The sequence below is a fragment of the Bos indicus genome, chromosome 1 (assembly GCF_029378745.1).
Source record: "Bos indicus isolate NIAB-ARS_2022 breed Sahiwal x Tharparkar chromosome 1, NIAB-ARS_B.indTharparkar_mat_pri_1.0, whole genome shotgun sequence".
NCBI lineage: Eukaryota > Metazoa > Chordata > Mammalia > Artiodactyla > Bovidae > Bos > Bos indicus.
In genome coordinates this window covers 147,004,872-147,230,086 of record NC_091760.1, presented here as the reverse complement: position 1 = coordinate 147,230,086, position 225,215 = coordinate 147,004,872, and the positions used below count along the sequence as shown (strand labels likewise).

Sequence of the window (225,215 nt, the reverse complement as noted above, 5' to 3'; positions counted from 1 at the left end):
TGGGTCAGGGTCATGTTAGTGGTGTGTGTCCTGGGGCAAATCACATCCTGTGACTTACTCCCCATCTTTTCCCATCAGGCAAAGATCGGGTGAAGCAATACACACACACACACACACACACACAGTCTCAGTGGAAGATGCAAAGTAAAATGAAGAAAAATTAAATATATTGGTTCCAGATAAATATTTTCATAATTCGTTTAATTTGTAAGGCACAAAGGGTTTATGTAGATTGTTTTAACCTCTAAAAATACGAACTCGGCACTAATAATGTCAGGTAGTCAATTCATTTACTAAGTTTAATGTAACATGGTAAAACTCATCTTCGGAATCTGACCCCTAAACAGATATGAAACAGGAATCACGGCGAAACATGGCAGATACAACTTCCTAAAATAAATGGCTAACTAAGCAAGTGGAGGGCTGGGGTTTGGCTGCCCCTGGTTAAACCATAGCATCCAGTAAGAGGAAAGAGAAAGTGGCCACCCTTTGAAGTGCTTTGCTCCTCTTAGTAGACATCTTTTTCTAAATCCCAGAAATCTCAGAATGTTAATGCATCTTCCTTTTTTTCCAAATGAATCGCCCAGTGAGCAGGTGTATACTTTTTTCCTAACGAGTTTTTAACATCTATCACATGCTGCCTCCAACTCCACAAGCGAGTTTTCTGGAAGGTGTGTGCCAATGTCAAATGGACACCGCCTGGCTGGTGACGCTGGAGCCCTGGGAGTCTAGATGAGCATGGGGAATCTTCCATTCTGTCCCCCAAGCCTTGAGTAGGAACCCAGCCCCCCCACACAGCTGCTGCTGTGAGGCTGGCTCAGGAGTGGGGGAGGGGAAGTCAGATGAACCAGAACACTCTTTTGACTCAGTACTTTCCACTTCCTCCCCAGCTTGCCTATTTACCAGAACTGCCCAAGAGGAGTCACCAAGAATTTAATCTCCCTGGATTTTCCCTGCCTGACCTCAAAATGACGCTAGAGAGAGCAGAGAAACAGCAGGACCCAGGCTACCCCAACACAACATCATGGTGGAAGAGTTGGGTGTGACGCCATCTTAAGAATCGAGATGTGCTTGGTCTATGTTGCAACAGGGGGAAGGGAGGTTCTGAAACACAGATGACGTTCAGAGTCCTCCTGCAGGTGTAGTGTCTGAGAGGGAGGGAGCAAGAGAAGGCCCCCCAAAAGGAAGCCAGAAGGAGAAACACAGAAAGGCACTCTCCTCCATGCCTTCCCTGGAACCAGGGGCAGAGGCATCATGGAGGCAGGAACACAGCTTCCGGTCGAGCTGCCCCCCCCCCCCCCCCCCCCCCGCCCCCAGTTTCCGGTCCCGCTGGTCTTCGCAGGTCCCTGCGTCTCTGTAGACCCTGAGGTTATCCATCCCTCTGAAACTTGGCTACAAGCGCCCTCTTGAACTCTGTGGTGCCAAATCTTTTTGTTTTAGGTCCTCTAGGGCTGACCAACAAGGTATTACCAAGGCGGGGACGGTGGGGGGGAGGGGGTCCCTTCAGCAGTCCTTGAAAATAAACTAACACAATACCACAGAGGCAGGAAATTATATGTGATTTGAATGCATATGTGTGAAAGAGTCTGAACACTTGGAACATACTCACCAATACATTATCAGCAGTTATCTAAGTGTAGCGAAATTCTAGGTGACTTTTGTCTTTTCTTTTTTTATACCTTCTGACTTCGTTTCAAATATTAAAACAAGCGAGTATCACTTTGTAATTATAAAAATAATTTTGTTTTAAAAAAGTTAAACTACCATTTTAGAGCAGAAGGCTATGCATGATTATGAAAACTATCACAGAAAAACACATTTTTTAAAAAGATAAAGGAGGTTAATAATAGATAAGGCTTGAATCCAAGCATTATTTGCTTTGAAACTTAAACTGCAAAACTCATGCCCTAAATATCATGGATTACAAGGTCCTGGAATGCCAAAGATATAAATGAGCATAAACCAGACAATTGGAGTGTATAACAACTGGTATTATTCAGATACACAAGTGAGCTGACAAATTACAAGGCTAGGAATAATTTCCTGTTGAGTGGATCATGCTATGGTATCCACATTACTAAAGTAGGAGCATTATTTTGCAAAGGATGGTTACTGGGAAGGAAAGGCAAAGGAGACACTCTTTCCATAGTCTAGCTCACACAGCTGAGAAAGGAAACAGAAAACAGTCTGGCTTCACTTCATTCTTTTGGCAACATCTGAATATGCGTGTTCAATCTCCTGGTCAGCGGGACATGTGTTTGTGAATTCATCCCGAGCATACACATTGTTCAAGTACCTCCAGATGCCAGTCATTTCAGAAGGAAATTCAAAATCTCTGTATCTCTTGGCCATGATCTGGAAACGAAGAGGAAACAGTCAGAAAGGGAAAACCCACAAACGTAGGCAGTTACATCAGACAATCAATTCTTCTGAGGCGTGTAATATATTCTTTCTCAAGTTCCCATGTCGTCCTGCAGCCATTCAAGCTGCCCAAATTGCAATATGAGTTTGCAGGGGGCATACTGAGCATGGGACTCAAAACAGAGGTGCTATACAACCATGCCCACCCATTCATCACAGATAGTCCTCGTGACCCACTGGCATGAATTTGCTTTATTGTCTAGTCGCTCAGTCATGTCCAGCTCTTTTGTGACCCCATGGACTGTAGCCCACCTCTGTCCATGAGATTTCCCTGGCAATAATACTGGAGTGGGCCACTATTTCCTTCTCCAGGGGATCTTCTTTACCCAAGGATTGAACCCAAATCTCCTGTGCAGATTCTTTACCATCTGAGCCACCAGGGAAGCCCTGAGCTTGCTCTGTAATCTGGTGGATTTCTCTTCGTCATTCTAGTAGTTTTCTCTCCCTGTGTTCTGCTGCTGGGTTATTTTGTGCCTAAAGATTCAGATGGCTCAGATGGTAAAGAGTCTGCCTGCAATTCAGGAGACCTGGGTTCAATTCCTGGGTCAGGAAGATCCCCTGGAGAAAGACATGACAACTCACTCCAGTATTCTTGCCTAGAGAATCCCATGAGCAGAGGAGACAATCCATGGGATCCAGGTGTTGGAGAAGACTCTTGAGAGTCCCTTGGACTGCAAGGAGATCCAACCAGTCCATTCTGAAGGAGATCAGCCCTAGGTGTTCTTTGGAAGGAACGATGCTAAAGCTGAAACTCCAGTACTTTGGCCACCTCATGCGAAGAGTTGACTCATTGGAAAAGACTCTGATGCTGGGAGGCATTGGGGGCAGGAGGAGAAGGGGACGACAGAGGATGAGATGGCTGGAGTCAATCACTGACTCGATGGACGTGAGTCTGAGTGAACTCCGGGAGTTGGTGTTGGACAGGGAGGCCTGGCATGCTGCGATTCATGGGGTTGCAAAGAGTCGGACATGACTGAGCGACTGATCTGATCTGATCTGATCTGAAGTGACTAACACTTTCATTTTCAAAGGTTCAGGTTGGATCTTTAGTTTAGATTGTGCCAGGATCACTTTGAAGTGCCCTCTTTTTCCTATTTGCTGAACCTCACCTCCTGAAACCCCAAGTACCTGGGTATGTTACACCTGTGGATTTCCATCATTCTGCCCCTGAAAGGATCATTTCACTGTGGGTCTACCGTGTGCAGAGAGCAGATTCATGAACTGAAAAATCCTTATTCTCAAGGAAACAGTGGATGTCTTTCCAGGTGCCTCAGAGGTTAAAGCATCTGCCTGCAATGTGGGAGACCTGGGTTCGATCCCTGGGTCAGGAAGATCCCCTGGAGAAGGAAATGGCAACCTGCTCCAGTATTCTTGCCTGGAGAATCCCATGGATGGAGGAACCTGGTGGGCTACAGTCCACGGGGTCACAAAGAGTTGGACACGACTGAGCGACTTCACTTACTTACTTAAGGATGGGGTAGCTAAGAATGGATATCATGAAAACACAGTGGTGTGAGATGTCTCCTCTGGCTGGAGGGTGTCACTGGGAATTCATCACAAAGGAGGGTGTATACTCTTGTAGATGGTATGAGTTCCCTGGGGTTGCCTTAACAAAGTACTACAGCTGTGGGTGGCTTGAAACAACAGAAATATCTTCTCCCACACTCCTGGAGGCCCCAGAATCCAAGATCACGGTGTCAGCAGGGCCGGGCTCCCTCTGAAGCCTCCGGGGAAAGATCCGTTCCAGGTCTCTCCCTGTTTCTGGCTCATGGGAGCACAGCTCCAGTCTCTACCTGGAACTTTCCCTGTGTTGGTGTCTCTGGATCCAAATTCCCTTTTATAAGAACATCTGTCATGTTGGATTAGGGGCCCATTCAGTTCAGTTCAGTTCAGCCACTCAATCATGTCCGACTCTTTGCCACCCCATGAATTGCAGCATGCCAGGCCACCCTGTCCAACACCAACTCCCGGAGTTCACTCAGACTCATGTCCAGTGAGTCAGTGATGCCATCCAGCCATCTCATCCTCTGTCGTCCCCTTCTCCTCCTGCCCCCAATCCTTCCCAGCATCAGAGTCTTTTCCAATGAGTCAACTCTTCGCATGAGGTGGCCAAAGTACTGGAGTTTCAGCTTTAGCATCATTCCTTCCAAAGAAATCCCAGGGCTGATCTCCTTCAGAATGGACTGGTTGGATCTCCTTGCAGTCCAGGGGACTCTCAAGAGTCTTCTCCAACATCACAGTTCAAAAGCATCAATTCTTCGGCACTCAGCCTTCTTCACAGTCCAAATCTCACATCCATACATGATCACTGGAAAAACCATAGCCTTGACTAGACAGACCTTTGTTGGCAAAGTAATGTCTCTGCTTTTCAATATGCTGTCTAGGTTGGTCATAACTTTCCTTCCAAGGAGTAAGCGTCTTTTAATTTCATGGCTGCAATCACCATCTGCAGTGACTTTGGAGCCCCCCAAAATAAAGTCTGACACTGTTTCCACTGTTTCCCCGTCTATTTCCCATGAAGTGATGGGACCGGATGCCATGATCTTCGTTTTCTGAATGTTGAGCTTTAAGCCAACTTTTTCACTCTCCTCTTTCACTTTCATCAAGAGGCTTTTTAGTTCCTCTTCACTTTCTGTCATAAGGGTGGTGTTATCTGCATATCTGAGGTTATTGATATTTCTCCCGGCAATCTTGATTCCAGCTTGTGCTTCTTCCAGTCCAGCGTTTCTCATGATGTACTCTTCATATAAGTTAAATAAACAGGGTGACAATATACAGCCTTGACGAACTCCTTTTCCTATTTGGAACCAGTCTGTTGTTCCATGTCCAGTTCTAACTGTTGCTTCCTGACCTGCATACAGATTTCTCAAGAGGTCAGGTGGTCTGGTATTCCCATCTCTTTCATAATTTTCCACAGTTTATTGTGATCCACACAGTCAAAAGCTTTGGCGTAGTCAATAAAACAGAAATAGATGTTTTTTCTGAACTCTCTAGCTTTTCCCATGATCCAGCAGATGTTGGCAATTTGTTCTCTGGTTCCTCTGCCTTTTCTAAAACCAGCTTGAACATTGGGAAGTTCATGGTTCACATATTGCTGAAGCCTGGCTTGGAGAATTTTGAGCATTACTTTACTAGCATGTGAGATGAGTGCAATTGTGCGGTAGTTTGAGCATTCTTTGGCATTGCCTTTCTTTGGGATTGGAATGAAAACTGACCTTTTCCAGTCCTGTGGCCACTGCTGAGTTTTCCAAATTTGCTGGTATATTGAGGGCAGCACTTTCACAGCATCGTCTTTCAGGATTTGAAATAGCTCAACTGGAATTCCATCATCTCCACTAGCTTTGTTTGTAGTGATGCTTTCTAAGGCCCACTTGACTTCACATTCCAGGATGTCTGGCTCTAGGTGAGTGGTCACACCATCGTGATTATCTTGGTCGTGAAGATCTTTTTTGTACAGTTCTTCTGTGTATTCTTGCCACCTCTTCTTAATATCTTCTGCTTCTGTTAGGTCCATACCATTTCTGTCCTTTATTGAGCCCATCTTTGCGTGAAATGTTCCCTTGGTATCTCTGATTTTCTTGAAGAGATCTCTAGTCTTTCCCATTCTGTTGTTTTCCTCTATTTCTTTGCAATAGAGGAAAATTGGGGCCTGTTATACTGCTCCTAATCAATTAACATGATCTCATCTTGACTAATTACATCTGCAAAAACTCTATTTCCAAATAAGATCAGTTTTGAGATATCGGGAGTTAGGACTTGGGTCTAACTTATATACGAATTTGGGGGGACAAATACTTGGAAAGCTGTGATAAACCTAGACAGCTTATTAAAAAGCAAAGACATCACTTTGCCAACAAATATGCATATAGTCAAAGCTATGGTTTTTCCATAAGTCATGTATGGATGTGAGAGTTGGACTGTAAAGAAAGCTGAGTGCCAAAGAACAGATGCTTTTGGACTGTGGTGTTGGAGAAGACTCTTGAGAGTCCCTTGGACTGCAAGGAGATTCAATCAGGCAATCCAAAAGGAAATCAATCCTGAATATTCATTGAGAGGACTGATGCTAAAGTTCCAATACTTGGCCAAGTGATGCGAAGAGCTGACTCATTGGACAAGACCCTGATGCTGGGAAAGATTGAAATCAGGAGGAGAAGGGGACGACAGAAGATGAGATGGCTGGATGGCATCACCTACTCAGTGGACATGAGTTTGAGTAAACTCCAGGAGACAGTGAAGGACAGGGAAGCCTGGCATGCTGCAGTCCATGGGGTCCCAAAGAGTTGGGCACTACTGAGCAACTGAACAACAATACTTGGAAGGACAGTATTTCCCATTATATTGGCTCCCGGGATGTTTGGACAACATGAATGTTGAATCTGTCACCAATTAGAAGATCTTCGGGACTTATTTCTCAGATTTTGGAAGCCGGGAGCTAATGATGCAGTAAGACAGGATCACATATCTTTTCATAGAGCCTCCTAAATAATTATCTTTTACTTGAATTCAATCTTACTAGAGATTAATGCCAAGACTCGTGCTTTTCTTTTGTTTGCATTTGCCTGCTTTTGCTTTACCCAAACATTCTGAGTAAATTTATTCCATGTGTGCCTCTCATACATGTAAACTTGTTTTATATCCTATCTTATTAACGTAATACTTTGTTTCCCAACTTCCTGTAAATATTTTTGCATTTATGTATGTGTGTGTTTCCCTCTCTGGTGGTTTGGAAGGTTTATGGTCTGTTTTAACTCTTGCAGTCGTTGTTGTTGCTTAGTTGCTAAGTTGTGTCTGACTCTTTGTGACTGCATGGACCTGCCAGGCTCCTCTGTTATGGAATTTCCCAGGCAAGAATACTGGAGTGGGTAGTGGTTTCCTATATAACTTTAAATAATAGGAATTCTTTATTTCTTGATTTATCAACTATTCTTTGATTGACCTCTACTTACTCCTGGTAATAAGCAAGGATATTATTATACTTACACTTCTCTCCATTTCTGATCTATTATCTTCCTTCCAATGGTGTGAAAATCGAAGTTTACTATATCTGATTCAGTCCTGTAGCTCTAATTCCCACTGCTGTTGAGTTTTAGTTCTGGTTTCAGATCTACCACCAATCCTTTTATACCACACACCTTCTCTGTTCCTGGATTCTTATTTTATCATCCTTTTTTATTATGTCATCATATAGAAATTTTATTTTTACAAAATGGCTCAGAGTGTTTATTGCATCAAGACCAGAAGCCTAGGTAAAAGCAACAATTTACTTGGATATAAAATTCTTACATCACACATCCTTTCCTATAATCCTTTAACTACTGCCTGTCCTGGGTCTTCGCTGTGGCACGCAGGCTTCTCTAGTTGCAGTGCATGGGCTTAGCTGCCCCAAAGCATGTGGGCTCTGAGTTCCCTGACCAGGCATCGAACCTGCGCCCCCTGCATTGGAAGGTGGATTCTTAACCACTGGGACACCAGGGAAGTCCCCAATCCTTTAACTGTTAAAACACTGTTTTCTGGCTTTTAATGTGATCCTAGAATCCTGCAGAGAAGGGAATGACAACCCACTCCAGTATTCTTTATTTTTTTAATTGAAGGATAATTGCTTTATAGAATTTTGTTGTTTTCTGTCAAACTTCAACATGAACCAGCCACAGGCATACATATATTCTCTCCCTTTTGAACCTCCCGCCCGTCTCCCTCCCCATCCCACTCCTCTCCATTGATACAGAGCCGCTGTTTGAGTTTCCTGGGCCACACAGCAAATTCCCGATGGCCATCTATTTTACATACAGTAATGTAAGTTTCCATGTTACTGTCTCCATACATCTCACCCTCTCCTCCCCTCTCCCTTGTCCATAAGTTTATTCTCTATGTCTGTTTCTCCATTGCTGCCTTGTTAAATAAATTCTTCAGTACCATTTTTCTAGATTCTGTATATATGCATTAGAATATGATATTTATCTCTCTTCCTGACTTACTTCACTCTGTATAATAGGTTCTAGGTTCATCCACCTCATTAGAATGACTCAAATGCATTCCTTTTTATGGCTGAGTAATCTTCCATTGTGTATATGTACCACAACTTTTTTATCCATTCATCTATCGATGGACAGCTAGGTTGCTTCCATGTTCTAGCTATTGTAAATAGTGCTGCAATGAACAATGGGATACATGTGTTTTTTTAAATTTTGGTTTCTTCAGGGTATATGTCTAGGAGTGGGATTGCTGGGTCATATGGTGGTTTTATTCCTAGTTTTTTAAGGAATCTCCTTACCATCTTCCATAGTGGCTGTATCAATTTGAATTCTCACCAACAGTGCAAGAGCGTTCCCTTTTGTCCATACCCTCTCCAGAATTTATTGCTTGTAGACTTTTTGGTGAGGGCCATTCTGACTGGTATGAGGTGATATCTTATTGTGGTTTTGATTTGCATTTCTCTAATAATGAGCGATGCTGAGCATCTTTTCATATTTTTGTTTGTTAGCCATCTGTATGTCTTCTTTGGAGAAATGTCTATTTAGGTATTTTTCCCACTTTTTGACTGGGTTGTTTGTTTTTCTGGCATTGAGTTGTATGAGCTGCTTGTGTATTTTGGGCATTAATCCTTTGTCAGTTGTTTCATTTGCTATTATTTTCTCCCATTCTGAGGGCTGTCTTTTCACCTTGCTTTTAGTTTCCTTTGCTGTGCAAAAGTTTTTAAGTTTAATCAGGTCCCACTTGTTTACTTTTGTTTTTATTTCTGATACTCTAGGAGGTGGGTCATAGAGGATCTTGCTTTGATTTATGTCATCACCATGCCAGTATTCTTGCCTGGAGAATTCAATGAACATGGGAGCCTGGCAGGCTATAGTCCAGGGGGTTGCAAAGAGTCAAACATGACCGAGCAACCAACACTTTCACCTCACTATAGAGACATATGAGGCTAGTCTAATTTCTCTGTTGTGTAGACGGCCTTACCTTTTATTATTAGTACGATTATCATTATCATCGGGCACGCAAAGGGTTCTTTTTTATTGTCAAAGTTCAGTAATTTACCAGTTATATCATACATAGTGTGTTGACTGTTCAGGACAATATTTTTCTAAACATGGATTGCTGTTTAAAGTAATAGCAGATCATCATCCTTTAGTTCATCCTTTAGTTCATTCAGATCATCCTTTAGTTCAAAACACTTTACCTTTGAGTCTGCTTTTTCCTCTTTTTTTCTTTCTGGTCCTCTTGTTCCTGATTATGTGCACCTGGATTCTCTCTAATCACCTTTACCTCTTGCTTCTTCTCCATTCAATTTGAGAGAGTTTCCTCAGGTTGTCCTAAAAATCCTTGATGAATTTCTGGAAAGTCACTTTCCACCTCTTGCTACTCCTAATACAACTTCTAAACAATTTCTGAAATTGCTTTGTTTTTAAGTTTTATTTTTTTTTCAGTTCTACCAGTTTCATTTTCATCCTCTTTGTGAGATTATATTTTTTGACACTTTGTGACTTGTCTTTGAGCCCTTTCTCCAAAGGTTTGTTTGCTATGCTGAGTAGCTCAGTCATGTCCAACTCTTTTGAGATCCCATGGACTATAGCCCACCAGGCTCCTCTGTCCATGGGATTTTTCACCCAAGAATACTGGAGTGGGTTGCTATTTCCTACTTCAGGGCATATTCCCAACAAGGGATCAAACCCATGTCTCCTGTGTTTTCTGCCTTGCAGGTGGGTTTTTTACCCATTAAGCCATCAGGGAAGGAATCATGTTCTCTTTCAATTTTTTGAGGCTGTAGAGAAGCATCTGTCTGAAAAGTTCTTTGGTTTACTGGACCAATCTTAACCAGAGAGGTGTTTCTCATCTGCCTTTTCCTCTTTTGTTCTATTTAACCCTTCCCCTTCTTCTTTGTGATCATCTCTATCCACATAGAGGTCCCACTTGGATTCCTTTTGGTTACTAAACATCTTTTAATGAGCAGACCCGTTGGACTTACTATTTGCTTAAAAACAAGGTGGAGAGCATTGGGAGTAAGGCCAGGCAGCAGGAAGACCAATTTGGATATTTATTCTCAAACACCTGCTCATCAAGGGCCTTCCCTGGTGGCTCAAATGGTAAAGAATCTTCCTGCAGTGCAGAAGACCCAGGTTCAACCCCTGGTCAGGAAGATCCCCTGGAGAAGGAAATGACAGCCCACTCTAGTATTCTTGCCTGGATAATTCCATGAATGGAGGAGCCTGGTGGGCTAGAGTCCATGGGTCACAGAGTCAGACACAACTGAGTGACTAACCCTTTAACTTATCCACCTGCTAATCAAACACCGCTCTATACTCTGCCCAGAGACACATGAGAGTCAAGATCAAAGTCAGGGTTAGTGCCTCCTCCACTGTGAGGATTAGGAGGAGGTCGCTGTGGCTAAAAGTGATGCTGAGGTCATCTACAGTCTCTCTTCTGAGTGATTCCAAGCTTATTTCTTTTCTCTGCTCAGCAGTCACAAAGCAGAATGCCTCTTTCCTTCTCTCCTCCCCTCCACCTCCCCTCCCTGTTCCTTTGGGTCAGAGGACAGTGGCAGAACACACAGGTGGCACCTCTGAACAGTTTCACCTTCAGCTCTGCCTCCACAGTGATCTCATCTCTGTAAAGCTGGTCCCTGCCTCTCTTGGCCCACTCCACGCTCTGTCCTCAAACAAAGAAGCCTGGCATGCTGCAGTCCATGGGGTCGCAAAGAGTTGGACACAACCCAGTGACTGAACTGAACTAAAATGCCAAATAAATGCATTATTAGAACAAAAGGTTCTTGACTTGTATTTCCCTATGTCTTCTCTCCCATCACCCTATCCTTATACCAAAGACCTAGTTCTGGACCTGGTATGATCTGAATAATAAGGATGCCTCCGAACAAGGGTTGGGCTTCTTCCTGGGGAATCTAGGGACACTGAGGACCAAAGGCATACCAACAGTGATAATGATACAACAACTAACAGCTGTGAGGGCCAGCCAGACTGGGGCACTTCAGAGAGCAGCCATAACTAAGGAGTCCAAGGGTGGGGCCATCTGCTTTTGAATTTCAGAGTCACTCCCTGAAATTCTGATTATATATATCAGGGGCTGAATTGAGGGGTTTACATTTCTAACAGGGCTTCCTTGGTGGCTCAGCAATAAAGAAGCCATCTGCATTGCAGGAGATGTGGATTCAATCCCTGGGTCAGGAAAATCCCCTTGAGGAGGGCATGGTAACTCACTCCAGTAACCTTGTTGGGAAAATCCCATGGACAGAGGAGTCTGGGGAGCTGTAGTCCATGGGGTCGCAAAGAATCAGAGATGACTGGAGCCCCTGAGCAGGCACATTTTCTAAATTAGTAGGCACAATTCTTATGCCTACTAATGTTGTAGAACCACTGGTCTAGGGAATCTTTAAACCCTAATTATACATGGCCAGCGACTTTTATTTCATGTTTGATTACCTGGGAAAACAGGCTGCCATACGTGGTCCAGCCGAGGAGCTGTGAGCTGCTCACCAGCTCTAAGGGTTCTGTGTTAAGAGCCAACCTCCTCCCTTATCCCAGGGTTAGGCTCACTCTTCCCAGCACCAACAATTGACTCAATTCACTTTTTTTCCCCAAGGTTGGCTCAGTTTTTTTGGTTGTTGTTTTTGTTTTTGGACTGCACTGCTCAGCTTGCAGGATCTTAGTTGCCCACCCAGGGATTGAACCCAGGCCACCCCAGCAAAAGCGCTGAGTCCCAACCACGGGACCACCACCAGGGAATTTCCCAAGTTCACATTTTAATCCTCGCAGATTCCAAACACCATCTCCCAGCCTGGAGTGTGAAACACCAGCTATAATCAATGTATTCCCTCAAGTTGCTTTCACATAGCTTGTCTTTAGGCTGTGGCAGTTAAGACTGGAAAAGAGAAGCTGTGAGGATGGAGGGATGGGAGCCAAGCTCTCATATACTTTATGAGAACCTCCAAGGAACATCTGAGAATAGCACCCACAGATCTCAAACTTGGGGCTTGGCTGCCGCAAACAGAAATGAGCTATACTTTTAAATTCAAGAAACCCTGTTTTAGATTGTCTTGGCAAAAAAAAAAAAAAAAAACACAAGTCAAAACAAAATGAAACAAAGCCCCATTCATGTATTCAGCACCCGAGGTACAAGGAAGGACAAACCTTAATAATGTGGAGCTTGGGTAAGAGATTGCAGTCAGCCAGCATGAGCTCATTGCCATCCAGGAACTTCCTTCCAGAAACAGCAGCTTCCTCGGTGCTGTGGGCATCTACCTCATCCGGCAGGGGGCTGTTCAGATAGCTATCCAGCTTCTTCAGGCCTTTAACAGGTTCCTTTCATAAACGAAAATGGGAAAGCAGAAAACAACGAAGATGAGCCATGGAAGTCCACGTCTCCTCTGTCTTTGTTACTGTTCAGTCGCTCAGTTGTGTCTGACTCTTTATGACCCCGTGGACGGCAGCACACCAGGCTTCCCTGTCCTTCCCCATCTCCCAGAACTTGCTCAAACTCATGTCCATTGGGTCGATGATGCCATCCAATCATCTCATCCTCTGTCATCCCCTTCTCTTCCTGCCCTCCTCTCTCTAGATATCAAAAAAAAAAAAAAAAAAAGGAATTTGTCCCTTCCCTCCTGAGACTTGGCCAGTGAGTGTTAAGAGAGTCAGGAAGGAGACAGGTGGGTTTATGAGATCTAAATAAAAGATTCACTTCTCCTTGGAAAAGAATTCTACTGTCTACACAACACTGCTGCTTCTAGAACTCATTCATTTATTCAAAAATCCATATGGAGAAACTTTCATGGTGGGCATCACTGACTCAATGGACATGAGTTTGGGTAAACTCAGGAGTTGGTGGTGGACAGGGAGGCCTGGCGTGCTGCAGCCCATGGGGTCGCAAAGAGTCAGATGTGACTGAGTGACTGAACCGAACTGAATGGTTAAGACTTGTGCTTTCCAGGTGGGATGGGGTGGGAGGTGGGAGGGAGGCTCAAGAGGGAGGGTCGGGTGTAACCTATGGCTGATTCATGTTGATGTATGGCAAAAACCAACACAATATGGTAAAGCAATTATATTCCACTAAAAATAAATAAACTAAAAAAGGCTTTGCATTTCCAATTCAGAGTCAGGGAACTTAGATCCCACATGCCACACAATGTAACCAAAAAATTTTTTTTAATTAAAAATTAAAAAAAAATCTTTGTGAAAATCACATAATGAAGGAAGCACCAACAGAAGGTTCATTCACCCTGAATTCCATGGGAGAGGAATCACTGGTGGTGATGATTTTCTCCTAAAAATGTCCTTTTCTGGACAATCTCTAGAAAAGCACTCAGTCCCTGAAACCCATGTGCAGGCTCAGAGTGGGAGGTACTTTTTCCTTATTTCTGTACACAGGTCCCTCCCCACTGTGCAGTGAGGCAGAATTCCCCACATCTCATAAGAAGCCACACCAGAGGCGGAATGGAGGTCCATGGAGAAAACAGGAAGATGGGAGGGACTCTCTCGTTTGCATCCTTCTTGGTGTTTTTTATAAATGCTGAGAACTTGGCAAACACGTCATTTCTGGCAGAGTTAGATTCAGGGTGTTGGGTCCCCAGCTTAGGTACCTTGAAAAGTTCAAAGCGAGAGTATCACAGATCAGCAATGTTTGAGTTGGGAGAATACAAAGCGGGAAGGGAAGAAATGACTTTCTCTGAGCAGATATAAAAATGAAAACTGCTCCTTAAATGTTTTCCTAATCTTTCCATCTTGAAAGTTCGGAGCAACACCATCCAGGAGTAAAGCACTGGATGGACCGTTTTCTTCCTGGGACGGAGGGCCCCCTAGCCTTGCTGGTCTTTGTTCTCTTCCTCCTGAAATAAAGATGATGAACTAGAGGGTTCCCTTAAGGCCCACCCTGCTGCAATGCTGTGTGTAACATATGCTCCCAACAGGCCAGCAGAAACAGGCCACCCACTTGACATCGGCCCACTTCCTCCCCACTTCCTGCCATCAAGCCCTAATTGCCAAATGGCAGGTGCAGAGCAGCGAAATCCCAGCCACCTAGACTCAGGGCTTCTAATCTCACTGCGTTTCCTGTGGCACACCACAGGTACAGCTCAGGAGGTAAGCGCCATGGCCACAGAAAGCCAACACACAGTGTTGGAGCTTTAGAACTGTCTGTGAACGGGGAAAAGTGACAACCAAGTTGCCAACACTGGTTTTGACGAGGCCCACCTCGGGGGAGCCAGTTTCTCCTCTAAGAACTCCTCGATCTTACTCACATCTGTCTTGACTTTACCATCAAGAGTCATGAAAGGTGGGTTGGTGCCAGGAGCCAAGTTCTGCAGGTCCGTGGGCTTCCTGGGCAGCGGGGGAGGGCAGTGCCAGGGTTGGGATCATTGCCAAGGCTTAACCACGTGCCCCCACCCATACACACATACACACACCAGGGGAAGAGAAACCACCCTTGAGAATTTCAAAGGCAACTGGGAGTTTACAAACTGTCCTACTAGCAAGGAAAGTGTAGCCCTTTATCTGGAGACAGGGCTGAAAAGTTAACCCTCCCCAGTGTTATCAGCCAGGAGCGGGGCTCAGGCAGGCTCTGCAGAGGGTCACGGCTGACCAGTCACTGGGCGGGCAGCCTCCTCCCAGTTCCCCTCCTCCTCCTCCTTCCGGGTTACCTCTGACCCCATCCTGTAATGACTTCGTGGCCCACGTATGCCCTCTCCAATCCAGGGTCCTGACCCAGGGTGGACATGCCCAGGACAGGGCCCATGGGTCCTAGGAGTGTGCATCGTGTGCCTGTGTGTTTCTGTCTCTGTGTCTCCGTCTGTGCGTGTCTGTGTTTGTGTTTGTATGTCTGTGTGTATGAGCGTCTCCATTTCTGTGTGTGTGTGTGTGCATGTGCACATGCCTATGTGTCTGTGTTGCTGTGTGTGTCTGTCTCTGTGTGTCTCTGTCTGAGTGTGTCTGTGTGTGTGTCTGTGTTTGTGTCTGTGTTTGGGTCTATGTATGCACCTGTGTCTGTGTGTCTGTGTGTGTGTGTCTCCATCTCTGTGTGTATGCGTGTGTGTGTGTGTACACACGTGCCTGTGTGTCTGTGTCTCTCAGTGCCTCTGTGCGTGTCTGCCTCTATGTGTCTCTGTCTGTGTGTGTGTATGTGTGTATGTCTGTGTATGCACCTGTGTCTGTATGTCTATGTGTATGGGTGTCTCCATCTCTGTGTGTGTGTGCGTGCGCCTGTGTGTCTGTGTCTCTCTGTGCCTCTGTGCATGTCTGTCTGAGTGTGTGTATGTGTGTGTCTGTGTCTGCATTTGGGTCTATGTATGTGCCTGTGTCTGTATGTCTGTGTGTATGCATGTCTCCATCTGTGTGTGTGTGTGTCCGCGTGTACACACGCCTGTGTCTGTGTGTCTGTGTGCCTCTGTGCCTATGTGTGTGTATGTGTGTGTCTGTGTGTTTGTGTCTGTGTTTGGGTCTGTGTATGCACCTGTGTCTGTATGTCCGTGTCTGTGTGTCTGTGTGCCTCTGTGCTGTCTGTCTCTGTGTGTCTCTGAGTGTGTGTATGTGTGTGTCTGTGTGTGTGTGTCTGTGTGTGTGTGTCTGTGTGTGTGTCTGTGTGTGTGTGTCTGTGTGTTTGTGTCTGTGTGTTTGTGTTTGTGTATGCACTGTGTCTGTATGTCTGTGTCTGTGTGTCTGTGTGCCTCTGTGTGTCTCTGAGTGTGTGTATGTGTGTGTCTGTGTGTGTCTGTGTGTTTGTGTCTGTGTTTGGGTCTGTGTATGCACTGTGTCTGTATGTCTGTGTCTGTGTGTCTGTGTGCCTCTGTGCTGTCTGTCTCTCTGTGTCTCTGAGTGTGTGTATGTGTGTGTCTGTGTGTGTCTGTGTGTTTGTGTCTGTGTATGCACTGTGTCTGTATGTCTGTGTGTATGCGTGTCTCCATCTCTTTGTGTATGTCTGTGGCTGTGTGTCTGTATGTGTCTGTCTGGGTGTCTCTCCATGTGCCTGTGTGTATAGGGAATTGGGGATAGTTATTTCATTACTGCAGAAACCTGGTCTTACCTTTTCAAGTCCCCTGTTGTCACATTAAATATAATGCCTTTTAGCCAGAGAATCATAAAGAGACGCTAAGAAAATGGGCAATTTCTAATACTCTCACCATCACAGCCAGCCTGCAAATGGAAGAGGAGATCTTTATCAGAGCCAGCCTCACAATTACAAATGCCAGACTCCACTCTGCACGCACACAAAATCATGGTGAATGTATGTTAACAGCGATGATGCTGTAAGTAGCCTTCTGAGGTCCCTTCCCCCAGCCTCCAAGTGGGAGGTGTGGGCAGGGAGGACACACGTACTCGCTGAGCTTTCTGCCTTCCTTCTATCTCCTCACCACTTCCTGCCATTCGGGGCCTCTGAATAGCAATTCTCAGAGGGAAAGAGCAGCCAGAGGGAACCCCCTTAAAGGTAAAAAAGAAAGACATACTCTTCCCCTCCCTCCAACTCTTGATCCTCGTTAGAAGAGACACACCTCTCTTGCCAGGATGATTATTTGTAAAAAAAGACCAGCAGGCTCTCCCACCGGGACATGATCCCCAGCATTCTCTACTATTTCCATCTCTGGAATGAGGGCTGGTTCCTATGAGTCCTAGGACCTTGGAACACTATAAAATGTTTAGGTCCCCTCCTCCATGGGGGAGCACTTGTACTTAGACAGCAGATTGTTCACAGTTGATATGGAAGGTAGGAAGACAGGTGGAAACAATGTCTCCCTGATGACCCGAGCAGGTTACATCCACACACGTGTCCCCAGACAGAGGCACAGAAGTACACTGAGCAGACATCCTCCCTACCAGGGCTTCCAGGAGAAAAGAAAGGCAGATGTTAGAGAAGAGAGGGGAGCCGTAGACTTCATCCTCCTGGGGCAGTTCCCAAACTCTTCTTTCTCTTCCCATCTTTCTCCACCCAACAAGGTTATACTGCTAACGAAATGCTGCCGGAAAGACCAGGGGAGTCAGCTGGGCTCCGATGACAGAAATGGCCATTTTTAGCCCAGGAAGCCCATTTATGGCATCTGCAGTTCAAAAGGAGTTGAGAGGATGCCTCAAGAAAATTGGACATCTTTAGAAATTCTTCAGAGGGGGTTCTCTGGCATGAAGTTCTTAAGTCACCTGGAGAGGCTGTTCATAACAAGCTGTTCCTACAAATGAAGAGTTGATAAGAGACCCCAAACTCAGTTTTAGAAAAGACTAGATCAGCCTCTTCACAAAGACGAAGCCCAGATGTCCAACAAGCACGTGAAAGGGTTCTTAACATCATTAGCCAGCAGGGCAATGCAAGTTACAACCACAAATAGATTTGACCACACACCTACCAGAATGGCTAAAATGAAAAGCTCAGACAATGTCAACTATGGACAGGAACATGAAGCAGCGGACTCCCCAACCACTGCTGGTGAGAGTGCAAATTGGTGCAACTACTCTGGAAAACTGTTTGGCAGTTATTAACCCAAACTAAATATGCATTTATGCTATGACATAGCAATTCCACTCCCAAGAGAAATGAGTGTTAGGGGCACAAAAAGCACTTAAATGAATATTCTTATCAGCTTTAGTGTCATAGCCAAAATCTGGAAACAACTCAGACACCACCAAGAGTAGAACGAATAAATAAATGGTAGTATACTCATATACGGGCTTCCCAGATGTCACTAGTGGTGAAGAATCTACCTGCCAACGCAAGAGACTTAAGAGACGAGGCTTCGATCCCTGGGTTTGGAAGATCCCCTGGAGAAGGGCACGGCAACCCACTCCAGTCTTCTTGCCTGGAGAATCTCATGGACAGAAGAGCCTGGCGGGCTACAGTCAGTGGGGTCACAAAGGGTCAGACATGACTGAAGCAACTTAGCATGCATACTCATATACTACCCCACACTACACCATATACACTACACCATACACTCACAAGCTATACCATACACTCATACCACAGTAGGAAAAAAAATAGCTATTACTACAAACCACAGTGTGGATGGATCTCACACATGTACTGTGGAGGGAAAGAAACCAGAATCAAAAGAGTCCTTTAGGAGAGTCCAATGTAGGTGAAGTTCAAACACAGGAGAACTGTGTGACGGGAATCAGAAGAGGAGTTGCTTTTGGAAGCTGGGCATTGTCTAGAAAGGGTGGAAGAAGCCCTTAGGGTGGTGGAAATATTCTATAGCTTGAGTTGGGTGGTGGCTACATGGTGGGTATATTCACTTTGACAAAGTCTTAATTAAGGTTTGTTTCCTTTACGGCATGTTTTACTCCAATTAAAAAAAAAGAAGCAAAAGTATTAATTTAAAAAACAGAGTCAGATTCAGTGAGTCTTGTATGAGGTCCAGAGATCTGAATTTTTAACGAGTTTCCCAAGGTACTATCATGCTGGCAGTCCAGGGCTTCAGCCCTACCTTGGACAAGTTATAAGGCAGACCCAGTGTTATGGTCAATGCATAAGACAGAATGGTTTGAACCACACCCCAGTGGACGATCTGTTGATAACAACTTTCTTGCAAGAACTTCTAGCTGATAAATCCAGCTGCATAAGTATCAAGATAATGGGTGAATTTAATATACATGAGGAGGCACCAATAGACTCAGATAAGTGACTTCAGAGTCCCCTAAGCTCAGAGCACTGGCTTCACCCCCTCCAACTCCTCCAGTTCTCCCTTCCCCCCTCTAGCATTTATGAGCAGGTCCACCTGGTATTTCCAATAGTCATGCACTGATGTGAGAGTTGGACCATAAAGAAGGCTGAGCACTGAATAATTGATGCTTTAAAACTGTAGTGCTAGAGAAGATGCTTGAGAGTCCCTTGGACAGCAAGGAGATCCAATCAGTCCATCCTAAAGGAGATCAACCCTGAACAGTCACTGGAAGTACTGATACTGAAGCTGAAGCTGCAATACATTGGCCACCTGATGTGAAGAACTGACTCATTGGAAAAGGGCCTGATGCTGGGAAAGACTTAAGGTGGGAGGAGAAAGGGACAACAGAGGATGAGATGATTGGATGGCATCACCGACTCACTGGACATGAGTTTGAGCAAATTCCAGGAGATGGTGAAGGACAGAGAAGCCTGGCGTGCTGCAGTCCTTGGAGTGGCAGAGTCAGACATGACTGGGATCTGTGACAGATTAAGGACACTTAGGACCCCTGCAGATGGCTCTCTGGTTGCCTGAGGCCACACCCCGCCTGGGGACCCATAGCCTCATGGCCATTTTGAAGGCTGCCATGAAATTAAAAGACGCTTACTCCTTGGAAGGAAAGTTATGACCAACCTAGATAGCATATTGAGAAGCAGAGACATTACTTTGCCAACAAAGATCCGTCTAGTCAAGGCTATGGTTTTTACAGTGGTCATGTATGGATGTGAGAGTTGGACTGTGAAGAAAGCTGAGCGCCGAAGAATTGATGCTTTTGAACTGTGGTGTTGGAGAAGACTCTTGAGAGTCCCTTGGACTGCAAGGAGATCCAAATAGTCCATTCTGAAGGAGATCAGCCCTGGGATTTCTTTGGAAGGAATGATGCTAAAGCTGAAACTCAAATACTTTGGCCACCTCATGTGAAGAGTTGACTCATTGGAAAAGACTCTGATGCTGGGAGGGATTGGGGGCAGGAGGAGAAGGGGACAAATGAGGATGAAATGGCTGGATGGCATCACCAACTCAACGGACATGAGTTTGAGTAAACTCCAGGAGTTGGTGATGGACAAGGAGGCCTGGCATGCTGCAATTCATGGGGTCGCAAAGAGTCGGACACGACTGAGCAAATGAACTGAACCGAACTGAGTCTCCTCTTGGCTGTGTCCTGAAGCGAGCATCAGCACAGAGCTCAGTTACATAAAACTCTGAGCGACTTGTTGCTGGGGATCCCTCCTAAATCATGGTGCTGTCTTAACCACTGCAGGTTTGGGCAGAGTCACACCAGAAAAGGGGGCGAAGGAGGAGATGAAAGTTCAGGGACACAAAAGCACGTATTTTGGCCAGTCCCGACTTGTTCCACAGCTTCTAAACCTCTTATTTTTATAGTGGTTACACTAAGCTCAGTCAAGCCTGAGATAAGTTCTGCAGAGTCAGGCCATTGTGTTTCTCCTTCTCTCTTGTGTCTCTAACCTTGGGAATCCTCTTATAACTCTATGCTGAATGGGGCAAGAGCCGTTGCACTTTGACCAAGAGCCCCGTGCCTAGAATGCGCCACTTTCTACCTTGGCGTCTGGAGAACAGCTACCCTTCACGGGTCTCTCTGCCTCACTGCTCTGTCTCTTTCATGGTCTCAAACTCAAGCCAGTGTTTTCCCTTGAAATTGTTCTCAGCTTTTCCTGAACCCTGGCAGCTCCTTCTTAAGGAGAAACAAAAAGGAAGGGAGGAGCAACTCATCTTTTAAAACCGAAAAATGGCCTGTGTCATCCAGCCAGGTAAAAACTTCACCTTCTTAAAAGGTTCCTTCCCAGAATTGGAACTGGGACTTTACAGGACCTGGAAGGTGGAATGATGGTCCACAAGGCACAATGCCCACAGCCCAGAAGGCAGTGACGAAGCCGTCTTTGTACATTTCCCACCTATGTGATCGTCAAACAGAATTGTTCCGACTGAGGCACTGGTCTGAAGGCTGTTAGGCATTTTAGAAGAAGAATCAACCAGCTGCCTCGACTGCCCATAAAAGAGGACTTACATATCCAGTGTTGCCTAATCTTAAATTGCTCCAAAAAAAAAAAAAAATTTTTTTTTTTCTGTCTCGGTCTGTTGTAAATGAGGGGGGTTACGGGAACATGGTGGGTGTGACTAGGACGCCTTGCTGCCTGATTTTATTACTTTAATGTGCTTCAATGCCAGGATGTGCCAGCAAAAATAAAGGCAAAGATACACCATCTCCACCGCCCATTATTGGGCAACACCGAGGGAGTATCGCCCTGGTCACGGTCATTACCAGATGAGATGATGGGATAAACACACAGGCATTAGGGGGTGAATAACTGACACCGTTGCCATAATTAGGACCTTTTATCATATGCAGTTTTATTTTCCGATGCTGATAATTCTCTCAGGCTAATTACATTCTGGGCTAAGTTTTCTCAGCAGAGTTCTCAGCCTACGGGGAAATTTTTGTATGTATAAATTTCTGATAAAATCAAATTAGGCAGTTTGAGAGATCAGAGTGTCTTTTCGTTTCCAGTGAAGACCCAAGCACTTGAATAAGCCAGATTCATAGGTCTGCCTTTCGAAATGCAACGTTTCTAAGTGCTTACTAGGATGGTCCTTCTCAAAAGAAAAGCAGTGGTGACTCTGACATGTTCTGAGAAATTTCGTCTGCCCCGGAGCCTGTCTGCAGCATTGGAGGATGTTGGTAATTCTGCTGAGTCCTGGCCTGGGCCTACTTCCCACCTCACAGCCTGAGGTGTAAAGGTCCAAATGTCACTACAAAGGTCAGCAGGTCTTCAGACCGGAACCTACTCCCACCTACTCTTTGCACACTTAACTCCATTTAGAAAATTTGCAGAGGAGCATTTTGTTAAATTTCCTTTCAGCGCTTTCTGCTTCCGGCCAACAACCTTTCCAAGGCTGGGCTGGAGGAACATGTAAGGAGCACCACCCACCCCCACCTGCCACTAAAGTCACTCCTACTCCCCATGGCCTTTGAGGGACTACACCCCCCAACCCTACCTGACAAATGGATGATGACCCTCCCACCAGAACAGGTCATACACCCACCACCTGAATCCCTACCTTTGGGGGTCTCTACCCTCTTTCTAGAAAATTCTGTGAGGGCCTAAAGGGTAAACACATTCTGCAAAGGAAGCATATTTCCTTACTCCATGTAAAGGTCATGAAAAAACAATGGGGGAGGGGGACTTCCCTGGTGGGACAATGGATGAGAATCTACATGCCAATGCTGGGGACAGGGGTTCGATCCCTGGTCCAGGAAGATCCCACATGCTTCAGAGCAACTAAGCTCGTGTGCTACAACTACTGAGCCCAGGTGCTGCAGCTACTGAAGCCCATGCGCCTAGGACTGTGCTCCACAACAAAGAGTAGCCCCACTCGCTGCACCTAGAGAAAACCTGCACACAGCAATGAAGACCTAGTGCAGCCAAAATAAATTAATCATTTAAAAAAACCACAAAACAGTTCTAGGGTGGAGGGAAGATAAAGGAAGAGGCAATAAACTGGAGGTACTCTGTCGCCTATCTGACAACTGGCTTTCAACCAAGGAGATGAGAGTGAAAGTGTTAATTGCTCGATCATGTCCAACTCTCTGTGACCCCATGGACAGTAGAGCCCACCTGGTTCCTCTGTCCATGGAGTTCTCCGGGCAAGAATAGAATTTTCATCTTGTGTGCAGGAAAGTCCCTGTAGAAACGCAGGAGGTATCCAGAGGGCAAACAGTTAATGTGGTCAACTCCATCCCAGGGATCCAGAGAAAATCAGTGAGTAATGATGGACAGTGTTTCCATCATTCTGGGGAGGACTTGCTGCCGTTTAGTTGCTCAGTCATGTCCCACTCTTTGCGACCCTGGGGACTATAGCCCACCAGGCAGAATAAAAAGAGTTGCTAATCTGAGGAGGCAAGAGTCAGAAGACAGTTTGATATGGGAGGCCATGGGCAGCCTCTAAGAACAGTGCTCCCCGAGAAGAACAATGTGGTCAAAGGGCTGGTCTGGTCTCTCCTCTGTTGGCAGCTGGCCCCACAGAAGGCTGGAGACAACACAGCCAGAGAGGAACAGGCTGCAGCCAGTCAGATGGGAGCCGACTCTCCGCTCCAAGACCCGCCTGCACACTCCCATGGACTCCTTCAGGGTCCTCTAGGAAGCCCGATGGCCTTACGTGCTTTGAGGCCCCGCGATCAAACCTGCCTTGCATGGCCAAGGGCAGAGATCCTGCCTCGGAGCTGCGCAGGGAGCCCCATCATGTCCACTCACACACCGTCTTATAACTGGCACCAGGGATGGCTGAGCACCCCTCTTGGAAGGTGGGAGCTATAAACTCAACCCCAGGAGGATGCAAGGGTGACTACTATGAGCCTTGAGGTGCTGGTAAAGAGAAATGTGGGTGCAGTGTCTGCAGTGCACCCCTAGACCCCAGCCTGCCCACCTGAACCTGAACCCACTTGAACCCACCATGTCCACCTGCTGGGAGATGCTCCTCCTAGGTCTTTTCTTGCTCCCAGGGAAGCAGGTGGGAGCACCAGGATCTCCCTAACCATCCACACTGCCAGTGTCTGGAGTCAGGGACCCATCTTCCTTCAGCCGAGGGTCCCACAGGGCATGGCGGAGTTCCACGCCCACAGTGAACACTCCATGCATGAAACACTAAGGGCCTGAATATCATGGCTCCAGGCAGAAATGGATGATGACCCTCTGAAACGGAAGACCTTGTGTACTCAAGAATCTTCATAGCTTCCTAAGGGACGTATTTTCTTCTTAGGAATGGAGGAAAATTCTCCCATTTTTGAGCCATTCTTTCATGTCAATTCTACAAAACTGCATGTAACTTTATATATCTAAAAGACACAGTTTTGTAAATATTTATATATTTACATATATTACAAATATTCTGCTTGTTTGATTTTGAATTTTAGATATCTAGTATTCTGTTTTGGGGGGTTATGTTTTATTATACTTTGTTAAAAAAGGAAAAATTGTACATTTTTAGAATGTTTGTATGAGTAAATTTAATGTACTGGAAATAAAAATTAAAAAAAGGAAAAGAAGCTCACAGTGTCTCACGACTCTCACTGCTCACCAAGGAGAGCAGCAGGCATTCAACATGAGTGGAAGAGAAGAAAAGGTGAGGAGGGAGGGGTGGGGGATAAAAAAGGAAAAGGTGGGGGAGGGGAGTGGGAGGGGATCAGAATAGGAAGCACTCAAGTCCTGGGCAGCAAAGTCTTCCCAAAGCCTCTTGGATGTGAGGTTTGACTTAAAATGCAAAATTTAAATCAATCTGAAACTTCCTGGTTTTGAATGATCTGTACGTTTGAAAAAATGTATATACGATTCTTCCTGTTTGCCAGACACCTTGAAGTTTCTGTTTTCAGCAACATGCCTCTCTCGGAGGCGACGTGGTCCGGGAGGATGGGTGTGGGGCCAGGGGTGCCAGTATGAACTTGGGCCCCATTCCTTACTAATCCAGTGGCCTTGGGCAAACCATTTGTTCTCTCCAAGCCTCATTTTCTCCATTTAAAAGCCAGGGATGAGAATCCCTATGCCTCGGAGGATCTCTGGGTGATACACACTGGAGTCTCCTGGGCACCCAATAAAGGCGGCTATTAATGTCATTAGCATCATCATTCCTCTTCTAAATCTGCACAGCCCAGAACAGACAATTAGGGAATTTAGGGTACTTTTTAACAAGGCTCAATTAGTGTGATTTTCATGCCAAACTGTATAGGCCTTAAAGTAGTACTGATTTTTTGTGTGTGCCCCCAAAACCTAACGCCTCCTATATCTATTCCAAGTGAAAATTAACAACTGAAATCGTTTTCTTAATTGCAAAAGCAAACAGATCCTCAGCCAGGAGGCAAAACGGCAGAGCCCCAGCCTGGCATTCATGTCTGGGAGTTACCCCAGCCTCTTGGGGAAAAGTCCAAAGGAAAGGGCATCTGGAGAGCTGGGGGCACCTGACCAACAGCAGGGCTGACGAACCCAGGGCAACTGCTTCCATTTCAAGAAATGATGCTGCAGGCCTCGGTCATTTGTCCACCATCATCTAGGCTTCCCTGGTGGCTCACAGGGTAAAGAATCAGCCTGCCATGCAGGAGACCTGGGTTCAAGTCCCTGGGTCCAGAAGATCCCCAGGAGAAGGAAATGGCAACCCACTCCAGTATTCTTGCTGGAGAATTCCATGGACAGAGGAACCATGGTGGGCTACAGTCCATGGGTCGCAAAGAGTTGGACACGACTAAGCAACTAACACTTTTAACTGAGGGAGGGTGAGTTTCATGTAACAAGGGAAGAAGGCAATCCCTGTCCCATCAGGACTTGGTATTCAACACGCTGAAACTGCAGATCTAAGTGGAGAAAGGCTATTTTAACCAAGCAGAGGAGAAACAAGGAAGCCCATCTCTTCCTTGTCATACTAGAATGTTTTGGAAGCAAAAAGGAAGTAAGTAAGAGAGTCCCTTGGACTGCAAGGAGATCCAACCAGTCCATTCTGAAGAACATCGGCCCTGGGATTTCTTTGGAAGGAATGATGCTAAAGCTGAAACTCCAGTACTTTGGCCACCTCATGCGAAGAGTTGACTCATTAGAAAAGACTCTGATGCTGGGAGGGATTGGGGACAAGAGGAGAAGGGGACAACAGAGGATGAGATGGCTGGATGGCATCACTGACTCGATGGACGTGAGTCTGAATGAACTCCGGGAATTGGTGATGGACAGGGAGGCCTGGCGTGCTGCGATTCATGGGATCGCAGAGTTGGACACGACTGAGTGACTGATCTGATCTGAAGTAAGTAAAGCCGCTCAGTTGTGTCTGACTCTTTGTGACCGCATGGACTGTAGCCTACCAGGTTTCTCTGTCCATGGGATTTTCCAGGCAAGAATACTGGAATGGATTGCCATTTCTTCTCCAGGGGATCTTCCCAACCCAGGGATTGAACCCAGGTCTCCAGCATTGTAGGCAGACACTTTACCATCTGAGCCACCAGGGGAAGCCCTTTGGAAGCAAATGTCCCCCCAGATCAGCAATTTTGAAGTTGATCTCTAAAACGTAACACTTCTTAAAGCCCTATTCTGATTTTAAATCCTTGCAAACTATAGACATGGGCTTCAATCCTCTCAATGGAAACAGTGACAGATTTTATTTTCTTGGGCTCTAAAATCACTGTGGGTGGTGACTGCAGCCATGAAATTAGAAGATGTTTGCTCCTTGGAAGAAAAGCTATGACAAACCTAGACAAGCGTATTAAAAAGCAGAGTTGTCACTCTGCAGACAAAGGTCCATCTAGTCAAAGCTATGGTTTTTCCAGTAGTCATGTATGGATGTACGTGTTGGACCATAAAGAAGGCTGAGCACCAAAAAACTGATGCTTTCCAACTGTGGTGCTGGAGAAGACTCTTGAGAGTCCCTTGGACTGCAAGATCAAATCAGTCGATGCTAAAGGAAATCTATTCATTGGAAGGACTGATGGTGAAGCTGAAGCTCCAATACTTTGGCCACCTGATACAAGGGCTGACTCATTAGAAAAGACCCTGATGCTGGGAAACATTGAGGGCAAAAGGAGAAGAGGATGACAGAGGATGAGATGCTTGAATGGCATCACTGACTCTATGGACATGAGTTTGAGCAAATTCCAAGAGATGGTGAAGGACAGGGAAGGCTGGCATGCTGCAGTCCATGAGGTCACAAAGAGTCAGACAGGACTGAGTAACTGAACAACAACAGATCCTCTCAAACTCCTGTAAGATGTCTTATTTCTACACCCATTTCACAGATGAAGAAACTGAGGCAAAGGGGGACTAATAAACAACCTGCCCGAAGACCCAAACACGATTAGGTGAATAAAGATCATTCACGTTCTTGTAAACTGGATCCAGTTAATGATCCCAACTCCTCTTCAAGCCCTCAAGATGGAAACCAGACCCCCCACCACCACCCTTTTCCTGAACATCACTCGGACCCCAACATTTTCCTTTGAAATCCTTTTTGCCCAGGTCTCCTAGCCTCCCTCCCAGATTCCTGCAGCAGTCTCCAGCTGGGTCTCTCCTTCCTGGGATTTCTAGCCCCTCTGATATTTCCTGTATCCTGGACAAGACGAACCCAGATAAAATGCCACTGTCTGAGCTCATTCTGCCAGAATGTTCCCCAAGTGCAGATTCCAATTATGTTGCTCTCAGTAGTGTGTGACATGGGCAGAGTACCCGACCTCCCAGTGCAGCTCTTTGCTCATTTACAACAGAAGGTTAATTGCGCCTGCCCCTCCATGTCGGGTGAGAATGAATGAGATGTTATACAGAATACACAGGACGGTGCCGGGCATGAGGGAACACTCGATAATCTGTTACATCTTCCCTCCTTTCCTCCTTCACCTTCCTCCTCTCTTCCCTCCTCCTCTCTGTGGTCTAACAGATGCCGGCCCACAGAGCCAATCACTCCCTTTAAATGCTGTCCTTCAATATCCCACATCACCTTCCTGTCCACCCCGCTACCACCTCACTCCCACTTAAGTCAGGTCGGTAAGTTCTCCCAAGCTCTGGACCCTTTTCTGTGACTCTCTGGTTAGCATTTGCTTTTGCCTTTTCTGAAGCTTGCTGACCATACAGTCCTTGGCTTTGCCTGGTGTTGCACCAAACTGTTTCTTGATTATTTCCTATTGGTTCCATTCTTTTCAGGGAAAATCATGCCAGACTCTGCAGAACCAATGATTAACGACAGTGCCTGGGACAGGTTCTTCTCACCTGCCACTGACAGCATCCTCCACACACAGCCAGGCTATGGAACCATTCCAGGAAAACTCACGTTGAGGAGCCAGTGATCACTGTGCTCAGAAGTTCTAGGAAGCTCCTTATCACGAGGAGTTCCTTGAAATGCAGGGGAACCAGTCTCACCCCCAGAAATGGTTATCAGCAAGTCCAGCCTCATCGTCCCCAGTTCTCTCCCCAGGCCGTCTGTCCTGGGGCTCCTTTCTCCTCCCACCCAAAAGGACAAGGGCTGGGTGATCTGGTTTGTTTGGGACTGTGATGATTTAAAGTTGGAAATCCCTCATCAGCCCCTCACTAAGTCTCAGGTGTGCTAGGGAGGCTGGTCCCTCTGTATTGACCACTCAGATAACAGCTTTTTTTTTTTTTTTTTTTGAGAGGGTCAAAAAAAAAAAAATATTAACAACTTTCGAGTAACCTAGAAGGAGGAAAAGGAAGAGATGGGGATGACATAAGATGAGATGGTTGGAGAGTATCACTGACTCGATGGATATGAGTTTGAGCAAACTCTGGGAGTTGGTGATGGGAAGGGAAGCCTAGTGTGCTGCAGCCCATGGGGTCGCAAAGAGTCAGATACAACTGAACTGAATAACCTAGAAGTGGGGCTTTGCTCCTCCAGAACCAGAAAAACGTCAGCACAGGTGAACATAACCCATTGATCAGATTAGGTAGTGGATCCTTGAAAGCTGAGGAGCCAGGACTACAGGTTCCTGGAAGGGAGAACAGACGAACAGAGATTGAAGTCCATTAGGGGTGGGGAAAAGAGCTGGGAATTTAAGACAACCCTGGCAAACTCCTCAGTAGCTCGGGGTCAGCTATTAAAAAAATGACCTTCCTCCTCCCGGGTGTCAGACCACCTTAAGGAAAGAGAAGCAGTTAAACATCAATAGTGCAGTGCAGATAACAAATATTCCCAAGAACTGCCCATCTCTGAATGTGATCAGTGCAGAAACACTAACTAGAAAAAGATATATGCACCCCCATGTTCATAACCAAGATATGGAGACAACCAAGTGTCCATTGGCAGATGAATGGATAAAGTAATGTGATATTTATCTATTGTGTTCAGTTGTGTCCAACTCTTTGCAACCCCATGACTCCAGATACATTCCCTTCTCCAGCTGCATATATCTTCAGGTGTGTGTGTATATCTAGAGAATATCTCTAGGTGTGTATATCTAGAGAAGGGAATGGCAACCCACTCCAGTATTCTTGCCTGGAAAAGCCCATGGACAGAGGAGCCTGGTGGGCTACATACAATCCATGGGGTCACAATAGTTGGACACGACTGAACGACTAAACCACCACTACTATATATATACACACAATTAAATATTATTAATCTATAAAAAAGATAGAAATCTTTCCATTAGTGACAATGGAGACACTTGCCATTAGAGACAAAGGAGAGACCTTGAGGGCATTTGCAGATACGAGAAGACAAACATCATAAGATCTAATTTCTACGTGGGCTCTAAAAAAGAAAAACTTCATAGGTACAGAGAACAGATTGGTGGCTGCCAGAGATGGGGAGGGAGGGAGGTGAAATGGGTGAAGGAGGTCGAAAGGTACAAACTTCCATGTATTAAATAAGTCATGGGAATGTAATGAACAGCATGGCAATTATGGTTAATGATACTGTATCGAATATCTGAAAGTTGTTAAGAGAGTAGATCTTAAAAGTTCTCACCACAATAAAGAACAGAATGTTGTAACTGTGTGTAATGATTTATGTTAACTACACTTACTGGGGTGATCACTTCAAAACATACAGAAATATTGTATCATGATGCTGTATACCTGAAGCTATATAATGTATGTCAATTATATCTTAATTTTTTAAAATTTAAGAAATAAAACTAAAAAGTAATTAAATCAACAGATCATTGAAAAAACTGCCCTCCATCATGGACACCCTAGATACTGAGTTAAACCACAGCCCCTGGAAGAGTCGTTCGTTCAGCATTTCAGTCAAGATCTTCCAGACTCTCAGGTTTAGCCTCTGAAGTTCCAGGTAATTGAGGAAAAAAGCAAACTGAAATGAAATCAGAGCACACCCACATAGGGATGCTAAGACTCACCTTTGCACAGCATGACATATTACTATGTGTCAACCTCCTATTTCCTTCTAATGGCGCTTGGTCCAGAAAACTGAGGGGAACTTCCCTGGTAGTCCAGTGATTAACACTCAGTGCTTCAGCTTCAGGGGTTGTGGGTTCGACCCCTGGCTGAGAGAGGAAGACCCTGCATGCCACTCAATGGGGCCAAAAATAATAAAAAATTATTTTTAAAAACGTGCCAGCAGGTCTTGGACCTAGTGAAGAACTTAAAAGAAGAAGAAAACTGAGGGGGGTCTGAGAGAGTGGACACCAGCAAAAGGTGAGACCGAGTAGGTACTGTCCCTTCCTCTTAAATTAGAGGATGAAAACCTTGAATTAGTTTCAATATTCTTGCTTAATTGAGGGCTTATTTCTTTTCTTTTTTTTTTTTTTCTTATAAGATGACCTACCTTATTTGAGTATCATCAGTAAAAAACTGAGATTTTAAAATAACTGTAGTGCGGATATATGCATATTTGCATAGTGGTTTCTTAAGATTAACAATCATAACCACCAGGTGCACAAAGAGAGGGAAGTGGGTGGAATATCACTGAGATCTAAGAAATAAAATAATGAAAACCATTTTAAACAGGCGGTGCAGTTTAGGTGGCAAACCCACCCCAGAATAGCCCATCTCTGGGTGTGACAGATGCTCCAGACCAAAGGGCACCACACAGAGAAGCCAGAAACCATCACCCGCTCATCCTTAAATCCTTAAATTGAGCTCAGCAAAGGCCACGATTTCTCTTTGATCCTCCATATGACCCTTTGGGTCAAAAAGAACAGCAAAAACTTGTGTCCCAAGCAGGAAAGTCTTCCAGGTACCCCCTCAAGTCAGCAGCTGGAAGACACCCTGGCAAACCTGAGTGTCCACCTCCCCTGGGAGTTTGGGGCTGAAGCGTCTGTCACTCAGTTGTGTCTGACTCTTTGTGACCCCCTGGTCTGTCCAGGGGATTCCGCAGGCAAGATACTGTAGTGGGTTGGTATTCCCTTCTCCGGGGAATCTTCCCAACCGAGGGATCAAACCTGGGTCTATTGCATTGCAGACAGATTATTTACCTTCTGAGTTACCAGGGAAGCCCCTGGGGCTGAAAAGATCAGTGTAATTAGTAAGTGGCAGCTTGGAATTCAGCTCCCACCTCTCATTGTAAAAAAGAAGACATATAAGTAGAGGCTTCTTCTCAAAATAGTTCATCCAAGGCCCTAAGAGCTCCACAGATTCCCAATCTGTCTTTTACCAATGTCATTACAAACAAAATAGCTGTGACGATGTTGATGGTGATGACGGTGGTGTGATAAGACAGTGGTGATGGTGATTGCAATGATGACAGCAGCTAACACAGAGCCTTTACTCCCTGCAAGTCCTAGTTCTAAACACCCTACTGATATTAACTCAATACATCCTGACAGCAACTCTATTAGATGCATCACTATTACTATCTCCATTTGCTGGTGTGAAAACTGAGATACAGAGAGGTTAGCGTAACCTGTCCAAGGTCACACAGCAGGCCTTGAACCCAAAAGTCATCTAGAGTCCACCCTCTTCATTCCATTCTGGACACTGGCTCATGTCCAAATGGAGAGCCTCTAGCTCCCTCTGTCAGCAAGATCCCCTGGAGAAGGAAATGACAACCCACCCCAGTATTCCTGCCTGGAGAATCCCATGGACAGAGGAGACTGGTGGGCTACGGTCCATGGAGTCGTAAAGAGTTGGACACAACTGAGCAACTAACACTTTCACTTTCTTTCCAGTTTTTTCTTTCCAGCTCCAGCAAGACCCCTCCTCAGGATTAATACCTCTAGGGCCCTGGCTGGGTTACCTGCCAGTTTATCTTACCCCACCTTCTTTCAGTAGGGTGATTTGCAGGAACCCATCATAAAACACACAGCAGAGGGCTTCCCTGGTGGCTCTTGGTACCTGCCTGCCAATGCAGGAATTAGATCCCTGGTCTGGGAAGATCCCATATGCCTCAGGGCAACTAAGCCCATGCACCACAACTACTGAGCCCGAGCTCTAGAACCCAGGAGGGGACCTCAGCTGAGCCTAGGGGCCACAGTTACTGAAACCCTCACGCCCTAGAGCCCATGCTCCACAAGAGAAGCCACCGCAAAGAGAAGCCCAGGGACCACAACCAGAGAAAAAGCCTGTGTGACAACAAAGACCCAGCACAGCCAAAAGTTAAGTAAATACACAAAAATGTAAAAACACACAGCAGAAGCAAGTGAAAAGTGAAAAGGCCAAACAGTGTTGGGACACTGGACAGCCCTCGGGGGACAACTTTGGTGGCCAAGTGGGCTGGGGTATAGGAGAAACCTCTGGCTGTGTGCTACATATACTGTTCCCTCTCTAGGAAACTTCTGCAAGAGGTCAATGTGACAACGGGTTTGACACTGCGTGCCCCCAGCCCCACACGTGGAGTGCAAACCGTCTTTCTGCCTGATGAATGACAGAGGTCTCCTTCCTTGGACACACACAGCCATGCAGGGCTGGCATCGACCTGTGAAAACTGAGAAGTCAAGTCCTGCAAAGCTGTGCTGCAAAGCCCTTCTTCCAGCAGGGCAGGCAGAGCCAAGGTGTTCCTTGAAAGACCCTAGTCCAATCAACTCTAATCCAGCTCATCACCGTCCCTGCAGCATGTTTCATGTCCAAAAAAGTTTGGGTCTGGGATTTTTAAGGCAAAACAAAATGCCTATTCTTGGCCATAAATAGCTTTCAATAAACACACTAGTCCATCCTAAAGGAGATCAGTCCTGAGTATTCATTGGAAGAACTGATGTTGAAATTGAAACTCCAATATTTTGACCCCCTGATGCATAGAACTGACTCACTGGAAAAGACCCTGGTGCTGGGAAAGATTGAAGGCAGGAGGAAAAGGGGACGACAGAGGATGAGATGGTTGGATGGCATCACCGACTCAATGGACATGAGTTTGGGTAAACTCCAGAAGTTGGTGATGGACAGGGAGGCCTGGTGTGCTGTGGTCTATGGGGTTGCAAACAGTCGGACACGACTGACTGAACTGAACTGAAACACACCAGGAAGTGTTGAACACAAAGCATGACCACTGCCTACTGTAGAAAAAGGATTTTTTTAGACTTGCCTTTCTCATGTCAGATTCCAAGAAGGCACTGGTTAAGGACCAGTGGGCAATTGCAGAAAAAGGCAGGAAAATAACCAATTGACTTTCCAAGTAGGTCTTTTGCTGTTGTTGTGGTTATTGTTGTTTAATCACAAAGTCGTGTCCAACTCTTTTGCAGCCCCATGGACTGTAGTTTGCTAGGCTCCTCCGTCCACAGGATTTCCCAGGCAAGAATACTGGAGTGGGTTGTCATTTCCTTCTCCAGGGGATCTTCCCAGTTCAGGGATTGAGCCTGTGTCTCTTGCATTGGCAGGCGGATTCTTTACCACTGAGCCACAAGGGAAGCCCAAGTAGGTCTATAATTGACCACAAGTCATCCCAGCCATGGCCTGTGGTGACAACGATGGAATGTGAAAGAACAAATTTAAAGACCATTTGCTGCTCCAGTAAGCTGGATGTTCTCAAAGATGTCCACATCCTGAACTGGTGAATGGCAGCAAGGTTATGAATTTGCAATGGGGAGGTTACCCTGAGCTGTCAGGTAGGTGGGCCCACTCTGATCACATCCATCCTTAAAAGTGAGAACCTTTTCCAGCTGTGGTCAGGGAAGACTTGACTAGGAAACAGTGGTCAGAGAGATGAACCTTGCTGGCTTTGAAGACAGAGGAAGGCGGCCCTAAGTCCAGGAAGGCTGGTGACCTGCAGAAACTGGAAAAAATACAGATGTGGATTCTCCCCCGAGCCTCCAGAAAGGAGGTCCAGAAGGCACCACCGGTGCCTTAGTTTTAGCCCAGGGAGACGTGTGTCAAACTTCTGACCAATGGAGCTGTCAAATAATACATCTGAGTTGATTAAAGCCATCTAGTGTGTGGTCATTTGTCACAGCAGCAATAGGAAACTAACACAGCTGATGATTCCATACAGGAATCCTGAACCTTTTCCAAAGACACTTCAGTGGATCAAGGCCAGTCACGCCAGTCATGCAGAAGGACCCTGAAGCAGGCAGCATGTGGCCTATTTCTGGAAACTTCCTGCATGAGCCTCTCCTCACTGCCAAGGATTTGCAAGGTTGACAAACAGCCAGGCTAAGACCACAGCCCCTCTGTGTGGCCTTGCGGATACAATGACCCCTTTGACCTGAAATATGGGGAGGCTTGCTCATTCCTTCTCACCACCCTTTAGGGCCATACGGTCTAGCAGACCAGCTTCTCATACAGCTTTCTCCTTGACTCAGCAGGCTATATACTTTGCTCTAATTTCTTAATCTGGCAAAACCGATCTGAGGATCCATCTGGCAAAAACCTAACAAGGCATAGTCCCAGATCATCCTCTCAAGGGAATGAAGAGGTCCGCTGTGATATTCTGCTCCTTTTATTCTTGTTTCCTCCCAGTGGTTTTTCTAGAATCTGCCTTCTCAAAAAAGCTTTATGGCTTCAAGTCGTGGAATGTGATCAAGGGAGTTGGCGCCCCCTGGTGGTCATGAGATGCACTTTCTGGCTCATCATCTTCCCTTTAAACACACCCATACAGTCTATCCTAAAGGAAATCAGTCCTGAATATTCATTGGAAGGACTGATGCTGAAGCTGAAACTCCAATCCTTTGGCCACCTGATGCGAAGAACTGACTCAGTGAAATAGACCCTGATGCTGGGCAAGATTGAAGGCAGGAGGAGAAGGGGACAACTGAACTGAACTGAATTGACTGAAATACAATTGTGACCTGAACAGTAGTGGCTTTACTGATGCATCTCAAGTTGAGATCAGCAGCTGACGTGTGCACACTTTGCCCATGATAGGAAAGTAGCAACTGAAGATTTGTAAACTACTTAGGAGAGAGGAAGCATGAAGAATGGAAGAGTAGGGTCACCCCACATGCTAGGCAGAACCAATCATGAAAAAGAAATTCTGGTTTTCTCTGAAAGTATTCGGATTTGATTTGTTCAGAAGTCTCTAACTCTTTTGCATAATTATTTAGGAACAAGGGCTTCCCCAGTGGCTCAGTGGTAAGGACTCCGCCTGCCAATGTAGGAGACATGAGTTCAACCCCTGGGTCGAAGATCCCCTGGAGGAGGAAATGGCAACCCACTCCAGTATTCTTGCCTGGGAAATCCCATGGACAGAGGAGCCTGGTAGGCGACATACCGTTGTATGGGGTCGCAAGAGTCAGACAGAACTTGGCCACCACACAATAACAACTTAGAAACACACAGCCTCCTGGGGAGGGGAAAAAAAAAAAAACTCCCTCTCTATTTTTCTTTGTGATGTCTGTAAGTTTTAAAGAGGCCAAAGGTCTGAAACTACCTATTTACAAAGATGAAAGTCTACTGCCTTAAAGACACATTTGTTTCGATGACCAACTTATGAAAGTTGTTTGAATCGGAGTCAGGAAGGGAGGGGACTGGCAATTTCATATTTTTTGTTCTAACTGAAACTAGTCAGTTAATCAGAAATATCTTAAAGGTTACTGAGAGAATTCTTATAACCAAGATTTTAGAATGTGTTCCCTTTAATGCTTAAAGATGGCAGAAATCAGAGGCTTTATGCTTAATGTTTTCAGGTAGAAAGGAGGAATCACCTGTGGGGTATGAAACGTGAGTTCTGGAAGAACCCACATGTCTAAAAATGCCCACACCAGCCTTCTATGAAAGCCTGAATCTCAGAGAATTGTCTAGAAAAAGCCACTGTCTATTAAGAAGTGCCAGTGGTTACTCTTATCTTCCCCAGGCCTAACCCAGGAAAAGACACCAGTCCCAGAAACCTCTAACCTTTCCCCAAGCTGACACTGTTTGTCCATTTGCTTATACACAGCATGAAAGGGTCCATTTTGGTGACATTTTCTACACCTTCTTACAGGTGTTTGATGAAGTGGCAAAGCCATTAAATTTCTTTTGTAAAGGTATGCTTGTCAGATCTTGTTCTAAAAGATTTAAGGCACTTTTGAGAAGCCATGTTAATTATTACAGCTGGTCATCATCTTGATGAAAGATATTCAAAATATAAAACTAAATCCCAAAGACTTTGAATAGCCAAGTCAATCTTGAGAAAGAAGATCAACATTGGAAACTCATGCTTCCTGATTTCAAACTACATTACAAAGATAAAGTAATCAAATAGTATGGTATTGGCATAAAAATAGACACATAGATCAATGGAACAAAATAGAGAGCCCAGAAATAAACCCAGGCATGATTTATAGTCGATTAACTCACAACAGAGGAGCCAAGAATATACAGTGGGGGGAAAGGACAGTCTCTTCAATAAATGGTGTTTCTTAAACTGGACAGCAACATACAAAAGGATGAAACCAGACCACTATTACATTATACAAAAAAATTATCCAAAATGGATTAAAGACTTGAATGCAAGACCTGAAACCACAAAACTCCTAGAAGAAAATGTATACAGTGAGCTCCTTGACAGCTGTCCTGGTGACAACTTTTTTTCTACTTGACACCAAAAGGCAACAAATGCAAAAATAAACAAGTAGGATTACATCAAACTGAATAGCTTTTGCCCAGCGAAGGAAACCATCACCAAAATAAAGAAACAATTTACTGAATGGCAGAAAATATTTGCTAATCATATATGTGATAAGGGACTAATATCCAAAACGCATTAAAAAACATGTACAAACTAACAGCAAAAACCCAACAATCTGATTTTTAAATGAGCAGAGGTTCTGAACAATCATTTTTCCAAAGAAGGCATATAGATGGCCAACAGGCACATGAAAAGATGCTCAACATCCTTCATCAGAGACACACAAGATCAAAACCACCATGAGATACCGCCTCACACCTATTTTAGAATAGCTATTATCAAAAAGGGCTTCCCAGGTGGCACAGTGGTAAAGGAGCCACCTGTCAATGCATGAGACTCAAGACACAGGTTCAATCCCTGGGTCAGGAAGATCCCCTGGAGTAGGAAATAGTAACCCACTCCAGTATACTTGCCTGGAAAAGTCCATGGACAGAGGAGCCTGGCAGGCTACTGTCCAAGGGGTCACCAAGAGTCAGACACCACTGAGCAACTGAGCCCATAAGTCACATTATCAAAACGACAAAAATATAACAAGTGTTGTAAAGGATGTGGAGAAAAGGGAACCCTAGTGCACTGTATTCCCTAGTGGCTCAGTGGTTAAAGCATCTGCCTGCAATGCAGGAGACCTGGGTTCGATCCCTGGGTCAGGAAGATCCCCTGGAGGAGGAAATGGCAACCCACTCCAGTATTCTTGCTTGGAGAATCCCATGGGCGGAGGAGCCTGGTGGGCTACAGTCTGTGGGGTCGCAAAGAGTCGGACACGACTGAGCGAATTCAGCCAGCCAGTCACCCAGTGCACTGTAGGTGAGAATGTAAGATGGAGCAGCCCTGTGGAAAACAGTACTAAAGTTCCTCAAAAAATTAAAAATAGAACTACCATTAGATCCAGCAATTCCATTCCTGGTTATTTATCCAAAGAAAATGAAAAAGACTATCTTCTGCTTACAGGTCAAAGACCAGTGGTTCCAGTTATACCATACAGGTCTTCTTCTCTTCTTTAACTTTTCTGCAGGGCAGAGGGAGTGCTAATAAGACAGGAAATGACCCAGTTGGTCCCCTGGACGTTGGTCCCTTCTCGTCCCTTTCTGCCCTCTAGTGGAGCAACAGAACAGGACCGTGAGGACAGTAACAACTAACAAAACACCTGCTGCCAGAAACAAAATTTTTCTTTAAAGAAATAAATGCCTACACAGTTGACAGCACTTTCTAGATGACTTTGTCTGTACACCCAACCAGTGGCTCGAGTCATCTGTCCCCAGTAGAGGGGAAGGCTTTGCTCATGGTCTGGCTGCACGTTATCAGCAAAATGTGTTCATTAGGGTCCTTGATCCACGTCATCAAGGGGATTGTGCTCTATCTTAAAGCATGGTCCTCCCTCCTCCATAATCCTAGAAAGTAGGGAAGGTTTCATTCCACTTCACACCTAGATTCTAAGGAATACAGTTTAGATTCTAAGACTTTAAAAGAGATCTGAACCCTAAATGAATCCCCAAGTATCAGTTCAGGATTTCCCTGAGGCAACACGAGAAGTTCCCTGCGGCCCCTGTCGCCACCCAAGAAGAACCCCGAGCTTCCCGCTGCAACTCGAGAAAAACCACAAGATTCCCCGCACCAATGCAAGATGAGGCCCGATTCCCCTGCAGCGCCTCGAGAGCAATCTCGAGTTCACTCTCCCAACTTGAAAGGAGGCTTGTCTTCCTTTACGCAACTCCAGAGGATACCCGAGATACACGTCGCAACTCGAGAGAAACCCTGAGTTTCCCGCCGCAACTCGAGAGAGCCTCGTGTTCCATACCTCATCTCAAGATGAGGGCCAATTCCCCTGCTTTGGCTCAAGAGGAATCCCAACTTTCCCCTCAGTCCTCAAAAGGAAGCTTGTCTCACCTATTGCAACTCGAAAGGAACCCCAAGATTCGAGCTACAAGTTGAAAGGACTTAGAGTCCCCCTCAACTTGAGATAAGGCCTGAATCCCCTGCAGCGACTCGAATGGAACCCCAAGTTTCCCCTCACAACACGAAGGGAGGTCTGACTCCCCTGTTGCACCTCTAGAAAAAGCTCGAGTTCCCCACCTCAACTCGACAGGAGGCCTGACACCCCTTTTAAAACTCGAGAGGAAAGTGGAGTTCCATGCCTCAAGACAAGACGAAGCCTGACTCTCCTGTTGAAACTCAATAGGAACCCTGAGATCCCTGTTGCAACTGGAGAGGTACCCTGAGTTTCCCTTCTCAACTTGAGATGAAGCCCTATTCCACTGCAGCGACTCGAGAGGAACCCCGAGTTTCCTGCCACAACTCGAGAAGTACCCCGTGTTCCCCATCTCATTTCGAGATGAGGGCTGATTCCCCTGTTTCAACTCTAGAGGAAACAGAGTCCCCTCACACCTCAAGAGGAGGCCTCTCTCACCTATTGCAACTCGAGAGGATCCCCAAGGTTCCTGACACAAGTCAAAAGGACGAGTTCCTCCTCAACTCGAGATAAGGCCTAATTCACCTGCAGTGACTCAAATGGAACCCCGAGTTTCCCCTCACAAAACGAAGGGAGGTCTGACTCCCCTGTTGATCCTCTAGAAAAAGCCCAAGTTCCCCGCCTCAACATGACAGGAGGCTTGACACTCTTTTACAACCCGAGAGGAAAGCGGGGTTCTGTGACGAAACACGAGACGAGGCCTGACTCCACTTTTGAAACTCGATAGGAGCCCTGAGATCCCTGTTGCAGCTGGAGAGGAATGCCGAGTTCCCTGCCTCAACTGGAGATGAGGCCCTCTTCCCCTGCAGTGACTTGTAAGGAATACCGAGGTGCCCCTCGAAACTCGAAAGCGGGCTTGTCTCTATGCAACTCCAAAGGTCCACCGAGTTACCTGTCACAACTGGAGGGAACCCCGAGGTTCCCATCACAACTCTAGAAGAGCCCCATGTTCCCCACCTCATTTCAAAATGAGGGCCGATTCCTCTGTTGCCAGGGTCCAGCCCCGGCTGATCCAGGGTATTCGAAGGAGAGACGGCGTAGGCGAAGATCAGGAAACAATTGCTTAATTAAACATGAATTAAGGATATAAAGAGTAATAGAACGAGGATAGCTCAGTGAGGAAATTTAGTGGAGAAAAGCGGCTGAAATAAGGATAGCTCAGTAGGAAAATTCAGTGAAGAAAAGAGGCTGAATAAAATTCCAAAGCAGGGAATTAACGTCACCTACGAAGGCCACAGGCGTCCTCCTGTTCTCCCGAAGGAGAGGAGACACTAAGGCCTCCCCGGTCCGATCTTAGAAGCCCAGGCAAAATTAGTAGGCTTGACGAGCTTCCCCACCTCAGAGGAAAAATTCAGCCAGAAGGTGAAAGAAAGAATGACATGGGAAGACCAAATTTCGGTGAACAAAAAAGGGGTGTACTTTATTTTTCAAAGTAGTTTATACCTTAAGTTGTGCATAGAGGATAATGGGGGAAGGGGTGGAGTCATGCAAGGACAGCAGTTCCTGGTTCTAATCGAAGCCAGGCTTTCAAACTTAGCATATGCAAAAGTTCAGGTGATTTACATCATCTTCTGGCCAGGAGTCCTGTTAACATTTTAAGAAACTTATTTTTCTCTAAAGGTGATTATTCCAAAGTCAGGCGATTATTCGCCAGCCTCCAAAAAGCACTGGATAGAGTTGCATTCCTATAGGGCAAAGGTGAGGTGGGCTCAATCAAGAAAAGAATTAACTCAAGCGTCCAAGGTTACAAACATTGAGGCTACTACTTACATTTCTATACACCCATTATATCAATCAATACACTGCCAAGGACACAGTAGGTAAGAGGTATGGAGACTTAGGAGCAAACATTGGCCCAACAAGTGAAAAACCCTTCACCAATACAATTTCTAATCAATCTTTTAACTACTCAAAAGAATCTGTGTTTAGACAGTTTAGAACATCTCCTGCCTCTCACAGTTGGGAGGCTCTGAACAATCACATGTGGCCGGAAAAACCTATTCAGGCAGGCTAGAGGATTTCCAAAGGAGTTTGTAGGTTGAAACACTGTCACACCCAAGAATTATTAACTGGAACTGTAAGCTAACTCTTTTTTCAGAGAGAGGTAGTGGGGGACAGCCTCTTGTAAAGTCAGAGGTGTAGGTGAGAGCACAAAGCAGAAAGTAGGCAGACTCTGGTTTTGCGGGTAGATGCTCGAGAATTTCCAGGGGGACTCCTGAGGCTCGATCCCGCCTTTGGGTGTGCCAAGCCTCCTTCCTCATGACCTTTGCCATGGGCGGAGCTCGATCCCCGCACTCTGCTTCGACTCAAGAGGAATCCCGACTTTCCCACACAGCTCAAGAGGAGGCCTCTCTTACCTACTGCAATTTTAGAGGAACTCTGAGGTTCCTGCCGCAGTTTGAAAGGATACCGTGTTTCCCCTCAACTCGAGATAAGGCCTGATTCCCCTGCAGCAACTCGAATGGAACCCTGAGTTTCCCTTCACATGAAGGGAGGTCTGACTCCCCTGTTGCTCCTCTAGAAAAAGCCCAAGTTCCCCACCTCAACGTGACAGGAGGCTTGACACTCTCTTACAACCTGAGAGGAAAGCGGTGTTCCATGCCAAAGCACGAGACGAGGCCTGACTCCACTTTTGAAATTCGATAGAACACCGAGATGCCTGTGGCAACTGGAGAGGAACGTCAAGTTTCCTGCCTCAACCCAAGATGAGGCCCTATTCCCCTGCAGCGACTAGAGAGGAATCCCTAGGTGCTTCGTGCAACTCGAAAGGAGGCCTCACTCCACTGTGGCAACACGAGAGATTCCCTGGGGTCCCCACAGCACCTCAAAAGGAACCCCGAGCTTCCCACCACAACTCAAGAAAAACCACGAGATTCCCCCCTCAAGGTGGGATGAGACCTGATTCCCCTGAAGTGCCTCGAGTGCAATCCCGATTTCCCTCTCACAACTTGAAAGAAGGCTTGACTCCCATTATGCAACTCCAGATGTTCCCCGAGATTCCCAACGCCACTCGAAAGGAACCCTGAGTTTCTCGCCACAAGAAGAACACCATGTTCCACACTTCATTTCAAGATGAGGGCCGATTCTGCTGATTCGACTGGAAATGAATCCCAACTTTCCCCTTGGATCTGATGAGGAGGCCCTTCTCACCTATTGCAACTCGAAAGGAACCCCAAGGTTACTTCTGCAAGTAGGAAGGAACTCGAGATAAGGCCTGATTCCCCCTAAACTCGAGATAAGGCCTGATTCCCCTGGAGCGACTTGAATGGATCCCTGAGTTTTCCCTCATAACAAGAATGGAGGTCTGACTCCCCTGTTGCACCTCTAGAAAAAGCCCGAGTTCCCCACCTCAACTCAATAAGACACCTGACACCCCTTTTACCACTTGAGAGGAAAGCGGATTTCCATGCCTCAACACAAGACAAGGTTTGACTCCTCTGTTGCAACTCGAGAGGAACCCAGAGATCCCTATTGCAACTGGAGATGAACCCCGAGTTTCCTGCCTCCAGAGGCCCTATTCCCCTGCAATGATGTGAGAGGAATCCCGAGGTACTCCTGGGTACTCGAAAGGAGGCCTGACTTCCCTGAGGCAACACGAGAAGTTCCCTGGGGTCCCTGTCACAACTCGAGAGGAACCCCAAGCTTCCGGCCACAACTTGAGAATAACCAAGAGATTCCCCCCTCTAGGAGAGATGAGGCCTGATTCCCCTGCAGTGCCTCGAGAGCAATCTCGATTCTCTCTCCCAATTTGAAAGGAGGCTTGACTCCCTTTATGAAACGTCAGTGGTTCCCCATGATACCCATCGCAACTCGAGAAGAGCCTCGTGTATGCCACCTCATCTCGAGATGAGGGCCAATCCCCCTGCTTCGACTCAAGAGGAATCCAGACTGTCCACTCGAAACTCAAGAGGAGGCCTGTCTCACCTATTGCAACTCCAAAGGAGCCCCGAGTTTCCTCTGCAAGTCAAAAGGACGTTGAGTTCACCTTCAACTCGAGATAAGGCCTGATTCCCCTGCAGTGACTCGATTGGAACCCCGACTTTCCCCTCACAACATGAAGGGAGGTCTGACTCCCCTGTTGCACCTCTAGAAAAAGCTTGAGTTCCCCACCTCAACTCGACAGGAGGCCTGAAACCCCTTTTAAAACTCGAGAGGAAAGTGGAGTTCCATGCCTCAACACGAAGTGAGGCCTACTCCCCTGTTGAAACTCGATAGGAACCTCGAGATCCCTGTCCCAACTGGAGAGGAACACCGAGTTTCCCGCCTCAACTCGAGATGAGGCACTATTCCCCTGCAGTGACTGGAAAGGAATCCTGAGGTGCCCCTTGCAACTCGAAAGGAGGTCTGACTCCACTGTGGCAACACGAGAGGTTCCCTGAGGTCCCCGATGCAACTTGAGAGGAACCCTAAGCTTCTGGCAGCAACTCAAGAAAAACCAGGAGATTCTCCCCTCAACACGAGATGAGGCTCGATTCCCCTGCAGTGACCCGAGAGCACTCCCACATTTACCCTCACAACTTGAATGAGGCTTGACTCCCTTTAGCAACTCCAGAGGTTCCCTGAAAAAAACCCACAACTCAAGAAGAGCCCCATGTTATCCACCTCATTTCAAGATGAGGGCCGATTCCCTGCTTTAACTTGGGAGAATCCTGATTTTCCCCTCACACCTCAAGAGGAGACCTTTCTCACCTATTCCAACTGCTGAGGAACCTCAGATTCCTGCTGCAAGTCAAAAGAACACCGACTTTCCCCTCAACTCGAGATAAGGCCTGATTCCACTGCAGAGACTTGAATGGAACCCCGAGTTTCCCCTCACAACATGAAGGGAGGTCTGACTCCCCTGTTCCACCACTAGAAAAAGCCTGAGTTCTCTGCCTCAACTCGATAGGAGGCCTGACACCTTTTACAACTCAAGAGGAAAGCGAAATTCCAAGCCTCAACAAGAGGTGAGGCCTGACTCCCCTGTTGAAACTCTATAGGAACCCTGAGATCCCTGTCGCAACTGGAGATGAACCCCGAGTTCCCAGCCTCAACACAAGATGAGGCCCTATTCCCCTGCAGTGACTGGACAGGAAACCTGAAGTGACCCTTGCAATTGGAAAGGAAGCCTGACTTCCCTGAGGCAACACGACAGGTTCCCTGAGGTCCCTGTCACAACTCGAGAAAACCCACGAGATTCCCCCTCAACACGAGATGAGACCTGATTCACCTGCAGTGACTTGAGAGCAGTCCCGCGTTCCCCCTCACGACTTGAAAGGAGGCTTGACTTTTATGCAACTCCAGAGGTTTCCTGAGATACCAGTTGCAACCAGAGAGGAACCCCGAGTTTCCATCCTCAACTCAAGATGAGGTCCTATTCCCCTGCAGTGACTTGAGAGGAATCCGGACGTGTCCCTTGCAACTCTAAAGGAGGTCTGACTTCCCTGAGGTAACACGAGAGGTTCCCTGGGGTCCCCATCCCAGCTCCAGAGGAACTCCGAGCTTCCCACAACTCGAGAAAAACCACGAGATTCCCCCCTCAACGTGACATGAGGCCCAATTCCCCTGCAGTGACTCGTGAGTAATCCCTTGTTCCACCTCGCAACTCGAAAGGAGGCTAGACTCCCTTTATGCAACTGCAGAGGTTCCCCAAGATACCCGTCACAACTTGAGAGGAACCCTGAGTTTCCCACCTCAACTCGATAGGAGGCCTGACTACTCTGTTGCAACTCGAGAGGAACACCTAGATCCCCATCGCAACTTGAGAGGAACACCAGTTTCCTGCTGCTACTCGAGAATAACCCAGATTTTCTAGCCTCCATTATAGATGAGGCCTGAATCCCTTGCAACTGAAACCTGAGTTCCCCATCACAACTCAAGAGGAAACCCAAGTTTCCCTTCACAACTCAAGAGGAACCCTGAGTTTTCCACCACAACTTGCAAGAAATCTTAAGTTTTCTGCCACATCTCAAGAGAAACACCAAGTTCCCAACTGCAACTCAAGTTGAGGTTCCATTGCCCTATATCATCTTGAGAAGATCCCCAGCTTCCCCCTCACAACTGAAGAGGAAGACTGACTTCCCTGTTGCAACTCGAGAGGAACCCCGAGATTCCCATCACAATTAGAGAGGAACCCCGAGTTTCCCCTTGAAACTCGAGAGAAGGCCTGATTCACCTGTTGAAACTCAAGAGGAATCCTGAGATCCCCATCATAACTCGAGAGGAACATCAAGTTTCCCACCGCAACACAAGAGGAACTCCGAGTTGCCTGCTGCAAGTTGAGAGGAGATAAAACTCACCAGCTGCAACTCGAGGGGCACTCCAAATTCCCGCAAGCACCATCAGAAGATGCCTTAATACTCTGTGACAACTCAAGAGGAACACTGAGATCTCCGATGCAACTTGAGATTAAACCCAAGTTTTGCACTGCAACTTTAGAATAAACCCAGGTTCCCTGTCTCAACTCAAGATGAGGCCCAATTCACATGCAGTGACTGGAGAGGAACTTTGAGCTTCCCGTCACAACTCGACAGGAACCCCGAGGTTCCTGCCTCGGCTCAGGTATAACCCTGAATCTCATGCTGCATCTCGAGGGGAACACTGAATTCCTGCTGCACCTTGATAAGAGCTCTGAGTCCCCTGCTGCAAATCGAAAGTAATCCTGTTTCCCACTGCAACTCAAGGTGAACCCCAAGTTCCCACCTGCAACTCGAGAGAAGGCCTGACTCTCCTGTTGCAACTCTACAGGAACTCAGAGTGTAACCTCCCAACTCGAGAGGAGGTTTGACTCCCCTGTTGAAACTCAGGAGGAAATCCGAGTTCCCTGCCTCAACTTGAGAGGAGGACTGACTCCCCTGTTGCAACTCAAGAGGAACATTGAGATTCCCATTGGTACTCGAAAGGAACCACGAGTTGCCTGCTGAAACTAGAGAGGTGGCCTGGCTTCCCTGTTGCAACTCGAGAGGAACCTCAAGTTCCCCCTTGGAACATCAGAGGAAGCCCTCTTCCCCTGTTGCAACTCGAGAAGAAACCCGAGTTTCCCACCTAAACTCGAGAAGAACATCGAGTTTCCCACCGCAACTCTAGAGGGACCCCAATTTACCCCCTTCAACTCGAAGGAGGCTCAACTCCCCTTTGGCAACTTGAGAGGAAACCCGAGTTCCCTATCTCAAATCGAGAGGAGGCCTGACGACCCTGTCGCAACTTGAGAGGAACACCGATTTTCCCACCACAACTAGAGAAAAATCCCAATTTTCCCACCTCCATTCTAGAATGGCCTGATTCCCCTGCAGCAACGTGAGATGAATCCAGAGTTCCCCATCACAACTCAAGAGGAATTCCGAGTTCCCCATTGCAATTCAAGAGGAACACCAAGTTTCCCATCGCTACTTGAAAGAGACCCGTTTCCTGCTGCATCATGAGAGAAACCCCGAGTTCCACATTGCAACTCGAGATGAGGGTCAATTCCCCTGTAGCGTCTTGGGAGGACCCCAGAGTTCCCTCCTGCAACTTGAGAGGAGGCCCGATTCCCCTTTTTCAACTCGAGAGGAACCCCAATATCCCTGTTGCATTTGAGAGGATCCCCAAATTTTCTACCATTACACAATAGAAGGCCTGATTCACCTGTTTCAACTCAAGAGGAACCCCGAGATCCCTGTCATAACTCGAGAGGAACCCCGAGTTGCCTGCTGCAAGTTGAGAGGAGATATAACTCATCAGCTGCAACTCGAGAAGCACTCCAAGTTCTCCCTCGCACCATCAGAGGAGGCCCTACTACCCTGTAGCAACTCAAGAGGAACACTGAGATTACTGGAGCAACTTGAGAGGAACCCCAAGTTTCCCACTGCAACTTTAGAATAAACCCAGGTTTCCTGCCTCAACTCGAGATGAGGCCCGATTTGCATGCAGCAACTCAAGAGGACCCTTGAGTTCCCCGTCACAACTTGACAGGAACCCCGAGTTTCCCGCTATGGCTGGAGTGTAACCCTGAGTCCCACACTGCATCTTGAGGAGAACACTGAGTTCCTGCTGCAATTCGATAGGAGTTTTGAGTCCCCTGCTGCAAATTGAGAGAAATCCTGTGTTTCCCACTGCAACTTGAGAGGAACTACGAGTTTCCACCTGCAACTCGAGAGGAGGCCCGACTCCCCTGTGGCAACTCAAGAGGAAACCCTAGATCCCCGTCTCAACTATACATGAGGTGCAATTTGCCTGCAGAGAATCAAGAGGTATCCCGAGTTCCCTGTCACAACTAGAGAGGAACCCCGAGTTTCCTGCCACAACTCGAGAGAAACACGGAGTTCTCTGCCTCAACTCAAGATGATGCCCATTTCCCCTGCAGCCAGTTGAGAGGAGCCCCGAGGCCCCACTCACAACATGAAAGGAAGGCCTACTCCCCTGTTGCAACTCGAGAGGGAACCCAAGATCCCCATCACCTCCTGAGAAGAAGCCCGGGTTTCCCACTGCAACTTGAGAGAAGGCCTGACTCCCCTGTTGCAACTAGAGAGGAACACCAAGATTCCTGTTGCAACTTGAGAGAAACCATGAGTTCCCCACCAAAACTCTAGAAGTACCCCCCCCCAGGTTCCCTGCCTCAACTAGGAATGAGGTCTGATTCACATGCAGTGATTCTAGATGAACCCCACTGAAAGTCAGGAAGAGCCCCAAGCCCCCAATTCCAAAGGATTCCCAAGAGGAGCATGCTGCTGCTGCTGCTAAGTCACTTCAGTCGTGTCCGACTCTGTGCGACCCCATAGACGGCAGCCCAGCAGGCTCCCCCATCCCTGGGATTCTCCAGGCAAGAACACTGGAGTGGGTTGCCATTTCCTTCTCCAATGCATACCTCACCACAATTCGAGAGAACTCTACCACAACAAGAGTGGAAGTCCCATACCATAACTAAAGAAGAGGCCCCACCTTCCTCAACTGGAGAGTATTCTCCTGCATGTCACAACTTGAAAAAGTGTGAATTCTCATCAAAACCAGAGAAGCATCATGCCCATCACAGTTTGAGAAGAGCAATCTACTGCAACTAAATAGGAGGGCATGAGCACAAGTAAAGTGGATCCCACTACCACATCTAGAGAGGAGTCTGCAAACGACAACTAGCTGGGAGCAGACCTATGGCAAATAGAGTGGTCCCTCAGTGCAATTAGAGTGGAGCCCCATGTTGCAACTAGAGAGAAGCCTCCCGCACATTGCAACAAGACAGGGTCAGCCTGCAGATCGCTACTATAGAGCATCTTCCCCACTCCAGCTAGAGAGGAGGCTCCACAACAGTTTCAAAGAAACCTCAACTCACCTGCTGCAACTCAAGAGGCACTGCGAGTTTGCCACTATAATTTGACAGGAGCGCTAGGCTGTAACAAGAAAAGGCTCCAAAGGACAAAATGACAGAGAGGTTCCTCGGCCAACACTGAAGTGGATTCCCCAGGCACAATGAAAGTGGAGGCCCCCAAGATATCACACCTAGAGAGAAGCCCTTCACCCACAAATAGAGACGAGCTCCCTGAAGTAAGTCATGTGGAGGCCCTCACAACTAGAGAGAAGCAATCCCTCTGATATTAGTGAGGAATTCTTAGTGCCAAAAGTAGAGAGGACCTCTGCCATAGAACCACCCACACCCCAACCTGAGAGGACACAGCCCTGCACTTCGAGAAGAGTCCTCCACCACAACTCGAGAGGAGCCCACTGGACATCACACATAGAGAGGAGATGCTCTGCTGCTAACAGAGATGAACCTCACATCACAAGGAGAGATGAGATTGCACACCACCACTAGAGAGAATTGAACCCACCACAACTACAAAGTTGAATCCGACCACAAAGATAGAGAAGTCACATGCCAAAAGAAGTGAGTAGACTCACAACATTGCAACAAGACAGGAGCCACCCTGAACATCCCTGCTAGAGACGAGTCGTCCCAAGACAACTCAAGAGGAGGCCCCACCACAAGTCCAGAAGAACATTGGGTACCACCCCAACTAGAGAGGAACCCTGAGATCCCCATGGCAACTAGTGTGGAAGCCCGAGATTCCAGCCACAACTCGAGAAGAATCTCGAGTTCCCCACTGCAACTTGAGAGGAAGCCCGAGTTCCCACCTTTACCTTGAGAAGAGGCCCGACTCCCCTGTCGGCAAATCGAGAGGAAACCCAAGTTCCCTAACTCAAATCAATAAGAGGCCCAACTACCCTGTTTCAACTCTAGAGGAAACCCTAGATCCCCATCGCAACCTGAGAGGCACACTAAGCTTCCCGTCTCAACTCTAAAAGAACCCTGAGTTTCCTGCCTCAGCTCTAGATGAGCCCCGATTCCCCTTGAGCGACATGGGATGAATCCTGAGTTCCAAGTCACAACTCAAGAGGAATCCTGAGTTTCCTGCCCCAATTAAAGAAAAACACCATGTCTCCACCTCATTTTGAGATGAGGCCCGATCCCCCTGCAGCCACTCAAGAGAAACATCGAGGTTCCCCTCATAACTTGAGAGGAGGCCCAACTCACCTGTTGCAAGTCAATCGGAGACCCGAGATACCTGTCACCTCTTGAGAGGAAGGCCAAGTTTCCTGCCGCAACTCAAGAGGAGGTCTGACTCCCCTGTTACAAATTGAGAGAAACACAGATATCCCTGTAGCAACTCGAGAGGATCCCAGTTTCCTGCCCCAACTCTAGAGGAACTCCGACTTACCTGCTGCAACTTGAAAGGAGGCCCGATCCCCCTGCTGCTACTCGAGAGGAACCCCGATTTACTCTCTGCAACTAGGAGGAGGCCCAACTCCCCTGTGGCAAATCGAGAGGAAACCTGAGTTCCCCACCTCAACTTGAGAGAAGGCCTGACGACCCTGTTGCAACTTGAGAGGAACATGTAGGTCCCCATCGCAACCAGAGAGAAACTCTGAGTTTCCCGCCACAACTCAAGAATAACCCCGATTTTCCCACCTCCATTTGGATGAGGCCTGATTGCCTTGTAGCAACATGAGATGAATCCCGAGTTCCCTGTCGCAACTCAAGAGGAACCCAGAGGTTCCCATCACAGCTTGAAAGAAACTCTGTGTTTCCCGCCGCATCACGAAATACCGAGTTCCACGCTGCAACTCCAGATGAGACACGATTCCCCTGTAGCATCTCGAAAGGACCCCCAAGTTCCCCAATGCAACTCAAAAGGAGGCCCAACTCCCCTGTTTTAACTCGAGAGGAACACCAAGTTTCCCACTGCAATTCGAGAAGAACTCCAAGTTCCCCACTGAAACACGAGATGAGCCACAAGCCTTCTGATGCAACTAAAGAGGATTCCCAAGAGGAGACTCCCCCACCACAATTCGAGAGGAGAACTCTGCCACAACGAAAGAGGAAACCCCATACCACAACTAAAGAGGAGGCCCCCATTCCACAACTAGAGAGTGTCCTCCTGCACATCACCACTAGAAAAAGCAGCCCTTCTCATCACAACCAGACAGGAATCACACCATCACAATTTGAGAAGAGCACCCTAACCCAACTAAAGAGGAACCCATCTACCACAAGTAAAGAGGCACACCATTGCCGCAGCTCGAGAGGAGTCTGCAAATGACAACTAGAGGGGAGCCAATGCACGAAAAATAAAGGGTGGACCCTCACAGCAATTAGAGTGGAGCCCCATGCTGCAGCTAGACAATAGCCTCCTGCACATTGTAACTGGACAGGGGCAAACTGCAGATCGCCACTACAGAGGATCTGCCCAGCTGCAGCTTGAGAGGAGGCTCCATAACAACTCTAAAGAAACCCTGAGTCACATGCTGCAACTCAAGAGGCACCCTGAGTTCACCACTGCCATCTGACAGGAGCCCTAGGCTGGAAGAAGAAAAGGCACCACTGGCCAAAATGACAGAGGGCATACCAGCCCAAACTGAAGCAGATTCCCCAGGCACAACTAGAGTGGAGGACCCTAGGATATCACAATTAGAGAGAAGCCCTTCTGCCACACATAGAGATGGTCTCCCTGCAGTAAGTTGAGTGGAATCCTTTACTACTAGAGAGAAGCAATACCACAAATTTTAGTGAGGAACTGCTAGTGCCCAAAGTAGAAAGATCTCCCCCATAGAGCTACTCATACCCCAACCAGAGAGGATGCAGCCCCACACTTCGAGAGTAGCCCTCCACCTCAACTCCAGAGGATCCCACCAGACATCAAACATTGAGAGGAGCCCCTCTGCTGCTATTAGAGATGAACCTCACACGACAAATAGAAAGGAGATTGCATGCCACCACTAGAGAGAATCGAACACCCCACAACTACAGTGTTGAAACCAACCACAAAGTTAGAGAAGTCGCATGCCAAAACTAGCAAGTAGCCTCCAGACATTGCAACAAGACAGGAGCTACACTGCACATCTCTGCTAGAGATGAGTCGTCCCAAGAAAACTCAAGACAAGGCCCGACACCCCTGCTGCAACTTGAGAGGATCCACTAGATCCCCATTGCCTCTTGAGAGGAAGCCCAAGATTCCCACCACAGCTTGAGAGGAAGCCTGACTGCCCTGTTGCAATGCCAGATAAACCCCAAGTTCCCACCTGCAACTTCAGAGAAGACCCTACTCCCCTGGGGCAACTCGAGAGGAAACCCAAGTTCCCTGTTGCAACTGGAGAGGAACAGCAACTTTCCCTCTGCAACTCAGGAAGAACACCACGTTCTCTGCCTCAACCCGAGAAAAGGCCCGACTCCCCTCTTGCAACTCTAGAGGAAACCCGAGATCCCTGTCGCCTCTTGAGAGGAAGACCGAGTTCCCCTTCTCTACTCTATATGAGGCCGAATTCCCCTGAAGTCACTCTAGAGGAACTCCGAGGTGCCCCTTGCATCTCAAGAGGAACCTCAAGTTTCCCGCCTCAATGCAAGAGGAACCCCGAGTTCCCCACCACGGTCTACAGTCGAACCCTGAGTCCCGCCCTACAACTCTAAGGGAATCCTGAGACCCCACGGAAATTCAAGAGGAGCTCTGAGTCCCCTCTTGAAACTCGAGGAGAACCCTGAGTTTCCCACCACAACTAAAGAGGAACCCCAAGTTCCCCACTGCAACTCGAGCGGAGGCCAGACTCTCCTGTTGCAACTTGAGAGAAATATCGAGTTCAATCTCGAAACTCTAGAGGAGGCCCTTCTCCATTGTTGCAACCCTGAGTCCCACCCTACAACTCGAAGGGAATCCTGAGATCCCACTGAAATTCAAGAGGAGCTCTGAGTCCCCTCTTGAAACTCGAGGAGAACCCTGAGTTTCCCACCACAACTAAAGAGGAACCCCAAGTTCCCCACTGCAACTCGAGCGGAGGCCAGACTCTCCTGTTGCAACTTGAGAGAAATATCGAGTTCAATCTCCCAACTCTAGAGGAGGCCCTTCTCCATTGTTGCAACTCGTGAGAAAGCCCACGATCCCCATCTCAACTCAAGTGGAAGACTGATTTCCCGCCACAACTCAAGAGGAACCCTGAGTTCCCTGCTGCAAGTTGAGAAGGGGCCAGATTCCCCTGCTACAACTCGAGAGGTAGGCCAAGTTCCCACCTGCAAGTTGAGAGGAAGCCTGACTCCCCTGTGATAACACGAGAAGAAACACAAGCTCCCCACATCAACTCGAGAGGAGGTCTGACTCCCCTGTGGCAACTCTAGAGGAAACCTGAGTTCCCAACTCAACTAGAGAGGAGACCAGACTAACCTGTTGCAACTCGAGAGGAAAGCCTAGATCCCCATCACACCTCGAGAGGAACACAGAATTTCCCACCACAACACGAGAGGAACCCTGAGTTACCTGCCTCCACTCTAGATAAGGCCTGATTCCCCTACATTGACATTAGATGAATAGCAAGTTTCTCATCACAACTCAAAAGGAATGCTGAGTCTCCTGTCACAAATCTAAAGGAACACATAGTTCCCCACTGCAACTCAAGAGGCGGCCAAATTCCTCTGACGCAACTCCACAGGATTCCCAAGGGGAGCATACCCCACCATAATTCGAGAGGAGACCTCTACCAGAACAAGAGAGGAAGCCCATACGACAACTAAATTCCAGAGTCAGGGCCATGTGTCTCCCTGCACTTTCCGATCCTTGCAAAGACATTCCTAGGTCGTACCAGTACTGCCCATGAGGACGCAGGATGCGAGAGTGTGTCTTGAGAGTGCTGGGTGCCATACTGCGGTCACCGCATTGAGGTGATATTCTACTGCAAAAGGGCCTGAGGCGAGCCACCCTCTTGTTTCAGAAATCTCATAGGGTGATTAGAGATAGGTCATAGAGCTAAGTAAGAAAACAGCAACTGGGTGGATTTTCAAGCAGTTGCTAGGCTGTATTGCGCTTGGTCCCCAGAGTAAAAATTTGATTTTTTCCCCCTAGTTCTGGTATTCAGGTTCACACACAGGGAGTGTCATCACAGGATCCAAGAATGCTCCAGACAGACCTAGATTCACTAGACCTCTCCAACAGAGGAAATGTGATGGAACAGACGTTTGGATGTTGCTTTGACTCTGCCTTTGAGTGTGGGACCCGTCTCTACAGTCACGGCCTCTGGGGACTTTGCTCCTGAAAAATGACCTCCAAGCCAGTGTCTTAAACCTGTGTGTGACTCTCAGCCCGCAGGATGCTGGGAAAGATATCTTCCCTCGAGGAAGGAAAGGCATCCAGACTGAGTGTGTTTTCAGACCTCTACTTGTAGGAATTGTTTGGATTCTAAGATGTGAGACCACCAGGTCTGCACCAAGGTCCTAAAATCCAGAGTCAGGGTCGTGTGTCTCCCTTCACTTTCTGTCCTTCCAAACACATTCCTTGTTCATCAGTACTGCCCATAAAGATTCAGGCTGCGGGAATGTGTCTGAGAGAGCTGGGTGGCATACTGTCGTCACCTCATCGAGGTGACATTAAACTTCTCATGGGATCAAGGTGAGGAGTTGCTAGTCACCAGATTGCTTCAGAAATCCCAAAGGGTGGAGCAAAGCAGTTCTTTCAGAAGTAAGAAAACAGCAATTGGATGGATTTTCAAGCAGTTGCTAGGCCACACTGCTTTTGTGCTCCCCGAGAGAAAAAGGTGAATTTTGCCCCCTAGTCCTGGAATCTAGGTTGACACACAAGGTGTGTCCCCCCCCAGGATCCAAGAATGTTCCAGACAGACCTAGGTTCACTAGATCTCTCCTAAAAAGAAAACGTGATAGAACAGATGTTTATATGTCACTTTGAATTTAGCTGTGAGTGTGGGAATCCTCCCGATGGTCACGGAGTCATGGGACCTTGCCACTGAAAAATGGCATCCAAGCAAGCGCTTTCAAGCAGTGTGTGACTCTCAGCACACAGGAGGCTGGTAAAGCTATCTTCCTTCAAGAAGGAAAGGCATCCAGAGAGACTATGATTTCAGGCCTCTATCTTGCAGGAACTGTTTGACTTAAAAGATGTGAAACTTCCAGGCCTGCTCCAAAGGCCTAAATTCCAGAGTCAGGTTCATGTGACTTCCTGCACTTTCCGAGACTTGCAAACACATTTCTTGGTCATTACAGTACTGCCCAAGAGGAAGCAGGCTGCAGGAGTGTGTCTGAGAGTGTTGGGTGCCATTGTGTGGTCACTGCATCGATGTGACATTTCCTGCAAATGTGCCCAAGACGCGGTGTTGTGATCTGCCTGCTTGCTTCAGAATTAACCAAAGGGTGGAGGAAAGATAGCTCTGTCAGAAGTAAGAAATCAGCAACTGGATGTATTTTCAAGCAATTGCTAGGCCACACTGTTTTAGGGCCCCCAGAGACAAAAATGCAAATTTTGCCCCTTAGGTACAGTATCCAGATTGACACACAGTTTGTGTCCCTGCAGGATCCAAGAATGTTCCAGACAGACCTCATTAGATCTCTCCTACAAAGGAAGGTGATGGAACAGACATTTGGATGTTGCTTTGATTATCCCTCTGAGTGTGGGACCCTACCGTGGTTCACAGCCTCAGGGGACATTGCTCCTGAAAAATTACCTCAAACCAAGTGTTTTCAAACAGTGTGTGACTCTCAGCATGCAGGACACTAGGAAAGACGTCTTTCTTCGAGGAAGGAAAGGCATCCAGACTGAGTGTGTTTTCAGACCTCTACTTGCAGGAACTGTTGCAGTTTTAAGATGTGAGAACACCAGGGCTGGACTGAGGGCCTAAATTCCAGAGTCAGGGCTGTGTGTCTCTCTGCACTTTCTGAGCCTTTCAAACACATTGCAAGATCATACCAGTACTGCCCGTGAAGATTCAGGCTGTGGTAGAGTATCTGAGAGTTCTGGGCGCCATACTGTGGTCACCTCGTTGAGGTGACATTAAACTTTTTATGAGCTCAAGGTGAGGAGTTGCAATCTGCCCGCTTGCCTCAGGAATCCCAAAGAGTAGAGCATCAGAAGTTAAAAAAAAAAAAACAAAAAACAGCAATTGGAAGGATTTTCAAGCAGTTGCTAGGCCGCACCAACTTAGGGCCCTCTGAGAGAAAAATGTGAATTTTGCCCCCTAGTCCCGGTATCCAGGTTGACACACAAGGTGTGTCCCCGCAGGATCCAAGAATGTTCCAGACAGACCTAGATCACTAGATCTCACCTACAGAGAAAACATTATGGAACAGATGTTTGGATGCTGCTTTAAATTTGCCTGTGTGTGGGAACCCTCCTGATGGTCATGGACTCAAGGGAACTTGCCACTGAAAAATGACCTACAAGCAAGCACTTTCAAGCAGTGTGTGACTCTAAGCATGCAGGATGCCTGGAAAGCTATCTCCCATTATGGAAGGAAAGGCATCCAGGGAGAGTATACGTTTAGGCCTCTATCTTGCAGGAACCATATCGCTTAAAAAACATGAAACTTCCAGGCCTGCTCCAAGGGCCTAAATTCCAGAGTCAGGTTCATGTGACTCCCTGCACTTTCTGAGACTTCCAAACACATTCCTTGTTCATACCGGTACTGCCCCAGAGGAAGCAGGCTGCAGGAGCGTGTCTGAGAGTGCTGGGTGCCACTGTGTGGTCACCTCGTCAATATGACACTTCAGTGCAAATGGGCCCAAGACAAGGAGTTGTGAGCCGCCTGCTTACTTCAGAAATCCCAAAGGGTGGAGCAAAGCTAGCTGTGTCAGAAGTAAGAAAACAACAATTGAATAGATTTTTAAGCAGTCTGTGACTTATCATGCAGGATGCTGAGCAAGCTAACTTTCCTCTAAGGAAGGAAAAGCATATGCTCAAAGTGTGTTTTCAAGCCTCTATCTTGAAGGAAATGTTTTGCTTCTAAGACGTGAGATCTCCTGTTCTGTTCTGAGGGCCTAATCACCAGTCACTGCCATGTGTCTCCCTGTACTTTCCGAGCCTTGCAAACACACTCCTAGGTCATACCGGTACTACCCATGATGAAGCAGGCTATGGGAGTGTGTCTGAGAGTGCTGGGTACCATACTGTGGTCAGCCCTGCGAGATGACATTCCACTGCAAATGGGCCTAAGGCAAGGAGTTGCAAGCTGACTGCTTTTCTCAAAAATCACAAAGGATGGAACAAAGCTAGCTCTGTCACAAGTAAGAAAACAGAGACTGGATGGACTTTCAAGCAGTTGCTTGCCGAACAGCTCTAGGGACCCCCGAGAGAAAATTACGAATTTTGCTCCCTAGGCCCGGTATCCAGGTTGATACACAGGATTTGTTCCCTGCAGGATCCAAGAATACTCCAGACAGACTTGGGCTCACTTGATCTCTCCTACAGAGGAAACATGATGGAACAGACGTTTGGATGCTTCTTTTAATTTCCCCGTGAGTGTGGGAAACCAGACCATGGTCACGGCCTCAGGGGAACTTGCCACTGAAAAATGACCTCCAAGGAACAGCCTTCAAGCAGTGTGTGACTCTCAGCACGCAGGGTGTGGGGAAAGCTATCTTCGTCCTAGGAAGGAAAGGCATCCACATAGACTGTGTTTTCAGGACTCTATCTTGCAGGGAATGTTTCATTTCTAAGACGTGAGAACACCAGGCCAGTTCTGAGGGCTTAAATTCCAGAGTCAGGGCCGTGTGTCTCCCTGCACCTGATGAGCCCTGCCAACACATTCCTAGGTCATACAGGACTGCCTATTAGGAAGAAGGGGTTGGGGAGTGTGTCAGAGAGTTCTGAGTGCCATACTGTGGTCACCTCATTGAAGTGATCTTTCACTGCAAATTGTCCCAAGGGGAGGAGTTGCGAGCCATCCGCTTACTTCAGAAATATCAAAGAGTGGAGAAATCTATTTCTGTCAGAAGTAATAAAAGAGTAATTGGGCAGGTTTTCAAGCTCTTCCTAGGCTGTACTGCATTTGGGTACTCTGACAGAAAATTTCAAATTTTGGACCTAGGATCGTTGTCCAGGTTAACACACAGGTTGTATTCCCACAGGATCCAGGAATGTTTCAGACAGACCTAGGCTCACTAATCTCCCCTACAGAGAAAACATGATGTAACAGGCTTTTGGATGTTGCTTTGATTTTCTCTGTGAGTGTGAGGTCCTTCCCAAAGTCCATGGCCTCAGGTGACCTTACCACTGAAAAATGACCTCCAAGGAAGCACTTTCAAGCAGTGTGTGACTCTCAGCACACAGGATGCTGGGAAAGCTATCTTCATTCGAGGAAGGAAAGGCATCCACAGAGAGTGTGATTTCAATCCTCTATCTTGCAGGAAATCTTTTGTTTCTGAGACGTGAGACCTCCAGGCCTGTTCCGAGGGTGCAGATTCCAGAGTCAGCGCCGTGTGTCTCCCAGCACTTTCTGAGTCTTGGGAACACATCCTAGGCCATACAGGTACTGCCCATGAGGAAGCAGGCTGCAGAAGTGTGTCTGAGAGTTCTGGGGGCCATACCTTGGTCACCTCAATGAGGTGACATTCCACTGCAAATGGGCCTGAGGTGAGGAGTTGCAAACCACTCGCTTGCTTCAGAAATCTCAAAGGGTGGAGAAAACCTAGCTGTCAGAAGTAAGAAAACAGTAATTGGATGGGTTTTCAAGCACTTACTAGGCTGTACCACTTTAGGGTTCCCTGAGAGAAAAATTCTAGTGTTGCCCCCAAGGATCATTATCCAGGTTGACATACAGGGTGTGTTCCTGCATGATCAAGGAACGTTCCAGACAGTCCTAGGCTCACTAGATCTCTCCTACAGATAAAACACGATGGAACAGATGTTTGGATATTGCTTTGACTTTCCCTGTGAGTGTGGCACACTCTCTCGTTGTTCATGGCCTGAGGGGACCTTGCCACTGCAAAATGACCTACAAGTAAGAGATTTCAAGTAGTGTGTGAATATTAGCACGCAGGATGCTGGGAAAGCTATCTTTCTTTGAGGAAGGAAAGGCATCCACAGAAAATGTGTCTTCGGGCCTCTCTCTTGCAGGAACTGTTTCGCTTCTAAGATGTGAGACCTCCAGGACTGCTCCAAGGGCCAAATTCCAGAGTCAGGGCCTTGTGTCTCCCTGTACTTTCCAAGCCTTACAAACACATTCCTATGTCATGGTCATACTGCCCATGAGGAAGCAGGCTGCAAGAGTGCGTCTGAGAGTGCTGGATGCCATACTGTGGTCAACTCATGGAAGTGACATTACACAGCAAATAGGCTCGATGCAAGGAGTTCAGAGCTGCCTGCTTGCTTCAGAAATCCCAAAGGTTGGAGCAAATGTAGCTCTTTCAGGAGTAAGAAAATAGCAATTGGATAGATATTCAAGAAGTTGCCCAGCCACACCAATTTATGGCCCCACTAGAGCATTCTACGAATTTTGTCCCCAGGCCTGGTATCCAGGTTGACACACAGGGTGTGTCCCCGCAGGATCCAAGAATTTTCCAGACAAACCTAGGTTCACTAGATCTTTCCTACAGAGAAAATGTGATGGATAGACTTTTACATGTTGCTTTGACTTTCCCTGTGTGTTTGGGACCCCTCCCGAAGGTCCCAGACTCAGGGGAACTTGCCACTGAAAAATGACCTCCAAGCAAGCGCTTTCAATCAGTGTATGACTCTCAGCCCTCAGGATGCTGGGAAAGCTATCCTCCTTCGAGGAAGAAAAGGCATCCTCATAGAGTGTGTTTTCAGGCCTCTATCTTGCAGGAAATGTTTTCTTCTAAGACGTGAGACGTCCAGGCCTGCTCCGAGGGCCTAAATTCCAGAGTCAGGGTCTTTTATCTTCCTGCACTTTCTGAGCCTTGCACACACATCCCTGGGTTATGGCAGTACTGCCCATGAGGAAGCAGGCTGCCGGAGTGTGTATAAGAATGCTGGGTGCCATACTGTGATCACCTCTTCGAGGGGACATTCCACTGCAAATGGGCCTGAGGCGAGTACTTGCGAGCTGCCCCCTTGCTTCAGAAATGCCAAAGGGTGGAGCAAAGCCAGCTTTGACGAAACTAAGAAAACAGAAATTGGATGGATTTTCAAGCAGTTGCTAGTCCTCACCGTATTAGGGCCGCCTGAGAGAAAAAGGCGAAATTTCCCCCCTAGGCCCACTCTCCAGTTTGACACACAGGATGTATCCCCGCAGGATACAGGAATGTTACAGACAGACCTAGGCTCACTAGATCTCTCCTGCAACAAAACGTGATGGAGGAGCCGTTTGGATGTTGCTTTTACTTCCTCTGTAGGTTGGGAACCCTCCTGACGGTAACAGCCCTAGAGGACCCTGCCAACTAAAAATGACCTCCAAGAAAGAGCTTTCCACAGTGGGAGTGCGGGAGCCCTCCCTGGGCTCAGGACCTCAGGTCCATTACCACTGAAAAGTGATTTCCAAGCAAGCACTGGCAAGCCGTGTGCGACTCTCCACATGCAGGAGGCTGGACAAGTTCTCTTCCTTGGAGCAAGGAAAGGCAGACCGAAAGAGTGTGTTTTCAGGCCTCTATCATGCAGCAAATGTTTGGCTTCTCAGACGTCGGACCTCCAGGTCTCCTCTGAGGGCCTCAAATCCAGAGTCACAGCCATGTGTCTCCCTGAACTTTCTGAGCCTTGCAAACATATTCCTAGGACAGCGCGGTCCTGCCCAAGGGGATGCAGGCTGCTGGAGTGTGTCTGAGGGTGCTGGTGCCATTCTGGAGTCACCTGGTCGAGGGCACCTTGCACCTCCAATAGGCCTCAGGCAAGGAGTGGCGGGCTGCCCCCTGGCTTCAGAAATCCATGGCGGGGAGCAAAGCTCCCTCTGTCAGAAGGAAGAAAACACCAACAGGATGCATTTCAAGCAGTTGCTGGGTTGCCCCGTGTTCGGGCTCCTCGGAAGAAAAATGCGAAATTTGGCCCCTAGGCCCAATATCCACATGGGCGCACAGGGTGTTTCCCCTGCAGGATCTGAGAACATTCCAGACAGACCCAGGCTCACGAGCTCTCTCCTGCAGAGGAAAGGTGACGGAACAGCCATTTGGACCTTGCTTTGACTTTCCCTGAGACAGTGGGAGCCCTCTCTGGGCACAGGGCCTCAGGGGCCATTGCCACTGAAAAATGACCTCCAAGCAAGCACTTTCCAGCCGTGTGTGACTCTCAGCTCTCAGGAGGCTGGGAAAGCTATCTTCCTTGGAGGAAGGAAAGGCAGCCACAGAGAGTGTTTTCAGGCCTCTGTCTTGCAGCAAGTGTTTCGCTTCTCAGACGTCAGACCTCCACAGGCCTACTCCAAGGGCCTCAATTCCAGAGTTGGGGCCGTGTGTCTCCCTGCACTTTCCGAGCCTTGCAAACACAATCCTAGGTCAGAGCGGTCCTGCCCACGAGGAAGCAGGCTGCGGGAGTGTGTCTGAGGGAGCTGGGTGCCATACTGTGGTCACCCGGTCAAGGGCTCCTTGCACCTCCAACGGGCCCCAGGCGAGGAGTGGCGGGCCGCCCCCTGGCTTCAGAAATCCCAAAGCGGGGAGCAAAGCTCGCTCTGTCAGAAGGAAGAAAACAGCAATGGGATGCATTTTCAAGCAGTTGCTGGTCATCCCCATGTTCAGGCTCCTCGGAAGAAAAATGCGAATTTTGGCCCCTAGTCCCAGTATCCAGTTGGGAGCACAGGGTCTTTTCCCCACACTCTTTATGGATGCCTTTCCTTCCTCCCACACTCCCAGAGACTTCTGAATCAAGGGGGCGGCCCACTGCTGCTCGCCTGTGGCCTTTTGGAGGTGCAAGGTCATGCCCACATGACCACAGCATGGCACCCGGCCCCTTCACACACACTCCCGCAGCCTGCTTCCTCTCGGGCAGGACTGCGCTGACCTAGGAATGTGTTTGCAAGGCTCAGAAAGTACAGGGAGACACACGGCCCTGACTCTGGAATTGAGGCCCTCTGAGCAGAACTAGAGACATCTGAGAATCCAAACACTTGCTGCCAGGTAGAGGCCTGAAAACATACTTTCTGTGGATGCCTTTCCTTCCTTTGAGGAAGATAACTTTTCCAGCCTCCTGCGTGCGGAGAGTTGCACACGGCTTGCCAGTGCTAGCTTGGAAGTCATTTTTCAGTGACAATGGTCCTGAGGTCCTGAGTCCATGGAGGGCTCCCACACCCTCAGGGAAAGTCAAAGCAACCTCCAAATGGCTGTTTCATCATGTTTTCTCTGCAGGAGAGAGCTAGTGAGCCTAGGTCTGTCTGGAACGTTCTCGGATCCTGTGGGGACACACCCTGTGCATCCACCTGGATACCGGGCCTAGGGGGCAAAATACGCATTGTTCTCTTAGATGATCCTAAACCAGTGTGGCCTAGAAACTGCTAGAAAGTCCATTAAGTCAGTCCTTTCTCACTTCTGACAGCGAGACCTTTCGTGCACCCTTTGGGGTTTCTCAAGCATGTAGACTGCTTGCAAATGCTTGTTGTTGGCCCATTTACAGTTAAATGTCACCTCTTCTGGGTAACCACAGTATGGCAAGCAGCACTCTCAGACTCACTCCCAGAGTCTGTTTCCTCCTGGGCAGTCCAGATATGACATGGGAATGTATTACAAGGCTCAGAAAATGCGGTGAAACACAGTGCCCTGACTCTGGAAGTTAGGTCCTCTGGACAAACCTGGAAGAATTACATCTTAGAAGTTAGACCGTCCTTAATAGATAGAGGCATGATAAAACACTGTTCCTTGATGCCTTACTTTTCTCGCAGCAGCATACCTTTCCCAGAATTCTGTGTGTTGACAGTCACACACTGCTTCAAAACGCTTGCACAGAGGTCATTTTTCGGTAGCAATTCCCCCTGACTGTGTGACCATAGGGAAGGCCCCCACACTCACAGGGAAAGTGAAACCAACATTGAAACATCCAGTCCATCACGCTTTCTCTCTAGGAGTGATCCAGTGAGCCTAGATGTTTTTGGAAAAATTTTGTGTACTGAGGGGACACATCCTGAATCTGAAGTTGGATACCATACCTTGGTGTCAAAATTCAGATTTTTCTCTCAGTTGGCCACCTCATGTGAAGAGTTGACTCATTGGAAAAGACTCTGATGTTGGGAGGGATTAGGGGCAGGAGAAGAAGGGGACGATAGAGGATGAGATGGCTGGATGGCATCACTGATTTGTTGGACATGAGTCTGAGTGAACTCTGGGAGTTGGTGATGGACAGGGAGGCCTGGCATGCTGCAATTCATGAGGTCGCAGAGTTGAACACGACTGAGTAACTGAACTGAACTGGCCTTTAATAGGTGAGGACTAGCAACTGCCTGAAAAATCATCCAAGAGCTGTTTTCTTCCTTTGGACAGCAAGAACTTTGGGCCACTCTTTGGGACTTCTGAATCAAGCAGGCGGCTCACAACTCCTAGCCAATGGCTCATTTCCAGTTGAATGTCACCTCTTCTGGGTAAGCACAGCATGGCAACCGACACTCTCCTGCACACCCCCACAGCCTGTTTCCTCGTGGTCAGTCCTGGCATGCCATAGGAATGTGCTTACAAGGCTCAGAAAGTCCAGGCAAACACACTGCTTGACTTTGGAATTTAGGTTCTCTGGGCTATCCTGGAGGACTCACATCTTAGAATTCAGACAGTTCTTGATAGATAGAGGCCTGAAAGCACACTCTCTGTGGATAACTTACCTTTCTTTAAGGAACATAGCTTTCAAAGCGTCATGTGTTGGGAGGGTCACACACTGCTTGAAAACTCTTGCTTCGAGGTCAATTTTCAGTAGCAATTTCCCCCGACAGTGTGGCCGTAGGGAAGGCCCCCACAATTATAGGGTAAGTAAACGAACATCTAAATGTCTGTTCCATCAAGTTTTCTTTGTAGGAGACATCCTGTGTGACTAGGGCTGTCTGAAAAATACTCGGATACTGTGGAGACACATCCTGAGTGTGAAGTTTGTTAACGGACCTTGTTGGCAAGATTTGCATTTTTCTGTTAGCCCTAAAATGGGCTTCCCTTGTGGCTCAGCTGGTAAAGAATGTGCCAGCAATATGGATGACCTTGGTGTGATTCCTCTGTTTGGAAGATCCACTGGAGAAGGAAAGGGTATCCACTCAAATATTTTGGCCTGGCAAATTTAATGGACTGTATATTCCATGGGGTCATAAAGAGTCAGACACGACTGAGTGACTTGCACAGCAATAGCCCTGAAATGGTGTGGCCTAGCAACTGCTTGAAAATCTATCCAATAGCTGTTCCTTCTGACACCGAGAGTTTGGGGCCACCCTTTGGAATTTCTAAAGCAAGTAGGCGGCTCGCAACTACCAGCTGCTGGCCTATGTACAGTTGGATGTCACTTCATCAGGGTAACCACAGTATGGCAACCAGTGCTCTCAGACACTTCTGCAACCCGTTTCTTCATGGGCAGCTCTGGTACACCATAGGAATGTGTTAATGAGGCTCAGAAAGTGCAAGAAACAAACTGCCCTCTGACTCTTGAAGTTAGATCCACTGGTCAAACATGGAGGTCTCACATTATAGCATCTAGAAAATTCTTGATAGATAGAGACCTGAAAACACACTCTCTGTTGATGCGTACCTTCCTCGAAGAAGCATACCTTTCCCAGAATGCTGTGTGTTGAGAGTCACACACTGCTTGGAATGCCTACTTGGAGGTTATTTTTCAGTAGCAATTTCCCCTCATGATGTGACCATTGGGAAGGCCCCCGCACTCAGAAGGAAGGCAAAACCAACATGCAAACGTTTGTTCTACCAAGTTTTCTCTATAGGAGAGATCCTGTGTGCTTAAGTGTATTTGCAAAATTATTGGATAATGTGAGGAACACCTTGAATGTGAAGTTGGATACCTGACCTTCTTGCAAACTTTGCAATTTTGTCTCAGTATGCCCTAAAATGGTACGGCCTTTAGAATGCATGAAAATCCATCCAATAGCTGTTATCTTACTTCTGACATTGAGAGTTTGGTCCACGCTTTGGATTTTCTGAAGCAAGCAAGCAGATCACAACTGCTATCCACTGACCCATTTATAGTTGAATGTCTCCTCGTCTGGGTAACCACAGTATGGCAACCAGCACTCTCAGAAACACTCCTTTCAACTGTTTCCTCTTTGACAGTCCCAGTATGCCATAAGAATGTGTTTACGAGGCCCAGAACGTGCAAGGAAACACACAGCCCACACTCTGGAATTTAGGTCCTGTGGACAAATCAGGAAGTCTCACATCTTAGAATCAAGACAGATCTTTATACACAGAGACTGAAAACACACTCTCCATTGATGCCTTACCTTTCTCGATGGAACATAGCATTCCCTGCATTCTGGGTGCTGAGTGTCCCACACTGCTTGAAAATGCTTGCTTGGAAGTCATTGCTCATTGGCAATTTCACGTGATGCTGTGACCATCGGGAAGTTCCCCACACTCACACTGAAAGACAAGCCAACATCCTGAAGTCCATTCCATCACCTTTTCTCTGTAGGAGAGATGCAGCAAGCCTAGGTTTTTCTGGATAATTCTTGGATACTGCAGTGAAACCTCTTAGAGTGTGATGTTGACTATGGTACCTTGGTTTCAAAATTTGCATTGTTCTCTCGGTTGTCCCTGAAACACTTCCGCCTAGCACCTGCTTGAATATCCACTCAATAGCTGTTTTCTTACATCAGACAGCAAGAGCTTTGGTCCACCCTTTGGATTTTCTGAAACAAGTAGGCGGCTTGCAGCCCCTAGATGCTGGCCCATTTACAGTTGAATGCCACCTCTTCTGGGTAAACACAGTATGGCAATCAGCATTCTCAGACAAAGTCCTACAGCCTGTTTCCTCATAGGCCTTCCTGAAGAAACATAAGAATTTGTTTTCAAGGTGCAGAAATTGGAGGGAAACACACTGCCCTGAGGCTGGATGTTAGGTCCTTGGGGCAAACCTGGAGGTTTGCCTGGAGGTCTCACATCTTAGAATCTAGACAGTTCTTGATCAATAGAAGCCTGAATACACAGTCTCCATTAAGGCCTTTCCTTCCTCAAGGAACATAGCTTTCCCACTATTCTGTGGGCTAAGGATCACACACTTACTGAGAATGCTTGCTTGAAGGTCGTTTTTCAGTAGCAATTTCCCCGGAAGGTGTGACCATAGGGAAGGCTCCCAAATGTACAGAGAAAGTAAAACCAACATCCAAACTTAGGTTCCATCACATTGTCTCTGTAGAAGAAATCCAGTGAGCCTAGGTCTTTTTGGTAAATTCTTGGACACTGTGGAGACACATCCTGAGTGTGAAGTTGAGCACCGGACCTTGCTGGCAAAATTTGCATTTTTCTCTCAGTTGCCCATAAAATGGTGCACCCTAGTAACTCCTTGAAAATCCATCCAGTACCTCCTTTGTTGGTTCTGACAGCAAGAGCTTTGTTCCACCCTTTGGGATTTCTGATGCATGCAGGTCGCTCACAACTCCTAGCTGCTGGCACTTTTCCTGTTCTTATTCACCTCATCTGGTAATCACTGTATGGCAACCAGCATGCTCAGACACACTTGCACAGCCAGTTTCCTCAGTGGAAGTCCTGGTATGTTATAGGAATGTGATTACAAGTCTCAGAAAGTACAGGGAAGCACACTGCCCTGACTCTGGGAGTTAGGTCCTCTGGGCAACCCTGGAGATTTCACATCTTAGAATCTAGAGAGTTCTTGATAGATAGAGGCCTAAAAACACGTTCTACGTTGATGCTCTAACTTCCTCGAAGGAACAAAAGTTCCCCAGCGTTCTGTGTGATGAGGGTCACACATGGCTTAAAACTGCTTGCTTGGAGGTCATTTTTCAATAGCAAAATCCCCTGATGGTGTGACCCTAGGGAAAGCCCCCACATGCATACAGAAAGTTAAACCAACATGCAAATGTTTGCTGCATTGCGTTTTCTAGGCAGGAGAGATCCAGTGAGCCTAGGTCTTTTTGGAAATTTCTAGAATATTGTAGGGAAACTTCCTGAATGTGAAGTTGGATATCGGATATTGGGGGTAAGATTCACATTTTTCTCTCAGTTAGTCCTAAAATGGGCTTCCCTTGTGGCTCAGCTGGTAAAGAATCTGCCTGCAATGCGGGAGACCAGGGTGTGATTTCTGGGTTTGGAAGATCGACTGGACAATTAAAGAGTAGCTACTGAAGTATTTTGGCCCCCACACTCACAGGGAAAGCAAAACCATCATCCAAGTTCTGATCCATCTCGTTTTCTCTGTAGCACAGATCCCAGAGTGCCTAGGTCTTTTTAGCAAATTGTTGGTTTCTGTGGGAATATATACTTAGTGTGAATTTGGATATCAGACCTTGGTGGCAAATTCATATTTTCACTCAGTTGGCCTTAAAGCAGTGTGGCCTAGCAACTCCTTGACACTCCATCCAATAGCTCTTTTCTTACTTCTGAAAGTGAGAGCATTGTTCCACCCTTTGGGATTTCTGAAGCAAACAGGCAGCTCATAATGGCTAGCTGCTGGCTCATTTCCAGTTGAAGGTCACATCTTCTGGGTCACCACAGTATAGCAATCAGCACTTCCAGACACGCTCCTGCAGCCTGTTTCTTCACAGGCATTCCAGGTACAACATGGGAATGTTTTTTCAAGCCACAGAAAGCGTAGGGAAACACAATGCCACGACTCAGGAAGTTAGGTCCTCAAGACAACCCTGGGGGTCTGACCTCTTAGAATCTAGAGTTCTTGATAGATAGAGGCTTGAAAACAGACTTTCTGTTGATGTAATACTTCCTCTAAGGAATGTATCTTTCTCTGACTTATGTGTGCTGAGTGTCACATACTGCTTGAAAAGGCTTGCTTGGAGGTCTTTTTTCAGTAGCAATTTCCCTTGATGGTGTGAGCAGAGGGAAGGCCCCAACACTCACAGAGACAGCAAAACCACCATCCAAACATCCAATCCATCACTTTTTATCTGTGGCAGAAATCCAGTGTGCCTAGGTCACTTTAGGAAATACTTGGTTTCAGGGGGAATATATACTGAGTGTGAATTTGGATATCAGGCTTTGGTGGCAAATTCCTATTTTCACTCTGTGGTCCCTAAAAAGGTGCGGCCTAGCAACAGCTCGAAACACCATCCAATAGCTGCTTTCTTACTTCTGACAACGAGAGCTTTGTTCCATCCTTTGGGATTTCTCAAACAAGCAGGCGACTCGCAACGACCATCTCCCGGCTCAATTCCAGTTGAATGTAACCTCTTCTGTGTAACTACAGTAAGGCAATCAGCACTTTCAGACACACTCCCACAGCCTGTTTCCACAAGGGCATTCCCAGTATGACATAGGAATGTGTTTTCAAGCCACAGAAAGTGTAGGGAAACACACTGCCCTGACTCTCGATGTTAGGTCCTCAGGGTAAACCTGGAGATCTCACCTCTTAGAATCTAGAGAGTTCTTGATAGATAGAGGCCTGAAAACACACTCTCCATTGATGCCTTACCTTCCTTGAAGGAATATAGCTTTCTCTGCATTCTGTGTGCTTAGACACATACTGCTTGAAAAGACTTGGAGGTCATTTTTCTGTATCAATATTCTCTGTTGGTGTGAGCATAGGGAAGGCGCCACACTCACAGGGAAAGTAAAATCATCATCCAAATGTCTGATCCATCTCGTTTTCCCTGTGGCACAGATCCAGAGTGCCTAGGTCTTTTAAGAAAATTCTTGGTTTCTATGGGAATATATGCTTAGTGTGAATTTGGATACCGGACCTTGGTTGCAAATTCGCATTTTCCCTCGGTTGGCCCTAAAATGGTGTGGCCTAGCAACTGCTTGAACTCCATCCAGTCACGGTTTTCTTTCTTCTGACAGCAAGAGCTTTATTCCAACATTTGGGATTTCTGAAGCAAGCAGGTGGCTGGCTCATTTCCAGTTCAATGTCACCTCTTCTGGATAACCATGGTATGACAATAAGCACTTTCAAACAACTCCCATAGCCTCTTCCCTCATGGGCATACCTGGTACAAGGTGGGAATCTGTTTTCAAGTCACAGAAAGTGTAAGGAAACACAATGCCATGACTCAGGAAGTTAGGTCCTCGGGGCAACCCCAGAGGTTTCACCTCTTAGAATTATTGATAGAGAGAGTTCTTGATAGAGAGAGGCATCAACACACTCTCCACGGATGCCTTACCTTCCTCAAAAGAACATAGCTTTCTCTGCATTTTGTGTGCTCAGAGTCAAATACTGCTTGAGAAGCCTTGCTTGGAGGTAATTTTTCAGTAGCAATTTCTCCTGACGTGATCATAGGTAAGGCCCCCACACTCACAGATAGCAAAACCACCATCCAAACGTCAGGTTCATCACGTTTTCTCTGTAGCAGAGATCAGGTGTGCCTAGGTCTTTTTTGCAAATTCTGGCTTCGGTGGAAATATATACTGAGTGTGAATTTGGATACCAGACCTTGGTGGCAAATTTGCGTTTTCATTCCGTGGGCCCTAAAATGGTGTGGCATATCAACTGCTTGAAACTCCATCCAATTGCTGTTTTCTTACTTCTGACAGTGAGAGCTTTGTTCCACCCTTGGGAATATCTGAAGCAAGCAGGCAGCTTGCAATGGCTAGCTGCTGGCTCATTTCCAGTTGAATGTCACCTCTTCTGGGTAACCACAGTATGGCAATCAGAACTTCCAGACACACTCCTGCAGCCTGTTTCTCCATGGATATTCCTGGTACAATGTGGGAATGTGTTTCCAAGCCACAGAAAGTGTAGGGAAACACAATGCCACAACTTGGGAAGTTAGGTCCTTGGGGCAATCCTGAAGGTCTCACCTCTTAGAATCTAGAGAGTTCTTGATAGTTAGAAGCCTGAAAACACACTTTCCATTTATGTCTTACCTTCCTCGAAGGAACATAGCTTTTTCTGTGTTTTGAATGCTGAGTGTCAGATACTGCTTGAAAGGCTTGCTTGGAGGACATTTTTCAGTATCAATCTACCCTGATGGTGTGAGTGTAGGGAAGGCCTCCACACTCACAGGGAAAGCAAAACCACCGTCCAAACATCTGATCCATCATGTTTTCTCTGTAGCAGAGATCCAGGGTGCCTAGGTCTTTTTACCAAATTCCTGGTTTCTGTGGGAACATATACTGAAAGCAAATTACTCGATTGGCCCTAAAACGGTGCAGCCTAACAACTGCTTAAAACTCCATCCAATAGCTGTTTTCTTACTTCTGACAGCAAGAGCTTTGCTCCACCCTTTGGGATTTCTGGAGCAAGCAGGCAGCTCGCAAGGGCTAGCTGCTGGCTCATGTCCAGTGGAATGTCACCTCTACTGGGTAACTACAGTATGGCAAGCTGCACTTTCAGACACCTTCTTGCAGCCTGTTTCCTCATGGGTACTCCAGGTATGACATAGGAATGTGTTTTCAAGCCACAGAAAGTGTAGGGAAGCACATTGCCCTGACTTTTGAAGTTAGGTCCTCGGTGAAAACCTCCAGGTCTCACCTCTTAGAATCTAGAGAGTTGTGAAAGACAGTGGCCAGAAAACAGACTCCATTGATGCCTTGCCTTCCTCAAAGGAAAATAGCTTTCTGTGCATTATGTGTGCTGAGAGTCACATAGTGCTTCATAACGCTTGCTTGGAGGTCATTTCTCAGTAGCCATTTCCCCTGATGGTGTGAGCGTAGGGAAGGCACCCACACTCACAGGGAAAGCAAAACCAACGTCCAAACGTCCTATCCAGCTTGCTTTTCTGTAGGAGAGATCCAGTGTATCTAGCTATTTTTGGAAAATTTTTCCATTCTTCATATACACATACTTAGTGTGAATTTGGACATTGGACTTTGGCGACAAAATACACATTTTTCTCTCCATTAGGCCTAAAACAGTGTGGCCTAGCAACTGCTTGAAACTCCATCCAATAACTGTTTTCTTACTTCTGACAGTGAGAGCTTTGTTCCAAACTTTTGATTTCTGAAGCAAACAGGCAGCTCGCAGCATCAAGTTGCTGGTTCATTTCCAGCTGAATGTCACCTTTTCTTAGTAAGGGGCTTCCCTGGTGGCTCAGAGGATAAAGCATCTGCCTGCAATGCAGGAGACCCAGGTTCGATCCCTGGGTTGGAAAGATCCCCTGGAGAAGGAAATGGCAACCCACTCCAGTATTCTTGCCTGGAGAATCCCATGGACAGAGGAGCCTGGTGGGCTACAGTCCACGGGGTTGCAAAGAGTCGGACACGATTGAGCGACTTCACTTTCACTTTCACTTTTCTTAGTAACAACAGCATGGCAATCAGCAATTTCAGATACACTGCCACAGCCTGTTTCCACATGGGCATTTCCGGTATGACATAGGAATGTGTTTTCAAGCCACAAAAACTGCAGTGAAACACATTGCCATGACACTCAAAGCTAGGTCCTTCATGCAAACACGGAGGTCTCACCTCATTGAATCTAGAGAGTTTTGATAGATAGAGGCCTGAAAACACTCTCCATTGATGCCTTATCTTCCTCAATGGAACATAGCTTTCTCTGCGTTCTGTGTGCTGAGAGCCACATAAGCTTGAAAAGGCTTGCTTGGAGATCATTTTTCAGTAGCAATTTCCCCTGATGGTGGTCCCATAAGAAAGCCCCCACACCTACAGGGAAAGCAAAAACACCTTCCACACGTCCAATCCACCACATTTTCTCTGTAGCAGAGTTCCAGTGAGCCTCGGTGTTTTTAGCAAATTCTTGGTTTCTGTGGGAACATATACTGAGTGTGAATTTGGATACTGGACCTTGGTGGCAAATTCGGATTTTCACTCCGTTGGCCCTAAAATGGTGTGGCGTAGCAACTGCTTGAAACCCCATCCAATAGCTGCTTTCTTTACTTATGTCAGCAAGAGCTTTGTTCCACCCTTTAGGACTCCTGGAGCATGCAGACGGCTCACAATGGCTAGCTGCTGGTTCATTTCTAGTTGAATGTCACCTCTTCTGGGTTACCACAGGATGGCAATCAGCACTTTCAGACACACTTCCACAGCCTGTTTCCTCATGGTCATTCCCAGTATGACATAGGAATGTGTTTTCAAGCCACAGAAAGTGTAGGGAAACACATTGTCCTTATTCTTGAAGTTAGGTCCTTGGGGCGAACCTGAAGGTCTCACCTCTTAGCATCTAGAGAGTTTTTGATAAATAGAGGCCTGAAAATACTCTCCATTAATGCCTTACCTTCCTCGAAGGAACTTAGCTTTCTCTGCATACTGTGAGCTGAGAGTCACAAACTGCATGAAAAGGTTTGCTTGGAGGTCATTTTCCACTATCAGTTTACCCTGACAGTGTGAGCATGGGGAAGGTCCTGACACTCACAGGGAAAGCCAGACGAACATTCAAACGTGTGATCCATCTCGTTTTCTCTGTAGGAGAGATCCAGTGTGCCTGGCTATTTTGGAAAAATTTTCCATACTGCAGATACACATACTGAGTGTGAATTTGGATAACAGACATTGGTGACAAAATTCGCATTTTTCTCTCTATTAGCCCTAAAACAATGCGGCCTAGCAACTGCTTCAAACTCCATCAAATACCTGTTTTCTTACTTCTCACTCCTAGCATTTCGGTCCACCCTTTGGGATTTCTGAAGCAAGCAGGCGGCTCTCAACAGCTAGCTGCTGCCTCATTTCCAGTTAAATGTCACCTCTGGGTAACCACAGGATGGCAGTCTGCACTTTTAGACACACTCCCACAGCCTGTTTCCTCATGGGCATTCCAGGTACAACATAGAAATGTGTTTTCAAGCCTCAGAAAGTGTGGGGAAACACATTGCCCTTGCTCTCAAAGTTAGGTCCTGGGGCAAACCTGGAGTCTCACCTCTTAGAATCTAGAGAGTTCTTGATAGATAGAAGCCTGAAAACACATTCTCCATGCTAGCCTTACCTTCCTCAAAGGAACATAGCTTTCCCTGCCTTCTGAAGCTGAGAGTCACATACTGCTGGAAAATGCTTGCTTGAAGGTAATTTTTCAGTATCAATTTCCCCTGACAGGGTGAGCAGAGGGAAGGGCCACACAGTCACAGGGAAAACAAAACTGCTTTCCCAACGTCTGGTCCATCACGTTTTCTGTATAAGAGACCTAGTGTGCCTAGGTCTTCTTAGAAAATTCTTGGTTTTAGTGGGGGCATACAGTAAAGTTGAATACTGGACAGTGGTGACAAAATTAACATTTTCACTCAATTGCACCTAAATGGTGCAGCCAAGCAACAGCTTGAAACTCCATCCAAGAGCTGTTTTCTTACTTCTGAGAGCGTTAGTTCCACCCTTTGGGATTTCTAAAGCAAGCAGGGGCTCCCTGCTTGAGGCCGACCCATTTCCAGATAAATGTCACCTCTTCCGGGTAAGCACAGTATGGCGATCAGCACTCTCAGACACAGTCGCACAGCCTGTTTCCTCATGGGCATTCCTGGTACAACATTGGAATGTGTTTTCAAGCTGCAGAAAGTGCAGGGAAACACACTGACCTGTCGCTGAATCTTAGGTCCTTGGGACAAAACTGGAGGTCTCACATCTTAGAATCAAGACAGTTCTTGACAGATAGAGGCCTGAAATCACACTCTTTGGTGATGCCTTACCTTCTTCGAAGGAACAGAGCTTTCCCAGTGTCTGTGCGCTGAGAGTCACACACTGCTTGAAAACACTTGTGTGCAGGTCATTTTTCAGTAGCAATTTCCCCTGACGCTGTGACTGTAGGGAAGGCATCCACACTTGAAGGGAAAGAAAACCAACATCCAAATGTCTGATCCATCATGTTTTCTCTTTAGGAGGGATCCGGTGTGCCTAGTTCCTATTGCAACATTCTTGGACAGTGCAGGACACACAGTGAGTGTCAAGTTGGATACTGGACCTTGGACGCAAAATTCACATTTTCACTTGGTTGGTCCTAAAAAGATGTGGCCTAGAAACTGCTTGAAATTCCATCCAATAGCAGTTTTCTTACTTCTGACAGAGAGAGCTTTGTTCCACACTTTGGTATTGCTGAGGCAAGCAGGCGGCTCTCAATGGCTAGCTGCTAGCCCATTTCCAGTTGAATGTCACCTCTTCTGGTAACTGCAGTATGGCAATCTGCACTTTCAGATACACTTCTGCAGGCCTCCCTGTCCATCACCAACTCCCGGAGTTTACCCAAACTCATGTGCATTGAGTCAGTGATATCATCCAACCGTCTCATCCTCTGTCATCCCCTTTCCTCCTGCCTTCAATCTTTCCCAGCATCAGGGTCTTTTCAAATGACTCAGCTCTTTGCATCAGGTGGCCAAAGTATTGAAGTTTCAACTTCAACATCAGTCCTTCCAATGAATACTTAGGACTGATTTCCTTTAGGATGAACTGGTTGGATCTCCTTTCTGTCCAAGGGACTCTCAAGAGTCTTGTCCAACACCACAGTTCAAAAGCATCAATTCTTCGGCACTCAGCTTTCTTCACAATCCAACTCTCACATCCATACATGACTACTGGAAAAACCATAGCCTTGACTAGATGGACCTTTGTTGGCAAAGTAATGTCTCTGCTTTTCAATATGCTGTCTAGGTTGGTCATAACTTTCCTTCCAAGGAGTAAGCGTCTTTTAATTTCATGGCTGCAGTCACCATCTGCAGTGATTTTGGAGCCCAATAAGATAAAGTCTGCCACTGTTTCCACTGTTTCCCCATCTATTTCCCAGGAAGTGATGGGACCAGATGTCATGATCTTAGTTTTCTGAAATTTGAGCTTTAAGCCAACTTTGTCACTCTCTTCTTTCACTTTCATCAAGAGGCTTTTGAGTTCCTCTTCACTTTCTGCCATAAGGGTGGTGTCATCTGCATATCTGAGGTTATTGATATTTCTCCCAGCAATCTTGATTCCAGCTTGTGCTTCTTCCAGCCCAGCATTTCTCATGATGTACTCTAAATATAAGCTAAATAAGCAGGGTAACAATATACAGCCTTGATGTACTCCTTTTCCTATCTGGAACCAGTCTGCTGTTCCATGTCCAGTTCTAGCTGTTGCTTCCTGACCTGCATACAGATTTCTCAATAAACAAGTCAGGTGGTCTGGTATTTCCATCTCTTCCAGAATTTTCCACAGTTGATTGTGATCCACACAGTCAAAGGCTTTGGCATAGTCAGTAAATCAGAAATAGACGTTTTTCTGGAACTCTCTTGCTTTTCTTATGATCCAGCAGATGTTGGCAATTTGATCTGTGGTTTCTCTACCTTTTCTAAAACCAGCTTGAACATCTGGAAGTTCACAGTTCACATATTGTTGAACCCCGACTTGGAGAATTTTGAGCATTACTTTGCTAGCATGTGAGATGAGTGCAATTGTGCAGTAGCTTGAACATTCTTTCGCACTGCCTTTCTTAGGGATTGGAATGAAAACTGACCTTTTCCAGTCCTGTGGCCACTGCTGAGTTTTCCAAATTTGCTGGCATATTGAGTGCAGCACTTTCACAGCATCATCTTTCAGGATTTGAAATAGCTCAACTGGAATTCCATCACCTCCACTAGCTTTGTTCGTAGTGATGCTTCCTAAGACATCACTGTAAGACTAGTGAGTGGGGGCATTCTCCATCCCCTTTCTGAGGTCTGTATCAAAAGCTTTATCTGTCCCTCTTCACTGTAATAAAACTTCAGCCACACAAGAGCCCTGAGTGGTCAAGCCTGGTCTCTGGTCCTGAAGCTAAGTCTTTTTCAGAGATCATGAATCCAACATCTTTCACCATAAGCTATCACCCTGACACTATTCCTCCCTTTATGCCTTGACACTGCTTCTAACTAAACCTAAAGACTTTCCTCTCTCTATTCCCTGACACTGCCTCTCACTATTCCCTGAAGCCTTTCCTCTCTGTATGTCCCAACATTGCCTCTCACTACATCAAGTGGCTTTCCCCCTCTCCATGCCTTGACACTGCCTGTCACTCAGTCCTGCAGGGAAAGCATCAGGGACTAGTGAGAGACATTTCAGGTTGTAGAGAGAGAAAAGGTGTCTGGGTTGAGTGAGAGGCAGTTTCACAGCAAGGAGTAAAGAAAAGGCATCAGGAACAGTGAGAAGCAGGGTATGGAATAGAGAAAGAAAAGCTGTAAGAGAATAGTGACAGTCAGCGTCAGAGCACAGAGAGGGGGCAGGCATCAGGGAACAGAGGGAGGCAGCATCCAGACATCATCAAGAGAGGAAAGGCAGCACGGAATAGTGAGAGGCAGTGCCAGGGCATGGAGAGTGGACAGGCATAGGGTGAAGTGAGAGGCAGTGTCAGGGCATGGAGAGTGGACAGGCATAGGGTGCAGTGAGAGGCAGTGTCAAGCTAATAAGAGAAGAAAGGAGTCAAGGTGAGTGAGAGGAATGTCAGTGCATAGAGGAAAAGTGACAGGGCAGAGTTAGATGTGGTGTCAGCACATAGAGAGAAGAAGCATCAAGGCAAAGGCAGTGTCAGGGCATCAAGAGAGGGGAGGCTTTAGGGTGCAGTGAGAGGCCAGTATCAGGACACAGAGGGAGGAAAGTCATCAGGGCATAGTGAGAGGCAGTGTCACAACTGCCTTGAATTGATGCATTTGAACTGTGGTGTTGGACAATACTCATGAGAGTCCCTTGGACTGCAAGGAACCCAAACCAGACATTCCTAAAGGAAATGTACCCTGAATAGTCAATGAAGTTGAAGCTCCAATACTTTGGCCACCTGATGCGAAAAGCCAACTCATTGGAAAAGACCCTGGTGTTGGAAAAGATAGAAGGCAGAAGGAGAAAGGATGGCATCACTGACTCAATGAACATGAGTCTGAGCAAGCTCCAAGAGATGGTGAAAGACAGGGAACCCTGGCATGCTGCAGTCCATGGGGTCACAAAGTCAGACACAAATGAGCAACTGAACAACAGCAATATGTCAGATAAGATTCATCCACGTCTTTCTGTTGTAGGGAGTAACCCAGTTCTGACTCCATGTTGGAAAATGTTTCTTTGACTTGCTTTTATTATTATAATCATACTCACTGGCTTGCCTCAGAGAATCCTGCCCCTCTGCCAGACTATTAAAATAAAGTGCCCTTTTCCACCTGTAGATGGCAGGAAGGAAGAAATGAACACCTCCCCTGCCTGAGGCTTGCCATTCTAGGAGATGTTTGTAAGATTAACGGCCTTTTAAACTTTGCTTCCTCACCTCCCCACTATCTCTGATCTATAAAAGAACCTGGCATCCAGACTCCATTAACAGCGTTGTTTTGAGGCACTAGCCTGTCATCTTCATGGTCTGCCATCTCCCCTATTAAAGTCTTTTGCTTGCCTCAACACCTCACCTCTGAATTCACTGGCCTGTGGTGTGGTGAGCAGAGCGAGCTTGGACTCCGTAATAATTTGGCTTAGCCAGCCAGGAGCCTTGCTGCTGCAACTGCCAGGACCATTTTTTGTCCTCAGGTTCTTTCCTTCAAGATTCCCTGAAGTGGTCCGGCTGCCCCCAGTGCTTGGCGGTTGAGACAGGGAACTGACAAAATTGTAGAGTTGACTAACTGAATTTCATAAGTCTACTCAATTCGATAGCTGGTTCAGCCAGTTCACTCGCTTTGTGTATCACTTTGTGTTAAGAGCCGACAGGCTTGATTTAGGAGGGTAAGTCGCTCTAGTGTGCACACTGGGAATATTTTTCCCCCTCAATCTGAGCCTTTCCTTTATAGGACTAGCTAATTTGGTTGGATAGCCTTTTGGAGTGGGGAGGTGTTATTGGACTCTACCCTGAGCGGGTTCACTGGGGCTCAGTCCTCGTGGAGCAAGCTTACCTTAGTTGGAATTAGCTCATTTGTAGGGTAAATTTATTTACCTGATTTGGGAACTAGTCCAGTTGGAACCGGTTCATTTGGGAGCGAGTTTTTCAGGAGTGGGTAACCTAGTTGGAATTATTTCATTAGTTTTCGAGGGTAAATTTACCCTATCTGGGAATTGGTTCATCTGGGTGCATCGATGCTGGAATCTGCGCCATTGTTGTTGGAATTTGCATCTATTGTGTTTGGTATTATACAGCTTATAAAAGTGGGAGATATTTCATCTATCCTGAAGGAAAGATCTTTGGGGTGCACATTAGATGTGTTAAGATCAGAAGAACAACGGCCCCTGAATGACTCACCATTAAGCAATCTGGCAGTTAAGGAGCGCGTTACAAAACACTAATAAGCATTCTGGGGCTGGGGCGGCGGGGGTGGGGGGGGGTGGGGGGCTCCCTTGGACTTGAGGCATCCAATTCTAATTTCCCCTACAGGAGCCCCAGGTAATTTTGACAGTGGAGAACATGTTGATTGACTGTCTTATAGATACTACTGTCCTTTGTAAAATAAACACCCAAATAACCTTTTTACCCAGAACAGCTTGACATCAGGGTCCCATGGTGGCCTTTTTGACCTTGTACAAGCTGGGGAGCTTTGGTTCCCATCTGGAGAGCTATAGCTCCAATTTTGAGTATTCTTCCTGTGAAGAGAAACTCCCTTTGTAAGGCACTTTGAAGAAAGGTCACCAGTCTAATGGGATTGGGAACCCACGGTAATGTGACTTTCTGACTGGTTAGGTTTTGGTTTATTCTGATTACTAAGGGCACATATCTGGTACTGCTTCCTCTATGGTTTTCTCCTTGTTTCCTTCTCCTCATACTCTGTGCAAACAGGCCAGTGGCTATGGAAGTAACTGAGGAACTTTAGCCAGGTTTAACCTCTGGTGTGTTACAATGGCCTCTCCTCTCACTGGGCCCCGGTGGGTGAGGGTCTCTCCTTTTGATTCCTTTCTGAGGACCAGGCCAGTGCATTACAGGGACCATTCCTCAGTCTTTCCTATTTTTCCTGTTACATTAACCTCTTGCTTGTGGGAGCCTGGATGTTGCCCCTGGGCCCTCCAGAGAGACTTTCTCCCTTAGGCTAGAGGAGGAAGAAGATTTCCAATGTGGATGGATAGATGCGTCAGTCCTTATTGGAGAGGCCACCCAATTCTTTTGGGAAAGGAGGGAAAAAGAAAACTGTCATTGGTCTACAAATGTAGTCTTTACAGGACCAGAAGGATCTTTCCAAAAATCTTTTCACCTCTCTCAAAACCTTCCCTGTTCAACTTGTGAAGCTTGTAAATACTAAACAGAGGGGAAATAAAATCATCCTAGGAGGAACTTGCCTGTATCTTTGAGATGCATATATCCTCTCTGGTCTTCCTTGGAACCTTATTTCTGCTGTCTTTTTGAAGTGCAAATGTTAGAGTTGCTGTACCTGACTCAGAACTGAAATCTTTAAGAACTGAGGCCTCACAATTTGTGGGATATATATATATATATATATAAATATAAATAACATTGGCACGCTTGATGTAAAAGGAGCTCTATTTAACTGGCTTGCTGCTGCTGAGTCACTTCAGTCGTGTCCGACTCTGTGTGACCCCATAGACGGCAGCCCACCAGGCTCCCTCGCCCCTGGGATTCTCCAGGCAAGAACACTGGAGTGGGTTGCCATTTCCTTCTCCAATGCATGAAAGTGAAAAAAAAGTTAAGTCGCTCAGTCGTGTCCAACCCTCAGTGACCCCATAGACTGCAGCCTTCCAGGCTCCTCCATCCATGGGATTCTCAAGGCAAGAGTACTGGAGTGGGGTGCCATTGCCAGTTATATAACTGGCTTAAATAACAAAAATAAGTGCTTACAAACCAAACAATATTAAATATAAGAAAAACTAAGTTAAATGAGTGCCAGGTTCATGTGAACTGGGAGATATTTAATATTAACTTAGTACCTTGTATTAGAGAACAAGATGGCAGAGGAGTAGGTGGACGTGGAGTACATCTCTCTCCATGGATACATCAGGAATACACCTTCAGACACAGAAGTGCATGCAGAACACCAGCTGAGAGCGGACAGGAGGACCTGACCAGTGGAAAGTAATATATAGAACCACGCAAAATTTGGTAGGATGAAGGAACTAGGGGGAAAAACAGGAGTACTAGTAGGACCGGACCTACCCTTGGCGGGTGGGGGAACTGAAGCAGGGGTCCGATCCCCACAGCGGGGCAATTGTCTGAGTCAGAGGAGAAACATTTAAGACTGAGAGTGAAACAGCTGATCTGTGGCAGCCTAAGTGGAATGAGAATCAGACAGTCCTTGCCACAGTCATACATATGCCGGTCAGGAATGCGGGTCTCCTGGAAGGGGCAGTGGCTGGGAGCTGGAGTTTAGGGATTGTAGAGCAATCCCAGTGTGAGGGCTGCTGTTGACTGTGGAGAGACAGATCGAGGGGAGATGAAGGAGGAGACTGTGGGGGGAATGCCTGTGGAGGAAAGCCAGGCAGCCATGGAAGCAAGGCAATACTGCTGAGTCATGCGTAAGGGGTGGAGCCATCACCATAGCCTCTTTCTCTCCACACATCAGCGTTGGCAGCTGAACAATAGAGAGGCTGGTCCATCAAACACCTGACGCACTGAACTACAGAGTAGGACCCCACCCAGGGTGCTCCTTTAAGTGCCTGATATGCTGATCTACAGAGTAGGACCCCAGTCAGGGGGGCACCTTTATGTGCCTGACGCACTAAACAACAGAGAAGGACCCCAGGCAAAGGATCCCTCTAAGTGCCTGAATGGGTGGAGCTACGGAGAAAGATTGGCCAAAGAGGCTTTCTGATGGCCAGCTACAAGAGGCTTGAAAAGACTCTGATAGGATCATAACTCTTGCCATGGAGGCAATTTGCGTCCCTGAAAACTTGGGGCCTCAGGGTTCCTGCAAGCCAAGCAGCTGCACCACCTTCGTGCTCAATTCTCACTGGGGCAGAGCTGCCACAGGCATAAAAAAGAAAAAAATGTCTTGTGTTTACGCAAACAGTGTCACTTCCGTCCTGTCCGACTCTTTGCTACCCCGTAGACTGTGACCTGCCAGGCTTCTCTGTCAGAGGGGTTCTCCAGGCAAGCGTACTAGAGTGTATTGGCCAGTACTGGTTGCCATACCCTTCTAGAGCACTATATTTCCTGCTGCCCTAGCCGCCAACCCCACCCCCCACCCCCCCCCCCCCCGCCCCCGAGTACCTGGTGCTGCCAGAATCCCTGCAACCCAAGCAGCTGCACCACTTCCACACCTGGCCCTCACAGGGGCAAACCTAAGCCCTCCAGGGCAACCTCAGGAGCTAAACCCTAGCAGATGACCACAACTGAAACCCAGGAGCAGTGTGGCTAAGGAAGAAGACCCAAAACCTTCCCACCAGCTGTACAAGCTGCAGGTTAAATCCACACAATCAACTAAGCAGACTCTATCTATGGAGTATATAAAAGGCCATTGAGAGCTCCCACAAAAGAAAATGCACTAGTTTTGATAGCTGTAGACATTGGAGGCAAGAACACACAGGAGTAGGACCAGATTAGAATCTGAGCTGTCCCCACAGCAGGTCCAGAGATCAGTACAGTGTTGGAGAGCATCCTAGAGAGGTAAGTGGACTGTGATTCCCAGCGCAGGAAAGGACTCTGACAGCAGAGACTCAAGAAAACATTTCTTTTTTTTTTTTTGACTTGTTCTATAGATTTGAGCATTTTCTTTTTCTTTTTCCTCAGTGACATTTTTTATTGTTCTCATAAACCTCTGCCTCTACAATGGACTTCTGCCGTTCTGTGGCATTTTCTTTTTTTATTTTCTTTTCTCTTTTTTTAATTTTTTAAACCTATTATTATTTTTTCTACATTTATTCCTTTGTTTGCTTTTCCTAGTGTTCTTTTCCCCTTGCAGTAATCTCTAATGTATGTAAGTCATCTTTATCTACCTCTATTTAACTTTGCATATCTGTTCTTTCTTTTCTTTCTCTCCTTTCCACTCAACATATTTGTTAGTCTTATTTTCATTGCTTTATTCCCTAATTGACATCTTGCTTTTGTTTTGTTTTCCAGTTTGTGATTCAATTAGTTTTGTTCTGGTAGATATAATATTTGATTTCCTTCGTTCACCAGGTCAATCTACTGTACTTAATTTTTGTTGGACTGTCTTGATTTTGCTATGGGTGTATATGTATATGTGTATATTCAGTCACACTTTCTATTGTTGTTATAAACCTCTGCCTCTACATTGGGCCTTTGCAGTTCTGTGGAGTTTTCCTCTCCCCACCGCCCTCCCCGCCCCCACCCACACAGACACTTTTTTCCTTCTTCTTCCATTTTCTCTTTTCTCTCATTTTTTAATTTTAATTTTTAATTTTTTAAACCTATTATATTTTTTCTACATTTATTCCTTCGTTTGCCTTTCCTACTGTTCTTTTCCCATTGCAGTTAATCTTTATATAAATCTTCTACATTTACCTCTATTTAACTTTGCATATCTATCCTTTCTTCCTTTTTTTTCTTTCCTTTACTCTCAGCATATTTGTTAGTTTTGTTTTCATTGCTTTATTCCCCACTTGGCATTTTGCTTTAGTTTTGTTTTCCAGTTTGTGCTTAAGTTAGTTTTGTTCTTAACTGATAAATATAATTTTTTATTTCCTTTGTTCCCCAGATCAATCTACTGTACTTTACTATTGTTGGACTGTTTTCACTTTACTCATGGGGGTATATGTATATGTGTATATTTTATTATTTTAATTATTATTTGCCTGATTTTGTAACTGCCATTTGTCTGGGTTTCATCTTTGGTTTCTTATTTTTGGATATTTGTTTTACTCTCCCTTAATGCCATGATAAATCACTTGTGTAATCTTTGTTCCTGACCAGAGATCAAACCCTGAGCCTTTGGAGTGGGAGCACTGACTTCAAGACCCTAGACTACCAGAGAACTAACCCTAGGGAGTGTCAAATAGTGAGAACTCATACAAAGGAAACCACTTGAATACAAGACCTGGCATCACTCAACCACCAATAGCATCCCACGCAGGACACCTCATCTAAACAACAAACAAAACAAAAATACAAACCTAATCATCAGCAGTCAGGAGTATCACCTCACTCAGCCTTGCCCATCAGAGGAAAAACAAACAGACAAACAAAAACTCAGAACAAATCTCATCCTATACAAAGCCCACACAAACCACTGGACCAACCTTAGGAGGGCAGAAATGAAAAGGAAGAAAGAATTCAACCTTCTTCAAGGAAAGAATTCAACTTTCCTTGAAGCCTGGGAAAAGGAGACCTCAAACACAATAACTTTTAAAAAAAAGAAAAGGCAGTGAAATACTGCACAAATGAAGGAACAAACTAGTAACATAGAAATCCAAATAAATGATGAGGAAATAGGAAAATTACTTTAAGAGAATTCAGAATAATGATAGTAAAGATGATCAAAAACCTTGAAAACAAAATGAAGAAAATGCAAGAATCCATTAACAAAGAACTAGAAGAGTTAAAGAATAAGTATACAGAGACAAACAACACAATAACTGAAATTAAAAACACTCTGCTGCTAAGTCGCTTCAATTGTGTCCGACTCTGTGCGACCCCAGAGACAGCAGCCCACCAGGTTCTGCTGACCCTGGGATTCTCCAGGCAAGAACATTGGAGTGGGTTGCCATTTCCTTCTCCAAAAAAACACTCTAGAGGAAATCAATAGCAGAGTATCTGAAGCAGAAGAACAAATCCATGAGCTAGAAGATGAAATGCTGGAAATAACTTTTGAAAAACAGGATAAAGTAAAAAGAATGAAAAGAGCTGAGGACAGTCTCAGAGATCTCTGGGACCATTTCAAACACACCAACATTTGAATTCTAGGGGTCCTGGTGGCTGAGAGGTTAAAGTGTTCGCCTGCAATGCAGGAAACCCAGGTTCGATTCCTGGGAGGGGATGATACCCTGGAGAAGGAAATGGCAACCCACTCCAGTATTCTTGCCTGGAGAATCCCATGGAGGGAGGAGCCTGGTAGGCTACAGTCCATGGGGTTGCAAAGAGTCAGACACAACTGAGCTACTTCACTTCACCTCAGAAGAAGAGAAAGCAAAAGTGTATGAAAAAATTCTTGAAGAGATTATAGTTGAAAATTTCCCCAACATGGAAAAAGAAATAGCCAATCAAGTCCAAGAAGCACAAAGAGTCCCATACAGGATAAACCCAAGGATAAACAGGCTAAGACACATATTAATCAAACCAACAAAGACTGACAAAGACTAAACACAAAGAAAGAAAATTAAAAGCAGCAAGGGAGAAGCAGCAAGTAAAATACAAGGGAAACCCCATATGCTTAACAGATCTTTCAGCAGAAACTCTGCAGGCCAGAAGGGAATGGAAGAATATATTTAAAGTACTGAAAAGGAAAAATCTACAACCAAGATTACTGTACCCAGTAAGGCTCTCTCTCAAAATTGATGGAGAAATAAAAAGCTTTTCAGACAAGCAAAAGCTAACAAAATTCAGTACCACCAAACCAGCTTTACAACAAATGTTCAGTTCATTTCAGTCACTCAGTTGTGTCCGACTCTTTGCAACCCCATGAATCACAGCACGCCAGGCCTCCCTGTCCATCACCAACTCCTGGAGTTCACTCAGACTCATGTCCATCGAGTCAGTGATGCCATCCAGCCATCTCATCCTCTGTCGTCCCCTTCTCCTCCTGCCCCCAATCCCTCCCAGCATCAGAGTCTTTTCCAATGAGTCAACTCTTCACATGAGGTGGCCAAAGTACTGGAGTTTCAGCTTTAGCATCATTCCTTCCAAAGAAACCCCAGGGCTGATCTCCTTCAGAATGGACTGGTTGGATCTCCTTGCAGTCCAAGGGACTCTCAAGAGTCTTGTCCAACACCACAGTTCAAAAGCATTAATTCTTTGGCTCTCAGCTTTCTTCACAGTCCAACTCTCACATCCATACATGACCACAGGAAAAACCATAGCCTTGACTAGACGGACCTTTGTTGGCAAAGTAATGTCTCTGCTTTTGAATATGCTATCTAGGTTGGTCATAACTTTTCTTCCAAAGAGTAAGCGTCTTTTAATTTAATGGCTGCAGTCACCATCTGCAGTGATTTTGGAGCCCCAAAAAATAAAGTCAGCCACTGTTTCCCCATCTATTTCCCATGAAGTGATGGGACCAGATGCCATCATCTTCGTTTTCTGAATCTTGAGTTTTAAGCCAACTTTTCACTCTCCTCTTTCACCTTCATTAAGAAGCTTTTTTTTTTTTTTCCTTTTTTTAAATTTAATTTAATTTTATTTTTTAGTTTTATTTTATTTTTAAACTTTATAATATTGTATTGGCTTTGCCAAATATCGAAATGAATCTGCCACAGGTATACATGTGTTCCCCATCATGAACCCTCCTCCCTCCTCCCTCCCCATACCATCCCTCTGGGTCTACCCAATGCACCAGCCCCAAGCATCCAGTATCGTGCATCGAACCTGGACTGGCGACTCATTTCATACATGTTTCAATGCCATTCTCCCAAATCTTCCCACCCTCTCCCTCTCCCACAGAGTCCATAAGACTGTTCTATACATCAGTGTCTCTTTTGCTGTCTTGTACACAGGGTTATTGTTACCATCTTTCTAAATTCCATATATATGCGTTAGTATACTGTATTGGTGTTTTTCTTTCTGGCTTACTTCACTCTGTATAATAGCCTCCAGTTTCATCCACCTCATTAGAACTGATTCAAATGTATTACTTTTAATGGCTGAGTAATACTCCATTGTGTATATGTACCATAGCTTTCTTATCCATTCATCTGCTGTTGGACATCTAGGTTGCTTCCATGTCCTGGCTATTATAAACAGTGCTGCGATGAACATTGGGGTACACATGTCTCTTTCCCTTCTGGTTTCCTCAGTGTGTATGCCCAGCAGTGGGACTGCTGGATCATAAGGCAGTTCTATTTCCAGTTTTTTAAGGAATCTCCACGCTGTTCTCCATAGTGGTTGTACTAGTTTGCATTCCCACCAACAGTGTAAGAGGGTGCTCTTTTCTCCACACCCTCTCCAGCATTTATTGCTTGTAGACTTTTATCAAGACAGTATGGTACTGGCACAAAGACAAAAATATAGATCAATGGAACAAAATAGAAAGCCCAGAGATAAGAGGCTTTTTAGTTCCTCTTCACTTTCTGCCGTAAGAGTAGTGTCATCTGCATATCTGAGGTTATTGATATTTCTCCTGGCAATCTTGATTCCAGCTTGTGCTTCTTCCAGTCCAGCGTTTCTCATGATGTACTCTGCATAGAAGTTAAATAAGCAGGGTGACAATATACAGCCTTGACGTACTCCTTTTCCTATTTGGAACCAGTCTGTTGTTCCATGTCCAGTTCTAACTGTTGCTTCCTGACCTGCATACAAATTTCTCAAGAGGCAGGTCAGATGGTCTGGTGTTCCCATCTCTTTCAGGATTTCCCACAGTTTATTGTGATCCACACATTCAAAGGCTTTGGCATAGTCAATAAAGCAGAAATAGATGTTTTTCTGAACTCTCTAGCTTTTTCCATGATCCAGCAGATGTTGGCAATTTGATCTCTGGTTCCTCTGCCTTTTCTAAAACCAGCTTGAACATTGGGAAGTTCATGGTTCACGTATTGCTGAAGCCTGGCTTGGAGAATTTTGAGCATTACTTTACTAGCATGTGAGATGAGTGCAATTGTGCGGTAGTTTGAGCATTCTTTGGCATTGCCTTTCTTTGGGATTGGAATGAAAACTGACCTTTTCCAGTCCTGTGGCTACTGCTGAGTTTTCCAAATTTGCTGGCATACTGAGTGCAGCACTTTCACAGCATCATCTTTCAGGATTTGAAATAGCTCATCTGGAATTCTATCACCTCCACTAGCTTTGTTCGTAGTGATGCTTTCTAAGGCCCACTTGACTTAACATTCCAAGATGTCTGGCTCTAGGTGAGTGATCACACCATCGTAATTATCTGGGTCGTGAAGATCTTTTTTGTACAGTTGTTCTGTGTATTCTTGCCACCTCTTCTTAATATCTTCTGTTCCTGTTAGGTCCATACCATTTCTGTCCTTTATCAAGCTCATCTTTGCATGAAATGTTCCCTTGGTATCTCTAATTTTCCTGAAGAGATCTCTAGTCTTTCCCATTCTGTTGTTTTCCTATATTTCTTTGCACTGATCACTCAGGAAGACTTTCTTATCTCTTCTTAAATGGACCTATATAATCAAGAAATACAACAGAAGAAAAAAGATCTACAAACTCAACCCCAAACAATTATAAAATGGCAATAGGAACATATATATCAATAATTACTTTAAATGTAAATGGATTAAATGCTCCAACCAAAAGACAGAGACTGGCTGAATGGATAAAAAAAACAAGACCTACATATATGCTGTCTACAAGAAACCCACTTCAGATCTCAAGACACATACAGACTGAAAGTGAGAGGATAGAAAAATATATTCCATGCAAATGGGAAGCAAAAGAAAGCTGTAGTAGCAATCTTCGTATCAGACAAAATAGACCTTAAAATAAAGGTGATTACAAGAGATAAGGAAGGACACTACATAATGATCAAGGAATCCATCCAAGAGGAAGACATAACAATCGTAAACATCTATGCACCCAACATAGGGGCACCTCAATACATAAGAGAAACACTAACAGACATAAAAGGAGAAATGGACAGTAGCATAATAACAGTAGGAGACTTTAATACCTCACTCACACCAATGGACAGATCATCAAAATAGAAAATTAATAAGGAAACACAAGTCTTAAATGATACATTAGATGAGATGGATCTCATATTAGATGAGATGGATCTCATTGATACCTTTGGGACATTCCATCCAAATGCAGAAGGATACACCTTCTTCTCAAGTGCACATGAAACATTCTCCAGGATGTAGACCACGTCCTGGGTCACAAATCAAACCTCAATAAATTTAAGAAAATTGAAATCATATCAAGCATCTTCTCCAACTACAATGCTGTGAGACTAGATACCAATTACAAGAAAAAAAACAGTAAGAAACACAAACACATGGAGATTAAACAACATGTTTCTAAGTAACCAACAGGTTACTGAAGAAATCAAAAGGGAAATTAAAAAATTTCTAGAAACAAATGACAATGGAAACATGACAACTCAAAACCTATGGGATGCACCAAAAGCAGTTCTAAGAGGGAAGTTTATAGCAATACAATCCTACCTGAAGAAACAAGAAAAACATCAAATAGACAACCTAACTTTACACCTAAAGCAACTGGAAAAAGAAGAAGAAGAAAAAAAAAGAAACTAGTAGAAGGAAAGAAATCATAAAGATCTGAACAGAAATAAATGAAAAAGAAATGAAAGAAACAATAGTAAAGATAAATAAAACTAAAAGCTGGTTCTTTGAGAAGATAAACAAAATTGACAAACTCTTAGCCAGACTCATCAAAAAAAAAAAAAAAGAGAGAGAAGAATCAAATCAACAAAATTAGAAATGAAAAAGGAGCGGTTACAACAGACAATGCAGAAATACAAAGGATTATAAGAAACTATTATGAACAGTTATATGGCAATAAAATAGATAACCTTGAAGAAACGGAAAGATTCTTAGGAAAGTTCAATCTTCCAAGACTAAACCAGGAAGAAATTACGAACAACCCAATTACAAGCACTGAAATTGAAGCTATGATCAAAAATCTCCCCAAAAGCAAAAGCCCAGGACCAGATGGCTTCACAGGAGAATTCTATTGAACATTTAGAGAAGAGCTAATGCCTGTCCGAAAACTCTTTCAAAAAACTGCAGAGGAAGGAACACTTCCAAACTCATTCTACAAGGCCACCATCACCCTGATACCAAATCCAGACAAAGACAACACAAAAAAGAAAACTATTGGCTAATATCACTGATGAACATAGATGCAAAAATCCTCAACAAAATTTTAACAAACAGAATTAAGCAACACATCAAAAAGCTCATACACCATAATCAAGTTGGGTTTATTCCAGGGATGCAAGGATTCTTCAATATATGCAAATCAATCAATGTGATACACCATATTAACAAACTGAAAGGTTAAAACCAAATGATCATCTCAATAGATGCAGAAAAAGCCTTGACAAAATCCAACACCTATTTATGATTAAAACTCTTTAAAAAATGGGCATAGAAGGAGACTACCTCAACATAGTAAAGGCCATATATAAGCCTACAGCAAGCATTATTCTCAATGGTGAAAAACTGAAAGCATTCCCCCAAAGATCAGGAACAAGACAAAGGTATCCATTTTTGTCACTATTATTCAACATAGTTCTGGAAGTCCTAGCTGCCACAATCAGAGAAGAAAAAGAAATAAAAGGAATCCAGATCAGAAAAGAAGTAAAGCCCTCACTGTTTCCGGATGACATGACACTGTACATAGAAAACCCTAGAGATACTATCAGAAAACTACTAGAGCTAATCAGTGAATTTAGCAAAGTTGCAGGATACAAAATCAATACACATAAATCACTTGCATTTCTATATACTAACAATGAAAAATCAGAAAGAGCAATTAAGGAATCAATCCCATTTACTTTTGAAACAAAAAGAATTAAAAACCTAGGAATAAACTTATGTAAGGAAACAAAAGAACTGTACACAGAAAATTATAAGACACTAATGAAAGAAATCAAAGATGACATAAACAGATGGAAAGATATTCCATTTTCCTGGGTAGGAAAAATCAATATTGTGAAAATGATATTGCATATACTACCAAATGCAATCTACAGATTTAATGCAATCCCTATCAAATTACCAGTGGCATTTTTCAAAGAACTAGAACAAAAAATTTCACAATTCATACGGAAACACAAAAGACCCCCAATAGCCAAAGCAGTCTTGAGAAAGAAGAACGGAGCTGGAGGAATCAACCTTCCTGACTTCAGATTATACTACAAAGCTACAGTCATTGAGACAGTACCATAGTACTGGCACAAAAACAGAAATATAGACAAATGAAACAAGATAAAAAGCCCAGAAATAAACCCATGCACCTATGGGTACCTTATTCTTGACAAAGGAGGCAAGAATATACAATGGGGCAAAGTTAACCTCTACAATAAATGGTGCTGGGAAAACTGGGTAACTATATGTAAAAGAATGAAATTAGAACACTTCCAACAACATACACAAAGATAAACTCAAAATGGATTAAAGACCTAAGTGTAAGACCAGAAACTGTAAAACTCTTAGAGAAAAACATAGGCAGAACACTAGATGACATAAATCAAAGCAAGATCCTCTATTACCCACCTCCTAGAGTAATGGAAATAAAAACAAAAGTAAACAAGTGGGACCTGATTAAACTTAAAAGCTTTTGCACAGCAAAGAAGACTATAAGCAAGGTGAAAAGACAACCATCAGAATGGGAGAAAATAATAGCAAATGAAACAACTGACAAAGGATTTATCTCTGAAATATACAAGCAGCTCATACAACTCAATACCAGAAAAACAAACAACCCAATAAAAAAGTGGGGAAAAGACATAAACAGACATTTCTCCAAAGAAGACATATAGATGGCTAACAAACACATGAAAAGATGCTCAACATTGCTCATTATTAGAGAAATACAAATCAAAACTACAATGAGATATCATCCCACACCAGTCAGAATAAAGTGAAGTGAAGTTACTCAGTGTGTTCAACTCTTTTTGACCCCATGGACCTTAGTATAACCATGAGGGGATATATTTGTAGGAGAACAATGAGCTTTGTCTACATATTCAGTTCAGTTCTTTTCAGTTGCTCAGTTGTACCTGACTCTTTGCGACCCCATGGACCGCAGCACTCCAAGCCTCCCTGTCCATCACCAACTCCCAGAGTTTACCCAAACTCATGTGCATTGAGTCGATGATGCCATCCAACCAACTCATCCTCTGTTTTCCCCTTCTCCTGCCTTCAATCTTTCCCAGCATCAGGGTCTTTACAAATGAGCCAACTCTTCACATCAGGTGGCCAAAGTATTGGAGTTTCAACTTCAACATCAGTCCTTCCAATGAACACTCGGGACTGATTTCCTTTACGATGGACTGGTTGGACCTCCTTGTTGTCCAAGGGACTCTAAAGAGTCTTCTCCAACACTACAGTTCAAAAGCATCAATTCTTCGGTGCTCAGCTTTCTTCATAGTCCAACTCTCACATCCATACATGACCACTGGGAAAACCATAGCCTTGACTAGACGGACCTTTATTGGCAAAGTATAATGTCTCTGCTTTTTAATATGCTGTCTAGGTTGGTCATAACTTTTCTTCCAAGGAGTAAGTGTCTTCTTATTTCATGGCTGTAATCACCATCTGAAGTGATTTTGGGGCCCCCCACCCCCCCCAAATAAAGTCTGCCCCTGTTTCCACTGTTTCCCCATCTATTTGCCATGAAGTGATGGGACTGGATGTCATGATCTTAGTTTTATGAATGTTGAGCTTTAAGCCAACTTTTTCACTCTCCACTTTCTCTTTCATCAAGAGGCTTTTTAGTTCCTCTTCACTTTCTGCCATAAGGGTGGTGTCATCTGCATATCTGAGGTTATTGATATTTCTCCCGGCAATTTTGATTCCAGCTTGTGCTTCTTCCAGTCCAGCGTTTCTCATGATGTACTCTGCATATAAGTTAAATAAGCAGAGTGACAATATACAGCCTTGACATACTCCTTTTCCTATTCGAAACCAGTCTGTTGTTCCATTCCCAATTCTAACTGTTGCTTCCTGACCTGCATATAGGTTTCTCAAGAGGCAGGTCAGGTGGTCTGGTATTCCCATCTCTTGAAGAATTTTCCACAGTTTATTGTGTTCCACAGAGTCAAAGGCTTTGGCATAGTCAATAAAGCAGAAATAGATGTTTTTCTGGAACTCTCTTGCTTTATCGATGATCCAGCATATACCATACATGTCTACATGTACCATAATGATAAATAATTCTTATTTAATTTAATTTCAGTTCAGTCGCTCAGTCGTGTCCGACTCTTTGAGACCCCATGAATCACAGCACGCCAGGCCTCCCTGTCCATCACCATCTCCGGAGTTCACTCAGATTCAGGTCCATCAAGTCAGTGATGCCATCTAACCATCTCATTCTCTGTTGTCCCCTTCTCCTCCTGCCCCCAATCCCTCCCAGCATCAGAGTATTTTCCAATGAGTCAACTCTTCGCATGAGGTGGCCAAAGTACTGGAGTTTCAGCTTTAGCATCATTCCTTCCAAAGAAATCCCAGGGCTGATCTCCTTCAGAAGGGACTGGTTGGATCTCCTTGCAGTCCAAGGGACTCTCAAGAGTCTTCTCCAATACCACAGTTCAAAAGCATCAATTCTTTGGCTCTCAGCTTTCTTCACAGTCCAACTCTCACATCCATACATGACCACAGGAAAAACCATAGCCTTGACTAGACGGACCTTTGTTGGCAAAGTAATGTCTCTACTTTTGAATATGCTATCTAGGTTGGTCATAACTTTCCTTCCAAGGAGTAAGGGTCTTTTAATTTCATTTACCAAAGTAAAAAAGATTTTAAAAACAAATGTAAATCACTTAAAGGCAAAGAAATTTTTAATCTGTTATCAAAAGCTGCATTCTAAGAAAACTTTGTTCTCTTAACTTAGAGAATAGACTAAATTCCAGTCTGGTACCAGTTTACCAGATAACAAACAAAAAAAATTTATTTATTGGTTAACCTTAGAAAAGTCTTTTCCATAAATCTTGAAGTAGCATTATTATTGAAAGACATCAGAGTGAAACCATAGAAAGCATGTTTAACATCTGATTAAATTGCAATTGACAAAATAACCTGATCATTGTGGTAACACTTTAACATGATAACTAGAATTATCACTGACAGCATTTTACCAGGACATATTAGATTTTCATGAATTTCACATAATTTCTAGGATATCCATATTAGTAACATCAACCATACAATATAACCTGAAAAGATTTATCACTCCTTCTAACAATGTTTCCCATGTAATTTAACATGTCAGATGAACTCAGGTTGTTTAATATTTCTCTTTGGGATGTCTCAGGGGCCCTCTGTAGCATCCCAAAGTTAGCTAGAAGTCAGTTACTTAGGAAGGTTTATTGATAAAATGTCAAAAGTGTTTGCAACAGTCAGGTAGGATCACAGTGAAACAATCCACTTAGCCAAAGTTAACAAAAGATTTCAAAGGTCAACGTAGAACAGATCACTTCAGAGAGAAAAAAAAAAAAACCTTAAAGTCCATTAGCAAAGGCAGTTCAACATCTCAAGAAAGCTTGTATTAAGCACAAAACTCTTTACTGGGGGTCCACTTTGCATAAAACATCCTTATCCCGTAGTGTACCCATTCCTTTGCTTCTCCCATCCTGAAACTGCCACCTATACGTCAGAACTACTTCTTTTTCCCTTCATAAAATGCAATTTTATTCTTCATATCTTCTGTAATAATAAGACATACATCCTATTCTCCTTAAGCAACAAAGAACTGACCTTTATATTAGCATTCTATAATTGGTGAATATAAGTACCAGTGATAATATCTTAAAAAAAAAAAAAAAAAGCTTTCTTATAGAGAACATCTCGGGATGGCACCAGTCACTATTCATGAATAGTCAAAAATCTCTTTCGTTTCTGGAGTTTAGTTTAGTAAGCAGAAGGTCCTATCAAGTAGTGAATGTTTCAGAACCTTATTTTATTTGGAAACAACCTAGCTATTCAGTAAACTTTCATCACTTAGTTTAGCACTATGATAGAAATTCAGGTAACAAAAATCTGGAGAGACTATTGTAAGTTCAGTTCAGTTCAGTCGCTCAGTCATGTCCAACTCTTTGCAACCACATGGACTGCAGCACACCAGGCTTCCCTGTCATCACCAACTCCCAGAGTTTGCTCAGACTCATGTCCATCAAGTCAGTGATGCCATCCAACCATCTCATCCTCTGTCATCCCCTTCTCCTTCTGCCTTCAATCGAGACTATTATAGACAGACATTTCTAAAGTATAATTATTTTTAATAGTTTATCTAAAAGCTCATATCACATTTACATTTTAGGAGTTTTTTTTTTTCCCTTGAGGTACTTTCCTTGTTGACAAACTTGCAACAGATATAAAAATACAGCAATATTTAACTTATAGTAAACCTAGACACAATGAAAATTTTATGCTTAATGTTAATGACTCTTAGATATGTCTATATTAGAGTAGCAAACAAACATGAATACTAGATATTTAATATTGACTATTTCCCAGTTCACGTGAATCTGAAATTCATTTAGGTTAATTTTTTCTTGTATTTAGAACTATTTGATTTGTTAAGTTCTTCCTTTTCTTTAGGTCAATTAATTAAGAATTCACTTAAAATTCATCAGTATTATCAAAAAACAGAAGATACACAATGAGACTCACATAAATCCAGACAGAGATCTCCTAGTTTTCTGCCAAGATTTAAAATATCTCTTTGACCCACCCCCACCTCCCTTTTTTTTTTTTTTTTTTTTGGTTTGAATTTCTCATTTGCCCAAGGCTGAGGTCTCAGGCAAAGTAGGCAGTGTTTTTCAAGGCCATGGAAAGGGCTAAGTTCAAGCTTTCCCCTAGGCAGGCCTTTTTAATAAGCTGCTGCTGCTGCTAAGTCGCGTCAGTAGTGTCCGACTCTGTGCGACCCCATAGACGGCAGCCCACCAGGCTCTACCATCCCTGGGATTCTCCAGGCAAGAACACTGGAGTGGGTTGCCATTTCCTTCTCCAATGCATAAAAGTGAAGAGTGAAAGTGAAGTCGTTCAGTCATGTCTGACTCTTCGTGATCCCATGGACTGCAACCTACCAGGCTCCTCCGTCCGTGGGATTTTCCAGACAAGAATACTGGAGTCGGGTGCCATTGTCTTCGCTGTTTAACAAGGTAGTTGTTTTTAATTCAGTTCAGTTCAGTCGCTCAGTCATGTCTGACTCTTTGCGACCCCATGAATTGCAGCACACCAGGCCACCCTGTCCATCACCAACTCCCGGAATTCACTCAAACTCATGTCCATCGAGTCAGTGATGCCATCCAGCCATCTCATCCTCCATCATCCCCTTCTCCTGCCCTCAATCCCTCCCAGCGTCAGAGTCTTTTCCAATGTGTCAACTCTTCGAATGAGGTGGCCAAAGTACTGGAGTTTCAGCTTCAGCATCAGTCGTCCAAAGAACACCCAGGACTGATCTCCTTTAGAATGGTCTGGCTGGATCTCCTTGCAGTCCAAGGGACTCTCAAGAGTCTTCTCCAACACCACAGTTCAAAAATATCAATTCTTCGGTGCTCAGCCCTCTTAAAAAAGAACCAGCTTTACAGTTTCCAGGAAAAAAGAATTTTATTTTAACCAGTTTTCTCTGGTTCTACAGAATATCATGGCCATCCTATGTCAAGTCATCTTTCCTTTCTGTAGTCATAGTTTTATCCCTAAATTATAGACCAAATAGTGTTCAAATTGACTTGGATATCAGGGCAGATCAGCTAATAATAAAAAAGCTTGGATTGTCTCCGTAGGGTGGCTTTGCTCGCAATTGGCTTTGTTTCACCTGGCCGAAGTAGGGAGGCCTGTGAGACTCTCCAGGAAGTGGCCTGCACACCTCTCTCCGAAGTGAGCATAGGAGCAGAGCGCACCTGGCCTGTGTCACGGGCAGAGAGCACCTGGGGGGCGCTTGTGCGCCTCCTCCCAGCTCCTAGCCAGTGGGTCCCAGGCAAGCTCTCAGGGGTCTCCATTGTGGCTGGGAACACCCATTTCATGAGCTCCTGGGTCCCCATCGATCAGCATCCAGTGAGCGGAGCGGAAGGGGGCGTGCCACAGGTAGGGGAGCTGGGGCTCAGTGGCGCAAGGTGGAACAGGGGACCACGTATTACGCCCTCTCTCTTGGCACAGTCTCAGAACCCCCTAACCTGGCAGTCACAGAAAGGCCTCGCCTTTGGGGTAAAGGCTTTGAGGACTTTTCTGAACCTTTACCCCTTTGCATAAAGCTCAGTCCCACGCGGTTTTCCCAAGCAGCCTGGTGCCCCCAGTGAGGTCCTCAGAAAGTCCACGAGATTTATCCTGCCTGGTGATTTCACCTGCTGGGACCCCACAACCCCCACTCTGGCCGGCCGGCCCAGCCCCGCTGCCTGTACTTTTGCAGCCCAGCGGGCCCTTGACCACCTGCTGGGATGGGAAAGGTTAGGGTCTTGGAATTGCACCCTAGAAATTTAGTAGGGTACATGGATTTAAAAACCTGGTGGCTGCCCAGGCAGAAAAGAAGGGGGGAGGGCACCTTGCTGCCCTTTCATGGTGGAATCCGTGGCTGTCCTGCTGAGAGGGGCCTTTCCATGGGGACCCTGTGCAATGAGTTTGGTGTCTTGGAACTGAATAATTAGACAAAAATTTTAAATTATTGTGGTGGTTTAATTTGAAAAAACAAAAAACAAAAAAACAAAACCCTAGACCCTCTAGTTCAATTCAGTTCAGTCCCTCAGTCGTGTCTGACTCTTTAAGTTTTTTGCAAATTGAGGTCTGAAAATTGAAGGTCTATTTTCCTTCCACTGTGGCATTCTATGAAGAAATGTGCATTTTTTTAGAAAAGAGTCAGAAAAGTGAAGGAAACTGAAAACCCAGAGGTGCCTCTGTAGTTTGGTGAAGGCCTTAGGAAGTCACTTGTAAATGCTGTTGGCTGATAGGCACAGAGCTCTGCAGGTTATCTTTTGCATGGATACTCATTTGTGGTAATCCAGTTCAGAGCCATCTCCTGATGTGTAAGAATTTTCCAGACTAGACCCCTAGGCAAATCCTGCAGGGCCAGGGTTTCTTTGTATTTGTCTGTTTGACTGAAAACCAGCAATGACGTATTTTTCTTTAAATCTGGTCTATCATCCAGGGTTAAGAGTAGGGCTGGGTGATATTTCCCCTCCCCCTCAATAGACTTGGGTTCCAGGAATGAATTATAGTAAGTTGTCCATGTTTTTACAGTTGAGGAAACTGAGACCCAGAGAGGGTGGAGGACTGTCCAAGGGAGAATGGGATATCCTTCCAGGAACCCTGGCTCCTGGGTTTTTAATGAGCTTCCTACCCAGCATGGTCATTAACTGGCAAGTGCTGATGTTGATGATAAACTATAGTGGAAATGTAAAAGGCTTTTTTAAAGAATGTGCCTATCAGCTGTGCATCTTATGGAGTATTCTCACTGTATTCCCCAACGCTGGGAAAGTGCTGGGCACAGGGAAGATGCTTCAACATTTTTATTGAATAAGTTCAATTTCACATAATTATATCCATAGTGTCAGCAATGCTATGAGGTATATTAAAACAGTGGTCTTCACAGTTGGTACTTCACAGATCAGTAAAGAAAGAAAACTGTTTTCATTAGGAAGACTGTAACAGAATTGCTAAGTTTTAAGTTTATACCACAAGGATATTTTTTAAAAATGAAACAAATCTCTCCTATCATCACCAAGGCTACTGGAGGTCTGTTGAGGACCCCATGCAAGGGAAGCTCTATCTCTTGGGACACCCCCGCCTCAGTATCTCCCTAAGCCAGCAACCTGGGACAGCTAAGTGCACTTGAAGTTCCTTCCTTGACCTCGGGAGTTTTTGTGGAAGACAATTTTCTGACGGACAGATGTAGGGGGACATTTTGGGATGATTCAAGTGCAGTACATTTATCGTTCACTCTATTTCTATTTCTATGGTCTTCCCTAGTGGCTCAGTCGGTAAAGAGTCTTGCCTGCAATGAGGGAGACCCAAGTTCAATCCCTGGGTCAGAAGGATCTCCTGGAGAAGGAAATGACAACCCATTCTATTATTCTTGCCTGAAGAATTCAATGGACTGAGGAGCCTGGTGGGCTACAGTCCATAGGGTTGCGAAGAGTTGGACACGACTGAGTGACTAACACTTATTTCTATTATTATTACATCAGGTTCACCTCAGATCATCTGAGGCATCCACCTCAGATCCTAAAGCTTGGGGTCCCCTGCTTTAGTTCCCTCTTTCATCTTCTACACAGTTCCAGCCTGCTTTATCTTCCTCTTCCACCTGCGGAACTACCTGCTGGGCTCCCCTGAATGTGATATGAGCCTCCTTCCCTCACTTCCCTTCCTGATCCTGAGTCCCTTCTCTTAACTGGGTTTCCCTGATCTCCATCTAGACACCTTTGCCCCAGGTGGCACTAGGGGTAAAGAACCTACCTGTCAATGCAGGAATTCCATCCCTGGGTTGGGATGATCCCCTGGAGGAGGACACAGCAACCCACTCCACTATTCTTGCCTGGAAAATTCCCATGGACAGAGGAGCCTGGTGGGCTATGATCCATAGGGTTGCAAACAGTCAGACATGACTGAAGTGACTTAGCACCGCATACCAGAGGACCTTTGAACTGAAGACTCATGTGATAGTTTTGGCTCTTTGGAGTCCCTTGTCATTCCACGTTTATGTTAAGGTCAGCTTGTGTATGACCAAATTGCCCAAATGACATTCTGTTTTCCTGCTGATGCCTACCTTCTCAAAGCTACGAGACCACCAGATTCCAGACCTCCAGTCACGTGAGCACAGGACTCAACTACAGGCTAAAAATTAACCATCCCTTCAGAGAATTTTTCATTGGTGGAGTATAAGAAAGAGCCCATCAGAAAAGGAAGACATCGGTTCTCCTTAAGGGCCAGTCACCCTCTCATTTCCCTCTAATAAATTTCCCTTTTCTTGCCTGGGTGCCCAGCTTGCTCTCTTTTTCTCTGCACTCGCCTTACATTCTGGTGCCAGAACCTGGGAGGGAAGAGCCACACAACTGGGTGGCCTCCTCTCACGAGCCCATCTCCTCCCATCCCCTCCCTTGGACCTTGCCAAGAAGCTGAGACGAGCCCCAGGACGGGACTCTCCACTTGCCTTGCTGGACTGACATCCACACACCTGCCCACAGTTCATCCATCGTTCACAAGGGTGAGTGAAGTCCCATTCTCTCAGATCCTCTCTCTCTTGCCTGCTTCCCAAGTCCTAGAGCTAGTCAGGACGATCTCCAAGGCCTCGGGCCTTTGTTCAGCCTTGTGCCCCATCTGACTTTGAAATAGTGGATGCCTATTTCAAAGCAGACATTACTCACTGAGAAAGTCAGGAGAACAGGAACGCCTTTTCTCTCAGACCTTTCTCCTTGCTTTCTCTTGCCCTTTTCTCACCTCCCTATTTGGCCGCAATGGGAAATTCTCAATCCCAGCCCTCAAAATCTACTCCCCTAGGATGTCTTCTCTGAAACCAAAAAGCCTTGGGCTTCCAAGGAGAGAAAAGACCAAAAAGACTTATTTACTATTCTAACATTCTCTGGCCACAACACAGACTTGATAATAGATCCCAATGGCCTGAAAATGGAACTCTCGATTATAATACTCCACAATCAGTTCATTTCAGTCACTCAGTCGTGTCCTACTCTTTGCAGCTCCATGAATCGCAGCACACCAGGCCTCCCTGTCCATCACCAACTCCCGGAGTGCGCCCAAACCCATGTCCATTGTGTCGGTGATGCCATCCAACCATCTCATCCTCTGTCGTCCCCTTCTCCTCCTGCCCTCAATCTTTCCCAGCATCGGGGTCTTTTCAAATGAGTCAGCTCTCCACATCAGGTGGCCAAACTATTGGAGTTTCAGCTTCAACATCAGCCCCTCCAATGAACACCCAGGACTGATCTCCTTTAGGATGGACTGGTTGGATCTCCTTGCAGTCCAAGGGGCTCTCAAGAGTCTTCTCCAACACCACAGTTCAAAAGCATCAATTTTTCAGTGCTCAGCTTTCTTTATAGTCCAACTCTCACATCCATACAGGACTACAGGAAAAACCATAGCCTTGACTAGATGGACCTTTGTTGGCAAAGTAATGTCTCTGCTTTTTAATATGCTTTCTACTCCACAGGACCTCGATAAATTCTGCCATCACAACAGCAAGTGGTTAGAAATCCCTTATGTTCAGGCTTTCTTCGCTCTTGACCTTCTCCTTGTGAATCCTGCTCTACTTTTGAAATATTCTTAGCCAGCTCTGGGCCACATCCTCCTGATACAATGTCTCCTGATCCCTGTTCAGACTTTTCTTCTTCCTTCAACCCTTCCAACTACAGCCTATTTAACCCTATGGCTGCCAATCCCATTGTAGCCACTCCAGATCCAGTTCCACAACCTCCACCTTATGCCCCCTCCTCCCTCCCTCCTTCTCAACCACAGGCCACCGCCTCAACTCCCAATCTCCCTCCCCTGCCTGTTCCAGAGGCAAGCTCTGAAACCTTAGCCCCACCCTCTACCTTGAGGGTCCCATGGTTTTACCCATACTTCTCTAGATCCCCTCCCCATACCCGATCCTGAACAACTTTAAAACAGGAAACTTGACAGCAGGAGCCCACTCCTTTCCCTGCTCCACTCCTCCCTTTAGGGGAAGCAGCTGGAGCAGAAGGCTCCCCCATGAATCGCAGCACGCCAGGCCTCCCTGTCCATCACCAACTCCTGGAGTCCACCCAAAACCATGTCCATTGTGTCGGTGATGCCATCCAACCATCTCATCCTCTGTCATCCCCTTCTCCTCCGGCCCTCAATCTTTCCCAGCATCAGGGTCTTTTCAAATGAGTCAGCTCTCTGCATCAGGTGGAGAGGTTCAGGTTCATGTCCCAGTATCCCTCACCGATTTATCTCAGATTGAAAAGCAGCTTGACTCTTTCTCTTCAAATCCTGATAATTATCCAAAAGAATTCAAGTATCTTACTCAGTCTTATGACTTAACCTGGCATGATATTCACATCACACTTTCCTCCACTCTTCTCCCAGAAGAGAAGGAACAATATGGAAAGCCTCTCAGGTGCATGCTGATGAGGTACACAGGACAGAGGACACTAAGCCCGTAGGGGACATGGCCATCCCCCAAGATGATCCCAACTGGGATTATCAGGCAAGGAGACCTGCACAAGCAACCTGAAATCATATGGTTGCTTGCCTCATTGTGGGCCTTCAAAAGGCAGGGCATAAAGCCGTCAACATGGAAAAGCTCCAGAAAATAAAGACTAGATGAAAATCCAGCACAATTTAACAGAAGCCCTACAAAATTATGCAACATTAGACCCCACTTCAGCAAAGGTTACCATTGTCCCTTCAGATGACACCCATTTTATCTCCCAGTCATCCCCAGATATCCAATAGAAACTAAAAAAGGCAGAAGGCCCTCAAGCCCCTCGATGAGACCTTTAAATTAGTTTTTAAGATTTTCAATAACCAGGAAGGACAGGCAAAGCTAGAGAAGGCCCAGGGAGATCAGGCCAAATACCACCTTTGAGCCACTGCCCTACATAGCTCCAAGCCTCCACCAACAAAGAACGAAGCCCCCTGGGTCCTGCTTCAAATGCGGCAAAGAAGATCACTGGGCTGCTCATGCCTAAACTAAGGCCCCCTCCAGGTCCGTGTCCCAGCTGTGGCATAGAGGGACATTGGAAGGTCCACTGCTCCAATCCCCCTCCAGGGATCCAGACATCCCCTCCAGGGATCCGGACATCCCCTCCTGGTCCCGAGCAGGTGTCCTCTGACCCAGCTCTACCCAGCCTCCTCAGCCTCACCGCTGAGGACTAAAGGTGCCCAGGGCCCCAGACCCTGACTCTCATCACCTCTATGGAGACCGGAGTAACTCTTACAGTGGCAGGTAAGCCAATTTCCTTTCTTGTTGGCACAGGGGTCACTTACTCTGCTATGCCTGCCTACTCCAGAAAAACCAAGGTCTCTCAGGTCTTTGTTATGGGGGTTGACGGTTTAATATCTACACCATGAATAACCGAGCCTCTACCTTGCACACTTCAAGATACCCCATTTTCCCATTCTTTTCTCATACTCCCCAAATGCCCCATTCCTATTCTTGAGAGAGACCTTCTTTCAAAATTCAAAGCATCTGTTACTATCCCAAGCCCACCCTCTGATCTAGCCTGTCTACTGCTCCTCAGCCCCACCTCCTCACCCCCATTGTATTGCCCTCCTCATCAATAAACTCCATAGTTTGGGATATAAATAACCCTTCTGTTGCCTCTCACCATGCTCCAATTCATATCGGTCTCAAAGACCCCTCTAAATTTCCCAGTCAACCACAATACCCCATCTCCCAAAAACATCAACAAGGGTTAAAGCCTATTGTCACTAAACTCCTATGTCAGGGCCTTTTGCACCCAACTTACTCTCCCTATAACACCCCATCCTACCTGTCAAAAAGCCAAATGGCTCCTATCACCTGGTCCAGGACCTGAGACTTATCAATGCAGCTGTTAGCCCCATACACCCAATAGTTCCAAATCCCTATTCTCTTCTCTCTCTCTCATTCCCTCTTCCACTACCCACTTCGCTGTTCTGGACGTCAAAGATGCCTTCTTTACTATCCCTTTATACCCAAACTCTCAAGACCTCTTTGCCTTTACCTGGACTGATGCAGACAATCATTGCTCCCAACAGCTGACATGAATAGTCCTCCAACAAGGCTTTCGTGATAGCCCTCATTTCTTTGGCCAGGCTCTAGCATCAGACCTAACCTCTCTTGATCTTACTCCAAATACTGTCCTCCAATATGTGGATGATCTCCTCCCTGGTAATCCTTCATGCATGTGCTCTCAACAACACACTATATCAGTTAGTTCAGTTCAGTCGCTCAGTCGTGTTTGACTTTGAGACCCCATGAATTGCAGCACGCCAGGCCTCCCTGTCTATCACCAACTCCTGGAGTTCACTCAGATTCATGTCCATCGAGGCAGTGATGCCATCCAGCCATCTCATCCTCTGTCGTCCCCTTCTCCTCCTGTCCCCAATCCCTCCCAGCATCAGAGTCTTTCCCAATGAGTCAACTCTTCGCATGAGGTGGCCAAAGTACTGGAGTTTCAGCTTTAGCATCATTCCTTCCAAAGAAATCCCAGGGCTGATCTCCTTTAGAATGGACTGGTTGGATCTCCTTGCAATCCAAGGGCCTCTCAAGAGTCTTCTCCAACACCACAGTTCAAAAGCATCAATTCTTCAGCTCTCAGCTTTCTTCACAGTCCAACTCTCACGTCCATACATGACCACAGGAAAAACCATAGCCTTGACTAGACAGACCTTTGTTGGCAAAGTAATGTCTCTGCTTTTCAATATGCTATCTGGGTTGGTCATAACTTTTCTTCCAAGGAGTAAGCGTCTTTTGATTCCATGGCTGCAGTCACCATCTGCAGTGATTTGGGAGCCCCAAAAAATAAAGTCTGACACTGTTTCCACTGTTTCTCCATCTATTTTCCATGAAGTGATGGGACCAGATGCCATCATCTTCGTTTTCTGAATGTTGAGTTTTAAGCCAATTTTTTCACTTTCCTCTTTCACTCTCATCAAGAGGCTTTTTAGCTCCTCTTCGCTTTCTGCCATAAGGGTGGTGTCATCTGCATATCTGAGGTTATTGATATTTCTCCCAGCAATCTTGATTCCAGCTTGTGCTGCCTCTTGAGAAACCTATATTCAGGTCAGGAAGCAACAGTTGGAATTGGACATGGAACAACAGACTGGTTCCAAATAGGAAAAGGAGTACGTCAAGGCTGTATATTTTCACCCTGCTTATTTAACTTCTATGCAGAGTACATCATGAGAAACGCTGGGCTGGAAGAAGCACAAGCTGGAATCAAGATTGCCAGGAGAAATATCAATAACCTCAGATATGCAGATGACAACACACTATACAACTCCTCAATTTTCTAGCCAATGGAGGCTATCAAGTATCTCCCATCAAGGTTCAGCTCTTTCTTCCTAGAGTCACCTATCTTGGAGTCCTTTTAACACCAACAAAAAGATATATTACTACCAATAGAAAGTCCCTTATATCTACCCTACCACTCCCTACATCAAAAGCAGAGATCCTGTCCTTCTTGGGGTTAGCTGGATATCTATGCCTCTGGCTTCCTAATTTCACTTTCTTGGCACAACCCCTGTATCAAGCCACCCAAGGAGATCTTTCAGAACCCCTAGAGCTAAAATCAAATATCCGTTCAGCCTTTAAGACCCTTAAGCAAGCCATTCTCTCGGCCCCAGCTTTCACACTTTCTGACCTTTCTTGCCCCTTATACTCTACTGAGAGACATAAGATTGCCTGAGGAGTTTTGGGCCCTGCTTCATCCCTGTCATTTATCTATCAAAGCAATTAGATCCCACAGTTCAAGGACGGACGGCCTGCCTGTGTTCTCTGGCAGCACCTGCACTCATCACTCAGGAAAGTGAAAAGCTGATTTTTGGAGCATCCACTGTCATTTGTTCACCACATGGCTCTAAGGACTTACTTTCTCACAAATCCATGACCGTTCTGTCTCCTTCACCCATTCAGCTAATTCATGTCACCCTTCTCGAAGCTCCTAATTTCTCCTTTGAACACTGTCCTACTCTCAACCCCGCCACCCTTGTCCCTAATTCTTTTTAGCCCCCCATCCATACTTGCAAAAAGGCATTCATTAGAAGACCTGACATCCCATTTCTCCCACATTTCCTCAACCCCTTTAAATAACCCTGACTTTCCTTGGTATATTGATGGCAGCTTCTCTACGACATCAGAAGGAAAAATATAGCTGGATATGCAATTGTCTCTGACAACGAAATTATTGAATCCCAACCTCTCCCCTCAGGAACCTCTTCCCAAAAGGCAGAACTTATTGTGCTAACTAGAGGCCTTACCCTTGCAGCTAACAAGAGAGCAAACATATACACTGATTCTAAATATACTTTCCACATCATGCACTCACATGCTGCCATTTGGAAGGAACGAGGGCTCCTATCTACTAAAGGCTGTCCCATAACTAACACCCCACTTATACTCCAACTTTTAAAAGCAGCTAACATTCCAACTGAAGTAGGCATCGTACATTGCTGAGGTCACCAGGTGGCCTCAGATCCCATTTCATGGGGCAACCATGCCACAGACAGACATAAAACAAGCCTCACTCTGATCATCAGCTCAATAACTTATGGTAATCCCCAACATAAAGCCCTTTACCTCCCTGAAGAAAAAACACAATTAGTACAAGAGGGAGCACAACCACAAGGTGACTGGTTACAAAAACAGGGCCTCTATGTCCTTCCCCAATCTCAGGCCACACAGATTCTTACAGACATTCATCAGGCCCTACAGGTAGGCACTAAACCTCTTTATCATCTCTTAAGACCTCTTATCACCTAGCCTAACCTTCTTTCACTCCTACAACAAATCACTCACTCTTGCACTATCTGGCCCTCAGTCTCACTGCAGGGAGCCCTAAAGCCTATTCCCTCACCCCAGTACATCAGAGGAGGACATATCCCAGGAGAGGACTGGCCAATTGACTTCACTCACATGCCTCCAACATGAAAAATAAAACCTATGCTCACTCTAGCAGACATCTTTTCAGGATGGATTGAGGCTTTTCCTATGAGATCAGAAATAGTTTCTCATACGAGAAATCATCTGTCGCTTTGGCCTCCCACTCTCTCTCTCTCCAGTTCGATAATGGGCCAGCTTTCATCTCCCAAATCACTCAACAAATAGCCCAGTCCCTTGGCATAACCTGGAAATTACATATTCCTTACAGACCCAAATCCTCGGGAAAAGTAGAGGATTCTCAAAACTCAGCTAACCAAACTCTTTCTAGAACTACAAAGGCTGTGAACTGAACTCCTTCCCATGGCTTTGGCTTGCATTAGGGCTACTCCACGGACCCCATCTTTCCTCCATCCCTTTGAGCTCCTGTACTTGAAGAGGAAAAGAGCAGGCTGCTATGACTAAACTGACTCCATTTTGAAAGAAAGGAAATTCCATTTTGAACTCTCAGCGAACTTTGGTCGATATATCTGGTAGCCATGGAAATGACATATCAGAATGACCAAATGAGCCTCCCTACTGGACAAATGGACCAGGCTAATCTCACACCTAGGCTCCCTGGAGCCAAGAAGAATGGTTTACTGCATAATCAATCACCTTCTATAATCTAGCAATTCCCATTGGTGTGGGCTGTACTGCATGACTAGTTGGCCTTTAGATTGTGAATCTTGACTATAACCTGATTGTATCTCCTTCTAATGTTTTCCTTAGCTAACTTGAGAAATCTGGGGATGTGGGTTAGGGCACATACACTTAAGGTATATAAGGTTGTCACAAAAGTCAGTTGGGGTCCCTGGCTAAAGGAGGAAACTCTGCCTCAGACCTGCCAGTATGATAAACTGCACTCCACTATTCACGCTGTTCTTCTGAGTGAGTTTGTCTCCCAGAACACTTGGCTATACCATTTGGTGCATTGGCCGGGAAACTCCTCACTTTGAGGAGACAAGTCCCATTTGGGTCTACTCCATGGCCTTGCAACTGGGATCTCCTAGACGGGGGAAGGCACCTCACCCTTCTGGAGAGATTCTGCTTCTCAATGCCTGGACCTTTCACATTAGCGGGTAGTGAACAGCAACAGGGGAACTGAGTGCTCAGGTAAGGAAGATTCCCACCCAGGGTGCAAGAGGGGGCCTGATCAACCCCCTGGGAGGAAATAGGAGCATGCTGACCATGAATGTCAAAAAGGAGGCAGTATCTGCACTGTCCTGGTGTAGATTATTACCAGGTGATTACGAGAGGGCTTTTTGGGGAACGCTTGGTTGTGAATGTCACAAAGGAGGTGGTATCTGCGCCGTCTTGGGGTAAACTATTACCAGGCAATTGTGAGAGGGCTTTTGGGGAAAGAAACTTGGTCGTTGTATGCTCATATTCTACCCTCCCTGAGGAGGTGCACCTTCTGCTGTGAAATTCTTAATCCCCTCAAGCTTGTCAGGATAGAAGGAAGGAGATACGTGAGTGAATATGGATTGGCCTTTCTGGAGACAGCCTGGGACGTGGGGCATATAATTCATCTGTGTTTTCATCTGCACCTGATCAAGCCCACCAAGGCAGAACAGACTCTTAAAGTCAGAGGAGAAACAACCTTGGACAACGTGGTATTTTGGTTCAACCATACCGACCAGCAGGTGAAATCACACCAATCCCCCCTTTCCCTTTGGGATCTAGCAGGTAAGGCTCTTCTCTCCCCAGTTTGGAAAGAGGTGGAATGGCAGTTCAAGTGTTTCACTGAGTGGAAATATCAGAAGTACTTAGGATGGATACCGGGAACTTCGTAGACAGAACGAAAAGGAGAAAGAGAAGATCTGAGTAGGTAAGCACGATGGGAGGAAGTGAGTCCAAGGCAACTCTACTGGAATGCATGATTAAGAGGAGAAGGCAATGGCAACCCACTCCAGTACTCTTGCCTGGAAAATCCCATGGACAGAGGAGCCTGGTAGGCTGCAGTCTGTGGGGTCACTAGGAGTCCGACACGACTGAGCGACTTCACTTTCAGTTTTCACTTTCATGCATTGGAGAAGGAAATGGCAACCCACTCCAGTGTCCTTCCCTGGAGAATCCCAGGGATGGGGGAGCCTGGTGGGCTTCCGTCTATGGGGTTGCACAGAGTCAGACACTACTAAAGCGACTTAGCAGCAGCAGCAGCATAATTAAGAATTTTAAGAAAAGATTTGGAGGAGATTATGGGGTGAGGTGGCAATGGCATCCCACTCCAGTAACTCTTGCCTGGAAAATCCCATGGATGGAGGAGCCTGGTAGGCTGCAGTCCATGGGGTCGCACAGAGTCGGACACGACTGAAGCGACTTAGCAGCAGCTGCAGCAGCATGGGGTGAGGATGATGCCTAACTAACTCTGCTCACTCTGTGAGGTGGAATTGCCCTCTATGGGAGTTGGATGGCCACCAGAGGGCACCATGGACTTAAATATAGTAAAAGCAGTCTATGCAATAGTCAGAAGAGAGCAGACACCTGGATCAATTCCCATATATTGACTCATGGCTAGGATTGGCTCAAGACCCTCCCCCGCAGGTGAGATTCTATATTTAGAAGGGAAAAGGAAAAATATTAATGGCACAAAAATTGACTGATGATAAAATAGAGATCCTGCAGAAGCCGGAAGGGGATGAACTGCCTCCTCCCCTATACTAGATGATGCGCCCGCTACCTAATGCTCCACTGGGACCGGAGGCTGCTTTGATGCCCGATCCTGAGCCTGCTGAGGCTTCGGCAGCCACTTCCCCGCCAGCTTCCCCAGAGGTCGTGGAGCCACCACCTCGGCAGGCTCGGCTCGGATCCCGGCGGCAGAAGCCTCTGGCCAACCCTTTCAGGATCCAGCTCCAGCCGAACTGCCCAAGCCATACCCGCCTCTCCTGGTACGTACTGATGGGAAAGGGCAAGGAGACACCAGAATCAGTAGCTGTGCTCCGCTAGAGGAGCCAGAGGAAAGGGCCCTGCTACAAATGCCTCTCAGAGAGTTACAGCAGCCTCCGGTTCAGAGGGTAGACGGCCACTACCACCACCCTCCTGAAGCCTATTGTTACCAGCTGTTCTCCTCTATGGATATATTAAATTTGCAAAGACATACTCCACCATACTCAGGGGAACCACAAGCCATGATTAGACTAATGGAGAGTATTTTTCAAACCCACCGCCCTATGTGGGATGACATAACCCAACTACGAGTCTCCCTTTTCAACACTGAAGAAAGACACAGGATCCTAACTGCGGCTAGAAAATGGTTAGGAGAAATGGCATCTGAGGGTTCCATAAACCCACAGTGGTGGGCAGAACTAGCCACCCCTGATGAGAGGCCCAACTGGGACAGAGGGAGGAAGGGGCCACTTGGAGAGATTTGGGGCGGCTATTTTACAAGGCCCCAATAGGGGGGCCCAAAAACTTATAAATATGACAAAAACCTCCGAGTGATTCAAAGGGAGATCGACTCACCCTCTGAGTTCTACGAATGACTGTGTGAGGCCAGTAGATCCAGGGGCCGCTGCATCTCAGATGGTGATAAATGCACCCTTTGTATCTCAAGCCTGCTCCGATATCAGATTCAAGCTTCAAAATGTAGACGGGGTATTGGCCATGACTGGCTTACAAATAATTGAGATCGCTGATAGGGTATTCAGGAATAGAGACATGGAGACAAAAAGGGAAGTTGAAAAAAGGCAGAGAGAAGATATTAAAAGGGCAGACCAGAAGGTCACAGTACTGGCCGCAGCCCTCGGAGGATCCCTCTCTGGACCACTCCAGCCCTCTCTGAACCAGAACCAGCCTCATGGCAGGCCCTCCACAAGAAGGCCCAGGGCCACCCTACAACAAAATCAATGTGCCCAATGCTGGGGCTTTGGCCACTGGAAAAATAAATGTCCCCAAAATAGCAGGGGAAAGGATTTAGCATCGGCTGTTATAGGGCTGCGAGACTAGAGACTGAATAGGGGTGCTGGGGCTCAGAGACACAAGGTCTCTGAGAGCTCATGGTAAAATTAAAAGTGGGGGACCCAACTATTGACTTTATGGTGAACACTGGAGCAGAAATGTCAGTGGAGACTGAACGGTGGCACCCTTCTCAACAAAGGCCACTGCTATAGCAGGAGTAACTGGGGAAGAGCTGATTAGGCTGTTCTGCATACCCCAAAAGTGTCAGATGCAGGGACACCAAGTGACTCATGAATTTCGATACATCCCTGAATGCCCAGTACCTTTGTTGGGAGGAGACTTGCTGTCTAAACTGGGGGCACAAGTGACCTTCCCCACCTCCATGAAAGACCCACTCTTCGAGTGGGTTCAAGCGCCTATTTACTATCCCTCTCGGTGACCCCTCAAGATGAATGGAGGTAACATGATCCTCTGGGAGGGAAGCCAGAGGGATTAAGCAATCAAGTTCAGTTCATTTCAGTTCAGTCACTCAGTCATGTCCGACTCTTTGCGACCCCATGAATCACAGCACGCCAGGCCACCCTGTCCATCACCAACTCCCGAAATTCACTCAAACTCATGTCCATAGAGCGGGTGATGCCATCCAACCATCTCATCCACTGTCGTCCCCCTCTCTTCCTGCCCCAAATCCCTCCCAGAATCAGGGTCTTTTCCAATGAGTCAGCTCTTCGCATGAGGTGGCCAAAGTATTGGAGTTTCAGCTTTAGCATCAGTCCTTCCAATGAACACCCAGGACTGATCTCCTTTAGAATGGACTGGTTGGATCTCATTGCAGTCCAAGGGACTCTCAAGAGTCTTCTCCAACACCACAGTTCAAAAGCATCAATTCTTCGGTGCTCAGCTTTCTTCACAGTCCAACTCTCGCATCCATACATGACCACAGGAAAAACCATAGCCTTGACTAGACGGACCTTTGTTGGCAAAGTAATGTCTCTACTTTTGAATATGCGATCTAGGTTGGTCATAACTTTCCTTCCAAGGAGTAAGCGTCTTTTAATTTCATGGCTACAATCACCATCTGCAGTGACTTTGGAGCCCAAGAGAGAGACTAATCCAGCAATTCCCTGGGGTTTGGGCAAAAGACAACCCCCCTCCCCACCTGGCTTGCCAAACATCATGCTCTGGTGGTAACAAAATTCAAACCTGGTGCCACACCAGTCAGGAAATGTCAGTACCGGCTACCGCTGGAGGCCCGAGTTGGCATTTTGCCACATATAAACAGGCTATGACAGGCGAACATCCTAATTGAATGCCAGGCGGCCTGGAACACATCAGTTCTGCCAGTTAAGAAAGAAGGGGGACAAGACTATAGACCTGTACAGGACCTCAACTGGTCAAACAAGCAACCATAACTCTACACCCCACTGTTCCTAACCCCTATATCTTGCTCAGCCTCCTCCCACTGAGAGCTAACATCTAGACTTGCTTTGATCTCAAGGACACATTCTTTTGCATCCTCCTTGCCCAGGTATCCCAACCCATTTTTGCCTTTGAGTGGGAAGATCCAGCAGGGGGCACAAAATAACAATTCACTTGGACTCGCCTCCCACAAGGATTGAAAAACTCCCCAACCATCTTCTGAGAAGCCTTGGCTTCCAACCTGGACTTGTTCCAGCTGGAGAGGTTTAGGTGCTGGCTGTTACAATATGTGGATGACTTGCTCTTGGCTGCTGAGAACAAAGAAGACGGCTGGAAAGGGACCAAGGCTTTGCTAGACTGCGGATGAAAGCGGGCTACCGGGTTTCAAAGAGAAAGGTGCAGGTCTGCAAGGAGGAGGTAAGATATATAGGGTTTGTCCTGAGAGAGGACATAAGCCTGATAGACCAGTCCGGGAAAGAAGTCACTTTTAGAATCTTACAACCAAAAACTCGATGACAAGTCTGAGAGTTTTTGGAAGCCACTGAGTTGCAGGAGGGCCTAGAGGAGCTATCCGATGTTGAAGGTCAGGAAGGGCGGCAGTGAGGAGATAACCCTCGTCCAAGGTAAGGAGCAGCGGCTGCACTTTGCTGGAGGAGCCGTGAAGAGATACTCAATGCCCAAGGTAAGAGAAGCCCAAGTAAGACAGTAGCTGTTGCAAGAGGGCATCAGAGGGCAGACACACTGAAACCCTAATCACAGAAAACTAGTCAATCTAATCACACTAGGACCACAGCCTTGTCGAACTCAATGAAACTAAGCCATGCCCGTGGGGCAACCCAAGACGGGAGGGTCATGGTGGAGAGATCTGACAGAATGTGGTCCACTGGAGAAGGGAATGGCAAACCACTTCAGTATTCTTGCCTTGAGACCCCATGAACAGTATGAAAAGACAAAATGATAGGACACTGAAAGAGGAACTCCCCAGGTCAGTAGGTGCCCAATATGCTACTGGAGATCAGTGAAGAAATAACTCCAGAAAGAATGAAGGGATGGAGCCAAAGCAAAAAGACTTCCCACTGTGGATGTGACTGGTGATAGAAGCAAGGTCCGATGCTGTAAAGAGCAATATTGCATCAGATAAGATCAGATCAGTCGCTCAGTCGTGTCTAACTCTGCGACCCCATGAATTGCAGCACACCAAGCCTCCCTGTCCATCACCAACTCCCTGAGTTCACCCAGACTCACGTCCATAGAGTCAGTGATGCCATCCAGCCATCGCATCCTCTGTCGTCCCCTTCTCCTCCTGCCCCCAATCCCTCCCAGCATCAGAGTCTTTTCCAATGAGTCAACTCTTTGCATTAGGTGGCCAAAGTACTGGAGTTTCAGCTTTAGCATCATTCCTTCCAAAGAAATCCCAGGGCTGATCTCCTTCAGAATGGACTGGTGGGATCTCCTTGCAGACGGAGGGATTCTCAAGAGTCTTCTCCAACACCACAGTTTAAAGCATCAATTTTTCGGCGCTCAGCCTTCTTCACAGTCCAACTCTCACATCCATACATGACCCTGGAAAAACCATAGCCTTGACTAGACGAACCTTTGTTGGCAAAGTAATGTCTCTGCTTTTGAATATGCTGTCTATGTTGGTCATAACTTTCCTTCCAAGGAGTAAGCGTCTTTTAATTTCATGGCTGCAGTCACCATCTTCAGTGATTTTGGAGCCCAGAAAAATAAAGTCTGACACTGTTTCCGCTGTTTCCCCATCTATTTCCCATGAAGTGATGGGACCAGATGACATGATCTTCGTTTTCTGAATGTTGAGCTTTAAGCCAACTTTTTCACTCTCCACTTTCACTTTCATCAAGAGGCTTTTGAGTTCCTCTTCACTTTCTGTCATAAGGGTGGTGTCATCTGCATATCTGAGGTTATTAACATTTCTCCCGGCAATTTTGATTCCAGCTCGTGTTTCTTCCAGTCCAGCGTTTCTCATGAAGTACTCTGCATATAAGTTAAATAAACAGGGTGACAATATACAGCCTTGAAGTACTCCTTTTCCTATTTGGAACCAGTCTGTTGTTCCATGTCCAGTTCTAACTGTTGCTTCCTGACCTGCATACAAATTTCTCAACAGGCAGGTCAGGTAGTCTGGTATTCCCATCTCTTTCAGAATTTTCCACAGTTTATTGTGATCCACACAGTCAAAGGCTTTGGCATAGTCAATAAAGCAGAAATAGATGTTTTTCTGGAACTCTCTTGCTTTTTCCATGATCCAGTGGATGTTGGCAATTAGATCTCTGGTTCCTCTGCCTTTTCTAAAACCAGCTTGAACCTGGAATGTCAGGTCCATGAATCAAGGCAAATTGGAAGTGGTCAAACAAGAGATGGCAAGAGTGAATGTCGACATTCTAGGAATCAGCGAACTAAAATGGACTGGAATGGGTGAATTTAACTCAGATGGCCATTATATCTACTACTGCGGGCAGGACTCCCTCAGAAGAAATGGAGTAGCCATCATGGTCAACAAAAGAGTCCGAAAGGCAGTACTTGGATGCCATCTCAAAAACGATGAGACAAACCACTCAATATCACAATAATCCAAGTCTATGCCCCAACCAGTAATGCTGAAGAAGCTGAAGTTGAACGGTTCTATGAAGACCCACAAGACCTTTTAGAACTAACACCCAAAAAAGATGTCCTTTTCATTATAGGGACTGGAATGCAAAAGTAGGAAGTCAAGAAACACCTGGAGTAACAGGCAAATTTGGCCTTGGGATACATAATGAAGCAGGGCAAAGACTAATAGAGTTTTGCCAAGAAAATGCACTGGTCATTAGCAAACACCCTCTTCCAACAACACAAGAGAAGACTCTACACATGGACATCACCAGATGGTCAACACCGAAATCAAATTGATTATATTCTTTGCAGCCAAAGATGGAGAAGCTCTATACAGTCAACAAAAACAAGACCAGGAGCTGACTGTGGCTCAGATCATGAACTCTTTATTGCCAAATTCAAACTTAAATTGAAGAAAGTAGGGAAAACCACTAGACCATTCAAGTATGACCTAAATCAAATCCTTTATGATTATACAGTGAAAGTGAGAAATAGATTTAAGGGCCTAGATCTGATAGATAGAGTGCCTGATGAACTATGGAATGAAGTTCATGACATTGTACAGGAGACAGGGATCAAGACCATCCCCATGGAAAAGAAATGCAAAAAAGCAAAATGGCTGTCTGGGGAGGTCTTACAAATAGCTGTGAAAAGAAGAGAATGAAAAGCAAAAGAGAAATGGAAAGATATAAGCATCTGAATGCAGAGTTCCAAAGAATAGCAAGAAGAGATAAGAAAGCCTTCCTCAGGGATCAGTGCAAAGAAATAGAGGAAAACAACAGAATGGAAAAGACTAGAGATCTCTTCAATAAAATTAGAGATACCAAGGGGACATTTCATGCAAAGATGGGCTTGATAAAGGACAGTATGGTATGGAACTAACAGAAGCAGAAGCTAGTAAGAAGAGGTGGGAAGAATACACAGAACTATACAAAAAAGATCTTCACGACCCAGATAATCACGATGGTGTGATCACTGACTTAGAGCCAGACATCCTGGAATGTGAAGTCAAGTGGGCCTTAGAAAGCATCACTACGAACAAAGCTAGTGGAGGTGATGGAATTCCTGTTGAGCCATTTCAAATCCTGAAAGATGATGCTGTGAAAGTGCTGCACTCAATATGCCAGCAAATTTGGAAAACTCAGCAGTGGCCACAGGACTGGAAAGTTTTTTGTCTAATCCCAAAGAAAGGCAATGCCAAAGAATGCTCAAACTACCACACAACTGCACTCATCTCACATGCTAGTAAAGTAATGCTCAAAATTCTCCAAGCCATACTTCAGCAATATGTGAACCGTGAACTTCATGATGTTCAAGCTGGTTTTAGAAAAGGCAGAGGAACAAGAGACCAAGTTGCCAACATCCGCTGGATCATGGAAAAAGCAAGAGAGTTCCAGAAAAGCATCTATTTCTGCTTTATTGACTATGCCAAAGCCTTTGACTGTGTGGATCACAATAAACTGTGGAAAATTCTGAAAGAGATGGGAATACCAGACCGCCTGACCTGCCTGTTGAGAAATTTGTATGCAGGTCAGGAAGCAACAGTTAGAACTGGACATGGAACAACAGACTGGTTCCAAATAGGAAAAGGAGTACTTCAAGGCTGTATATTGTCACCCTGTTTATTTAACTTATATGCAGAGTACTTCATGAGAAATGCTGGGCTGGAAGAAAACAAGCTGGAATCAAAATTGCCAGGAGAAATATTAATAACTTCAGATATGCAGATGACACCACCCTTATGGCAGAAAATGAAGAGGAACTAAAGAGCCTCTTGATGAACGTGAAAGAGGAGATTGAAAAAGTTGGCTTAAAACTCAACATTCAGAAAACAAAGATCATGGCATCTGGTCCCATCACTTCATGGGAAATAGATGGGGAAACTGTGAAAACAGTGTCAGACTTTATTTTTTCGGGCTCCAAAATCACTGAAGATGGTGACTGCTGTCATGAAATTATAAGACGCTTACTCCTTGGAAGGAAAGTTATGACCAACCTAGATCGCATATTCAAAAGTAGAGACATTACTTTGCCAACAAAGGTCAGTCTAGTCAAGGCTATGGTTTTTCCTGTGGTCATGTATGGATGTGAGAGTTGAACTGTGAAGAAGGCTGAGCGCCGAAGAATTGATGCTTTAAACTGTGGTGTTGGAGAAGACTCTTGAGAGTCCATTGGACTGCAAGGAGATCCCACCAGTCCATTCTGAAGGAGATCAGCCCTGGGATTTCTTTCGAAGGAATGAGGTTAAAGCTGAAACTCCAGTACTTTGACCACCTCATGCGAAGAGTTGACTCATTGGAAAAGACTCTGTTGCTGGGAGGGATTGGGGGCAGGAGGAGAAGGGGACGACAGAGGATGAGATGGCTGGATGGCATCATTGACTTGATGGACGTGAGTCTGGGTGAACTCCGGGAGATGGTGATGGACAGGGAGTCCTGGCATGCTGCGATTCATGGGGTCACAAAGAATCGGACACGACTGAGTGACTGAACTGAACTGAGTTTTGTAGGATTTGGATCCCAGGATATTCTCAGATGGCCCAGCCTTTATATGAACTCCAACAGGGTCAGAAGGGGATTCATTAAATTGGACTGAAAGACAGCAGCAGTCCTGTGAACAACTAACGTTAGCACTTATATCGGCACCACCTTGGGCCTGCCAGACCTTACTAAGCCATTTACTCTTTCTGTAACTGAAAAGGGTAAAGTGGCTATGGGTGTATTAACCCAGAATGGGAAATGGGACAGACCGGTGGCCTATCTCTCCAAACGACTGGACAGTCTTGCCACCGGATGGCCTAGATGTTTACGGGCAATTGCTACAGTTGCCTTACTGGCTCAGGAGGCAACCAAGCTGACTTCAGGCTGAGACTTAACCTTAAAAGTCCCCTCATGAGGTCAACGCTCTCCTCCGAGGAGACCCCAACAAGTGGCTGTCAACGTCTCGGGTTACGCAATCCCAGGAGACTTTATGTGAGAACCCCCATGTCACTATTGAGCCTTGCCAGGCCTTAAACCCAGCTACACTCCTTCCTGTGGGAGAAGGTGGACATTCACATACTTGTAAAGAGATCTTGGAAGAAGTTTATGCTAGCAGGCCTGACCTGAGGGACCAGCCAATCCCAGACCCAGACTGGGTCCTATACACCAATGGCATCAGCCTGGTGAAACAAGGACAATGGCTGTCGGGACATGCGGTAGTCACAGAGGAAACCATCACTGAAGCTGGTTCCCTGCCATCCCACTGGTCTGCTTAGCAAGCTGAATTATGTGCTCTAATTCAGGCTCTCCAGCTGTCAAAAGGTAAGAAGACAAACATTTACACTGACTCTAGCTAGGTATGCTCTCACTGTGTTGCACGTGCATGGGGCCCTACAAGGAGAGAAGTCTCTTGACAGCTAACAGAAAGGACATTCAAAACAAGGAGAAGATCTTGAGCCTACTAGATGTTGTATGGGAACGTGAAAAAGAGACAGTGATGCGCTGCCGGGGTCACCAAAATGAGGATACCCCACAGGTGCAAGGAAACTGACTGGCAGATAAAATCGCAAAGGTGGCAGCTAAGGAACTTGGGGCTGGTGGGGGTGGCTTATTAGAACTTTTGTACTCTGGAAAGTGCCTGAGTTAACTTCAACTCTTCCGCAGTATACCCCAGCCCAAGATCAATTGGCTAAAACAGAAAGGGCCACCAAAAATGAAAAGTGTTGGTGGGACTGCCAGATGGCAGGTTGCTGGTTTCCGAGACTCTGGCCCCTCGCTAGTGTCTCACATTCAACAGACAACCCATTTGAGGCATGACAAAATGGAAAAATTGATTTGGAAAATTTCTTAATTCCACGTCTTTCTTCCCTATGTAGAATGGAATCCCAGAATTGTTCTGCTTGCTCACAGATCAATGCTGCCCCCAAACATAAACAAAGGTCTCTAGGAATACAGTTAAAGGGCACTCTGCCCTTTGAGCATTTAGAGGTGAACTTTACTGAGATGAAACCCTACCGGCATTATCGTTACTTACTAGTCATAGTATGTACCTTCTCCAGTTCGGCGGAGGGCTTCCCCACCCAAACTGAAAAAGCAACTGAAGTAGCTCACTGTCTGAATTGAGAAATAATTCCCAGATTTGGGTTCCCAACCAGTATAGCATCAGACAACGGCCCTGCCTTTGTAGCCGACTTCATTCAACAGTATGTAAAGCTCTAAATATCAAGTGGAAATTACATACAGCATATAGGCCCCAGAGTTCTGGAATGGTGGAAAGAACCAACCAAACTCTTGAAGAGACACTTTCAAAATGGATCATAGAGACTGACTGTTCAGGGATATACTTGCTTCCGGCAGCCTTACTCATATTAAGGGTAACCCCGCAATCCCACGGTTATTCTCCTTATGAAATTGTCTGTGGGAGACCCCCTCCCATAGTGAGGCAGGTGTTAGCAGACTTGCCACAGGAAAGGGGATGGGATTTCGCAGCATATGGAACATTTAGGTAAGGTAATAAACCAAGTAACTAACTTTGTACAAGAAAGAGTACCGTTCCCCCTTGGGGAACAGATTCACGAATTTGTGCTCGGTGATCAGGTGTGGGTCAAAGACTGGAAACACAATTCCTTGGCCCGACATTGGAAAGGTCCTTATACTGTTGTTTTAGCCACCCGATGGCAGTTAAAGTTGAAGGTGTCACTCCCCGGATCCACCACATGAGAGTGAAGAAGGCGTACCAATGCAGACCCAGAGGATGCCGAGTGGACTACACAGAAGGACCCTGCTGATCCTCATGAAACCAAGGTCATCTTAAAACAGAAGAAGAAGAAATGAAGCTCTATAATCAACTACTACTACCCGGGCTCGTTGGTATTATCCTGGGTCTAGCCATAGTTTCAGCACAGGATAACATTTTCATTTCATGGGCACATTCCTATGCCGACTTCCATAAGAAATCTAATTGCTGGGTGTGTGGCGCTATGCCCAGGTCCATCATGGATGGTCTTTCATGGTGGCTGTCATCCCTACGGAGGTGTGACATGCCCAGTTTATGTGACTTCCTGCTTCATAGAAACCCACAAAAACCAAGTGCAGAAACTGTAATTACAACACCCACCAACCACTGGTGTGATAGAAAGGCTGATAGTCTGGCAGAAAGTCAGAAGATTCTTTTTAATTATACTCTTAGCTTAGAAAATGCTTATCAATATTATGTGACAGCCAGTAATTCCAAACAATCAAAAGCTAATAGATATTTTGACCAAATCTACCAAATATGGGATGATTACATGTGGGTTACTCCAGAAAAAGGGCAGCCTGTTATGATAGCTGACATTTGCTGGGAGCAGGATATACACACTATATACACTATATAACAACCAGACGATAGACAAAAAGGACTTGAAACTGATGGGCTTTCTATGAAGAGAACAGTGCTACAAAACTTATAAAGTTACTTATGACCCCAATCAAACCCCCCAATGGCCTTGAACAGACTGGAAATTCAACCCTGGAGTCAGGTGGATTGCCGTTAAAGGCACCGGCTGGCTATGTGGGACCAGTTTGTGGCCATGGCTACCTCCAGGATGGGTAGGAAGATGGAAACATGAGGCCAACAATACAAGAGCCCGTAAATTTGCCCTCACTACAGGCCAGATAGTCACAGTCAGTTTTCCATTGGTATGATGATTTGACTGCTATAGTTGTTCCTTTGTTGGACACCACAGATAAAATGATTAGGGTCGAGGCCCTCACTAATTTCACCCAGAGAGCCCTAAACGATAGCCTGAGGGCAATTCAAGCATTAAATACTGAGCAAATACAAATGAGAAAGGCAGTAATTCAACATCAGATGGCTTTAGACTTACTTACAGCTGCTCAAGGAGGGACCTGTGCTGTAATTAAGGTTGACTGTTGTGTATATATTCCTGACTTATCTGGCAATGTATCCACTGCTTTAGGTGATATGAAAAGCCAAGTAGAAGCTATGTCTGATAATGATCTTCCTTCTGGATTTTTGTTTTGTCCTGGATAAAGGGTGATTGGTGGAAAACTATATTAACCATTGTGATAGTTGCTCAGTTAATTTTGTTATGTGGGCCTTGTATTCTCCAATGTATTGTCAACTTTGTCTCATTAAGATTAACCTCATTCACCCAAGTATATGACAAAAGGCCTAAGGTACAATACATCCCGATGGGTGATGCTCACATTGGAAGTTGAGAGCATCAAGTAGGGGTAAGGAAGGAGGAAAAGAGCAGGCTACTATGACTAAACTGACTCCATTTTGAAAGAAAGGAAATTCCATTTTGAACTCTCAGCGAACTTTGGACCATGGATCTGTTAGTCATGGAAACGACATATTAGAATGACCAAATGAGTCTCTCTACTGGACAAATGGACCGGGCTGATCTCACACCTAGACTCCCTGGAGCCAAGAAGAATGGTTGACTGCATAATCAATCACCTTCTGTAATCTAGTAATGCCCATTGGTGTAGGCAGCACTGTGTGACTAGTTGGGCTTTAGATTGTGAATCTTGACTATAACCTAATTGTATCTCCTTCTAATGTTTTCCTTAGCTAACTTGAGAAATCTGGGGATGTGGGTTAGGGCACATACACTTAAGGTATATAAGGTTGTCACAAAAGTCAGTTGCGGTCCCTGACTAAAGAAGAAACTCTGCCTCAGACCCACAGGTGTGATACACTGCACTCTACTATTCACACTGTCCTTCTGATGAGTTTGTTTCCTGGAATACCTGGCAACAACATATGGACGCCCTTTTTTCTTAGGTCAGTTCCCTACTGCCAGCCCCTTGCTGGGAGATTATCTTTCCACCCTTAACCTTAAGACACTTCATGAGAGAACATGCAGACCTTTATCTCCCAAAGCCTCATCAAACAAATTCAGCTGACTAAACCCTCATACCCGGGGATTGAGCCCTGCTTGAAACCTTACACCATAAGGATCTCCAGCCTCCATGGACTGGTCCACTTGAGGTCATTCTAACCACACCAACAGCTGCTAAACTGGCAGGTCACTCCTCTTGGTTTCATATTTCTAGATTAAAGCATGCCCCAGGAGATGCTCCATCTCTGCCAAGAAACATTCCCCACTCAGACACTCCTCACTACACCAGCACTGTTCTGGGACCCACCAGGCTTCGACTGAACCAAATTCTACAAGAATCAGAACAGCCAAACACAACTGGGATTTCCCCTACTTACCCTCTTCACAATAGGAGTTTACTCTGTGTCTCCCCCTGAGTGGACTATCATTCAAAAACTTTCCCTCTGTTTTACCTACTTCTCCATAGTTCTTGTTTTTCTGGGGTGTGGCCCAACTCCTACTGTGATCAGCTTAGACGAATTCATTATCTACTTTCCTTCACATAATAACACAAGCCCTTACTTTTTCTGGAAACGCCATTGTTACTGATCTCCCCATTCTCCTTGACTTTATAACTGATCTTTGGCTCTAGGGAGATTTCATAGAATTCACACCAACCCAAATTTATTTCTACACCTGGATTCTTATTTTTAGCATTTTATCCCCTTAGACATGAGACATCACACCATGATTTTACTCTTACTCTCTCTTCTTTTACAGTCCAAACTTCACATTAATACCCTGCCCCAAAACTAGCCTACCTATTCAGAACTCTAAATCTGACCCATTGTTTACTCAATACCTCAAACCCACCCCTGGCCCGTAATTGTTGGATTTGCTTATCCATCTCCTCACCCTGAAGATCGGCACTCCCCATTTCCAACTTTCAGCCCATGTTTAATGCATCTTTTTTCAAAATTTCTTCAGGACCACTTACAGGCCTTCACCAACTGAACTACCCATGAGCTACTTCTAACTCACTCAGATTATCAAACACTTCGACCCCACACAAACCCCCTTGACCCACATTTCAGCCTTTTCTTATCTCACCCCCATGATGCCCCTGTCCCACAGGAAGTGGTTACAGAAGATTGACCTTCAGCCCTTATCCTAAATCAAAAAGGCTGGAATGATAGGGCCCACATGGGGTCTCCTTGATAAGATGGCTCATTATGTTGACCTCGCAAACAAAGAATAAATTCACAGTGATCCGTGAGACTGACCAAACTGCCCAAATGGCATGCTGTTTTCTCACTGGTGCCTATCTTCTCAAAGGTGTCAGACCCCCAATTCCAGACCTCTGGCTACGTGACCATCCCTACAGAGAATTTTTCATTGGTGGGGTATGAGAAGGACCCCGTCAGAAAGGGAGGAGGCTGGTTCTCCTTAAGAGCCAGTCACCCTCTCTTTTCCCTCTAATAAACTTCCCTTTTCTTACCAGAGGACTCAGCTTGCTTCTTTTTCTCTCCACTCACCTTACAAATATCACACAAAAATTACACAAAATATCATACTACTAGGGAATTATAGATTAAAATCATGAGATATCACACCACACCAATTTGGACTGCTTAACTCCATATGTATAACAATATCAACTGCTAGAGGGTGAAAAACAACAGAAACTTTCCCTCACTGCTGGTAGGAAGTAGGTACAGCCATTTTGTAAGACAGTTGGGCAGTTTTTTCCAAAGCTAAAACCTCTCACCTCGGGGTCCAACAATCGTGCTCTCTTTCTGTATTTAGACAACTGCTTTGAAAATCTATCTCCAAATTCAAGCAGAGATGCAATTATGCATAGCAATACTATCCATAATAGCTAAACACGTGAAGAAATCAGTATATCCTTCAAAAGATGAACGTATAGGCAAATTGGGTTACATCTGTGTCAAGATAAGTAGAATATGCTACCCCCAAAATATGCCTCTTTGATAAAAGGATTGTTTCAGTCTGAGGATTACTTCACAAACTAAGAAAAAGAACCTCAGAATATCTGCTCAGAAAAATGAGCAGAGATTGCCCTTTTGTGACAGACTTTTACAATAGAGAAATGTCCATATTTAAAGGCTGTCCCTCTTTGCACCAGAAATACAAGGATGATTAAATCTCACATAGAGATTTGATGGTGGAGGAGTTCTGATTTCAATCAGCAAACAATCATACACTTCTTTTCTGTGCTTTGCATGATGACCTGCCAAAACTGACTTCCCCCATTCCCCAAGGTCTTTCTTTTGTTTGTATCCTAAAATGGTATTTGAGGTGCTGGCTTTGGACATTTCAGGGAGTGATTCCGTTTTCCTGGGTAGCTCTTCTATATACAGGAGGTATACATGTTATTAAACTGTTTTTTCTCCTGGAAATCTATTTTTTTTCTTTGTTTTTTACAGGAGAAGTCTCGACTAATAACCTACAAGAGTAGAAGAAAAATTGTTTTTCCTTCCACACACATGCAATGGGATACTGCTCAGCAATAGAAAGCAATGAGCCATGAATCAATGGAAAGACAAAAATAAATCATGTCTGACGTATTTATTGTTCAGTCGCTTAGTCGTGTCCAACTCTTTGCAATCCCATGAACTGTAGCACACCAGGCTTCCCTGTCCATCACCATTTCCCAGAGCTTGCTCAAACTGATATCCATCGAGTTGGTGATACCATCTAACCATCTCGTCGTCTGTTGCCTCCTTCTTCTGCCTTCTATTTCCCCCCAACATCAGGGTCTTTTCCAATGAGTCAGTTATTCACATCAGTTGGCCAAAGTATTGGAGCTTCAGCTTCATCATCAGGCCTTCCAATGAACATCTAGGACTGGTCTCCTTTAGGATGGACTGATTGGATCTCCTTGCAGTCCAAGGGACTCTCAAGAGTCTTCTCCAACACCACAGTTTAAAAGCATCAATTCTTCAGTGCTCAGCTTTCTTTATGGTTCAATTCTCACATCCATACATGACTTCTGGAAAAACCATATCTTTGACTAGATGGACATTTACCTGAAAAGTAATATCTCTGCTTTTTAATATGTTGTCTAGGTTGGTCATAGCCTTTCTTCCAAGGAGCAAGCATTTTTTTAAATTTCATGGTTCCACTCACCGACCACAGTGATTTTGGAGCCAAATAAAGTGAAGTCTGTCACTGCCTCCATTGTTTCCCCATCTATTTGCCATGAAGTGATGGGACCAGATGCCATGATCTTAGTCTTTTGAATGTTGAGCTTTATGCCATCTTTTTCACTCTCCTCTTTCACCTTCATCATGAGGCTCTTTAGTTCCTCTTCACTTTCTGCCATAAGATTGGTGTCATCTGTATATCTGAGGTTATTGACATTTCTCCTGGCAGTCTTGATTTCACTTTGTGCTTTATCCAGCCTGGCAATTTGCATGATGTTCTCTGCATATTAAGTTACATAAGCAGGGTGATGATATACAGCCTTGATGTACTCCTTTCTCAATTTGGAGCCAGTCTGTTGTTTCATGTCCGGTTCTAACTTGTTTTTTGACCTGCATACAGGTATCTCAGAAGGCAGGTAAGGTGATCTGGTATTCTTTTACATCCCATGGACTGTAGCACACCAGGCTTCCCTGTCCATCACCATTTCCCAGAGCTTGCTCAAATTGATATCCATCGAGTTGGTGATGCCATCTAACCATCTCATCGTCTGTCGTCTCCTTCTTCTGCCTTCTATTTTCCCTCAACATCAGGGTCTTTTCCAATGAGTCAGTTATTCACATCAGTTGGCCAAAGTATTGGAGCTTCAGCTTCATCATTAGGCTTTCCAATGAACACCCAGGACTGGTCTCCTTTAGAATGGACTGGTTGGATCTCCTTGCAGTCCAAGGGACTCTCAAGAGTCTTCTCCAACACCACAGTTCAAAACCATCAATTCTTCGGCACTCAGCTTTCTTTATAGTCCAACTCTTACATCCATACATGACCACTGGAAAAACCATAGCCTTGACTAGATGGACCTTTGTTGGCAAAGTAATGTCTCTGCTTTTGAATATGCTATCTAGGTTGGTCATAACTTTCCTTATAAAGAGTAAGTGTCTTTTAATTTAATGGCTGCAGTCACCATCTTCAGTGATTTTGGAGCCCCCAAAAATAAAGTCTGACACTGTTTCCGCTGTTTCCTCATCTATTTTCCATGAAGTGATGAGACCGGATGCCATGATCTTCGTTTTCTGAATGTTGAGCTTTAAGCCAACTTTTTCACTCTCCACTTTCACTTTCATCAAGAGGCTTTTGAGTTCCTCTTCACTTTCTGCCATAAGGGTGGTGTCATCTGCACATCTGAGGTTATTGATATTACTTCCGGCAATCTTGATTCCAGCTTTTGTTTCTTCCAGTCCAACATTTCTCATGATGTACTCTGCATAGAAGTTAAATAAGCAGGGTGACAATGTACAACCTTGGCGTACTCCTTTTCCTATTTGGAACCAGTCTGTTGTTCCATGTCCAGTTCTAACTGTTGCTTCCTGACCTGCATACAGATTTCTCAAGAGGCAAGTCAAGTGGTCTGGTATTCCCATCTCTTTCAGAATTTTCCACAGTTTGTTGTGATCCGCACATTTAGCAACTTTAGTGTGGTCAAAGAAGCAGAAGTAGATGTTTTCTGGAGGTCTTTTGCTTTTTCTATGATTCAGTGGAAGTTGGCAATTAGATCGCTGGTTCCTCTGCCTTTTCTAAATCCAGCTTGAACATCTGGAAGTTCTCATTTCACGTACTGATGAAACCTAGCTTGGAGAATTCACAGCCTTCCTTACTTTGCTAGCTTGTGAAATCAGTGCAATTGTCTAATAGTTTGAACATTCTTTGGCCTTGTCTTTTCTTTGGGATTGAAAAGAAAACTCACCTTTTCCAGTCCTGTGGCCACTGCTGAGTGAGAAGGGACATATTATCTCTCTATAAGCTGAACAAAGGTGCTTTTGTTTATAGTCAAGCAGAAGGGCAGTGTCCATACTATTAAATATGATTATAAAAACAAAAACAACAAAGAACAAGTGAAAGAAAGAGTTTCTAACAGGGAGTCAGAATTGGCTTTCTCCCTGCAACAGACTCTGTAGACGAAATGCAAAATGGATCACACATAAACTATGGGCTTTATTTTGTGGAGTTCTTCCCAAGGTGCAGGAGCTGGCAACGCTGAAACCTCTGCACATGTCATCTGGAAAGGAGCAATACATGGATAAATGGCAAGTGGTGGGCACCAGGTTCCTCACTGTGGGAGCAGGAAGTTACAGATGAATAAGAGGGAAGGCCTCTGCTCTTGTGGTCCTGGATCTCAGCTTCCAGGTAGGATGATGTGAGGAGTTGACTGGCCTGGGGAACCACACGGATCTTTACACTGGGAAGGCCCTGCTGACATAGGAATAGAGTCATCTTTCCATCCACATCTGCTACAAACACTCATCCATCCATGATCTGCCACGTGCAGCTTTTAAGACATTCTCCCCCTAGGCAGATAAAGGACTGTGAGGGTCCAGCTTACCCATAACCTGTCCCAGTGTGGTAGAAATTGCTGGGCAGTCAGTGTAGAAGTCAGAGCCTTGGTTCTTTTCCTAATTTCAATTTTAATTCTCCCACAAAAGTTTTTGGCTCCACTAGGCTAAAGCTGCATTTGTTCCACTTTACAGACATTCAGAAGAATGCATCCCTGGTCTGGAGGGTCATAAAACACTCAGACCTAGGACAAGACAATCATTACCTGCTGTTCAGTTTATCAAGGAGAAAAACTCCAGGTAGACTGTTAGCTCCTAAACATACATCTAACCCCTAAATAATGGTCTGAGGTCTTAAGAAATGATTGAAGGATGGTGTTGCAATGTCTAGAAAAACTGAGAAACTGGAGGACCCAATAAAGCCATAAAAATGGCAAACTGAACATTGCAACATTTAAACTGTTTGGTCAGGAAATACACACATCTGGCCGAAGGCAGAATGACATCACTGACTCAATGGACATGAGTTTGAGGAAACTCTGGTAGACAGTGAAGGACAGGGAAACCTGGAATGTTGCAGTCCATGCGGTCACAGTCAGTCAGACACGACTGAGTGACTGAACAACAAAGCAAAAATACTAGGAATGTTCAGGCCTGCTCACTGTTCTCTTTATCTTCTTTGTTCTCAGAAAAAGGAAAGAAAAAAACTCATTCCTCTTTTTTTTTTTTTTTTTCCTTTTCACTGCAACACTGACACCCAGAGGCAGCCCTGCCTTCCCTGGTGGCTGAGCCCAGACACCCAGGGCCTCCCACTTCCCTTGCGCTCCAATGACTGTCAGCTCTCCCCCAGAGTCTATGGCCAGTGCCCACACTAACTCCCCTCTATGGCCACAGCCCTGGCCCAAGCCCGATCCCTCCATCAGGACCTTCAAAACTCCCTGCCCCCATGGTGCATCTCACACCCCATCTCAATATGGTATTTCTGAAGCATAAACCAGACCGTGACTTTCTCCCACCTGTAATGCCCCATAAGTTTTCTCCCTTTGGTTGAGGTTTCTTGTCAAAAAGCCATTCACCTGGCCCTCATGAAGCTATTGGCTCTTGGGTTCCAGAACACTGAGCACCTGAGCAGGACACAGCGAAAAACCCCAGAATGGGTCTGGGACTGCTGCTGCCTGATCAAAGAGAGCAGAGAAGGGTTCGCCAGCTGGGACAGAAACCCTGCAAGAGTAGCCTCTCCCTTGGCCGTTAAATCACCCCCATGAGACTTGAGGGAAGGAGGGACCGAGGCACGTGTTAGCTCATTCCTAAGCAGGACAGTATAGGTTCATTCGTGTCCCCTCAAATTTACATGCTAAACCTCTAGCCCCCAGGACCCCAGGATGTGGCTGTATTGGGGGATGGAGTTTTCAAAGAGCTGAGCAAGGTAAAATGCTGTCACTATGGTGAATCCTAAAATCCTAAAAGATGTGTTAAAATGGTGCATTTAATATGTCAACAAGTTTGGAAAACTCAGTAGTGGCCACAGGAAAGAAAAAGTTCAGTTTTCTATCCAATCCCAAAGAAGGGCAATGCCAGAGAATGTTCAAAGTGTTACTGAAGGTGTTAGTCTTTCAGCTGTGTCCTACTCTTTGCAACCCCATGGACTGTAGTTTGTCAGGCTTTTCTGTCCATAAAATTCTACAGGCAAGAATCCTGGAGTGGGTAGCCATGCCCTTCTCCAGGAGATCTTCCCAATCCAGGGATCAAACTCATGTCAGCTGCATCGCAGGTGGGTTCTTTACTGTCTGAGCCACCAGGAAAGCCATGAGAATGTTCTAACTACCATACGATTGTGCTCATTTCACATGCTAGTAAGGTTATGCTCAAAATCCTTCAAGCTAGGCTTCAGCAGTACATGAACCGAGAAATTCCAGATGTACAAGCTGAGTGTAGGAAAGGCAGAGGAACCAGAGATCAAATTGCCAACATCTGCTGCATCATAAAAAAAAAGCAAGAGTATTCCAGAAAAACACCTACTTCTGTTTCAGTGACTATGAGAAAGCCTTTGACTGTGTGGATCACAACAAACTGTGGAAAATCCTTAAAGAGATGGGAATACCAGACCCCCTTTCCTGTCTCCTGAGAAACTTATATGCAGGTCAGGAAGCAACATCTAGAACAGGACATGGAACAATAGACTGGTTCCAAGTTGAGAAAGATTTGTCAGGGTTTTATATTGTCACCCAGCTTACTTAACTTACATGCAGCGCACATCATGTGAAATGCTGGATTGGATGAATCACAAGGTGGAATCAAGATTTCCAGAAGAAATGTCAACAACTTCTGTCCACAGAGTTGCAATAAATTGAATATGACTTAGTGATTGAAACAACACTATCCCATACCTGAATCCTAACCTGCACCCATACCTTGATCCCTGCCATAACCCGTTAACTGAACACCTAATTCCTAACATCTTTTTCCTAAAACCTAACACATGATCCCTAAAACCTAGTTGCCAGAGTCCAGCTCCAGCAGCCAGGGATTCAACCTGAAGAGATGAGTGGTGTAGGTGAGAAACTGAGGCAGCCTCTCAGTTTTCTTGGACTGCCTGTTTATTTCAAGCTTATGATTCTCTTTTATACTTTTACAAAAGCATTAGGTCAGAGGTTTGATATTTTCAGTTCCCACTAGCCCAGATTTGTTGTCTCCATAAATCATTGTTGCCCCTCAAAAGGAGTTTCTGCCTCAGCGATTCTCTTATCTACTTTTTCTCATGTGTCCTTGTGAATACACTGTAACTCATGCTAATGTCTGGGCTGCATACCACATTCCTCAGTTTATTTCTTATCTTTCTAAGTCCTGTTTGCCCCTAGTATCCTAAGCTCACTATTTCTTAGAAAGGGTTTCTAGCTAATAATATCTCTAAAGTCCCTACTTTCTATAAGCTATGGTAGAACATGCTAACATTACAACATTCCTTAAATCTTTAGCTTCTAACTATTTTAATTATTCCTACGACCTAAATTCAGCAAACTCTTTTGCCATAAACACTTTCCTCACAATTATGCTTCAGATAGCAGTCCCTCCCATGGTCTCAAGCTGCGGCCTGTGTGCTCACCCTGGAACACTCTTTTGTAAAAGTCCTTGAACAAATGTCAATGATTAACTTTATGAATTATTCTCTGAGCACAGCTGCAGAAGACTTTGTGCCTTCTCATGCTCCTCTCAAGAACAATAAGCCCCTTAATTTTCTTTTCAGTCAACTCAGCCGAGGAAAGGAAAAACCAAGTCAGAATCACACAGCCTAACTCCTTCATCCTGGGTCCGTGTCTGCGGGACAGAGAGGGGGTTGTGGCCGTGCCTCCATTTTGTCAGTAATGCCTAACGAGGCTCCCAACACCTAGTCATTAATTCCAAAAACCTAACCCCTAAACTATACCATAAAACCTAACCTATAATCTTAACCCAAACACACATTTATCCATTAAAACAAACATAGAAAAGCCCAAACTATAAAGACATAAACATAATTCACACTGGCTTCTTTGTTGGTCTCAAAAACACCTGGCAACTTCCACTTAAGGGTCTTGCATTTCTTAATCCCTCCATCTGGATTACTCCTTCCATAACTCTTCACAGCTTATTCTTCACTCCCTTCAGTTCAGTTCATTTCAGTCGCTCAGTCGTATTCGACTCTTTGCAATCCCATGAATTGCAGCACACCAGGCCTTCCTGTCCATCACCAACTCCCGGAGTTCACTCAAACTCACGTCCATCGAGTTGGTGATGCCATCCAACCATCTCATCCTCTGTCGTCCCCTTCTCCTCCTGCCCCCAATCCCTCCCTGCATCAGAGTCTCTTCCAATGAGTCAACTCTTTGCATGAGGTGGCTAAAATATTGGAGTTTCAGCCTCAGCATCATTTCTCCCAATGAACACCCAGGACTGGTCTCCTTTAGGATGGACAGGTTGGATCTCCTTGCAGTCCAAGGGACTCTCAAGAGTCTTCTCCAACACCACAGTTCAAAAGCATCAATTCTTAGGCACTCAGCTTTCTTCATAGTCCAACTCTCACATCCATACATGACCACTGGAAAAACCATAGCCTTGACTAGACGGACCTTTGTTGGCAAAGTAATGTCTCTGCTTTTGAATATGCAATCTAGGTTGGTCATAACTTTCCTTCCAAGGAGTAAGTGTCTTTTAATTTCATGGCTGCTGTCATCATCTGCAGTGATTTTGGAGCCAAAAAAATAAAGTCTGACACTGTTTCCACTGTTTCCCCATCTACTTCCCATGAAGTGATGGGACCAGATGCCATGATCTTCGATTTCTGAATGTTGAGTTTTAAGCCAACTTTTTCACTCTCCTCTTTCACTTTCAACAAGAAGCTCTTTAGTTCCTCTTCACTTTCTGCCATAAGGGTGGTGTCATCTGCATATCTGAGGTTATTGTTATTTCTCCCAGCAGTCTTGATTCTAGCTTGTGCTTCTTCCAGCCCAGCGTTTCTCATGATGTACTCTGCATAGAAGTTAAATAAGCAGGGTGACAATATACAGCCTTGAGGTACTCCTTTTCTTATTTGGAACCAGTATGTTGTTCCATGTCCAGTTCTAACTGTTGCTTCCTGACCTGCATATAGGTTTCTCAAGAGGCAGGTCAGGTGGTCTAGTATTCCCATCTCTTTCAGAATTTCCCACAGTTTCTTGTGATCCACACAGTCAAAGGCTCTGGCATAGTCAATAAAGCACTACTGCTAAGTCACTTCAGTCATGTCCGACTCTGTGCGACCCCATAGACGGTAGCCCACCAGGCTTCCCCATCCCTGGGATTCTCCAGGCAAGAACACTGGAGTGGGTTGCCATTTCCTTCTCCAATGCATGAAAGTGAAAAGTGAAAGTGAAGTCACTCAGTCATGTCCGACTCTTAGCGACCCCATGGACTGCAGCCTACCAGGCTCCTCTGCCCATGGGATTTTCCAGCCAAGAGTACTGGAGTGGGATGCCATTAAGATGTTTTTATGGAACTCTCTTGCTGCCGGGGTCCAGCCCCGGTGCAGTCAGGGGTTTCGAAGGGGAGACGGCTTCGGCGATCAGGAAACAACAGCTTATTTAAATGCTAATTAAAGATATAAAGAGTGATTAAATAAGAATAGCTCAGTGAGGAAATTCAGTGGAGAAAAGAGGCTGAATAACTTGCTTTACGAGGAAAGCTAATAAAATTCCAAAATAAGGAATTTTATTAGCTTTACGAGGAAAGCTAATAAAATTCCAAAATAAGGAATTTTGCGTCACCTAAGTAGGCCGTAGGCATCCTCCCGTTCTCCCGAAGGAGAGGAGACACTAAGGCCTCCCCCATCAGATCTTAGAAGCCCAGGCAAAATTAGTAGGCTTGACGAGCCTCTCCGCCCCGGATGAAAATTCAGCCAGAAGGTGAGAGAAAGAACGACATGGGGAGACCAAGTTTCGGTGAACAAAAGGGCGTACTTTATTTTCCAAAGTAGTTTTATACCTTAAGTTATGCATAGAGGATAATGGGGGAAGGGGTAGAGTCATGCAAGGACAGCAGTCCCTGATCCTAATCAAAGCCAGGCTTTCAAACTTAGCATATGCAAAAGTTTAGGTGATTTACATCATCTTCTGGCCAGGAGGCCTGCTAACATTTTAAGAAACTTATTTTTCTCTAAAGGTGATTATTCTAAAGTCAGGCGCCAGCCTCCAAAAGCATTAGATAAAGTTGCATTCCTATAGGGCAAAGGTATGGTGGGCTATAACAAGAAAAGAATTAACTCAAGGGTCCAAGGTTACAAACATTGAAGCTACTACTTACATTTCTATACACTAATTATATCAATCAATACACTGCCAGGGACACAGTGAGTAAGGGATATGGAGACTTAGCAGCAAACATTGGCCCAACAAGTGAAAAACCCTTCACCAATACAATTTCTAATCAATCTTTTAACTGCTGAAAGGAATCTGTATTTAGACAGTTTAGAACATCTCATGCCTCTCACAGTTGGGAGGCTCTGAACAATCACATGTGGCCGGAAAAACCTATTCAGGCAGGCTAGAGGACTTCCAAAGGAGTTCGTAGGTTGAAACACTGTCACACCCAGGAATTATTAACTGGAGCTGTAGTTAACTCTTTTTTCAGAGAGAGGTAGTGGGGGACAGCCCCCCATAAAGTCAGAGGTGTAGGTGAAAGCACAAAGCAGAAAGTAGGCAGACTCTGGTTTGGGGGGTAGATGCTCAAGAATTTCCAGGGGGACTCCTGAGGCTCGATCTTGCCTTTGTGTATGCTGAGCCTCCTTCCTCATGACCTTTGCCACGGGCGGAGTTCCTCACGCTGGCTCCCGGCATCTTGCTTTTTCGATGATCCAGCAGATGTTGGCACTTTGATCTCTGGTTCCTCTACCTTTTCTAAAATCAGCCTGAACACCTGGAAGTTCACAGTTCACGTATTGCTGAAACCTGGCTTGGAGGATTTTAAGCATTACTTTACTAGCGTGTGAGATGAGTGCAATTGTGCAGTAGTTTGAGCACTCTTTGACATTGCCTTTCTTTGGGATTGGAATGAAAATTGACGTTTTCCACTCCTGTGACTACTGCTGAGTTTTCCAAATTCGCTGGCATATTGAGTGCAGCACTTTCACAGCATCATCTTTCAGGATTTGAAATAGCTCAACTGGAATTCCATCACCTCCACTAGCTTTGTTCATAGTGATGCTTCCTAAGGCCCACTTGACTTCACATTCAAGGATGTCTGGCTCTAGGTGAGTGATCACACCATCATGATTATTCACTCCCTTAGTGTAAATGTAAATAGCATTCCTGGTGGCTCAGTTGGTAAAGAATCTGCCTGCAATGCAGGAGACCCAGGTTTGATCCTTGGGTTGGGAAGATCCCCTGGAGAAGGGAATGGCTACCCACTCCAGTATTCTTGCCTGGAGAATTCCATGGACAGAGGAGTCTGGTGGGCTACAGTCCATGGGATCTCAAAGAGTCGGACACAACTGAGCAACTAACTAGTGTAAATGTAGCTTTTCAACATGAACTAGCACTGACACTCCTGCCCCTCCCTATCCTCTGCATTCCTATCTTCCACCTTACCACGTAGTATATGCATATTCTAGTGTAACTATAGATGTCACCTGCTGTAGCTGTGGTTTGCTGTCTGTCTCCCATTGTTTGAACGTTGGCTCAGATAGACTTAGCCTAATTCGGTCACTGATTCATCCCAATCACCTAAGACAGTCCCTTGGGCATGAACACTCGTTGTTTACATCCCCTCTGACCACAGCCACCTCCTCTGCAGCACTCTCGCCCCAGCCCTTCCCCTTCATCAAGCTGGTTCAGGGGGTGATGTATTGCTCAGATTCTGAAGTCCATCTGAAGCCCAGCTCTACCAACCAGATACAGGAGTCAATGTTTGTGAGACTTGGTTTCCTCATCTGGGAAAGAAGGCTAATAACTGCACTTGAACAACTTCAGATGGCTGTGATGATTGAATGAGTGAAGCATGTAAAGCACTTAGGAGAGTGCTGAGCACATGATAAGAGATCAGTAAAGGTCAGCATTATTAGTCTTCTTTTCACATCATCTGCTTCAATATACAGCAAGGAACTTACTGCATCATTGGGCAGGATTTGTAGCTCTTCTTAGCCATTGTCTTTCCAGCCCTCTCACCTAGTACCTGATAAAATACTCAACAGACTAGGGAGAAGGAACTTCCTCAAACTAATCAGGGGGATCTACAAAACCCACAGCTAACATCATAATGGCAAATGAATGGATGCTGTGTCCCTGAGATCAGAGACAAGACAAGAATGTCCACTCTTGCCAGTTCTCTCAGTACTGCACTGAAGACCCTAATCGGAGCGATTAGGTAAGAAAGTTAAATAAAAGGACCACAGATTGGAAAAGGAAACAGAAAATGTTTATTCACAGGTGACATGATCTTACATATTGAAAATCCAAGGGAATCCATTAAAAAAAAAAGTGGAACTAAGAAATTAGTTCAGCAAGGTGGCAGAATAAAAAGCTTTATTGTTTTTTCTGTGCTCTGAAATGGATTGTGTTGCCCCAAAATCATATATCAACTCCTTAATTTCCAAATATACTATCAAGCAAATAGGATGATTTGTGAAGTGACTGAGATTAATGAGATCATAAGAGTGGAACTCTGACCCAATATGAATAGAACTGCTGTCATTATAAAACAGAAAGAGATGCTAGAGACCCTGTCTCTCTCACTTTAAAATGTTTAGTACACAGTGAGAGAATGGCCATCTGCAAGCCAGGAAGAGAAATCTCACCAGGATCTGAACTCTGTCAGAACCTTAATCTTGGATTTTCCAACCTCCAGAATTGTGAGAAAATAAAAATTTCTGTTGTTAAAGTGGCCCAGTCTGCAGTACTTTGTTATGATGGCCCAAGCAGACAAAGACAACTTGCAAAGAAAAATCGGAAAATAATTTTTTTAAAAAAATTCCATTCATGATAGCATCAAAAAAGAATTAAGTGCTTAGAAATAAATTTCCAAAAGGAGCAAAAACTATACTCTTAGAACTACAAAACTGTGCTGAAAGAAATTAAGTATGTAAATATATGGAAACCATGTTCAATGTTCATATATCAGAATGCTTAATATGCTGAGATGGCAATAATCCTCAAACGTACTTCCATATTTATATAATCCTATCAAAATCCCCAAATAATTCTTTGTCGAAATTGACAACCTGACTGTATAATTCATGTGCAAATACAAAGGACTAGAATTGCCAAACATGAAAAAAGAGAAATGAAGTAGGAAGATTGGTATTTTCCAGTATGAAGATGTACTACAAAGGGACAGTAGTCAAGACAGTGTGCACGGCAGAAATAGAAGACTTACTGATGGAATGGACTTGAGAGTACAAAAGTACACACACATATCTATCTATGCTGGACAGTTTTTCACAAAGCACCCAAAACAATTCAACAAGAATAGCAGAGAGTAATTAAACATGGATGCTGGTACAGATTGATAGCAACTCACCAACCAAGAAAAAGAAGGAGGGAGGAAGGAAGGAGAGAAATAGGAGGAAGGGAAAAGGAAAGGAAAGGAATGGAAAGGAAAGAAAAACAAAAGAGAAAAGAAAAAAGTGAGCACTTTACTTTAAATCACTTACAAAGAGTAATACATATAAAATATCTCACAGATCTAAATATAGGAGCAAAAACATGAAAGCTATACAAGAAAACAGGGGTAAATATTCATGATAACAATTTTGCAAAGAATCCTTAGATGAAACCAAAAGCACAAGCAGTAAAGCTGTAACCACTATTACAGCCCCAACTGTACCTTAACCCCAACCTCAACCCAAATACAAGCCAGAGCCCTACCACAAACCTGATGCTTAATCGTAACCCTAATCCTAACTCTAAACCTAACTTCAACCCAAAGCCAAACTGCAATCTGAATTTTAACCCTAGTGCCAAACCCAAATCCAAACCCAAAGCTGAGCCCCTAACTCAAAACCCAGACCACCTACTTACATGAACACTTCTGCTGTGCTGTCTGCTGAACGTGTAGCCCTTTAGAGCAACTGTTTAGATAACTGTGAGAAGCTCTCCCATTTGTCTTTACCTTCAGGAGGTACCTAAATCTTGGGAACTTAATTTTGGCCCCCTTTATCTTTTAATCTACAATTCAGAGCCTAAGTTCACTTGTATGCTCAACAGTCCTCAGGACCAAAACAAAGCTCTTAGGTGTTGTGAGATGCTGTTTTATCTCTCTATTCCTACTGTATCTTAAATGTAGGTAAGTAATTATTGTAAAATTTGAAGACATTTCTGAATTGATATGCCAATGTGAAGACTTTTATCTATTTTTATAACTAAATATGAAATGTTTCTAACATACCAAAGTATAAAGCACAGATTATATCATAGCTTATATTATACCATAACATATATTTCATACCTTAGTGTTGAGGTTAGCTTACACTCAAAAGTAACTGGTGTTTCTTTGTGAAATTATCAATTTCTGTACTTTTATGATTTAATAATGTTTCCTATGTTACAAAACATTCTACATTCCATATGTTACTGTTTTATAAAGTTTTAAATCTTATATACATGACATCATAATCTAAACCTTCTTAGCTCAGTTCAGTGGGAGCTAACCTGCTTTAACTCAAGGCATTGAAAAACAAGCTACTCTGTACTCGTGCACATTACTCCAGTGGTGCAGAATACTACGGAGTGGTCATATGATCATTTAATTTAGAAAGAGAAAATTCTGATCTTTGTTTTGATGTAATTTATTCTGGAAATTCTATTTTCATTTTTAATCAGTAAGAAAGGACAGATGCTCGGGTAACATGATGCAACATAGTTACCAAAGCTCTCAAGTTGCCACTTGTTCCCGCTCACAGAAAATAAATAAACAGTGAGAAAGGTGTTGGTCCAGTAAAATAAAACAAAGCAGCTCACCAGCATGAGAATAACTTTGGTAGCTTTAATTTCAGGAGAGCCTTGTGGAGACTGGATGGTACTGCGAACATGCTGAGCTGTTTTGCGATGTCTGAAGAGAATAGTCACCATGTAGATACTACTACACGTCATGAGAGAGAGAAGGAACAAATCTCGAGTGAATATTGCACTTAGAAATGTTGCTACTATGTGGTGATTAGGTACGTCAGTTTTACAATAAGCAGCATAATACCCAGATCTAGCATCAGTGATATTCCTGTTGGCCACGTTTCTTAAGATGATCTCAGAATAAATGACCATGTTGATGATCCAGGAAAAAAGTAAAGAGGGTTGAATAAATGTCGAAATTTTTATTTTGAGCCAAACCCACTTACTATTACTCAGAGTAATTGTCACAGCCTGAAACGTACTCTGGAGAGAGGTTGTGTACAGGGAAATACTTCGAGTAACTCTCTGGATGTAAACCACTGCTTTACATCCAATATCACCCATCTCAGGACTAATTCCAAAGGACGACAGTATATTTGGAACCCCTCTGAATACAAGCGCCAGGGTGTTAGCAAAAGTTAGGTGGGCAAGAATCACATCTGTGGGCTTCTTCTTATGGGGGAGAAATAAAAAGACGTACATATACAAAATAAATAACAGGGAATTCCCCATGAGCCCAATGCAAATTTGAAAAAAGAAGAAGATCCCAAAAATCTTGTCACTGGAAATCATTGTCTTTCAGTCTCTCTTAGATCTTCAAACCAAGGCCAGCACATCCTACAGGTAAATAATTTGATTATGAACATAAAGATTCAAAATAATTGTGATTGTGAATGTATCAAGCTTCCAGAAGCCTTCCTGCAATGAGTAAGTGTTCAGCTACATCAGACCTCTTAAGGGACCATCAGGATTTGTAAACAGCAGAATTTAATGTTTATGAAGACAGAAAGTATCATATGTATTCACCATTTATTCCAGTCAATTTCTCTTAGAAATGTTCTGCTGATTGTATACATCAAGAGACAGTTTAATTTAAAATTGTAACTCTTAATCTACATAATCTAATATTCATATCATTCTACGCATATGAAAAACCAGTAGCATCTATACAATAATATCTTCCCAAATGCTTATTGTATTATATAGCTCATTTACAAATAATCGTTATTGAAGCATATATAAATGTCACACAAAAATTCTGCCAAATGAAACATATCTAACACTAGTTATATTTTATTGTCATGTTTGTTGTAAGTTTGACTAGTCCAAGAAAAATTAAAGTAGATATTATGATCGAACTCAAAATCAACAGCCACATTAGAGATTACCTCCATCACATTCTAAATCTCTTACCTGATGCAATGGGATCCACTGCTTTGCTGAAACAGAAAAATTTAGAATCACCCATCTCACCGCACAGTAAGTGCTGTGTCCTGCAGTGTCTCACGACTCCCTTAGGCTTCTATTTGACTATTTCCTTATATCATAAGTGGAGACTGATGGCAGACCAAGGGATAAGAGGAGGCTTATTATTCACACTATGAGGTTCTGTCTGGGAAAAGCAGGACAAGCCTCCCAAGATGATGCGAAAATGGATAGAAAAATGAATATAAAGGAGATTGGGTGTTTTTTTTTTTTTATCCTGATGGAGTGTGGTCTGGATGAAGTTGCACACCTGCCAGCAGGGGGTTGCGTCCTTTATCTCTTACCTAAGGCAAAAGCAGGAGCACTTGGAATTCCTTGTCAATTTGCACAGGCGTGAGTCATGGGGGAAGGGTGAGCAGGCAGCCTAAAAGTTGACAACAGCATCCAAAAGATAGAGTCAGACTTATTACAACTATCCACCCATTGGAATAACTGAAATTTTAAAAGTGACAAGTGTGTGGGAAAACATACCTCTCATACCACTCATGTATAACTAGTTGGAATATAAAATCACAGTCACACTGGAAAAGAGTTTGGAAGCTTCTTCTTCAAAAAAACAAAAAACAAAAAAGCTTGCCATGCAATTTCCATATAACTCAGCAACAGCACTCCTGGGAATTTATTTCTGAGAAATGAAAACTTACTTTCACACAAAACCTGTACTCTAGTGTTAATAGCAGTGTCATTCATAATAGTCACAAATTGGAAACCTAGACATCTTTATTTCAACAGATGAACGGTTTAAACAAACTGCAATACACTCATACAATGGGACACTTTTCAGAAAGTTAAGAAGCAAACTATTGATAAGTATAGTAACTGTATGAATCCAGGGGAAAATGTTGGGTGAACAAACCAATCTGAAAGGCTACACACTCTATGATTATATTTATATATGACACTTTTGCATGACAAAATACAGAAATAGAGAACAGATTGGTGGTTGCTAGGGGTTAAGTACAGGAAATGCTGAAAGGAGAGATGGTGTGGCTATAAAGGACATCATGAGGGATCCTTGTTTAGACGGGATGCTCTGTATCTTGCTCTGATGGCTCTGTTGGTAAAGAATCTGCCTGCAATGCAGGAGACCCAGGTTTGAGCCCTGGGTTGGGAAGATCCCCTGGAGAAGGAAATGGCAACCCACTCCAGTAATACTGCCTGGAAAATCCCATGGAGAGTTGGACACGACTAAATCCCCACATCTGTTATACGACTATATCTATGTCAGCATCCGCTTGTGATATTGCACTGTAGTTTTGTGAGGTGTTATTGAAAAAATTGAGTACAGGGTACAGGGGATCTGTCTAATTTCTAATACCTACATGGGAATATATAATTATCTCAAAATGCAAAGTTTAAGTCAGTATTTTAAAAATCATGGTAGGAGGAAAACTCCCATCACTCACCATTAAATACAATGTTAGCTGTACACTTTCCTAGCTAACCTTTATTGAACTAAGGGAGTTTCCTTCCATTCCTAGTTGACAAACAGCTTTTTAAATGAATGGGCTTTGAATTTTGTCAAATATTTTCTGCATCTGGATAGTCATTTAAGTTTCCTTATTTTGTATGTTAGTAAGTGATTTGCCTTGATTGAAATTCAGACCAACCTTTCAATTCTGGAGTGATTCCAATTTCATTATGATGGTTTTTTCCACTTTTTATGTACTGCTGGATTCTATTTGCTAATATTTAGTTTGGACACAAAATCTTGTGTCTGTTTTCATGAGTGATAGTGATCTGTTGTTTTCTGGTCTAGTTTTGACATGAGAATAAAAGAAATCTTAAACTCATTTGGGAAGTGTTCCTTTCCCTTACATTCTGTGGAAGAGCTTGTATAGACTTGGTATTATTCTATAACCATTTGGTAGTATCTGCTACTGAAACCAGCTGGATCTGGATTGCTTTAGTAGGTCTAGGGCTATTCAGGGTATCTAGATCTGCTGTTGTTGTTCTAGTACAGTTGCTAAGTTATGTCCAACTCCCTACAACCCTATGGACTGCAGCAGATCAGGCTTCCATGTTCTACACTATCCCCCAGAGTTTTCAAATCCTGTCCATTGAGTCAGTGATGCCATCCAACCAACTCATCCTCTGTCACCCCCTTCTCCTCTGGAGTAACTACTGGTGGTTTGTCTTTAAAGGAACTAGTCTATTTCAGGCAAATTATCAAATTTGCAGGCTTAGAGCTGATTGTAGTATTCCCTTGTGTGTGCATGCTAAGTCACTCCAGTTGTGTCTGACTCTTTGCAACATTATGGACTGCGGCACACCAGGCTCCTCTGTCCATGGGATTCTCCAGGAAAACAAGAATACTGGAGTGTGCTGTCATGCCCTCCTCCAGGGGGTCTTCCTGACCCAGGAGTCGAACCCATGTCTTCTTCAACTCCTTTATCGCAAACAGATTCTTTACTGCTGAGCCACCAGGGCAGCTCATGGAATTCCCTTACGAGTATTTAAGTGTTTTGGGAATCATTAGCTATATTCTCTTTCTGTCATTCCTCTAATATTATTTGTGTCTTCTCTTTCTTTCTTGGTCAAGCTGTCTAGAAGAATATTAATTTTCTTGATTTTGATTTTTCTCTTTTGTTTTCCTGTTTTAAATTCATTGATGTCTGCTCTAATCTTTATTATTTACTTGCTTTTATTTGCTTTATTTTAATTTCCTCTGCTCTTGGATTGTATTTGGTGGATGCTTAGGCATGGACTCTGAACAGAAACTAGAAGTTCTTACTGTATCTTAAATAGCTTGGGTCTGAAGTTCATTATCTTAGAGGATTTTGTCTCTGTTTAGAACATCTGTGGCTGAATGGCAACAGAGAGTGTTGGTTATTTTCACACATGACATCTAGCAAGATGAAGAAGACTTCAAAAAGTGATGTAAGAATGCCTCCCTGTCACTGTTATCGAACTACTTCCACCTCAACCTTCAGCCCAGATAACCCAGGGACCCATCCAGGCTATACCTATCGTATAGCAAGCTGCCCCTGTTACTGTTGTAGCCTATCTGGAATGGAGTCTGGCTGGTCTGTCCATTCTACTTCCACTCCAGAGTGGAAAGTACAGCATGATCACAGTTTGAACAGGTTCAGAGCAAACTGAATCCAGTACCATACTAAAAAAATAACATACTACGATCAGGTGGAATTTATCCTAGGAATGCTAGAGTAATTCAAAGTATGAAAATAAATCAATATAATATATCACATTAATGGAATGAGGGGAAAATCTACATCACCATTTCAATGATGCTTCAAAGGCATTTGAAAAAAAATTCAGCATCCTTTCATGATAAAAAATAAAATAAAACACTCAATAATCCAGGAAGAGGAAAACTTTCTCAACAACAAAAAGGCAATATATGAAAAACCCAAAGGTAGTTCAATCCCTGGATCAGGAAGATCCCCTGGAGAAGGGAACGGCAACCCACTCCAGTATTCTTGCCTGGAACATTGCATGGACAGAGGAGTCTGGCAGGCTACAGTCCATGGAGTTGCAAAGAGTCGGACACAGCTGAGTGACTAACATACACGCACAGCACCATACTACATAGTGAAAGACTGGAAGCTTTCATTCTCCTCAAATCAGGCACAAGACAAGGATGCCTGTTTCACCACTTCCGTTCAACGCTGAGCTATAATTTTTAGCCATAGTAATTAGTCAAGAAAAAAAATGTCATCAATATTAGGAAGAAAAAGTAAAGTTAGCTCTATTCATAGATGATATGATTCTATGTATAGAAAATCCTAAAGGATCTACAAAAAAACTTTAAACCAATACATAAATTTACCAAAGTTGTAAGATACAAGATCAGCACACAAAATTCAGCTGTATTTCTATATGCTAGCAATGAACAATCCAAAAAAAAAAGCCAAGAAAATGAAATTTACAATAGTGTTAGAAAGAATATAATATCTAGGAAAACATTTAATGAAAGAGGTAAAAGATTTATACACTAAATCTAAAAAATATAGTAGCAAGGTATTAAAGAAGACAGAAATGAATGGAAACACATCCTATGTCTGTGAATTAGAAAACTTAATATTGTTAAAATGGCATTACTCTCAAAGTGATCTATAGGTTCAATGTTGTCCTTTTCAAATCCCCAGTAGCCATTTTGCAGAAATGGAAAAGCTAATCCTAGAATTCCTATGGCATTTCAAAGGACATCAAACTGCCAAAGCAACCTTAAAGAACAAAGTTAGAGGGCTCACATTTCCTGATTTTCAAATTTTCTACCAAATGACTGTAATCAAAACAGTGTGATACTGGGATAAAGACAGAGATATTAGTGGATGGAATAGAAAAGAACACCCAGAAATACCCATACATCAATGGCCAGATGATTTTTAACAAGAAAATTCAGTACGGAAGAGAACAGTGTCCAGTGTTGGACTTCTGCATGCAAATGAGTATGCTGGCCCTTTATTTCACATCATATTCAAAAATCAACCCCAAATAAATCATATAACTAAAGTTCAGAACTATAAATCTCTTAGAAGAAAAAAAGGACAAACCTTCATGTCCTTGAATTTGGCAGTGGTATCTTAAATGTGGCACCTAAAGCACAAAACAACAAAATATAAAATGGGACTTTATAAATTAAAAAATTTCATACATCAAAGGACATGATCAAGCAACTGAAGGGACTACCCATGAAATGGGAGAAAGTATGAGCAAATCATATCTCTGATAAGGGTCTAGTAGCTGCAATAACGGAGAAGGCAATGGCACCCCACTCCAGTACTCTTGCCTGGAAAATCCCATGGATGGAAGAGCCTGGTAGGCTGCAGTCCATGGGGTTGCTAAGAGTCGGACACGACTGAGCGACTTCACTTTCCCTTTTCACTTTCATGCATTGGAGAAGGAAATGGCACCCCACTCCAGTATTCTTGCCTGGAGAATCCCAGGGACAAGGGAGCCTGGTGGGCTGTGGTCTATGGGGTAGCACAGAGTCGGAAACGATTGAAGCGTCTTAGCAGCAGCAGCAGTAGCTGCAATATGTAAAAGAAAAAAAAAAAAACAACTGTTACGACTCAATAACAAAAACCCAAATAACCCAACTAATATATGGGCAAAGAACTTGAACAGACATTTCTCACAAAATAATAGGCATATGACCAAGAAGAACATGAAAATGTGCTCAATATTATTATTCTTTAGAGAAATGCAAATCAAAGCCCCAGTGAGATGCCAATTCAAATCCATTAGGTTTATAATAATTCAAAAGAAGGAAAATAATGACAGGTGTGTGGAGAAGTTGGAAGTCTCCAAGCATTGCTGGAGGGAATTTAAAGAGCTTCAGCCTTCACAAGAAATAATTTACTGGTTCTTCCATAAATAAAACAAAGAAGTACTACATGATTCAGCAATAGTACTCCTATGCATAGCCTCAAATAGATAGAAACAGGAATTCAAACAAAAACTTGTACACAAATATTTGTAGTATATATAGTTGCAATGTCCAAAAGGTAGAAATAGTCTAAAGGCCCATCAATGGAGGAGTGAATAAGCAAAATGCAGTTTTTAGCTATTGAAAGGAATGAAACACTGATACATGCTACAACATAGATGAATCTGGCAAACATGCTAATAAAAGAAGTCAGATACAGAAGGCCCATATTTTATTGACATGAAATACCCAGAATAGGCAAGTTCACCATGAGAGCAGATTAGCAGTTGCCAGAGACTGTGGGGAAGAGGGAATGGGAAATGACTGCTTTGTCGGGCATGAGGTTTTCATTTGGAACAATGGAAAAGTTCTGGAACTTAGTAGTCTGGTGACGATCATCTACCATTGTGAATGTATATATGGTCACCCAACTGCAGACTTAAAAAAGGTCCAAAAGGTGAATTGCATGTTGTGTGTATTTTGCTTGCATGTGTGCATGCTCAGTCAAATCCAACTCTTTGCAATCCCATGGACTCTCACCCATCAGGCTCCTCTGCCCATGAAATTCTCCAGGCAAGAATACTGGAATGGATTACCATTTCTTACTCCAAGGGATCTTCCTGAAACAGGGATCAAATTCACCTCTCCTGAATCTCCTGCATTGGCAGGAAGATTCTTTACCACTAAGCCACCTGGGAAATTATGTGTATTTTGTGTATGTGGTGTGAAAAGTAGCTCAGTTGTGTCCTACTCTTTGCAACCCCATGGAGTGCAGCCTGCCAGGCTCCTCTGTCCATGGAATTCTCCAGGCCAGAATACTAGAGTGGGTAGCTGTTCCCTTCTCCAGGGGATCTTCCCAACCCAGGGATTGAACCCAGGTCTCCCGCATTGCAGGCGGATTTTCTACCATCCGAGCCACCTTTACCACAGTTTAAAAAGAAATTCAAGAAATGAAAGAATTTAGCTCTAGGTAGACACAGACTCGGAGAAGGCCCTGGCACCCCACTCCAGTACTCTTGCCTGGAAACTCCCGTGAACGGAGGAGCCTGGTGGACTACAGTCCATGGCGTCACTAGGAGTCGGACACGACTGAGCGACTTCACTTTCCCTTTTCACTTTCATGCATTGGAGAAGGAAATGGCACCCCACTCCAGTGTTCTTGCCTGGAGAATCCCCGGGACGGCAGAGCCTGGTGGGCTGCCGTCTATGGGGTCACACAGAGTCGGACAGGACTGAAGCGACTTAGCAGCAGCAGCAGCAGCAGACACAGACTATCATTCTTTAGAATGTTTTAACCATAATAGAAGTCACAGAGAACAGAATTATAGAATTGATGCGATAAAGGAAAACAAATGGTGTCCTAGAAACTGAATATAGATGAAAATATCACTATAAATGTATAATAAGAATATTTTAAGACACACATGCACACGCATACACAGCCCAAAACCCTCCCAGTCATTACTACAAAAAATTCTAAAAAATGCTTTTCAATCACTTTTTCAGACGAAAAAGTGACTTCTGATGGATTATGCCCTAAATTGAATTCTTAAGAAGCAGCCCTTACAATGAGGTTGTCAGAAACCTTGCCACAAGTAACTGCTAGAACCAGAGAATGTCATAGTGAATTCTATCAAAACATCACGGTACAAGTAATTCTAAAAATCATTTATTGCAGTGGTATAACATTGAACTCCGGGAGTTGGTGATGGACAGGCAGGCCTGGGGTGTTGCGATTCATGGGGTCGCAAAGAGTCGGACATGACTGAGCGACTGAACTGAACTGAACTGAACTGAACATTGAAATAAAACACAAGTCTGATGATACATAAAAATGAAAAGACATATCAATATTATCCATGAAGATGGAATCCTGAACAAATCAGTTAATTAATCCAATAATGTATAAAAGATAGTTTCCAAAAATTAGTTAGCTTTGTCTCAAGAAAGCAAATTCACCTTAATATTAAACAGAAATTACTCAATGAAATAACTATGTTTACAAGTTAAAGTATGACCGTCCCAGTACTTGCATCAGAATTTCTTGGTAAAATCCAAAATGCATTCAAAAGCAAAACAGCTTGTAGAAACGTAAGGATAAGCATTGTACTGTTTAACCTAGTAAAAGTAATTATAACCCTTGGTCCATAATCATACTGTATAATGGTTAAACCCTGTGAACTTACTCTTTCTGAGCAGGAAGAAAACAGGGTAGTTTTTCATCATCTTTGTACCAGAGGAGATGATCCACAAAACAGGGCAAGAAAACGACTAGCATACGTTTGGGAAAGGAAGAAACATATTTTCCCTATTAGATGTCATTATTTTATGTATATAAAGTCCAAAGAACCTAGGGTTAAAAAAAAACAGAAGTAAGAGAGCTTCACAAGTGGATAAAAGTATCACTATATAATAAGCAGTAAATTTATTGATGTCAGAAACAAACTCTATTTCTATAGATAAAGTTTAAGGTTGAGATATTCTCTAAATAGCATAGAAATATCAAGCAACTGTAAATACAAAGACAAAAGACATGAGAGCACTAAGAGAAAAAGTATGACTCTGTTAAGAAATATTAAAGCCCTAAATAAATGTTAAGATCCCTTATATTCAAGACTCAAAGCTGTAATATGTTGGTGATGACAAGTGTTCAGAAATAATACACAAATATTACAGAATCCAAATTATTTCTGAAAAATGATACTTCCAACTATAGAATGATATACACAATGTCAAGAATAGTCAAAGAAATTTGTATGAAGAAGACTGTGTAAATAGTTGTTCTAGGAGATATCAAAATAAATCATTACAAAGCTAAATCATTAAATACAATGATTTTGGTCCAGGAGGTCCCTGTGAAACACAGTAGAATTCCTAGAAATCAACCTACACATTTTCCAGTCCTGATATATGATGGAGGAAGTAAAGTGGGAAAAGAGTCTTTCACAAAAACGATGTTCTTTTCTACAAATGACCTTAGATATTTCTGATATAAAGTGATTATTTTATCAGAAAATGCATTTAACATCTATTTTATACAAACAAATGTATTAGATATTTTGGAATTAATGTAGAGAATATCTTCAAGAGTTTAGGCCAGATACATTTTTCTCAAATGTTTTAAAAAAAGAAATACAAACAAAAATATTTTTAAAATTTGACCATGTTACAATTAATATAAAGTGAATGTAATAACCAGTCCTATGGAGGAGGAACTGGCATGCAGCAGTCCATGGGGTCGCAGAGAGTCAGGCATGACTTAGCAACTGAACAACAACAGCAGTGGAGGGGAAAGATATCTGCCACAACATAACTGCAAATCCTGGTATGCAGATGTATTAGGATAAGCAAAAATTATTGGATAAAAGATAATAGAATTAAGTATAAACCAAAGGACAATGGAAAGAGAAACAAAAGAACAACAAATACTCTTCTGAAAATAGATGATGGTGGAGAAGATCGTGGAAACAGCAGAAATACTATAATTAGTAGCAGAAAGAAAAAAGAGTGATATACATTGCAGAAGTAGATAAAAGGAAGAATGAAGAAAATGACTTGAAATATTCATTGATAGGAAAAATCACTGGATATATGCTTAAAAAAAAAAAACTCTAAAACATGAATGCATGAAAGTTTAAGAGAAAATGCCACCAAGAAAAGAGACAAGGAATAAAAATAGAATAGGGGTTAAGACACACAAAGTGTAAAGGACAAAGAAAAAAATAATAAAAGAAAATGGGCAAAAAAGGTTACCCGATCAATAGATGACATATTTTGATTTATAATCAAGTATACATAGTTATCTTAATTACATAGAAGAGTTTTTATTTTAATGAACAAAAATTAAAGAAGAGAAATGGAATTGACCAAAGAAGCTGAGGAAGAAATTTTAAGAGAAAAGAAGAATTCAGTTAAAAGGGAATAACTAATAGAATAGAAATCAAAAATAAACTGAAGAAATTTTAAAAGTTGATGTAGTAAAACCACAATGTAATCATACCATAAAATATTTTTTTACAAAACCAATACAAAGAAGAAATTGAAATGGGGGGATGACACGACTGAGCAACTGAACTGAACTGAAGAGATGGGAGCATGAGTTTAGATTTGGAAAGAGGAGAACAGAATGAGTAGCAGAGATTCTAGAGAAGTCTGAGTATCTCCTTGCAGCCCTGAGACCCCAATCACACCAGCATCCTTACCAAAGCCGGTCTCAGTGGCCCGGTGCAGGCAGGTTAACTCACACGTGCTGCGCTGAAAAGCAATGACAGGCAGCCAGAGTTATGGGGAAGGGGCTGTGTGATTTCATCTCCCACTGGGCACTAACTTGTTTGTTATCCAAAGTGGAAATGGCCACATGTACAGAGACTCAGTCAAGCATGTCCAGGGGAGCCTAAATTGCCCTCTCTGATGCCATGTGTCTCCTGTTAATTATTCATCATTTTCAAGTGTGCAATTACCTTCTGAGGTAATAGATTGTTCCTGAGTTGGACTAAGCTTGGTAATTATTCCCCAGGGTTCTAGAACTATGCCAGGAAGATAATCGTAAGTTAATTCTCTCAGCTGACAAAAATTATCTCAATATTCAGTGTTACACTGATCACCATGTATCATCCTTGAGGCTGGAGCGGTGACTGTCAGAGCTGAATTTCAGGTTTCTGAAATTTCCATATAAAGCAAATGTATTGCTTTATCTTGTTCAATGACCAAACTAATTTTTATTTGAATTTGCAGTATAAAACAGTGATATGATTTATGCAGTTTCAAACCCATGAAAAATTTCCATTTTAAAATATAAGCTTTTTATTTTTAAATAAATGTATTCACAGGACGTTGTAAAAATAGTCCAGAGAAATCCTACTAACCTTTCCCAAAGTTGCATTTTTCATAATTATAATACGAAATTTCTTATTGATGTAATATGTATGTATAGTCATATCATTTTGTCACCTGTGTAGATTAGTGTACCCATCATTTCCATCAAGATGCAAAGCTGGGGGCTCAGTGGTTAAGACTTGGCCTTTCAGAAGATGGCAGAGGAATAGGACGGGGAGACCAATTTCTCCCCCAGATTTTCATCAAAAGAACATTTGAATGCTGAGCAAATTCCACAAAACAACTTCTGAATGCTGGCAGAGGACACCAGGCACCCAGAAAGACAGCCCATTGTCTTTGAAAGGAGGTAGGAAAAAATGTAAAAGATAAAAAAGAGAGACAAAAGAGGTAGGGACAGAGATCCATCCTGGGAAGGGAGTCAAAAAAAAGAGAAGTTTCCAAAAACCAGGAAACACTCCCACTGGCGGGTCTGTGGCAAGCCTTGGAACCTCAGAGGGCAACATACCTGGGAGGAAAAATAAATAAATAATTAAAACCCACAGATTACGTGCCTAAGGGCAACTCCCAGCGGAGAAGCAGTGCAGATGCTTGCATCCACCACTAGCAAGAGGAGTCTGGACAGGGAGGTGCGGGCTGCATTGCTTAGGGTAAGGACCAGGCCTAAATGCCCAGAGGACCATCTGAGGGAACTAACTTGAGATAGCAACCCAGACTGTGGGATAGTTATCCCAGCGAAAAGCCCTAACCTAAGACACCACCAGGCCCGCTCACAGAACAAAGGACTGAGCAGAGCTAGCTGGCTGTGGACCGGCCCATCCCCCATTGGAGACAGGCAGGCAAGGGCAGCCAGAGCCGGAAAGGGGCAATCACGGCCCCAGAGAGGCATCCTATACCAAACTGCAAGCAGGCTTCATTGCTAACCAAGACTTCTTGGGATTCTGGATGGTCGACACCCACCGGGAGGGTCGCAGCCAGAAATCATCTCCCCAGAAGAGACACACAGCACAACTGAGAAGGTGCACCCATTGTACACCCAGAAAACTGAGCTGCTTGAATGGGGGAGGCGATAAGCCACAGCCTCCAACTGGGGACAACTACACTCACCAAGCACCTGGTCACCTGAGCTGCTCGGACCTGGAAAGAGCACAAAACACAGGCCCGACCAAGTCTGCACCTTTGTGGAGTACCTGAGAACCTGAACCTGAGTGGCTTAGACCTGGGAAGTGCATGCAATCCAGGGCCCACCTCAGACAGTTCCTGGTATAGCAACCTAGAGCCTGAGCAGTGTAGACTGGGAAAGCACACACGCCATGAGCAGGGGCAAACCCAGCGTGGCCGAGACACTGCGAGCACTCCCCACACATGCCAGTGATATTTGTTTGCAGTGTTCCTCCCTACTCACAGCACGACTGAAGAAGTGAGCCTAAAAAAGTGACCACCCTTGTGTCAGGGCAGAAATTAGACACTGAAGAGACCAGCACACAGAGGAAGCCAAAATAAACAAAGAAGAGGGAACCACTGAAAGCATTTTCCCTAAAGTCAGGAACAAGACAAGGGTGCCCAATCTCACCACTACTATTCAACATAGTTTTGGAAGTTTTGGCCACAACAATCAGAGCAGAAAAAGAAATAAAAGGAATCCAGATTGGAAAAGAAGAAGTAAAACTCTCACTGTTTGCAGATGACATGATCCTCTACATAGAAAACCTGAAAGACTCCACCAGAAAATTGCTAGAGCTAATCAATGAATATAGTAAAGTTGCAGGATATAAAATCAACACACAGAAATCCCTTGCATTCCTATGTATTAACAATGAGAATATAGAAAGAGATATTAAGGAGACAATTCCATTCACCATTGCAATGAAAAGAATAAAATACTTAGGAATATAACTACCTAAAGAAACAAAAGACCTGTATATATAAAACTATAAAACACTGGTGAAAGAAATCAAAGAGTACACAAATAGATGGAGAAATATACCGTGTCTATGGATCGACAGAATCAATATAGTGTAAATGAGTATACTACCCAAACTAATCTATAGATTCAATGCAATCCCTATCAAGCTACCAACGGTATTTTTCACAGAACTAGAACAAATAATTTCATAATTTGTATGGAAATACAAAAAGCCTTGAATATTTAAAGCAATCTTGAGGAAGAAGTATGGACCTGGAGGAATCAACCTGCCTGACTTCAGGCTCTACTACAAAGCCACAGTCATCAAGACAATATGATACTGGCATAAAGACAGAAATATAGACCAATGGAAAAAAAATAGAAAGCCCAGAGATAAATCCACACACCTATGGACACCTTATCTTTGACAAAGGAGGCAAGAATATACAATGGAGAATATACAGTATACGAGCTGTTTCAAATCCTGAAAGATGATGCTGTGAAAGTGCTGCATTCAATATGCCAGCAAATTTGGAAAACTCAGCAGTGGCCACAGGACTGGAAAAGGTCATTGCAATCCCAAAGAAAGGCAATGCCAAAGAATGCTCAAACTACCGCACAATTGCACTCATCTCACACGCTAGTAAAGTAATGCTCAAAATTCTCCAAGCCAGGCTTCAGCAATACGTGCACCGTGAACTTCCAGATGTTCAAGCTGGTTTTAGAAAAGGCAGAGGAACCAGAGACCAAATCGCCAATATCCGCTGGATCATGGAAAAAGGAAGAGCATTCCAGAAAAACATCTATTTCTGCTTTACTGACTACGCCAAAGCCTTTGACTGTGTGGATCATAATAAACTGTGGAAAATTCTGAAAGAGATGGGAATACCAGACCACCTGACTTGCCTTTTGAGAAACCTATATGCAGGTCAGGAAACAACAGTTAGAACTGGACATGGAACAACAGACTGGTTCCAAATAGGAAAAGGAGTACGTTAAGGCTGTATATTGTTACCCTGCTTATTTAACTTATATGCAGAGTACATCATGAGAAGTGCTGGGCTAGAAGAAGCACAAGCTGGAATCAAGATTGGTGGGAGAAAAATCAATAACCTCAGATATGCAGATGACACAACCCTTATGGCAGAAAGTGAAGAGGAACTAAAAAGCCTCTTGATGAAAGTGAAAGAGGAGAGTGAAAAAGTTGGCTTAAAACTCAACATTCAGAAAATGAAGATCATGGCATCTGGTCCCATCACTTCATGGGAAATAGATGAGGAAACAGTGGAAACAGTGTCAGACTTTATTTTCTTGGGCTCCAAAATCACTGCAGATAGTGATTGCAGCCATGAAATTAAAAGATGCTTACTCCTTGGAAGGAAAGTTATGACCAGCCTAGACAGCTTATTCAAAAGCAGAGACATTACTTTGCCAACAAAGGTCCGTCTAGTCAAGGCTATGGTTTTTCCAGTGGTCATGTATGGATGTGAGAGTTGGACTGTGAAGAAAGCTGAGTGCCGAAGAATTGATGCTTTTGAACTGTGGTGTTGGAGAATACTCTTGAGAGTCCCTGGGACTGCAAGGAGATCCAACCAGTCCATTCTAAAGGAGATCAGTCCTGGGTGTTCTTTGGAAGGACTGATGCTAAAGCAGAAACTCCAATACTTTGGCCACCTCATGTGAAGAGCTGACTCATTGGAAAAGACTCTGATGCTCTGAGGGATTGGGGGCAGGAGGAGAAGGGGATGACAGAGGATGAGATGGCTGGATGGCATCACTGACTCGTTGGACTTGAGTTTGAGTGAATCTGGGAGTTGGTGATGGACAGGGAGGCCTGGTGTGCTGCAGTTCATGGGGTCGCAAAGAGTCGGACACGACTGAGTGACTGAACTGAACTGAACTCTCTGTATTCCTGCCACCTCTTCTTACTATCTTCTGCTTCTATAAAGTCCATATGATTTCTGTCCTTAATTGTGCCCATCTTTGCATGAAATGTTCCCTTAGTATCTCTAATTTTTTGAAGATATCTCTAGTCTTTCCTCTATTTTTTTTCTTTTTTCACTTAAGAAGCTTTTCTTATTTCTCCTTAGGTGTTGTGCCTACTTTAGTCCAGTGGCCATTCCTGATGGCATGTGGAGTTGGGCAGGCCCAAACCCTGTCCCTACTACTGAGAAAAGTAAGGACTGTAACAGGTCTCCGAGCAGTGTCCTCAGGAAAGTTTTTGTTGTTGTTGTTGTTGTTTTGAGGAAAGTAGGCTTCCCAGGTTGCCCAATGGTAAAGAATTCACCTACCGATGCAGGAGACACAGGGGATGTGGGTTTGACCCCTGGGTCAGAAAGATCCCCTGGAGAAGGAAATGGCAACCCATTCCAGTGTTCTTCCCTGGAAAATCCCATGGATCGAGAAGCTTAGAGGGTTACAGTCCACAGGGTTGCAAGGAGTTGACCAGGACTGAGTGACTCAACATGGGGTTCAGAACAGTTAACTAAACTACAAAGCTCGAACAACAGGAAAGTGATTATATGTCATTCTTTTCATGTATGAATTTGCTAATATTTTGTTGAGATTTTTGTTCCATGTTCATGAGAGATACTGCCTGCAATTTTCTTTTCTTGTTATGTCCTTGTCTAGTTGGGTATCTGGGTTGTGCTGGGCTCCAAAATGCCTTGGGTAATATTCCTGTCTTTATTTTCTAAAAATGATCAGCCACACTCAGTGCAACTTCCAGCTCTGAAATAGGGAACACTTTGAGGGGGAGGCAGCAAGAATTGAGATTTGGGTCTCTCAATTATTTGGGTCCCACAATTATAACAAAGGAGCCAGAATGGGCAAATGACAGAGTTCACACGGTTCTGATGGTTGGTGCTGGTTGGTGTAGGAGGGAAGTCAGCCACGCATGGACACAGAGTCAGGAAGTTTCCCCAGGCCTCCAGACTGGACACTGTGTCTTTTTTGTGTGGAAAGGAGCCAGGTAGTTAAAGTCCTACACATTCTGACTTTGCTTCCTTCAGATGACCCTCTCTCTATTCCTCAATTCTGTTACAGGTAGGTTCTGCCTCCCTCCCACCTGGGTCAGCTTCTCACTGAGATATCCAGACTGGATTGTAGAAATAAAACACGTTAATTCTTCCAGAGAAAATGAAAAATGGGAACAATCACAACTCAGCGTATAAGACTGGCATAACTTTGAAATAAAATTTTACAAAGACGTTAATGGAAAGGGAATATCAAAAATGAAGCTCAAGTCTGTAATTCCTAAACAAAATATTAAAAAATTAAATTTAACAACGTAAAGCAATAAAGGATACTACACTGCCATCAAATGGATTTATTCCCGAAAAGTAAATTGGTTCAGTGTTCAAAAATCAACTTAAGCAATTAACCATATCAATAGAACAAACAAATGATAGCATTTCAATGCAAAAATATCACTGTAGGGACTTCCCTGGAGGTCCAGTGGTTAAGATTTCACCTTGCAGTGCAGAGAGTGGGGGTTCGATCCCTGGTCACACAACTAAGATCCCACGTGCGTCCGGGCAAAAAACCAAAACAAAACAGAAACAGTATAGTAAAAAATTCAATAAAAACTTTAAAAACGGTCCACAGCAAAAAAATCTTTAAAACTGACCCACATCAAAAAAAAATCTTTTAAAAAGAAAAGAAATATCGCTGTAAAAATTACACATCTATTTATGATAAAAAGGAAAAAGATTTGAGAAACTATAAATAGAAGGAAATGTGCTTAATCTGATAGTGCATCTACATCACACTTACACCAACCATCACAGCTGCTGGTGAAACCTTAAATTCTCTCTCCTTGAGATTGAGAACAAGGTACAAATACCGGGAATTATCTATTTTTTTTTTTTTCTGTTTACAGAGTAAACAGAAAACGAGACATATTCACTACAGTCTACCCCTGGTTCCAGAAGGCATGCATGTGTGCTTTCTCGCGCGCGCGCGCCCCCCCGCCCCCCCACACACACACCACACGCTGGGGTAATCGCATCTCACTCGTCACCGGTGGGTGTGGACGATCCCAAGGCATTTCCAGTATTTATACAATACCTCGCTTCGAAAAACACCCAGAGCCTCACACACATAGACGGATCCAGCAGAATTAAGTACAAAGGCTCCTGGGCACAGACTTACGCACCCTTGGGGCCTTCGCTTCCCGGTGTTGCGTGTCTGCTTCCTTGGTCAGATCTGGGCTCTCCAGGCGGCTGAACTACTGGCTGCGGGGCGCGTCGGTGGGCAGGGCCGGGGGATCTTGTCAGCGCTTCCCTCCGCCCCGCTCCATCTCCAACACCTCACCGAGTTCCAAGGGCTCCTGTACAGCGTTTGCGCCTTGGCGACCTGCTGCCCGTAGAGCGCAGTTTCTGGACGCGACGCTGCGGAAAAAGGGAGTCAGTCTGGGGTCTGGATTCTTATTCATCCAAGGACACGCGTGGGGAGGGGCCGCGCGCGGGGACAAGGACTTCTCCCTACTCCTTCCGGGGATGTCTTCGTCCATATAGACGCGCGGTTTCCAAATTAGCCTGGTGTCAAAGTGAGTTAGTTGCTACCTGCGACTGTGGCGCACGCTTTCGTATGAGAAAGCCTGAACAGAGAGCCCCCGGGGGAGCCCGCCACTTCTGCGCCTGCTTCCTCATCTCTCGCCAGAGACCAACCCTTGCAAGCCAGGCGGACGCCCCTCGGTCTCCCGCACTAAGGAGGGACCCTGGAGAGCCTTCCAGTCGCCCGCAGCAACGCGGTCTCCCGCCCTGGGACTGGCGAGTGCAGATCCTTCCAAGGCGCACGCGGGTTCAGCGCTCGTGTCCTGCGCGCTCAGTCTGAAGGGGCGCGCCCAGACCTCCACGCTGGCGACCCCCAGGAGTAACCAGCCGGAGCAGACAGGCTCCGGGGGGCGAACTAGCTTCCAGGCGCTGGGCGGCATCCCCGCCCCGCGCCGCTTTGCGAGGCCGCCTGCGGGCCCCATGCTGTCCACCGGGGGCCAGTACGCCGTGCAGAAGAGGGGAAAAGCCGTGCCCAAGAGGTATGTGCGTGGCAGAGGTGGGGGGTGGGAGGGCAGCAAAGACCCGGAAACCTGGTTGGGGTTGCGGAGAGGGTCTTAGTCCTCCCGCCGCTCTCAACCGGGCACTCACTCGGGAAGGATAGATCGTTTTAGAGTCCCCTCCTCACCCCTGACACCCTTGCTGGGTTCTTGACAAGTTTTATTCGGCCTGAGGTCGGGCTGGTGACGCTAGTTCCTGGGAATCGGGATTTGTGACGTGTGCCTCTGGGGCTAAGGCTCAACCGGTTTTCCGAGCGCGCACACGTGCGATAGGGGTCCCGGATCACAGTGCGGTGGAAGGGACAGGTCTCCAGGTATGGGAGACCCTACCCCTTTACAGACTAGATGCGGAGGGCTGCTGGGAGAGGACCCCTACGGGGTGAGGACCCCTGTGGGTGTGCGTCTGGCCTTCCAGACCCTGTGGGGGTGGCGGGAGGACGCTTCTGAGGACAGTGGAGGAGACCAGTGGAGGAGAGGCTCCTTGGGCAGAGCCCCTGGCCAGAACTCCGAGGGTCTTTGGGCGGCGCGAAATGCTTGGGGCGGCCCCTGAGGCTGCAAGAAGCCTTGCGGTCTTCCAAGCGCTTCCCAGGCCCTGGAGACCCGCGCTTCTCACTCAGGGGGAGCAGTGTTCTCAGCGCCAGAGGCGCGTCCATGTCTGAGAAATTTCCAAAAGCTCTCGAAATAGCAATTCTGGTTACATCTATTGTTTAAATACAGAAAAAAAAAAAAAAAAAGCCTTGAGAGAAGCAAGATACATAAGAGAAACTGTTCCATGATTCCATTCATATCGTGTTGATCTACCCAAAGCAGCCGGGAAGGGGGGCCAGGGGAGCGACTGATAGAGGTAAGGGGTTTCCTTTGGGGGATGAAAAAGTCCTGGAACTAGACAGTGGTACTGGCAACCCAATATCGCGCGTGTACTTAATGCCACCGAATGGCACACTTTAAAATTACTAAAATGGCAGCATTTTTGTTATGTGTATTTTACCATGGACACACACACACACACACACAGCTTCTTCTTTTTGTCTTCTTCTTCTGGGACTCCTATGATTCAAATATTGGGGCGTTTAACATTGTCCCAGAGGTCTCTGAGGTTGTTCTCATTTCTTTTAATTCATTTCTCTTTTTTCTTCTCTGACTCATTTATTTCTACCATTCTATCTTCTATCTCACTAATCTTATCTTCTGCCTCCATTATTCTACTATTTGTTTCCTCCAGAGTGTTTTTTATCTCATTGATTGCATTATTCATTATATATTGACTCTTTTTTATTTCTTCTAGGTCCTTGTTAAAACTTTCTTGCATCTTCTCAATCCTTGTCTCCAGGCTACTTATCTGTGATTCCATTTTGTTTTCAAGATTTTGGATCAGTTTCACTATCATTATTTGGAATTCTTTATCAGGTAGATTCCCTATCTCTTCCTCTTTTGTTTGGTTTGGTGGGCATTTATCCTGTTCCTTTCAGTTCAGTTCAATTCAGTCACTCAGTCGTGTCCGACTCTTGGTGACCCCATGAATCTCAGCACGCCAGGCCTCCCTGTCCATCACCAACTCCCGGAATTCACTCAGACTCATGTCCATCCAGTCAGTGATGCCATCCAGCCATCTCATCCTCTGTCGTCCCCTTCTCCTCCTGCCCCCAATGCCTCCAAGCATCAGAGTCTTTTCCAATGAGTCAACTCTTTGCATGAGGTGGCCAAAGTACTGGAGTTTCAGCTTTAGCATCAGTCCTTCCAAAGAAATCCCAGGGCTGATCTCCTTCAGAATGGACTGGTTGGATCTCCTCGCAGTCCAAGGGACTCTCAAGAGTATTCTCCAACACCACAGTTCAAAAGCATCAATTCTTCGGCACTCAGCCTTCTTCACAGTCCAACTCTCACATCCATACATGACCACAGGAAAAACCATAGCCTTGACTAGATGAACCTTTGTTGGCAAAGTAATATCTCTGCTTTGGAATATGCTATCTAGGTTGGACATAGCTTTCCTTCCAAGGAGTAAGCGTCTTTTAATTTCATGGCTGCAGTCACCATCTGCAGTGATTTGGGAGCCCAAAAATTAAAGTCTGACACTGTTTCTACTGTTTCCCCATCTAGTTCCCATGAAGTGATGGGACCGGATGCCATGAGCTTCGTTTTCTGAATGTTGAGCTTTAAGCCAACTTTTTCACTCTCCACTTTCACTTTCATCAAGAGGCTTTTGAGTTCCTCTTCACTTTCTGCCATAATGGTGGTGTCATCTGCATATCTGAGATTATTGATATTTCTCCCGGCAATCTTGATTCCAGCTTGTGTTTCTTCCAGTCCAGCGTTTCTCATGATGTACTCTGCATATAAGTTAAATAAGCAGGGTGACAATATACAGCCTTGATGTACTCTTTTTCCTATTTGGAACCAGTCTGTTATTCCACGTTCAGTTCTAACTGTTGCTTCCTGACCTGCATACAGATTTCTCAAGAGGAAGGTCAGGTGGTCTGGTATTCCCATCTCTTTCAGAATTTCCCACAGTTTGTTGTCGTCCACACAGTCAAAGGCTTTGGCATAGTCAAGAAAGCAAAAGTAGATATTTTCTTTGGAACTCTCTTGCTTTTTCCATGATCCAGTGGATGTTGGCAATTTGATCTCTGGTTCCTCTGCCTTTTCTAAAACCAGCTTGAACATCAGGAAGTTCACGGTTCACATATTGCTGAAGCCTGGCTTGGAGAATTTTGAGCATTACTTTACCAGCATGTGAGATGAGTGCAATTGTGCAGTAGTCCTCTATAAAGGTATTCCTCTGTCTCTTTATCTTGTTTATATTGCTGTGTTTTGGGTGGCCTTTCTGTATTCTGGCAGTTTGTGGAGTTCTGTTTATTGTGGAGTTTCCCTGCTGCAGGTGGGGTTTTAGGGGTGGCTTGTCAAGGTTTCCTGGGTAGGGAAGCTTGTGTTGGTGTTCTGGTGGGTGGAGCTGGATTTCTTCTCTCTGGAGTGCAATGAAGTGTCCAGTAATGAGTTATGAGATGTCAACGGGTTTAGAGTGACTTTGGGCAGCCTGTATATTGAAGCTCAGGGCTGTGTTCCTGTGTTTCTGGAGAATTTGCATGGTATGTCTTGCTCTGGAACTTGTTGGCCCTTGGGTGGTGCTTTGTTTCAGTGTAGGTATGAAGGTGTTTGATGAGCTCCTTTCGATTAATGTTCCCTGGAGTCAGGGTTCTCTGGTGTTCTCAGGATTTGGACTTAAGCCCCCTGCTTCTTGTTTTCAGTCTTATTTTTACAGTATCCTCAAGACTTCTCCATCTATACAGCACCATTGATAAAACACCTAGATTCAAGATGAAAAGTTTCTCCGCAGTGAGGGACACCCAGAGAGGTTCACAGAGTTACATGGAGAAGAGAAGAGGGAGGAGGGAGATAGAGGTGACCAGGATGAGATGAGGTGGAATCAAAAGAGGAGTGAGCAAGCTAGCCAGTAATCACTTCCTTATGTGCACTCCACAGTCTGGACCGCTCAGAGATGTTCACAGAGTTACACAGAGAAGAGAAGAAGGAGGAAGGAGACAGAGGTGGCCAGGAGGATAAAGGGGGGAATCAAAAGGAGAGAGAGAGTTCCAGCCAATAATCAGTTCCCTAAGTGTTCTCCACCATCCGGAACACACAAAGAGATTCACAGAGTTGGGTAGAGAAGAGAAGAGGGAGGGAGGAGATAGAGGCAACATGGTGGAGAAAAAGGAGAGTGCAAAGGGGGAGAGAGCACTCAAGCCAGTAATCTTGCTCCCAAGTAAAACTAGGTACTGAAGATTGGGTTCTTAAAGGTACAAAACTGATTTAAAAAATACCAAAAAGCAAAGATTAAAAATCTAGAGTAGATGTTTGATTTTCAAAAATACAATATTAAAGGAAAAAAAACAAAGTATTTTTCACAAAAATTTTTTTAAAAAAATATATATCAAGTTTGCTTTAAAAAAATAGGGTCTCTCTTTTTTTTGCAAAGTAAAAGTAGGTTATAAAAATGAAAATTAAAGGAGTAATAGAGGACTTAAAAATTAAAAAAGAATTTTTTAAAAAAAGAATGATAGTAAAAATAGTAAAAATATATCTAGGACTTTCTCTGGTGTTGTTGTGGGCAGTGTGGGGTCAGTTCATTTTCGGATAGTTCCTTGATCCGGCTTATATTTCTCAAGATCTATAGGCCCCTTCCTATCTGCTGCTGCTGCTGCTGCTAAGTCACTTCAGTCATGTCCAACTCTGTGCGACCCCATAGATGGCAGCCCACCAGGCTCCCCCATCCCTGGGATTCTCCAGACAAGAACACTGGAGTGGGTTGCCATTTCCTTCTCCAATGTGTGAAAGTGAAAAGTGAAAGTGAAGTCACTCAGTCGTATCCTATTCTTAGCGACCCCATGGACTGCCGCCTACCGGCTCCTCTGTCCATGGGATTTTCCAGGCAAGAGTACTGGAGTGGAGTGCCATTGCCTTCTCCACCCTTCCTATCTAGTCGGTACTAACTACAGGGTTTTAATCTGTTGCACGTGTCACTTCCAAGGAGGTTCCCTCTGGTTTAGCTTCTTCTGTTTGCTGGTCTCTTCAGTGTCTAATTTCTGCCCTGACACAAGGGGGCAGTGGTGTACACCTTTTTAGGCTCACTTGATCAGTCATGCTGTGGGGAGGGAGGGACACTGCAAACAAATAACACTGGCATGTGCTTGCAATGTCTCTACCACACTGGGTTTGCCCCCGCTCACGGCATGTGTGCTTTCCCTGTCTACACTGCTTAGGCTCTAGGTTGCTCTGCTGGAAACTGTCTGAGGCCAGCCCTGGGTTGTATGCACTTCAGAGGTCTAAGCTGCTCAGGTTCAGGTACTCGGGTACTCCTCAGAGGCACAGACTCGGTTGGGCCTGTGTTTTGTGCCCTTCCCAAGTCCGAGCAGCTCAGGTGACCAGGTGTTTGGCGATTGCGGTTGCTGCGACTTATCACCTCTCCCGTCCCTGCTGCTTGGTTTTCTGGGTGTACAACCAGCACACCTTCTCAGGCAGATGTTGACCGTCCAGAATCCCAAGAAGTCTTAGTTAGCAACGAAGCCTGCTTGCAGTTTGGACGATAATGCCTCTCTGGGGCCGTGATTGCCCCCTTCCGGCTCTGACTGCCTGTCACCGGAGGGGGATGGTCTGCAGCCGGCTAGCTCTGCTCAGTTCTTTGTTCTGTGAGTGGACCTGGCGGTGTCTTAGGTTAGGGCTTTTCGCGTGGTAGCTCTCCCACAGTCTGGTTTGCTAGCCCAAGTTAGTTCCCTCAGATTGCCCTTGGGGCATTCAGGCCGGTCCTTACTCTAAGCAATGCAGCCCGCACCTCCCTGCCCAGCCCCTGCTTGCTAGTGGTGGATGCAGGCATCTGGGCTGCTTCTCCGCTGGAAGAGTTACCGTTGGGCACGTAATCTGTGGGTTTTAATTATTTATTTATTTTTCCTCCCTGTTATGTTGCCCTCTGTGGTTCCAAGGCTTGCCACAGACTCGGCAGTGAGAGTGTTTCCTGGTGTTTGCAAACTTCTCTCTTTCTTAAGACTCCCTTCCTGGGATGGAGCTCCGTCCCTACCTCTTTTGTCTCTCTTTTTGTCTTTTATATTTTTTCCTACCTCCTTTCAAAGACAATGGGCTGCTTTTCTGGGTGCCTGATGTCCTCTGCCAGCATTCAGAAGCTGTTTTGTGGAATTTACTCAGCGTTCAAATGTTCTTTTGATGAATTTGTGGGGGAGAAAGTGGTCTCCCCGTCCTATTCCTCTGCCATCTTAGGACTGCCTCCCCAGATCTTTGTTTTTTGAATTTTATGTTTTAAGCCAGCTTTTTCACTCTCCTCTTTCACTCTTATTAAGAGGCTCTTTAGTTCCTCTTTGCATTCTGCCATAAAGGTGGTGTCATCTGCATATTTGAGGTTATTGATATTTCTCCTGGCAATCTTGATTCCATCTTGTGCTTCATCCAGCCTGGCATTTCACATGATGTACTCTGTGTGTAAATTAAATAAACAAGGTGACAATATACAACCTTGACGTAACTCCTTTCCCAATTTGGAACCAGTGTGTTATTCCATGTCCAGCTCTAACTGTTGCTTCTTGACCTGCATACAGATTTCTCAGGAGGCAGGTAAGATGGTCTGGATTTCCTATCTCTAAGAATTTTCCACAGTTTTTTGTAATCCGCATAGTCAAAGGCTTTTCCATAGTCAACAAAGCAGAAGTAGATGTTTTTCTGAAATTCCCTTGCTTTTTCTATGATCCACCTTATGCATATTATCTTTCAAAGATCTCAGTTCTGTCTGATCAGATTGTTGTATCAGGTGTTGCTGCATACAAACTTTCCTGAGATAAAATTATTTAATACAATAGCTTTATTATCAAATGGGATGGTTCAGTGGAGAGTTGCCCTGATGTCTCCAGAGTTTCTCATGAGTCCACACAGGCATGGATCTCTATTGTGCTTCTAAGTTTTATCCAGGATGTTGTGTGCATCCTTATGGCTCTTCTGTCTTGAACCAACTAATGTCATTTCACTCCTTTTATATATATATAGACTAATCTTCCAATTTTCAGGGGGAAATGAATTGGCTAAATATGAATTGTTTTAATTTTATTTGACTACTGTAATATCCACATATGAAACTCTGCTTTTTCCCAGTTAGAAGAGATATTTCCTGCCCTTGTTAGGTGTGACTCAGATGTTTGTGCTCCATTTTATACCCTTGCATGTACATTATAATTTTAAAATTCTAATAAATTTATTAAAGTGTAATTGTGAATAACAAACTGTGCTTGCTAAAGTGCACGTTGAAGAATTTTAAAAGTCATAAAAATTTAGAGTACACACTGCATGATTTCATTTATATGTAACTCAAGAAGGTTATTAAATGCTTTGTTATGTAACTGTTATAAATGCAATCCCCATAGATTCTGTTTTTTCTGAAGGCAACACAGAAAAACATAATTCTGAGAGCTGTTGTGAGAAGAAATGAAAACTGTAAAATACTTGTGTAGCCCAAATAATATATTTAAGAGTAAGGTGTGTTTGTGTGTACATGCATGCATTATTTGCATATATTTTATCTTAAAAAACATACTCACACACATAGCCATACATGCCCACAGACTCATACATAGTCCCATCTATTATGGGACTATGTCCCATCTATTATGTATGAAAGAAACCTTTACAGAAAGTTGGAGAGTAGAGGAATGAAAATAATTAAAGTTTGAATTAACATGAAATTTAAGGAATGTAGGAATTTAGACAATAAGACTTAGAATGTGAGACATTACTTTTGATATGAACTCCTTTTCCTAACTTATGTCCTCAAGATAGTACAACATTTATATACAATGAACCAAGAAATAAGACAGTGATTCAGCAAATAAGGCAAATATTCCAAATTGCCTGTAATTTTGTTATTTAATTAACATACACACAAAAAAACTTTAATCCAGGGGAAACTAAATGATTGAATTGAGAAGCTTAAACTCAGATACACATTACTACACTAAAGGTTTTTTAAAAATTAAAGTTCTAGAGATCAGAAATTTATATTCCTCTCATTAGGCTGAATGCAAGAATCTTCTAAAGCTGAGATGCACTGGACACTCCAGGGAAGAACTCATTGCCTTCCTATATCACTTTCTAGGGGCATCTGCATTCCTTGTCTCATGGTCCATCCTCATCTTCAAATTCAGCAGCATAGCATCTTCAAGTGTCTCTCTGACTCCAATTATTCTTCTGTTTTCCTCCACATTTAGAGAACAATTGCCATTACTCATTCCAGTGTGGATAATCCAAGTTAATCTTCTCATTTTAAGGATAAAGACAAACTAATTTGTATTATCAGCTAGCTTTTTAAAAAATGTAAGCTAACATATTCGAGATTTTGAAAATTTCAGCAGAACATTAAATACCTCTGAGCCCCATTCCTAAAACAGGGAATGGAGAACATACTATATTACTTCACAGAATAAACTTCTCTAAATTTCAACAGATAATCCCTATAATGTGCTAAAGTGAAATATGGTGATTAAAATATTAAATACATCTCTTATAACTTACATATATTTTATAATGAGGGGATACATGACAGCTATAACTTCAGATATAAATATGAAACTCCTAATGGTTTTATCAGAAGAATCAGGAAAGCAAGGAGCACACTGTCCAATGTTTCACATTAAAGAAATGAAATAATACCCCTTATAAAGAGGGAAATAAAAATTTTCTAAGAATATCATGGGCTGTGTCCCTACAGCAAGGCAATGCATTGACTATTCAGGAGAACCATTCAAGACAGTTGCATTAGTCTCCCACATTGGAGAAAATTTAAAGTTGGGGTGGAAATGGGTGCTGGGAGTTTAAACCCTTGACAAGCAGGAAAGTTAATGGAAAAGAATTAATACGAACTGAATTCAGCTGGCTGATAACCTGGTTTCCTGGGAGCAGAAAATCAGAAGAAGAAAAACAAATGTCCAGACCAAGTGCCACAGGGAAATAATGTGCTTATTAATAATAAGCACATTAATAATTAATAAGTGTATTAATACTTAGGGAAATGTTCCTAATGAGCAGGCATGCTGCTGCTGCTGCTGCTGCTGCTAAGTCGCTTCAGTTGTGTCCGACTCTGTGCAACCCCATAGACGGCAGACTACCAAGCTCTCCCATCCCTGGAATTCTCTAGGCAAGAATACTGGAGTGGGTTGCCATCTCCTTCTCCAATGCATGAAAGTGAAAAGTCAAAGTGAAGTTGCTCAGTCTTGTACGACTCTTGGCAACCCCATGGACTGCAGCCTACCAGGCTCCTCCATCCATGGGATTTTCCAGGCAAGAGTACTGGAGTGGGGTGCCATTGCCTTCTCTGGCAGCAGGCATAGAGAGCTGTAAATATCCCCACACCCCCTGCTGCATCCCTGAGCTTGTCTAATCTAGGCATGGATGAGACAAATTGTGGCTTTTGAACTCCTAAGTCTGGCTACAAGATCAGGGTTTAACTCTATCTACTGTCTCATTTCCCCTGGAGAAGGCAATGGCAACCCACTCCAGTACTTTTGCCTGGAAAATCCCATGGATGGAGGAGCCTCATAGGCCACAGTCCATGGGGTCACACAAAGAGTCGGACACGACTGAGTGATGACACACACTGTCTCATTTGGGGAGAGAGCTTCAATCTCCATCATCAACCATCCAGGAAGGGATTCAGACTTCCATAGGAAGAACTTCCTCTCAGAGTTCTCATGCAGGTGAGTCCAAGAATTCAAAAGACACTGCATAAAATTCAGGCAAAGTGAAATTCAAAAGTGTTTACATGACATGACCTGAGAACCAACACAACCAGACTCAGCCCAGTGATCACTGTGGCTGTTTCCTTGCTTAAAATATCAATGTGTTTTTGAGGCTAAAAAGAGAAATGACATTGAATTCAGTAAGCTATGTTCAGTGATGCCAAGGAAATTACAGGAATGAAGGTACAGTTAGAAGAGGGATGAGAGGCATAAAGTGTTTCCAGTAAAAGTAGAACATGTGTCCAAGTATCTTATTAATAAACTGGGGTAAAGAAATCAGGTATTAGCTATGGAGCAGTATAAAATGAAGTGAAAGCATTTCTTTTCAACTTTTAAGACTAGATTTTTTTCTCACCAACTGGCTATTTGCCCTTCAGTTCTCCTATTATATATAGGTGTATTTGAGGGGAATTGTGAGTCTATATAAATTTTGTGTGGTCAAATATAACAATCAGTAATATTGTGTTTCCTCCACTGCTAGTATATCAATGCTACAAAAATATAAGATAGTGAAATTCAAACTCTGATTCTAACTGTGGATGGTTTTGTCCCCCAGGGTACATCTAGCAATGTCCAGAGCCTTAATGGCTGTGACACATTTAGGGCTCGATAAATGTCAGGGGCTTTCCAGGCAGTGCTAGTGATGAAGAATCTGCCTGTCAATGCAAGAAATGTAAGAGAACGTGAGTTTGATCCCTGTGTCTGGAAGATCCCCTAGAGGAGGGCATGGCAACCCACTCCAGTATTCTTTCCTGAAGAATACTATGGACAGAGGAGACTGGCAGCCTACAGTCCCTAGGGTCTCAAAGAGTCACACAAGTGACTGACTGAGCACACAGCCCACTCAAAGATTTTATACATAGATTTCAAGCTGTTCATCCATAATGTGTTCATAACTCTTACACTGAGGTCATATTCTCCCTAATTTTCTGTGAAATGTTTGAAGGAGGAAGAGCTTCATATAATTCAGATAGACATTTCGGTCAGTTCTTACAAAAAATTTCATTTTTCCAAATAAAGTGAAATGCAACCTTGCCATATGTTAAACATTCATATATAATGAGACCTGCTGCTGCTGCTAAGTCACTTTAGTCGTGTCCAACTCTGTGCGACCCCATAGACGGCAGCCCACCAGGCTCCACCATCCCTGGGATTCTCCATGCAAGAACAGTGGAGCGGGTTGCCATTTCCTTCTCCAATGCAGGAAAGTGAAAAGTGAACGTGAAGTCGCTCAGTCGTGTCCGACTCTTGGCGACCCCATGGACTGCAGCCTACCAGGCTCCTCCATCCATGGGATTTTCCAGGCAAGAGTACTGGAATGGGGTGCCATTGCCTTCTCCAATAATGAAACCTATTCCTGATTTATTCAACAAAAATAGATGAGCATGTGCTACATGACCAAACAGTCTCTGAATATAGTATATTTTACCTCTATGTCATTGTCAATGTAATTAATCCATATTGCTTCTATATCTCTTGTTTAATTAGTTTTCAACACTTCATTTAAAATTCTGTTTATTATACTTGTTTCAGAATCATTGTCTTAACCTCACTTCATTCTCCTTGTCATATTTTTACTTCTTAATTTTTCTAAATTGATTTTTGTACAAGTGCACATATATTCCTGAAAAAGGAAAAGACAACCCACTCCAGTGTTCTTGTGTGGAAAATTCCAGAAACAGAGGAGCCTGGCAGGACACAGTCCAAGGGACTGCAAAGAGTTGAACATAGCTGAGTAACTGAGCATGCATGCACGTGCACATTTATACTCACATACTTTGTTAAAATATAAAGTTGAGAAAAACAGGTAAAGTCCCTTCCTGTTAGGATCTAGCATTATGATTAGGAAGACAGAGTACAATGAAAAAATACGGGTACAATACAATATCCTTAGATGACTAACATGAAGAAAGTTACTCTTCATAAGTGTGGAATTGTCACAATGTGTGTAGCTGTTATGCTTATGCACCATGGACATCATAAAAGATTGGACAAAGATCAGAATTAGGACTAGAACGAGCTCACAGGACTTGAGAAATGTGATCAAAACCCCCAAATAACAAAGATATGATTATATATATGAAAAGGGATAAAGAGGCTTTTCTTGCCTGCTATCTGACCATATAAAATCAGTCAAATATGAAATAGGTGCAGGAAAAGCAAATTTTGCTGCCCGATATTAACAATTGGCAACATTCAATTCATACTCATTGTACTTTATAGACATCCTTTTGTGAAGTGCTGGCTTAGTACCTTTGCTCATTTTTCTCTTGGGCTGTACAATCTGCAAGTGTTTCTAATAGTACATATATAGCTTTTTTATATTTTGAAAAAACATACATTTTTTATTGCTTTTTATGAGTATCAAGGGCATATAACAATACATGAAATTGTGTCACCACAATCAAAGAAGCTTGTTTTTACACATTCTCCCAAGGAATGGGCTTCCCTTGTGGTTCAGCTGGTAAAGAAGCTGCCTGCAATGTGAGAGACCTGTGTTCGATCCCTGAGTTGGGAAGATCCCCTGGAGAAGGGAAACACTACCCACCCCAGTATTCTGGCTGGAGAATTCCATGGACTGTACAGTCCATGGGGTCACAGTCAGACACGACTGAGCGACTTTCACTCAAGGAATATTTGAGTTTATTAGATCTTTATTCTCTCTCATGTCCATAATATTTCTCTAGTTTTCTCTTTCTCTCCCCCTTCTCCCACCTCTCAATATGTAACTGTATCTTAAAATCTAAATTTACAGAAAGAATATACATATACAGCTATATATACAGGCATATTGTTTACAGAAATTACTATTTATGTATCTTTAATACAAGGCATGAAATGGCCATAACAAAATCAAACTCCAAGTTTACTCATACCTCCTGGGTGCTGTGTGTGTGTTCAGTCACTCAGTCATATCCAGCTCTTTGCAGCCCCATGGACTGTAGCCTGCCAGGCTCCTATGTCCATGGAATTTTCCAGGCAAGAATACTGGAGTGGGTTGCCATTCATTCTCCAGGGAATCTTCCCAACCCAGAGACCAAACTTGCATCTCCTGAGTCTCCTGCACTGGCAGTAGAATTCTTTACCACTGAGCCACCTGGGAAACTACCGCTGGTACCTGGGGAAATTAAAAACCAAAAGTTCTGAATGACATTTTTACATAATCTGATTGATTGGCTTGACTGGTTCAGTTCAGTTCAGTCAATCAACGTGTTTGACTCTGTAACCCCATAGCCTGCAGCACGCCAGGCTTTCTTGTCCATCACCAACTCCTGAAGTTTACTAAAACTCATGTCCACTGAGTCGGTGATGCCATTCAACCATCTCATTCTCTGTCGTCCCCTTCTCCTCCCACCTTCAATCTTTCCCAGAATCAGGGTCTTTTCAGTTCTTTGCATCAGGTGGTCAATGCATTGGAGATTCAGCTTCAGCATTGGTCATTCCAATGAATATTCAGGACTGATTTCCTTTAGGATGGACTGGTTGGATCTCCTTGCTGTCCAAGGGACTCTCAAGAGTCTTCTCCAACAGCACAGTTCAAAAGCATCAATTCTTCAGCACTCAGCTTTCCTTATAGTCCAACTCTCACATCCATACATGACTACTGGAGAAACCATAGCATTGACTAGACGGACTTTTGTTGGCCAAGTAATGCCTCTGCTTTTTAATATGCTATCTAGGTTGGTCATAATTTTTCTTCCAAGGAGCAACCATCTTTTAATTTCATGGCAGCAGTCACCATCTGCAGTGATTTGGAAGCATCAGTTAGAACTGGGCATGGAACAACAGGCTGGTTCCAAATAGGAAAAGGAGTACGTCAAGGCTGTACATTGTCACCCAGTTATTTAGCTTATATGCAGAGTACATTATGAGTAATGATGGGCTGGATGAAGCACAAGCTGGAATCAAGATTGCCGGGAGAAATATCAATAACCTCAGATATGCAGATGACGCACCCTTATGCCAGAAAGCAAAAAAGAACTAAAGAGCCTCTTGATGAAAGTGAAAGAGGAGAGTGGAAAAGTTGGCTTAAAACTCAACATTCAGAAAACTAAGATCATGGCATATGGTCCCATCACTTAATGGCAAATAGGTGGGGAAATAATGGAAACAGTGACTTGAGTGGTTCAGTTCAGTTCAGTTCAGTTCAGTCGCTCAGTCGTGTGCGACTCTTGGCGACCCTATGAATTGCAGCACGCCAGGCCTCCCTGTCCATCACCAACTCCCGGAGTTGAATCAAACTCACATCCATCAAGTCGGTGATGCCATCCAGCCATCTCATCCTCTGTCGTCCCCTTCTCCTCCTTCCCCCAATGCCTCCCAGCAACAGAGTCTTTTCCAATGAGTCAACTCTTCGCATGAGGTGGCCAAAGTACTGGAGTTTCAGCTTTAGCATCATTCCTTCCAAAGAACAACCCAGGGCTGATCTCCTTTAGAATGGACTGGTTGGATCTCCTTGCAGTCCAAGGGACTCTCAAGAGTCTTCTCCAACACCACAGGTCAAAAGTATCAATTCTTCGGCACTCAGCTTTCTTCACAGTCCAACTCTAACATCCATACATGACCATTGGAAAAACCATAGCCTTGACTAGATGGACCTTTGTTGGCAAAGTAATGTCTCTGCTTTTCAATATGCTATCGAGGTTGGTCATAACTTTCCTTCCAAGGAGCAAGCATCTTTTAAGTTCATGGCTGCAGTCACCATCTGCAGTGATTTTGGAGCCCCCAAAAATAAAATCTGACACTGTTTCCACTGTTTCCCCATCTATTTCCCATGAAGTGATGGGACCAGATGCCATGATCTTCATTTTCTGAATGTTGAGCTTTAAGCCAACTTTTTCACTCTTCTCTTTCACTTTCATCAAGAGGCTTTTGAGTTCCTCTTCACTTTCTGCCATAAGGGTGGTGTCATCTGCATATCTGAGGTTATTGATATTTCTCCTGGCAATCTTGATTCCAGCTTGTGCTTCTTCCAGCCCAGAGTTTTTCATGATGTACTTTGCATAGAATTTAAATAAGCAGGGTGACAATATACAGCCTTGATGTACTCCTTTTCTTATTTGGAACCAGTCTGTTGTTCCATGTCCAGTTCTAACTGTTGCTTCCTGACCTGCATACAGGTTTCTCAAGAAGCAAGTCAGGTGGTCTGGTATTCCCATCTCTTTCAGAATTTTCCACAGTTTATTCTGATCCACACAGTCAAAGGCTTTGGCATAGTCAATAAAGCAGAAATAGATGTTTTTCTGGAACGCTCTTGCTTTTTTGATGATCCAGCAGATGTTGGCAATTTGATCTCTGGTTCCTCTGCCTTTTCTAAAACCAGCTTGAAGATCTGGGAGTTCACGGTTCACGAATTGCTGAAGCCTGGCTTGGAGAATTTGAAGCATTACTTTAATAGCGTGTGAGATGAGTGCAATTGTGTGGTAGTTTGAGCATTCTTTGGCATTGCCTTTATTTGGGATTGGAATGAAAACTGACCTTTTCCAGTCCTGTGGCCACTGCTGAGTTTTCCAAATTTGCTGGCATATTGAGTGCAGCACTTTCACAGCATTATTTTTCAGGATTTGAAATAGCTCAACTGGAATTCCATCACCTCCACTAGCTTTGTTCATAGTGATGCTTTCTAAGGCCCACTTGACTTCACATTCCAGGATGTCTGGCTCTAGGTGAGTGATCATACCATCATGATTATCTTGGTTGTGAAGATCTTTTTTGTACAGTTCTTCTGTGTATTCTTCCCACCTCTTCTTAATAGCTTCTGCTTCTGTTAGGTCCATAGCATTTCTGTCCTTTATTGAGCCCATCTTTGCATGAAATGTTCCCTTGTTATCTCTAATTTTCTTGAAGAGATCTCTAGTCTTCCCCATTCTGTTGTTTTCCTCTATTTCTTTGTATTGATCGCTGAGGAAGGCTTTCTTATCTCTTCTTGCTCTTCTTTGGAACTCTGCATTCAGATGATTATATCTTTCCTTTTCTCCTTTGCTTTTCACTTCTCTTCTTTTCACAGCTATTTGTAAGGCCTCTCCAGACAGCCATTTTGCTTTTTTGCATTTCTTTTCCATGGGGATGGTCTTGATCCCTGTCTCCTGTACCATGTCACGAACCTCTGTCCATAGTTCATCAGGCACTCTATCAGATCTAGTCCCTTAAATCTATTTCTCACTTCCACTGTATAATCATAAGGGATTTTGTTTAGGTCATACCTGAATGGTCTAATGGTTTCCCTACTTTCTTCAATTTCAGTCTGAATTTGGCAATAAGGAGCTCATGATCTGAGCCACAGTCAGCTCCTGATCTTGTTTTTGCTGACTGTATAGAGCTTCTCCATCTTTGGCTGCAAAGAATATAATCAATCTGATTTTGGTGTTGACCATCTGGTGATGTCCATGTGTAGAGTCTTCTCTTGTGTTGTTGGAAAAGGGTGTGTTCTCTTGGCAGAACTCTATTAGCCTTTGTCCTGCTTCATTCCGTATTCCAAGACTTGAGTGGTATCAAATTCTAAATTAATCAGGGTAGTTAGGGGTGAAAGATACATGGAAGACTGATGCAAAGAGGTTACAAATGGTCAAACACAAGTTAGCGACTGAATAACAACAACAAGAGAAAGAATAGAAAGGGATGCTGTTTCTCATGGCTTCCCTTGTGGCTCAGTGATAAAGAATTTGCCTGCCAATTCAAGAGATGAATTGGGTTAGGAAGATCCTCTGGTAAAGGAAATGCCAAACTATTCCATTGTTCTTGCCTAGGAAGTCCCACAGACAGTGGAGCCTAGTGGGCTCTAGTCCCGAGGTCACAGAAGAGTCAGACACAACTTCAGCTTCAGCAACAGTCCTTCCAATGAATATTCAGAGTTGATTTCCTTTCAGTTCCTTTCAGTTCAGTCACTCAGTCGAGTCTGACTCTTTGCGACCCCAAAAACTGCAGCATGCCAGGCCTCCCTGTCCATTACCAACTCCCAGAGTCCACCCAAACCCATGTCCATTGAGTCAGTGATGCCATCCAACCATCTCATCCTTTGTCGTCCCCTTCTCCTCCTGCCCTCAACCTTACCCAGCATCAGGGTAAGGTTGACTCTTTTCAAATAAGTCAGCTCTTTGCATCAGGTGGCCAAAGTATCGGAGTTTCAGCTTCAACATCAGTCCTTCCAATGAACACCCAGGACTGATCTCCTTTAGGATGGACTGGTTAGATCTCCTTGCAGTCCAAGGGAATCTCAAGAGTCTTCTCCAACACCACAGTTCAAAAGCATCAATTCTTCTGTGCTCAGCTTTCTTCACAGTCCAACTCTCACATACATACATGACTACTGGAAAAACCACAGCCTTGACTAGATGAACCTTTGTTGGCAAAGTAATGTCTCTGCTTTTCAATATGCTGTCTAGGTTGGTCATAACTTTCCTTCCAAGGAGTAAGAATCTTTTAATTTCATGACTGCAATCACCATTTTCAGTGATTTTGGAGCCCAGAAAAATAAAGTCTGTCACTGTTCCACTGTTTCCCCATCTATTTTCCATGAAGTGATGGGACCAGATGCCATGATCTTCGTTTTCTGAATGTTGAGTTTTAAGCCAACTTTTTCACTCCCTTCTTTCACTTTCATCGAGAGGCTTTTGAGTTCCTCTTCACTTTCTGCCATAAGGGTGGTGTTATCTGCATATCTGAGGTTATTGATTTTTCTCCTGGCAATCTTGATTTGAGCTTGTGCTTCTTCCAACCCAGCGTTTCTCATGATGTACTCTGCATATAAGTTAATTTCCTTTAAATGATTTCCTTTAGGGTTAACTAATTTGATATCCTTGTAGGCCAAGGGACTCTCAAGAGTCTTCTTCCACACACCACTTGAAAGCATTAGTTCTATGGTGCTTAGTCTTCTTTATGGTCCAACTCTCACATCTATACATGACTACTGAAGAAACCATAGCTTTGACTATATGACCCTTTATCAACAAAGTGATGTCTCTGTTTTGTTAATATGCTGTCTAAGCTACCAGTCCATGAGGTTGCAAAGAGTTCGACATGACTAAGCACACATACACACTAAGTTTGCCCCAACTTTCCTTTCAAGAAGCAAGCATCTTCTAATGGCATGGCTGCATCACCATCCACAGTGATTTTGGAGCCAAGAAAACAAACTCTGTCATTGCTTCCACTTTTTCCCTTCTATTTGCTATAAGTGATGGGACAGGATACCAAGATCTTAGTATTTTAATGTTGAGTTTCAAGCCAGCTTTTCCACTCTTCTCAAGAGGCTCTTGGCCTTGGAAATAAGCAGAGATCATTCTACCGTTTTTGAGATTGCATACAAGTACTGCATTTCAGATGCTTTTGTTGACTATGAGGGCTACTCCATTTCTTCTAAGGGATTCTTGCTCACAGTAGAAGATATAATGGTCATCTGAATTAAATTCACCCATTCCAGTCCATTTTAGTTCACTGATTCCTAAAATGTCATGTTCACTCTTGCCATCTCCTGTTTGACCACTTCCAATTTACCTTGATTCATGGACCTAACATTACAGGTTCCTATGCAACATTGTTCTTTACAGCATTGGACTTTACTTCCATCACCAGTTGCATCCATAACTGGGTGTTGTTTTTGCCTTGGCTCCGTCTCTTTATTCTTTCTGGAGTTATTTCTCCACTGTTCTCCAGTAGCATATTGGGCACCTACCAACCTGGGGAGTTCCTCTTTCAGTGTCCTATCTTTTTGCTTTTTCATACTGTTCATGGGGTTCTCAAGGCAAGAATACTGAAGTGATTTGCTGTTTCTTTCTCCAGTGAACCACGTTCTTGGACTTCACTGGTGGCTCAGATGGCAAAGCATCTGCCTACAATGTGGGAGACCTGGGTTCGATCTCTGAGTCAGGAAGATCCCCTGGAGAAGAAAATGGCAACCCACTCCAGTATTCTTGCCTAGAGAACCCCATGGACGGAGGAGCCTGGTGGGCTACAGTCCGTGGGGTTGCAAAGAGTCGGACACGACTAGGCGACTTCACTTTCACTTTCACTTTCTCCAGTGAACCACATTCTGTCAGAACTCTTCACCATGACCCATCCATTTTGGGTGGCCCTACAAGGCATGGCTTATAGTTTCATTGAGTTAGACAAAGCTGTGATCCATGTGATCAGTTTGATTAGTTTTCTGTGATTGTGGTTTTCATTCTGTCTGCCCTCTGATGTATAAGGATAAGAGGCTTATGGAAGCTTCCTGATGGGAGAGACTGACTGAGACTGAATCTGGGTCTTATTCTCTTGGGTGGGGCCATGCTCAGTAAATCTTTAATCCAATTTTCTGTTGATGGGTGGGGCTGTGTTCCCTCTCTGTTGTGTGACTTGAGGCCAAACTATGATGGAGGTAATGAAGATAATGGCGACCTCCTTTAAAATGTGCCATGCATGCACTGCCACTCTCAGTGCCCCCAGCCCTGCAGCAGGCCACCACCAACCCACACTTCCACTGGAGATTCCTGGACACTCCTGGGCAAGTCTGGGCCAGTCTCTTTCGGCGTCACTGCTCCTTTCTCCTGGGTCCTGGTGCACACAAGGTTTCATTTGTGCCCTCAAAGAGCCTGTTTCCTCAGTCCTGGATAAGCTCTGCCAGCTCTATGCTGGGGTTAATGAAGATCTCCTAGAGAAGGAAATGGCAACCCACTCCAGTATTCTTGCCTGGAGAAGTCCGTGGATTGAGGAGCCTGGTAGGCTACAGTCCACAGGGTCGCAAAGAGTCGGACACGACTGAGCGACTTCACTTCGCTTGGCTTTAAGAGGGCTTATGCCACACCCAGGTTAGCTGCACCCAGAGCTTCTGCCCCTGTGGTAGGCCAGGGAGACACTGGCCCCTACTTCCGCAGGAGATACTTAAACATTTGAATGCAGGTCTGGCTCAGTCTCTGTGGGGTCTCCTGCTGTGCTCAAGGTTTTGTTTGAGCCCTCTCAGCATCTCTGGTGGGTATCGGGTTGGATTCCCGATGTGATTTTGCCCCTCCTACCATCTTGCTGGGGATTCTCCTTTGCCCTTGTATGTGGAGTATCTTTATGTGGTGGGATCCAACATTCTTTGTTGATGGTTGTTCAGCAGCAAGTTGTAATTTTGTAGATCTCACAGGAGAAGATGAGAGCACATCCGTTTACTCCACCATCTTGTCAGTGGACCCAAGGCAAACCATTCCATATCACAGTAATCCAAGTCTATGCCCCTACCAGTAATGCTGAAGAAGCTGAAGTTGAATGGTTCTATGAAGACCTACAAGACCTTCTAGAACTAACACCTCCACTCCCCCCCCCCCCAAAAAAAATGTCCTTTTCATTATAGGGGACTGAAATGCAAAAGTAGGAAGTCAAGAGGTACCTGGAGTTACAGGCAAATTTGGCCTTGGAGTACAAAATGAAGCAGGGTAAAGGATAACAGAGTTTTGCCAAGAGAACACACTGGTCAGAGCAAACACCCTTTTCCAACAACACAAGAGAAGACTCTACACATGGGCATCCACATGGTCAATACCAAAATCAGATTGATTATATTCTTTGCAGCCAAAAATGAAGAAGCTCTCTACAGTCAGCAAAAAAAAAACAAGACCAGGACCTCATGAACTCCTTATTGCAAAATTCAGACTTAAATTGAAGAAAGTAAGGAAAATCACTAGACCATTCAGGTATGACCTAAATCAAATCCCTTACAATTATACAGTGGAACTGACAAATTAATTTAAGGGACTAGATCTGATAGACAGAGTGCCTGAAGAACTATGGACGGAGGTTCATGACATTGTACAGGAGGCAGTGATCAAGACCATCCCCAAGGGAGGAAAAAAATGCAAAAAGGCAAAATGGTTGTCTGAAGAGGACTTACAAATAGCTGAGAAAAATGAGAAATGAAAGGCAAAGGAGAAAAGGAAAGATATATCCATCTGAGTGAAGAGTTCCAAAGAATAACAAGGAGAGATAAGAAAGCCTTCCTCAGTGATCAGTGCTAAGAAACAGAGGAAAACAATAGAATGGGAAAGACTAGAGATCTCTCCAAGAAAATTAGAAATACCAAGGGGACATTTCATGCAAAGGTGGGCACAATAAAGGACAGAAATTGTATGAACCTAACCAAAGCAGAAGATGTTAAGAAGAGGTGGCAAGAATGCACAGAAGAACTGTACAAAAAAGATCTTCACGACCCAGATAATCATGATGGTATGATCACTCATCTAGAGCCAGACATCCTGGAATGTGAAATCAAGTGGGCCTTAGAAAGCATCACTACGAACAAAGCTAGTGGAGGTGATGGAATTCCAGTTGAGCTATTTCAAATCCTAAAAGATGATGCTGTGAAAGTGCTGCACGCAATATGCCAGCAAATTTGGAAAATTCAGCAGTGGCCACAGGACTGGAAAAGGACAGTTTTCATTCCAATCCCAAAGAAAGGTCATGCCAAAGAATGCTCAAACTACTGCACATTGCACTCATCTCACATGCTAGCAAAGTAATGCTTCAAATTCTCCAAGCCAGGCTTCAACAGTATGTGAACTGTGAAATTCCAGATGTTCAAGCTGGATTTAGAAAAGGCAGAGAAACCAGAGACCAAATTGCCAACATCCATTGGATCATCAAAAAATCGAGAGAGTTCCAGAAAAACATCTACTTCTGCTTTATTGACTATTCCAAAGCCTTTGACTGTGAGGATCACAATAAACTGTGGCAAATTCTTAAAAGTGATGGGAATACTAGACCACCTTACCTACCTACCTCCTGAGAAATTTATATGCAGGTCAGGAGGCAACAGTTAGAACTGGACATGGAACAACAGACTAGTTCCAAATTGGGAAAGGAATGCATCAAGGCTGTATATTGCCACCCTGCATATATAACTTATACGCAGAGTACATCATGAGAAACGCTGGGCTGGAAGAAACACAAGCTGGAAATAAGGTTGCCAGGAGAAATATCAATAACCTTAGATATCCAGATGATATCACCTTTATGGCAGAAAGTGAAGAGGAACTAAAAAGCCTCTTGATGAAAGTGAAAGAGGAGAGTGAAAAAGTTGGCTTAAAGCTCAACATTCAGAAAACTAAGGTCATGGCATCCGGTCCCATCACTTCACGGCAAATAGATGGGGAAACAATGGAAACACTGATAGACTTTATTTTGGGGGTGCTCCAAAATCACTGCAGATGGTTACTGCAGCCATGAACTTAAAACACGCTTACTCCTTGGAAGAAAAGTTATGACCAACCTAGATAGCATATTGGAAAGCAGAGACATTACTTTGCCAAAAATGTCCATCTAGTCAAAGCTATGGTTTTTCCAGTATTCATGTATAGATGTGGGAGTTGGACTTTAAAGAAAGCTGAGCGCTGAAGAATTGATGCTTTTGAACTGTGGTGTCGGAGATGAGTCTTGAGAGTCCCTTGGACTGCAAGGAGATCCAACCAGTCCATTCTGAAGGAGATCAGCCCTGGGATTTCTTTGGAAGGACTGATGCTAAAGCTGAAACTCCAGTACTTTTGGCCACCTCATGCGAAGAGTTGACTCATTGGAAAAGACTCTGATGCTGGGAGGGATTGGGGGCAGGAGGAGAAGGGGACGACAGAGGATGAGATGGCTGGATGGCATCACTGACTCGATGGACGTGAGTCTGAGTGAATTCTTGGAGTTGGTGATGGACAGGGAGGCCTGGCGTGCTGCGATTCATGGGGTCGCAAGGAGTTGGACACGACTGAGCAACTGAACTGAACTGAACTGAGCTAAGACTTTTCCATCCATACAGCACAGATGATAAAACATCTGGGTCAATGGTGAAAAAATTCTCCACAGTGAGGGACACCCAGAGAGGTTCAGAGTTACATGGAGAAGAGAAGAGGGAGGAAGGAGATAGAAGTGACCTGGAGGAGAAGAGGGGTGTCAAAGGGGAGAGAGCATTCTAGTCAGTAATCAATTCCCTATGTGCTCTCCACAGTCTAGAACACCCAGAGAGGTTCACAGAAATACATAGAGAAGAGAAGAGGGAGGAGGGAGATAGAGGTGACCAGGAGGAGAATAGGGGAAGTCAAAAGGGGAGAGAACAATCTAGCCAGTAATCAGTTCCTTAAGTGTTCTCCACAGCCAGGAACACCAGAGAGATTCAGAGTTAAGTATAGAAGAGAAGAGGGAAGGAGGAGATAGAGGTGACCTGGGGGAGAAAAGGGAGAGTCAAAAGGGGATAGAGCAATCAAGCTAGTAATCATACCCCTAAGTGAAAATGGATACTGAAGTTTAGATTATTAAAAGTACAAAATTTATAACAAATACCCAAAAGCAAAGATTAAAAATCTAGAGTAGAGATTAGACTCTCAAAAATACTATGTTAAAAATACAAAACAAAATCAATCACAAAAATTATAAATATATATATATATACATAATTTGCTTTAAAAATAGGGTCCTCTTTTTGCAAAGTAATAGGAGGTTATAAAAATGAAATTTAACGGAGTAATAAAGAACATAAAAAATTAAAAATGTGATTAGAGTAGAAATATATATAGGAATTTCTCTGGAGCTGTTGTGGGCAGTCAATTCAGTTTCAGATAGTTCCTTGATCTGGCTTATATTTCTCAAGGTCTATAGGCCCCTTCCTATCTGCTGCTGCTGCTGCTGCTAAGTCGCTTCAGTCATGTCCGACTCTGTGCGACCCCAGAGACAGCAGACCACCAGGCTCCACCGTCCCTGGGGATTCTCCAGGCAAGAACACTGGAGTGGGTTGCCATTTCCTTCTCCAATGCATGGAAGTGAAAAGTGAAAGTGAAGTCGCTCAGTCGTGTCTGACTCCCAGCAACCCCATGGACTGTAGCCCACCAGGCTCCTCTGTCCATGGGATTTTCCAGGCAAGAGTGCTGGAGTGGTGTGCCATTGTCTTCTCCGAATCCAATGCTTAGTCATTGTTAACTACAGTGTTTTAATCTGTTGCAACTCTCATTTCCAAAGTGGTTCCCTCTTCTTTGTTTATTTTGGCTTCCTCTGTTTGCAAGTCTCTTCAGTGTCTAATTTCTGCCCTGACACAATGAGGCAAAGGTGGTCACTTATTTAGGCTCAGTTGTGTTACAGAGAGGGAGGAACACTGCAAACAAATATCACTAGTGGGTGTGGGGAGTGCTCGCAGTGTATGGACCACACTGGGTTTGCCCCAGCTCACTGTGGCATGTGCTTTCCAGGTCTACACTGCTCAGGCTCCAGGTTGCTCTGCAGGGGTACTGTCCAAAATGGACCCTGCGTTTCGTGCACTTCCCAGGTCTAAGCTGCTCAGGTTCAAGTTCTTGGGTACTCTGCAAGGGCACAGACTCGGTTGGGCGTGTGTTTTGTGCCTTTCCCAGGTCCATGCAGCTTGGGTGACCAGAAGCTAGGTGAGAGCACTGTCCCAGGTGGGCCATGCATCTTAATCACCTCCCCGGTCCCAGCAGCTCAGTTTCCCAGATGTGCCATGAGAGCACCATCTCAGGTGTGCTGTGTGTCTTCTCTGAGGAGCTGCTCTCAGGCTGTGATCCTCCTGGCAGATGTCACCGTCCAGGGTCCCAGGAAGACGTGGTTAGCAACTGGGAGCCTGCTCACGGTTTGGTGGAGGATGCTGGTCTCTAGGGCTGAGATTGCCCCTTGCCTTCAGGCTCTGGCTGTTGCACGCATGCCTCTGCCTCCAGCAGGGGCGAGGGGCCTGTACACTGTGGCTAGCTCTCCTTTGGTATTCACTCAATCCTTTGTTTTGTGAGCTGGCCAGGCTGCAAGTTAGGTTAGAGCCTTTCACAGGAAAGTTCTCTTTTTTTTCTCTCTCTCTCTCTGGCTATCCCACATTTTGGGTTGGTATCTCAGGTCAGCTCCCTCAGGTTGTCTTCAGGGCATTCAGGCTTGGTCCCTACCCTAAGCATTCAGACCTTGCCTCCTTGTCCAGCCCCCACTCCCTGGTGGCAGACACTAGCATCTCAGCTCTTATTCTGGGAGTTGTGGTTAGCCACCTCTACTGTGGATTTTTTTTTTTCCTCCCAATTATGTTGCCCTCCGAGATTCCAAAACTCCCCACAGACCTGCCAGTGAGAGGGTTTCCTGCTGTTTAGAAACTTCTTTTTCATGCCTCCCTCCCTAAGATGGGCCTCCATCCCTAATGCTTTTGTCTCTCTCTTTGTCTTTTACATTTTGTCCTACAACCTTTGGAAAGGAATGGGCTGCCTTTCTGGGTGCCTGCTGTCCTCAGCGTTCAGAAGTTGTTTTGTGGAGATTGATCACAGCATCCAAGTGATCTTTTGATGAATTTGTGGGGGAGAAAATGGTCTCCCTGTCCTAATCCTCTGCCATCTTAGGACTGCCCCCTTCTGCCCCCTTTTTTACATTCTTCAGAAACATGCTGTGTGTGATCCTTGAACTCTAGCTTTAAACCTACTTTATTTTAGACTAAAAGTTACTTGGAAACCAATTTGCTTGCTTGTGTGTTATTCAGTTAGACAACTTCCTTAGTCAAATCCTGTTGGTTTTGGAAAGCAAAGCTAGCTGCTTGCAACGCCTTGTAAGAGGCTCACCTCAGAGTACATTTTCACCTAAGCAGGCTAGGTAGATTTAGAGTACTCTCTGGTCACAGAACTCTCTGTTCCAAGCCAGTGTTCGCATAGCAGGACCCGAGTGCCCAGGTTGTGTCTGAACATTATTCTGAATCACACTGTGGACCAGGAAATCAAAGCTTGCTTTCTAAAGCTTCTTTCCTGCCTCAGAAAACTACTTACATTTTCCAGTGTAAGCTACCAACAAAACCTTTGGTGGCTTTGCTTTGCTTCTGATCGATCATTTCCAGGTATGATTCTTGAGTTTTCTGAAAGAGAGAAGCTGCTTGCACCTCCTGTGAGGAATTCTCTCCAAGAAAAATTGCACTTCACCAGCTGAACTGTAGTGAGAGAAGTAACTCCACACAGAAATCTCTGCTCAAAGCAGTGTTCTCCCAGGAAGATCCAGTGTGTCCTGTTTGTTTCTTTACATTCTGTTTCGGAAACATGATGTGTGTGAACATTGAAAACCAAGTTTTTTATTCAAGCTGTATTTCCTGCCTAAGACAACTAGCGCCTTGCAACACGCTTTGCTTGCTTTGGTTTTATGGAGATTGACAACTTCCTACTCTAATCCTCAACTTTTCTGAGCTGAAAGAGATGCTTGCAACTCCTCATTAGGAGGTGATCTCAGAGTACATGTTCACCTATCCATGTTAGTTATAGTTAGAGAACTAGCAAGTCACAGAATTCTCTTCTCTGTGTACCCAGAGAGGAATCCAGAGTGCCCTGTGTGTATCTTTCCATTCTTCAGAAACATGAAGAATGTTTCCACAGAAACGTGTGGGAACCTAGCAAACCAAGCTTATAACTCAAGCCATATATTGCAAATATGAAATCTAGTTGGTTTTATTCACCTTCGTTTTATTCAGATTGACAACTGCCTACTTTAATCCCTGAGCCTTCTGAAAGAAAGAAACTGCTTGTCATGCCTTGGTAAGAGTGCTTCTCAGAGATCAAGTCCACCCAAATACATTAGTTATAGTTAACTGTCTCCTCAAACACTGGTTCTCCCAGAAGGACCCACTCAGCCCTTTTGTGTCTTTACATTATTCAGAAACATGCTGTGTGTGATCTTTGAACCTCAGCTTTGAGTGAAATCTCTCTTTTCTGCATTCAAAACCTAGGGATTTTACATTGAAACTTACCTGGAAAACACTCTGTTGTGTGCTATTCAGCTCCACAACTTCCTTAGTCAAATCCTGTTGGTTTTGGAAACCAAAGGAAGCTGCTTGCAACTCCTTGTTAGAGTTTCAACTCAGTACATTTTCACCTAAGCAGGCTAGGTAGACTTAGAGTACTCTTTGGTCACAGAACTCTCTGTTCAAAACCACTGTTCTCACAGGACGATCCAAGTGCCCAAATCTTTACATTCTTTACATTCTTCCAAATCATGCTGTGAACCATGAAATCAGACCTTGCTTTCTAAAGCCTCTTTTCTGCCTCAGAAAATTACTTAGATTTTCCACTGTAAGTTACCCACAAACCCTTTGATGGCTCTGCTTTGCTTCTGATCAATCACTTCCAGGTCTGATTCTTGAGTTTTCTGAAAAAGAGAAGCTCCTTGCACCTGCTGTGAGGAATCCATCTCAGAGCACATTAGCATCTCACCAGCTGAGCTCTAGTGAGAAAAGTACACACAGAACTCTCTGCTCAAAGCATGTGTTCTGTCAGGAAGATCCAGTGTGCCCTGTTTGTGTCTTTATATTCTGATTCAAAAACATGATGTGTGGGAACCTTGCAAACCAAATTTTTGGTTCAAGTTATATTTCCTGCCTCAGGTAACTAGCATCTGGCAACACACTTTGCTCACTTTGGTTTTATGGAGAGTGACAAATTCCTATCTAATCCTCAAGTTTTCTGAACTAACAGAGATGTTTGCAGGTCCTCACTAGGAGGTCATCTCAGAGAACATTTTCACCAATCCAGGTTAGCTGTAGTTAGAGAACTAGCAATTTACAGGATTCTGCTCAAACCAGTACCCAGAGAAGTGTTGAGAGTGCCCTGTGTTTGTCTTTCCCTTCTTGAGAATCATGCTGTGTGGGAACCTAACAAACTAAACTTTAGACTCAAGCCGCACCTTCCAAATCAGAAATCTAGTTTGTTTTATTCGCCTTAGTTTTATTCAGATTGACAACTGCCTACTTTCATCCCTGAGCTTTCTGAAAGAATGAAGCTGGTTGTCACGCCTTGGTAGGAGTTCTTCTCAGAGTTAGCTATAGTTAACTGTCTGCTCAAACAGTGGTTCTCCCAGGATCCACTCAGCCCTTTTGTGTCTTCACATTCTTGAGAAACATACTGTGAGTGATCCTTGAACCCCAGCTTTGGGTTAAAGCTCTCTTTCCTGAATCCAAAACCTAGTTGTATTTAGACTGGAAGTTACTTGGAAAACACTTTGCTTGCTTGTGTTTTATTCAGTTCTACCAATTCCTTAATCAAATCCTGTTGGTTTTGCACACCAAAGCAAGCTGCTTTCAACTTCTTGTTAGAGTGTCAACTCAGTACATTTTCACCTAAGCAGGCTAGGTAGACTCAGAGCACTCTCTGGTCACAGAACTCTCTGTTCAACACCAGTATTCTCACAGGAGGATCAAGTGCCCAGGTTGTGTCTTTACATTCTTCCGAATCATGCTGTGAACCCGGAAACCAGAACTTGCTTTCTAAAGCCTCTTTTTTTTGCCTCAGAAAGCTTATATTTTACAGTGTAAGTTACCAAGAAACCTCTTGGTGGCTTGGATTTGCTTCTGATCGATCACTTCCAGGTCTGATTCTTCAGTTTTCTCAAAGAGAGAAGTTGCTTGCACCTCCTGTGAGGAATAAATCTAAGAGCACATTTACACTTCACCAGCTGAGCTGTAGTGAGAAAAGTAACTATGCACCGGACTCTCTGCTCAAAGCAGTGTTCTCCCAGGGAGATCCTGTGTGCCCTCTTTGTATCTTTACATTCTGATTGGGAAATTAGATGTGCGTGAACATTGCAAGCCAAATTTGTGATTCAAGCTGTATTTCCTGCCTCAGGCAACTAGCATCTTACAACACATTGCTCTCTTTGGTTTTCTGGAAAATGATAACTTCCTACTCTAATCCTCAAGTTTTCTGAACTGACAGAGATGTTTGCAACTCCTCACTAAGAGGTCATCTCAGAGTATATTTTCACCTATCCACGTTAGTTATAGCTAGAGAACTAGCAAGTCACAAAACTCTCTGCTCAATCCAGTGTACCAGAGAATAATCCAGAGTGGCCTGTGTGTCTTTCCTTTCTTGAGAATCATTCTGTGTGGGAACCTAGCAAACCGATCTTTTGACTCAAGCCATACATTCCAAATCAGAAATCTAGTTTGTTATATTCACCTTCATTTTATTCAGATTCTCAACTTCCTACTTTCATCTCTGAGCTTTCTGAAAGAAAGAAGCTGGTTGTCATGCCTTGGTAGAAGTTCTTCTCAGAGGTCAAATCCACCTATATATGTTAGTTACAGTTAACTGCTCAAACAACGGTTCTCCCAGAAGGATCCCCTTAGCCCTTTTGTGTCTTTACAGTCTTCAGAAACATGCTGTGAGTGATCCTTGAACCCCAGCTTTGGGTTAAAGCTGTCTTTTCTGCATCCAAAACCTAGGTGATTTTACACTGAAAGTTACCTGGAAAACACTCTGCTTGCTTTTATGTTATTCAGTTCAACAACTTCCTTAATCAAATCCTATTGGTTGTGGAAACCAAAGCAAGCTGCTTTCAACTCCTTGTTAGAGGGTACAGAGTACATTTTCACCTAAGCTGGCTAAGTAGTCTCAGAGCACTCTCTGGTACTATCCAGGACGGTGGCCCCTGGTTCGGTGACCACATGGGTCCTCTGTGCCTTCAGGAATAGCAGAGGCGGGAGGGAACCCCCGCGGCTGTGTCTCTGGAGGTTGTTGGCAGTGAGGCCAGGGCTGGATGTGCCCTTGGAGCTCCCCCATCAACTGATGTCACCTTCAAAATCACTCCACTGGCTCTGGCCGATTCTTCACACTTTGCAGGTGAGAAAATTGATCAGCTGATCTGAATCACCATCATCTTTTCTTTTTTTAACAAACGGCAGAAAAACATAGAGAAGGAACCTGGTGGGAAATGTGAGAATTTAGCAGCAAACTCACACGTTTCCCAGTCTCCCTGCCGGGTCATGACTCAGATCATCCAGGGCTGGCCGCAGGTTTTCCTTGTGGAAGCCGTTACTCAGGACTCTTGTGCTGAAAAAACAGGATCCCTGGAATAACATTTGTGCAAAAAATAGGAAACTCTCCCCATAGTGCATCACATCTTGGCAGTAGAATTCCACCAGCAAACTGCATTTTACAATAAAGGCTGGAGGTGAGTCGAGGCATTATTTTCATCTCCAAATGGTCATTTTTAGGTCTAAGTTGTATAAAAAAGAAATTCAAATAAGATAAATAGCAGAACCGTAATCTAGCTGGCCTGCAGAAAACAAACAAGTCATTTGTCCTCCAGGTTAATAGAACTTTATGTTGCCCTATCAGAGCTCTGTTTTTCTGTGTCCCCAATTTAAGATTAATTTTTTTTAATTCAAACCCAAATGTGTTTTGCCACATTTGTAGGCAACATCTTGAATTTTACAATTAGCTGATATCAATCTTCAAAAATGAGACAGTCAAACACAGAGACATCCCTGGGTCAGGAAAGAGAATGCCTGTACCTTTTCAAATTAGAGCCAAAAAGATGGGAGACTAGCATCCAGAATGGATGTGGAATATGTGGAATATGATGGCACTGTTGTCCGAAGTGAATTAGCATATTCACTGCCTTTAAAAAATTTGTTTGGGGGGGGGGAGCCAAGATGGCGGAGGAGTAGGATGGGGAGAACACTTTCTCCCCCACAAATTCATCAAAAGAGCATTTAAAAGCTGAGTAAATTCCACAAAACAACTTCTGAATGCTGGCAGAGGACATCAGGCACCCAGAAAAGCAACCCAAGTCTTCAAAAGGAGGTAACGCTGTGAGCCTCTCTGGGTGACCCTCACGGTAGAGAAACTTTTCATCTTTAACTTAGATGTTTTATCAATGATGCTGTATAGAAGGAGAAGTTTTGAAACTACTGTAAAAATAAGACCAATAACTGGGAGCAGGAGGCTTAAATCCAAACCCTGACTCCAGGGAACTCCTGACTCCAAGGAACATTCATTGACAGGAGCTCATCAAATGCCTCCATACCGACACTGAAACCAAGCACCACACAAGGGCCAACAAGTTCCAGGGCAAGACATACCAAGCAAATTCTCCAGCAACAAAGGAACACAGCCCTGAGCTTCAAGATATAGGCTGCCCAAAGTCACCCCAAAACAATAGACATCTCATAACTCATTACTGGACACTTCATTGCACTCCAGAGAGAAGAAATACAGCTCCACCCACCAGAACACCGACACAAGCTTCCCTAACCAGGAAACCTTGACAAGCCACCTATACAAACCCACACACAGCAAGGAAACGCCACAATAAAGAAAACTCCACAAACTGCCAGAATACAGAAAGGACACGCCAAAATCAGCAATTTAAACAAGATGAAGAGACAGAGGAATATCCAGCAGATAAAGGAACAAGATAAATGCCCACCAAACCAAACAAAAGAGGAAGAGATAGGGAATCTACCTGATAAAGAATTCCGAATAATGATAGTGAAATTGATCCAAAATCTTAAAATCAAAATGGAATCACAGATAAATAGCCTGGAGACAAGGATTGAGAAGATGCAAGAAAGGTTTAACAAGGACCTAGAAGAAATAAAAAAGAGTCAATATATAATGAATAATGCAATAAATGAAATTAAAAACACTCTGGAGGCAACAAATAGTAGAATAACAGAGGCAGAAGATAGGATTAGTGAATTAGACGATAGAATGGCAGAAATAAATGAATCAGAGAGGATAAAAGAAAAACAAATTAAAAGAAATGAAGACAATCTCAGAGACCTCCAGGACAATATTAAACGCTACAACATTCGAATCATAGGGGTCCCAGAAGAAGAAGACAAAAAGAAAGACCAGGAGAAAATACTTGAGGAGATAATAGCTGAAAACTTCCCTAAAATGGGGAAGGAAATAATCACCCAAGTCCAAGAAACCCAGAGAGTACCAAACAGGATAAACCCAAGGAGAAACACCCCAAGACACATATTAATCAAATTAACAAAGATCAAACACAAAGAACAAATATTAAAAGCAGCAAGGGAAAAACAACAAATAACGCACAAGGGAATTCCCATAAGAATAACAGCTGATCTTTCAATAGAAACTCTTCAAGCCAGGAGAGAATGGCAAGACATACTTAAAATGATGCAAGAAAATAACCTACAGCCCAGATTATTGTACCCAGCAAGGATCTCATTCAAGTATGAAGGAGAAATCAAAAGCTTTTCAGACAAGCAAAAGCTGAGAGAATTCTGCACCACCAAACCAGCTCTCCAACAAATACTAAAGGATATTCTCTAGACAGGAAACACAAAAACGGTGTATAAATTCGAACCCAAAACAATAAAGTAAATGGCAACAGGATAATACTTATCAGTAATTACCTTAAACGTAAATGGGTTGAATGCCCCAACCGAAAGACAAAGACTGGCTGAATGGATACAAAAACAAGACCCCTACATATGTTGTCTACAAGAGACCCACCTCAAAACAGGGGACACATACAGACTAAAAGTGGAGGGCTGGAAAAAGATTTTCCATGCAAATAGGGACCAAAACAAAGCAGGAGTAGCAATACTCATATCAGATAAAATAGACTTTAAAACAAAGGCTGTGAAAAGAGACAAAGATGGTCACTACATAATGATCAAAGGATCAATCCAAGAAGAAGATATAACAATTATAAATATATATGAACCCAACACGGGAGCACCACAGTATGTAAGACAAACGCTAACAAGCATGAAAGGAGAAATTAACAATAACACAATAATAGTGGGATTTAATACCCCACTCACACCTATGGATAGATCAACTAAACAGAAAATTAACAAGGAAACACAAACTTTAAATGGTACAATAGACCAGTTAGACCTAATTGATATCTATAGGACATCTCATCCCAAAACAATGAATTTCACCTTTTTCTCAGGTGCACATGGAACCTTCTCCAGGATAGATCACAGCCTGGGCCATAAATCTAGCCTTGGTAAATTCAAAAAAATTGAAAGCATTCCAAGCATCTTTTCTGACTACAATGCAGTAAGATTAGATTTCAATTACAGGAGAAAAACTATTAAAAATTCCAACATATGGAGGCTGAACAACACACTGCTGAATAACCAACAAATCACAGAAGAAATCAAAAAAGAAATCAAAATTTGCATAGAAACGAATGAAAATGAAAACACAACAACCCAAAACCTGTGGGACACTGTAAAAGCAGTCCTAAGGGGAAAGTTCATAGCAATACAGGCATACCTCAAGAAACAAGAAAAAAGTCAAATAAATAACCTAACTCTACACCTAAAGCAACTAGAAAAGGAAGAAATGAAGCATCCCAGGGTTAGTAGAAGGAAAGAAATCTTAAAAATTAGGGCAGAAATAAATGCAAAAGAAACAAAAGAGACCATAGCAAAAATCAACAAAACCAAAAGCTGGTTCTTTGAAAGGATAAATAAAATTGACAAACCATTAGCCAGACTCATCAAGAAACAAAGGGAGAAAAATCAAATCAATAAAATTAGAAATGAAAATGGAGAGATCACAACAGACAACACAGAAATACAAAGGATCATAAGAGACTACTATCAACAATTATATGCCAATAAAATGGACAACGTGGAAGAAATGGACAAATTCTTAGAAAAGTACAACTTTCCAAAACTGGACCAGGAAGAAATAGAAAATCTTAACAGACCCATCACAAGCACAGAAATTGAAACTGTAATCAAAAATCTTCCAGCAAACAAAAGCCCAGGTCCAGATGGCTTCACAGCTGAATTCTACCAAAAATTTAGAGAAGAGCTAACACCTATCCTACTCAAACTCTTCCAGAAAACTGCAGAGGAAGGTAGACTTCCAAACTCATTCTATGAGGCCACCATCACCCTAATACCAAAACCTGACAAAGATCCCACACAAAAAAGAAAACTACAGGCCAATATCACTGATAAACATAGATGCAAAAATCCTTAACAAAATTCTAGCAATCAGAATCCAACAACACATTAAAAAGATCATACACCATGATCAAGTGGGCTTTATCCCAGGGATGCAAGGATTCTTCAATATCCGCAAATCAATCAATGTAATACACCACATTAACAAATTGAAAAATAAAAACCATATGATTATCTCAATAGATGCAGAGAAAGCCTTTGACAAAATTCAACATCCATTTATGATAAGAACTCTCCAGAAAGCAGGAATAGAAGGAACATACCTCAACATAATAAAAGCTATATATGACAAACCCACAGCAAACATTATCCTCAATGGTGAAAAATTGAAAGCATTCCCTCTAAAGTCAGGAACAAGACAAGGGTGCCCACTTTCACCATTACTATTCAACATAGTTTTGGCCACAGCAATCAGAGCAGAAAAAGAAATAAAAGGAATCCAAATTGGAAAAGAAGAAGTAAAACTCTCACTATTTGCAGATGACATGATCCTCTACATAGGAAACCCTAAAGACTCCACCAGAAAATTACTAGAACTAATCAATGATTATAGTAAAGTTGCAGAATATAAAATCAACACACAGAAATCCCTTGCATTCCTATACTCTAATAATGAGAAAACAGAAAGAGAAATTAAGGAAATAATTCCATTCACCATTGCAACAGAAAGAATAAAATACTTAGGAATATATCTACCTAAAGAAACTAAAGACCTATACATAGAAAACTATAAAACACTGGTGAAAGAAATCAAAGAGGACACTAATAGATGGAGAAATATACCATGTTCATGGATTGGAAGAATCAATATAGTGAAAATGAGTATACTACCCAAAGCAATTTATAGATTCAATGCAATCCCTATCAAGCTACCAACGGTCTTCTTCACAGAGCTAGAACAAATAATTTCACAATTTGTATGGAAATACAAAAAACCTCGAATAGCCAAAGCGATCTTGAGAAAGAAGAATGGAACTGGAGGAATCAACCTACCTGACTTCAGGCTCTACTACAAAGCCACAGTTATCAAGACAGTATGGTACTGGCACAAAGACAGAAATATAGATCAATGGAACAAAATAGAAAGCCCAGAGATAAATCCACGCACATATGGACACCTTATCTTTGACAAAAGAGGCAAGAATATACAATGGATTAAAGACAATCTCTTTAACAAGTGGTGCTGGGAAATCTGGCCAACCACTTGTAAAAGAATGAAACTAGAACACTTTCTAACACCATACACAAAAATAAACTTAAAATGGATTAAAGATCTAAACGTAAGACCAGAAATTATAAAACTCCTAGAGGAGAACATAGGCAAAACACTCTCTGACATACATCACAGCAGGATCCTCTATGACCCACCTCCCAGAATATTGGAAATAAAAGCAAAAATAAACAAATGGGACCTAATTAAACTTAAAAGCTTCTGCACATCAAAGGAAACTATTAGCAAGGTGAAAAGGCAGCCTTCAGAATGGGAGAAAATAATAGCAAATGAAGCAACCGACAAACAACTAACCTAAAAAATATACAAGCGGGAGGAGCCAAGATGGCGGAGGAGTAGGACGGGGAGAACACTTTCTCCCCCACAAATTCATCAAAAGAGCATTTAAACGTCTAGCAAATTCCACAAAACAACTTCTGAATGCCGGCAGAGGACATCAGGCACCCAGAAAAGCAACCCAACTCTTCAAAAGGAGGTAGGAAAAAATATTAAAAACAAAAAAAAAAGAGACAAAAGAGGGAGGGACGGAGTTCCGTCCCGGGAAGGGAATCTTAAAAAGAGAGAAGTTTCCAAACATCAGGAAACCTTCTCACTGCCGAATCTGCGCCGAGCTTTGGAAGCACAGAGGGCAATATAACAGGGAGAAAAAATAAATAAACAATTTAAAACTCGCAGATTGCGAGCCCTACGGTAACTCCCCCAGCAGAGAAGCAGCGCAGACGCCTGCATCCGCCATTAGCAAACCGGGGCTGGGCAGGGAGGCACGGCGTGGGCTGCATCGCTGAGAGTAAGAATCTGGCCTGAATACCCTGAGCGCTATCTGAGCGAAATAATTTGGGCTAGCAAACCAGACTGTGGGATACCTACCACGCGAAAAGCCAGCCCTAACCTAAGACCGCCAGGCCCGCGCACGGAACAAAGGACTGAACAGAGATAGCCGGCTGCAGACCTTCCCCCTCCGGTGACAGGCAGCCAGAGCCGGAAGGGGGCAATCGCAGCCCCAGAGAGACATTATCTATAAAATTGTAAGCAGGCTTCTTTGCTAACTAAAACTTCTTGGGGGTCTGGACGGTCAACATCTGCCTGAGAAGGTGCGCCGGTTTTACATCCAGATAACCGAGTGGCGGGGAGGCGATAAGTCGCAGCATTGGCGCTCGCCTGGGAAGAGCAAATTGGCGCTCGGACCTGGGAAGAGCACAAAACGCAGGCCCAACTGAGTCTGCGTCTCTGAGGACTACCCGAGTGCCTGAACCTGAGCGGCTTGGACCTGGGAGGTGCATGCAGCCCAGGGCCAGCCTCGGATTGTTCCCGGCGGAACAACCTAGAGTCCGAGCAGTGTGGACAGGGAGGCTACACGCGCCGTGAGTGGGGGCAGACCCAGGGTGGCTGAGGCACTGCGAGCCCACGCCAGTGTTATTTGTTTGCAGCATCCCTCCCTCCCTCCCCACAGCGCGACTGAACAAGTAAGCCTAAAAAAAAAAAAAAAAAAAAAAAAGTGTCCTCCACCGTGGCCTTTGAGTCAGGGCGGAAACCAGATACTGAAGAGACTAGCAAACAGAAGAAGATATAACAGAGGGAAACGCCTTGGAAGCTACAGGCAATAGATCAAAACCCTGTGGTTACTACGGACTACATAGGAAGGGGCCTATAGATCTTGAGAAATATAAATCTGACCAAGGAACTAGCCAAAAATGAACTGAACCCACAACACCCACAAAAAAAAAAAAAAAAAAAAAAAAAAGCCCTAGATATATTTTTATTATTTTTACGATCATTCTTTCTTTTTTTTTTAATTAAAAAAAAATTTTTAAGTCCTCTATTGTTCCTTTAATTTTCACTTTTATAACCTATTACTTTGCAAAAAAAAAGACCCTATTTTTTTCTTCTTCAGCAAACTTCATATATATATATTTTATAATTTTTTGACCTTGTTTTTTTTTGTTGTTTGTTTTTGTTTTTGTTTTTTTCTTCTTTTCTTTAACATTGTATTTTTGAAATTCCAAACTCTACTCTAGATTTTTAATTTTCACTTTTTGGTATATGTTATCAATTTTGTACCTATAGTTTTTTTTAATATAATTTCTGTGACTTTTTTTTTTTCTTTCTTCTTCTCTGTTTCTTTCTCTTCTTCTTTTATATAACATTGTATATCTGAAATTCCAAACTTTACTCTAGATTTTTAATTTATGCTTTTTGGTATTTGATATCAATTTTGTACCTGTATTTTCTTTATAATTTTTGTGACATTGTTCATATTTGTTTGTTTGTTTTCTCTCTTTATTTTTCTTCTTCTTCTTTTTTTTTTTTTAACATTGTATTTTTGAAATTCCAAACTCTACTCTAGATTTTTAATTTTCGCTTTCTGGTATTAGTTATCAATTTTGTACCTGTACTTTCTTTATAATTTTCGCGACCTTGTTTGTTTTTGTTTGTTCGTTCTTTCTCTCTTTCTTTTCCTTCTTCTTTTCTTTAACATCGTATTTTTGAAATTCCAAACTCTACTCTAGATTTTAAATTTTTGCTTTTATGTATTTGTTACCAATTTTGTACCTTTAAGGACCCAATCTTCAGGACCCATTTTTCACTAGGGAGTGAGATTACTGGCTTGACTGCTCTCTCTCCCTTTGGACCCTCCTTTTTCTCCACCAGGTCGCCTGTGTCTCCTCCCTAACCCCTCTCTACTCTACCCAACTCTGTGAATTTCTGTGTGTTCCAGACGGTGGAGAACACTTAGGGAACTGATTACTGGCTGGATCTGTCTCCCTCCTTTTCATTCCCCCCTTTTATCCTTCTGGCCACCTCTGTTACCTTCCTCCTTCTTCTCTTCTCTGTATAACCCCGTGAACATCTCTGAGTGGTCCAGTTGTGGAGTGCACATAAGGAAGTGACTACTGGCTAGCCCACTCTCTCCACTATTGATTCACCTCATCTCATTTGGGTCACCTCTAACTCCCTCCTCCCTCTTCTCTTCTCCATGTAACACTGTGAACCTCTCTGAGTGACCCTCACTGTAGAGAAACTTTTCATCTTTAATGTAGATGTTTTTATCAATGGTGCTGTATAGAAGGAAAAGTTTTGAAACTACTGTAAAAATAAGACTGATAATCGGAAGCAGGAGACTTAAGTCCAAACCCTGACTCCAGGGAACTCCTGACTCCAAGGAACATTCATTGACAGGAGCTCATCAAATGCCTCCATACCGACACTGAAACCAAGCACCACACAAGGGCCAATAAGTTCCAGGGCAAGACATACCAAGGAAATTCTCCAGCAACAAAGGAACACAGCCCTGAGCTTCAAGATACAGGCTGCCCAAAGTCACCCCAAAACTATAGACATCTCATAACTCATTACTGGACATTTCATTGCACTCCAGAGAGAAGAAATACAGCTCCACCCACCAGAACACCGACACAAGCTTCCCTAACCAGGAAACCTTGACAAGCCACCTGTACAAACCCACACACAGTGAGGAAACGCCATAATAAAGAGAACTCCACAAACTGCCAGAATACAGAAAGGACACCCCAAACTCAGCAATTTAAACAAGATGAAGAGACAGAGGAATACTCAGCAGATAAAGGAACAGGATAAATGCCCACCAAACCAAACAAAAGAGGAAGAGATAGGGAATCTACCTGATAAAGAATTCCGAATAATGATAGTGAAATTGATCCAAAATCTTGAAACTAAAATGGAATCACAGATAAATAGCCTGGAGACAAGGATTGAGAAGATGCAAGAAAGGTTTAACAAGGACCTAGAAGAAATAAAAAAGAGTCAATATATAATGAATAATGCAATAAGTGAAATTAAAAACACTCTGGAGGCAACAAATAATAGAATAACAGAGGCAGAAGACAGGATTAGTGAATTAGAAGATAGAATGGTAGAAATAAATGAATCAGAGAGGATAAAAGAAAAACGAATTAAAAGAAATGAGGACAATCTCAGAGACCTCCAGGACAATATTAAACGCTACAACATTCGAATCATAGGGGTTCCAGAAGAAGAAGACAAAAAGAAAGACCATGAGAAAATACTTGAGGAGATAATAGTGGAAAATTTCCCTAAAATGGGGAAGGAAATAATCACCCAAGTCCAAGAAACCCAGAGAGTACCAAACAGGATAAACCCAAGGAGAAACACCCCAAGACACATATTAATCAAATTAACAAAGATCAAACACAAAGAACAAATATTAAAAGCAGCAAGGGAAAAACAACAAATAACACACAAGGGAATTCCCATAAGGATAACAGCTGATCTTTCAATAGAAACTCTTCAAGCCAGGAGGGAATGGCAAGACATACTGAAAATGATGAAAGAAAATAACCTACAGCCCAGATTATTGTACCCAGCAAGGATCTCATTCAAGTATGAAGGAGAAATCAAAAGCTTTTCAGACAAGCAAAAGCTGAGAGAATTCTGCACCACCAAACCAGCTCTCCAACAAATACTAAAGGATATTCTCTAGACAGGAAACACAAAAACGGTGTATAAACTCGAACCCAAAACAATAAAGTAAATGGCAACGGGAACATACTTATCAGTAATTACCTTAAATGTAAATGGGTTGAATGCCCCAACCAAAAGACAAAGACTGGCTGAATGGTTACAAAAACAAGACCCCTACATATGTTGTCTACAAGAGACCCACCTCAAAACAGGGGACACATACAGACTGAAAGTGAAGGGCTGGAAAAAGATTTTCCATGCAAATAGGGACCAAAAGAAAGCAGGAGTAGCAATACTCATATCAGATAAAATAGACTTTAAAACAAAGGCTGTGAAAAGAGACAAAGAAGGTCACTACATAATGATCAAAGGATCAATCCAAGAAGAAGATATAACAATTATAAATATATATGCACCCAACACGGGAGCACCACAGTACGTAAGACAAATGCTAACAAGTATGAAAGGAGAAATTAACAATAACACAATAATAGTGGGAGACTTTAATACCCCACTTACACCTATGGATAGATCAACTAAACAGAAAATTAACAAGGAAACACAAACTTTAAACGATACAATAGACCAGTTAGACCTAATTGATATCTATAGGTCATTTCATCCCAAAACAATGAATTTCACCTTTTTCTCAAGCGCACATGGAACCTTCTCCAGGATAGATCACATCCTGGGCCATAAAGCTAGCCTTGGTAAATTCAAAAAAATAGAAATCATTCCAAGCATTTTTTCTGACCACAATGCAGTAAGATTAGATCTCAATTACAGGAGAAAAACTATTAAAAATTCCAACATATGGAGGCTGAACAACACGCTGCTGAATAACCAACAAATCACAGAAGAAATCAAAAAAGAAATCAAAATTTGCATAGAAACGAATGAAAATGAAAACACAACAACCCAAAACCTGTGGGACACTGTAAAAGCAGTCCTAAGGGGAAAGTTCATAGCAATACAGGCACACCTCAAGAAACAAGAAAAAAGTCAAATAAATAACCTAACTCTACACCTAAAGCAACTAGAAAAGGAAGAAATGAAGCATCCCAGGGTTAGTAGAAGGAAAGAAATCTTAAAAATTAGGGCAGAAATAAATGCAAAAGAAACAAAAGAGACCATAGCAAAAATCAACAAAACCAAAAGCTGGTTCTTTGAAAGGATAAATAAAATTGACAAACCATTAGCCAGACTCATCAAGAAACAAAGGGAGAAAAATCAAATCAACAAAATTAGAAACGAAAATGGAGAGATCACAACAGACAACACAGAAATACAAAGGATCATAAGAGACTACTATCAACAATTATATGCCAATAAAATGGACAACGTGGAAGAAATGGACAAATTCTTAGAAAAGTACAACTTTCCAAAACTGGACCAGGAAGAAATAGAAAATCTTAACAGACCCATCACAAGCATGGAAATTGAAACTGTAATCAAAAATCTTCCAGCAAACAAAAGCCCCGGTCCAGACGGCTTCACAGCTGAATTCTACCAAAAATTTAGAGAAGAGCTAACACCTATCCTGCTCAAACTCTTCCAGAAAATTGCAGAGGAAGGTAAACTTCCAAACTCATTCTATGAGGCCACCATCACCCTAATACCAAAACCTGACAAAGATCCCACAAAAAAAGAAAACTACAGGCCAATATCACTGATGAACATAGATGCAAAAATCCTTAACAAAATTCTAGCAATCAGAATCCAACAACACATTAAAAAGATCATACACCATGATCAAGTGGGCTTTATCCCAGGGATGCAAGGATTCTTCAATATCCGCAAATCAATCAATGTAATACACCACATTAACAAATTGAAAAATAAAAACCATATGATTATCTCAATAGATGCAGAGAAAGCCTTTGACAAAATTCAACATCCATTTATGATAAAAACTCTCCAGAAAGCAGGAACAGAAGGAACATACCTCAACATAATAAAAGCTATATATGACAAACCCACTGCAAACATTATCCTCAATGGTGAAAAATTGAAAGCATTTCCTCTAGAGTCAGGAACAAGACAAGGGTGCCCACTTTCACCATTACCATTCAACATAGTTTTGGAAGTTTTGGCCACAGCAATCAGAGCAGAAAAAGAAATAAAAGGAATCCAAATTGGAAAAGAAGAAGTAAAACTCTCACTATTTGCAGATGACATGATCCTCTACATAGAAAACCCTAAAGAGTCCACCAGAAAATTACTAGAAATAATCAATGACTACAGTAAAGTTGCAGGATATAAAATCAACACACAGAAATCCCTTGCATTCCTATACTCTAATAATGAGAAAACAGAAAGAGAAATTAAGGAAACAATTCCATTCACCATTGCAACGGAAAGAATAAAATACTTAGGAATATATCTACCTAAAGAAACTAAAGACCTATATATAGAAAACTATAAAACACTGGTGAAAGAAATCAAAGAGGACACTAATAGATGGAGAAATATACCATGTTCATGGATTGGAAGAATCAATATAGTGAAAATGAGTATACTACCCAAAGCAATTTATAGATTCAACGCAATCCCTATCAAGCTACCAACAGTATTCTTCACAGAGCTAGAACAAATAATTTCACAATTTGTATGGAAATACAAAAAACCTCGAATAGCCAAAGCGATCTTGAGAAAGAAGAATGGAACTGGAGGAATCAACCTACCTGACTTCAGGCTCTACTACAAAGCCACAGTTATCAAGACAGTATGGTACTGGCACAAAGACAGAAATATTGATCAATGGAATAAAATAGAAAGCCCAGAGATAAATCCACGCACATATGGACACCTTATCTTCGACAAAGGAGGCAAGAATATACAATGGATTAAAGACAATCTCTTTAACAAGTGGTGCTGGGAAATCTGGTCAACCACTTGTAAAAGAATGAAACTGGACCACTTTCTAACACCATACACAAAAATAAACTCAAAATGGATTAAAGATCTAAACGTAAGACCAGAAACTATAAAACTCCTAGAGGAGAACATAGGCAAAACACTCTCCGACATACATCACAGCAGGATCCTCTATGACCCACCTCCCAGAATATTGGAAATAAAAGCAAAAATAAACAAATGGGACCTAATTAACCTGAAAAGCTTCTGCACATCAAAGGAAACTATTAGCAAGGTGAAAAGACAGCCTTCAGAATGGGAGAAAATAATAGCAAATGAAGCAACCGACAAACAACTAATCTCAAAAATATACAAGCAACTCCTACAGCTCAACTCCAGAAAAATAAACGACCCAATCAAAAAATGGGCCAAAGAACTAAATAGACATTTCTCCAAAAAAGACATACAGATGGCTAACAAACACATGAAAAGATGCTCAACATCACTCATTATCAGAGAAATGCAAATCAAAACCACTATGAGGTACCATTTCACACCAGTCAGAATGGCTGCGATCCAAAAGTCTACAAATAATAAATGCTGGAGAGGGTGTGGAGAAAAGGGAACCCTCTTACACTGTTGGTGGGAATGCAAACTAGTACAGCCACTATGGAGAACAGTGTGGAGATTCCTTAAAAAACTGGAAATAGAACTGCCTTATGACCCAGCAACCCCACTGCTGGGCATACACACTGAGGAAACCAGAAGGGAAAGAGACACGTGTACCCCAATGTTCATCGCAGCACTGTTTATAATAGCCAAGACATGGAAGCAACCTAGATGTCCATCAGCAGATGAATGGATAAGAAAGCTGTGGTACATATACACAATGGAGTATTACTCAGCCATTAAAAAGAATACATTTGAATCAGTTCTAATGAGGTGGATGAAACTGGAGCCTATTATACAGAGTGAAGTAAGCCAGAAGGAAAAACATAAATACAGTATACTAACGCATATATATGGAATTTAGAAAGATGGTAACAATAACCCGGTGTACGAGACAGCAAAAGAGACACTGATGTATAGAACAGTCTTATGGACTCTGTGGGAGAGGGAGAGGGTGGGAAGATTTGGGAGAATGGCAATGAAACATGTAAAATATCATGTAGGAAACGAGTTGCCAGTCCAGGTTCGATGCATGATGCTGGATGCTTGGGGCTGGTGCACTGGGACGGCCCAGAGGGATGGTATGGGGAGGGAGGAGGGAGGAGGGTTCGGGATGGGGAACACATGTATACCTGTGGCAGATTCATTTTGATATTTGGCAAAACTAATACAATTATGTAAAGTTTAAAAATAAAATAAAATTGGAAGAATAAAAAAAAAATTAAAAAAAAAAGAAATACTACAGGGAAGAGCCAAAAATAAAAAAAAATTAAAAAAAAAATAAAAAATATACAAGCAACTCCTACAGCTCAACTCCAGAAAAATAAATGACCCAATCAAAAAATGGGCCAAAGAACTAAATAGACATTTCTCCAAAGAAGACATTAGATGGCTAACAAACACATGAAAAGATGCTCAACATCACTCATTATCAGAGAAATGCAAATCAAAACCACTATGAGGTACCATTTCACGCCAGTCAGAACGGCTGTGATCCAAAAGTCTACAAGCAATAAATGCTGGAGAGGGTGTGGAGAAAAGGGAACCCTCTTACACTGTTGGTGGGAATGCAAACTAGTACAGCAACTATGGAGAACAGTGTGGAGATTCCTTAAAAAACGAAATAGACCTGCCTTATGATCCAGCAATCCCACTGCTGGGCATACACACTGAGGAAACCAGAAGGGAAAGAGACACGTGTACCCCAATGTTCATCGCAGCACTGTTTATAATAGCCAGGACATGGAAGCAACCTAGATGTCCATCAGCAGATGAATGGATAAGAAAGCTGTGGTACATATACACAATGGAGTATTACTCAGCCACTAAAAAGAATACATTTGAATCAGTTCTAATGAGGTGGATGAAACTGGAGCCTATTATACAGAGTGAAGTAAGCCAGAAAGAAAACACCAATAGAGTATACTAACGCATATATATGGAATTTAGAAAGATGCTAACAATAACCCTGTGTACGAGACAGCAAAAGAGACACTGATGTATAGAACAGTCTTATGGACTCTGTTGCAGAGGGAGAGGGTGGGAAGATTTGGGAGAATGGCATTGAAACATGTATAATATCATGTATGAAACGAGTTGCCAGTCCAGGTTCGATGCACGATACTGGATGCTTGGGATGACCCAGAGGGATGGTATGGGGAGGGAGGAGGGAGGAGGGTTCAGGATGGGGAACACATGTATACCTGTGGCGGATTCATTTTGATATTTGGCAAAACTAATACAATTATGTAAAGTTTAAAAATAAAATAAAATTAGAAAAAAAAAAACTAATACAATTTGTAAAGTTTAAAAATAAAATAAAATTTAAAAAAAATAAAGAAAAATTTGTTTGAAGGTAAAATAACTGGAACTGGTTTTCACAAGTTAATCAACTCCTATCTATTTGGTTCTGGACTCTCAATGTGAAAATCTAATTGCTATAGTTGAATATGTACTTAACTGCAAGATGTTTTATTTTAGGAAGTGAAAGCCGTGCTAAGCTCTTTTCTATTGGGAAAAAGAGATGTTATAGCATTTTGGTAGTTGTGAAATTTTTGGAGAAAGGTTTCACATTATTTTTAAAGCATTTTTCAAACAGATGTCAGTTCTACCCAAACACAAGTCAACCAGAAAATTAAATAAATTAAACTGTCAACTTCTGTTTTGTTGACAGGAACTGACTTCTTAGTTTACCGTCTATGGACAAATGTGATTCTGAGTATTTATTACATTCTTTTAGTTAAGCTAGTGAGTGAGTGAGTGAGTGAGTGAAGTCGCTCAGTCGTGTCCGACTCTTTGCAACCCTGTGAACTGTAGCCCACCAGGCTCCTCTGTCCGTGGGATTCCCCAGGCAAGAATATTGCAGTGGGTTGCCATTTTCTTCTCCAAGTTAAGCTAAGACAGCTCAAATAAATCCCAATACAGTTGTCTCCTGGTGCAACCTCTTCTACTTACTTATTTGTATGTCCTGGAAACCAGGCCACTCTACAGTCATGCAATTCAGAAAAAATAAAGGGCATGCCCTCCCCCCATGACTGCCCTCAGTGCTGAGGGAACCATGCTGGATTCTGGGCTCTAGTTAAGGACTGCAGTGAAGGACAAGCACCATGAAGGAAGCCATAGATCCCCGTGACAAGAAGGCAGAGGGTGGGTGTGTGGCTGGCTTATAATCACTGCTCAGGGCTCTGGCCAAACCCAGTCTTTGAAGCCAATGAGCTCTGGATGCTCAAGTCCCCCCTCTGAGATTTCACCTGAACCACCAATTTCCACATCTCCAACCCGCTCCAGTATTCTTGCCTGGTAAATTCTGTGGACAGAGGAAGCTATCGGGCTACAGTTCATGGGGTCGCAAGAGTCAGACATGACTGAGTGACTTTCACTTTCACAAGAACAAATGAGAAAATCTTTTCTTTCTCACTTGAATTGGGGAGGGAAACTGAAACGCATTTGTCACAGTCCAGGGCACAGATTCACCAAAAGATGAGCCTTCATCACAGAACTCGAGAAGCTTCCCATCCCCTCACACATTGTACCTCCATATTAACAGGCTCCTTGTGTACTAACAAGAGTAAAATGAAAAGAATTAAATGTCTCAGCACTTACTTAAGAAACATCTAGGGAAAGCCAAAGATGACAAGGAGATGAGAACAAGGACACACCGGAGACTTTAGCCTCTGACGCCAGTATCTACAGCAAATGGCAATCACAGCCCAGCCCCTGGCAGATGAAAAGAAAACCTCATATAAAAGAACTATTTACTTCAGTTCCTCTACCCAATGTATCATGTCTGACATTCAACAAGAAATTACAAGGCACACTAAAAGTCAAAACAGCTTGAAGAAACAGAGCTATCATCAGAACCAGACTCAAAATATGGCAAAGATGCTGGAATGTATGAACATGCCCAGAGACTGAATAAAGGAAGAGGCCAACATGCACAAACAAATGGCAATATAAGCAGGCAGGGAAACACTAAGAAAGAATGAGAAGGAAATGCTGAAATCAAAAACACCATGTCTCAAGTGAAAAGCACCTTTGATGGGCTCAGCAATAGACTGGACACAGCTGAGGAAAGGATCAGTGAGCTTGAAGAAAGGTCAGTATAAACTTCCAAAATCAAGGTGCAAAATACTTACCCAAAAATGAAAGCTCTGAAAACTGAAAATCAGTTAATATAATCTATCACATCAACAGGCTAAAGAATAAAAGTCATATGATCATAACAATAGATGCAGAAGAAGCATCAACAAAACCTACCATCTCACCACTGTTTTTCAATATTATCTTGGAAGTCCTAGCCAATGCAATAGGAAAAGGAAATAAGCCATTTGCAGATAGGGAGGAAAGACATAACACTGTCTGTTCACAGATGATGTAAACTTCTATGTAGAAAATCCCAAAGAATAAGTTTAAAAAACTTCTGGAACTAATAAGTGATTATAATAAGGTTTAAGGATGCAAAGTTAACATAAAAAAGTAAGTTGCTTTACATACATCAGCAACGGACAAGGAGAATTTGAAATTACACAATACCATTCATGTAAATTTTCACCCCCAAAATGAAATGCTTATGAATAAATCTAAAAAATATGTGCCAGATATATATGAGGAAAACTACAAAATTCTAATGAAAGAAATCAAAGAAAAAATAAGTGGAGAAATAATTTATGTACATGGATAGGAAGACTCAATAGCATCAAGATGTCAGTTCTTCAGAACTTAATCTATATATTTAACGCAATCTCAATCAAAAACCTGTTATTTTGTAGATTAATAGACTGGTTATAAAGCATATATATATATATATAAACAGCTAAGGCACAGAGCAGCCAAAAAAATATTGAAGGAGAAGAACAAAATTAAATGACTGACACTCCCTGAATTCAAGGCTTCCTATAGTGCTACAGTGTGGTATTGACAAAACAGTAGGCAAATAAGTCAGTGAGACAGAGTAATAGCACAGAAATAGACCCACACAGATACAGTTAACAGATTTTTTATCAATAAGCAAAGATAATTCAATGGATAAAGGATAGTCATTTCAACAAGTGGTGCTAAGACAACTGGACTTCCACATGCAAAAAAAAAAAAAAATCAATCTGGACCCTAACTTTACACCTTTTACAAAAATCAACTCAAAAATAGTTAAATCAGAGATCTAAATTTAAAATGCAAAACTATAAAACTCCTGAAAGATAACATAAGAAAGAATTCAGATGACTTTGGGTTTGGAATGACTATTTAGATATACCAAATGCATGATCCATGAAAGAAAAATTTGACAAGTTCAGTTTCATTAAAATTTAAAACAGCTCTGTGAAATATACTGTGCTCCCCAAGTGAAATATACTGTGCTCCCCAAGTGATGTTAGTGGTAAAGAACCTACCTGCAAATGCAGGAGATGTAAGAAATGCATGGGTCGAGATGATCCCCTGGAGGAGGAAATGGCAACCCATATTCTTGCCTGGAGAATCCCATGGACACAGGAGCCTGGAGGGCTATGGTCCATGTGGTCGAAAAGAGTCAGACATGACTGAAGTGACTTTGCACACACACATGAAATATATTGTTAAAAGAATGAAAAGATAAGCCACAGACAAGAAGAATAACTTTGCAAAGCATATATGTGATAAAAGACTTGTATCTAACCTGTACAAAGAACTCTTAAAACTCCACAATAAGAAAACAAACAACCCAATTAAAAAATGGGCAAAAGATCAAACAGATATTTCATCAAAGAAGATATTCAGATGGCAAACAAGCATATGAAAAGATGTCTACCTATCCTATGTCATTAAGGAATGGCAAACCAAAAAAATTACACACCTATTAACCTGGGTAAAATTGAAAACACTGACAGCATCAGATGCTGGTGAGAATGCAGAGCAACAGGAACTCTCGTTCATTGCTTTTGTGCAAATGGTTCATCCACTATGAAAGAGTTTGTTTTTTTACAAAACTAAACACACTCTTACCCTATCATTCAGTAATCATATTTCCTGGTTTTTACTTAGAAAAATTCATAACTTATGTCCACACAAAACTCTGCACACAGACATTTAAAGTAGCTTTATCCATAGTTGCCAAAACTTGGAGGCAACCAAGATGTCCTTTAATAGATGAGCGAATAAATAAACTGCTGTGCAGCCAGAAATGGAATATTATTCAGCTAAAAACTGCATGGACTGCTACCTCCAGTATAATGTTCTACAACAGTGCTAGTACTGGATATGATTGCTTTTTCTTGATTTCAGTGAAAGTACTCTCCTCTTAGGTGGTGCTAGTGGAAAAAACATGCCTGCCAGTGCAGGAGACATAAGAGACGCAGGTTCAATCCCTGGGTCAGGAAGATTCCCTGGAGGAGGGCATGGCAGGCCACTCCAGTATTTTTGCCTGGAGAATCCCATGGACAGAGGAGCCTGATGGGCTATAGTCCATGGGGTTGCAAAGAGTCAGAAGTGACTTAACACACATGCACGCATTCTCATATTAAGCATGAGAATGTATTTTATACTTAATATATTTCTTAATAGTAAGGAAATATCCATCTATTACATTTTATTCCATGTTATCATAAAGAATGTTTTTAGAAATACTTTTGTGGCAACTCTGAAGATGATTATGCAATTTCTTCTTATGATTATTGATGTGATGATTATATGAATAGGTAAATGTTACAGACACATCCTAGCATTGCTAATCACCTTGCATTATTTCTAATGTGCTACTGACTTTGTTTCTAGACTTTTCTTACCTTTTCTGCATTGACATTCACAGGCAGGTTGTTGAAAATCTGTATTTTCCTTTGGAACAATCTTTTCAGATTTTTGTCACTAATGTTGTATTTATTCATTTTCTAGAAAAAGTTGGAAGTTTACTTTCCTTCCCAATGCTCTAGAAATTTTTGTTTTGTTTTTCTTATTTGTTTTTATAATATGTGTCCAAGTCCTAATTCTTTTTTTAATAAATTAACTAATTTTATTTGGGGGGTATTCATTGCTGCACGGAGAAGGCAATGGCACCCCACTCCGGTACTCTTGCCTGGAAAATCCCATGGATGGAGGAGCCTGGTGGGCTGCAGTCCATGGGGTCGCTAGAGTCGGACATGACTGAGTGACTTCCCTTTCACTTTTCACTTTCATGCATTGGAGAAGGAAATGGCAACCCACTCCAGTGTTCTTGCCTGGAGAATCCCAGGGACGGGGGATCCTGGTGGGCTGCCGTCTATGGGGTCGCACAGAGTCGGACACGACTGAAGCGACTTAGCAGCAGCAGCATTGCTGCAAGCAGGCTTTCTCTAGTTGCAAAGAACGGGGGATGGCTACTCTTTAGCTGCAGTGCACGGGCTTCTCAATGCAGTGGCTTCTCTTGTAGCAGAGCATGGGCTCTGAAGCGCAAGCTCAGTAGTTGCTGTGCACAGGCTTCTCATTGTGGTGGCTTCTGTTCATGCAGAGCATGGGCTCTAGGTGCACAGGCTCCATAGTTGTGGTACATGGGCTTAGTTGCCCCCACAGCCTGTGGAATCTTCCTGGACCAGGGATCAAGTCCATGCCTCCTGCGTGGCCAGGCAGATTCTTATCCAGTGTACCACCAGGGAAGTCCTGGAAATATTTTCAAGTTGGAGACAGCTCTGTTCTGTCACAGAAATAAACTATGAAAAGAGAGTTCACCATCTGATTCCAGAATGAAATGTCTCTATACATTTTAAAATATATGATCTAGGGGGAAATTTTAACGATGAGCCACAGGCTACACCAAGACTGGAGTTTATGACTTTCTGATTCTTCAAAAAGATTGAAGTAAAAATGAATATTCTTCTTGTCCAAACAAGAGTCAAGGTTAAGGATACAGGAGCCAATAAAGAGGTGGGTGTGATGAGTGAGCCATGAGAAAACAACTTCAGACCCACAGTCTTTTGAAATGTGGCTCCTTCCCATCACTCGCATGGTTTCTGCGTCTGCTTCAGGTGGCTGCTTCTGTTCAGGCCACTGGCAAGTGGCGCCCATGGACTTTACGGGCTGTAGGGACCACAGGCAGGTTGTGTGCGAGTCAGGGACACACCCAGCATGTGCTTGTCTCACACCATGCAGGCGTTCACCTCAGATCAGTGGGTAACATCATGTAGACTCCAGCATTGGACCAAGCTGATGGACGCACCCAGACCCGGAGAAATTCAGGTGTTTCCACCCTGAAATCCTGGAAGCCGGTGGTCATGGCTTGAAATAAATACCAGGGCTGTTTGGTTGTGTGTGGAGACAGAGTCAGCCTGCAGGCAATCGGTGTACAGGCAAGGCCATGCAGGGGCGGGAGCACCATGCCCCGACACCCGGAAGCCTGGGGCTCCCTGAGGCTCTGGCTGTGTGTCTTTTGTGTTCACTCAGTCCCCAGAGCAGACAGCTGCGCACAACATTTCCACCCTGGCCCCAGCTTCTCCCCACCCTTGTTAACTGATCGGTCCCCTTCACTTGGGCCCCTGACCATCTCTGCTCCTCACGGCTCCACGGCCAAGGCCTTGAAATCCATCCTTGGATGTGTGTGTGGAGCTTGAGCTCCCAAGTGCGGGGATCTCCAGCTGCCCTGTTACTGGCATCCAGAGCACACCTCAGGGTTCGTCACGTGATTCTCTGGTGTGCATGTATGTGTTAATTTATGAATGGCAGGAAGGATCCTACTGATGCTGCTCTTCTGTGATGCTTTCTTGTCTCCACCATGTCTGAGACATCTGTCCACATGCTGTATCAACGCCTCAGTCCCCTTCAGCATGTCCCACCTGCGGGGATGCAGGTCCCTGCATGCTCCTGGGCTGACACCCTGTGGTCACTGCCCACGACTCTGCCAGCCCCACTGTGGTCACCAGCATCCCATGGGTACCTTCCCAGGGTGTTCAGAACCGATGTGGGTCTTCTGGTTGCTACTCAGTGCTGTGTTGCTCTTTGTCTCCAGGGACTCGGGAAATATGTACATGGAGCGTCCATGCTCCCTCTTCTATGCACTGGGGATTGGTTTCCTGTAGCCACGTCGAAAAGTTCCCCCATCACTGCACTCTTATTCTGCTGCAGGTCTGAGGACGGCACCTAGGACTGGGTCAGTCAGGTTGGGTTCCTCTGGGGGTTCTGGGAGATCAGCATCTCTGGCTTCTTCAGCCTCAGGAGCTCCATGTTCCCAGGCCTGGCCCTGACTGTCCCTACCTGTTCCCGTCCTCCCAGCTCCTTTGTGGCCCTGCCTCCCTGTTAGGTGGACTCACCCTGACAGCCCAGTAGAGTCAAACCTACACAGCTCCTCTGGTCAATGAGGAGGCCTCATCTGGAAATTCTGGACTCAGAACTTGGACATCTTTGAGGGAGAAGATGTCCTTGTTCTGCCCACCACAAATGCTATTCCAAGTCATTTGCAAATTTTCTGTTGGATTTTTTTGTCTTTTTCTGGATGATTTGAGGAAGCTCTTTATATATTTTAATGGAATATAATCCTGGTGGAACTGGTTTAGTTGCTAAGTCGTGTCCAACTCTTTGCAACCCCATGGACTATAGGCCACCAGGTTCCTCTGTGGGATTTCCCAGGCAAGAATATTGGGGCAGGTTGCCATTTCCTTCTCCAGGGGTTCTTCCTGATCCAGGGGTCAAACCCGGGTGTCCTGCATTGCAGGTGGATTCTTTACCAACTGAGCCACCAGGGAAGCCCCAATATAATCCTGGTTGTATGAGATATGCATGGCGTGGGTTTATGAACTCTATGGTAAACTTCACTAAGATTGACATAAGAGTCTATCTTTTAACTTTATGAATTGTGTTTTGAGATCCTTGTTTAAAAATCTCTCCCTGGCTACTAAAATCCTTACTGTGATTGTCCTGCTTTCTTCTCTAGCATTGGAGAATGATTCTGTCTGGAGTCTACCTCTGCACCAAGGCTTTGATGAGACACTAACTCTGTTTTTACCCACGCGATCATTTTCTGCACGCACAGACTAAATGACCCGCTACGTCTCCTGCATCATTTATCTGGGTCACTGTTTAAACTCTACCTGTTCCATTCATCTGTGAAAATGTTCCTGTGTCAGTACTATACTGAACTTTTTAAAAAGATTTTCATAATTGGAAAAACAATTTCTAGAGGAGAGAGCAGTACACATCCCCACACGGTCCCTGCCCGGCTCCCACAGCAATAGGTCCCCTGCTCACACTGTTTGCACTGTGACTTATCGTTTTCCCTCCTGTGTTCCCTTTGTAACAGAAATCGCATGTAGTGACAGGCATTTCTGCTTTCATATTAGTTCAGAATAAATTTGAGGTCAACAAAAGATCCAGCTGAAAGAGAAAATTCATAGTTTGAAACACTTGTAATAATAAACAGGAATAACTGTAAAATAGATTAATTAAGCTTGTGACTCAAAAAGCTGGGGAAAGTATAAAAAGTAACCTGGAGGGAAATGATTACTGAAGATAAAAGCAGCGTTTCATGAGAGGGAGAGGGAGTGACAAATAATTCTTTGGAAAATAAAGTAGATAAACCATTCGATAATGTCATCAAGAAGCAAGGTGGGGAAGCACAGACACGAAGGAGGAGGCAAGAGTGAGGAGAAACGTGAGGCTGCAGTGCCCTCAGGGCCACATGCTCCGTGAGCTTCGGCCTGCTGGAACCTGCTGGGCTGCTCATGAATACAGAGGCTGGGGTCCCTGGGGAGGCCTCTTCCTGGCCCAAGGACGGGCCCTCTTGCTGTTCCTCAGTGACCTCTTCCTCTCCTTACAGGTCACCGATCCCACTGCAGGCCCCCATCATGACCTCATCCAACCCTCAGCAGCTCTGAGGGCCCCTCCAAACACCCACACAGAGGGTGCACTTGGGGGACATTCCGTCCAGACCAGCAGGTTCCTGCACCACCACCCCCCACCTCCTCTCCTTTCTGCTGAGGACACATGAGGGGCCTGTCCTGTAGCCAGTGGCCACGTGGGGCCCCTGGAGTTGGGGGACCAGCCAGGGTCTCTGAACCTCCCACAGCCTCAGGACGAGATGCTCCCATACCATATTAGCTGCCTGGGGGCACAGGTCCCCATGATGCCCAGAAAAGCCTCCTTCTGTACCAGGACAGACTGTTTGCAGAGCCCAGCAGGGGCAGAGCATGGCCATGGCCACTTCCCCATGCCCCGGGTCCCTGTCTGTCCATCCTTGGGGTGTCCAGAAGGGGCTTCAGGCTTGCTGGGTCTTTTAGGTGGCATTCAATACAGTTCTGGGAAGGTAAGCAGCTGAGCACAGATGAGGGGCTAGTCTCTGGGCAGGTGAGCACAGGTGAGGGGCTGGTTTCTAAACTGGTGGTTGCAAAGGGCAGGCTGGTTTCCTGGGCTGGTTACTGCAGGCTGTGGTTAGGGTTTTTGCACCTGATCTGGCTGTATCAGTGCACACGGCACTCGCTCTCTCCTTCTAAAATGACAAGAGCTCCCTGTCTCAGGCTTGACTGGAGCAGAGACCACTGCCTGAGGTCACGGTGGTAGTCGACTGTCCCCTCACTGTGCTCAGAGTCCAGCTTTGCTCCTGATCACCCTTCCTGGGTGATGCACAGGACTTATCCCCCCACCACGAGTGACCACTGGCCATTCTGACCATTTCATTCTCCTCTGAGTGGCCGCTTTATGCAAGGGCTTTGGCCGCATCAGGTCAGCACCCTCAGGTGGACTTTGTGGTGAGGGGCCTTCAAACTTGCAAAAGGAGCGAAATGTGAGGGGGTGCCCTCACATGTCCTCTTCAAGGTCAGCCCCGGCCCTCCAACCATAGAGAGGGCCCAGGAGATGCCAGCACCCTAGTGACAAAACATGGGGAGAGAGACAGCCTTCTTCTTAAGAATGTCACCCCCAGATTTCATGTTCCTTGGGACAAGGAGAGTCCTAGGGCTGTGTCAGACTCCACAGCAGGCTCGTCCTCTGCTCAGACAGGCTGGACACTGGGCATTTACTGATGGGTATTTGTACTGAGTCTGTCCTGGGGAAACATTCAAGCCCAGTGTCGGAGCAGAAGGTTTTCTGTGGAAGCCTGGTGTCAGTCATGGCAGTGCATGGCTGTGACAGGTGTACAGCTTAGGGGAGTAAGGGGTCAGGCCCCCAGGTGAAGCCCCAACTTCAGGTTCTTTGACATCAGAGAGCTGAACAGTGGCTGTGTTCCCACATAACTCCTGTGCTCACAGAAAAGTAAGATCTAGTGGATTTGCAGCTGTTATTCTAAACATTCCCTTTGTCAGTAAAAAAATCCACCCATCAGTTTATGAAACTACCACAATCCTGTTATAGATCAAAGAGCCCTGCTTCCTGTGACCTGAAGGGAAAACAGGCCGGAATGTTCCCTGGGGAATTGATGGTGGGGGAGGGAAGCGAGGGAGAGGGCTGACCAAACCCAGCCCGCAGAGCCTACGGCCTCCACAGGGGATGTTGTTCAGGAGTCAAATTCACGATCCAGAGAAATGTCTTATTCATTCTGGTTGTGAACCAAACCATTTGAAAACTTTTAAAAAACCCTAACGTTTCACACGAAGTCTGAAATTCAGATAATTTTTTTTAAACATTTCAAAATTCTTCCTGTAGATTTTACAGGAAGATTTTACTCAGAGATACAAATACGCTTTCCACAGGCTCAGAACTCATCATGTTGTGTGTGTGTGTGTGTGTGTGTGTGGGTGTGGAGGGGCAATGTCACACAAGCCAATAAAATAATAAAAGGTAAGAGTAGCAGCAGTGAAGGGGGACAGTCCTGGCCTGGAGGAGGGACACACAGGTGCTCCCCAGGAACTCCCCACCAGATGGACGGTCCACACGGGAGCCTGAAGGGAGGGACAGGCGGGGACACTAAACACCAACTTCTGGAATCGGGGTAAAGCACCTTCATTTCTGATAAAATGATTAAAACCAAGTATGTTTAGCTGTTTGGCTCACATATGTGAGGGAAAATGAAAGAAGGAATTCTCAAAAAAAAGGTGGAAACTTCCCAGGATGCACCAGGAGCCTCAGGAAGAAGGCAGTGTGGGACCTCCAGCCGTGGCCACGATGGCCTGGGCTGGAAACTGCTCCTGCTGCTCCCAAAGTGGCAACATTAGAAGATGCTTAGAAAAATAGAGGAATTGCAAGGGTTCCGAGGTGTAAATGGTATAAAGTAGAATCTACCTGGTGAAAGTAATGCACCCCCCCCCACCCCCAGGCACTGAGACGCCCCCTCTCCACACACACGCTCTCCCAGCAGGTGTCCAGGTGGCTCCTTCCTTCCTCAGGGAACTGGGACAATTCTGTCCAAGGAGGGGTCGGGTGGTAAGCTTCCCACTGAAGGAAGTGCAATTATTACTGCACTCCTTGTGGCCGAGAATCTGCAGACAAAACACTCTAGAAGAGACACAGAAGGAAGAGAAGAGGAGGAAGACGAGCTTTCACTGCCCACACACGGAAAAGCCTTTGCCTGGGAGCAGGGGCTGGGGGTCCTCGCAGGCTGGCTGTCTCTTCATCTGAGGGCAACTGGGTGCTGCTCACAGGCCTCCCTCAGCTCCCGTTTCCTGAATGAACACTGACCTCAGCACAGGCTGGGGTCTCAGGGTCTGTGTAAAACATCTGGGCTCTGGCAACTTGTTTAAAGATACGAAGAGAGAACTTGGGGGGAATTTAGACATGACTGAGTGGGCTCGGTGATCTCTTCTCTGAAAGAAACGGGCACATTTATAGGACAAGAAGCAGAGATGAACATGTTAAAGCATCCTGTGAAGACTGGTTTGTTTTATTTTCCAGTAGGAATGTCTTCTGTATCACCCCCAAATGTTTCTCTTACCGTGGCAGGTGACTTTTACCTGCAAAAGATCAAACATTGTTTTCCTGCTTCCTTTTGTCGGGAGAGTGTATAATTTCCTTGGTTCTGTCTCACTGCAGCAAAAATTTGAAGCAACAGACGGACCAGTGTTACAGCTCAGTTTTATTGGCAATCAAAGGAAAATTCATCCTCGAGGCCTTAGGATGGGCCAACCCTAAAGACTCCGAGAGAAGAGAAGCCAAAGCTCAATTTTGGCCCCTCTTTTTACATGTTTTCCCCTCCTTCTGAGCCTGCCCTGTGTAAATTGGGCTAGCCAGGAGGGCTGTTTGTTATACCTGACGTCCTCATTCCAGTTCTTGGACCTTCTTTTGTTCTATTTTCGCAGGCTTTTCCCTTCTTTGTCTTTTAGCCACCGCCATTCTGGACTCCTTTTTCCTATTCTAACTACCTAACACTTTCCTCCTGTAAAAATCAAGAATTCTTTCTAACACATGTTCTTAATCATACTTGATGCTCATCTTCCTCTAGTCACGTTCAGTATACAATTGTGACAAAAGTAACATTTTTTTTTTCATTCCTTGTCGGGCCAAGAATGCTGCCACAAAAATAATTCCTGCCTGCTTTAAAATCTGTGGGCATCAAATTGAAATCATGGCTAATGGTTGAGCTCATCATTTGGAGCCTCTGGCTAATCTACCCAGAAGGTGGGAGCACGGGTGCAGCTCTGAAGGCTATCCTGCAGGACGACCGAGGAAAATGAGGGCAGAAACCAGAGAGAGGAGAGAGGGAGACAGACCGACAGACAGGGCACAGGAGCTACTGCCTCTGATTAAAAATTGCTTTAAAATTACATATAAATAGTGCCAGCCAAGTGGTCTGCCTGTTCTGGGCTGTACTTTCTGTGAGTCAATTAACTCTTTTTCTCCCAGGACATCAGTAAAACTTTCTCAGTGCCTTTTAAATCTAGTAAATATTGACTACCTCTGTGAGCTCTTTGTAGAACAGAACCCTTTCTACCAACTTGTATCTCTTTAACTGGAAGGGAAATTTACTTTCTCTTCTTACCCAGTAGAGTGGCCCTTAGGGGAAGCAATCTCAGAATCTTGTTCCACTGAGGAGATAAGAGCATAAATATTATTCTGAAAAAAGTTGTACCCATGTTAGACTCCATGAATATGGGATTGGAAGTGGGAATTCGTGTGGCCCCCACTGAAACATGATGCAGTGCCACCAATTGAAAAGTCAGCCTTTAAGGGTCAGGTTCTTAATACATACAGTCATCTCTCAGTGTCCTCAGCGGTGTGTTCCAGAATCCGCAGTGGAAGAGCACTGGATCCTACAAACACAACGTGACTTCTGTCCACCCACCCCAGGACAAAGTTCACTTTACAAGCCAGGCACAGTCTGATGGATCCCCAGCATCGCTCCTCCTGGGCTGTGGGGCCATTAAGTAAAATCAGAGCCACTGGAACACAGGCTGTGACACCTCAGCCACCAATCTGATAACCAAGATGGCTACTGGTGATGGATGAACGGGACACTCTGGGCAAGGGCCAATCCACACCCTGGGTGGGACAAAGCAAGGTTTTGAGAGGGCTAACAGGCAGGAAGGCTAGAGAACCTCAAGTGGAGGTAATAGACTACAAGTGTCAGACATTTTTTTCCCTTCTCTATACAGAATTAAAAGGAGATTTCTTTTAAAATTCTGTGCTGCCATGACAATACCTGGCTTCACCTAAACTTAACTTTTCTCAAACCCTGAGCTAACCAATGCATTTTTAAATGGAAATGTTTTTCTTAAGCTATGTTAATGAACTATGTATTTACCCTAGACTCTGTCTTTCTTCAAGCGGGTTCCACATAAGACTCAGAACCAATAATGGCTCAGCAAACCAGTATGTTTTACTCAGAAATGTTCTCTTAAGCTATGTTAATGAGACTGTGTATTTGCTTGAAAATCTGCCTTTCTTCAAGATTCATGTCAATTGTTTTATGGCCCAGGATAACTCACCTTGTGCCAGTGCTATCTCAAAATGCAGGTTGTGGGTGAAGGGCCTGGTGCCACTCTCTGAGTGAGACACTTCCTTTCTCTAATTAGCAGATTGCTAATAGGTACATAACTTCTTGCTAAAAACTAGCAAGGGGGTATTCTTTCTGTCCCCTTTTGATGTCTGTATCAGAAGCTTTGCTCTCTCTTTTATACTTTGATAAAACTTTGTTACACAAAAGCTCTGAGAGATCAAGCCTCGTCACTGGCCCCAGATCGAATTCCTCTCCTCCTGAGGCCAAGCATCTGGGCATCTTTCATGTCTTATAGCAATAATCTTTCAGTTTCATCTCTGTGCTCAGATGCCACACAATTTAAAACTTATGAAGTGCTTACTTCTGGAATTTTCCATTTAATATTTTCAAGTTGCAGTTGACCACAGATAACTGGATGGGGGCTATAGTCTTTGTTTAATCTTTTTTTATAAGAACTCTGAGCAGTTTGTTTGCCTGCACTGGATCTTAGTTGCAGCACTCAAAAGCATTTTTTGTGGTGCATGGGCTCTCTAGATGCCCCATGGCACATGGGATCTTCATTTCTTCATCAGGGATTGAACCCATGTCCCCCGCATTGGAAGACAGATTCTTAATCACTGGACCACCAGGGAAATCCCAGGGCTACAGTTTTTAAAGGAACAATGGCCAAAACATATACAAAGGAGGAGCCTGGCCCACAGCCTGCAGTAGCCAGGCCAGGGGGGAGTCCCTCCTCTGCAGTGACAGCCCAGGAACCAGCCTGCTGAGGTCACACGTGTAGGACGTCAGGCTCTGTTTCCTGCAACCAGTCCAGAAAGCTCAACAACCTCCTAGAACAGTTGACCAAGTGGCTGGGATTGGATCATCACTGACTGCTGCCCTGAGGACAAGCCAGGGACCTCAGTCCAGAGGGAGCCCTTCTAGCCACCTCACTGGAAACAGTGACAGACTATTTTCTTGGGCTCCAAATACACTGAGGATGGTGACTGCAGCCACAAAATGTAGCTATGAGAAACCTAGACAGTGTATTAAAAAGCAGAGATATCACTTTGCTGACAAAGGTCTGTATAGTTAAAACTATGGTTTTTCCAGTAGTCATGTATGGATGTGAGAGTTGGACTATAAAGAAAGCTGAGCACCAAAGAATTGATGCTTTTGAACTGTGGTGTTGGAGAAGACTCTTGAGAGTCCCTTGGACTGCAAGGAGATCCAACTAGCCAATCCTAAAGGAAATCAGTCCTGAATATTCATTGGAAGGACTGAGGCTAAAGCTGAAGCTCCAATACTTTGGCCACCTGATGTGAAGACCCAACTCATTGGAAAAGACCCTGATGTTGGGAAAGATGAAGGCAGGGGGAGAAGGGGGTGACAGAATGAGATGGTTAGAGGGCACCACGGACTCAATGGACATGAGTTTGACCCAACTCAGGGAGACAGTGAAGGACAGGGAGACCTGGAGTGTTGCAGTCCATGGGGTCAAAAAGAGTCAGACACGACTGACCAACTGAAGAACAATGAGTGGGAGGATTATTCCAGATACTTGGGGGAAGGGGTGGAGATTTCCAGGAACTCGGCCACCACCCGCTTTCTGTCTTTGATGGCCAGCCTTGGAACTGTCAGGTTGTGCCCTGCCCACATGCCTCCTGTTTCAGAATCACTAGTGAGCTTCCACTATGTGAGCCGTGATTTCAAATGCTGCTGTCAACTTACTCTGCAGGAAAGGATGGAAGGGGTGCGGTTCTGTCACTGTGCTTGCCTTAACCTCCTGCCATGCACCACATTTCAGATGTGATGTATGTTTCTCCAGTCTTAGATCCACTCATTTTAAGCAAAGACATTCGTTCAGTTTGCAGAATGAATACCCGACTCTGTCTTCCCTAAAGCCCTTTTTATCAGCTATGAGCTATGCTATGTCATGACAGGGTAACAGGCAGGAAGGCCAGGGGTCTCCAAACGGAGGAAATAGGCTGCAAGTGTCAGACATTTTTATCTCTCTTAAGCAGCAGGAGGAAACAAACTAGCGATATTTTTTCCTTCTCTGCTGCTGCTGCTAAGTCGCTTCAGTCATGTCTGACTCTGTGCGACCCCATAGACGGCAGCCCATGAGGCTACCCCGTCCCTGGGATTCTCCAGGCAAGAACACTGGAGTGGGTTGCCATTTCCTTCTCCAATGCATGAAAGTGAAAAGTGAAAGTGAAGTCGCTCAGTCCTGTCCAACTCTTAGCGACCCCATGGACTACAGCCCACCAGGCCCTCCGTCCATGGGATTTTCCTTCTCTATACAAATTTAAAAGGAGGTTTCTCTTAAAATACTGTGTTGCCATAATGACACCTGGTTTCACCTGAAGTTAACTATTCTCAAACCTTGAGTTAACCAATGCATTTTTCTTATGGAAATATTTGTCTTAAGCTATGTTAATGTGCTATGCATTTACCCCAGACTCTGTCTTCAAGTCAGTTCTGCCTAATGGCTCAGAACCTACTTGACAAACCATTATGTTATAGGCAGACATTGTTCCCCTAATCTATGTAAATGAAACTATTTGTATGGTAATCTGCCCTTCTACAAGATTCAAGTCAGTCTTTTTATGGCCTGGGATGACTCGTCTGGTGCCAAGATTACCCCAAAATACATCTTATGGATGAGGGGCCTGATGCCATTCTGAGTTTTTAAGACATTCCTTTCTTTCATTAGCAAACTGCAAGTGACTATATAACATCCAGCTGAAGACTAGCAGCGGGGTACTCTTTCTGCCCCCTTCTGATGCCTATGTCAGAAACTTTCTCTATCTCCTTTATACTTTAATAAAACTTTATTACACAAAAGCTCTGAGTGATCAAGCCTGGTCTCTGGCCCCGGATTGAATTCTTCTCCTCCAGAGGCCAAGAATCCCAGCACCTTTTCGTGTTTCAAGAACAACTTTTCAGTCGCTTCAATCAAACTGATCACAGGGACCACAGCCTTGTCTAACTCAATGAAACTATGAGCCATGATGTGTAGGGCCACCCAAGACAGAAAGGTCATAGTGGAGAGTTCTGACAAAAAATGGTCCACTGGAGAAGGGAATGGCAAACCACTTCAGTATTCTTGCCTTGAGAACCCCATGAACAGCAAGAAAAGGCAAAAAGATTTGACACTGAAAGAGGAACTCCCCAAGTTGGTAGGCGCCCAATATGCTACTGGAGAAGAGTGGAGAAATAACTCCAGAAAGAATGAAGACATGGAGCCAAAGTGAAAACAACGAAAAGTTGTGGATATGACTGGTGATGGAAATAAAGTTGGATGCTCTAAGAACAATATTGCATAGGAACCTGGAATGTTAGGTCCATGAATCAAGGTAAATTGGAACTGGTCAAACAGGAGATGGCAACAGTGAACATCAACATTTTAGGAATCTGAACTAAAATGGACAGGAGTGGGTGAATTTAATTCAGATGACCATTATATCTTCTACTGTGGGCAAGAATCCCTTAGAAGAAATGGAGTAGCCCCCCATAGTTGACAGAAGAGTACAAAATGCAGTTCTTGGGTACAATCTCAAAAATGACAGAATGATCTCTGTTCATTTCCAAGGCAAACCATTCAACATCACAGTAAATCAAGTCTATGCCCCAATCACTAATGCTGAAGAAGCTGAAGTTGAATGGCTCTGTGAAGAACTACAAGACCTTCTAGAATTCACACCTCCAAAAGAGGTCCTTTTCATCATAGGGGACTGGAATGCAAAAGTAGGAAGTTAAGAGATACCTGGAATAACAGGCAAGCTTGGCTTTGGAGTACAAAATGAAGCAGGGCAAAGGCTAACAGAGTTTTGCCAAGAGAACACATCAGTCATAGCAAACACCCTTGTCCAACAATACAAGAGATGACTCTACACATGGACATCACCAGATGGTCAATACAGAAATCAGATTGATTTTATTCTTTGCAGCCAAAGATGGAGAAGCTCTATATAGTCAGCAACAAGACTGGGAGCTGACTGTGGCTCAGATCATGAACTCCTTATCGCAAAATTCAGACTTAAATTGAAGAATTATGGAAAACCACTAGACCAATCATGTATGACTTAAATTGTAAACCCCTTACAATTATACAGGAGAAGTGACATAGATTCAAGGGATTAGATCTGATAGACAGAATGCCTGAAGACCTATGGACAGAGGTTCATGACATTGTACAGGAGACAGTGATCAAGACTTTCCCCAAGGGTTGGGGGAAGGGGGGGAGAATGCAAAAAGGCAAAATGGTTGTCTGAAGAGGACTTACAAATAGCTGAGAAAAGAAGAGAAGTGAAAGGCAAAAGAGAAAAGGAAAGATATATTCATCTGAATGAAGAGTTCCAAAGAATAGCAAGGAGAGATAAGAAAGCCTTCCTCAGTGACCAATGCAAAGAAATAGAGGAAAACCAAGGGAACATTTCTTGCAAAGATGGGCTCAATAAAGGAGAGAAGCAGCGAGGACCTAACAGAAGCAGAAAATATTAAGAAGAGGTGGCAAGAATACACAGAAAAACTACAAAAAAGATCTTCATGACCCATATAACCACGATGGTGTGATCACTCACCTAGAGCCAGACATCCTGGAATACAAAGTCAAGTGGGCCTTAGGAAGCATCACTACCAACAAAGCTAGTGGAGGTGATGGAATTCCAGTTGAGCTATTTCAAATCCTAAAAGATGATGCTGTGAAAGTGCTGCACTCAGTATGCCAGCAAATTTGGAAAACTCAGCAGTGGCCACAGGACTGGAAAAGGTCAGTTTTCATTCCAATCCCAAAGAAAGGCAATGCCAAAGAATGTTCAAACTACTGCACAATTTTTACTCATCTCCCATGCTAGCAAAGCAATTCTCAAAATTCTCCAAGCCAGGCTTCAACTGTGCATGAACTGAGAACTTCCAGATGTTGAAGCTGGATTTAGAAAAGGCAGAGTAACCAGAGATCAAATTGCCAACATCGATGGATCATTGAAAAAGCAAGAGAGTTCCAGAAAAACATCTCCTTCTGCTTTATTGACTATGCCAACGCCTTTGACTGTGTGGATCACAACAAACTGTAGAAAATTCTGAAAGAGATGGGAATACCAGACCACCTTACCTGTCTACTGAGAAATCTGTATTCAGGTCAAGAAGCAACAGTTAGGAATGGAAATGGAACAATAGACTGTTTCCAAATTGGGAAAGAATACATCAAGGCTGTACATTGTCACCCTGCTTATTTAACTTATATGCAGAGTACATCATGAGAAATACTGGGCTGGATGAAGCACAAACTGGAGTCAAGATTCTTGAGAGAAATATCAATAACCTCAGATATGCAGATGACACTACCCTTATGGCAGAAAGTGAAGAAGAACTTAAGAGCCTCTTGATGAAAGTGAAAGAGGAGACTGAAAAAGCTGGCTTAAAACTCAGCATTCAAAAAACAAAGATCATGGCATCCGGTCCCATCACTTCATGATAAATAGATGGGGAAACAATGGAAACAGTGACAGACTTTATTTTCTTGGGTTCTAAAATCACTGCAGATGGTGACTGCGGCCATGAATTTAGAAGACACTTGCTCCTTGGAAGAAAAGCTAGACAACATATTAAAAAACAGAGACATTAGTTTGCCAACAAAGGTGCATCTAGTCAAAGCTATGATTTTTTTCAGTGATCATGTATGGATGTGAGAGTCGGACCATAGAGAAAGCTGAGTGCCAAAGAACTGATGCTGTTTATAATCTCAAGAATTTTTAATGTCACTGGAAACTTCTTACTATGTGACATTTAACGAAAAACGCTGGATGAAAATTTTGAAATGAGAGTATAGTTTTTTTTGTTTTTGTTTTTTTTTTATTAAAGACAGAGAAGAGTAAACAGAAGAATTCTTACACCCTTAAGCAGAAATCTGGAATGAGTTTTCCCCAAATGGAGTGGATGTCATGTATGTTTGTTAGTATTGACTTAAAAAGGTGCCAACTTGAGAGCTGTGAGTTCAGTTTTATTTAAGGCAGAATGAGGACTGCAGCCTGGGAGGCAGCACTTCAGACAGCTCTGAGAGATTGCTCCAAAGCAGGAGTGGAGGAAGGTCAATATATAAGGTTTTGGTGAAAGGGGAGTTCAATACCATTAAGCAACCATATTACAAAAGGCTTTTTTTTTTTTTTTTGCTAGTCATGAGGATCTGATGTCACCATGAAGAAATTCAGTGCTTCTCTAGATATGAGGAGATGCAAGGACTAAGATCATAAAATCTGTTTCTAAAAACATCCATCTAAAGACCTGTCCCACCAGATTCCCTGGAACACAGAGTGCCTCATTCCACCCTGAACTCCCTGAGGGGTTTTTGAAGGTCAACAGCTATAGCAGCACGGGGCTCAGTCTCTGTAGAGGCAGATGGCAAATGCCTTTGTTGTTCAGTCATTGGCAATGCTCTTGGCAAGTGTCGATTTGTAATTGACAGTAGTCTCCCATCGCCTCTGACACATTACAAACAGGGTCTTATAAGGACACCAGTTATCTTCCAACCTAGAGTCAGGAGTCTGCAGCCAGTTTCCCTGGCTTAAAGTCAAGGTGTGGCAGAGTTATGCCCCTTCAGGAGGCCTGGATGGGGGTCTGTTCCCATCTTGTCCAGCTTCCAGAGGCCGCTGTTCTCCCTGGCTCATCCCGCCCCCTCCATCTTTAGCGGTGCTGCCCCTTCTCTGGGTGCACCCACATTATCCAGACTAATCTTTTCATTCTAAAGTCAGCTGTTAAATGCAATTTCATTTGCAGCCTGAATTCTCCTTTCCTAACATACCCATAGGTTCTGGGGGTCAGGGTGTGGACATTTTTGGGGGCCATCAATAGGCCGACCCTAGGGCGAATAGTGGAACTCAAAATTAGTTTTACCTTATTTCAGTTTTTCCTGGTGTTGTTTACATTTTTTTAAATGAATGTATATATATATATATACATACATATATATATATATATATATATATATACTTTTTAAAATAAAGACATTTGTTTTATTTTTCTTACAATTTGGGGGGGGAAAAGTCTGCATATGAACTGCATGTGAATGTCTGCATCACAGTTCAGGGTAGGGATGTCCATTTGGGGATTTTATGAGAGTATCCAGGCAGGAGGGTTCTGCCTCATCTCTGTGGTGACGTTTTGGAGAGGATGTCGATGTCATGTCACCATGGAGCAGGATGGGGGGTCCAAGCCCCTTAGGACACCTGCTGTTGTTAAGTGGAGGGAGTCTCACTAAGTCCCAGTCCTCCAGACAGCATCTTTCTTGTTCAAACACTGAACTCGGTGACATGCACCCAGCAAACATTCAGCTTCTGCCTTGGCTGGGCCCAGGCTGTGGCACCCATCAGGAGGGTTCCCTGCTGGGGCCATGACGTAGGGCTTGGGGGTGAGCATGAACTCACTCCCCCACCTGTCTGGGCTCCAGATCGTCCACCTCAGCCTTTTCAGCCTGGTCTTTGGCACTCTGGGTAATCACTGGGCTGGCCTCCAAGTGACACGCACCACTCCCGGCTCACGTGCTGGTCTCTAATCTCTAGACTGTGGTCCCTGGATCTCCACAAGGCATTCAGAACACGACTCCCCTACTCCCTGAAGCCCCGAGTTGGCATCTTGATCCCTCTGGGCCAAGTCACCTGAGATGCCACAGTTATAGTAGGGGCTTTCTGACCTCTTTCTTCCTGAAAACAGCACATGAACTTGCCCGTGAGGATGGACCCCTTTTGTACCAGGGGGAACAGAATATTTTAATCACTAGAGACAGGGATCTGGGCAAACCCAGTAACATAAGCCTTATCCCCCACTGGGTCCCTTATGTTTCCTAATCTTCTCCCACCATTTATCTTTTGTCACAGCCCCAGGATTTATCATATTTTTGTTTAAAAAGTGTACAAGTTCTGGATCCTAACCACTTCTTTAGTCCTCATTTTTCCTATGAAGACTGCCTGTGGACAAAAATATTAAATAAAATCTGTATGCTTTTCTCATGTTAAAAATGTCTTATGTTGGTTTAATTTACAGGCACCATCACAGAGCCTAAGAGGGTGGAAGGAAGCTTTTACTGCCTGCAAAACTTCGAAACCTAATTCCTGTCAATGGAAACTGTGATTGGCTTAGTTAGGATGGGTTATCCACTTGACAACTGAGTAAAATCGGCCTTGAGCAGGAGCCTATAGTGTAAGGAATGCCCTGTCATCAGTGATGAGGTAGATGGAGAATTCTCAGGGAAGGGGCTGACTGGGAGAGTCATGCTGGAGGCATCTGCCAGGCCCCTGCTGGAGCCCTGGAGTCAGGTTGGTTTTAAACCCCAAAGCCTGGCCAGGGTTCTTCCGTTCCCTCTGGCCAGGCTTCTTCACTGGGTGATGAAGTTACTGCAGATTGGATAATTCCTTGTTACTTTGTGTTCTTCATTATTTACCAGGTGGCCTATTATGGCTTTGTATTATCCTTGTAAGCAGGGGGAAAAAAGTGAATATTTTTAAAAGATATTGACTCTTTTAACACCAGTGTTAAGAAATATGTTGCTATTAAACAGAATGAAAAGGGACAGGCAAACTGCACAAGAAAAAGCAAATACAATTATTGAAAAGAAAGAAGGGAGGAGAAGGAAGGAAGAAGGAAAGATGGCCGCATCCTAACAGGGCGGCAGGAACTACCTGCTCCGGGAACCCGGGGTCGCCAAGGTCACCAGGGTCACCCGTCATCAGGGTCGCAGGCTTGGGCTCCCTCCTCTGGGTCTGCAGCCCTTGTAAAGACTATGTGATCGTCCTGCCCTGTTGCTTTTTTCCATTTACACCTTAAAAAATGAGCGATTCAGTAAGTGAGATGGAATCTACTGTGGGTCTGGGAAAGTCAGAGATTCTGCGCTGCCCAAGGCCACCAAAGGTCAGTGTGGTGGGCTCTCCCCTGTGTGTGTGTGTGTGTTGGGGAGTTTGTGTGGTATGTGTGTATGTGGTGTGTGTGGTGCCAGTAGAATGTATACGTAGTACAAGTGTGGCACCTGTGCTGAGAGGGGGTGTAGGTGGGCACGGACCGATGCCACCCCTGCAGTCACTGCCAAGGCGGCAATGTCGGCAGGGCCCTGGCCCAAGTACCCTCTGCCACCCGAGCACCTCCCACCCATGAGCCAGGCTTAGCAGCCTGTTGAGGAGCCCCCGGGTGGAGACTGCAGACCGAGCTGGTGCCAAAGTTAGTGTGGAAGCCAGGGAGCAGCCCCCTCATCTCCACACTCCTGGGAGGAGGGGCCGCCCCCAGGGAGGTGGCGAGGCCTCTTGGAGGCTGGGGGCAAGGAGGACCCGAGGGGAGGGGGGTCTGCCCGGGCTGGGCTCCGGCTGGGAGACAGCCCCAGGGAGCCCCCAGCCACCTGCCCGCCCTAGCCCTTTGCTCCGCGTGCCCGCTTGCCCTAGGCTGCCCGGGGAGCTGAGACCTGCCCCTCTGCTGCCTCCCGGGGCAGATAACCCGGCGGAGAGAAGAGGCTCTGCCCAGAGCCTCAAAGCCTGCAGCTCCCTGTAGAGCCTGTGCTGACAGCTGACGGTCCCCAACACTCACAGGTTTATGACTTTCGTTTCCACATTTCTTCAGCATGTAAAATAACTTTAGATACAGTGCAACCTCTTATCACGATTATAATTTTTCAAAGAAATACACAAACTATGATACATAACAGAGATAAGCTAGGAGGATTTACTGAAAAGCACAGGGAATTACACTCAGTGTCTTGTAATAACCTACAGCAGACTATAATCTGCAAAACACCAAATCAATATGCTGTACATGTGAAACTAAAACAATTTTGTAAGTCAGCTGTAGTTCAATAAAAAATAAAATCAAAGGGAAATAAATATTATACTTGTTAATTAAGATGTTGGGAATGAGGTACAGCAGATACAAAAAGGCTTTAAAAATAAAGATGCTAGGGGCGGCAGGATGCTGGACGGTAAGGGTACTCCTTTTTCCTCTCAGGGTTTTATTGTATTATTTACACTTTTATTTCTTTGGCGAAAACAGGGTTAATTAAAAGGCCCAGGCCCTTAGTCTGGTAGGAACTGCTAACAGCCAGCAGGAGACAGCAGAGCAGGCTCCTCCTGGGAGGGGAGGGCAGGTTGTGGGGGGTTGTTCCTGGGAGGGGGGACTGGGGACTGCCGGAGGATTTGGAATTTTCTGTGCTTTCATGGTTCCGGAGTGTGAGGGTTTATGGTTCCAGAGTGTGAGGGGAACCGAGACTGAAGCTTGCTCCCTGGGCAGCTGAGTTATTTGGACATTGCTAAAGATGGTGAGCTTTACACCAGCAGGGTTCTGCCTGGGGGGGCCAGCCCAAGATGGAGCAGGGCAGATTCATGATGGAAATCCACTTACAGAAAACAAGAGGTGTTGGGGGTCTTGCTGGAGACAGCCAGGGGGTCAGATTCCCTGGGTGGTCTGCAGTAGTTCCACTGAGCTGACCAGGGGGTGTCTTGCTGAGACTGGGTGACCAATGCTGACCATCAGACACTGAGGCTCGAGCCAGGAGGGGCCGAGTTTGGGCTGAGTTTGTGGGGAGCAGGGCTGTGTGCCTCACAGAGGGCTTCGTGTGGAAGGGGTCCAGGAGACAGGACTCAGGTCACAGAAGCAAGTGCTTCACACGAGTTTACGCAGAGATTTGGTCTGGAAGCAGGGCTTTAATAGTGCAAGAGGAAGGTTAGATCAGGAATGCTGACCTGGAACACCTAGGCTCACAGAGGGCAAGGCCCTCTTGCCGAGCTTCACAGCGAGTACATGTTGTGTCTTTATGCTGAGGACGCGCCTGCCGTCCTTCCTCATCCATGAAACCTTCCCATTATTGACACCAAAATGACCTCCCAGAGTCACAGCATTTGTAAGTCAAAGAGCAGAACTATTTATACCCCCTAAGGAACTTTTTAATTTGAAAAATATAGAAAAGACAAGGCTGTATATTGTCATCATACTTATTTAACTTACATGCAGAGCATATCATGCAAAGTGCCAGGCTGGAATCAAGATTGCTGGGAAAAATAACAACCTCACATAAGCAGACGATTCCACTTTAATGGTAGAAAGGAAAGAGAAACTAAAGAGCCTATTTATGAGGGTGAAAGAAGAGAGTGAAAAGCTGGCTTAAAATTCAACATTCGAAAAATCATGGCATCCAATCCCATCAATTCATGGCAAATAGATGGGAAAAAATGCAAACAGTGACAGATTTTATTTTCTTGGGCTCCAAAATCACTGCAGACAGTGACTGCAGCCATGAAATTAAAAAATACTTGCTCCTTGGAAGAAACTCTATGACAAACCTAGACAGCATATTACAAAGCAGACAAAGGTCCATATAGTGAAAGCTTGTTTTTCCAGTTGTCAGTGTGGGAGCTGAACCATAAAGAAAGCAGAATGCCAAAAGAATTGATGGTTTTGAATTGTGGTGCTAGAGAAGACTCTTGAGAGTCCTTTGGACTGCAAGGAGATCAAGCCAGTCAATCCTAAAGGAAATCAACGCTGAATATTCTGGAAGGACTGAGGCTGAAGCTGAAGCTCCAATACTTTGGCCACCTGATGCAACGAGATGACTTATTGGAAAAGACCCTGATGCTGTGAGAGATTGAAGGCAAAAGGAGAAGGGGGCAGCAAAGGATGAGATGGTTGGATGGTATCACCAACTCAATGGACATGAATCTGAGCAAACTCTGGGAGATAGTGAAGGACTGAGAATCCTGGTGTGCTGCAGTCCATAGGGTCACAGAGAGTTGGACATTACTGAGCAACTGAGCAACGAAAGTACAAAAATAGAAAACAAATTTCCCAAAAATACACATGTGATTGTTAGTAACATTTATGCTGTACATTACATTTAATGATAGAAATGTGAGCGTTTATACTTTCACTATCATTATGCATAAATTTGGATATAGTCACTGAAGTTACCGTAGGATTTTAACATGAAAAATAAGGTAAATTAGAATAAATCAATTGTTTGTTGTAAATTTCATATCTGTTGCAATGTGATAACTGTTTACATTTTATAGAGTAGGAAATTTCTTAAAAATTGAAAACAGCAAATACTTTTTGATCACCTTGTATATATACTTGTCCTTGTGTTAGTCTCTCAGTGGTGTCCAGCTCTTTGCAATCATATGGACTGTAGCCCACCAGGCTCTTCTGTTCATGGGATTCTCCAGGCAAGAATACTGGAGTGGGTTCTCATGCCCTCCTCCAGGGGATGTTCCCCACCCACAGATGGAACCCAGGTCTCCTGAATTGCAGGCAGATTCTTTACCATCTGAGCCACCAGGGAAGTCCAATATAGACTAGATACATAATACACATAATGCATAATTTGCTATCTAAATATGTCAAAATTCATATATAATATATATGTAGTTATATATATATATATATATATATCCAACCAAGCCCCTCATGAATATGCATATATATACACATATATACATACATATATATGTAGTTATATATATATAGTTATACATATACATATATACATATGTATATACATACATATATATATAGTTTTATATATATATATATATATAGCTACAGAAGTCAAAGTGGAATTTTGTTACTGATTCTCAAGCTTAATTCCCACAGGTAGCCAGTACTGAAGTTTGGTGCAAATCCTTTGAGGCTCTGTTTCTTTTTTTTAAGTAGAGCTAAAATTGTAATCCAGGTCAATGTGCTCCAAATTCTGTTTTTTTTTTTTTTTCCAATTAACTAGGACAATGTATATAAAGTACTAGTGAATACCTGGTGTTCAGTAGCCCTCAGTAAGCTGTAGTTGTGTTTCACGTCTGTCAACACAGCTGAATGGAATTAGTGAGCAGTTTGTGAATTCTTGGTGCAAGTTTTGTTCTCAGCACCACATAGGATGTACTTGAGAGGATGAGAAGGGTACAGAATGTCATTTTAATAATACCTACAGGTAAGGAGAACTTCCCAGGTAGCTCAGTCATAAAGAATCAGACTGCAGTGCAGGAAATGCAGGATTGATCCCTGGGTTGGGAAGATCCCCTGGAAAAGGAAATGGCACCCCACTCCAATATTCTTGCCTGGGAAATCCCATGAATTTCCCAGAGGAGCCTGGTAGGCTAGAGGCCATGGGGTTGCAAAGAGTTGGACATGACTGAGTGACTAATGAACAAACAACAGTTCTTCTTCAAGGGACAGATATAATGATACATCTTTGAGCTCTATGGGAACTAAAGCCCTCACTAGGAGGAAGCTGAAAAATGGGGTTGACCCTCCAGAAGGCAGACAACTAAAGTGTGGATTCTGTTGACTTTTCCCCAGTTCTATGCTGATTCTCCCCTACTCAAGCCCCTCATGAATATGCGTATACCTTAGCTTAAAGCTTAAGACCTCCCCAGTTGTGCTGTTCAGGAAACACTGCTTTTGGAAAGATCCCTGGCATTCTCCTTATTTGCTACCAGTAAAAGCTGTTGTTCAGTCATGAAGTCATGTCCCTTTGCAACCCCATGGTCTGTGGCCCACCAGGCTTCCCTACCCATAGCAAGAATACTGGAGTAGGTTGCCATGTCCTTCTCCAAGGGGTCTTCCCCACCCAGGGATCGAACCCGGTTCTCCTGCATTGCAGGCAGATTGAGTCAGTGATACCATCGAACCATCTCATCCTCTGTTGCTCCCTTCTCCTCCTGTCCTCAATCTTTCCCAATATCAGGGTCTTTTCCAATGAGTTGGCTCTTCGCATCAGGTGCCCAAAGCATTGGAGCTTCAGCATCAGTCCTTCCAACGAATATTCAGGGTTGTTTCTTTTATGATTGATCTCCTTGTTGTCCAAGGGACTCTCAAGAGTCTTCTCCAGCACCTCAGTTTGAAAACATCAATTCTTTAGCACTCAGCTTTCTTTATGGTCTAACTCTCACATTCATACATGACAACTGGAAAAGCCATTTGTTATTGTTGTTCAGTCCCTCAGTCGTGTCCGACTCTTTGCAATGCCATGGACTGCAGCACACCAGCCTTTCCTGTCCTTCACCATCTCCTGGCGCTTGCTCAAATTCATGTCCATTGAGTCCCTGATGCCATCCAACCATCTCATCCTCTGTTGCCCCCTTCTCCTTCCTTCAATCTTTCCCAGCATCAGGGTCTTTTCCAGTGAGTTGGCTCTTCACATCAGGTGGCCAAAGTATTGGACTTTCAGCTTCAGCATCAGTCCTTCCAATGAATACTCAAGGTTGATTTCCTTTAGGATTGACTGGTTTGATCTCCTTGCTGTCCAAGGGACTCTCAAGAGTCTTCTCCAGCACCACAGTTCAAAAGCATCAATTCTTTGATGCTCAGCCTTCTTTATGGTCCAACTCTCACATCCATACATGACTACTGGAAAAGCCATAGCTTTGACTGGATCTTTGTCAGCAAAGTCATGCCTCTGCTTTTTAATTTGCTGTCTAGGTTTGTTACAGCCTTTCTTCCAAGGAGCAAGCATCTTTTAATTTCATGGCCATAGTCACCATCCACAGCAATTTTGGAGCCCAAGAAAATACAATCTATCACTGTTTCCACTTTTTCCCCATCTATTTGCCATGA

At 44.1% G+C, this 225,215-nt stretch overlaps 1 long non-coding RNA gene across 4 annotated transcripts; it reads right to left on the bottom strand.

The window, feature by feature from the left end:
- Nucleotides 1-1,970: 1,970 nt before the first annotated feature.
- LOC109563405 (uncharacterized) lies at nt 1,971-145,044 on the bottom strand. 4 transcript variants are annotated; one of them, XR_011568603.1, is made up of 4 exons: nt 134,590-145,042; nt 16,438-16,547; nt 12,558-12,728; nt 1,971-2,355 (listed from the first exon to the last, which is right to left on the bottom strand). It is a non-coding gene; the product is annotated as an uncharacterized lncRNA (long non-coding RNA). The 4 variants fall into 4 exon arrangements; XR_011568606.1 differs by lacking the exons at nt 1,971-2,355; nt 12,558-12,728 and adding exons at nt 13,679-14,002; nt 14,660-14,738 and having other exon boundaries at nt 134,590-145,044; XR_011568604.1 differs by lacking the exons at nt 1,971-2,355; nt 12,558-12,728 and adding an exon at nt 13,679-14,738 and having other exon boundaries at nt 134,590-145,044.
- Nucleotides 145,045-225,215: the final 80,171 nt, after the last annotated feature.